Here is a 216,377-nt window from a genome sequence, read left to right as displayed (position 1 = left end):
TAATGATGAGAACAAGAATCACACAGAGTGGCCAGGCCTGCTCCGTAGGGAGCCCATCCAGGCAAGTGATGTCCCAGTGCAGCTCTAAGATCCCTCGATAAATTAGATACCTGAAGAGAAGGAATACAGGCTGTACTTACAGGAAGTGAGTTTTGGAGGGTAAGCAGTGACTCTGAAACACTTTAGAAAGGTCAGAACAGAGAAGCGACTCAGTAGGAACTCCCAGTGTGGTGGAAGACAAGGTGTTGACCATCTTTGGAAACACAATTGGTGAGAAGTGGGTAGGGATCAAAAGCCCTACATGAAGCCATTGCTGGAATACGTATCCCGCTGGAGTGTTCCCATTTAAAAAGAGCACTGAAGAGTTTTCTGACAGCACATCAAAGACTCACAGAAGTAATTCAAGAACTAGTAAAAAAGGCCTTTCAGCAGCAGCTGTAGAGTTCACTTTATTTAGGTGGAGGAAGAAGATATTAGTCTTCATCACCAGGAGTATAAACATGGCTATTGAGGTAAAATTCCAGCGTGGGATTTGATTGCCTAAAAGTGGTCACTTACAGCATGTTAGATGCCAGAACTGTGCCTCCCTTCTCCTCTGGGCAGAAGGAAAGATTAAATAAATGCCAATCTTGCGCCCAGGAGTCTGCTGGATATGCCACAAGCTCACAGTTAGGCACTGCCTGCGCTCCCTGTACAAAGCCCTTCAATCTTCCTCTGTCAGTGAGTTCCCTGAAAGGCAGAGCAGCAAACAAAGCCCAAACAAACAAATTGCAGTTATTGCTAACACAGTCACATTCAGTCAGAGGATAACCTGCAGGCTCTAGTGTAAGGATGGTCCCAGTACAGTCATACAGGGATCAAGTGCTTCAGGTTGGATTTCAAGCCATGCTGCCTCATCCAGCTAGAGACGAAATACGCTGGGCTTTATCACCACTCTGTAGTCCCAAACTTGTACTCCTTGCATTTCTGGCATTCAGATCCTTGTCTGGCAGGGAAGATGTGTCTTGTGTTGCTTTACATGTCTGCACTTTTAATATCATGTATTTTTGCTTAAATCGTTCAAATGCTCCTACACACATAAGGCATATTGGCACGCGAATGGGAAAAACAAAGGCATCAGGAGCTTGATGGCAAAGCTGAAATGTTTATATGCTCTTCACGGCTGGGTACGTGGGTACCTTGAGGGTACAATCCAGGATGCTCACCCTCCAGTGCCTGCTGTCCCTTCAGGCACAGCAGCTGCATTGACCAGCTGTGTGCAAGTGACAGGATCATTGCTCTGTGATACCAGAAGCTCAACTATGGGAAGTACTGATCTCCTCAGAAATCCCACCAGCATGCCCAGGCCGATTACAGGAGAGTATGTATGCAGCTACCCAGGTGTGAGCACATTTTGGATGCTCCCACACAGTTTTAGCCAGCCACTATGCCCTGATGCTAGTACATGCTCCCACGAGAGGAACCTATGCCAGATCCCCCTCTGATCCCTTCCCCTCACCTCCTGCCCAGCTTCTGGCTCCTTCCACCTCTGCTGAGACCTTGCTGTCCTGTGCAGCTTTCAGAAACCTTTCTGCGACTGAGTGATAGTGCTGAGGCAGATACGGTGCCCAGTAAGGAGCTATTTAAAGGGGAATGTATCATCTATAAGGTCTATTAAAATGAATGCTACAGTCAAATAATAGTAAGTTCAAATCCAATTATACATTGCTATAAAACAAACCAAAACAACCAAAAAAAACCAACCAAACAAACAAAAAAAAACAACCACATAATAATGACAGTTCAACAGAAAATAATTGTATATCCAGATATAAAAAGGTGAATACAGAAATGGTTGGTTATTTATTGGCTATACTGTACTATGGACAGAAGGTCCCTGAAATCCGTTTTTGAAGCCTAGAGGACAGCAATATGAATCCTCATTTTGCTGGCTACTGATCAGGTGCTTTTAGGGAAACTAAATCTTTTCTTGTAATAATTTAAGTTTATAGGAAGGCATTTGGTCAAAATAAACAGTCAAAGGCTTAGCTCTTTTGATTTGTATATCCACCAGATTAGGGCTTAAAAAATTTTTGAATTGTCTATAATACATGGCTCTTAATCCCATAAATATTTTGAACTGACTGGTAATTTGCTATCAGCCTTAGTCTTGTTTTGAAGTCTACCCTGACACCAGAAAAAATCCCATACAGTTGAGTCACTGTCTTTGGAAAAGACTCAGAAAATGATGCCAGTAAAGACAACCAGCTGCTGCTCCCTTACAGCTGTAGATGAACAATGAAAAAGAAGATTTTGGAAACTGAAATGTAATCACCTGTAACAAAAATAACATTAAAATCCTACCAGTTTCTTTTGGATTTTCATGGATTGGTTTTAAAATATTACGATTTTTTTTTTTAACAATATCCTGACTTTGCTGAAGTCTCCAGGAGTTCTGTGGTTTAATAACTGGGACTTTCATCTTTCGCATTAAGCACCCTGATTCTGTTTATTTATTTATTTGTTGTGAAAATGATCTTTATGCAAATCTCATCACAAAGCATGTTCCAGAGTTACTGCAAGTACCTGCAGAGTTAGCTAATGCATAATCAAATAGAAAACGTCTCATTTTGGATAGGGCATGGTAATATATCTGAGCTCAACACTGATTAAAGCTGTGCAAAAAATTATGCTTCAGATCAGTGGATGAGCTAAAAATACATATGATTTGAAGTTTATTTCAGATAAACCCAAAATGCACTTATTTTTACTGTTTTTTGGGGGCCAGAAGAAACATGTTTGGTAGTGAACTTCAGCACTGAAAGTGAAATCAGTTCTTCTGGTTTTGGACATGAAAATGAAACATGGCAGAAAGAGTTAGCCTTCCATGCAAAGGATGTTGCTGAGGGAAGAGGAATGGTGGTGTGCTGAGTCACGAGGGTGCATGGATGGAAAGGAAGCAGCTCGGAGGTTGTGGCTCTGGCAGGACCATGCCATGGAAAGGTACCCATCGGGTTCTGGCTTATGCAGAGGGCAGCAAACGTGCCATCTGTGAACCTAGCTTAAAAAAATCAAGATGTCTTGATCCTGAAAAATCAAAATAAATAGCTCTAAGATTTCTGATTTCTGGGCTTTTCTCATTTTTATGCTGGGCAAACATTTTTTTTTTTCCTTGGTTTGACTTGAATTTGCAAATAGAACTGGCTTTTCTGCAGCAGCATGTTTTGGTGAATACGTTATTTACCACTGAAATAGAAAAAGGTCTCTGGTACAGCAGTGATTGGGTGGAGAATAAAAAAACAAACAAACAAACAAAAAAACCACAAAGATGAATGCAAGAAGAAGAAAAGGAGATTTTGCAGCTGAGCTATGAGACGAAACAGGGGTCATAAAGGACAGAGCTACAGGAAATCTGTTCATGATGGCAGCAGGTGCAGAGGGGAGTTCTCATACACTGATGTCGATTTGATGCGAAGGTACCATACAAAGAAGCAGCCATGTGTAGACGATGAGAACCAGAGGCTGAGACAAGGAATAGGAAACAGAGAGGGCAATTCTGAACTGGCACGAGAGCTCAGGAAGTGGTCTGGGAAGGAAAGAGGCGGCAGCACTGCACTCACTACACAGGAGTGATTGTTAAAATTTGTCAGGATTTCTAGTGCAGCATCTAATGCTGTAGTTTCATGGGCACTTTCAACTGGAGAAAGGCTTTTGGTGGAAAAAAAAAAAAAGGAGGTTTAAATCCACATCTGTTCCCAGTTTACTGTAGAGCTAAACAAATGCTCTTGCCAGCACAAAGCAGACAGTAGCAGGGGGGGAAGGGAAGGAAGGCACAACTGGAGAAGGGCTAGTGGGGGGAACAGGCAGGACCATGTCTTTTGGCAGCTGTGCCTGTATATACCAGCTTAATGAAAACTTGAGATTAAGAAATAGCGAAACACTCCAACTCCCTCCACTCTAATCTAAAATAGAAGGCAGCCGTACCATACCCACTGATAAGTATGCTCTTCTGTGCAATTTCTTGCAGCACCCATCTTACTAAACACCTAAGTAGCATCTGTAAGCTCATCAGGGCTAAACTGTAGGTGGGAAGCTTCTTTTGTAAGCTCCGGATGTCTCATCCAGTCATTTGGATCAGACCTTCCCTAAAGGATGCAATTCAAAGAGCACTAAAAACCAAAATGCTGTTCTCAGCTACTAGTATATGCTTCATAAGTGTCTACATCCTTTGCTTTTTTCTCTGGTTATGTATAAAGTGTTCTGTGGAACCTACCTGTCATCTCTCTCCAAGCCCTTTCTGACGGCCGGACATTTGAACAAGGGTGTTTGTTGGAAAGCTGCTCATTTTAAAAAATAATAGATTGCCAAGTTCTCTCTATTAGACAAATACTGGTGATTATCTACCCAGCTAATGAATTACAGTTTGCTTGGTATTCTAATATGGTGAATTTTGTTTATTTAGTTATTTGTATTGATATAGGTACACACAAGTTAAGGCAAAGCCACTTCAGGTGAAGTGTTGAAGTTTCGGTTAAACTTTAACTCTTGGAGAAGATTCAGAGTAGCAGCAAAAAAAAAATCATTAGAAAGGGCTTCGTTCTGAGAACAGATCATGTCATGATTTTTATGAATATTAACTTATAGAACAGCTACTTTTTGGTAGCTTTGGGCAGATTAGCTCCTCTGGAACATTTGTTGTTCTACATAGGAGCTGCTGAAGCAAGTCTGCTGACGATACTGATTTATCTGTGGTAGTGTGAACAAGGGCTGACTGCAAAGAACTGCAGGAGGAACTTAACGAGGCTGAATGACTGGGGAATCAAACAACAGATGAAATTCACCGTGTATAAACTGAATTGGTACCTACTGGTAAGAACAATCTTAGCTTCTCATATAAGATGAAAAGCTATTAGATGATCACTATCACTGAGCAGGAAACTGGGGATTAGTTAAATATCAGAAAGTATCAGCTAAGTGTATGCCAAGAGTCAGAAAAACAAACAAACAAAAAAACAAACAAAAAAACCAAATGTTACAAACTTTTGGTAAAGGAACACAGAATACAACAGGAAACATGAAGATGCCACCACTGTAGAAATCCATGGCTAACCTGCACCCTTACGTACCCCCTCACCCCCAAAAAAGCAGTAATAGAAAAGGTTTAGAGGTGGGCAACAACGAAACTCCAAGGTACGGAGCAGTTTCTGTACAAGGCAGGTCTGAGCAGCTTTGCACCAGGCAGTTTGGAAAAAGGATCACACGATGTGATAACACATATGAAAAGCATCAGAGGCACGGACACTTTGGGAAAAATCTGTTTCTTCAAGCATAAAAACCTGGCAGCTCTCAAAGGAAGCTAGCCATAGCCAGGCTCAAAACAAACATCAAGAGCTGGTGCCACGTGCAGTGGGAGGAGAGCCGGGGAAGCCCTCACCGAAGGATGCTGTGGACACCAAACTGAAATGGGTTCAAAGGAGGTTGGACAAGCAACAGGGAGATGGTGAGACCCACTGCAAGTTACCGACTCAACAAAATGAACTGAGCAGAGGAAACCCCTAAGCTGGCATCGCTCAGAGGGTGGGAGAGTCCAAAGAGGAAGTGTTTTGTCTGCTTGCCTTGTTCCTTCCCTTGAGGAGCTGCCTTGGGCTCGAGTTGGAGGCAAGACTGTGCTGGCTGAGCCCTTTGTCTGCACCAGTACAGCTGTTCTCTTACAACAAATTTATCTCTGAGTGTTGGGAGCTGGGACTGATATAAGCTGACATCATCTGAATCAGCAGCAGCACGGCAAACTTGAAGAAAGAAGGATGTGTGGCTATTTTTGGCACGTGAGGCGCAGCTGCTCGTTATTTTCTCTCACAAGTCAGGAAGGGCACAGACTGGAATATGAGGTCAAATCTCCCTTAGCAAGTCCTGTGTTTCTTAATAAACGGACTGAAACCCAAGAACGCCAGTAGGCTGTCAGCTGTCAACTAAACCCAGGCGTTTTTCGTAGCAACTTTTCTGAATGCTGTGAAAACTTCTCAGTACACAAAGTGGTATTTTTAACTTATAATAGCATTTAATGTTTTTGAAAAGGCAAGAGCGTCTTGAAGACGAGGATGGAAGGGCACCTTGAAAAATGTTGATTCCATTAAAGGGTTAATTGAGAGGTTGTGATGATATGTGACTGAAGCAGGCGTTATTTTAGCAGACTTGGTGCCAAGCCAGTCAGTGGATAGTCCTAAGTCTATATAAAGCTCATAATTATGGCTATCAAAAGAAATAGAACTGTAAGTATAGAAATACTAGTGAGAGCAAAAGATGATGCACGTGTCAACTAGGGAAGAGAAGATACTTCTTAAATGATGGAGGACTGTGTTAACTAGGGAAGATAAGATAAATGACGGAGGACTGAATTATCTACAACACAAAACTGGGGAAGGGATTTTAGCAGAAATTAGGCTCGTGGGCGCTCACACCCTGCCCGAGCGGCCGAGGCCGCTCCCCCAGCGCTTTACTCAGCCCGGTCCGCCGCCTCCCTCCGTCCCCCTGCGGCCATGCCGGCAGCGACCCGCCGCGCTCGGCAGGCCCCCGGGCCCTCCCCGGCGGCCGCTGGAGGCCGGGCCGGAGGAGGGGCGGCGGCGGGGCCGGGGCTCCCCGGCAGGGGAGTGGCCGTGGCCGCCGCTTTCCGCCCGGCTCGGAGCGAGGCGGGGGGGGGCCCCGCCGGGGTCGGCATGTGGCGGCCGCAGCCCCGGCCCAGCGGCACCGACAGGCGGCGCCGCGGTGGGAGTGAGGCGGTGAGCCCAGGTGAGCGGGTGGCGAAGCCCCGGGGGGCCCGGCCTGCAGCCGGCAGCTTCCCCCGCGGGGATCATGGGCCCCGGGGGGGTTTGGGGTGGGTTTTAGGGGTTCCGCGTCGGCCCCGAGCAGTGCCGGCCGGGTCGGGGTCGGGGGGCTGCGTGGGGCAGGGAAGGGGTCAGGGCTGCGGCATGCGGAGCGTTCCGCTCCCGCTTCTCAGCGCCAAGCCGGTTTTGTCGATTTTTATTTATTATTTATTCTAAAGTTTTGATTTTTGGTCCGTTAGGCCCCAGCGATTTTAGCGTTTGTTTCGCAGGGAGGGTGAGCGCAGCGAGTGCTGCCTAGGAAACTTTGTTATAGCGCTGAAGTAACCTCCAGTTTTTAAACTCTGAAAATTGCATAATTTCGCCTCTGCCGGCGTGGAAGGAGTTATATTGCTGTAAAGATACATATGTGTAGGTATGTGTTTGTATATATGTATTTTTAACTAACTGACTGCAAAGAGGGAAGTAACTGTACTCTCAGAAGTCAACAGTCGCGTCTGTCCTAACTCACTCTAAAGGACAAAAAAGAAACTGCCATCTTCAGAGAAGCCAACTTCATGTGTCTGCGCTTGTGTGAGTAACCGAGTGTTAAAACAGTGTGATTTCTAGCATAGGTGAGCTGCTCTTCGCCTCCTCCCGCGGAGCAGCAGCCGTCAGGAAGCTGTCAGGCTGAGCGGGGGCTGCCCACGTTACCCACGCCGGTGCTGGTGAAGGGCTGCAGCCGTGGGGAAATTCTGGAAAAATATAGCTCACCTTTCCCAGGAGAGCTCAGGAAGAAAGGCGGATCGCTCTTGGGGTGTGTCAGCTGCCTTTCTGGTTTTTCGGATGTGCGGTTCTCCAAGGGCTGGTAGCCGAGCGAAACTTTCTGCAAACACGTTGGTTGTCCGTGCCAACGTTTCAGTAGAAAGCAGCTCATTCATGGTTTGGTAATCCACGCTAATCTTTGTGTACAAGTGGTTGAGTGACTTTTTGGTATGCTTCCGAATAGCGAGTTAAGAGCTCTGCAGTGAAGTGCCTGTGTTATAAAGGCTTCTCCAAAATATACTACAGACCATATACCAGCAAGCACTGCCGACAATTAAAAGCAAATTAGAGTTTTCAAAGAAATGAACAAAGTACCTTGGGATGCATTCTCTGTTTTTGTCCTTTTGCGTTTGTTCATTTACTTGCTAATTTGCAATTGGCCTTACAGTAACTCAAAAATGGGAGAAGTTCTACTGTATTAAAACTTTCATGTTGTCTAAGTGGTAAGTCCCTTAATTACGTTGTGTTGGTGTTCCCCCCTCTCATTGCTGAAGTTAAAGTTGTAGTTTCTTCTAGGAAGAGATTAACAGTGCTTTAAGGCTGAAGTTTTAGTACATTTTTTTTTCCATTGATAGGGTTTTTAGGCACTTAAGAAGGGATGTTTAAATTAAATATGTGGTTTAAAAAGAAAAAGAGTAGAGTTTAGAGGTTTGTGGTCCCCTAAAATGCAGGGTGAGGGAATGTGAACCCCCTGATATTTTGTACATTTTGAGATTAAGACTATGTCCATTTATGCCTTTTTTTTTTCTTACTTCCCAGTGCTTATGCTATGAAAGTTATAAATTTTCTCTACAGTTCTTTGAGACTGGGCAGTGAAAATAACCTGTTCTTGTACACTATACTACTGACTTATCCAGCAGCATGAAAGTGTGGTCACAGGCAAGTACTATATTGCCACTGGCTTCCTCCCTCTTTAAATTCAGATAAATCAGCCTTTGTTCTCTTCAAGTAAAATGAAGTCAAAAGTTTGGGCCTAAGTTTGGGCTAAGCTGCTGCTTCTGGAATTGTAGTGGGGTCGTGTAAGAAAAGAGGATTTATTAGCACCAGTATAAATTAATTGTAAAGAACGGAAAGACAGAAAGCACTGCAAACAATGTTTTGTACTCACTAAAGCAAAGAACCCTAAAGGTTAATTCCGACTTTGTTCGCAAATTAGGCACACTTGGTTAGGTTTTTTTTGCTCGCCATAACTTGGGCCTCCTACAGCTACTGAACTACCTGACCTTTCAAATGAGATCTACTGGAGTGTGCAGCACCTCCTGAGCGCTCATCGGGAGTTATGATTTTTTTCATTTCAGCATTTGGCTTCGTCGAGAAAACGTTCTTCCTAATTGAGCGGCAGGCAGTCTGCAGCCTTTCCTGGTTTTGGACATAATACATATTAACAACTCGTGTGAAAACAGCTTTTCACACCACCTTTGGAGTATCAGGCTTAAAGGTAAACAGAGAGGAACCTGTGGAGTTGCCATAGTGATTTCCAAGTTCATCCTTAGCATGTTGTGTCTTTTTCCAGAGAGCAGCCCTTTCATGCTGTGTCACTTAGATTAGGATTGAGCCCAGGGTATGTTGTAATACTATTCAATATTCTTGAAGGAAAACTGCTGCAAAACCCTTATGTATGAGGGATGAATGTGGCCTTTGTAAATCAGCAGTCACACGAGGAAAAACTTGGCTCTCTGGCACTGAACAAAGGCTACTGCGCCTATGTTAAGTACTGTAGTATTCTTATTTGGAGCTGTTTACTTAATTCTGGGTAATGTTAACTATTTAACACTCCATTAAAGTTATTTTTTTCTTCTTTTAGCATATAGGCTAAAAGATCCCATTAACTGCTCACCTGAAATATGATTTTGGGGAGAGACATTTATTTTCTCAGCCTCCGAGCTATTGATGCTGTGGAAGCAGAGATCAGCTATTGACATACTTTGTTAAACGCGAGTTTGCTGTATGAAAATTGAATTAGCTATTGATGTGGAGTTATTTCCCTGTTTATTGATGCTGCGAATGTAAAGTGGCTTAATGACTAATCTGAAGTCTGTAGACAGAGCCGTGAGATCATGTGCGTGCCTGAAGTATGGTTTCTTTGTTCTTTGTGATTCCTTTGGGGCACACCAAATTTGGATTCCGTCTCCCCTTTGTGTGACGTGCTGCATCTGCATACAGTACAGTACTGCAGTCTTTATTTCAGACCCTCCTTCATTTAACAGCCCTGCATCCTTCCAACATGCACGTCTCTTATTATCTCTATATGATAAATTACTAACAGGGACCCTGTTGCCTAATGAGTATGATTGGTGGTACTTACTATTCTTTCCCACTCCCTCTTCCCTTTCCGTCCTTTCTTGCTGTCTTACAAATGTTTGTTTGTTGCGCGACCCTGATGTCAGAGGAGATTATCTAGTTACTCTGCTCTTTTTGCCTTCTCTCAATATGTTTATTTGTAACAACACCTAGGCACACCAAGTGTGAAAACATTTAGATTTCACATCGAAAAGTCAATATTTACTGCATAAACAGTTGTGTTCTCAGAATTAGGGCTGGAAAATGCATTTTCTTAATAGTGCTTAGCTAGCTCCATTTCAAAGGTATATGCGTCACCTGCACTTCTAGATCAGATCAAATACCACGCAAGTCAGAACTGCAAGTGGAACAGTAGTTTGCTAAGGAAGGTATGTGTGTATATGCTCAGATGATAAAATCTTCATGTGAAAGAACTGCATGGGAGAAGTGGATGCTTGAAACTAAGAGCAGAATTAATGTATTGTATGTAAAATTCTCTTCCACCTTTCCCTGTTCTCTGGAATGGCAGCAGAATTGGCTGCTGCTTAGAGGGGTTTAGCAGGCACTGGCTGAAAGGCTTCTTTTGCTGGGGTGAGAGGTCAGCAGAGCAGGAAAACATTACAGAGGAAAACCTCTTAGAGCAACTTGGAGGCAACCTGCAGAGTGGAAAAGTCAAGAGGTTGGTGGTGAGTATTGTAAAACTGAGTACGAATGAAAGGCTTAGTATCTATGGACAAGACAGGAAATGGGAGTTGGTGTAATTAGATCTTATGAACTGTTTTGCAAGCTGGCATAAGAAGGGGCATGTGGCATTGGTGTCGCTTTTCAACGCCTTGCTAAATTCCTTATAATATTAATGGGAAAGTAGAGTCAAATAGTAGTGATGTTTTCAATGTGCCTGTACATAATGAAGTTTGACAGGGGCTTCGTGACTTTGCTGATTGATGGGGTGAGCAGAGCAGTCCCTGGCTTAGCTCACCTAGATGGCCCCACTTTTGAATTTATTGGCAATTATGCTTTTGGGTCTGATAAGTGTGTTTTGAGCACTGAAGGAAACCATTCTTAGGGTCCTTTCATTTTGTTTTTGGAAAGCTGTAAGGTTTCCAGAGAGCTTGGGAAGGGGAGCGACTTTTTATTATTATTTTTCCCTCCTAGTAAGCTTCTTCCTTGCTGCTTTAGTGGGATACTGAATTTATTTTGTTACCCATCTTAAATATGTTGGTAAGTATCCTTTCCACTGGTATATCAGCTTAACTTTATGGATTATCACTGCTGAAGATACACAGACACCTGGAATGGTGCTGGTGGAGACCAGTTGCAAAGCCAAGTGGTTATAGCTGTAGGGTTATTTTTTCTTAGATTGTAGCTGTCTACTTTTTATGGTCTGGTTGTTCCCTTCCTACACACAAATATATTACCTCACAAAACTTCCCAAGGCTCCAAGGAATGATTATCAGTGAATCTCTTTGTGGTAAGTCCAAGCGTCTCAGCCCTGTAAAGTACCTGACTTTTCATTGGGAGGGCTCAGATGATCTTATCAGGAGTGGCTTGTTTTCTCATAGGTGTTGTGAAGCATAGCTTTGGGGACAAGAGCTTTCCCTTCTCATAGGGTTTTGGCTGCGGACAGTTACTGAGGCAGTGGTGAGATTGAATTTCATGCACTGGATGGAGGTCCAGGTGCTTCCTCCTGCAGAAAGCCTGTGGAGACCCAGGTGATATGGGAGAGGGGGCTGCTGTTCCTCAGCGTGGTTTTGCGTGTCAAACTGGTTAATAATCAACGGGTATTGCGTTTCCTTTCCCTGGGAAATCTGAACGTGGCTGTGGCAAGGCAGCTGCTGTACTGTTCACGTGTTTGTGGTCTGTCTTGTACAGCCGTGGCCGTGAGAAGGGCTGCTCCAGTTAATGGGCAGTGTAAAAGGCTGTTTGTTGGCTTCCTGGGCAAATGAGGACAGGAGGGGAAATAGTGTGCTTGTTGGGTGGCCTCAGGTTGCTCTGAGGTAAGGAAAGCCCAGCTCCTGCTTTTCACGTTGTATGCAGTGAGCGCTGATTAGTTGGGTATTTGTTCTTTTAGCAGATAGGGAATTTTCCTGATTGCGCTACTAGCTCTTGTCAATGGCAGAATTTTCCATGAGATCCTATGCTCCAAGGCCAAGTTCAAGTTAAGAAACATTTCGTATTAGCTGAGAGGTGTTCTCTGCGTGTCTTTAGTACAGTTACAATGCTGAGTTTTTCAGAAGTGTGTTTGTTATTGCTTTTTCCAGTATGTGGTAGGACTGTGGGTTCATAAGCAGTGTTACCGTTCTGGAAAGGATGATCTATAGGACTCTTCATCACCCTTTGTGAAAGGAGCTGGCATGCCCTGTTTTTGTCAATGCCTTTTGTTTATCCGATAGAGGATGGCTGATATCTAATCTTTGCTTAGTTGTATAGGCTGTGTATATTGATGCCACTTGCTTTCTGAACTAATTTAATATTTTAAAATAACTTACCTTTATTCTAATTAGTGATAAAGGTGGGTAGCAACATTTTTGCTGTGTTTCTGGTGAGCTTGGGGTGGCATTGATGCTCTTGATGAGGGCTCGAACCTTTGAACTTTTGGGTCTGCACACACTTGTTTATGTTACTGCTTTCTGTGCTGCCAGGTCTTAGTGAAGCTCTGTGCGCTTTGTCTAGGTGTCAAGTTGGAAGTCTGGCTGTAGCAAATTCAGAGTGGCTGTGGTTTTAAAAAAAACAGTATGAGTGTTCAGTGCAAGCCATGTGAGGAGTATGTGGGATTGCTGTCTGTCGTCCAGGCCTCTGCTTTGGAACAGTTGTGCACTCTGAAAATGGCCTTTAATGACTTGAAAACCACGATATAAAGTACCAGAAAAACTTTAAAAAGAAGGATTAAAATGCAGAGAGCAAGTAGGGAATAATAATAATGATAATAGGGAAAAAAAAGAGCAAACAGGCCAGGTAAAGACACTACAGATGACGGCTTAAGGCTGTTCTAAGGAATTTTGTGTAGCAGCCTGTGTATGTGTTGTAAACACCAACACTGAGCAGTAGTGTAAGAAGAAAGAGACCAGTCCTGGAAAACCGAGAAGTAAAGGGAGGAAACCAAGGAGTAAATAAAACCAATAAATGGAGACATAGAAATATTTGGGTGTTTGTGCACTCGGTTTTACCGGTCATATACATCCATGTCATTGGCTATGGCTGCCTGGTACAGGTGCGAGGCACAGTATTCAGGTTTGCCTTCTTCCATGCCCATGTTGTAGTTAGACTTTGTGGACTCTGTAGGGTAGAGGCAGTGGTCCCTGGGTGGTTGTTCTCCTCCTTTTGCCAGGTACTTTGTGTGAGAGGCTGGTTTTGTGGCAGCTGCTCAAAGGGGGCTACTTTTTTTTTTTTTTGTGTGTGTGTAATGCCCTTGGAACCATGGCAGTGATTACGTTTTTCAAAGGCAAGTGTCTTCAGACAGTTGCAGTCTAGCAGATGGCCCCCTCTTATCCGCCCCTTGGAAAGCAGACTAAGAAAAGGTATCAAAATAATTTTTAATATAGCAAACTGAATGATGCCTTGAGAGATGTGCTTTCATATGTTTGTACAGCCAATAAAAAAGTCTTGGTAATAAACATTTTGTGAAATAACTGCAGTAGATCAAAGTGACGTTTAAGTGATGCTCATGAGCATCATTTAATCACCAGCTAACTACTAAAGGTCTGCGGCTGTGGAACAATAGGAGTTTTTATGTTATGCCTTATTGTGTCTGTCTTGCTTAAGGCACTGGCTATCATTGAAGCTTGTGATTTCTCTGTGTGTGTTGAATGCTTAAAAGCTGGTTAAGAACCTATTTATTTCAAGTATTGAACTTTTAATTTTGTTTGTAGAAAGCCAGCTGCTTCCGCCTTCCAGGATGTGATGAAGCTGTTGTTTACTAACTTCCTTGTGACTCCCTTGTGAAGTAAGATCAGATGAATTGCTTTCTTTCAGAGCTGCATGTATCGTCACTGATGATACACTTGAAATGATGTTGTCTGTATAGATAACACGATGGAATACTGCAAATCCCAAGACTTGTTCTTAAAGCTGGGGTATATCATGGGATTGTTTGGGTTGGAAGGGACTTGGCGGGTCTCTCATCTAACTCCCTGTTCAAAGCAGGGCTGACTGAGGCCAGAGCAGATTGCTCCGAGCTTCCTCCTGGGCCCTGGAAGCCTCCAAGGGCTGAACAGCCTCTCTTGGCAGCCTGCTGCACAGCTTGACTGGACTTGGGGTGAAGTTTTCCTACTGGTATGTAGCATTTTAGGAATATTGTTGCTAGTAGATGTGAATCAGGTGTCATTTATAACCTAGTTTTAGAGTGGCACACTTGGCATTCTTTCATTTACTTTCATTCCTGTAGTGTAAAATAGCTGCTGTATTTGCTGAAACTTGCTGCAAATATATCTTTAAACCCAAAGAGGGCATTGTAACCTTAAAGATGTCCTTAGTTTGGTCTTCATGATTTTCTGATACAGAAGCCCTTGCTTATGACTCAGACTTCGAGGTAATTTAAGTTTAAGATGTTTCATATGTTTTTGCTCAGTAATGCACTATGACACTTTTATTATACAGGAATGACAATCCATGTATCTTCTCAGTATTGCTCTGAGTCTTACTGGCACCTCTTTGTTTTTGTAAGGCTGTTCATGCAGGATGTTCCTATTCACGGGGGGTCGAAGGGAGAGGATGATTTTTAGGTCGCGGAGCTCTTGCAAGTCACTTCAGAATCCTTTGAGTTGTCCTTTCCATAGTCAGTAGAGGACTTAAGGCTTCTGGCTTAAAAGTAGCCCTGTTTCACTAAGGGAGCCAGTCAATGAACCTCTTCTTCCACTAAACTATCTTTCTGGGCTTACTTCACTCAGATACTTTATAAATATGTTTTCATGTGTCAGATTCGTGGATTAGTATAGACTTGTTAAGTTTGGAGTACAAAATGTAGACAGGCTCAAACTGTACTATAGATAAGTTAAGGAGTCACTTAAATATGATGTTTGTATTTATTTATTTATTTATTTATTTTTTTACTAATTTGTGGTGAAAATTTAACTTAAACCTGAAGTTTCCAATGAAAATTCACTGTGCAGACTTGGCATAAAATAACATTATTGTCAGGATCTGCCTCAGGTAGACCCAAGACTTCAAGGTTTGGTAGTTTTGAGAATATTCACGTTCTGTCTGAACATTGCTTTTTTCAGATCTGCAATCCTTTCGATAAAGACAGGAGTTCCAAAAGAGCAAAGCCTAAGGTGGTGTGTTTTTATAGTGGAAACATTCCCCCTCCCCAGGTCTTTCAGGAGTCCTGTGTAAGTGATCAGCCCCATCTGGGGCATGCTCTGTGACTCGGGTAAGTCAGCTAACTTCTCACGTGGTCTCTTTTAACCACAAAGTAATGCTTCAGACTATGCTGTGCCTTAGGACCGAGGTGATTAAATGTCTCTTGCCATGCTTTAACTTTCCCCGAAAGGAAGCTATGGCAGTTCTGTCAGCTACTTGTTAATAACAACAACGCTGTGTACAAAAGGGCTGTGTAACAGAAGTACCCTGCCCAAGGCTGAGAGCAGCAGGGGCAGAAATCCCCACTGTCACAACGCTAGTGCTGCCCCAAGGCCTGGCCCTCGCATCTGAAGGGGACAGGCCTCTGCGGGTTACCTTGCAGAGGACCCCGCCAAGTCCTAGAATTCGGGTTTTCTAAAGCCTATAATAAATTTTCTTGGATTTATTGGAAATAGATTTACGTGCACGGTCTGTGTTAATTCTGGAAGACTACTTGAATGGCACTCAAAGTTGTTTTTTTCTTCCTGCCAAGCGTTTTGATACCCAATAAGATCTTTTCAGGTGTGCGTGTTTAGCACCATATGGTGCAATCAGCACTTCTTATCCCTTCTAAAATGCTAAGCTGAATTAAGAATAGATTGAACAGAAAAATTTCATTAGCTTATACAAGACAATTTTCCTTTTATATAAAAGATATCTTTCAAGGGTCAGCCTGACTTTTTTTTTTGTTGTTTGTATTTACTTCTCATTCTTTAACTTGAAGTATTTTACTTGAGACTTTGTTTCATTACAGTATCATACAGATCCTTTGGTGCCCAAGAAACATCTGCAAGCTATCTCATGAAAGGGCACAATTTCTTTGAAGATAAATACCGTTCTTTAGCTTACTTGGATAATAAGAGCAGACAGGTAGGGTTCAATGAAAGGTAGCAGATCCTTGTAGTTAAGTAGGAATACTTAAGGAAGGAATTGCAAATAATGTGTGACAGAAAAGATTAAAAAAAAAAGAAAGCTTCTGGCAAAAATCTACGGTTTTGTTGAATGTCGATGGTGTATGTTAATAAATGCAACCTGTATTATTGGCTAATATATGTTATCTCAGGGAGACTGTCAGAGTAAATTGCGGCAAGCAATTGTCTTGATTTCTTAGATGTGAATAGCAGCGATTTACTGTCTCAGGAAAGAAGCTCTTACAATAGTGTCTTCATTGAGAAGATCTCAAAAGGGATGAATGGAGCCAGTGTGCCTTTAACGTGGGATTTAGTTTATATACTCACACAGACTACGTGTGCTGTGAAAGAGGTAACAGGAGCCCTTAGGACTGGCTGAAGTCCTTGTGGCCAAAAGGTGTGCACCTGGGGGAAAGCAATGAAGTCAGTGGACACAGCTGAAGTGGGGTTGGGCTCCTTTTAAATGGACTTGGAGAAGCCTAGAAACTTCTCAGCCATGCTGGTGGGGACTGGGAAGTAGGAAGGCTCTTCATCTGGAAAGGAATGGGGTGATATGGAGGAACTGGAAGCTCATGCAGGGAGGATTTTTGGAGGTAAGTTGAGATGTGCTTGTCTGCTGTTGTGAGGGGCGTGCTCCTAGGGAGCTTGTGCATATTGGGATCGGGACAGAAGGGGGAAACTGGAAAGGACCAAAGAGGTGGTATTGAGGAGTGATGTAGGGGAAGAGTGCTTCTCTGTGGCTCTGAATGTTGCTTGGGAGCTTTGTGGAGGGTTATCGCCCTGGGCTGTATGGTGTGCAAGTGTGACCTCTGCAGTTAGGTCGGAGATACAGGTTTGGGATGGTTTCTGCTTCAACAGTCTTTTGCACTTAGTATAAGATAAATGAGAAGTTGGTTTGTGAGGACTAGTTACGGACCAAGAAGAGAAACGCAGGGGAATTTGGTGGAAAGGGAAGCTGGGTTTGATGGGAGCAGCAGAAAGGATGTACTACGTTGGTGTTGGTAGAGTAGGGTGGAGGCAAAATGAGTGAGAGTCTCTAGTAGAGCTGTCAGTATTGATTGTGTCTTCCCTCAGCATGGGGTCTGCCACAACCGTGTCCACAAATCCTTGTTCGCTGCTAGCGGTCATGACTTCTGAATTTGCGTAAAGACAGGATTTCGGTTCTGCTGAGAATCTTTAGTCTGTGGCCATGGTGCCTAACATCTACATTTGGACTCAGTTGTGGCTTTGTGGCGTGGCTTTTGGGTACCACCAAGGAGAGGTTGCTCTCTGCTTGGCTGGGAAATGCAGGCTTAGTGCTAGAAAATGCACGTTGGAGCATGTTTGGCTAAATGAAAGAGGGTCTTGATAACAGACAGCCGTGGTGGTGTCTGAACTTGTCACTATACAGAGCTTTGACTGCTTTTCATGGTTTTGATGTGGCTTTTTTGGTGGTGTACTGCTTTTCTTATCTTCTTTTTCTCTGTGTTAACAGTTCACTTCCTTAAACGTGATCTGCTGTTGATATCGCAGGATCAGCAACATAGGTCATTTCTACGTTGTCAGAGGCATCCTTTTTTCTGTAATTCAATGCAGTTGCTTTATATAGAGAAACAATACTCTTTCCTGATTTTTTTTTTGAGATACCTGACTTAAGGCAGAGTGACTTCTGTCTTGTCTTATTCCGAAGGAGCTGTGGTTTCTCAGCTGTGTGCTACATGCCTGTGGTTAGTATTCTGTTGCAGTTTCAGCAATATTAGCTACAGTACTTCCATGGCACGTTTGTAAACTGATCTCAGAATTGCACCTGACCAATCTAGTTTTCTCCTCATACTGGAAGAAAAGGATAAAGCCGCTATCTTCACCCCTGTGTTCTCAGGCTGAATAAAGCAAGCTTCCAGCTTCCATTTTGTCTGCCTGCAGCCTCAGGTAAGGGCTGTAAAGGTCAAGCATATCCTTGTAGAAGCCCTCAAAAGGGATATCGCGTGCATCCTTGCCTACTGGCGTAGGTCTCTTGGGGAACCCATGCTCGTCCTGCTGGAGCACAGAGGCTGAACCCTTGCTGGCTTCTAACATCCGAAAACCGATGATGCTGAATTACCTGCTGGCCTTTAGCAAGGTCTTGCATTAACTGAAGTCATCTGTGTGGCTGTGGAGGATAGGAGAGCAGTGTTGCAGTCTGTACCTGGTGGTACACCCAGCAGAGTGGCGATTTGTCAGCTAGCGAAAGCACAATCTGCACAATCGTTCTGCAAAGAGGAGGGAATGCTTGAGTACAGAAATTCTATGGGAGCATATAGTCACAGGGGTTTGCTTAAAGCCCTGAGATTTTATTTTGGAAAGAGCAGGGAGAGGGAACAGTGCTGTTTGTTTGTGTGCCTCCTGCTGCAGGTGGGCTCCATGTCCCCTGTGTTGCTGTTACTGCGGTCTGTGTACGTGACTCTTGCAGTATCTTGTAGTTAAGCTGCATCCTGAGCTGCTGTGCTTTCTGTCCAGCGTTGTTGCTCAGCTTTCCTGATGTCTGAAACTTCATTCTGTCTTCATTGTTGTTTAGACAGCACTGACATCACGCCGTGACAGCCTGGTTGGGGCTGTGAGGTAAACTTCCTACAGCGGACAAAGGAGGAGCATTTGTCATGGGACTTTGATATTAAATTGTAAAGTTAAAAGCATACTGACTCCTCACCCTTGGCAATATAGGAACTGCCATGTTGTTTTATTTTCATTATATGTGATCACTACTGAGCTGTTAAGAGAAAATTACTTTCTATTTCAGTAAACTCAATTCTGCTTTCAGACTGACTGTGCATCAGATGCTTAATTTGGAACCCGCTCTCTCAGTGAAATTAAAAATTCAAATCTCCAAGCTGGAGCACTGAAACTGTGCTTGAATTAGAAATTGACTGCTGTCAATGTGCTCTCACACTTCACTCTTCCCCCCGGTGAGTTTTATATTAGAGTCTTGCTGTAGATGATCTGACTGAGCAGAAGTGGTGGGAATCTGCACTGTCACTCAGTAGACAGAGTGATGAAAGAGAAGTGTGGTGTGTTAACTAGACCATTCTTGAAAAGGACTGCTAATTTCATAATTTCATACTAGTTTCATAATTACATACATGTACGGTGAAATGCTTTTATGGGATATGACTGCAAATCCAGTAAGTATTGCTGACAAATTAATTTAGGACCTAACCGAACTTCAGTTTCTTCTTGTAAGCTTCATGCAAAATCCTCTCCCCCTATTTTTTGTGTCGTATTTGAATGTTTCCAGATCTTGACTGAAGGAACAAGAACGTTCTCTCCCTTTGAGACATTTGCATGGGCTGCCTCTACAGAACTTTGCACTGAAATTGTGAACAAAAGGTTTTTTTCCCCTACCCAGGAAGAAGAAGAACAACAAACCTTTAAAACAACTGCTGAGATAAGCATTGCTTCTCTGTTGCACTTCTCTTCAGGTTTGCAACTGTTGTGTCCTTCTGCCCTTTTGAAAAGTGGAGACATTAATTAATCATTTAACTATAAGTAAAAAGAGTAAAAACCAGGCTTTAAATCAATTGGGGCTGGCCATTTGTGGGGAAGTTTGGTGCCTTCTGTTTACTGATGGTGGTGAAGTACCAGTGCTGGTACCAGCTCGTGTTCCCAGACCCTCCTGTGGCTTTGCCTGTGGTGTGTGGTTGTCCACCAGGGGTCTGCTGCAAGTATCCTGGGGCTGTACTGGGCCGAGATGTGTGAGGACTGTCTGTAGTGAGACCATGCTGAAATTTATGACAAAGGTCTCAGGCTTCCCTGGCTTTCCTTGTTTTTTCCTCCTTCTCAGGACTTCTGTAGAAGCAGCTGACCGCATAAAAGCAGAAATCTCGCTTATGAGAAGAGCAGAAATGTAATTTTTCAACACTATTGTGCTATCTAAATGGTCCTGCTTCACTGAGACAGCCAGGAGTCACCTGCCTGCTCTAGAGTGAATTTGTCCACTTGTTCTACTGACCAACAAAATGAGCTTCCTTGGAAGGCTGCAGTGGTAAAGTTAGATGGTGTAATTTACATTCGACTTGGAGGAATGCAATTTTCTATAATAGCCAAGCCTTGGATCTCAGGTTGCCAGCCATAGGGTGTTGATTAGTTATCAAATAGGCCTTCACAGTGCAACTGCATGCTTTCACAGGCTGGGTAGTTATTACCTTTTTAAATTTAAAAAGGTCAGAAATGCATATTTCTGTGCTTTTTAGCATACGGGTGCATGGGCCTTGATTCAGCGAGGCGCTTGCTTGAGGGGAAAAAAAGCCTGCTTGTACTGTAGTCAATGCACTGCTGAATAGTGATGGATGCAGGCGTGCTTGCATGTTGAACGTGGCAATATAGAACACAATTAAGATATGTAATTAATGAAAGGGGTGTTTCTGTTATCCCCTGCTGACTAAACAGGTGATTGTTACTGTCTTTGGAAGTGTTTTGAAATTTATTAGTTTACTTGTTAATATATCTTAATTTTTTGTCTTAGAGTTGACAACGCAAAACCAGGTTTGAAACTCTTTTAAGGGGGAAAAATACTTGATGGGCGTGTTGGAAGTAGTGATCAGCTAGCTAATGTGATCCTTACTCTAGAGAGGGGTGTCGCAATTTCATCAAATGGCTTAAAATGAGTTGTTGCATTAAGGAGGTAAGTGGCTCAAATATAACAACTGGATGATGTGTATTATGGGAGTGTGTCAATAAAAATACAATTATTTAAACACTGGCAAAGGCAGGACACTGACATCTAAAATGCATGAATCTTTGAAGTGTTTTTAATGAAGAATAACAACTAACAAGCATTTAATGACTTCAGAGTATATTTTGTACGTGACATCTTGGAAATTTAGCAGCTGAATAACTAAACTCAGCATGTGAGCTTAGAAATTATAGGAGCCCTTGGTGAGGAAATCATTCGTAAATGGGAACAAATATAATATAGCTCAGCCATTGCTCGTCTTTGATAGATATGCTTCATAAAATGGTAGATAAATCAAAGTATAGCTAACATTCAATAATTAAGGTGAAGAAGCTGGATGAGACCTTCCTGTTTTAATAGTTACAAAAATCTATGTTCAAAGGTAACTATTAGAAAGCGTAAGTGCATAAAGAAGCTAAAGGTTTATTTTAAAAGAGGTTGTGTTGAGATCAGTGCCACCTTATTTTGAATATTTTGTGGTGTCTTTTGAAATTCAGCAAACAAGTCAAAAGGTAACTAGTTAGAAACCACAATATTTTACATATTTTTCTGACCAAGGAACTGAACAATCATGGCTATTGTCATGTCAGATTAATTAATCCTTGAGAAAGGTTAAGCTCGTGTGTGTCTTTATAAATAATACATACTTTCATTTCACTTACTTTGTTTGCATACAGTTTAATGCAAGTTTTTAGGGCTTCCTCAACAGAAGCAGCACTGCAGAAACTGCTTGGAGTGGTGCTTTGATATTTGGCTTTGAATATGACCCAATATTTTTTCCTCAGACACTGCAGCTGGCCCACACAAATGTTCTAAAGGTGAATTTGCTATTCTAATAAAAATCAACAGTGTGTGATGTAGGGGTGTGCGGATAGTTGAGCTCTTTTTAAAACTGAATATATAACTTCTCATTTATTTTCAAGGAGAGCTTAATGAGCTTGCAGGTATTCTGCATTATGGGTTTTAAAGCATGGGCAGGGAGGTAATTACTGCAGAGTTTGTATTGATCTGTAAAATCCTGGTGGACTTTATAAGCACTTCACTTTCTTATGACTATCCATCTACAGACGGTATTAGAGCAGTTGGTCGAAAAACTGAGCGGTGACTTTTGTGGTTGAAAATGAAGATTCATTATCTAAAATAAATCAGGTAACTGTTCTGCTGTTCCTCAACTTCAGGTTGAGTACAAGTGAATGTGCTCTTCACGTCAGTGATAAATGCTCTTTGGCTTCACCTCTCCCTGTTTCATTTTACTGGTGCAACTGAGACTTGAACAGCGTTGCTGCTCATGAGTTGTTTTCAGGTGTTAGACCCTGTTAATTCTGTCTTCTGACTCTGAGCTCTTACTCATTAGGAAACACTGGCTGTGGTGAAAGGTCTGTTACAATCAAGTGGGTTCTTTCTGGGCTTTCATATCTTGGAATCGAAGCTATTTGAACATTATCTGACACTTGAATGAAAATATGATCCTAGAAGTTGCAATGTGTGATGTGTATTTTTAAAAGTTGATTTGTAATATTGCAATTGAAAGGCCTTTCTTCCATTTGTGGCTTTTTTGTCTAGGTGTGTGTCTCATACAAACTGTAACACTACAAGGTAATATGTATATATTTTTAAATTATCTCCAGGTGCTTTTCCAGTGCTCCAAGGTGCAATTTCAATAGTCTTGTAGGTACTTGCCATGGTCTCAGCAGTTTTTTGAGGGTCTTGAAACAAAACTGAGGGAATTATGAGAAAAATTAGACCTTTTTAACAAGTTAGCCGAATTGGTTCAATGTAGTTTCTTTGTCTGGACATTAGATACAGAAAGCAATGATTAGAAGGCTATGCAGAAGAACACAGAACTAAATTTGAGATGCATGATGACAAACCAACCAAAATGATTCTAAACTTAAAAAAAAGGGGCAGAATAGAAGGGTAAACAGGGCAGGACCGGTATACCCTGAGCACCGGTAATGTCCTGCCTGGGTTTCGTGGTGGGTGAGGGCACTGTGGGTGCTCTCTGGCTGTGGAGGCCAGACTCTGGCTGCGGCCGCCTCCTCCCTCCCTTTCCTTTGGGGAAGGCCGGTCCTGGGGTTGTCCGAAAAACTCTGTGTAGACCCTAAACCTCTTTGCGTGTGGCATCCTCGGTGGCTTGGGCTGTCTCAGAAGACCTCTGCATGGCTGTAAGGCTTCAACACCTGACCTGGAAGCGCTGTGACCTAAGGAAAAGGGCTGCGCCCCAGGAATGGGAAACTTGGGCCTTTAGCCCCTTTACTAACTAAGGATCGGTAGCCCTCTCCTTGTAGCATCCCTAGAACTGCTCGTGGTTTGGACTGCCATCCTGGACTGTGTAATTTGGTCAGTGGTGTAGCCAGGTGATGGACCTGGGCTGGTGGACTCGCCAGAAGGCAGATCTGGAGCCCATAAAGGAGCTGGACGGCAAACCTCTGTCCGGAGGGTTACCTGTGCTTGTGGGGAGCATTGCGGAAATGTGGGGCTTTCGGGTGGGCTAATTCAGGATAATGGAATTGTACCAATTTAACTCAAAGAAAATTGCATCTAGTTCACGTGATGCAAATATTTAACAATTTAAACCTTACTTACATTAGTTTAAATGTGGTGTTTAAAGAGCTGTAATTATCTGTTTGCCTTAGAAATTCATAGTAATTTACTGAGATCAATTTTAAACTGATTTTAATTAAACTGAAGAACCTTTTCTACTTTTTTTTTACAGACAAAGCCTGTGACTAGCCTTTGTAAACTATGATAAAATATATCCAGTCTTAGAATGACTTTTTTCTGCATGACAGATTTCTTCTGCTGAAGGCAAATCTTGACTATTATTTTGTATATAAAATAAAATAATTAAATTCTAAAGAACATTTTGTTCAATTTTTATTCCCTTCAAGAGTGGTTTCTGTTTGTTACAATTTCTATTAAACTACTCCCAGTAGAGCATTTCACTGTCTTTTTATAGTAGACAGGCTGATGGACTCCATGACCTTTTTTATTTCTGATTTCTGTGATTTTTTTTTTTTCCTCTTGCAAAAGAGAGAGCGAGAGACAGCTGGGGTATCCTAATTTATGGTGATAGGAAGCAAAATACTGAAACTTAGCTGCAGTGCCATAGTGAGATGCCAGTATTGTAATATCTGCAAAATGTTCAGATTGCTTTCGTTGAAGCTCACTTGGAGAAGATGCTGTGAATATTGGAAAAATTCGCCTGAGAAGTTTCAGGTTTAAATGTTTGTATGGCATGTCGTTCTAATGAGGTGTGTATGAAGCTTCTGTTAGGAGTTAGTTGCCAAGGTGTTTAGAGTATGTGCAAGTCTGTCAATGAAAAATTGACAAAGGGTTGTGATTGGAGGTGAACATTTAATATATTGTATAGGGGAAAAGAAAATCCTAGAAGTTGCCTTTCGGAAGGCCCCTGTGTCAGTGCTCAGAATAATCCTAGTACCTGGGATTCTGGCAATTGATTCTGTTTCAGTGAATAGAAGGCAGCTAATCAAGGGCATAATTCAGGTAGTCACTAGGTCCCTTTGAAGTGTGATTCTGGCAAATAAGCCAGTTCAATATGTTTTTGTGATACAAAATGGATGATGGTGCAGAGCTTGTATTCCCATTGATTGTGTGCAGGATAGAAGTATGGAATACTTTTTGACTAGCAGTAAATCCATAAGAAACTGTAAGTAGTCACCCTGTAATCTTTGTTTAACCTGTTCACGTAGCTGACTTTTTTTCAAATGACCTATTTTTTGTATAGAAGCATACAGAAAACAAAGACAAGATGCTACATTTTAATCTTCTGCTTTTAGTGTTGTTTATTACCTTGGTTCTTTCTATTCTACTCTGAAAGCAGCCAATCTTATCTTTTCATCTGTGTATGTAATGTATATGTGGGGAGATTGAGCTGTTGTTTAGGGGACCTCTTTAATTGACATTAATATTGCAATAATGCTACCAACCATATGCTTGTACTAGTCTTCTAGGACTGATGGTCCTGCACTCAAAACTTACATTCTTATTATCTGGACAACAGGTAGTATGGCAAATCTAAATGAAGATTTATAAAATATCTCACTAGAGTAACAGACTTGCAGCCACAGACTGTTAAAGAGCTGCATCTATTGTAGAAGCTGGATCTGAAATGTTTGATTGTATTAATAAAACACAAATACGAACAAGAAACTGGACGAGAACAGCAACAGATTGTGAATCTTTCTCGAGTTTTTGATGTAGGTTCGGTGCTATCCTAGATGTGCTTGTATGCCTGAAAATTGTTCTGCATCAAAGAGACTAAAGAAGTTCTGTGCTGCAACTAATGAAGTCTCTGTGATTTGAGAATGAAGCATTGCAGAGCGTTGCTACAAGCAGGGAAGACTGTGATCTGTCATACATGGGCTTGTGTCCTGATGGGCACGGTTATGCCAGTGAAGTTCACTTAAAAGCTGGTGCAGACTCTTTAGAAAGCGAATGAATGCACAGAGTTCTCTGATAACACCTTTTCTCCTCTATCTGCAATATGGTCTGTGTCTTCGTTTAGTCAAAATGGAAACTGATAACTGATGAGCTGTCTGAAATTCCTGAAATAATTATTTTCAGATGCTACAATATGTTAATTCTGGAAAACTGCAGAAATGCCTTAATTACTTTTTTTCTTATCCCCCTCGCCCCAGATGGTTCGGAGCACTCAATGCCTTCAGGCTCTCTTCGTAAAAAGAAACTGGCAAAAAGACCTGGATACATGAGGCCAGAAGCTCAGCGACAGATCGAGTTTCAGTCCCTGGATGCCTGCAAGCCATTCAGCCCAGAAGAGTTCAAACATGGCAGGCAGCATTGTGAAGACTTCGAGAACTGCTGTCTCTACAGACAATACGAAAAGAACTTTGAATTCTTACGCTGCTGTTCAACTGCAAGTAGTGCTGTAGTTCCTGCTGATGGGGTAACAGTGTTGGGCAGTACTGGAAATATGCTGGGAAGCTGCAAAAATCTTTCCTGTTACAAGAATCCACAATCAGAAAACACAATGATATCAATTTACCCTGCTGAAGCAACGAGCAAAGATGTTTCTACTGTATGCTGTGCACGGGAGATGGGCCACAGCACTAAAGTGAGTGAGCCCCAAAAGATGTATGCCTTGGATCAGACAGAAGTGAATAATAACTGTGAATATCAAAACAGAGAAGTTGTTTCTCATTCTGTTGGTTCACACAATAGCTTTAGTTCAAGATTCAGCTTCATACAGCTCTCCCTGAACTCAGCCTCTGGAGTAAGTGATGCTGAAGGCAAGGCAACCATCAAGGAAGCTGAGCATGTTCTGCATGCCAGCATTGCAGGAAATCTACAGGAACTAGAAGAGACAGCAAGAACTCATGAGCACTCAGGAGCTTTGCATTGCTTCTCTAGGCCCAGTGACGATTTGAAGCATGAAAACGAGACCACAGCAAATGATAAAATACAGGATTGTGAGACCGTCTCTCTCTCAGATACAGATGCAACGCTTTCATATTCTACGGATTCCTCAGATGCAGCATCTGCTGGTTCTTCTGTCACCTCAGGCTACGAAAGTAGTTTCACTGTTAGTGACCATAACTGGGATACTTTGATGAAAAAGTATGAACCAGTGCTACTAGACTGCCAGCTTGGCAACCGGAGTACATTAAAGGTTTGTAATCTCATTTCATCTTTGATTCCTCCCCCTGGTTCCCAAAACAGCTATGTTGGTGGTGTCAAAGTATTAATCTGATGTAGGAGTTGGAATATTAACAGCTTTTGCAGCGTTTTTTTCACAGAAGTGTATAGTACTTGTCTGCATGATACAAGGGAAAGAACCTGTTTTCTTCTTGGTTCTTTTAAAAGCAAAACAAACCCAACAGTGGTGTTGCAGTACTTTGTTCCTGTGACCTACTGAAACTGTGATCCTCACTTGTATTTCTAATATGTCACACGTTAATTTCTGAATTCAGCAAGGGCTGCTTTCACAGGTGGCTATTTTGTGTGCAGTCTGTAGTGCAAAACTTGAGGGTGGTAAGAGCTTTTTCCTTGAAGCATCATGATTTAACAACGCTGGACTTTGGCTAAACTTACACATTTCCAATTAAAGATTTCTAGGGGAGAGGCACCTGTGTAAGGGTAGCCTGTAATCTAATAGACCAGTGCTCTCCCTGCATGATGATAAATGGGGGTCCATTCCCTGCTCTAATTCAGTCTGGGAATAATGCCTTTTTTTTTCCTTCTACCTTAGAGGAGTTTTGGGCTGTCAAGTCAGAAGCTGTCCTCCCCCTCTCCCATGTGTATATACCTGTATATACTCACATATATACCTATTATATATACAAGCAGCCTCATTCGTTATATTCTTTGTGTGAGAGGAAACCTTAGAAAGGATCAGTTATTCTCTATCGTACAATAGGATTTTTTCTGGTCTTGGGTATTTTTGGGATGTCAGGGGGAATCAGAGGGAAGCGATTCTGAGCCTAACAGATGACAAGGCAAATTTTGGCTCTGTTGTACATGTAGGGAGCTGAAATCCATCATATCCACGCTAATAAATTTAAAGCTTTTCAAGATCCACTAAGCAGGTGATGCGGTTTTTAAGTCTCTCGCTAGTGTCCTGAGTGCTCTGGAGCAATGTCTGGGCTGTCTGTACCTTGTAGGTACAAAGGCACACCTCAGAGAGTTCTCCTCGCAAATATCCTATGCTAACCCTAGAGTGGGAAGCCTTTCAGAAACCCAGGTTTTGTGACTCCTGAGCACAAATACACCTGCTGAGATGTGCTGTGTTGTCTTTAGGCCTGGGGAGACAATCTGCACTGGGTCAGCCTCTGGGGTGGCTCTGCACAGCCCTTGAATCTGGGCAAGGCAGTGGGCTGAGAAACGTTATTTGTGCTTTTCTACCCATGTTATCTGACCTGGGCTTATAATGCCCTCTGATACTTATTTTTCATAAGGGATGCAAGTAGGACTCAAACTAGTTTCCTCCTATGTATGTTTACAGGCTTCACACGCATTGCCATGGAGCAGTTTCTTTGGCATCTTGCCTGTAATGATACAAAAGAAATGGTACAAAAGAAACATTGCTATCTTTAATTTCTGCATTCATTAATTCATTGCATGGAGAACTGGGAATTTGTGCCTTCAGACATCTTGACCTTGGTCCTGTATGTTTAATTTGTAGCACCTTCCAATTGTAATAGTAAAGAGCAAGTCTCAAATTTTTCAGAAGGAAACAGACAATTTTAATCAAGAAAAGGAGGCAGTACCAAAGTTGTTAAAATTAAAATTATGCTTTTTTTGCACTTAAAAAAAAAAAAAGTGGTCATCGCGTGGTACAGGTAGGTATAGGACATGCTGCTCTGAAGCAGCTCTTTGATTAGCTGGGGCTCCAAGCGTCTTCCTAGCCTGCAAACAGAAAGCACTCAATTGTCACAGTGTCAGTCAGATCAGTCAGTTAGCCCTGGGCATGCCTGCGCTGTGGTACCCAAGCAGGTTTTAAATGACCTGCCATTGTGAGTGCATGAAGGAATAAACAGTGCAAAAAGCAGCAGTGCTGTACTCTCGGTCTAGATGGTTGTTATATATCATATATATGAAAAAAGTGTCACTTGAACCATTTCTACTGCGGGCTTCTTTAGAACTCTATCAAAAGCGTGGCATAAAATACAGAAAATAATTTATGGTGAGGATCCAGAGCACCTCCCTTCAATATGTTATATGTTCCTCACCCGTCTCAGAGGAAAAAAAAAATTGGCGTTTCTGTATGTGAAAAACAATAATAAATTAAAAGAACAAAACCAAACAAAACAACACCAAAAACCTTGATGGAAAGGGAATGCGTGCAATGACTTGTTTTTTTCTTTGTTTTTCCTCCAGGGGATCCTGTAGCCTATTATTAATCAAGCTTTTTTTTCTTTTTTCCTGGCTTTACCTTTTATGTCTATTTTCTGACCAATCCGCTTTCACTTACAAATTTGAAGAGATACCATTAATTTAAATGTCTTGCCTAATTTGCATGTTGATTGTGTAGTCATGATAACTAAATGTTTCTGGTAAGTTATTGACTGGCTGTACTTATTTTTCTGTGTGCAATTTACAGTTTAACTGGAGAGATTTAAATATGAAAGTGTTCCAGGGAGGAGTGAAGTCTTTTGTAGATGCAGAATGTCTCGAGTACGGATCTTCTTGCAGTGGAAAATGCTTTCTCAAACACTTTTTCAGGCTTTGGGCTATCAGTGTATCTGCTGATTCTTTTTCCAGGCTTACCTTTCTCAGTGCTGCTAATGGCTTGTTGGTACAGGTCACGTGTAAACTTAAGAAAACACTTTGCAGTTTTATAACTGTAGCTGTGTTTGGCAGTGGCTGGCATGGCAATGAGGAAAGGACTGCATAACTTCAACTAAATTCTTGTAAGAGTAAAATAAAAGCTTTTAATGTCCTTTGAATGCACACCTGGCCTTCTGAAATATTTTAGTAAAAGATGAAACTTCAGTACAAAGAAGCATTAGCTTTTGAAATAAAACCGTATCCTAACAGGAGCTTCTTTTTGGGTGTGTAAGGGCATTTTGTATGTGTTTTTTTCCTCTCCCATCTATCATTTGTAATATGAACATTTCAGAAAATGGAAACGTCAACACTTTCTAGATGAGCCTAAATTATATTTTAATGAAACTTCATTGGCAGCATGTGAACACAGTTTTCTGTGCCATATCGTGAGTACACTTGACCCAAAATATTCATACTGTATTTCTCTTTTTACATGCTGAAGAAAATGTGGTTTGCATATGGAAATCTGAATTTGTTCTGCACAAAACTTGGATAGGCAAAAAATTGTTAAATGGACTGAAGAACAGAATATTGAGTAGAATGTGATCAAAAATAGATATTATGTTGACAGAATCCTATAATAATCCTTACTTAGGATACATTTCACCCTTGCAGTTATTCAACGATCATACAAGCTCTTTTGCTTTTCAAGAAATACTGTTTGTTGTTCTTGGTAGGTGCTTGGACTAAAGCCATGCTTAGATCATGTGGTTCTGAATAGATCTGTCCAGTTAGCAAATGTTGGGTTTAACTCTCAAAATTGGGTGTTTCTAATGATGTAGTAGTAATACTGTAAATTTATATTATGTAAAGGTTAATAGTGTTTTTTAAATGCGACTTCTTTATAAGTATTTCTTTTCTGTATGTAGATAAAATCCTTGATCTTACGGCTTCAGAGGCTTCAGGAAAAAGCAATAGAGGAAGATGATTATGACAGAGGTGAGAGTTGCTCCCCCCTACCTCCCACTGAATCATGCTGCTTCCTCTTATTCCCCCCTCCCCCAACACCCCATCACCTCCCAATTAATTTTATTTTATATTTGCTACACTGCTGTGGTTAGGTATGGAAGATGAGTTCAATGAACTCTATTGTTCATTCTGTGGTATGGCAGGAAACAAATTAAAGAAAGAAGTAGGTCAGCAGCAGGTAGCAACAGTTTTTATTTTCTTGAGCCACATCACCATGTGGGAAGGTTGAAATGCGAATATCCACCATCTGGATCAGCTGTTTTGAAGCAGCATGACTTTAAAAAATACAGAAATGAATGAAAGCTTCGAAAGGAGAAAGGACAGGCACTGGCTGCTGACAGTGTGTGATTTGTTGCTTGCCACATTTAGTCATGACACTACAGCAGAGCTCAAACACAGAAATGAGGTCAGTAGCTACGATAAAAGTGAATGATACTGTCCTGTGGGATTAACTTGATGCCCACTGAGTTGAATCAAAACCAGATAGGGAATATGACTGGTGATACAGCAGCTGGCAAGTATCTGTATTTGAATAGTGCTTTCTCATTCAAATGGATTGGCACCTCTCATAAGCTGTGTGTGTGCACGCATTAATAATTAGAGCATCTATTAACATACATCTCAGGTTTTTTCTTGATTATCTGAACACAAACTACTGTTACAGAAAACATATTTTAACAGTCTTGAAGGTCTAGGTGAAGTTCTTCCTGATAGATTTATCTTCATTTGGGAAGTACTGCAAGTGTTCCAGTAAACTGCAAGGGCGCTTCAGATGATAAAGCTTGAAAAAGATAACCCCCCCTCCCCTTTTTCTTCCCCTCACTTTTTGGGGGTTGGGGAGTAGTCAAATTTGTGGCTTGCCTGTCAGAATTAGCGTTAAGCTGTGCAGTCATATCATGGTTCTGTTCCCTCTTTCATTTCCCAAACCCCAAGAAGACAGAGATGTATTCTAGCAGTGTCATGGGAGAAGGTGTGTAGCCCTTGCAGAAGGGTGGTTCTGTTGGCCTCTCAAAGCTTGGTCTACGTAGAAGAAAAATCAGCCACTGTTCCAAGTCAAAGAGGAGAACCTTTAAATATGTTATAAGCTGAGCACGTTGTATCTATTCATGGGTTTCATCTCTGTCAAATTGAATAGACATTATTGATATGTTTTACAGTGTGACACTTGTTACTCTCTTTTTTTAAAAGTGCCTGTTGATTGAGTTCCCAGTTGGAGACAGCTGTGTGTGAAGTGCATATGGTTCCCACAGATTTTAGCTGGAATTCTCTGGGTGCTCATACACTGATCAAAAACAAAACAAAAAAATTAGTATATCAGGTGTGACACCTGCATCTGATGCCATGTGGTATTGACCACATTGGAAAATGATGACTTGTTTAACCTTGCTCAGAAAGTTCTTGCGTAGTTTTCCCGGCTGTTAGTCTGGTAAATTTCAAACAGGACCACCTTTCTGTTTACACTCACCTTGTCCATTACTCTTTCCAGTTTCTACCTTAGTTCTCAGACGGGTAGCATGGAGGGCATTTTGCAGTCTTCCATCAGCTCCCCTCAGGAAAATCGTCTGGCTGCAAACTGATCTCACCAGGTGCTGCGGACACAGTTTATATAGAACACAGCTGGATCAGGACAAGGGTAGTGAGGAGCACCTGTGGGTGGGATTGCTCTTTTCTGTGCCAAGTCTGGCTCATATGGGCAGAAAGAATTTGTTGTGTTACAGGACTAAATACTGAGGCACATGAAAGACTTTGTGTTGGGCTCCTGCATCCCTTTGAAAACTGGAACTCCATCTTAATGCAGATGTTCTCAGAAAATACTGCATTCCTTTCTAGTGCGTGACCATGCATCCTTAATTTTTTCTCTTCCTAGTTTAAGTCCTTGACCTACTTTCTGTCTTACTGGTCTTTGTTCCTCTTCTGATACGACCGTCAGCCATTTTGTGTGTGAGACTACTTTTTGTTGTTATCCTGGACTGTCTCTCAGAGTTTTTCTTTTGTGAAACATACGTAGGTTATCTCCAGTGAAAGACGTGTATGGAGAAGGTATGGGTGCTGCCAGAAGAATTAGAGCTACAAATTTCTTTCCACCTGTTGCAGTGGTGTGCTTTCCACCTTTGCTTTTAGAACTAAGCAGTCACTGTACTTGGAAGAGTTACCAAGTCTTGTGTGGTGTAAAGTGAAGTTTAAAAGCTTATTAAAGAGCTTACAGATTGGCCTGGTACCAATTTCTGTTTGGCTGAAATCTGTAATTAGCCTTCTTTAAAGGGATCTTTTTGCCAAATATTGCTAGCAGGGAATGGAATTGCTAAATGCACACAGCTATGATGTGCTCTGTAAACGGAAATATCAGAGGGTGGGAGAAGCCAGCACGGTGCGTGCAGAGGTCTTAGGATGTTCTTACTACTCAGAAAAAGAAAACTATTGTCCCTGTAACTTGGGGGATTTCTCTGGACATAGTGAGTCCTCTAGTAAGAAAAGAGCTGTTTTGAATAGGAGACTGGCAAACTGCTGCATTTGGGAATGCTTCAAAGGAAGGGGGAGAGCTCTAGTGTGGTGCAGATAGCTAGCTGTGAAATGCTGTGTACATGGAAGTGAGGAGAGGAGAGCAGGTGAAGGTGGGCCACACCAGTGGCTACACCTCCAAATCAGAATCTAAAATGTCAATAAATACAGTATCACTTGCAACTGTGCTGTTGCTTCAGTGGTAGTGGCTCATGTCTATCTTTACCTGTAGACAAGACTTCAGTACATTTTTTTGACTTTGACTCTTTTAAAAGCCATCCAGTCTTGCAGGAGGTTTGTTTTTTCTACAGCAGTTCAATGGGAAGGAGATATGTTATATTTCAAGGAGTTTTTAGTACTCAGAACTGGTTTCTGCTGTCTGCTCCTGCAAATTTAGCAACTTGAAGAAAGTCAAGCCATCTAAATGACATTGATGCCTCTGTGTTCTTCACTGCTTTCTGAAAGTTGTCATAGTTCCTAGTAAACTTTGAAACTGAAGTGTAGGTAAAATGGTGCCCTTAAAGAAAGGAGAAAGTGCTGTATTGTATCTTCACTTCTGGTACTAGACCCAGAAATGGCACAGAATAAGGCTAAGCTACCCCCTCCCCAAAGCCACGAACAAATACTTTGCTGCAAACAGGTCAGGAGAAAGGATACATTTGATTTTCCCCTTTGCAGAAACACAAAGCAGGTGCTTGCTGTTTGGGACTGTCAGAGAACATCTGTGTTTTCAGGTGCATGTTAATGAATAGCACTTATTTCCTGAACAGATGATGAATTTCTCCCTTTTTTTTTAATTTTTATTTAAGGGATATTTTGAGCTACAACTCTCAGTTGTTTGGGAGAGTTATGAATCCTTGTTTAAATGCTGTAAGCCTCAGCTTATTTCTTCTAAGTTATCTGTTCCGCCCCCAGTCAATTTGCTCCATCTTCCTCCTCCTTTTGAGCTTGGGAGGAGCCCAGCAGAAATCACTTCTGCCATTACTTGTTTGTGTTCCTTCCTTCCTGAAGGCTTGCCATTGCATGGTAGGGGCTTGGTGTAGAGGAACTTCAACTGGTCATTCAAATAACCCCAGTTTAATCCTATACTTCCTGGGAGTGCTGTTTGTATGTGGGGGGTATTTGCACTCTGCATCAGGGCAGAGGTTGTTCTGCTGTCCCCTGCTCATGCTCATCTGCTAGAGGTCACCAGGTGAGCTCAGTGCTGCGAGACCTGCTGGATGCCACCAAACCCCTCTCTCATCCTTCTGTGGTGACTCTGTGCTGCCTCAAACGCAGGTATTTCTAGGCTGGGAAGTGTTTGTGTCAAATGCATATTCAGAGAGATGAATCTTCTTCTCTGTCCTCATTTAATTTTAAATAGGAAATGTTAGGGTACTTGGTGTTTTATTGCTTGCTCTGCATCTCTGGGTGATGAAATATCTGGAAGTAGCTTATTTGTTTCTGTATTTACTTGTGGTCTCCTCTTGATGGCCACATTACTGTATATTTTCAGAGCAGGTATAATACCATGGGAATATGATAACAGCATTTTGCCTTGCGTAGCATATAGTAAAAATTGGTCTGTTCTCCAAGGATCACTTGGAATGTTGTCATGGCTCATTATTCATGATGGAGCTTGACAGCTCCAAGGTTAAACATACTGCTGAATATAGGAGGCAAAAAAAACCAGCATATTTTTGTGTCTGTGGGAGTTGTGCTTGCAGTAGAAGCAAATGTATTTTGCTCAGTACGAATCTATTGCCCAAACATTTTAGAATCCTTTTCCTGTTCTTTCCTATTGTTCTTGAACTTCCCAAGTTTGCCTGGTGCAGGTGACAAATGGATTGGCAATAAAGTGTTGGGACTGAGTCTGGCTGCTGAACTGCACTACTGGCTCACATGCCCTGTTGTTTCTTCAGAAATGAGTTTTTACAGAACTACTGGGGTGGTTCTTTAAATGTATGCAGGGATGTGAGCATACAGACCCTTAGCTTGTAGGGAATGGTAACTTCCCTGCACAATCACATTTGGAGTTAGGATGCCTCTTAGATCAGAGCAACTCCTCATCAGTGCAACATGGCAGATAGGTTCTGTCATAACAAGCATAAATGGTTTTATAGTCTATCCCATCTCAGCAATGAAAATTCATGTTATAGATACATTTACCATCAAGTGAGCCTTCAGTTATTTTGGTTTAGGTCTTGGATCTTGATGAAGATGAGTTGGTGAGTGTTTGTGGGCTTGTGCATTACCCAGTGCAGAAACAGTCTTTGTGTTTCATTTTCTTTTTAAATAAAATAAAAGGTGGTGGACACTGGAGGGGTAGAGCTGCTGTGTTGCAGAGACCTGTTGGGAATGTTGGAGGCCATGGAGTTGAAAATTTGGGGTGGATGGGACAAATAGGGCTTTCTGTTATGCTATACTGTCAGAGTCTTTTTCTGCCACAAGTTTGTAGAAGCTTTCTGGAATCTGTGGGTTACATTGTCTTGGGTTACTTTTTTTTTTTAAAAAAACTTACCAGAGTAAAGGTTTTAAGAGGATAGGAAGACAGGCTCATGCAAATTATCAAAACCTAATCTTCTTTGCATGGGTCTTGTTTATCCTGTCTTTCTCTGACTAATTCACATAACCTCCAAAAAAAGGTTTTGGGTGGTTATGGAAAGCGAGTGCTTATGTACAGTATAAATTAAACTTAATTTCCCATGCAACAAAACAGAGCAAAAGCATCACAACTCTTCCATCTTATCTGGCTTACTCTCATCAAGACACCAGTCTGAAATTAAAAAGGGAAACTTTTTTTTTCATGCATATCCGTTTATTACTTGGTGCCAGCTGAGTGTGGACTAGGACGCTGCAGTTCAAATGCTTGGTCTTGGTTTCTGCCTGCTAGCAGGAGGAACAGTTTCTTTTTATGCAGTCAAGCTTATCAAATTGTTATTGATTTTTTAATCAGAGAGTTGGAACAGGGATTGAGCTGGTCACAATTTAAAGGTCTGAAACTCCTTTGACTCTACTACTTACCTTATCTTTTATACTACCTTGGGTTTTTATACTTAACAGTGCTCATTACCATAATTTTTTACCCATTACATGTATAGGGTAGGCATTATCAGCAACTTCTAGAAATGCTTTTGATATTGACCCTCATTTTTGGCTCTGTTGTTCAGTTTGTCATGTCAGGGTGTGTCTTTTGAGGCAGAACAGGATCTTGCTGTTGGTCTGTTTACGTACGCACATTAAAAATGCCATCATATTTTCTGTATCTTTAATTCCTTAGCTAATATTGAAGAGGAAGTCGCTTTGGTAATGCGTGTCTTTGCTTTGACTCTGCAGCCTAAATATTTTTTTAGGAAGCAGTAGTATCTTATGGGATTCTACTACGTTCTCTTATTTTAATCTTGGCCAGCAGGAAGAGGTTCAGCTACATTTTGTGTTCCTGGAAGCTGCTTGAGAAAAAGAAAATCGCTGAAGTTTTGGCATACCATGTGCTTGGAAGCTTTCTCTACTCCCAGCCATCTGCTGTCTAAAACTGACACCACAGGCTACCCCTCCTATGATAGCAGGACTCTTTCTCAGTCCATGATGCAGCCAAGCTGTTCCCAGACAGCCTGGCTAGTCTTTTACAAACAAACAAGCAACAAAAAAATCAGAACAAAATAGTCAATTTTGCATAATTGACTCGTGTACTTGCTGAATTGCAGTTTGAGGCATGGAGTTCTGATGGGTGTAACTCACGAGGAGCGTTGATATGCTTTCTGGACAGTACCCACTGACTGAGTGACATGGCTCTCTTGCTACCCAGCCCATCTGCTTACTTTTCACTTGCAAAAACATGCAGCCCTTTTTTATATTCAGGACAGACTTATCTTTCCCTTGCTCTTTAGAAATATTAACTTCAAATAAGAAAATTGTCTTCCATTTGCAACGTGACCCCTGGAGGCAATATGACTATTAATTCAACCAACAACTAGAAATTGATTTTGCTGCCCTTGTCTTTCCCTTTTTAAAGGAGTGGAGGGACACCTGCTCTTTTTAATTACTGCCTGCTTAATAGATGACTGGACACGGACAGAAACTCCTAGATGGTATGGCAGCATAACTTCTGTGCAACTGGGGATTAAAAAGATGCTGAATGGCTGTAACTACTGTTTGAAAGCAAACACAAAGGACTTGCGATGCCAGTTCTCTGTGGGGAACTGACAACACTCGTTGCTGATCACTGGGCGGTGTCTGGGTGAATTTTTAAAGATGCTTTTACTGGAGATCTCTATGGACCTTCCATCACTTGCCAAACTCATCTGCAAAGTGGGATTGCCTTGAGCCAATTAACTTCTCCTTTCTCCTGAGGTTTCCCTACTGTCTTATGTGCCCAGACCCAACTGCCCATACTTGGGTATATTCATAGTTCTGTAGGTGTGTCAGCCCTCTCTGATGCTTCCTTGTGCTGTTTTTGCTGTGTGTAAGCTGTGCACATTTCTTTCTTTAGTCTGTGGAAGGTTAGGGTTGGTTAAAGCAGCAAAAAAAAAAAGTACCATTTTGTGGACATCTTTAGGTTTTTTTAGGATAGTGAAGTGAATCAAAATAGGATAGTGAATCAAAAAGGTGAAGGTGGAAATTTGTAGCACTCTTACATAATAACAGGCTTTGGACAAAGAGTTAAGAGACTGCAGGAAATGCTGGCAGTGAGAGTGTACAAACTGATCCCATGTAACATGAGTTGTAAGCTTCTGCTACTATCCTACCAGTCTAATGATAGTGTATTTCTGATTGGTTTTGATTTTTGTGTGAAAGGTGGGAAGTAACTGGAACATCTTCATGCTCACTGAGATTTTTATGGAATGAAAAGTAAATGAATTAAATGAGTTGGATTGGTTTGATATATGGCAAATTGAACACAAAGCAAAGCGAGGTGCTGTGGATCAGCATAACTCAGACATGATCTGGGACGAAATAGAAATAAAGATGTATATCCTTTCCACTTAGGTCATTGCAGAATGTCCTGTCCCCCCGAGTTATTGGTGGGTGTTAATTCATGCACCCTCTGGCATTCCCAAGTCCCTCTGTCTCCCTGCTATTGGCAGCTTGCTGGAGAAATAATGTTTTGGAGAAAAGGCTTTAAATTTTAAATTGCTAAAAGCCATCCAGGGTTCATTCAATTTTGTAAGAAATTGTGTTGGTGGTAGTACAGAACAAAACCAGCCTGGGTTTGAGTGTGCTATGGCACCACATGAAGCATCTGTTGTGTTTCACTAATGTGCCAGGGATGGTGGTGTAGAATAGAGCACATGGGATAAGTCTCAATAAAAAGGCCTGCTTATAAATAGGTGGCTCACTGTAGGTTTTTTTGTTTTATTTTTTTTCGTGGCATGCTGTACCTGAAATATTTCTGTGCTGTCCTGTTGTTCAACCCTAAAATGCTAGCCTTGTAACAGGAACAGCTGATCTAACATCTAGAAATACAATATCTAAATTGAAGACAGGTTTTTTTCAGCTTCTGTCTCTGCCTGAACAAGCTTTTGAAAGGTGTGTTGCAAGGAAGCACGAACTGAAGTGTACTGAGAAGCTGCTGTATGGAGGCATGCGAAGTGAGAACTCACAGGAGACAGAGGCTTGAATTTGACATACATAACAATATAATTTTAATACTTACTATGCAGCCTTGAATAAATGTTTTTTAATAACATTTTTGCCTAGATCTAGGATTGAAGTTGTGCAAACAGCGATGTGGGAAGTTTTTCTTCACGTTCTTCCTCCTGTGTTGTAAGGCAGTCAGGAAAGATGGGTCTGTGAGTGCAAGCAAAGGTGTTGACAGAGTTAAATATGCCACTTTCTCAGAATAGCATTTTGTGGGGACATTGTGACTTTCCAGACAGTGTTTGTTACTAGGGAAATATCTTCAGGTGTCTGACCATAACCTGACAGACCAATGGACATGCCAACTTTAGGAAGAGCTTGTGTGCCTGGATGTTTGTTTTATTGTTCCAACTTTACTGGGGGGGGTTGGAATTAAATGGTCTTCAAGGTCCCTTCCAACCCAAACCATTCTATGATTCTGTTCTATGATTGTGATTTATGTGGGGAAAAACAGTTCTAGCTTTGCATTACAAAATAGTAGAGACTATACTTTTGGAAATTCACAGTGAAAGTGCAGAAGTTGCTTCTCTTTATAAAAAAAAAAAAAAAAGTCCACCTGGAACCTGTTACTTTGCAGTAAGTCATAAAAGCTAGTCAGGTTAGAAATGTACCAGGAGACAAAACAAAAGACTTACTGTGCCACATTCAAATCCTGATGTAGGTGTACAGTTCCGGGTGTCTCATCTCAGAAGGGGTGTAATCAGCTGTAAAAGGTCCAGAAGAGGACAGCAAAGATGTTCAGACAAGGAACAGCTTTGTATGGAATGATTGAGCAGGCTGGGGACTGCACAAGGGCAATTAAACACAGATACAGACTGCATGCATGTTTTTCTGGTCCAAGACCTAAGGGGGGCATGAGGTGCTCCAGGTTCCAGCCAAACTGAAGGAAATGGTTCTATGTGTCAGCTGTCCAGTGCGTGAAGATCTCTTCATTAAAGCATATTGTGGATGTGGAGTGACTGCAGGAGACTGGACTAAGCAAGAAAACAAAACAACAAAAAAGCCCCACCCCATAACATGCTCAGGAGATTGCTTGAACTGGAAAAATTCAGAAGCTTGGAAAATACTTAGGGGAACAAGGGGAACTCTCAAAAACTATCACACAAGTGCTTCCCCCCCCCCCCCCCCCCCCCCATTTTCTTCTGACTACTGTCAGGGAAATTTTTTTTTTCCATGCTGTTTTGTTTTCCAGCTATTGAGGGTCTTGGATGTATTTTTTTAGATAAAGTAATTCTTCAGAATTAATACTACTTAACTTAGGAAAAAAAAATTAGAACATCTGTAGATGAAGAGTACATTTAGGCTGCTGTTTAAATTCTGAAGGAAGGTACGGGTGAAAGAGATGGTAACACTCACTGGTGTGACTTTCATCTTTTCTTTTGATTGTAAAGGTGAAGGTCAACCCTGCAGTCTCACCAGCAATCTGGCACTTGCAGACCTGTACATGTTTTGATATGAATTGGGGCATTGGAAAAAAGACATATGAGTAGGGGTGTGACTATCAGTCTAATTCTTAAATTTAATTTTGCTGTCTGTTTTTGGAATAATTATTTTTATTCTTTTAATTCTTTTTATAAAGATTTTATACTTTAAAAGAAAAGTGGTTTAAAAACAAAGAACTTGTAAGTGAATTTTTCTCATGTTGTCACATACATATAAAAAGCTTTCATGTAATTTTTATAAAGTAAATTTTAAAGTGGTTCACTGTTTTTGTATTTCACAAATGAAATTTTCCTCTCTTCTTGCGTCGTTCTTCAGTATTTATGATTTGAGATTTCAAAACCAAAAAAGTAAGGCAACCTCTAAATGCATATAGGCATACTCTGTTATCCACTGATACATTCCCAAAAGTATGTCACTTAGCAAAACATTTTTTTCCCATAAAAATGAATGTAATTCATAAGCTCCCCGTTATAGTATGAATTTACAGGAACAGCGTAGATGATATGGCAGATGCAAAAGGGGCATTGTCAGCTGGCAGCGGAGCTGGCCTTCTGGACTGGAGCGCTGTTCTGAGATCTCCCCTGCTTCAGCTGCGAGCCTGCATGCTCAGCCACTGCCCTTTTCTGTCCTTCACCCTTAATTAGCTTTATTTTGAATCATATTGCAAAGGTCTTTGAAAATACTACCATTCAGGAAACAACATGAGTGCTTATCCTAGAAGACTTGCTTAAGGTCTTCAGTCTCAGGTGGAGCAGCTGAGCACTTTATTAAAGGTTATTCTTTCCAAAAAGATGGCATTTCTTTTAGCTGACCTTGCTCATGTTTCCATCTTTCACATTATATATACAGTCCCCGTGAACTTGATTTGTGTGTATTCAAGTCCCTGCATGCGTTCCCCTCCCTTGCATCAGTTCTGTTGGAGAAAAAATTGCTTTGCTGTCTGCTTACCCCAGTCGCTTCATATGTGAGACTGATGGCAGCTAGTGGAGCAGGACAGTAAATGATTGCTGATGGAACGCTAAGGGAGAAAAATGGCAGAGGCATTTAGGATCTTGCTGTACACCATCAAATGTGTTTGGTTTCTTCAGAATAACCTTACTAACCATTTGTTTGTGACTATGCAGTCTCATCAGCCTATATTTACAGGATATGGTACTGCACTGAGTGGGTTGATCGTGCCGTGGTTGAGCCTGGCACCAAGCAAGCTTCGGGTAGATTGAAGTTTAAATCAGTCAGTTTGAATCTGTGGCTTGTGTACAGTCCTATCCATAGCTGAGCACTGGGTGGAAATGGCAACTTATTTCCGTCTTCAAAGGATGTCTAAATTCTGGGCTGTCCCAGGTAGGCCTTAGGAAGGGAGGGAATGAAGATGGGTTGCGGGAAGTTACCAGCATGGTTGGATTTTTGTGACAACATAGAATTCTTCAAGGAGCTTTGTCTGCAATAAATTAGACCTACGAAAACTATAAGCTGTGTGCAAATTCATATTTGTTAGAACTAAAATATATGAGGGTGGCATTCTGTCCCCAAAACAGTATTCAAATATTTTACCAAAAAAAGTTCATTTGTTTTTTTCTCCCTTGTTTAAACCATCACCTGCTCAGTCTCGAGGGTATGGGTGACTGCTAGTGCTGTCAAATGCTGGGGTGGTGGGGGAATGATTTCTGGCTGCTGCTCTGCACTTGGGTTTTTTCAGTCTGAAGCTTGACTGACAGCGAGAACTTTCTCAGCAGGAGTCAGATGAGATTAAATGCCTGTTTTAATGATGACTATATAGGAATTCAGTGAGAGAGGGTCCCTGCAGTATACCAGAATGCAGTAGAAAGCCAACTAGTGGGGCTTATTACTGAAAAATCCTCTTCTGTCAACTACCGTTCAAGGGGAACAAGTTCTCAATCCATAATCCCAGCAAGAGTCAAACGGGTGAACTGGAAGCAAGGAACACAAGAGCATGTTAGTAATTCTGCTGAAGTCTGGCGTTCACGGGTTTAAGTAGCTCCGGTGACTTAAAGGTGCTACACTTATCCCGACCTTCTCCTAGTGTATACAAGCAGTATATTCAGTATTCGTAGGCCAAATGTCATGCTTTTGTTGTCCAGGGACAGCAAATTCTCTATGAACTGCCCTTTAGAGGGGAAAAAAAAAATAATAAAAATCTCAGTTCTTTTTAAAGCACACAGCAGTAATTAAAAACAAAGTGAAATAATACCCATAAGCACAGCACCCAAATCCATATCTTAGTGAAGGCGTGTACGTTTGAAATATTTAAATTATGATCTTTCCTTGCTGGTAAAAAACTGTTTTGAGCAAGAACGGAAGTCACCTAAATTACCCCAGTCAAAGGCAAGCTCCAGGAGTTGGTTATGCTGCTGCCATCTAACAAAAAGAATGGAAACAGCAAGGAGTTCTGAGCGAAGGGTTCTAGTGTCATCTGCCTCTCAGGACCTAGGAGGAGAAGACTCAAGATTTGTGAGTGTTTAAAGAAAAAAATAATATATATATATCTTTACATTTTTTATAATGTGTAAAATGACAAGGTATTCCAGGAAAGGAAGCACTGAAGATGCTGAGAAGAAAGAATGAGGAATATTTGAATTCAAAGAAAAATTAAAGACTTAGAAGTAGTTATGTTTCAGAGAACTGTGCCTACAGAAGCACTGCTACTGGAATACCTTTCTGACAAGTCTGTTCTTGTCTGCGTTTAGATAAGTCTTCTGAGTTCTGTGCAGTTTGATAATTCTTCTTCCACTTGCTTTTTTCCCCATTCTTCTTTAGCTCCTAAGATCCATACTGAGGAATACAAAGGATCCAGGAGGACGCTGTTATTTCATTCATAGGACTCGTGCATTTCTTCTTTTAGACATTATTAAAAACAATTACACAGTTGCAAATTAGTTTGTTACTGTTTGCAAGAGATGTTTCTCTCATGCTTTCAAGATACTTTGCCTGTGCTTGTGGATAGATGTTGTATTGATTGGCCTATTCAGTCTGGATTTTTTGGTGCAGTCTTATGTGCTCAGCAAAACTACTTCATTGCTATTACTTCTCTTGGGAAAAAAAAGGAGGAAGAAAGCCCTTTCCTTTTAAATTCAGCAATGAGAAGATAAGGCTGCATGTCTCTGAATGGCTCTCTAATGACTCCCCAGTGTAAACAGGCAAGAGTTACTCAGAAACAGTCTGGGTAGCAAAACAGGGGAGCAGTATTTGTCTCTTCCTTCTCTTGTGGCATACTTGCTGAATGCAAGAGAAAAATTATTCTGTGTCAGAAAAAATGTGCAACTGCGATTTTTTTTTGCACTTTTAGAGGTATCGGGGCAAATGCTGCTTTTGCTCAGATGAGGGAAAAAAGGAATTCTGTTCCCATTCCAGTCAGAGCTCAGTTATGCGATGGCTACTGGAGACACAGGGCATGTAATGGCTGGAGTTGTCCGGGGGGGATGCACAGCACTCCTGGTTCTGCTGGGCAAGCATCCCCTGAGCTGTTGCTGTAAGGAAGCAAATCTGGGCTCTGGCTCTAACAAGCCTGTGCAATGGGGAGGGTGGCAAGAGGTTTCTTTCACCTCCATGTGTGTTCCTGTAGAGGTTGTATTGTTAGTGGTGTCAGCTGTTGTTCCCTTGCCTCCCTTGAGTGTAAGCAACAGCATCGTGTCTCCTCTCTCTCTGGAGCTAGAGGCTGAGTCTGTCATGCCTGTTTTAATTTGTCTAGATGCCCTTTTTCATTGCTTTAACTTTATAGGTATAATTGCTTAATAGAAACTTCCTTGTGAAGTGCCTCTAATTGTCCTTCAGAATGAATGCTGTTAAGAAGAACTAATAAAGAACCAAAATGGTCGTCTACAAAATCAATTTCTATTTCAGAAGTTAGGAGAGATGGAGAATTAGTTCCTCTGAGAAGCTTACTTTCTTTGTTCATAGAAGCTTTCCCTGATTTCCCTTTCCAAAGAGGCAGCTTTTCCCTATGTTTATATCAGAAGAGCATTGAGTTCTTAGAGTTCTGCTCCAGAGTTCTGCATACTTCTGGCATTTTGTGCTTCTAGTCAAGTTACTTCTTTCCATAGCAGATGTGCCAGGTCATTGGCTTGTGTACCTGCCCCATTGCTGGAGCAGTGCACCTCAGTGCTGGAGAGTTCTTAACCAAGATAAATGTTTTTTTTCTGCCCCCACCCCCCAGTTCCCTTCACGTAAGGCAGATCCCTGTGGAGTTAATACTTTGTCTAGCAAGACCTGAAGAGTTATTGTTTGGTTGGTGGTTCAGGTTTGTAGAATTGATGCCTATTAGTTCCAAGGCACATCTTCTTATGCTTTTTGTAAGATCTTAATTTCTTTTGCCCCAACATTACAAAGACGTACTGTATGTTGACCTTAATTTACCAAAGTGTTTTTAAAATTTATCTGCCACGTAATGCAACAGTACACATTGTTTCAACTATTTCCTATAAATACCTAAAAGAAGTATTGCTGAACGTTATTTGTGGTGCAGAATATTTTGAAGTACCTTTGGGAAGGTTAAGAAAGTGTTTATACAACCCTGGTAGGCAACCAGGAAGGCTACTTATGCCAGAGTACACTGCATAACCTTTGGAAAAATCAAGAAAGCAGCGTGAAATACTAGACTTTTATTTAATTCTCATCTGATGGCTTGACAGTTGGAGGTCTTTTTTAAAGTGGTGTGTAGTGCACAGCCTATCATCTCAGCTCCTGTGTGAGTAGGCGGAAGATACTGGGGCCAGCTAAAGGGCACCAAAAATACCTGTTGCCTCCTATGCAAAGGAGTTCAAAGCAACAGCACAAACCTACTTGCAGGAGAGAGGTCCAGAGAGGCTGGCGTTCATATCCTGCTCAGCTAAGATTAACTAGCTGCAGAAATTTCTTTTGAAGGTTAGGATGAAGGTGTAGCAATGCTTATTTCTAGGCAGAGAACATTCTCCTTGGGAGCTCAGGGTAGGTTCAAAAAGTGTAAAGAGTACTTCATCACTGCCAGCTCTTGCAATATTCGTAACTACCCTACCTCCTATCAGTGCGGAGGCCAACTGGGCCTCCAGTACCTGCTTGAAGAATATCCTGTAGATTTGGGATATGTTTAAGAGTAGCAAGATGTGCTCAGTGCCTCGTTGTTGGTTCACGGTCTTTGTGCAGGCGGTGCTCTTGCCATGTGTGTTTCTTGTATTGAGACTTGTATGGCTGCTGCCTTCCTTATCTATCGCTCAGTAACTTTGAAGCATAGGCAGCTGCTTGCTAATGAAATCTGTGTGTGTGACCATAATGAAGAAGGGAGTGTTAATTACCAGGGTAACCCCAGCGGGATGTATGGATCTGTCTGCCAGCACGGCTATCCACGTATGGATCTTCTCCTCTGGGGTCTTGCACGTGTTCGTTCAGAAATACGCTACCTGGGGGTCCCTTCTGGTGAAGGGCTACCAAGCAGTTGTTTCTTTACTGCCTTCATTTTGACTGTGGGGAGTTACCAGGGCTCCTGTTCTGCAATTAAGCCCTAGTAGATGCTGTTTTAAAATGAAGATTTCCAGTCTTTCAGGCATGAGGACTGTGCATGATCAGCCTGCATGCACAGGGTGCTGTGCGGAACTTCGGTGACTGGAAGGCAAGAAGCTCACTTTCCTGTGTCTCCCGCTCTTATGTTATCTGCTCCCATGGCCTTGTCTTACAATATTAGGATATCTCCTAGCAGTAACTTTCCTTTGTACTTTAGGAGTGTGCTTGGCACATGTCTTTTGTCTCCGACCCTGAGTTCCTGCATCATCTTCTCCTGTGCCCTTGTTATGCATTCATTCAGCAGGCTTCCTTAGCCTCTACTGCTGCTATTTCTGTCTGTCACCTGGTGAGCAGGGCTTGAATTTGCTCCTCACCTGCTACTTGGGGTCCCCTGGGGGTGACGGTGGATATATCAGCCTGCTGCTGCACTCCACTCCTGTGGTTGCAGCAGTCCTCTGGGCTGCAGAGCTGGTGCAAAATAGTCACTCTGCTGTCTCCAAGTAACCTGAAATCAAGGTGGAGGCATGATGACAAGGGACATCTTACTTCTCTCCTTCTCTCAATGAATTAATTTTCAATAGAGTAGAAAGATACTGACTTTTTTCTTACCAAGTGATGTTCCCCTGCATTCCTTTACTTGCAGAAGCACCCCAGGAGCCTGAGGAACAATAGTGCATGTATGAATGGAGCTGGAGGTCAAGCCACTGAGCCACTGTGCTCTTTAATGTGGGAGGGAGCCTCACAGTGTATCTGCTTGCATCAGTTAAATTCCATTGGTTTGAATCCCTCTGTAAACTAGTGAGAAAGATTTGGGTGATGGCAGTGTATATTTCTGCATGATATTTTTCTACTGGCTGGGGGTATTTTGGGTCACATTCTGCAGGCCATCCTCAGTACCTAATGAAGTTTGCTGTCCCTGAAGTTTTAAGCCTTTACATGTGATTGCAGGATAGGAATTTTAGCAGGAAAGTATAGTATAAAGGGCCGCGTTAAACTTACTTATTGGTGCCTAGTTTTGTTGGAAATCAAAGAACAGAACTGTACCTCTGACTTTTTGGAAGAACAGTGGGATTTTGGTAGGTGGTTTTTTTGCTTCTTTTTTTTTTTCCTAAATGCAAACATTTACATTGTACCATATGTTTTTTTTGCTTTTTGTTTTTATCCCCAAGTGGTGGAGGATGCATTAAATATCTGCCCTCAAATGCTCTTCTAGCTTTCCTTGTCCTTTATGTTACTTCCTAGCCAAACCTCTCACCTCAGATCACATTCCTTCAGACTTCTCTGCTTTCGTGCTTTCTGCCATGCCTTTTACTGCAGCTGGGAACCTTTGCACCTTCATAATCACAGGCATCACTGTTCCTTTTTTCCTTCTTTCCTTCCTTCTCTATCAGTCCCACATAGCTGCATCCTTCCTACCTGTATTACCTCTAGGAAATTCCCAGGCTACCTCTAGTATGGGGAGCGTAGCAGGTGTACTGAGCTATCGCTGTACCTCTCACTTGACCTGGCTCCTAAAGCTTACACAGATGTCTTTGTTTCTTCCTTTCTAGCCTGCAGCCTGGAGCTAAAACTGCTGGCGTTGTGATTGCTTTCTTAGCCCCGATGTGAGTGCAGGAGTGGTGACAAGCCTGCATGTCAGGGGTTCAGCTGGAATTGCACCTTTCTGTAACATCCTTGGGTGAGCTCCACACCCAGGCCCAGTGAGAGCCTCGTGGCCAGCTGCCATACAAAACAAGATTCCAGTCCTTTCTGCCAGATTTGAGGGAATGTGTACTCTAGTTTCACAGATAGGTCTTGTCTTCAGTGAATTTAAATAAGGAAGCCAAAGTCTTGTTTACGTGTGCAGAAAAATGAAGCCAAGCTAGGAAAGGGCAAGAAGCTGTAGTGCTAGAGGGTACCTTAACATCAAATACCTTAATTCTTGCCATTGAAAAAGGAGTAATTTAAAGTCAGGTTAAGTATATGTACATAGGATGATTTGTTTGGATTTCAAAGATAGATTAGTGAAACTGGGTGAAGTCACCAAGAACATCTGAAATGAAGAAGAGACAATTTTTGCTACTTGCCAAATATTTCATTTCTAAGTTTGGGAATTTTATGTTAATTCTCCTGCCTAGTAACAGGGGGGGAAGAAGATGAATGCAAATCAGAATGATGACAGCGCAAATTTAGCATCATCTGGGAGAACTTCTGTAGAAGTTATTTGAAAAAAAAAAAAGACTTTTGATCATCAGTGAAGCTCAGTAACAGGGATATACTGTAGTTGTACAGAGGGAAATATTCTATAGGAGCTTTCTGAAAGAATAATATTCTGACTCTCACTTTCTTAGAAACTTTATGCAAATACTTTTTTTCATTTTGTTGTATTCTTTTATGTATTTGACATCACCTATTGTGCCATGATTGTGGCTTCTGCTTAGCTCTCTTTAAAAATGTATTTTTGAAAAAGGGTTTGGAAACTTAGCACTATGGAATTTTATTTGAAGGTTTATTTCTTGAGACTCATCATAGCATAATTGCATTAAGTACAGGATATTGCAGCCTTGTAATTCCCGGAGACCGTTGAAGAGTTTGGTAGCATTTCCTGGTGCTTGGAGTGTGTGCAGCGTTCCAGAGACTGGCAGGCTGCCCCTGTAGGCCTTTCTCTCCATCCTTTGAAATGTTGAAACATCCACTTGTCACTGCTGCAGGCAGGATCTTGTGCTAGTTGGACCTGAGTCTGATGTAGTGTGGCAATTCTTGTCACTTCAACACTGCTTTTGATTCTTCTGCTGGTGTAAAATGTCTGTGTTGTGTTGCATGTACATTCATGCTGCTGGACTGTGCTTGGAAAGATGCAAGATAAGGTTTGTGAACTTAACTTTTCATTCCTTTATTAAAAAACAAACAAAACCACTGCAGTTTTCTTCCCTGATTTAGGCTCTTAAACCACTCCAGTCTGCAAATGGGCTGTGCACCTGAACATCCCACAGACTTCAGAGGATGTGAGATTCTTTATGTTTAGATTATTAAATAGGGATTTTTAAGCCTTTATGTCTTCAGGTAGGAGAAAGCTGGCAAGGATAAATTTTTCTTGACATGGTAATGCACTCATTTGATGAAGTTTCTGGGTGAACATAAATAATGTTCTCCAGAAAGGAGGGGCATTTTCTATTGTGGTAATGCAGTTACAGTAAAGCATCCACATCTCAAGGGAGGGTCTTCAAACACAGTGCTTTGTTAACCTGACCTAGTACTTTGTTAGCCTAAAAGAGGCTTTAAAGTTGTGTTTCCTAACCTTCTTTACTGATCAGCTGGAAAACAGATAATGTGGAGACTAATCTTGTTTTCTTCTGGATGTGCTTTACTGCATCTGCTCGCAACCTAACGTTATGGAGCTGCCGTCAGTCATTGTGTTTGTCGCTAAAGAAACCTACAATTCCTTTATGGCTTTCTAAGGTCTTGATAGTGTTGTTATTGAGCATCTTTGAATAACTAGTTGAATTTGACACGCTTAGGAAACATGCCAGAGGGTAAAACAAACATCGCTCCCATTCTTTCGAATGGCAGCTGAAGTGGCAGTGAAGAGGTCTGTGAAGAATGTGACCCCATCCCTTGGCCTGCCTCCAGCTTCCACTTCACTGTGGAAATGAAAACCTAGGAAAGGAGCTACAAGTTCCTATCCTACACCACATCTTCCCCCCTACCCCCACAAGTGAAGCAAAAATGCTTTGAAAGAGACATATGTGGCTACAGATACCTGTACTGTGCATCTTACAGTACATATCCACTGCCTGATTCGGTTGTTAATGTTGGTGATAACAAAACTTCCACTGGCCTCATTCTGGGGACATTCAGGTGGTTAATGTTTGGCATATGTCATAGAGACAGAGTTGCATCTCTCTGATTAACTTTTTGTTTCTTTAACAAGAAGTTGTTTCTTGTTGGTTTGATTGCAGAAGAAAGGCACACAGGGTGCACGCAGGTTATATTCAGTTGGGGTTGGGGGAATCTAGTAGGACCTAGGTAACTTTGTAAGCATTGGGCATCCAGATTTGTAATCAGAGCATTGGTTGCACGCTAGGGTGAGAGAGATCCTTGGGGTCTTCTGCTTTTAAAGTCCAGTGTGTAAAATCTTTCTACCACTCTTCCCAGTAACTGCAAAATTTCTTTCAAACTCGTCTTGGTACAGGACCTGAATCCTATGCGCCAGTGTTCCTTTTAAAATCTTTCATTAATAATGGAGACTGAGAGTACACTGAGTTGCAAATGAGCCAGTTTTGGATTGATGCAGTGAGACAAGGTGAGCCTTGGCATTTTCTTTCCCCTTCTTTTCTGCTATTCTGCAACACAAGCCAGGTTTAGTCTCGTGATGAGGGTCATACACCCAGCTATGTTAGTCAGGTTGTTCAGCCTTACGACTGCAGCTCCAGTGTTAAATTGATGTAAAGCTAACTTCTGTATTTGTACATGTTAATTTTGCGTGTTATGACTTACGGTGTTCCAAACCATAAAGTGATAATTTTTGGAGAAGCAGATGAGAGAGAGAATGAATTCTTGTGCAGGAACAGGAGCCTGTAAGAAAAGTGCAGCAGATTTTCATTTTTTTAAAAGTATTAGACTGTGATTGTATTTGATTTTGGATTTTTTAACTAGGCAAGCTGCTTCACTCTGCTTCAGACAAGTGGTCCGTAAAATGAGTATATCATTGCTCATCTTACCACAGCATTCTACATTTTAATGAGACTCTGAAGCCCTTTGAACTCCTATTTTGATTGGAGCTTCACAGTTATAAGGTGTTATAACTGAGATATACCGGGTTTTTAATTTTCATTCTTTTACAGAAACGTTATCTTAATGTAATTTTGTGTTATATTTGCTGTACTATAGAGCCTGTAGGTCAAGCTGCTCTCATTAGAGTGTATGGGCCACAGGAAAATGACAGGAATGTTAGTGTGTCACATCTTGGAAAAAATGAAAGACTTGAACAGGTTTTTTTTTTTTTTTTTTTTTAATCATGTAGATTGCAACAAAGTTATTTTCTGTACTAGCAATTATTGGATGGAGTGACCTTTACCGACTTCTGACATTGATGTAGTGGAAGGGACATTTTTCCACTTGACCTTTATTCAATGTGTCGGCTTGTCCTGTAGCACAAAATGAGTTGCAATTGACAGATTTGATGGAACACTAACTTGACAGGAGCTTATTGTTTGGAAGCAGATATGTGTTGAAATGTGAAGCCTCTAGTAAATAACATGAGAAAAGTTATTTTCATGTCCTCTGTCACTGAAGAATGTCTTGCTTAGAAATGACCACTGCCAGAATTGCAATCTGAACACCGATTAACTGAGAGTCTAGCAACACACACTTCAAAATAGTGGTATTTTACAGTCAAATCTATTGTTTCGGCTCTTTCTCCTCTTGTCATTGTTCTGTAACCAGTTAGTGATATTTTTAACCTTGTTTCTTGTCTTAAAATCTCTGTCCATAAAAGTAATGAGACATAAAAGTCAGATGAACAGCTTTCAATATACCATGATATATATATATATATATATATATTTATATGTATACACCATTTCTCCTGAGAGGACTGTATATGTTGACTAGGTTGGTTATTTATATGTTAAAGAAAAATTTGTCATATAATTCTGGGAAGAGAGAAATACTCTGTGTGGGGAGGAACAGAGAGCTATGAGCATGCGTTAGGGTGAGGGTGGATATTGTGAAGAGAACTGTAAAACGAAGGCCGAGCTGTCCCTGCCCCACTGCTCCAGCTGTGAAGTATGGGGGACAGCTTCTATTCAGACCTGTTGAAATAAAGCTTTTTGAGTTGAAATTTAAAAGCAAAGAACAAAAGCCAGTTGTTTCAGGTGTCTTCATGTAGTTCGGGTACTTGGTTGAAGGTTTGATGTTTCTTGTAAGCAGAAATAATTCCACTTTGCAAAATAGGGAAGGCGAAGTTGTAGTGGAATCCAGGATCTATTTGGGACTTTTCAAGTGATAAATTATCATGACTTTGGAAAACTACTAAGCAGCAGAACTGATAAAAGAGCAGCAAATACCATCTGTCTTATCTACATGTTTTACCACAGTTCTTCCTAAGCTGTCCAGTTGAGGTAAAGTAAAAAGGAGCTGAATGGCTGTGGGAGGGGAAAGCAGATATCTTCTATTGTATTTGCAGGAGGTATTTGCAAAAAAAAATATTTATAGAGGTTGCTGTTTAGACACATCCATTTAATCCTTGCTTGTTATTTTAAAGACAGGGCTCAAACAATATCAATAGCAGAGGATGCTGCTGGACAGAATCAAGGTGGGATGCTGGATGGCAATGTTTATTTTGCTATGGTAGAACAGCCTCTTCTGTATTTGTGGAAAACGGTTGAGGTGTTGTGGATGTACTAGAATAGTGTGAAGTTCACAACAAAATTCACTATTGTAGAAACACTATTTAATTGTAGCTCATGTGGAAGGTAAATATTAGTTATTGGGAAGCTGTATGCTAATAAACTTATTTCTTGCAGCGCTTCCATTTGTGGTTAACACATGCTACAGAAAAGAGCAGGCTTTAGTGCATTTGTTTTCCATGCTTGCAGGAGATGTTTGTGGAGCTTAGCTGCAGGGCTGAAGCAGAACCCACGCCTTCTGTGCTGCAGCTCTAGGGCCTACAGTACTACACTTGAAATATGTCCCGTCTTTTGTATGTGAGTTCATACGAAAATGGCAAATCCCATGCCCTTTCTGGAGCACATGCTTTTCTGAACCCTTCAGGAGAGGATGGCAATAGGTGGCAGGTGCTCTTGCCCTTACCTCTGCAGGCCAAGCCCCATCAAACTCCGCTCCTCTTTGCCCTTCCCTCCTGGCTCTGGTTCTCACCTGGCTCTCAGGCAAGGCATCCGCCCGACTGGCAACTTGAATTTCCAGCCCGGGGAGGCTCTAATGAGCAGGTGGAGAGGCTGCTGCAGGCGATGAAATGCTGCAGGCTCAGGCTGAAAGAAGGCAGCCAGCCTGTGTTCAGAGTTTTCACATTTAGCCGTGCTAAGCAGGGAGAGCACTGAGACTGCCCTGGCATTGCTCTTCTCCGCTGGGGCAGGACATGCGAGGGCTTTTCTGTGGAGCAGAGCCCTCTGCAGCAGGAGGATGGAGGGAGCTGAGCTTCCTCGCAGCTGCTGTGCTTGAGCGGAATCCGCTGCTGCCACATGAGCTCGGCGCAGCCGGGCCTCGGGTCCTGCTTTGGGGTCTTGCTTTTGGGGTCCATGGGACGTCCTCTTGTTCTTAACCCTGCTGCTGAACGGGGACCTAAGAGCAGGTAAAGGTCTGCGGGGCACTCGAACAGCCTTGTGGTCATCTCTCTCCACACTGATCCGCTCTGAGATCCTGTTGTGCAGCCCTGCAGGTGCTTTGTGCGTGGGGAGGGTAACTCCTGCCAGAAACACCTCCACAAGTTCTGCGCTGGGAGGGACAGCTGCACAGCCAGGATGAAAAGGTCATAAATGTGAAAAATGTGTAAAAGGGAGGAAGATGGGGGCAAGGGGACAATGGTTTTTGTTGTTTTAAAAAAAAAGGACTCCAGACTCCCTTCTTTTCAAATAGGAGAGACTGTGCTTTACCTACTTGTGAAATTACAAGATGAAGAGGTAAGACAGTCCTTTATAGGAAAGAGAGTCCTGTAAAAGAACAAGAAAGGCACTAAGTTTTACAAAAAGGTCAAGTTATGAAAGGGATAATACAGGGTTTCTTGTGCAAGAAGCACTTAATATTGTGTAATTATAGTAATCCTTTTATCTGAAGATCTCACACAGGTGTTAATTAAGCCTAATGATGCCCCCGTGGAGCAATTGTTACAGTCTACATTTTTACAGAGAGAGGACCTAGAAACTGAAAGAAATGGGGTTGCTTGAGATTGTGTAGCAGCACTGGGGAATTGGTGCTCATTAGAGAATACAGCACGACCTCAAGTTGCCTAACAGCCATGGGCAGAACCCTTCCCATGAAACTGTGGTGTATATCCCTACTGGTTTTTCTTCTTCTTCTTCTTTTCCCCCTGAAAATGCAGATACGTGTAGATGCGTAAAAGGAAACTCTGGGCAAAGAGTTTCTAGATGGTGTTTCTTGATTATGCATATAAGCCTGTAACTGTTTTTTAATTTTGTTTAAAGGTATGCTGGAGATTTTCAGGATCCTGTAATATTTTGGTTAGCATTCAGTGTTTTTGAGAGCCTTATGGGAAGCAGCAAAAAGGAAAACACACCCATGTGGGAGAGGTTTTGTATGGTAATGCTTTCCTTTGTTCACTTCAGCCTTTCCAGTGCAAAGCAGGCTGATAGATTGCTTTGTGAGGTTCCTATGGGAAAATCAAACAACTCGTTAACTTTTTTCTTTCTATGATACTCTTCAAGCTGCTGATAACTTCACAAGAAATACTACAAAAATCTGATGGATGGGTGAGGATAGGAAAACAGAGAATTGCCAGCTCTGCTTTGCACCGTGTTGCCCCTAGCGTACAGACTGGATCATTTTTAAATGACTGTGTTGTGGTGGAAATCCCAGTTTTTCAAAGCTTTGTTCCCGACATGAAGAACACACAGCTACCATTGAAGGAAGTGTGTTACATCTGCTTGTCTTCCATAAGATGTTGCAGTGAGATGTGCCTGTGTTACAGCTCAGTTTGAGAACGTGTTTTAGTAGAGATGTTTACTTTTCACACTGCTTTGAAACCCCCAAAATTACTACATTTTTACAGAATTTAGTGCCTGTATGGGAATGTCAGATAATATTTAATGTCTTAAAATTTGGACAACTTTAATGACTTGGACAAAGTGTGGTTGAGATATAGCCTTCAGGAAAAAGAGGGATTACAGCATTTACATTTAACATTCTATTATTTTTCCCCTTTTACAGTTGTGTGATCAAACTACAGTTGCGTTTCACTGCCCAAAATGACTTCAGTTATTTTGTGTTCACCCCATGCATGCATTAGTACCAAAAACAATCTTGAGAAAGTGGTGTTGAAGATGGTATTTAGGAAAGAGTCAAGAGCTCAGTATATGCAAGCCAATAAACTGCATGTGAAGATCAGATAGCTAAAAAGCCTTTTTTTCCTCTGTTTTCCTATCCCTGTGTCCTACTAAAATGTAACTTTATTCCAACCTTTGATAAAGTTAAGAATGTGGTTGGGGAAAGGAGGAGGTTTCATGGAGGCCTCTTTGTAAATCAGGCAGTGGATTTCTATGTCAGGCAGAAGTTCAGGAGGAACCAAATCACTGTTGGGAAAGAAAGGAGACTGAAGAAATGGATGTTAGCTGAGATGGAGGGTGTGGGAAGAGAAGAGAATGAAGGGGCAGAGAAATAGAGGAGGCAGAAACTAGGATAGGGGTGTCCCAGAGAAGAGGGAATTGGGTTGCGAAACAAAGTTCGAAAGGAAGGAAGTCACCAGTTGTTGTCAGCAACTATTCTGTGTTTAAATGATATCCTTTGTCACTAAATTCAGGTTCCTTCAGCTGGTGGAAATCAGTTGAATCTGAAAACATTTAAAAATATGTAAATCGATTCTGATTTATGGCAGACAAAATAGTCTGAGAACAAATGTCAAATGTTGTAAAATCTTTTCTTTTACTGTTTTCTTTTTTTGGATATGACCTTTTCTGGATGGTGTAAAACAGTGCAATTCCTGGGTTCTGGGTGCTAGAATGCTGATGGATGTTGGAAATTGGAAATGTAGCTAGACTGAATTACACTAGCGTCTTTAATAGTTTGTAAACAGTTTTTGGTTTTGCATCTGCTGATGCAGAGTGTATCAGAAAGTGTATCGGTTTAATTCTAGGTGAAGTTTTAATCCTTGAAGGGCATCAGGGATAAAGAAGGAACATTGAAACAGGAAATGAGATGCACGTATTTGAGATTGTATAGACTTTTAAAACTGAGACCTGGAATATGATAAAGCATTGACCATTATTGTGGAGAACTCATGAAGGGGAATGCATGGAGTGAGGGAGGAAAAAGAAAGATTTTGTTTAACTAAAAGCAAAATTCTGTCATCCAAGTACTCATCTATAATGAATGCACTTTTTTTCAGCTCAGTTACCACAAAGACTTCCTTTATCTACTCTCTCTTTTTGTTTCTAGAGCAAAGCTTCAAGTTTCCTTGCAGAGTTTCCCTCTGCAGTTTTCAGAGCAATCAGTTTGAGGTTGTGTGCACACATTTATATTCTCATTATAGTTAACTGTATGTAATATCCATTCTATAAGATGGAATATTTGATACCTTTTCATCAGCGTGCCTCACCATAGAAAGAGGATAATGTCTAGTTTTGTTTTGGTGATGCTGACCTGTAGCTGATAACTTCAGCAAAACTGCAAACCATTTTTTTAGATGTTAAAATTGCACAATTTAATATCCACCACATCTTAAAATCTGTGCTATTTTCTTTCAAACTTCAATGTAAAGCAACTCAGTGCCTACTCACTGGTGTTCTTAGCCTAGCACTTGTGTTGCTTTGGTGTGCATTTTTACAGCACAGGTAAAACAGGTTTTTAAGAATATGAAAATAAACCTTGCGGAAAACTCCTTTTATTATCTACACTAGTTTTGTACTTCTGTCACAAAACCAAACCAACCAAACGACAACAAAAAAACCACAAACCTTTCAAACATTCAGACTGTATTTCAGGATGGTGTTCTCAGTATGTTCAGGTGAGACAATAATGAAGGATCCTTTTCTTTGTCTGACAGCTGGAACAAAGAACTTTAGATCCACAATGTGTGCCTAAATAGAGCTTGGTACAAAAAATCTCAATGTAATCTGTCTGTCTCTAGTCAAAATCCTTGTTATAAAAGCCAAGGTGTAGTCCATCAGACTTTCTTTATTTTTTGTAGAGTATTTAGAACTCACTTTGTTGAAATGACAAGTGTCACATAATATAATGCAATTCTTTGTAAAGTATTGCATTGCTTCTTTGTTAATTGGCTGGCCTATCTTCTAATTGATCAGTTGTATTTATTCAGAGGCAGTTAAGAAAGACAGGTATTGGCTTGGACATTCCTGGAGTGAGGAAAGGGATATAGTGGAACAAGATTGAATCCTCTGTTCGGATTAAAATATAGCTGACAGTCATTCATGTATGCGAACAGTGCTGCTGGGAAACCGTTACCGAAGTTCCTCCTCTACCAACTCTAATAAAAGAAGGAGTATTCTTATGGCTGTATTGCAAGCCAAGGAGTTTTGTATTCATTTCTGCTAGCATCCTGGTTTTGAGGGCTCTTTTTCAGAGCAAAATTTAATTCAGAATAGGGATCTATGCCATTGTGCTGTATAGCCTTACCTCCTTACATTTTTTTTCCATTTTTTTTTAATGCAGATTCAGCCTGGAATCAGACATACGTGTTTTTCTTTATTTCTGTACAATTTCATATGTAGTGACAGTACTGTCAGCACTGCTTACAAAATAATGTTGATACCAAATAAAGTGCACCAGCAATCAGCTTGTTTTTCCCTTTAATGTATCTTTCAATGTTATCGTATATTATTTTTACTGTAAAGTCATATTGGAAATGCAGACATCTCAGTGGTTCCACTAGAAATTGATGCTTATAAAAGAATATCAAAAGCAAGCAGTCAACAGGGCATTGTTTATTTTGTACGGTGAATTGATTAAAACAGAAATGATGTCTCCAAAAAATGCCGATGCATTGAAACCCTTGTTGTGTTTGAAGGAATTTACAAATGCAGCAAATCCAAAGATAATGACTATCTGGGATAGGCACTGCGTGGAATTGTACCATTATTTTAGTGCAATTACAAAGATGAGTAAGGGCTTGTCATATGCAGAAAATTGTCCATTATTTCAGTAACTGTTAGGCATGTCAGGCACTTTTAAAAATGTAATTACTCCAGCATTTAGCAAATTATGGAAGTGGCTAGTTTATGCTGCAATGCAAAATACTTATTAAATTCTCACTATTAAAATAGTTGCTGTTAAAAACAACTATCAAAATATAATGTTTTCCAGAAGTTTCCTATAACGGGCAGTGGAGATTTAGCTACTGGTATGATGAAAATATTGTGCACTGTTTTCGTCCATACTGGCTGTCTTCTGCTTTGTCTTCTCCATTTGTCTTTTGACTATTGTTTGTTTTGTTGATTGTAGGTTTACTGGAGTAGGATTTTTTTTTTCCTGTTGTTGTCTGAGCCTTGTATGATTGGGTTTTGGCCTACATTGGAGGCTTTTTTGTGAGATGATACTGGCAAATAATAACTACTTCGCTTGCAGGATAGTCATGTTAGAAGAGATGTGAGTTTATCCAGATCGTCATGATGTGCCTTAAACTCAGCCTAGAAATAACAGCTGTAAGGACAGGTCAGCCTACATCGCTGTCAGGTGATAACAAGTGAGAAAATGTCAGAATACTGATTTGGGTGGTTAACCTTTTAAGTTACTTGGCCAGCATTAGAAAAATGTTGATTTTCCTATGTTTCTATGGGATGCTCACCCCCTTCCTTTCCCAGAGGCAGCTGGAGGAACCTTTCTGGTTTTGGGGCTTTTTGCTGACCTTCCAGCTGACGTTGATAGTAACTTTACCCACGCCCTCAAAAACCCCACCAAGTCCTATGGACTGTGCCCATAAATCACCTCTCTGTTTAACTCGTATTGCTAGGATATGGAGAACATGTTACAGATTTGAAAGGGAATTTGTCGCCGATGCTTCTGCTGGGGATATTATACGAAATAGGGGCACTGGACAAAACTTAGGCTGAGTCTACACTGTGCTTTCACTGGTGCCCTTCTGGAAAGAATTTTCACACACAGCATAGACTTTTCAGTGTTCACGTGTAGACTGGAGGTGGAAAACCCAGTGGAAAGGAAATTTGATGGTGTGTTTTGAGGAAGCATTGGTGAAATTTTTAAGAATTGCACTTTTTGTTCAAAGCCTAAACGAACATTCTCAAATCCAATATGAATTAGAGAGGGAAAATCAATTTCTGCCAATGTGTCAAGCTTCTTTTCATAAGAAGTATAACAGCTGAAATGTGTCTGTTCTTGTATTTTTAAAGCTTTCAGACTCCCAACTCTGCTGCAGCACTGACATTCGCTATATTAAATTCTGAAATGTTCTGTATCTTTTAAGGACACAGCAATTTCCTTGGGTTGTAACTAGTGTGGACCGAGGGGGGAAAAACACTGGGAGACAGTCTGCTTGAGAAGCACTTGTAAGAAGTCCTTCAGACACTGTTCTCCATTGTTTTTATTCTAGGGACTACTTAGAATACCAGGTTTCCTTCCCTTTCCCCTCTCCTGCGTTATGCATGCCAGTCTCCTCTTGCTAGGAAAGGTGAGAGTGGAGAAATTGTGGGCAGGTAACGTAGCATGAAGCAGGGGAAGCTAGGAGCACCGAGTGTGACTTCAGGTCCTTGCTGTGTGTTTTGGCCACTCTGGTGCCTCGAGTCTGGCTGGGAGTTGAGGAGGGTGACTCTCTTACGCTCTTCAGGTTAATGGGCTTTTAACTTTAAATAGCACCAGAGTCAATGGCAAACATCCATCTAGCGTATCAGTAGGGTGAAGTGGGAATTAGAAGGGTTTGTCACACATAGTATGAGTGCCAAATAACTGAGAAATACACACAGAATAAAGAATAGTGGAATGTAGCACTTTGAACAGATTTTGATCCTCCTGCTTTGGGGTGAACTTTGTCACGGCTGCTTAAGGCTCCAAAGGCTGTTCAGCAGCCAGGAGTTTGGTTTGCTCATCTGCCCCTCAAGGCCGTGCTGATACTTCGGGAGCATGCCCGGTGTGCTGAATTTCACAAAGCTGCCTTTTTGGTTGAAATGGAAAAATTAAGTGATGGGTAATCAGGATATTTTCACCTGCATTATGCTCTATCCTTTTATGAACAGAACATGGAACAGGAACATTTGGCTGTGGTACCCAGGGCTTATGGCCTCGTCTGGAGAGCTTAGCATCTGCTCACTGTCCTTTCCAGGAGCTACTTTTTCCACTGACTACTAGAAGTATTCCAAAGATCCTGGCCCAAAGAGTGTTTTAGTTAAGATTTGGTGTGTGAGCCTCTGAAGGAAATCTCCCAGTTGTCCCATAGATCCTGTGCTTTGCTTTGCATTGTAGAGCAGTCGCAGAACGCATTAATGCTTTTCTTTCAGGCGAAATAAAGATGTGTGCTTCAGGGAGTCCAGCTACTGACTGGCCTTCAGTCCATGGGACTACACTGAGCCCAGCCTGAATTAAGGCCCCCAAACTGAGGGTGTTGAGTCCTCAGTGCTAAACTGTTTTGCTTGGCCCCTGTTAGTGGCGTAGGCAGAGCTCTGGGGTGCAGCCACTGCTCCTGTCATCCCAGCAGGCTCTTCCAGTGGCTGTCCCCAGTCCCGGGCCTGTTTGGAGGCTGCCTGGCTTGGGTGTGGGGTTTGCCTCTGCACTAGGGCTGTCTTGCTGGTTTCCTTATGTAGGGGTGAATGAAAGGTAGAAAGGGTCGTGCTCTCCACCAGTGACCAGACAGCACACGGTGAGGGGCAGCAGTTCAACAACTCTCTGCATGTAGTCTAAAGCTCCCTTTTACACATATCGAGTGAGCTAGGACTTGGAAGGAATCTAGTATTTTCTACCATGCATCTGCTTAACACTTTTAAATGGTTAATTTATCCTGAAAGGAAGAGCATATGCAGACTCCAGTTGCTTGTAATGCCTTCATTTCTGATCACAGGATATGTCTTTGCACATTATATCTGGACATTAATTGGTCTGCATGTTCTCCTGCAAGTAATTTTGCAGGGGACCAATACTTGTAATTGGGCTACAGACACCTTGCTTAATAGTCTGTTTATCTAGCTGCATTTTAGTCACATTCAAGATCCCAATTAGACTCCTCACTTCCTAGCCTTTGTAGGATTGCTTTAGCTAATGTAAGTGTCTGTCCAGAAAAATGAATGGTGCAATCTGAAAATAAAAATGCCTCAATTATTGATGTATGGGGAAAGCAGAGATGGAACGTTATCTTACATTCACAGTAAAGGGAAAAAAAAACACCTAATAAGATCATCAGACTTTTTAAAATTATCAGCTGGGGTGTGTGTTTATAGAATTCGTAACTACATTTTGAAATTGTCTGTCACAGGGTATTTTGGAGACCCAAAGCATACATGACCACAGAAAGGAGAAGTTTCTAGTGGATAAATGTTGATCCACTCATGACTTTCCCCTCCCTCAAAGCGGTGGTCGAGGAGTAGTGTCTTGCTCAGGAAGGCTTTCATGTGACGAGCACTGTAGGCTGAGGAAGCAGTACCGAGGTAAGGGGACGCTTTGTGCCTTGCTCCTTAGTCTGCTCCTGTGTGCAGCTGGGCACGGGATGCTGGGCGCATCTTGGGAGTTCTTCTGCTTGTACAAAATAGGTTATAAAATATTTCTGATGCTGAGTATACAAAAATTCTTAAGTCATCTAGGAAGCTTTCAAATTTTTAAGAAAGTGAATGCTGGGAAGGCTGCCTGCCTCTGGAAGTATATCTAGCAGCTACGAAAAAGACTTCAGGACTGTACTGTGTTTTTCACATGTAAACTCTGCACAAACCCTGTTTTAAGTCCCTCAGATTTTTGAGGGAAGCGAGGGAAAGAAGGTGGTTGTTTGCATAACTGTGGGGCAGGATCAAATGGTCTTCTCTAGTTGAACTAGCTGAAGAGATGCTTTCTTAATGTCCTCCAGCAGCTCGTAGAATAACACGATTGATCATCTTACCACCTATCAGCAAAGAGCAGACATAAATAACTGTAAATATATGCATAAGTAGTAAATGAAGTTCTACCCTTACTGTGATGATCTTCTTAAATGTTTTTTAAATGATGATAAATAGTTCTGATAAAGTGAAACTGCGCTTCATGGGAATAATAATAATACAAAACCACATTAGAATATGTAAAAAGTAGGTAGGTAGCCAGATGTTCTCATATGGTCAATTAAAAATTATGGAAATCGCTTCCTTTGCTCAAAGCTATTACAAAGCATGATCCTTGGAGACCGTGCATTTCTCGGGCTGCTGTCTGTTCGGTTGAGAACAGCAGTTAGTCAGCCTCTTCCAGGCCTGCACCCTGGGCTGGCTTCAAGTAGAGTGGGATGTTTGGAGAGCACCAGGCAGTAACAGTGGGTTGGAGGCAATTTAAAGGTTGACTTTTACACAGAAGTAGGGACTTTGTCTAACGTATCCATAGGACTGCTCCAAGTCAGCAAGCTAGTAACAGAATACAGTGAAATAAAAGGCTGGTAAAGGGAATTATGCTTTATTCCATTTGCTTGCCTGTAAAGCAGTCTGTATTGAATACCTTAACGTTCCTTCATTTGAGAACAAATGTCTATCATGCTACTTCCTCAAATAAGGGAATTGCTTTTTACACGTAAACTGTGTTAGATGACTTAGTGTCAAGTATGGGAATAGAGGAACAAAGTATTAAATTTGTGATATGTATGTTTGAGTTCATGTGGTTTCTTTAAATGTCTCAGTTCATCAGTGAGCTCTGGAGTTCCGTGAAGGTCTTTTCTGCGTTTAAATAACATGCTTAAAAATCTAAAATGAGGGTAAAAGAAAGTGGTGTTCTTGAGCCTAATGGTTTATGAATAGCAATGGTTTTCTGTGTCTGCTTCCTGGCTAGAAAATCCTAGAGAGTATGGTGGAAAGGGGTCTCAGGAGCATGCATTTGATTTTGCTGTCCTCAGCTTTAAAAACTATGCCAGAGCTACTCCTGAGAGATGTTTGACCTGAAAACTAACACTGATAGAGATTTCCTGGCTCTCCCAAGCAGCTAGTTTTAGTGCTTTACTGTCTCTGTTTTTCCTGTTCTCCTTTGTTGCAACTCAGGTTTGTTACTGAGGACTCAAGTTCTGAGTAGGGGTGAAAAGCATTTTATTAACTCTTGCTTTGCAGCTTGCTGGCATACTGAAAGTTGCTCCCCTCAGTCTTTATCTTTGCTAGATTATAAAATCCATCTCTTTGAACTCTTTCATGTGTCATCTTTGCTAGAATTCTGATCATTTCCATTACTTCTGCTTCATCTAGTTCTATTCTGAGTTACAGCACGGAAAGCTGGACTGAGATAAACCTTATTTGCATGGCTCCCTGCTCAGCAGCTGGCAATGAGGTGCCTTGGTTTCTCCATGCACTGAAGACATCAGCCAGGTCAAACCAAGGGGGCTCCTTTCTAGGAGAGGAGACCAGAAGCTGAGTGCTGCAGTATTCAGCTCAGTGGGGGTCGAGTTTCTTGGGACGTAATCCCTAATGATGATAGGATAACCAATCTTTTAATCTGAAAGGTGACAAGCAGATACGTCCAGCAACAATACTTATAAAATACCAGTGGAACAAATGATTTAGAAATGTCTCGTAGTAGAAGCTAATTGAATTCTGTGTAGACTGGAATATATAAAGCAGGATGCAGCCAAGAATTAATGAGAGAACGAAGTGTCATGTGGGGTCCCTCATCTGTTTTCCTTCCAAAAATAGCCAGTTTCTAGGGCTGGGAAGGATGAAACGACTGGACACAAAAACATTGTGTTAGCATAATCATGTCAAAGAACAAATTGAAGTATCATAGGATGGGTTTTATCCATTTGCTCCCTTTTCAGTGCAGATTTTCCAGCTGCTTGCCCTGGATACAGAGGAGAACACCAATCTGCCTCCTCCTTCAGCAGCTGGGTTTTGGAGAGCACAGTGCGAATATAAACCTGTGTTGTTAATTCCCCATCTTTCAGTCACAGTAGTAGTACCTCTGAGTCCTGTCACATGCATCTCTCAGAATGATCCTGTCTTTTCCTGCCCTGCCATCCCAAATGCAAGTTAGTTGTTTCTTCTCCCCAGGCCATTTTTTTGTAGTTTATTTCTGCACTTGAGTCTTTATGTCTTCCTTGAAGCCTGCCATTTGGCAATGCCCTGTTATGGATGAATGCCTGGGAAGCTTTACAACAGTAAATGCTGCTGCCATACCTGCTGGGAAGGGAAAGTGTGTTCTGCCATGTGCCCAGACTCTTTGAATAGCTGTAGAGGGTTGCCATAAACCCTGTTCAGGGAACGAAGGAAGCCTAACAGTGAATGATTTGAGTAAAAGTAGGTGTTTCTGCTTGTTTTGATGGTCAGTGACCACTGACCAAATTCAGTTCTTACTTTTTCTGGTTGTAACAGTGATATTTTTGATGTTAGTGTTTGAAATTCCACATGAGATGCAAATGCTGATGCATTTTTCTGGTCAAAACGTGGGCTTGGGATTCTCATCTGTGTCCTCATCCTGTCGAGTTGCTGATGAATGGGAGTTTCAGAGGTGTCCCAAGAAGGAATGGTCCTGCCTGCTCCTTCTCATCCAAGATCACCTGGCCTTTATTTCAATATTACACACACAGAACAGCTCCAGATATATATTGCTTCTGACCTGAAACCAATAAATCTGTATAATGCTGCTCTGTGAGAGAGATCCTGGTTTGATTTGTCAATAGCTTGGGTGTTTCCTTACTGCTCTTTTTTTAAAACAAAATAAAACAAAAAAAAAACTGTAAGAGGCTGCTAATACATGCTTGTCCAAAACTTCTCTCTCCTGCTAATAATAACCATTGCCTACTGTTGTCTGCTGTCAGTTGCTTGGCTGCCTCATCTGCTGTGATGGTGTGCCCTAGGGAAAGAAAGCTAACTCAAGGCATTTCCACAAGGCTCAGGACTATTTCCAGTTAGTTGTTCTAATTTCTGGTTTGCATAATATGGTTGGGGTAGTGCCTAACGAGCTATCTAAACCAGCATTGCTATGTCAGAACACATGTACGCCTCCTTGCCACCCTTTAGGCCTTGTTTAGATCTTTTTCTTTAACTATAGCTTTCTATAGTGAACATGTTTTATGTTCACTTTTCTCCTCCCATAAATCCTATTTGAAAAAGCAAACAGCAAGGGTGGGTAAGCAGAAAGGGAGAAAGCTGATGTACTCCATGCTGTAGTGATGGGGCTTGGAACGCTTTGCCAAAGTGCCAAACTTCGATCCCATCAAGCATGGGTACCGCTGATGCCTTTCTGACTTGGAGAGATTCTTTTGGGTAATCTATGTATAGTCTTCATCAGGGTTTGTAGGCCTGTTATGCTTTTAGTTCAAGCTACAGCTGGCTGAGTGTTTGGATTGGGCTTCTTTAATCCTCAACTGACCAGAGCAAACCTGAAAGAGACTCATTCAGCAGTGTCCTGCCTGGCTGTCCCTTCTTCTCAGTTCGGGGTACAGTGAAGGAAAACAGATGAGGACCTTGGTAGAACTGCTGTTTCTGTCCACTGCAGTATTAATAGGATCCTGAGCACGTGAGATGGCTCTGCTGATAGCCCCAGCGGTGTTTGTGTTTTACAGTCTGCGTGCGAGTTACTGCAGCACTGCGGTTCTGCTGGCAGCTCTGGTCTGTCCTCACTGAAGCTTCAGCTAGCCCTCGAGTTGCTGCCCTGAGCTTTGTTGCTGTTCAGCATCAGAATTAACTGTCAGAGGAAATGGCAGACAGAGGAAAGGAGGACTGCTGTGTGTCTGCCCTTAGTGGGCCCTGAGCCCATGTTTGGACTGGCTGTGCCTGCCCACCGCTGCGGTGAGGTGCTCACAGGAGAGCTCCAGTCTCAAGGGAGCAATAGGTGCAGTAGGAACCACGGTCGTTCATCATCATTTTTGAGGGTGCTCATCTACCATACATTTAAAAACTGCAAGAGATTTAATGATTGATTGTGGCCTTTGCTGCCCTTTGCACCTATGGCTGAGAGTACTGGGAGGGGTTTGCACAGTCTAACACACTGCTGTTAAATGGGGGAAAAAACTAACAACTTGGAGCATGTCAGATCTATGGCTATATCGATATCCATACTGATATGAAATGTCTTGAAGTATCGTTATTGCCAGATACGTAACTGTTTTCTTAGAGCAGTTGTGGATGACCGTAGCTGGTCTCAGATTTTCCCAGTGAGTCTGGCCTTAGCCGAGTTGTTCCATCCCAGGCTGCCATCTGTACCCTGTAAAGTCCCGGGAATGGCCCCGTGTTGCCAAAGACTTGACCGACTTTTTCTGAGGACGAAGACTTAACTCATTGTCTATCTTCCTTTGGTGGCTTTTTCCCTTTACAAACTTGTGCATGGTAGGGGAGTGTGCTTGGGTAGGACTTCTTGCAAAGTTTCTGTGTGGGTGAACTTCATTTTTGATGCACATGGTTTTGATCCTTGGAAAGAGTCAAGCTTCAAATTCTAGTTCCTGATCAACTTTATATGAAATATTGCAAGGAAGATGGACAATACAGCTATTTTATTTGCTCTCTAAAGTACTTTAAAAAAAGATTAAAAAATCTCATTCATCTTTTCACAGTCCTTAAGCCTGCTATATTTTGGTGGTTTATGTTGTGTGGTTTCCCTGTGGAGATAGGGATGGGAGGAATCTGTTCAGCTGTGGCCCCTGAGAAGTACATTGCAGACCTGGTTTACCTCCAGTGCTGAAGAGGGTTTTCTCCTCTGCAGGACAAGTATACACACATGTACAGAAAAGTTGTTGGGGCAAGGCCTGGACCCTGCAGTAACTTTTGTGCTTGCAATTTCATCTAGAGTCTTCTGGCAGCATTTTTACCCTAATAATAATAATAGCATGAGTTTAACTACTTGGAACAGTCTGCAGGCCTAGGGAGATCTAGCCTCATTAGCACAGTCTGTGTCTTTATTTCCACCTCATCACCACAGAAGCAGAAGGGAGATCAATACTAATGATAGATTATTGTAAAAATGGATCATTTCACTAAAACAGCAAATGTAAACCACCTCTCTTCTTAAAACCCCTTTGAGGATAAAGAAAGAAAATAAGTGGTAAAATGCATGCACAGATGGATGTTATTCTGATAGTAACATGTACTGAAAATGCTCGAAGGGAAGGAATGCTAATCACACAAGATTGCAGACAGCAAGGTCACAAGGAAAGTACTGGATTGTAAAGGTTTTCCATTTGTGGAGTAACTCAAAACTCTCTGATTTGACTAATGTATCATCAAAGGTGTTCTGGCTTGGACCAGCCAGGCTTATTATCTGTTCTGTGTGTGATTTTTTTTGCCTAGTATGTGTGCACCATAGGAATAGAGGATAAACATACCAGAAATAACTATCTGTATTTGGAACCATGTTTCTTTGGTTTCTACACAGAGGAAGAAGACAAAGTAAAGACTAAATTAAATAGAGAAGTGTTTGCTCTAAGTCTGTAGAGCTACAGGAGAGTCAGAGCACTCTATTTAAGATTGTTTTAAAACTGGAGCAGTGAAAAGTGGAAGTTTTCAGAAAATTCAGTTCAGAGCTGTTACTCTGGGAAAAGAGCATGGTTGATAACTTTGAGCCTTACTAGATTAAAACTCTGTGAAAGTGCTGGAAAGCCTGCAATTTTATCCTTGTCATAGAATAAAGTTGCTGAGCATCCTGGTTATCTGATATTGTCCGTTGTAGTCTCAGCAATTCGTCCCAGAGCAAAACAGACTGAAGTATTTTATCAAAAGGTAAAGGACCGTTTGTGATGTGGATTTTAGTCCTTGTTGACCAACCTTTATTCTTCTTCAGTTAAAACAGAACCTTTTTTTCTCTGTTCAATAACTTTTTTTTTTTTTTGTAATTTAATGTCTAGCTGATAAATTTAGACGGAAACTAGAAGAACTGGAGAAAGAAAAAAAATCTTTAAAATTCCAGCTCCCTTCAAGACATCCTTCAATTAGCAATTTTTTGGATAGGTTTGTTACCCAAGTTCAAGCAATGTTGCGCTGGGCTGCAGATCGGTAAGTTTGATGCCTCCTTACAATGCGAAATGACATTTATGTTTTTCTTAAAGTATGGAATACAGTTTGTGAAGAATTTTAATACAGGTTTTTAAGGACCTTCTAGCATATCAATATGGAGCACATTTATGAAAACTTGCCCTCCCCCTTTTTTCCCACAGTTCTTTCAGAATTGCCCTTAAAAAGATTGATTATGATGAAATGGTGAATCAAACTGAACTTCCCTGATTGATGTTGAGTAAGAATGGGATTGAATCCTGACCCAGCAGCTTAGGTGTATGACAGCAAGGCAGCTTGAGCAAAGGTTCCCCATGGAGTTAATTCTGACGCTCCTTTTCACTCAATGGAAGGACATTTAAATATAAAGTAAAAACAGATTCTTCTTTGAGATGCATAGATCTTTAGGAGCTTCCTTTTATGCATCACTTTTTAGGTGGCAGTAATGTGCTCTACACTGTACAAAGTCACAAAAATAACTTCTCAGTCTTCTCTTGAAGGGAGAACAACTTCAAAGACTGGTGGAATGTGAGATGCCTTGGATGACCCAAGGGAGACAGTTAGTTTAGGAAGAAAAAGTTGCCTCTATTCCTGGGTCTTTCTTCAGCTATGCTACTGGTTACTGTTGTTAAAAGTAAGAGGATTATTCATAGGTGTTGGAAGCTATTCTCAAATACTGTAGCACAAATGAAAGAAGAAAACCCTTTTGTATTCTGGCAGCTTGTATATATGAAGGTCGCAGTGTGCCAGAAAATAAATTGTGGTGTATTTTTTGATATACACGAAAATTAGATAAAATCAGTACAAGTAATAGGGTTTATTGAGAAATTATCTGTTGGATTTTACGCGTATTTTTAGCCTATACTTACAAAATTTAGTAATGAGACATGTTTAAAACTAACTTCATTCCCTATTTTCTCCTGCCTTCTGAGGCTCTAAGAAGCTGTTTTACCATTCCTTAAAGATTAGTGCATTTTATTATTAAAATATGCTCTCTCTATGCATTAGTTTGTAATGTTTTTGGCTTTAGAGCTGGTGATGTTTTCAGTGTCACAGGAATTGATTCACTAAAGCTTCCTTGAAATATGTAGTCTGGTTATTTTTATATAAAATATATGTATTATATTTATATATAAATATATATTACAAATAATGTATACGTTTATGAAAGTTTTCCTGCTCTCCTGATGATTTTATCTGTAACTCTTCTCTTTGCACAGGTGTGAGAGCAGTGCCATTCTTCAGGGTCAGATGAATATCCTCTTACTCCTCACTTTTCTGTCTTGCACACGCTCTTTTCTTTGAGCTTGAGTTTGACTGTTGTTGTTGTGCACCTTTTATTTTTCTTGCTTGATCCATATAGCCTTTCACACCACTTGTCTGCAGTCTGGCTCCTTTGTTAATGGGAGTGAGCATACCCTTTGTCTTCAGTAGGGGGTTGTATTAGTTTAATTTTTTTTGTTCAACAGTATTTTTATATAGTACAGCTGGACCACTTCTTCAATGAAAATTCGTAGACTTTCATTTTGAATCAGAACAAAACAATGATGTCCAAAGTGTCCTTTTTCAACTCAAAAATGAAACAGATGAGTCAGACTAGCCCCAGAAGACCAGAACATTGCAGTTTTACTGTAATCAAGCCAGTCTCATCTTCTTGCAAATGAAGAACTTTTTAAATTAAGTGTGTATGGCAAGTTATTTGTTTAATATATGAGACTGACGTTCACGCCCTGATTTTGTTTTACATGATTAAATTATGAGATGAATTTTTAGGTAAATGCACACAGCATTGGCATGGGATATTGTGGGCATATGGTAGGAGCCAAGTCTGGTTATGTTTAGGTTAGGAACAGTACCATGTTCGTGTGGTAACACAGGTTCAGTGAGATCAGGGAGATTTTGTTTCTGTTTCCTCAATACCAAGTAGGCAGACATATATGGGATTTCCAAGGAGTTCTCAGAATAATGTTTATTTGTTGTAGAATATTTCCTAGATTTTGATCAGCTGCTTAGAAATTTCTGTTGCATGCAGTTTGCAGAAAAATGCAGCTTTTTTTTTTTTAAAAAAAAAAAAGAAAAAACTCTAACTGTGTATTTGCTTAAGATGTAATCATTCTGGTGGTGGAGTGTTATGAATCTGAAGGTAACATGTAGCATTCTTACCTCTTTAATCTTTAAAATTGCTTTGGAGAATCTGGGAAAATGTGGTTGGTTGAAGCCCCAGTAATCTATAATGGAAGGCACAGATACACAGATGTCCTAGCACCTCACACATGGGTGCTTGATTTACTGTGTTGTTGCAGAAATGAAGATGCACAATCGTTACATGAATTTTGTTTAAGTAATAATGCCATTTATTTTAAAACTTTTTTTTTGCCTTTTTTTAGTACATTTTGGCCCACAGAGAGGGAGTAAAGCACTCAGAGAGGGAGTAAAGCGTGTATTCTGATGATCCTGCAGAAGAGACATGAATCTTATGTTCTACATTGTTAAACAGCTGTGCATGGAGATTGTAATTGTGTGATTAATCACGCTTACACCGCCTGTGATGCATGTTTTTTGTGTGGCATTAATGTGTTTGTTTTGTAAGATTACAGTGGGAAATCATGCTTCAAAAATGTCCTTCATTTGAGACAAAGTTTTATTTATTTATTTTAAACAAGCTACTAAAATACATCTGTACCCTTTATGTGGAAATGTACGTACTTGTCTCTGGAGATGGACATGGAAGTGGAAGTGCAATTGGCCTTACAAGTGTGCATGCCTTTATGCAGAAACATACATGACAAAATAGGTTTGCGTTGTTTGCAGGTGCATTTTGAGAGGCTGATTATAAACTTGACACTTAATGTAACGCGCTGATTATCTTGGGGTCCAATCATGCAAAGATTTACAGCTGAGGGTTGTACCGACCACTGTGAGGAATCCCATTGACTGCGATTTTGAAAGAGCTCGCTGTGCTGGGGAGAAATAAAATTTGGCATTGTGGAGCAAACGCTCCAGATGATCTCTAGCGTGGGTTCCAAAAGCTGACAGAAGCTGCAAAAAAATGGCTTTGGCAAGTTTCTAAACTTCTGTCTGAAAGAGATTTCTCTCTGTATTGATAGAAATTACATGCCTTAGTTTTGTCTATTTCAAGGCGGTGAATGATAAATTTCTGAAAAATGAAGTAGCTGGGGGAAGCCTGAAGCTATACAAGTTTTCCTTTTTCCTTCTTCTGCGTGTTGTAAAAACAGTGTAAATGTTTGATATAATAAAGGAAGATATGCCAAGGGAAATGTCTTGCTCACTAACTGTGTATATGTTTAAGATGTAATCATTCTGGTGGCGGAGTGTTATGAATCTGAAGGTAACATGCAGCATTCTTACCTCTTTAATCTGAAAGCAGTCAATACCCAGTGAGAACACTAATTCTTAGCTTTTGTCTTTACCTCCTGCAAAGGGTTAGAAACGAAGAAATCCAGCTTTGGCATGAAAACGAACATAAACTTTTGAGATCCACTTACAAGGAGAGGATACAGGTTTCGGCCACAAAACGAAAGCAGCTCTTTCAAGAAAAGAAATGGCTACAGGTAACAAAACTGCCAAGTTGTCTGTAAGAACCAGTGCTGTGTGGGAAAAAGCTTGTAAGCTGTCGCACAGAATTAAATAAACTTATTGTAATAGTGACTTTGTTCTGTGCAGCGATTAGAGCCTTGGCTGTAGTCCAGTTGATAATCTAAGTGATGATTGGAGATGGCAGCCGCAGGAGCTGTGTTAATCTCATTAAAGAAAAGCAGAGCTGGAAGGCTCAGTGGCTTGTGTGTATGCTTTAACTTTCCTCATTATCTTTTTTTAAGTGTGCTCTTTATGTTCTAATTTGCCATTTTTAATTTTCATTGATCTTCAGAAGTTCTTATTTGAAAACAAAGAATTTTGACAGGAGCAATCTTTGACCCATTTCTGGTTAGATTTGATTATCAATATGTGATTTACCAGCTTTTGTTCCTGGAAGATGATCGATACCTTTCATTAAGATGTAGCAGCCATCATGGAGCAGTTGGCATTTGCCAGCATAACTTTACACTGACACGTGATGCCACAACGTGGTAGTGTTGGCAAATGGAATGTTTTAAGATGGCTTCCGTCCAATTTTAAGTCTGCAAGCATTTTAAGCATAGTTTAGCTCTGTTTTTCTCTGTCCTTTCAAAAACCTCAATTTACTGTCTAGTACAAGTCTTTGCTCCATCTCCTTTTAAATCTTTGTGATAACACTCAGCAGTGTGACAGCTTTATTTCTGTGCTCTTTTCTTGAAATCTCATTATTTTTAATACTTTTTTTCCTTTAGTGATCTAATAGTTTAATAATGTGTGTGTATACACACAAATACGTATATATAAGAAGAAAGAAATGGTGAAAAACATCTTAGATGGCCATTGCAAAGTCATACTCAGGAAACTTACTTTTCCATCCTAGTCATCACCTTTGCATTGTTTGGATTTGTTTCATCGACACGTAGGAGCAGATATAGTCTAGTTTAATGTTATCAGTGTCCAGAAAACTAGTTTCGGTAATCTCGATACCCAGTCAACTGCGTCGAACTATTCAAATGAAGACTGCTGTACTTAAGACTTTATGCCAAGTAATGCTTTTATGCTTACTGCAGGTGAATTTTTATTTCTGTATAGTGACACTGGGGACAAATTAGCCACAGCCTTTACAGGCACACTATTTTTGATCAAAATGTTTGCGATTTGTAAGTTCTGGAAGAGGCTGACCTGTAATGATTGGTGGCTTCCAGCATCTATTAAGGTTTTAATCTGTCCTAAAGTCTCACATATCTGAAATTATTATTATTTTTTTTTCTTAGCCCTATTTTCCCTTTCTTTCTACCCTCTGTCCTGCTGGTTCTGCATTTATATCCAGGGCTTTGAGACAGCTTGTGATGGTATTCAAATTTGCCTAGTAATGTTTCTATTGCAGTCTCTACTTTGTGGACAACACAAGCCCGTAAGTGAAGTTTGATGTTCACAATTAGTAGCGGTTAGCAGTCATGTTAGAAATCCCAGTTTTAAACTCAAATGCAAAAAGTAAAACTCTAGCTTATGTTTAGTGAGCTAAATATCATCTGTTGCTCCGTGCTGAGGCTTTGTCCTTTTTATCCATTTCTGGAGGCTGCCCTAAGAGCACTTTAAAGGTTCCTTGGCATTTCTGGAAACGAAAGAGAGAAAATTCCAGTTTACTGGCTAAAATTTCCATTCTCTCAAGAGTAAATGTGAACTGTTCCCAAGCAGAAGAGCTTTTTCTTTGTGAATGCAGATTGTATGCTTCCGCTATCTAAGTTGTAAAAATATTTCAGTACTAAAAGTGTGTTTGTAAAACCAAATTCTGTTCATCTCCTTTTCTGTTCCCCTGTAGGTTGCTTATTGCAGTGATTGCAATTACGACATTTTCAAAGAATATGAAGGTCTTTGTATTAAGTAGGGCTTATTAAGATTTTGGCAGTATTCCCAATCTAGTAATACAGAGACAGAATTGTCCTTTGTGCACACTAAAAGCCTGATTTGAGACTCAAAGAAACAACACTGATGTTTTTGGCCTGCTGACCTTTCTGTCCTTGACAAATGCCCGTGGGTTGAAACATGGGCCACTCTTTTTTTTTCTAGTAGCGAAATGTAAATAATAAAAAAAAGGTGGAAAATAATTGATGTATGTACTGCACGGCACTAATGTAACTTTTTTTTTTTGTGCCGTTTCAACCTTTTCATGTACAAGGGACTGTTTCTTGTTTCAAGTAATACTCATGGAGAGTCAGGGAGCTTTTTATAGTGCAACAAAGCAGAAAGTATGTTTGTTTATAAGGTGAGCATTACTGAACTAAACTTCACTTAAATTACATTGAAAACGTTTGAAGAATGTTAAGGTTTCAAAGTGAAGCACTCAAAAAGACAAAAAAAGAAAAAGTCAAAAATCAGTTACCTGCGCATGGTATGTATGTTTTATGAAAGTCTTGAGTCTTTAATTATAAAAGCATGCTGTTTTTTTCTGGATCTCTCATACGTTGCTGAAGGAGTACTTGTTGAGATATTCAAAATAGCATTTTATCTTCATTAGTTGATATTCAGCCCCAAAATCTTTTTACTGTACACTGCTCAAACCCTCTTTTGGATGCAGATTTATTAATTGGTCAATTGGCTCTTTTTACACTATTAATCAACATGACATCTGAGTGATTCAAAACCACTTAATTTTTTCTGTGCCACTGTCTTTGGTTGAAGAGAGTTTCCAATTGCTATTTTACAGATAGAGAATCAAGTAGTGAATTATCATTAAAAGCTACGCGGTAATTTTTAATGTCAGTTTTGTAATGCCTAGTTACTTACCTGAAAGAGGTCCTTTTTTCCCTTTTATTTTTTTCTCCTTTTTTTTTTTTTTAACTGGACTGAATACGGTCATGTGAAATTATGAGCTTTGATTTCTGTTGAGAGTCTATAGATAGTACTTCAGAGACCCCTCTTTTAGGTTGTGTGGAAAATGGTGAACGCTCAATCTGTGACTGTGTGTGCAGATAATAGGCTAAATGGCTTGCAAAGTTTTACAAAGACTGTATGAAATGTAGGAATAGAACCAAATTCTCCAGTATGACATTCAGCAACTTAGATCACGAGTAGTTTGATTTTTATTTTATTTTTTTTTAATTCCCTTTTCAAATTCTGGGACAAATGAGCCAAAAACGATATATTAAATAATTTTATTAACTCAGCAACCCAAATTCATTCATGAAGTGCTCATTCCTTGGGTGCAAGCCATCTGTTGGGTTTCCAAGGAGAAATTAGAATGTGCTTTTGCAGGAAACATCACTATCATAAAATGTGGTGGTTGAACTTCTGGCAGGATTAGTGGAACTGAGGTGAAGCTTTGGTCATTTAAGTTGGGAGGAGGGATTTTGTGTTTCCAATTAAAAGTAAATAATAATAAAAAGGACTAGATAGTGGTTCACCACTTGGGTCCTGTGCCAGATGTTGAATGGGAAGCCTGGAGGAACCATTGCAGGGATACCTTGCAGCAGGATTGGTAGGTGGTTGTTCACCTTAGCTGTCAGTCTGACACAAGATTCTGTGGTTATGGCTGAACCGAGCTCTTTTTTTTTTAAAAAAAAAAAAAAAAAACAACAAAGTTTTTAACTTAGGAAATAATGGTGTATTTTAAAGGCAAAAGGTGCCTGTTGCAGTTGATTTTGGCAGAGGAACTTAACATATGGTGTTGAAATGCAGGTGGGGAGTTTCAGACTGTAGAAATGCTAGTTTCTAAACACAACAGATGTAAGAATTTTTGCATGTCAACAAAAGGCTGTCTTCTCATCTAGCATTGTGCTAAATTGGACAACTTTAATTCATGATGCTTCTAAGATATTCTTCTAGGGACCCACCAATGTCCTTAATGTTGTTCATAGTAAACTGAGGTTTCTGTTCCATGCAGAAGGAAATTGAAGACCTCCGAGCAAGACTGGCTGTATTGGAAGCAAAAGATCAACAGCTAAGAAGAGAAATTGAGGAGCAAGATAGGCTTATTCAGTCACAGGACTGTGAACTGACTGCTTTACTTGGCTGTGTTTCTTTGAGAGAACTACAGGAAATAAGCAAGGCTGTGGATGACACGTTAGCATCCTCCTATCAAATTCCATTCAGTTTGGATCTTCCGGGGACGATAAAGAGGTATTTAAATATCAATATGTTTTCAGTGATGTAAAGGGTCTTGTACCTTCCCAGTGTGGTGTTGAGTTGGCTGCCAGTTGTTTTCTTGGTAGTTGTGCCAGCTAATTAGCTGGGTTCAGACACATGAAAATTTCTAAGAACAGATATTGAAGTTCTAATACTCGTAAACTTCCATAGGAAGGAAGACATTGCAGTGATTTGAAAATCTTGTGCTTCGTATTTTTTTATGGTAGAGAGACCTACAGAAAGTATTTGAATCCATCAATTGTTAATACCTATCATCAATTTAAGCTATTTCCATTAACTGTTGGAATTTTTTTCCCTGGTTTGGTAATGCAGTAATTGCAATGTGTTTCTTGCAGTCTGAAAACATGTACTAGGCGCTACCCAGATAAACCTTAGAGATGTTTCTTGCTTCAGTGAACTTCCAATTGTAATAAAGACTGCTGCGATAAGTGTTAGGCTCAGACGGTGGAATTGAGGTAGCAGGGAAAGGAGCTTGAAGACTTCTGGGACACCTACAGTTAAATGCACAGCACATGGTTCTTTTAAATGGAAAAGCTGCTACTCTTGGTAACCTTTTTGAAATAACCTCATCTTTATTTACAAAAGCAGTAGAAGTGCTTCAGGGCCTAAACTTTACTGACAGTCAGTGGGATGTTGGTGATGGAACTTTGAAAGTGTTACTTCTTCTGTGTCACCAGAACAAAACAAAATTCCTGTTTATTCTAACTTTAATTCCTTCCAGATAAGCAATAGCTATGTTGCTTGCAATTTTTTCCTCTCTTCATGTTTATTGGATTTAGTTTAGTTATATTAACATTCATGAGAAATTGCTGCTCATGCGTGCTAATTTATACAGATTTTTTTTTTTAAGTCAGCAGAATGTCTTGTAGAGGACATATCCCAAAACCTTTTAAGGTTTGTTTAAAATTTTAAATTAGGTTATGGGAAATAGTTTCTTGACTTGTTTAGTTTGTTTTAATAGTTGCTTATACTTGTGTTCCTGAGATTGAGGAAGAAAAGGTCTCAAGCAGTCTGTCTGAAAACCCATGCTTTGATTTGAGTTTTCTCTTGGTTTCGGATTTGCTTACAAAAGAATATTCAGTTTTTGTTTTTTTTTTTTTTCTCTCACACTGCTGATGCAACATTTGAGTTGCACTTAACTCTTTGAAAAATTCTTTAAAGATGTCTTTAATTAGTACTGGTTCAGGAACAACTTTCTCTGAGCTCTTTGCTCACCAGTGCCGTGAATAACACAATGACTTCAGGGAAAGCAGGCATTCATTACTGGAAGTGAGTTCAGAACTTTAATAAAGATAAATAATTTCCTTTCTTTCTTTTCATTTTTGAATGATGCTTTGAATGGTCCTTTTTCTGTTTTAGTTTTGTGTATTGATCAACTTTTGTGTCACGGGGGCTAATGATCAGTTTCTTCTGCTCTCTTTGCCATAACTGGAGTTCGTTCCCCTGTTGTAGATGGGGATGAATAAATGCTAGATTGGCACGTATGAGTAAGCATGCTTAGTCAGGCATTTTTGACAGCCTTCAGGAACAGTTTAAATCTCCTACTTCAGGCTGTAGTTGTGTGCTCTTGCCAAGCACAAAGGCTTTTTTGGATGTGACCTGACAGCAATGGTGGAGATGCCTACCTGTTGCATAGTCACGTGGAGCGTAGGGCCCTTGGTTCAGAAAGTGGAAATCACTGCCTTTAGGTCCTTCGCAACCTGACTTGATCAGAACCTACAGCCTCAGAGCCAGCTCTTGCCTGCTGAGAACTTCAGTACCCTGGAAGGGAGTCGCTCTGTGACATTTCTTACTCTGGGCCATAATGTATCCATGAATGCAAAATGCAGAAATCTGGCAAATGGCAGCAAAGCAAATTGGCAAGAGGAAGAGTAGAGAGTGTTGATGGTTATAGCACTGAGCTGAGATGGGAAAGACATATGGTGAGTTGTATTTGTTGAGGGAGTTGGCAACTGTCCATTGATGAAGTACTAGTGTATTTTTTTATTTTTATTCTTCCAAATTAGAAGCAAAAGTGAACTGGTAGGAACATGTCAGAACCTGGCTGATGCGGCCTTTCAAAGAAGAAAGGTGCACCACTCACTGTCTGTTCAGCAGGTTCTTTTCCTTGCAGGAGATGGTGGCTCTCTCTGAATTAAAAACATCTTGTAGGAGTTTTCTGTATATGATGTGGCTTCTTGGTCTGCTACATCCCATTAAAATGTTATAGAATAATTTAGGAAGTCGTCTTGTCCAACTCCTGCTCAAAGCAAGACCACAATTTCAAAGTTAGATCAGGTTGCTCAGGGCCCCATCTGTCTACGTTTAGAATACCTCCAAGGATGGAGATTTTGCTGCCTCACTAGGCATCCTGTGTTTGACCACCCTTGCTGTGAGCTCTTTTTTTGGTCCCGTATCTAGCCAGAATTTCCCTTATTGCAACTTGCATTGGCTTATCCTAAATCAGTATGTTAGGTAAGAGGTTAAAAACTTGACAAAGTCAGTTCAGCATATTAGTTTTAAATTCTGAAGTCCTGGGATATATAATGTGGAAAAAAAAATCTGGAAACGTCCATTTGCTTTTGAGTCATAGCAAAGGAAAATCATGAAAGTCTTCTGAAGTTTGGGCTATCTTTGTGAGAAATGAACCTATTATTTATGCACATTTACTAAAGAACAGTGTTTATGTCAAAAGTCGTTCAATACTGATGGGCTGTAAATGACAAGCTCCTGGGTATTGGGTTGCAAAGTATTGTGTATTTATTCCAACTGCATTGTGCTAGTCAGAAAAGTACTATATAAAGTGTACTTTTGCATAATTATTTGTTGGGTACATGAATTGCTTTCAGCACTGGAATAACGCAGGGCTGATGTGAAGCATCTCTTAAAACAGTCTGTGCTGTAATGAATCATATTGAGTGGCTCGCAGCTCACCATAAAAATACAAATTATTTAGCTTTTCTTGACCTTAATGTTATTAAACAGCAACTTATTAAAGAAAACTTCAGGGAATGTGAGAGAACATCTTAAATGAAGAATAATTACCCAGATAGAAATGTGCAGGAGGAGGAGTGCAAGTCAGTGTGACATTAGGTTGAGTGTTGTTTCAAGCTTTTTTTTTTTCTTGTCAAGCATTATTATTTTCAGGAAGATTAATAATCCTTTGTTTTGTCTTGTTTATCTTTTTTATGTGTGGACTTTTTTTCTGAAAACAAAAAGCCTTTGTCAGTAACTATAACTTGCTTTGAGTTTGAAGACTTGAGAAATGTTACATGCTTTACCCTGGGCTCTTTGGTGAGGGCTACTGGAGGCCTAGGTTAAAACATAGCCAGTTAATGTGCAATCAGATATGCTAGCTTCCATTTTGACAGGGATTCTTATCTGGGTTGAGACCATCCAACATCATCATTTTGCTCAAGACAGGCCTAATTACCCTTGGTAAACTAAAGGGTGTGATCATTATTCTAAAACAAGGAAATTGCAGTATAAAAGCTCAGCTCCCTTGCATGGGGTTGTGTGCTAGAAATGTGTTCAAGAAGCGGGAACAGCTGGTGTTGTGTGTGCCGTGACACGTTTGTGTTTTAACTCAAGATGACATACTGAAATCAGAGAAAAATAGGTCCAAGTGTTAAGTGTGAAGTACTTTCTCCTGGAGATTGCAAAGGTTACAAAATGAATCCTCTTCATAAACTTTTCGGGAAAGGGGGGAAAGTTAAAATGTATTTCCGAAACTGTACTTTCTAATTATAAAATAAGACAATTTTAATTATTTGATGTACTCTTTTCAGTGCCTCTTCAGTTTCTCTTTTTTTTTGTTTCTTTTCACATCACAATGAAAAGTGGGGAAGTCTGTTATGCTTCTGTTTGTTATGTTCATATTTAGTTTCATTTAGCATTTTTTTTTCTTTTGGTTTTACCCATATCTCCAGATGTATGTGACTCTACAGCATGTCATCCTTAAAATAAATTGCACAGTTCCATATGGACTATTGTCTGGGCACCGAATGTTGCTTGAAAGAAAGAAATTCAATTAAATATCTTTCAAAATATTTGAATGCTCCACCTCTTCTTCCACCCTTCCCATGGAGCAATTTTTAATTAGTAAGAATTTGTTCCACAGTGTATGTGTGGGATCTTCAGCAGATACGGAAATTTTCTACTCTGTGTATTAGTTATTATAGCACTGTCAGGGCTGGTGGCTGAAGGAACTGAACTTGAAGTTTTATGCAACCAGTTCACTCTGCTTTAGTGATGCCTGGAGCTCATCTGACAAAGATTAATTCAAAGTGAAATACAAATGCTCAAGGGATTGAAAACCTTATTAGTTGGAATATACTCAGAGCATTCAGCAACTTCAGTTGAGGCCAAAGCCTGCTAAAGCCAAAAAAGGTGTTATTTTTAGAGAAGTTGATTTTCTTGGGAAAAGTGGAGAAAACAAGACCTACATGTAGTTTCTGTTGTTAAGTTAGGAAAAGTAGAAGCACTGTTCAGAATGGGCTACTCTCATTAGGAGACTTGGCTTTGTACATGTTTTGTTGTTCTTCAAAGTATATGTCTTCTTGAAATTCCTGGTCAAATTAGTGGTTAGCAAGCTCTATGAAATTACTGTAGAGTCTTGAATGATACAGCCATCTGTGTTCTCACCAGCCTTTCCACAAAAGTCTTAGCTTTAAAGAATTGCACTTAGGAGAAGCAAAACAAATTGCACCCTATCTTTCCAAAAAGGAACCTGTTGTTTGCTAGATAATGTGCATTCTGTCTGAGAAAGTCCTTTTCAAATGTATCATTTGAGATTTTCTTTGGCTATTTCTGAGCAAATGCATACATATTAAAAATATCCTCTGGGAATAAAGGGGTAATGCAAATACAAAGAGCAAAGGGATGAAATGGGTTTGTAGCATCTAAAAGTTTCTACTACAGTGCACAGAATGCTAATGTTTCTGGCTATTTGATGTGTCTGTGTGGAGAATAGCAGAGAAATGATTTGTACTTGGAATGCCTGATACTGTAAGTCCTTACTTATGGGAGTATTTTGGTTCGGGGGGGGATGTTTTGAGCTTTTTTGTTGTCCGTACTTTTTCTTGATTTCACAATCCTGGTCATGCTCGATTACAAACAGAAAGTGATGCTGGTATGTTGGTTAGACAGAGGCAAAATAATCTCAACCTTTTTTTTATTTATTATTTTTTCCTGAATATTTTGAGAGATTACCATGCCATGTTACGAATCAGACCGTGAAGACCAGATGGTTAGTAGACCTCTTAGCACACTGCATAATTATGAGCCTTCTTCTGACCTCACTTGGTGCTGGGGAGGCTTTAGCTGATCCAGAGACTGGGTACATATGGAGCTGTTCTCTGGAAGTTGCTGGTGCTTTTGCCTTCTGATGCAACTTAATTTACTTCTGTTTTTTTCCCTTGGTGGGTGATTTTGTGTGCTGCTCTTGGAGGGTGTCAGCAGTCCTGTGGTGCTTCCTCGACAGAAAAGCTTTCTGCTCTTCTGACCAGACTTTACCTCTTCTGGTGTAGATTGTCATGGCCTAACTGTTCCTTGACTTCCCAGGTACATCTGTATTTCACCAGTGATGTAATAAACACGTGTGTTTGTGGGCATATGTATCTGGTCCTGAAATTCTGCTCTTGTGCTGTGTGAAGGTAAAGCTTCTGGTCTCCTTCCTCTGCCCTGTCTCTTATTTTGTATGGCAACCTTTCTTCTTTTGATCTTCTTGAAATTCTTCCTTCCCCCCCCCCCCCCCCCCCCCCCCCCCATACCTACATGTGGTATTGCTGTAAAATAATGAAAGTCCAGAGAAAGGATAATGTTAAAATGTATGACTGAGAAAAGAGAGCTGTTCTTTTCCTTTGTTTCCCTCTTACAAACATGCATGCTGAAATGAGCGTCTTGAGCTGTGAGATGCACAGACAAAGCAGATAACTTGTGTAGTGGCCACCAGAGCTAGGGCTTAATCGTCAGGTAAGAGGAGTGAAGAAGAGTGAGCCTTCAGTTGCCTCAGTTGTTCAGTTAATTCAACTTTGTGGGTCTGCAAACCACTGTTTGCATGTGGAATACACCATGCAAAGAAGTGCTGTGCAGCCCCAGAAACTGCTCTTCCTGTTGTTCACTTATGTCCCAGTCATAAGCTTTGGGCATGGGATTCTTCAAGACTTCTGACAGCTTTAGTTTTCCCCGCAGGCCTGCTCATGTTGACTTAATTTGGATCAGTGATGAATCATTTCCCATGACATGAGGACGATGCACAGGTCAGTCTGAGTATTAGCCTTACTGGCTTGACTTAGGGCCCTTTCAAGCTGCTCTGATTTTATTTTTTTTCTAAAGCTTAACACAGAATTTTGAAACTCTGTGGTAGGAAATTTCTCTGACTACATTGTGAGATGAACCAAAATACAGTTGTGGGGTTCTTAAAATAAAGCAGTGCTGGCACCACTGCTGCTACTATAGCTAGATATGATGAAGATAGCATGGTGCCCTGTGTTTTTATATGTAGTTCTTTTGTTTAATGATCCATTAATTCGTTTTCTTCTTTGTGCTAAGCTACAGACAGCTTCACAAAAACTGCAGCAGTTTGCAGTAGAGGAGCAGAGGCAAAAATGCTTCTTGGCATCTGGGGAAGACCCTGGAAATTCCCCAGTCTGTTTGCAGGGAGAATGACTGACCACACAGCCAGCTACCTCTGCCGCAAGGGCTTTTTGAGGGAAACTCCAAATTTTATCTCAAATGTCAGACCACAGCCCGAGCTGTGATAATGTGATTGTATCATTTTCAGCCGTGTCCCACAGCTGGGTCCCACAGTTGTGTTTTGAGGGGACTTTTGCCTCAGCTTCCTCAAAGAAGTTCGCTGCAAGTTTTTATGAGAGTCAAGTCACAGGTGAGAGAAGCAGCCCGTTTCTTGTTTTGTGATCTGTCTAGTTAGGAAGCTCAACTTTCTTTTTTTAGACAGATAAGAGCTTTCTTCTCCATTTTGTCTACCTAGGATTAATTTCATTCTCGTTCTCTGCCTAGGATGGAAGGGTAGACCTGTTGCGCAAGTGGCTTTGTTTCTTCTTTCTCACTTGTGGGAGCAACTCTAAAAGAAACCTTATACCAAATAATGGCATGCCAGACAATGTCTGTCTGTGCTTCAGCACATGAAATGAATTTGCTTCCTGCAAAGTTGCAAACAAAAGCAATCAGGTAGGTGCTGCCAGAGTTAGAAGTTGTGGCAAGAACAACTTTACAGAGTTGTCCGTGCCCTGCTGCTGTTTCTGAGCCCAGTCCTTTGTTCCATGGCTCTGCGGTTCATCATGACTCAGATCCACTGGGGCAGGTGGGAAGCCCTGTTGTAGGGAAGAGAAGGGCTTCCACAAAGTCTGCTTCTGCACCACAGGCACTGGCCTTCCTTGGGAAGAACAGAAGGGGTTGGAAACACAGTAAGGAAAGGAGAAAAATAAGTCTTCAAACCATGAGAACAGATCACTGCTGGCAACCTGAAATATTTTGGAGCAATCTTGGAGGCAGGTTTTTATTCTTTCAAATCAGGTTTATAGAAGGAAAAAGTCACAGGAGAAAGATGAGTACCATCCGCTTGAGTACCCATGTGTGCAGTGTAATGAGGAATCTGTTTTTCCCTGCTGAGCATCTGGTTTTTCCTGCTTGCCTTAGCAGCATCCAGTGGGATGCAGCAGCCCATAACGTCCGGGCCCCATATGTGCTGATTCCTCTGGGTACGCGTGCATTTTAAAGAGATTTATTTCTCTTTGGGGAAAAATGACCAGCTGTCCCTGTCAGTGTATGATACTGAATTTGTATGTAATAAAGAGAAACAGTTCACGACAATGTCCAGGGATAGACCCTTTCGGTCAGTGAAGTATAGAGGATGTTATTCTTAGGAGAATAATTGCAGCTGCTCTGGGCAGGCTCTAGTTCATGTGCAGTTCCCTCACGCACTACAGAAAGATGTACTAGAAGAATGGAGATTTCTTAACACAACAGAAAATCAGGGGAAAGTGTTCTGGTGTTTTGAACTGCTGCTGCGGAGAGAATTCGATGGTGCCTTTGTTTTCGATCTGATGCTTCTGTTTCAGGTAGCAGCTGGAACAACAACTGTGATAACCACGCTGCGGCAGCAGCTGACAGGAGAGTGGCGGGCGGTGCAGCAGTGTGTGAATGCTTGCTTGAAACAGGCGGACAGTTCAGCTGTCTGAATGGTATTTTATAAGGCCGGAAGATTTCGCAGTACCTAACAATGAAAATTCAGCTTGGAATCTTTGTTAAAGATGCCAGTAGCATCTTCAAGTGACTGTGGACTGGATGTTTCTGTTGGAGAGGTTTTATGTTAAACAAACCAAAAAACACACAAAACCAACCTTACCAATCTTTCTTGCAAAAGATCAAGAAGTATCATCTAACAGACAGAGTTTTCTGCAGGTCTCTCCCGTAATTGGAGCTAATGTTTGGCAGCATGGCAGCAAATAAGGGTGGTCTCAGTTTAGAAATCTTGTGTAAGAGCTTCTGGGCAAGGCGGTGAGTCGTTATTATAGTCCACTTCACATAGATATGACCAAGGCTTAGTCTTTGAGAGTAGGCAAAAGCAACTGCAGTCACCCAGCACCCCATGAGTCAGCGGGAAACCTTACTGGTGAGCTGAGATTGTACAAAGATGTTGGGAAAGTGTACTTCTAGGACTGCTTCTTGATTAACACTGAGTGAAAGAGCACATGTATTGAAGCCATCCTTGACATAAAACAATCAAAAAAAATACTTCTCTGCAAAATCGTAGGTAGAAGAGCAAATTGCTGGAGCAAAACCAGCTCTCTGATGTTTCAGAGCTAGGTGCATAATTTTGGATTGTCATTCATATGCCTTGGAGAACTCTGTAGATTGAAATGTGCAGAAGGTCCAATGCTCCTGTACCTTGAAGTACATCTCTTGATAATTTTTGTCTCAAATCAGATTAATTTTTGAGGTTGGAAACTTTCCAAGGTGACACTTTGCATTTTACTTCTTATTCAGGTGACTAGTCCTTGTAACTGCCACAAATTTCATCTTTAGTGTGAATTAAACACAACTTTTCTCTCCTTCTATTTCATGTCAAAGTCCACCCCTCAAGAGCACTGACAGATTTAGACAGAGAAATTGGATTTTCTCTATTCAATTCAGCAGAAATTCTGCATTTTTATCAATGTTTAATCAGCTCTGTCTTCTAATAGAAGTTTTCCATGGTCTGTATATGTAAAGAAAAATCAGAGTTTATTTGGAAAACTCTGACTTATATTTCAGGGAGGATTCTGTTTCCCAGTCTCGAGATATGCGATGTGTATATCCTGTTGTTCAAGGGCCCATGGATCATTGCACAAAGTTGAAAAGGAAGTTATGTGCTTGACTGAAATACTGCTTTTCTCCTATGGTAATATCCAGATGTGTAGCAAGTCAGGATTATGGACAGATCACACAGAATGAAGATAAACTTGTCATCCAGTGTCTTGATTGAGTAGACTCAAACTTTATGGTGTTTTTTTTTAAAAAAAAAAAAAAAGATAAATGTGCAAAGTAGTGCTGTTTCACCTTAGTATACTTAAAGCAATCTAGTTCTGAAACTTCTTAATTGGGCAGAAGCACAGGGCTAGCAACATCCCTGTAGGTCTTGTCCCGGTAAAAATCTGCGTGTGGTTTCTGTAATAATGGCTGTTAATTTTTCTCAAGAAAACTTCAGTACGTTTTCTTATTCTTTCTTTCAATTCTAGTTGTACCTGCCTAGTGTAAAGCTGCCTCCTGTTAAGTACAGTTTTGCTCAAAACCTCCCTTTTTTATTTTTTTCTGAATTGTCTTCAAAGCCTTCTGAGATATGCACATCAAGGGAACCATAAAAGTACAAGAAAGTTATTGATTTGATTTTTATATGGTGGATTTATTCCTTAAAGGCCCACTGATGTACCTAGACTTAAAATTTCGGTTGGATTTTTGTTGGATTTTTTCCTTGATGTAGGCTGTGGTAGATGTTTACACCAAATGTTCCTTGAGTAACACTTCTGATTTTACAAAGGTCTGGACAAAGGCTTTTTGGAAGGTCAGTTTCTGTTTGCTGCTAAAATAAAGATTACAAGTGTAGAGCTTGGCTTGTATATTTTGATCTTCTGAGAGAGCACAGCTTTTTGTTACTTCAGAATCTGAGAAGGAATTCTGTTAGGAAACTTCAAGTTAGAAAAGTCACGCTCTCTGCAGGCTGTATTGGGTTATTGATTGATTATCGGGCAGTGGTACTGCTCAAAGGCCAAATTCAAACAATACTGTAAACTGTTTGAATTTGCTGATAATCAAGAAAATACTCTTTAATAATCGTGTTATCTAGGAGGGAATGCATATTCATATGAATTGAGGTTCAGCCCATCATGCTTTATCATATATATACAGCCTTAATCGGAGTAATTTTAAAACATTCTGACTTGCATCTGGATTTAAAGAAATTGGAATATGGTTTTTGCTGACCGTAATTTGCTATGGAGCTAGGGAGTGAAATAACAGGACCTAGAATAGTCTGTTAGGTGGTACTAATGTAAGGAAGAATACTTGCTCTAAAGGGCACCCTTTGTCTTTCAGTCCCTGCAGGCTTAGATCAGAGATGCTTGCTCAGTTTCTTATGAAAATAAGAATTTCCAGTATAGAATTTAGTTATTTATTTATACTGGTACCACGTGTAGTATGTTCTTTTGTGCAGTTATAGAGACTGCATTCTAACTACATTTTTTGTCAATGTATGTATATTTTGTCATTAATACAGGAACTGTTTCTGTATATATTTATATATCTTGAATGTAGAGATCAGCATGACTTGCCTTTGCCCATTTTCATTCTTTGAATTTTTTCTTAGGAAGCCAAACATGAATAGACAATAGTCTCATATGTGAAGGGAAGTATACTAGCAAAGTGGAAGGAAAGAAATTCAGAAACATGCCTTCCTTTAGTAGAAAGCCATTCTTCCCAGTATTGTGCTACTCAGCCTTCCTCTGAACAAAGCTGCTTCCATAGTATCTGCAGTTCCTGCATGTAAATCATAGCTTCTTAGAATATTCTTTAAAAGGCTTTTTAAATACTTACTGTTATGTAATGACATTTAATGTCTTCTGTCTCTAATGTAGGAAGCCTGTGATAGAGTGACCAGACCACTTGATTCCCAGTCTTCCTTCTCTATCCCCTATTGTACTGAATCTTTGAATCATTGATGCTTTTTTTTTTGCCTGCACACCATTTCCGACTGTGAACATTATCTCAGCAGTTTCCAACTATATTATTAAAATTCGACATACTCAATATCTGTGTTCCTTCAAGGTCACTAAAATGAGATGCTTACAAGGCACTGGCTTGCTTGAAGTAGTTGCGCCTTAAAATTTTTCCCATAGTCTGTTATTACATGCCAAGTCAGCCTCAGATCCTGTATATGTGACATTCCCCTATCCTCCTGCAGTTCTCCAGCTGAAGTCCTTGTTTTGCCAATGTGTTACTTCATTTATCATCCAAAAAGGGTAATTTCTTAGCTTCTGCTTTCCTATTCTGGTCTGATATGTATACAACGAGACCCAATGATGTAGCAAGTCTGCATTGCTTTTCTTTTCTTCTCTCCTCATTAGGATCCTAATGTGTGTAAATCATTGCAAACAATTTAAATAGCTTATATGACTATGTGCATGAATGAGAAAATTGCATATGATGTATAGATTGATGTCAGTTCTGCAAGTGTTAATAACCTTTCTTTTCCTGCATTTAGTCAGTTAAATTTGCGTTAATTGAATTCCTGTCTTATTCTAGTCCTTCTATCAGTCAGGTCAAGAACTTTGCATTCTCTGCGATGGAGTTAGCTTATATTGAATTTGAGAAGTAACTTCCAAATGGTCCTTATAATAGATTGCAGCGACTGTGAGGACAAGCAGTCAGATTCTTGATTAGCTGTTCTGCCAGAGAAGAATAGCAATGAGTGAAAACTGTGGCCTTCTTCCCAGGCAAGAATTCAGTGTTATTCTAAGGAGCTCTTTTTAAAGCCGTTTTCCCTGGGTAGTTGTAAGTAAAGCAACTTCTAAGCAGACGGCATACCCCTCTTAAAATGAAATATAATGCTCCAGGGTGCTGGTAAAAGAAAATACTATTTCTGGTTCAAGTCACATGTAACAGATCATGGCTGTTAAAACCCTTTGTTGGTAGAATGAATTGGTATTGACCGCCTGGTTTCTGTTGTGGGTCAGCTGGAGCATTAGCCTGTCAGTTAATTGGAAAGCTTGTGAGGGGCTTCTCTGTGACAGTGTTTTGTGGCAGAAGAAGAAAGCCTGGGAATAAAGTTGGTTATAAACAGTTTGTAGTTGGTAACCCCGGCTGGTTTGTACCCAGTTTCGATTGTTGCATGTGAATTGTATGATGGACTAATCCCTACAAGGGGTAGGGAATTCCTACAGTAGCATGCTGAAGGCTAACAAGTTCAAAACAAGATCCTACTGTGAAATTAATGCTGTAAATAATAAAAATACAGTTGTAAGAGTCTGCATGAATGCTGTAACTGATTACAGTCCGTGGTTAATGCCTATCACTAGCTTGAGTCAGAACTATGATTTATTTGATGCTGTTATTCTTTACTGATACTGCTCAGATTAATATAAATTTATCTCTTAAAATGATGCTTTCATTGAAATGGCAGCGTGTGATTCCATATTTATTTTTCAGTGACTTGATAGATGCTAATAAAAAGAAACAGGAGTGTAAAGAGGATATTTTTTCCCACTCAGCACTGCACCTGAAAGTCCACAAGGGTTTGTGCATCCTTGTTAGCAACAAGGGCTCTACAGCTAGATCACAGTTTGTAATGCTCTTTTGGATGTATAGTTTAAAAAGAAATTAAAAATTGATCTCACTTGCTGTTAGCTATGTGAGTTGTGCAGAGGAGTGAACCATTGTGTGAACCTGGGGAGGGAGGGGGGCTTTTTGTGAGGAAAATAAACAGATGAGAGGAAATGCACACTGAGGAGGTCTGTTAAATAGAGGTGCCATCTTTATACTGTTGTTCTTCTGGCTATAACTGCACTTTACGTTTTATTATGTCTTGGATCTTTAGAGTTGAATTTTATAAGCCAGTTTCAGAACAATTGGGTCAGCCACCCATTATTCATTCAATTACACACTGCAGCCTTGCTGCTCCCAGTTGACATCTGTACACAAAGCCCGGTTCCTTTTTACGTAACCTGGCCAGCTCAAACGCTGCTTGTGGTTGATGCTGAAAGTCCCTGGGAGCTCCCCAGTCTGAGAAGAGAAATGGCGAAAGAGTTCGTTCCCCCTGGCATGCCCAGGGGCAGGCAGGAAGCTGCTAATGGCATAATTTCACGTGTAGCGTTTCGCGTTTTGCCCCTGTATTGCTGGAGAAGAGGTTTTTAAGGGAGAAATCGGAGAATGCTATGTGGGAAATGTTGTTAAACCACTCGCGTGGGGCCTGGCCATCTGTATTTGTGTTTGTTGCTTTGCACAGGCGTTAGCTGACAGTGCCATAAGCTATTTCTGAGGGGCCTGCCTCATCTGGAGCTGGAGGGATCCCGGCGCGCTGTGGTGTTAATGAGGTGCTTGGCCTTGCTGTTCCGCAGGCCGAAAAGGTGTGCGCGCCGTGAAACAGGGCATTAGGGAAAGCAATACAAATAGCTTCCTCATTAACGCAATTAAATGGTGTACGGGACAGCTGAATTCTGCCTCCGAGTCTGTCTCGCTTCCCGTGTGAAGCTGGGCAGGGTATTACAGCCAGGTTGCTGTAGATCTCAGTAACTGAACGCAGCTCCAACCTGATATACATTGGCATTAGGACTTACATGAGTGCTGGCTTTTGAAGCGGGACTCAGTAGGTGCTATGCTTGGAAAATAGGAATTAACAAGTTCTAGAAAGAAAAACTGAAGTGCGCAGAGGTGGGCAGCAGGGCCTGCGTGCACGTCGAAGTGGGCACTCGGTGTTAACGTGCATTCTGAATGACAGCGCCTTTGTGTTTCTCTCACCTGGAAAATGGATACAGAGCTGCCTTATCTTGCAAGGGTATCATTGAAATAAATCCTGTGATGTTTCTGAAATGTTTGGGTACTTCAGCGAAGAACACTAAAGAAAGGCTGAGAAATAGATTAAAGTTTCTTTATTCAGGCAGAATATCACTCTTAGGCTGTGAAAGGAGGAGAATTTTTACAATGCAGCTAAAAGGAAGAATTGAAATGCTGCTGATGGGGAGTGCTGACTGTCATGTACACTGAATTGAGGTGTCATACGGAAAAGAAAATGGTGTCTGATAATGTAACTGAACACTGTATAAAATGTACACCTGCAAAATAGGAGGGAGGGAACTATTACTGTGGCAAGAATAATGTCTGTACTCACTCCTAGCCTTTGATTTGGCTTGAATTTTTGAACTTTGTTAAAATGTAACTTGTGTCTTTAGTGCTTGTAAATAAAATCACAGAGTTATTTTATATTCAATAATATCAAAGTGCTAAACTTAACTGGTTTTGTTTATGGAAGAGAATCTTGGATTTGCTCACATAAGCATAGATTGTGCTCAAAATCTCAGATGAATTTTGAATCAATTTGGTGCAAATATTTTGCCGGTTTTTATTAAACTAAAGAAAATGAGTAGTGATATTTAAAATTACCATGAGAACAAGTGACTGCATTTGATTTTTTCCTGGCAGTGTTGGAAACTGGGTTGTAAGACGAGACTTGACTGCAAACTCTGCTAGAACTGCCTTTTTGTTAGGTATTTGGTTGGTAGCCTAGCGGAGAGCCAGCCCTGGACCCTGCTTCGAACTTCTAAGATACAAAGGTTACACAAGTAATCGTAACTGTGGTTTAGATGGTGAAATGTGTTATAAAATATAACCAGTTAATTAAGAACTGTAAAGCTACTCTATAAACTAGTTTGCAAACAAATGGGATTTAGTGGATAGAAGTTGGTTAGAAATTTATGGATTTTGTCTTGATTTTTGTCTTTTTGTGCTGTTATGAGTCACCTTAAAGCCTATGTGCTTCCATATGAAAACGTGTCTTGTGAAACAGACCGTGATGAGCAGAGAAGGTCAACTTTGTTTTATTTTATTTTAATCCCTTCTAGCCTTCAGGAAAAAGAACAATCGTTCAGCACGTCCATTAAAGAAACTACTGCCAAAGTAAGTACACGTCAGTTATCAGTTTTCATTTTTCTTCAAAATATTTAGAGAAGCAGATAATATCTTGCATTTTAATAAATTGGCTGTATTTTGGAAAGTTTGTTTTGTTGTGTTTCTTCTGAACAGATTTTGCATTTAAATGTTTCTAAACATACATTCTATAAAAAGATACTTAATTTGGACAGGCCACAGAGATTATTTTTAAGGAAGCAGATGGAGTAATCTATTGTTTCTTGCCTTATGTTTACCAGGGAGCAGTCTTGTTGCTGGCCTCAATTTAGGAAGAGACTCTTTAGCGCTTCATGAAAAGAAAGTGAACTCTGGTCACAGATGAATGTTTTCACCCTTTTGCTTCTTACTTTCTTACCTGACTGGTTTGGTTGGAGTGAAGGAAGAATATTAATATAGTTCCTCTTTTTGCATCTCTTTCACTAACAATAAGCTAGCAATCTATTTCTCACCCTTTCATAAGAATGCCAAAATAATTGTTGTGGTGTATTTGTCATACCTTGGTTTTAATCAGACATGTTATACTCTTCTTTTAGTTCTCTTATTTCTCATGGTCCTCCTTCCAAGAAAGAGACTCCTAAAGTTTCCTTTTTATCATAAAATGCTCATTGTGCCTAAGAGTGCAGTGCCTAAGCTCTGGAGCGCTCTAGGAAGGAGGTTTATTTATTTTAGCTAATTCTTATAGATCTGTATGGAACAGGAAAGGGAAAATATTCATATTATTTAATCATTAATTTATTTATTCTTGGAAATAAGTTATTTTTTTTTTCATGTTAGTTTCCTAATAGAAATAGTTCTCCAAAAATTAGTGAAAAATTATCCTTTGTTCTTCAGAATCATTATACCAAATACTTTTAGCATGCACTGTTAAAAAAGCTGTTGACTGCACTGAATACCTATCCATGCTACTCTTCTACTTTATTTTGAGTTAATTCTCCTCTATTCTTTGCATATGCACACCTCTTGGGAAATATTAGTATAGACATTGTAATATGACACTCCCCCCTGTATTTTTAATGGCTATGAATAAAGTGTCAAGGAAAAGATTGCAATTGACCTACAGATCATCCACTAAAATGAATGAGAGATTTGGTAGCTCAGGGTGATTTGTTGTTTCAAGCTATATGCAAAGTAAAACATAAATTACAGATTTTGCCTTTTCCTCTGAAAATGTGTGCCTGTACATTTTTAAGTTTTATTTTATAACCATAGTATCTAAAGACTTCTTAAATAAGAGCTGAAACATTGGGTAGCAACTGAGAAGTCTGTGTGGTAGAATTCCACAGCACATTTGTTTCTTTAAATATTCAGTAGGTAAAATATTATTTTAATTTAATTCCATTCTTGTGTGATGGCTTTTATTTATTAGAGAAGGCAAATAGGAAGCAGATAATCAGACTCCTCCAAATCATTTATTATTTGATTTATTCAAATCATCTCATCATATTGTTTTCTTCTCAACCTGAATAGAGCTGGTCTTTAAAACCTTTTTATTGTATGGGGAAAATGCTACTTTTTCAAAGGCCTCTTCCTCCCCCCTGTACCACAAGTATTTATGTGGCCTTTTCTGCCTTACCTATATTATTTTCAGCTGAGGCTGCAAAAGCTAGTATTATTTTGTTAGTGAAGGGAATAATCCCCCTTATCCACATTTTTTCTTCACAAATTAATGTGTGCTTTTGCATGTGGCAAAATTGTGCTGTATGGGAAATCAAGGCAGACTTCTTCAGGCAGTGCAAAGAGAATTTCCATGTCTTTTCTAAACTACGGCTATAAAGAAATGTGAAGGCTACTTAAAATTCTTTTTTTCCTTGAGATCGTTCGAGGAAGAGTTAATTTCAGTGTTTTAGTCTGTGTCCTTCTGCCTGTTTCTGCCACTTCAGATTAACATCATACACTGGCAAGATGGAAAAGGATGACCATGGGTAAATTTGATATTTTGCTTCTTTTCAGCTTGATTTCACATACCTTTGCTGAACAGCATCCTACTGTTTTCATATAGTTTGCCTTCTTGAGTACTGTTTATGTATCTGAAGACCAGATTTGTAGGATTTATTCCTAAATAAGAGACTTTTTTCTTTTTTCTGGAAGTCTACAAAACCAACTAACCAGTAAAACACTGAAGAGGATTTTTAAAATAGATGCTGTAAGATTGGTCTGTAAAGAACTGGAGCTCCTTGTCTGATGGAGTGCAGCAGAGCTGGTCACTGGGAACAAGGCAAGGGCATTGCTGGGGCTCCGAGCATAAGTGCTGGACATGCAGACGGTTAGATGAGGATAGTGTGTTGAAGTGGAGCAAGGGAGGGTGTTGTTTGTGAGAATTTGTCATCTTTGTTAGCTAAGAAATAAGCTTTCCTCAGTGGCTGAATAAGCTACTGTAATGAATAATAGTAGCTGTTATTAGGATAAAATACTTAGAAAAATTTAAAGGAGTTGGAGCTCATAGAGTAGAATTGATGTAATGCAGAAGCAGAGCTATTAGTTTAGAGGATGTTAAATTATTTTGCCTTGCCCAGTCTTTCATTTAGTTTTGTTGAACTATGCCATGTGATAGCTCTGAAGATTAATGTTTTTCATTTATCCACAGAATGTGTGTGACATAGATACATGCAGAGGCTCAGTAATGTGCTTATCTCATGTTCCAGAAGAATCATCTCTGAGTTAGAGGAACCTCCTTTCAGCCTCTGGTCCCTGCCTTTGATCCATTAATAAAGAGTGCCAGCAAGCTTCGTTCTGTGACAGTACTGCTTACAAAGTGGGCAGTGTTCACTAGAAACTGATTAAACCTCCTCCCAGCTAATTTTGCATAATTGCCAAACAGCTGTCTAGTGGTAATAACTCTAAGTTACCACCAGCATGGGCTGTATTCATGCAGTTTTCCTAGAGCTGAAAGATTCCTGATCTAATTGCAATTCACTGAGCCATTCAGTACCCCTAAAGAGAGAACACTGCTTAGAAGGAAGTCATTAAAAACTTTAAGATTTACGTTGGAGATGTGAGACAGAAATGGCCTTTGGGTTCTTTGGGTATGTTTTTTCACCTCTGACAGGTTTGGATTATTTTAACATTTAAAGTATATCAGCAGGCAAGTCATTTAGAAGGTGGTACTGAAATAAAGTGAAATATCTGGGAACTGAAAAATTATAATAGGTGAAGAAGTGATGAGATATATGTTTTTAAATTGATAGGCAGACTGAAGTCTTTATGCTTGGAGGATAGTTGTGTTGGTAGTTGACTCAAGAAAAAATCACGACGTATCTATGGTTATAACGTGCTGTCAGCTAGAGGTTATTAACCATTTGATAAGATTTACAGTTAGTGTCATATCTGAATTGTTATAATTATGCAAACAGATAAGTCATATTATCGCTGTAAGGCTCTTAAAAAATAGCGTGATAGCTGTGCTTCTGTTAATATGCATGGTATATACACTTGTTTTTGAGAAAAAAATATCAAGAAGAGCAGGGAAACTTTCCTCTGGAGATTTCATTTCACATCTCATCTCTTCACAACTGGTCTGTCTCTTTCTTGACTATTGCTTTACCCTTGCTTCCAATGAATGCAATGTTTTCTCAAGTGTCAGCTGCAATTCTAAGCAACTACTTGATATCTGCCTTCAGAACAAGAGTATAGGCGTTAGATGGATTTCTGTTTGTTCATTTTGCTTTCCTTTGCAAATGATGCAATATCGAGTAAGAACGAACACTTCTGAATATGTGGTTGTATGATCTGTGTACAATACAAAAAGGTCATTCTGAGGTGGTAGTGTACACCAATAGTATTGAAACAGTTGAACTTCCTGTCTTTTAATCTATTTTTTCCTCCCCTATATCTTCCCGTGTTTCTAATAGCAGTTATGATCCATTGCTGAAGGACTTCCAGGTAAAAAGACGAAAGAGAGAGAGACGGAAAGTCAGAAACCTGAACCTAATTCAGCTGTGTTTCCTGATTGTGAAATGAAATACAATATTGAGCTGTTATTGCTTGTTCAGAGAATGACAGCTGCTTTTTTTTTTTTTTTAGTTGTGTGGCATGGTATCTTTTGTATAAAAATCACTGGGCATTCTGCGTTATGAGGTCTTAAAACTCCAAACACTGTCTCATTTACATTCCACTCATTCTAGGCATCACTGCTAATCTGAAAACGTACAGCGTGTCAGTTGGCCTTTCTTCTAAATAAACCTCAGTATCTAGTGGTGAAACATGTCCTTTGTCATCCAGGTAGCTAATGCTAATACTGTTCTCTATTTTTATAACAGAATGTGTGGCAAAGCCTGGAAATCTTGATGCATCTTTGATATTTCTGTAAATACATCACTTTTTATTAAGCTTCTTTACTGTGCTGTAGGATGTTATGTCATGTCCGTAAACCAAGAACATTTGAAGCCCCATTTAAATTGCCTTATATTTTTACATGAATGAATTATATATCATGGCTGTCTTCCTCAATCTAGGTTTGCACAAGTCAGAAACTCTGCAGTACTTTGAGGAGGAAAGTGAGTGATATTGAGACTCAGCTACCTGCTCTACTTGAAGCCAAAATGCTGGCTGTATCAGGTAAGTTTTAGACGATGAGAAGGGCTTACATTGATGAGTAGTGTGTTAGACCTTTACACAGCTGAGCCTTCTTGGGAAAATTCATTGATCTGCACTTAGCTAGATGCCTTGAAGTCATGGCAAGTCTGGCAGAACCAGGCTGTGTCACATCCTCTGTAAGGTGCTTCAGGTGTCTCTCCACGGATGGGAACTACTGGCTAAGAGAATCCTGTGTGGTAGGCAGTAAATGGGCAGAGAACACAATATTTTTCCATAAGTGAAATTGGTAAATAATTATCAATAGCTTTTCCTGGACGTTACAAGTTAAATGTTTGAGCTCTCTAGCTGAGAGTCATAATAAATCCATAATAAAGGTGTAATAATTGCAAATATGGCTGTAAACGACATTTTAAAACAGAGTAAAATAATTGGTTGCTACTGCTATTCAGATCATTAAACAACTAATGTTGGCAGCAAAAAAGCAATTTGGTCCTTGGAGCACTCATGCATGTTATTTACAACCAGTAAAACACTGAAATGTGATTACAGTCTGATTCATAATGGTTTTACATGCCAGTTACTTGGGACTAGTGCACGTTTACTAAGGAAAAAAAAGGAAAAAAGGGCACTTCTTTCTCTAAGTTTGAAGAGGTGACTTTTCTAATTCAGCAAACTGTTTGCAAATGTGTACAGATATGTTTCTCCACCAGACACTCGTCTCGAAGGAAGCTGAAGAGAAGGGAACGTAGACTTGGGTACAAGAAATTTTCCAGTCTTACACTAAAGAAAGAAGAGAGACCAGAGGATTTTTAATATGTGTCAAAGTGACACGTTGTAGCTATCTGATGGTCATTTGCCTTCTCAACTAGATATTAGGATCTTGTAACTGTACACAGAACAGTTTTAAATTGAAACCTTGTGCGGTGTCACATAGTTTGTTTGACAGAAGTGGATAATGTCAGATTTGAGCAAAATCCTAAAGGAAATTAAAGACCAGATCTTGTATTGCTGCTGAGCACGGTCAGATTCTTTGTTCTTCATGACTCTTTTCAGAATGGAAACCCTATTTAATTCTCTGTGTCCACCAGAAGGTAAGCTGAGTAATCACCCTTCTCTGCCCTTAGGCTATTTGAATGTAGGTAATTTTCTTGCTTTCAGAAATGGGGTCAAAGTTTTCCCCAGCCATTGTATGACTTTATGGAGAACAAAATAGCCCCCAAACTGGATATGCAACCACTTCGTGCTACCAGCAGGAAGCAGTTGGCCAGAAGATACGTACTTCAGTATGACACTCTGGGAGAGTTAATGGAAACTTGAGGACTATTTCCAAAACATTCGTAACAATATTTTATACTTGTTAGCTCTTAAAAGAGATTGCTTGTTTCAGGGATGAATTCAAGAGACAATTTAATGCTGATATTTCTATAAATTGTTTTCTCAGTACTATGACTATGATTGCCTTTTCATGCTTTTTAAGAAATCTTGGTACTGATAAGAAGCACTATTTCTTTTTTTTCCTTACTCTGAAAAAGTCTTACTTCAGGGAATTTTAATGACTGTGAACGGTACAATCTTAAATTGTCGATAAGGCAAAAATCTTTTATTATCTTTCTGGGAATTCTGCCTGAACAGAATTTGTAGGTTTTTTTTTGTAATCTCATATACAGCATCTTTCATGAACATCTTTGAAAACCTCTGACACCCCCTTCCCATCTTGTGAATAGTTATCTGTTAGAAACAAGCACCCACTGTTACCACGTCCTGGCTTTTGGTGCTGCAAATTGAAGCAGATCAAAGTCCATCTGAACTTAAGCAAATGCTTTTTCTACTGTGTGAGTGATTGAACAGTGGAGCAAGGTTGCCCAGAGACATTGTGGGGTCTCTCACAACTGAAAATCTTGTAGTAATGCCTCTTTAACCTATACTTTCACATAGAATAATTCTTTCTTAGCTATAGTATGTGTAAAAGTAAATCCAAAAATTGTTTAGCTCATGTAGTAGATGATGAAAAGCACCAGTGATATTGAGAGAACGCCCCACTTCTGTAAATGCTTTCTCACGAAAATAAGCATCCAGAAGTTTTTCTGTCTTCAGGTGGTTTACTTAGAGTAAGGTCGCAGGTGGAAGCCTTCTGAAGAACATCTGGAAATTGGTTTTCAATCCTGAGCTTGCTAATAAAGAATGTGTCTGGACTCATATGCAAAGAGTAGTTTGTCCGAGGCATACTGGACTGTAAAACAACAGAGACACGTTAAAAAAAAGCAAAAGATCAAAAAAGTTCCAGATAATCCCTGTCTAAAATTGTGTCTATTGACATCAGTAAGAGGGCTTTGTGACTTAATGTGTGGTTATCAAGACTTAATTATTGATGTCTCTGAATCTGGCTAGCTTCCATAGCTGGCTAGCTTCCATTCCTAGGGTACCCTAGGAAACACAATTGTATAGACATGCGGTACATTGTACCACACTTCCTGGGTTTCTTTCTTGTTGTAAAAATTATGGGTTTTCAAGCCTGGCTTTGTAGGAAGCTGGTGACTTTAAGACTATAAGTGAGCTACTTTTTTTTTTTTTTCTTTTAAGGGGGAAAAAATTTAAAATACAGGCTTTGGAGAATGAAAATGTCTGTAACTGCAAAGCAGGAGAATGATGAAGCAGGGTGTTACATGCCTTAAGTGTGTGTGTGTAAAGAGAATTACTGGAATTTTAAAAGAAAAACATGAACTTCTGGCATATAACCAAATATGAATTGATAATGCAGAGATGCGAGGAAAAAGATGAGATGTGTAACTTTGATGAGGAACAAATTATGCTGAAATAGGCAAGTAGGGGGAAAAGATATTGCATTGTATACCAAAAATGCAAAAATGTCTTCTGAAACTCAGGCATAGATGCGAAACAATGCGATTTAATGTCCCTGTGAGAAGAGAAAATACCTAAGCAGTCCCTAGTTGCTACCATCAGAAATGGAAGATAACTGAGGCTTTCTGGGTCAACTAATAGCATCAAAAGCATGGAATTAATAATAATAGTTGGTTGTTTATAACAGATAACTGACTGTAAGTTGGGAAGGAAACATTGAAGATGATTAAACACGTTAATGAAAGGTGATGAAGACAGCTTGGCAGTGGGGGAGGTAGAAAAACATACAAGGCAGCAGGTATTTTCGATCTGATTTTTGTAGTTGGAGGGAACTGGTTGAAAATCAAGGGTGAAAGGTAATTTTGTAACAGCAGACACTGTAGTGTAATAATGGCACTCATTTATGCTAAATGCAGAGTAGTATGCAAGGGATACAGGAATGACAAGTAATGTTCTAAAGACCTGAAAGTTGAGACGAGATTCTGCAAAAAAAAATAGAAATATTTTAGTCTGAGCTCATGAATTGATAAAAACAGAAAAGCCAGGATGCAGAGTGAATTGCAGCTAGTAGGGAAACTAGTTGGGAAGAAAAGATGTGATAAATGCGGAAGAGGAAAGAGGAAGAAGGAGATTTAAAAAAAAAAAATACAAAAAAAACCTTTTTTTACTTAACAAAGTGAAAACAATGAGCAGTGGATAATATAGAGAAGGCTGAGGTTATTCAGTTCTTGTCATTCATTTATGCCTAACACATGGATACTCATCCCTTAAATAAGGCATAGTTAAAAAATATGTCACCACCTTAAAAATACTGGACAACATTTAAGCAATATATTGCATGTACGTATCCCCTGAACTGACATTCAGCTAACAGAAGGTTAATCAACAGCCCGGGTATACTAAAATGTTAGAAGGTGAGAGAATCTTCAGTTGGGTAATATGCAGTTATTTAAAGGCAGCCTTGGAATAGTAGGAGATACAGAGGCAACTGTTAATAGTGTATATATAAAATGCAGTAAGCGTAAATTTTGCTGGACATACTTAGGAGTTTTTATTTAGTCTTGGAAGCTTTAGGCAAGGATAAATGTTTCTGCTTTTTTTTTTACCATAGCAGTTGGATCAGTCATTCAAATAATTTCCTCAAATAACAATGCTAATGGATACTGAGAACAACTGTTTTCCTCTGAAGAGATGTTACATTGTTTTCATTTAATATAGCATTTTCCGTGAGGAAGCAGTTAGTTTTAGGGGATTTTGGAACAGTGTCAAAGCTAAAAGGCATCTGAATGCAATTGCATGTATCTGGTTTCATGTATCCCTTAAGTTAGATGAACTTAAGAATACAGTTATTAATACATTGTCAGATCTTACACGTGTTATGATGTAATGATTTGGAAAGCTTGATGTATACCTCAGCCTTTAATGGTTACCTGGATAGCTTCAGACAACGTTAATGTTCTGTATGAACTGTATTTTCTGTTGCTGTCACGCTAATTTACAGTATGGGTGTATTTGCACCAGAACATATGCAAATATAGCTGATCTTGTTCTGAGAGAATAAATGAAATGTAAGCATAGCAATTCTATTATTCCTGTCAGTCCAATACCTCAATCTTAAGACTGTATAATAAAAGATGCAGTAAAGACATTAGAGATGATGCCACATATGTAAAAGTTCCTCTTCCCTAGTACTTCTTCCTTGGAAGAAGTGTAAAAGTAAGTTTGGAGGGCAAAGAAAAAGGGGTTGGATGTGTTCAGATTATTGAAGGTAGTAGAACAAATATAGTAGATTGATTACATCATGTTGAGATTTCATATGAAAAAAAAGCCTGTTCTTGAGTGTCAAGAGCTATTTGTATCAACAGTTAAAATTCAGGTCTTCCATATCAGCAGCTCCTTCACTTCTGATTGGCATTTGCCTATTGTGATAAATAACTTTGAGTTCATACTCCTGAGATGTTAGTCCAAAATTTTTCTCCAAACATATAACAGAATTGTATTATATTGTTCATGGTTTTAAATCTGTAGCTTTAGCTAAATATAACTAACAAGTACTCTTGATGGCATGAGATTTTATGGTTGACATACATATTTGTGAATACTTATTGGTGAAATCTTTTGGGTTACCATTTAATAGATTTTTTAAAAATTAAAAATAACCAAAAAAATAGCTTGATGTCAGTGCTTAGAAACCTGTGTGTGATAATTATAACAATTGCTTCTTAGAGTAGCTCTTAACATGTTTATAAAATTTCTGTCATCAGGTGTGGGAAGCATATGGCAGAACACGATACTATGTTCTTTCTGTTAGCACGGTGGGTGTATGTAGCACAAAATTTTCTGGGGAAATAAATTGCAGATCAAATAAACTTAAACCAGTAAGAAAATTCAAATAGGATCGTATGTAAGCAACTATAAATGCAACTGTAGAAATATTAGGAAAATTTATTTTCCTTCTGTAGGTTGATTTGCAAGAAATAAAATCATATGTGAGAAATGGTACATTTCTCTTTTTTCCTTAGTGAGAAAATAATTTGGGAATAGGAGGAGGGATGTAAACTAAAATGTATTTTTAGTCATCATTCGGTCTGATTCCTGTATGTGAATAGAATACATTATGTTTGATAAATATTGCAGTTTCTTCATGTGCTGTATGTGATTTTTTTTCCTCTCTTGAGAATGCCTAAAGCGTAGGACCAGATAGCCACAGAGTGGCTAGTGGGTAGCTAAGCAAATGTGAATGAAAAACTGAATTCATTATGTAGTTATCTGTGGGATGCACGTCATTAACTTTCTTTATGTCTTTGCAAATGCAAATTAGATCCAAACACAGAAGTTAGTGAGGTGATTTTTTAAGTAATTTAAAAATACATGTATTCTGATTGATACCAGTAGGAGATCTTGTGTCATCATCCTATAATTAGCACTATCTCAATATCAGTAAATACCTGCAAATGGGAGGTGACTGGAAATACCGATTTCCAGTAAAGTGATTTCGAGTAGTATAACCAAAAAGTTTTTTTTCCCCCCTTCTTCCTGCATAGAAGTGTAGCTTAGAAATAACGTGACATAAATACTAAACACAAAATTTAATACTGGTGCTCTTGCCTCTTTGCCTACTCAGATCTTATTTAAGTTCTGCATGACTCAAACAGCAATTGTAAGAAAGGAGAAAAAAAAAAAAAAAAGAAACCAGCCTTCCAGCTTTGGTGTTAGGCATTTCTGTTGGGAATGAGTATGCTAGAGAGGGGACCAGTCAGACTGGAAGATGTCAGTACAGGCTGAAGGACCTTTTCAACCATGCATCTGTGTGTTTTGGTAACGTGGATGTCTTGGTTTCATTCCTTCGCTACCTTCTGTCATTTCATGCAGATTAGATATGGTCATAAAGTTCTCAACAAGATGCTGATATATTCCCCTGCCATGCTAGATACAGCTTTTAATATCTTCCACTGGAAGGGGATGGTGCTCCCGTTTGTATATTTAACATTTGAGAAATACTGTTGGGTAACAGGTGGGGAATCCAGCTTGTCTTCGAGGCGAGAATACCAATGCCTCTTTATGCTTTCTCATGAAGGCTTAGTTTTTTGGTGAATTGGAGTCTTACAGAGATCTGTGTCTTGTCAGATGACAAAACTGGTTCTCCACTTTCAGCATCTCGCTTCCAGCAGCAGTTTAGATTGATGGCTCAGAGGCACGTTGAGATAAATTCTTCTTCATGCCCATATCACAATGTCCTGTGCCAGCATACAATGCTGTTTATTGGCATGTGTTCCCACAATGATCACTTCATGCTCCACGAACTGAAGTTTACTGCTGTATATTGCTACAAGTGATGTACTTTTTGGTAAGCCTGTGAACCCATTTAAAAAATAATGCCTGTGAGCCCCTAAAACCAACTCCTAAACAGTCACATAGACCTCAGATATCTATGTTATTTGTCTTTTTATCTTATTTCCAACTGTGAATGCTGGTTGTTACTGGCTTTCAGTGAACTTTCAAGATAATCTGTTGTAGCTGAAGCTCTAACACGATATGTGACCAGACAGCAGAAAATCATTGCTTCTGTTACAGCAGCCAGTCAGTCATGTAGCAACTTACTCTGTTTCTCCCCTGTTACCTAACCTGCTCTCCCTGGAGGAGAAGAGAGGGTAGAATAATCTTTCTGGCAGTTCCTTTTCTGGAGATTTGTGCTCAGAGGAGAAACGTTAGATGGGGAGAGCTGTGAAGTGAAGATGCTTTCACACAGTTGCAAAGGCTGTGCTGTGGTCTGGAGGGGACGCTAGAAAACCCCTGTGCAGTCTGTAGGACACATCAGTGCTTTCCCTCTTTCCACAGACTGTCCAGGCAGCCAAGATGACAATCCCCTGAACTTAAGTGCATGAGGTTTTGGTGCCTAAATCTAGGTGGCATGATCCTTCTCTTTTTTTTTTTTTTTTTTCTTTTCTTTTCTTGGTTTGGTTGGTAAAAAGGGGATGATTTCATGAAGCCCTCAAAATCACGGAGCTCAGGTCTGGGCCATTTCCCAACCCTGAGCATGTCATTTCTTCTCCTTTGGCAGTGGTAGTGAGGGGAGGCAGAGGTAGGAGAGAGGGGAGATGTAAAAGAACAAGAGATTGGAAGGCGTAGGGTGGCTGGGGGATATAAAGGGCAGGGGAAACCAATTGTGTGGGGAAGCTTGTGTGCACACATTTGTGTCTGTGCTGTTGGGTAGTCCTTGAGTTCAGGAGTCACTTTGAGTTGGGCATACTTCCAAGCACATGGAGGAGAAGAAGGTGATCAGGAGTAGTCATGGGCTCAGCAAGGGGACCAACCTGATAGCCTTCTGTGATGGAATGACTAGCTGGGTGGGTGAGGGGAGAGTAGTGCATGTTGTCTACCTTGATTTCAGTCAGGCTTTTGACACCGTCTCACATAACATCCTCATAGGCAATCCTCGCTCCCCTGGTGAGGCCTCACCTGGAGTACTGTGTCCAGTTCTGGGCTCCCCAGTACAAGGGGGACATGGAGCTCCTGGAGCAAGGGCTACAAAGATGATGAGGAGACTGGAGCATCTCTCATACGAGGAGAGGCTGAGAGAGCTGGGCCTGGTTAGCTTGGAGAAGAGAAGACTGAGAGGGGATCTGATCAATGTATACAAATATCTGAAAGGGGGGGGGGGGGTCAAGAGAATGGGGCCAGATTATTTTATTTTACCTTTCAGGATCATATCAATCATTTCAGTTGCATGCTGCTTCAAAAGAAATGTTGGCATGTGTTATTACTTGAAAACAGTAATTGTGATTCAGATGCTTGGAATTCTTTAAAAATCTTTTAGGGGATGATAGACTGTCCCTCATACGCTATTTGTGTTTTCAAAGGTGCTGTTACTGCTGTACTGTTACTGCTTCCAAAATCTATTATTCCCCTCACGTTTTTAGCTTTTTCTCTTTTCTTTGTGAGAAGCTGAATGATATTTATTTTCTTCAAGTTCTGTTCTGGTGTTGGAATTGGTTTGTATTCTCATTAATCATGGAGTGGAGGATTTTCAGCCTTGAATTCCAGTGCCTTTGATAAATACCATGGTGGTAAATGCCCTAAGGTAAAACATAATTTTTCTCTTCTATGTATTATTAAAGGTAGTGTTAGTCTATGAAGAAAAAGCTTATAGGTAATGATAAATACTGACCAGTCTGTTCTTTCTTGCATTCAGGCTGATGTCCAGTATGTATGCTTTAGTGTTATGCAAAAATCATTCCTTTGCTTGTACTGTAATGAATTTAGTTTCAGTAGGGATGGGACATACCACTCTGCTTTGAGTATAAATAATGGAAACTATGAGTGTACATAATTTCTGGCATAAATATGATAAAAACTTAGAGTAAAAAGGCTCTGGGCCATTAACTTTGTCTTATGTTTTGCAAGGGAAATATTGAACAAAGCTTAAGTAATAACCCATTTGTTGGTTTTTACAAAATGGGATAGATTTCAAATGATATTTTTAGTCAAATTGTTGCTGGCAAATGGTATCAAAACAATGTAATGTTAGTTTGAGGCTCCTAAGTGGGCAACAGTCTGCCTTATACAGTATATTCTGACGATGAGTGGTTACTGTGGACATGAGTTTAAATAGCATGTAATTATGTATGAAGAACAGATACTTGATGTGCAGAGTACCATTTAGCTGCAGTATGTAGCCATTCTAGTACAATTTTCGGGAAGAGAGGAAAATAATCTAAATACACTATTCATTTTTTTATGGTGAATAAATGAAATTATATAGCTACATTGTGCCTGGTAATATATATATATATATTATTTATTTATTTATTTATTTTTCCAGTATGGATTGTTTTGCCTGATTTGGCTGGTATTTCTTTGGCATTCAAATCAAGCTGTTGGAGCTTACCTGATGTTACTGGTTGGAGAGAAGGAGATGAAGGAGGCGCATTAGTGGAGAGGGCCCCACAGGGCAAGATTAAGGAGGAAGTTCAAACAGTTTTTTTCTTTTTGTTTAGTGTTTTTGTTTTATTTTTGTTTTGCTGACTTTTGGGTAACTTTGAACCTGAAGTGTACATACTCAGCTTCTTATAACAGTGTGCTGTAAGCATGTTACTCAACCTGTTCAGAGCACTGTATACTTCAAATTGGAAAATGAAAATAGGACTTCGAAGTGCTATAGTAGCGGAAATATGAGTTTGGCCGAGCTTAGGTGAATGACTACAGATTTTATTATAATCCCAACTTTACTTCACATGATTCTTGGGAAGAGTTATGTCTGGCTTTATTTATCTGGTATCATCCAACTAGTTCTTCTAGTGGTACGTCTGAATAAAATGCAGTTTTGAGTGGTTGATAAAGCAGCAGTTATTGTGTTTGCTTAAGAAAAATAGTTATTTTATCAAAAAGAGGAATTTTACCATTTTCATGGATACTAGCAGAATAAAATGTTTTAACGTGTGTCTGAAGGATGTTTCTACATCATCCAAAGTGACTTTGTTAAACACAAAACAACAGTTTTTTAATGCTGGCAGCTAGGGATTATATATTAATTTTTAAATCACCCTTCTTATGGCATTTCGAAAAGAGTTATTTTGGTTGCTGTGATTGAGGTCAGAAGCTCAGTGATGACGCCTGTGGTGCATTAGTTCATATTGCTCTTCTGAATTTTCACTGCAGACTTTCAGACATTTGTGCAGTCAGGGAAGCTGCATCAGGCAGTTTTGGCTCCTGGGCATGTATCTGATGCCATTTCCTCCTAGCCTTAGCTTTGATATAAAATTCCCCTCTGGGAATTTGTATCCATTCGCTATGTATAAAACATTCATATATAATATCATACTTTTTTTCCTTCCTGTCTTCTGAAACGTAAGAGCAAGCACCAGATTCTAATGAAGAATCTCTTGCCTTCATGTTTTATTAAGACTCGTGTGTGCTGATGCTTGGGATGAGTTCAGGTGAAATAGAAGTACACTGTTTAATTATAGGTCTTCTTGCTTTAGAAATGTCTGAATATCTGCCATTTTCCCAGCAGTTTTGTGTAGTGGTCATACTTACCTCCTGCTCTGTTCTGCCCATTTGGTAACATGAGACATTAAGATAGTAAAATTTGCCCTGCTTTTTCTCCATAAATATATTGGTAAACATCAGATTCTACTATTTGTAAATAGACACCTAAATAACTTATAGTTATTTAGTTGTATGATTAATTGTAAGATAGATAGAACTGGCAAATGGTTTTAGTTGAGAAGTAGAAATAGGGAAGTTTTGGTCTCTTAAAAAGAAACAAAAACTACTTTAAGGGAAAAAGGTTTGGTAAAACCTTTGTTTCAGTTATTTGGTTGTAGTTATTTGGTGGAAGTGTTTTCATTCCTTCTTCTGCTCTGGAGGAATGGAGCCACTCTCAGCAGCTAGGAGTGATTTGCAGTCTTCTGACTAGTACAGATACTTTCATTCTGTTCTTGCTCCTTTTACATGACCAGAAGGCAACTGTTCCCATTTAAGACTTTGTGACCAATGCTTTTGAGACAATAGGCAAAAAGGATGATGTGGATTTGATTTGGAATTCATCTTGAATTAAAAAATTGTTGTATATAAGAAATATTATATTCTTGAAAAAAGGAAAAGTCCAAGGAAGCTTTTATATCTGAATAACGCTGGTAGTGCTACAAACTTCATGACTTCAAATTTCATGAGCCTAAAATCATGCACATAGTTTAGAAGCTGATGAGACATCTAATGTGTGTAACTGGCTGTGCTTCACATTAGTATTTGCTTCAAGAGTAAATTTTATAAATGCTAAATCTAGTGGGCGGCATCCATGCCCATGGCAGGGGGGTTGGAACCAGATGATCTTTAAGGTCCCTTCCAACCCAAGCCATTCTGTGGTTTTATGATTCTAAATGCCTTTACTTACTAGATCATAATGCCATGTTTTGCCGGTCAGGATAATGCTGGAGTTTAGTTCTTGCACTATATAGATTTTAAGTCTTGTAGGCAAGTCTACATGGAGATTGTTTTTCCCAGGTAGTCTTTTGAGATTTATTTTTTTTAATTAAATCAAGTTGCTGAGTCATTGAAAAAACACAGGTATGGCTGTATAAATGTAGCATTGTAATAGTTACTGCCATTTAAAAATCGTTTAATAGCAGAGCATCTTTCTGTCATTAGTGTATTTGTAAGTACAACTTCTCTGTGAAGTAAGGAAACATTCCTCTCCTGGTTCTTATAAAATTAGGTTTAAGAAAGGTTAGGTGGCAAATATTACTAGGCTAAACTGTAAACTGGTTGGGAATTGAACTTTGGTCTGGATCCCTGTCTAAAGGACCTGGACACTTTTTGAAAACTACAGGGCAAAGTGAGCTGACAATACTTGTGGTTTTTTTGCCTGTCTCTGAGATTACACACTTCATGGAGAGTCAGAAGCAGAGAGTTGTGACTTTTAAATATGTTCTCTCAGAATTTTCCTCCGATGATCTTTTCAGTGGGTGCTTGTTGTTTAAGAAATGTGATGTTCATTTATAAACAACCTTCTGGTGCTTGTGAACAGCTGCATAGTGCTTCGTTGTTCAAGGAGGAATACTTTAGTGTCTAGCAGATTGATAGCACCTACCATAGAAGTATTGTGAGTTGAGGTCTTCTCCAAAACCAAAAGATGGTAAGAAAAGTGACAGTACAGTGATCAATGAATTTCAGTATGACACTCTCTGAAGTGCAGACCCTAGGAGTAAATATTCTCCAAAAATGTTAATAGTATCAGTAAACAAAAAAAAAGCTATTTCTATGTGCATGAGGTTAAATCTGCTGCAATTATGACTCTTTGTAGCATGTTAATAAAATGGATACTTGCAAAACAGTCGTCTTTTTTTTTTTTTTCTTTCTTTCCTGATTTGGTTTTTGTTTGCTGTTGGAAAGTATAGTTGCTTCATTTCCCTTGTTTGCTGTGTAACCTACTGATGTTGCAAGTGTCTCCTTCATTGTCTGTTTCCTCCCTATTCCCCCTGCCCCCAAAAAACATGCAGGAAGTAATTTCGGTACTGCGAAGGATCTGACAGAAGAAATAAGATCATTAACATCTGAGAAGGAGGGGCTGGAAGGACTTCTAAATGAGCTGCAGGTTTTGAGTGCCAGAAACATCCGAAAATTAGAGAGAATTAAAGACGATTACAACAGACTGAAACAAGAACTTGAACAAGGAGAGACTGCCTTTGGTAAGTAGTTCACCGGCTGTTACTGCTTTTGCTCAGTCACAGGCATCTGGAAGTCTACTGGCTTTGACAAACCATTGTGCATTTCAAAACAAAACCAAAAACAAACAAAAAACATAACCAATTTTCTGAGGGAAGCTTGTCCAGGACCTAGATAAGCAATATGCTGAATAATCTGTCAGCTATTTTCACTAGAGAGGAGGTGCATGATGGGGGGAGGAGGGATATCCTAGCAATATTCTGCTTTTTGAGATCTATCTTAGCCCAGTTCTCAAAACCTTTCTTTTATAAATCCATCATTGTAACAGCTATGATGATACTGTGCATGAACTCAGGTACAGAAAAAGCATATGTAGTCTTTTATGTGTCAACAATAGCTGTTGGTTGTGACAATAGCAACCTATTTAGTAAAGCTTTGGTGATGGTTGTGAATGAATGAGGTACAGTGCGTGCGTGGTTCTGAAGGCATGAGTTCTCTTCTTAAATTTGTGCTTGAAGTGGGTTTAAACAGCTTCCCAAATGCAGCTCGCATACAAGCATAAGCAGTGCATTGGGGTGGCACTGTCACGGTGGAACTGGGGGAGTTCTCAGTTACTGGGGAAGCTACTGACAAATTAACAGAATAGTAAAGTCAGCCCTCAGCTTGATTTATCCTGTTGTCTTCTGTACCTTCTCCTGAAATTAGATAAAATGGTCTTGCTTCTTGATTAAATGAAAAAGCTGAATAAAGTTTATTTGATTACATACAGTTATTATAGTTACGTCTAAATAGCTAAGGATAAATATGAGAGCTACTATAAAGCTCTCGGGGTTTGAAATGTCATTCCTTTTTCAGGATCTTATGGGTAGGTTGGTTGAGAAGTGGACAGTGCCCCTGTTCTCAAAGTCCGTGATGTCTCTTCACAGGCAAGTGGATAGGCAGAGCTATCTTAGAAGCAAAAAATTTTCAGGCAACTGAATATGTCTAAGGCAGTATTTTTAAAATGCATAGAAGAATAAACATACACACAACTAGATTAGGACTTGCTTTGTTAGAAGTAAAATGGCTAAAAATTAAAAAAAAAATTATTCTTCCAAGTAGTGCGTAATCACCTAAGCCACGTGATGCAAGCTCACAAGAACCACATCAGTCAATAATACTTCCTCATAGCGTGGATTTGCAGTTAAGTTGAAGAGGCTTCTGACCTTCCAATCTGTCCATTTTGTTGCTCTTTTGTTTCTAGGACAATTAAACTTCCTATAATGCATATGCACATCTCATTTGTATTTTTCTTCAGCAGTATTTCAAACAAAACCTGTGCAAGACTATTGCTGAAGTAACAGAATTGTTAGCAGTTCAGAGACTCTGTTTTTAACTTTGCATTTCTGTAGCTGTAATGAGGTGTCTTCTCGGTCTGACCTTTACTGTCCTACAATTTGTGAAAATAAATTGCAAAACACTGGATGTTTATTACTTGGATTTTTTTTTTTTTAATTTATTGTGATTCTGTAGGCATAAGCAGAAATTTATTCCTACATAAAATAAAAACTCTAGCAAGCACATGCTGGTCAGAAATGCATAAATTCCCTTTTTCTCTTCCCTGCCACCCTTCCGTGTAATCTACGCTTTCTCCTTTAAGGCATGGAAACTCCTTTAGGTTTGAGAATGGTAGCATGAGATTGACACCACCACATTTAACTGAATAACAGCATTCTGATACACCCTAGAAAACAGTAAACAGATTGAGTCTTAAAGATGACATCAACTTTTATGAAATGAATAAAACTCACGCTGCTGCTAAGAAGAGCAGTTTGGCCCATGCTGTCGATAAAATTGGCAAGAGTGGTTGGTACCATTGCTTGGTGCAGACCGTTCTTACTTAGTCTGACTTCTCCATCTATAGCTACGAGCCAGGCAGAGAAATCCTTTCTCTAACCATCAGTGCTAGCTGAGGACATTACTGTCCTCTTTTTTTTTTTAATAGCTTTCTCTCCAGAGTTTCTAAGGGAGCCTGTGAGCCCTCTTCATAATTCCCTTGAGGCAAAATTATCCATGTTAACTTTATACAGCAAAAATGATATGGACTAGCCTGGCTGATCATTCCTGATGCTCAGTAGGGACGTACCTGTGATCCCTCCTTGCATGGGCTTGTGCTATACTTTGACCCAGCTCAGCTGTTTATGAAATAGCTGTCTGTCCATAAACTAAGCATAGGGTACTGAAAGTAGTGCAGGGAAGGTAGTCAGGATCACAGAGTGGTTGAGGTTGGAAGGGACTCTGGAGGTCAGCTGGTCCAACCCCGCTGCTCAGTCAGGGCCACCTGCACCCAAGTTACTGGGGACCATATCCTTAATTGTCTTCTTATTTGAAGGCTTGTGCTAATTTAAATAAGCTAATTGGTTTAAATGTCTTTCAATGCAGAAAGGAGATGCTTCATTTTTCTCCTGGAATGGAAGTTAAATTGACTGGGGCTGCTGTCAGCTCTCATTCTTGCTTTTTTGTTGTTTCCAGGCAATAATCTTCTACATACCCTGAATCATGATCTCTCCCTCTTTTCTTTTATAGTGTCTTAAAACCTTCTGCACAGGTATTCCAATGCATAGCTATTCCTGTGTTTTCTGGCACTTGAACTGTTATCTTTTGTGCCTGTCAACTTAAAAACTTTTTTTTGATGTTTATTTTACTGAAGACAATACCACTTTGTCTGGGAAACATTGAACAATAACAAAAAAAGAAATGCTGAAATGTGTGTGTATGTTTGTCTTTCTCTTGTGTATAAATTGGTCACCTGTTTTTTACTTCATTAGTAATTGTTGATTTCTCACAGTACTGCAGATATAAGGAAACAGACGTCAAGGGAAGAGACTTAATCACACAATAATCAGAGCTGGAATTTTAAATAGGACACATCATTAGCATGTTAATGAATTTTCTCACTTTGTGCCAGCTGCCCAAGTATAAAAGATATTGCAGATGCAGTGCAAAAATCAGGCTTGGCTTACTGTGCTGAGAGCTGTCAGTGTTCCCTATAAAGGAGATTTGACAAAAATCCTTTCATATTTTTAGAGATGCTCAAAAATGTTTTTTCCCATTGGATAATAGAAGTATCAAAAAGTAACATATTGATTAGTATTTTAAGATGAATAGTACTGATTTGTCCTTTATATAGTAACTTTCTTCTGAGGGCATTAAAACATTTCTATAAAAGGGATCAACTATTATTGCCATTTTACAGATAGGAAAGCCAGAGACACAGAGGTTGTGCCATTTTACCTGAAATGGTGGTGAAACCAAGTTTCCCAATTGATGCTCTAGTGAGTTGAATTAATCACATCAAACAAACGTTTAAAATTACATGATGCTTTGTGTGAGGCTTACATTTTTCTAGACTGCAGGAATTTCTGTACCTTAAGACATAATGGTTCTGGGGAAATCACTGAAGGTTTTGCGTTTTGTTGTTGACCAGATCTGCCTTATCAAGTCAAAAGGTTTTGTTATGGCAAGGAAGATAATTGCTTTGCAGTCCAAAACAACCCAAACCCTGTTCCAGACAAGTGAAACTTAATTACTTGCCTGTCTGCCAAACTGCTAGATTGCCCTTAAAAATCCTGGCTTGTGCTGATTGGCATTTGTAACCTAGGGCTGGAAATGAAACCTACCCTCTTGTCTCAATTTCCTCATTACTAGTACCGAAGGGCAGGTTTTCCTACCTTATTTTCTGAATTCCTTTTCTGACTGCACTTAGCCAATTTCTGTCACTATTACACTCTTTGGGAAAGCATCTTCTGGTAAATAATGTATGTATTGCGCAAAAATGTATTTCACGATCTAATTGCTAGGTTATGCTTGCCAAGTTGCCTTAAGTAGAATTTCTATACTGAATTAATTTCTAGAGGAAATATAAAGGCTATCATGCACATCAAAATAGCTTTTCACCCCCCCGCTTTTTTTTACCCATTGTTTAGAAGCGGATATTTCAGTCTTTACTGCTGAGCTCTCACTGAGAGTTTTGTTGTCTTAGAAATTTCTTGTATAAGACCTGAAGCTCTTCTCAGCCTGCTTGTAGGCTGACTGATGTTTTCTGAAAATGAACTTATTAAATAATCAATCGGCTGTAGTTGAAAGGTTTCTAGGAAGCTGGAATTGTCTTTCGCACTCAGTTTTTCTTACTCATGCTCAGTGCCCATACTCTGAACACTTGCACAGAGTATCTCCTAGCTTTTTGTCCTAAAATGGAAGAGAAACCATCCAGGTCCATTTTTTGTATGCTTTTTTTTTTTTTTTTTAAATAAAAAAAAGCATGTTTGTCCTTACTACCTAAGAATCAAATATGGTATTCAGAATGTACTTTGAAGAATAACAGAAATTCTCCTAGTCACTTTATAGCAATTATTCAAATAGCTGCATATTTGGCCATCATACAGGGTGCAGTTAATTAGTCTGAAACTTAATACCATGTGGACAGCAGAAACCACTAGTCGTGTTGCTTAAAGTAATATTGGCTTTGCTTCCTGAGTTATTTATGAAAAGCAGGTTCTGTGCTTCAGATACAAATGTATGGGATGTGATTTAACAAACTGTTAATGACTATTTACTGCAAAGTATTTTTATTCTTTTTTAAATACATGTTTTTATTCTGACAGATTCAGCATTAAAAGTCTGAGAAGCATGGATGATGTGCTTCCCACTGGGAAACCTTTTTTTTTTTCCAAGTTAAATATTTGCTTTCACTAATAATTATTACACAGAGCTTCCTTTTTTTTTTTCTCCCTAAATTATTCTAATGCTTTTTGAAAATGTCTAAAGAGCATTAAGAATGGTACAAACCCATTTTTAATGATTTCAAAAAATATCAATTGTGCATGTCTATGCCATGACAAAAATTATTCCATGTTTTGCTTTACTGATTTTTCAGGTGGTGTTTTTAATTTTTTTCTTTCAGTGTAGTTTTTTCTGCACCAAATAGGCTTTCCATATTGTTTCCACAGTTTATCCTCCATCTGAATGATTATCTGATTCTAAACTGAAAAGATGAACCTTTTGATTGCTTCTGTTTAAATAAATCATTAAAGGAAAAACGCATAGCATGTAACAGATGGGCTTCCTTGAGAAAGAAACTGTTCTGAGTCTCATTGTGTGTCCACTTCTAATTTGTGCAAGGTCATTGTCTTCCACATGTCATAACTGTAGGAAATGTCTGTTGTCATTCATGTGAGTGGTGGAATGGAATGGCTTGTCAGATTTAGCCAGCGTTCACTCTAGCTTTCACAGAAAGTATAAAACCCCTGGTGGTGCAGGAAGTGGTACTGGCAGTGCAGCTGGTAGCATCCTTTATTCTGAGCTGACACTCATGTGATGCTCCAGAGTAGTAGCCAGCAGCCTTCTGTTAGTCTGTTAGGCAGCATATAAAGGCCAGGTCCACCTAAGAAAAGGAAAAATAAACAAAAAACCCACACCAAACATCTAAAAACCAAGACTACAACAACAAAACACACACACACAAATGGGGGGGGATAAAAAAAGGAAGCCCAACCTTGCAGAGCTCCTTTTGTGTTGTCTTGACCAGATACAGCATGAGTAATTGCATTCTGCTCATTGGTATTCTCTTTGCTGTTTCATTTGAAAAATTGGTATTGCTACATTTGCTTGGACTTGTACTGTTATGCATATTGTGTGCTTGTCTGCATTTCATTGATTGTGAGTGTGATTCTCGTTTTCTTGTGTCATTTTTAAAGCACTTGGAATCTTCCAGGTTAAATATAGCCATATACTACCTTTGGACTTAAATTCTGTAACGATATATTTCAAATTGTTATCAGGTTTTGAGGATCAAATTTAGACTGATGGTTTTCACCCATGTCATTCTTCCACAAAATCTATATAAAATAAGTGATTTTGTTTTTTACTAACATCTCTGTTAAATAGTATTTAAATAGCTGAGGCTTCTTTCTGCGTGTTATGGAGCTATATTTTTGGTAAATATTAACTGTAGAATTTAGTAGCAGATAAAGACCTGAGTTCTGCTATAACCAAAATGTAAAATATTTTTATTTTAGAAATGAATTTTTGTCAGGATTGAGGAGATTGGAAACTAGTCTGTTTTTTTAGCATATTTGTTTGCCGTATGTCTTGAGTCACTTGTAATTGTGTTGCTCATAATTGTGATGATAAAGTTAATCTTGTCTGATAGTGTTCACTTACATATGTAAAATATGATTTTCAGTATAGAGGTTTGGTTTCTATAAGTGCAGTGGAGGTTTTCAATTTTATTAATCTGTTTTTTATAATTAAATGCAAATATCTGTATTGCAGAAAATACAAAACGTGTATTCATGCAACTTGAACTGACACAGTAGTTTGGTTCAAAGCCCACTGATATCTATAGGGGTCTTTTGATCAGGTCTTTTCTCTGTTGATGCTCAAAGGTTGAGCTTCTCTTCTGTTTCTTTCTTCTGAGATCTGACAGTGTGAACTTTACTGAAAAGTTTTATATACCCATGGTATGCTCTCTATTTGTAGACAGCAGGACGACCTGATTGTACAACAGAAAAACTCCTGAAGTAACCTGGTATTGGTTCTGTGGTCATAGAGGTATTTATGGACCAGGTTTAAGAAACAGAATTTGGTCTGAAGTTTTATGCTGGCTCTCTTCATTGACAATGATGAACTCGTATTTAACTAGGATAAGCAGTAAAGATGACAAGGTTTTCCAAGTTGCAGTGCCACAGAGATACAGAGTGGCTCTGCTGGAGTCATGGAAGTGTAATCTGATGGTGAAAAGCGCTACTGAACCACCTCCTGCTATAGTAGGAGTTAGGCATCCAAACTCAGTAAGTGACTTTCAACCCCATCACAAACAAGCAGAAAGTGCTGATAGCATTGTATCTAGCTGATGCCAGCTGTGTGCTCACTGCATTAAACTTCTGGGGTGTGTGTTATATCAAATTATTCCTGATTTGCCATCTCTGTTCTAGGTTTCTTACTCCACTTTTTAGTTCAGCTCTGCTTCAGCTGACTGAATTGCAGCAAGATAAATTTGAAGCAACACAGATGAGAGAATTTGGAGTCGTTTTGGAAGTATATGCCACCAGTACTAACCACACTTCATTAGATTCCAATTCTGTAACTGCATCTTCTGAAGTATTGGGCTCATAGTGAAACTTCACAATTTTTTTTGATGACTAAAGCTCTTTTCAGAAGCAATGAGGTGCTAGGATGCCAGAATACTAGGATTAAAAAAGAAACAAACAAAAAATAGTGTCTTCTACTTGTTGGACAGATAGAACAGGTTTCCATATGCTATTCTAACTACTTCAGCATGAAAATAGTGCTGGTGATGACCAAATCCCACTCTTTAAGGTTTTTGCTACTTCTTCCAAAGTTTGGGCTGATAGTATTTGCACACTATTGTACACTGTCTAATTCCATTGTGAACCTGTGGTATACAGCTGCCACTTCTAGATGCTTTGTTGAGAGAATTCCACCTTCGGAGTCTGTCTGAAGCTGATCAACAGCGTTCAGAAAGGTGGAACAGGCCTGAGGATGCTGGTTTGCCCAGAAGAGGGCCAAGACAACTGCCAGCATCTGTAGTTGCAGTTACCAGATAGGAGAGAGTTACCGTTCAAATAATGGTAAATATTACTATCCCTGCCTCACATATGACAAAACTGAGACACCCAGGTGGTTGGTTTTGTGGTTTCTGTTGAGTTGGCTGTTTTCTATAGATATTATAGATACAGTTTTGGCAGTGTTTTTGAGTTACAGTGTACAAATCTAATTCCATGCCAGCATTAATGTATGCAATTTGTGCCTAAATCTAAAGATTTATAACTTCACGTCAGTGACTAAATGGAAAGTTGGATAATTTTCTTATACGTTAAATTTTGTCTTCGCTTTGTTATTGACTGGCAATATTCAGATACAGAATCTAGAAGTATGAACTTCTAGCCAACTTGGGTTGTCATTCCATTTAAATGGAATTCAAGGTGTCACTCTTATGAAATACTCTTTTTTCTTCATTTTTTTTGCTCCTGCTCATTGTCACATGCAGAGTAGTTAATTTTTTTCTGCCTCATTCTTTCTTATTACTGTGGTTTTATGGTTTTCTTTGACGTGTTTGCAAATACAGTAGTGAAGGTAAAAGCTAAATGAAAGTTTCTGTAATTATGATATTCTGAAATGTTATAATCCTTGTCTGACTTTTCACTTAATACCTACGTAAAAAGAATGAGATGACTGTCTGCTGTATAGCGTTAATTGAATCATACAGGTTTCCAAGGTCCATAGACCCACCCATAGGTACCAGAAATATAACCAAATCTAAAGTGATGCAAAGTATTTACTGAAAGGTAAGGAAGGTATGATTTTGATGGTGAAAACAGAATAAAACACTGAAATTGTAATCCTCTCTAGAACAGCTGGTTTTGTCCCCAAAATTATTTTAATGTTGCCTGTATTATACTAAAGATTGCTATACAATAGAAAACCTCTTTCACTTCATACCTTTTACCAAGATAAAAAAGTGGAAATAAAGAGGTTTTAAATGAGAAAAAAAACAAGAGAGACTGTTTTTTCTCAGTATTATTCCACTGAGGAAACGTGTTTACATTTCTTGCCTTTTTTTTTCTTGTGTTCTTCCATTAAATCCTAACTGATCGCTCCGAGGTAATGTAAACCCTATTACTCAAAGCAGAGTTCAGTGCCCTGTGTCTCCTGTTCAGGAATTGAAAATTTTCATCCAAGAATTTCCTTCCTCCCTCTTTCCTTGGACATATAAGCTGGAGTAGAAGGCAGAAAAACAAGGAGCTGCTAATGCCTGGGGCCAGGAGATGGAACTCTGCATCCATCAATTTGATTTCTGTTCTCACTGGTGCAGGAATAGAGGCTTTGCTCCTGTTTCAGTTGGTTTCTGCCATGGTTTCCATGTATATGGAGTGGAGGTGGTGGCTGCTGCTTTTACAATTAATTATGTTGTTAAGTCTCTGATCCACGGGCTCAAAGCTTAAGCAAAGGAGGCTGTAGTAGCAGACTGTTAGTAGTATAAGACCAGGGGTTTTGCCACCTATAATTGCACAGAACCTGTGGTTCATGTGCAGCAAGTGCTGGAGTGCTTAGTATTATTTCTGATTACCTCCCAGATTTCAAATGACAGAAATGACAAAAAACACAGAAACCAGTTAATTCTTCAGGTAAGAAACGCATCTAACTGGAATTTCAAGAGTTTACTCTCTTTTTTTTTTCTGTTGTGTTCAAACCCTGCTAATTTTTTTATACAAAAATATTGTAGTAGATAGCTTCATTTAAAGTTTTAATTATATTCTAACTGAAAAGATGATGCAGTCATCATATTTGCAGAAGGTATATTTGGTTTGATGTGCATGTTGAAGGCTTGGGTAAAGATAAACAGACAGTGTTTGCCAGGATGCATAAGATTAAACAGTTCATTACCTGTTGGAATTATCAGCTGGAAGACACATTGTATAATTTGGACTACAACCTTTATACACTTTTGGCTGGATTATACCTCTTATCTAGTGAGGTGCATTGAAATATAATTAACGAGAGCTGGAAATGACAGACTGAAACTATGTGTATTTTGTGCAGATAACCCTATATCTAGAATGGAAGTACTAGTCACATTTTCTCTGCTATTTTTTTCCCCAGTTGCTGTATTTTAAAACATTGTATGGGAAAAGGTTATCTGTGTTCCATGCCAGAAAAAAAGCAAATAAGCAACAGCCATTTCTCTTGTGGACTTGACGTTAAGAACCTTTGAAAAATGTTAAGTCCTGTAGAAAACAGCAGGAATTGCAGATCTCTTGTATTCTTGATGCTGAAAGAATGATTTGAAAGAGAATGTCAAAAATACACAGTGGCAGAAATTCTGATGCATTGATATCAGTAAGAGGTTTGCCTGCAGTTTCACCAGAGCTGAGGGTTTCACCTCTGGTGTTCTGCTGTATTGAACTACAGTATCTGTGATGAGAGCTGCTTGGATGCAGGTTCTGTTGCTTTGCTGGAGGTGCTGTCCACATAAAAAAAGAGCAGAACTTGATCAGAAATAAAGTCAGTTGGAAGGCCTTTCCTGTTAAAGAAGAAACAGATTTTATTTTGTAGTTTTTAAGCTAAAAGCTAGTTACTCAATTTTAGTTCAGTGAACTTATAGCCCTTTGCTTCCTGCAATGAGTTATTCATTTAGGACATTGTTTCTCTTTAGTTAGGAAGAAATCATTTTCTTTTCAAGTCAGAGCATTCAGAATGTGGCATTTCCAAACAAAATCACCTGTAGCATTATTCTTGGTTTTGCAGTAGAGGAATGACCTGAATGAAATATATTGCTTTCGTTTTCATGTTTCCTGTATATAACCTCGTGGTTATATAGATGTTCTCGTTAATTTTCAACTAGCGATCAAAATAAAAATGTGCCTGTTTTCAGCAGAAAAACGTTAAACCCCTGGTATGAAGTTGGTTCTTTCTGTTCAGTACCTGTGAAAAAAGCTGTGTAAGTACCATCATTCATTAGGTCAGGATGTGATCAGCTGCGCTATTTGATAGGAACCCTTTAAATTTAAAGTCATCAACATTGACTGAAATCCAAATTTTATCACTTTGGATGGAATTATAATGGTGTAGGTGAAAATATTTGATACCTTAGCTCTACTTTTGCCATGTGTTTTCTGTTTACATTCTACGTAATGACAATCTTGGGAAAACCTGAAAATAAGCTTTAAGGACTTGGCTTACACCAAGCCCAAAGTCTTTTACCAATCCCAAACCACGTGAATTGTATGTCAGCGTCACAGCCTGAAGATTCTTCCTGTTCATATTGGCGAGCAGGCGAAAAGCTTTTGTTTACAACCTATATGGAATATGGGTTGCAGTCAAGTCTAGGTATCTAAATAGTTTTTGCCAATGAAGCTGGTTAACACCAGTTTCAAATATGAGATGCCTTTACTTTCCCATCTCAGGTAGCCTGAGACTGTATTATTAATGAATTAATGTATTATTAATGAACATTATTAATGTTCAGATAGTGAAAAGCATTCTCTGTTGACTTGAGTAGGCCTTATTTGAATGAACTGTGTGTTTGCAGTGACCACTGAATTAGTTTGGACAGCAGTTGGAAATGATTACGAACATCTGAGATTGTCATTTGCAGTAGTCTTTTTCACTTTTGTTAAAGAAAATAAATCTGCACTGTGAGTAGCTGTTTCCCTAATGTTGACAAAAGATAGAACTAGCGATTTAAAAAATTTTTTGCCTGTTTCATATCTTTCTGAATGTCACAGATGGCTCTCTGTAATGGAATGAAGTCAGTAGCTTCAAAAATTGAGTAGAATTTGTAGAGGAGTCATGGGAGATTAAAGGTTAGGGAGATAAGCCTAGTTAGGGTAAGCTCAAGGTACACAATGTGTCTGCTCAGTTTAACAAACAGAAGGCTGAGATCATTTGATGGCAGTCTGGAACTGCCTACTCAGAGACCAAAACTTGATAGTGGGGAGATTTTGATGGTGGTAGACAAAAGTGATCACTTCTGATGGCCAGCAATTTAAAAATGAATCCTTCACCTTTTAACTGAAAGAACAATTAACTTTTGTCAGAGTTCATCAAAGATTGTTGTAAATTCCCAGAAATAGTTCATTTTTTATGCTTACTTCCAGCTGGAATTAATTCAGAGTAATCTCAAAGCCTGTATTTTGTGGGTGGCCAGCATAGGTGAATGCAATAAGCTGCAATAGACTTGCATGCTGGAATGGTTCTATGATCAATGTAATAACTAGAGAAGCTATTCCTGTTCTGATATTTTTCTAGATGAATGATGCCCACTGCAGAATGTTATTAACATTTTCTATTATTGTTATAGTTCAGTGTGTTCTGCAGTAACTCCTGGTTCTCTTCCTTCCCCTTGTTTCTTTTTCATTTTTTATTTACTAGCTCCTGATACTTTTTTTCAGTCTTTGCATGGTTTATTTGCTTGTCCAGCTTATGCTATATGAAATTGTTTTTGTACAATTCAATAATTCATTGAAGTTCTGTTCATCTGAGCTCCTAATCACACAAAACACAATTTCACACCTTTTCCAGGGCAGTGCTCAATTCGCCAAGATCACAGTCTCTGTGTCTCTCTACCTGATTTATTTATTCTTGAAAGAAGCTGCCACGTCCAAGTCTTCTCTGACTTGTTTAATTCCTCAAAGGCGCAGTGTGTAGGTGTTATCTCATTCTTATGCTGCTTGCATTTTGCCTCTCATGGTGACCCCTGCTGAGGGTACTTACACAGCATAAGAGTGGATTGGTTAGGGAAGTGGAGACTGCAGGAAAACAGAGAACACTGTAAAAGTGCATAGCATTTTACAAGCTGCCTGCCTGACCTTGAAAACCAGTATTCGCTGGTCTAAGTGGAACATGTAGTCACCGTTCTGCAGGATAAAGTACCAGTGCACCAAGATCTTTTCCTGTGTTAGAATACTTTGTCACATCTCTAAAATGCTGAAACGCAGCTGAGAACCATTAGGGTACATTTATTAGTTAGTTCTGCTTCTATAGCATCGCCTTAAGTAGGATACCAGACATCCTTTCATGCCTTTCAAAGGAATATAAAAAAGTAAGAAACTCTATCATTTAAAACTCTCTTACGTTTTGGGAGTTGTTTTAAAAGTCTGAACCCCCGGAGTCTGTCATCTTCAGCATTCCCGTGCTTACTTTATAACCTCTTGCTAGAGTTAACCTTCCTGTGAAGCATGTATTGTAATATTTCTCCATCTTTGATAAATGTCATGCATCTGTGCATCAGAAAAAAGAATTTAGCCTCTCAAATCTGGGTGTTCACATTTTTTTCTTCGTTTTCTTCTTAATCATTCTTCCTTTCTTATTGGTATGTTCACTTTCATTGTGATCCTTCATCTTTTGTAAGTCCAGTTGACACATATTCTTCCTTCATTTATTTTTTCTTTCCTCTTCTCTGTTCACACCATTTGGATTTTCTGTAATCTGTGCATCTTGTGTGCACGAATTAATTAATTATGCTGTTCTCTCATTTCTGAGAGTTCTTTTTCTGATGCAAATGGTTCCTAAAGTAAGCTGCATGGACAGACGTCTGTTGCTAACTTCATTTTCTATTAATTACTTTTAACTATATTTTCCCCAGTTTAACTCAGCATTCCATATCTGATGCTTAGCATTATTTATTTTTAGAAAAGAAGACAAGCTGGTTGCATGTTGCAATCCACATGTAGTAAATTTGAGTTACAGAAAGATTCTTCATTCTATTTGCATGATTTGTGGACTTTCTAATTAGGTGATTGCACTAAAAATGACCAATACTCGATGATGAGTATTTTTCCAGCCTACGAGTTTACTGTAGGAGAATAAGCTAAATCAGCAGATATTTCTGCTGCTTTCTCCTTTGTACACACCTTCTTTTTATCCCAATAAATTTCTTTAGGTTGTATTTTACTATTTGTGTAGTCCCCAGCAGGGACTAACCTGTAGTATTTCACTCACCCCTTTCAGCAGCAATGTATCTGAAATTGTCACGGCAGTACAAGACCCGTCTCTCTTTCAGTGGTAGGCAAGTCGAGTAGTGTTTTATGCTGCCAGCTCTTTTTCCTGTCCCAGAATAGATGGATGCTGTGGTGAAGTGCCTTCACGTAAAATATTGGTCTCCACTGCTATAAGGTGGTCTGCTCTTGTGAATGGGAACTGGACTAGAGACAACACTCTGCACAGCTCTCAGGTAAACATACATTGTCGTACAGTTTCCTTATCAATAACCTTTTATTTTTTTTTTTTAACCTTGCCTATTATCCCTGGTAAGTGTGTTGCTTAAAACATTTGTGGCTGGGTAACCTGGCATAGCTGTATCATCACACATCAGAAACGTGTTTCCTTCAGCAGTGTTTTCCAAGTTCCCATCTGCTCCTTCAGTTGCATGTTAGGAGAAGGACCATGTTGAGCTGTGATGAAGTACTAAGCTCGTAAGGCAGTGTGTGGTGATTCCGCAGAGGAGTAGTTCTGCTGTGTTAAGCATCAGGGAGCCCAGGCTGACTTGGCTTTGGAATTACTCTTTCTTTCTCTGTCTTTATTTCTTCTGTGGTGTTTTGCTACTGAACAGTAGAACTGGTGATAAACTTGTATACCCAAGATGTTTCTGGAAATTATATTAGCTGTAAAGTTTAAAAAGGCAGAGACATTTCTGGAAACAGCCTACCTAAGATGATTGTTTAATGAAGAATTCTGCTTGAGTACATAGAGGTTCTTCGGGGAACAGTTTGAGTCAGAGTATTGTCAGCTTTTTATGTTAAAAAGTAGGTAAAAAGTATGATAATGGAAGCGTTGCTGTCCAAGAATAACTGTATAATAAGAAATTGGGAAGTAAAAGTTATCTGACTCTAACAGTCAAAGGCCACTAGTACAAGGCAAATTTCATTTAGCTTTTGTTGCCTGTTTGTATTGTAGATTATTGCTTTCTTCACATGTCACACATTATTTTCATTATTTTGTGAAACTGTGCAAGTGACAGCAAACTCTTTTAACTCTTCCCATTTTTGGCAACCTCCTCCCCCCCCAATGACAGTCTGTAGGTTTAAATAAGACATTCTTTAAAATATATCAAAATCTACTATCGTTTATCTTATTAGATTGAAGTATGTTCTAGCTGTACCCTTTGCTGTGAGTTATTGCTTCAACAATAATGGGAAAATCTGATTTCCTGTGAGCAGTTATAAGAGCAGAGTAGGTATGTGGGCCGTAAATTGGTTGGAAAACAGGTGAGGTTTGCTAGTAGAGAGAAAGTACCATTAAGTTAAACTGTCGTAGCATGCACTAGAGTCTGTGTCATCAGCTATGGTGGCTTAAGTATCACAAGAAGCCTTATGCCAGTTCTTGTTTTGCCACTTGCCTTGTGCCTGCCTGCCTGTTGGATATTTTAGGTTGACCTCAGCTTCCCAAGGCAGTGGCCTTCGTTATCAGAGAGCACTGGTGAGGCACGGCCCTGCCCTGGCAGGGCGTGATGCAGACTCAGTTCAGTGTAACTGTAGGAAATCAGACCCATAAAGGAGGAAAAGGAAGCGGCTGTTCCTCCCTTGTCCTGAGAGGGCAGTTGTGATTTGTCTACTGCAAATAATTTATTTTTCATTTTGTTTAATGAAATGGAAAATTGAGAGAGAAAAGTAATGCTTCAGCGGAAGAATTTAATGGATGGTGGGGAGAAGAGGAGGATTCTTACCAAAACCAAGGATAAATATGAAGACGTTATTGCAGGTTGGAAGAAGCTGTTGGTTAAGTAACACATGAAATGTTTCTTTCAGCCAAAATCAAATCTTACGTCTTTTCCTCCTGCAAACTCCAGAACCAGAAGTTCTGGAACTCTTTTTTTTTTTCTTTTTTTTTTTTTCTCTTAATGAAGAGGTGGGAGATCAGTGATGCAGTGGTTAGGGTTCTAGCTCAGTGTGAAATATCTGGATTCTTCTTCATCTGAGATCTGGATCCACCTGTCTGGGTCCCCTGACCTGCAGGGCAGGGCGAGGCTGGAGGGGGTGGTGGTCCCTGCTGCTGAATGCTGCGTTCCAGGCAAGAAGTTGAACATGCTGTGGAGGAGGGACTGTGCTATCACCTCTGTGTCCTGTCTACCATAGCTGAGCTTTCTTTTCCTGGGCATTATAACATGCATCCTACTTTATCAGTCAGTGCAAACCATCTCTGGAGCCATGGGAAGTTGTAATTATGCAATTTATATGATTTACCACTTGCACTCAGCAGTCACTCTGCACTGCTGTTTTCATTACTTCTGAATTGGATCCATCTAAAAGTTTGATGTCCTCACAAATATCACGTAAATATAATTACAGATCACATAACAGTATTGGCCAGGCTCATTTGGGAAAGAATTATTTTCACTAGAAGGTATTTTCAGGGATGATCTAATTTAGAGAAAAGCTTCATGTTCGCTGAATTTCGTTTGGCGTGGGGCATGAAGGGTCACTATTTTGGTACACGAGAGATGCCTTACTGTACGGTTTTACAATGCGAGAGGCAATCTCTGTACTCATTAAATCTGCACATGTCAAATCTAACATTAAAAAAGGCTTTCTAACATTACGTAGTTTCCACATAATACCCCTTCTGCTGTCTCCGAATGTTCCTTTTGACCTTGGCGAAGGGCTGTAATTAATCTGCAATTAAAGTAATGATAGTCTTCCAGAGGCCAGGAGACTCCTTTGCTGTCCTCGCAGCACGAGAGGGCGATGTTGCCGCGACAGACCCGAGCGCTGCGGTTATTCGTGGGCTGCCGAGGGGCTGGCGGGACAACTTCAGCAGGAGCATCTTTGCACTGCCTTATTCATCAACTCCAGATCACCAGCCTCCATGCCAGAAAAAGGCAGGTCAAAACAAGATAAATCAACGAAATTACACTGTTTCTTGATAGCAAGGCATCCTCCTAAAACCTGATTTAAGATTGTTTTTCTTGGTTTTGAATTACATTTTGTTCTGTCCGGGTTCTTCTAGAATATCCACCTTGCTATAATATTCCAGATGGCTGTCGTCTTAACAATAGATAAGAATTAAGAATGGTAATAGGGGATATTTTATTTAAATCCACTTCTTTATATTTCATTACTTATTCACTTTCTATTATACCCTGGTGCAGTATTCAAAACACTTGAGGATTTAACAGGGGAAAAAATAACCATTTAAAATTAGGATATTATGTCAGCACCTTTCTTGATGGTAAATTTTTAAAGGAATAGTGTAGTATGAAAGAGCTGGAGATGTTTCATATGGAGGAGGATGCCTCTGTATGAATTTTACTCAGGTTCTTAATGGTCTAAGAGTTAATTCCAGAAGAGAAAAAGACTAACTTATGTAATTCAGTGGGTAAATGTCACAAAGAAGTATGCTCACAGACCTCAACGTTTGCTGCTAAAGTGATACGACTGAGCTGAACCTTGTTAATCACACTAATAATAAACTCTCTTAAAATTATCATAGGAACACAGAGGGAGCATTACCACATGTGTATTTCATGCTACTTCTACTGCTGCATAACGGAATAATGATATTCTGCATTTCCTTTAAGTCTGTTCAAAAAGAGTACTAGTAAGGGAGTGATTTTGCCTTTTAGATGCTGAACAGAAAAGTGCACGTTACGGGCTGTGTAATAGGTAGAGCTGGTGAGAAAAGAAGTCGTAAAACTTTTGCTAAGTTTTTTGATTTGTTGAAGCATCACAGAATGTTTTGCTTAGGCTTGTGATTTCTGTCTAACGTTTCCTAAAGCAAAGGATGCAAAACAGATGGCAAATACAGGGATCTGGGAAGCAGAATATCCTCGTACATGTCTGTGCTTGGCTTGATTCAGAACGATCTTGGACACCAATCTCTTCACAGAATGAAGCGATGGAGGAGTAGAGAGGTCACACTGAACCTCTAACCCTTCTTGCCTGTGCACCAGATATTTCCTGGGCTGGATGGGGCCACATTCTCGCTTCTTTGCTTGAAAAAAAGACATTATGAGAGAATTATGTTTCTCGAGACCAGATGAGTCCGGGCATTTTTTGACCTCACTTCAAAATATCAGAATGCTTCTTTGAAACTGATTTGTTATCCCTGGTCAGTGCTGGTGATGCTGCGACATGTAGTGAAGCCAGATTTTAAAATGTCAGTATGGTAATGAGTGATTGGGCTGCATAAAGTGTTTTTTTCATAGTGAATGAATCTCTTCAAATGTCAGCACAGGGAGGAAACAAGCGGGTGCATTGATGGTGCTGTAGATTTGTTTCTGTTTTATGCACGCTGTGTGCATAAAACTAGCCTTCTGTCCATGATGAGTTTTACTGATAGAGATAAGAAGGTGAAAATGCCATTTTCCTTTGTTGCTTGTGGGATTTTAGCTTGTGTGTAAGACAGTTTATTTGGTTTGTAACAACCATGCTTAGTTTGAGGAGGATAACTGAATACTTGAAGTAACTGATAGTGAAAGACTGGCCCTTCTCTGTCTTGGTTTCCATTTTGCTCTGGGATGGATCCGCTCATGGGAAAATTTCTGAGTTGGTGCTAGTCTATATAGAATGAATTGCTGATTGCTATCCATTTTCCTTACAGTACGAGTAGATAATGCAACAGCTCAACATATCTCATGGTATTTTACACCTTGATGGAAATAGCACAAGGACTAGCACTGCATTATAAGCATGGTACTTGAACTTCCTCTTAGAGTTCTCTGAAAGTTAGGATTTAATTGCATTGGAATAGTGAAATGGAAGGGGAGGTGCTTTAACAGTGAGTACTAATGCTCATGTCTTGGTGTGTACTTGGGAGATTTTGACTTCAGTGTGTCAGATTTAACATCTTTGCAGTCCATTAAGAAGACATAAATTGTTAATGATTTTAATAGCCCACAGTGTCTGTCTCTTGACTACTTATCTTAAATACAAACTTGTGATTTAGGATCTGTGTTATAAATGGAATTCCAGTTTTCATGAATGTCATTGCTCATCTGTATCTTGATATGCATATGCAATGCATCCTTCTAGTATAACTGCAAACTTATTTTATCTGTAAGACTTAACATATTATTCTTCAGCGTAAGCTAGAACTCAGTGACGGTGTGCTAGGATGAAAAACTATCTGGACCTGTATCAAGAGGGAACTTTAAAATATTAATAATTTGCCAAATATAAAATATATGTTGGAAAAAGCCTTCCTTTTTACTACAGTTGCTCTTTTACCGAAGACACAAGGAGCTGATTGTTGCTGGTAAGCCTAGTGTAACATGTTCTAGCACTGGATATATAGAAGGAGACAACCCGTAACAAAAATATAGATTCGTTTTACTTAGCATGCACTACCTGAGTATTTTTGGAGCTCAATGGAATTGCAGGATGCATATATGTAGCTAAAAGCCTCATCAGGCTGATTGAAACATTTATAAAACACTCCTGATCAATGGAGTGAAGATGACATGAAATATGTTTTAAGGGGAGATATTATTATCTGTTAGAATCAATACAAATGTTGCAGGCGAGTTACTGTTTCAGAATATGATTTGTTGAGTTATGCAGCCATTTTCCTTTCACTGCTATCATTTAGCCATTTGTTTAGCAATAAGAGGGAAATGTGAATTTCATGGTTGGCCTTATTGAGATGATGATTTTTCCTATTTTGTTTCTATTTTTAATGCGTTCACCTTACTATTTCTATTGTAAGGGAGCAAGGAAAACCTGTCATTTTTTCTTGCAGTTGGATTGCATTGCTCTCTGGATTTCTTTCTTGTTTTTCTTCAGAGAAGAACTGGTGTAAGATGGAATATGAACAGTTTTAGTGAATGCAGGTTTCTGGACACCTTTTATGTGCAATTAAAATAACTAATAAAAGAATGAAAATAACTGTTAAATGCTACGTTGTCATCACCCAATTATACCTGGAAATACTGTGTAAGAGAATTTCAAAATGATGGGCAGGATCTAGAATGTCAATGTCTTTCGAACCCAGAGCTTTGCAGTCAGAAGTTGCTCTTCCCACTGGTTTGTTGACATGTCATGAATTATTTATCTCTTGCACAAAGGACTTCTCATCAAGTCTTTTATCTGTTGAGTTTTGAGTACAACTCTGTTTTGCTTTGTACAGTTTGTTCAGGCTGTGTATGCTGGGGACATGTCCATGTCTTCCATCAAGAAAGCTAATCGAGGTGGAGAGAAATTAATTTACGCAGGTATCCTTAGAAGGCCCTGACAAGTGTGCTTGTTTGATTTGTATGCACACATGCAGCTAATCTAGTGTGTCCAAAATGCCTACCCTGCTGTGCCCTCGTGAGTCTAGCATGCTCTGGGACTGGACAAGGATAGGTACATGAAGGCAAATTTGTATAATTATGTATAGCTACTGGAAAAGATGCGCCTGCATCCTTGACTGCATATGTGCAGACAGTTTTGTCTGTTCAGGGTGCAACTATGGATGCAGCAATACGATGCAAAGCTGTTTGTTTCCAGAATGTCCTTCTACAAATTTGGCTGTTGTTTCTAACTCACTTTTCCCAAGGGAAATGGGCACTTAAGCAGTGGTTTCTGTAGGTGTAATTATGGACCTGTGATGAACAGCAAGATTTCTACCAGCATTGTAGAAACCAGAGCTTGGCCCTCTGTATGTCAAATAATTTTTAACGTTGTGATGTGAACATGGCTGAAAAGGATTTTTGAAAAGCAGTTTGAGAAAAAAAATCAACCACCAGGTACATTGTGACAGCCAAAAGATTTGACTTTGGATTTGTATGGAGATGATGGGAACTTCTGGTGTTGGGGTGAAACGAGGGAGTTGGATATGAATGGGATGGAAGCTTTAGAAGGTGTTATGAAAAGAAGGTGGTAGTCGCTTGTGAAAACGCTTAGTAAACAGGTTACTGTATTACAGTCATGGTTACAGCTGAGTTTCATTCATCAGTATGGTGATTCAAAGCAAAGTTCCCATGGATGCTAAGTTCTGTGTTCAGATTTATAGAAGCCGTTCTAGGAGTTATGCTACTACTTTTGCTGTCTCATACAGATGAGATTAAAGCTGTGATCTGTTTACAGAGATCTCTGGATTTCAGAACATAATTAAGGTTCTCCTCTTGAAAGATTTTATGGCAGAAATGTTTGTTGTGAAGGAGTTTATGAAGTACTTATTCCCAGTGACTAATGTGTCTTATAAACTGTCTTAGCACGTAATGTAATATATACATACAAGACACTAAACTGCAAAGTTATATTCAAGCGAAAAATGATGGTTTGATTTTCATGATAAGTTTGAAGGGCTGTAAAATGTTGTGGAAAATGCTTATTAGTATTCATGGGTTTTGCCCAGAAGACTCCCTTGAAACATTAAGTTGTTTTTGGCTTTTTGTCATTTTAATCATGAAGTCAGTGTGATAGCTCAGAGCTTGGACAGGCTGAATCGTGTGTGGAGGGTCTCTGGGGTTATCAAGATAATAGTGTTAATAGAGGGTTTGTAGGCCACTGCACAGGGCTCATTGGTTGTACTCTGTCTTCAGATTGTCTTCTGGTTTTTGCAAGAACGTGTATATGCTAACAACAGAACTGATAACATCTCCTCTTTCCATGCTGCTGGTCACTGCATCCTTCTACCATGGGATGCTTGAGCTTGGAGCAGTGTTTGATTTCCATGCTTAATTCTAACAGGTCATGAGTTGAAAACAACAAAATAATATTGGCCTTTGCAGGGAGAAAGTTGTCCATGGCGTCAAACACCTTACGCAGCTGCTGCCACTTCTCCTTTGCATTTTCCTCATCCATCCTCCTTCTTGGCCTTTTTTTGTTTGTTTTATGGGGCCCTTTTTTTCCCCTGGTAATCAGCCCATTCAGACAGTGATCTTCCTCTTTGGGTCTTTGACTTCTAAAGAAGGAAACAAGAGATTGCTTTGGGAATCTTACAAGGATAGGCTTTCCAGTGCAATTCCAGTCGCAGATTTGGTTGATAGGATTCATTGCAGCCTTTGCTTGGTGCTGTGATAGCAGTAAGCTAAAAGTTCTTGGCTTCAGTGCAATTGGCATATAGTTAAGGCATCCTAAAATAAAGTATTTTTAAATGCTTGGAAAAGAAATCCAAAAAAAGCCTTGTAAAGATAACAGCAGTCTAAGTAAATATTTAAAATAATGTTGGAAGGGTGGCTTTACATTTCCTTTTTAGTCTAAATTATTTAGAAAATCATCTACTGTATAGCTTTGAGTAGTTGCTATGACAAATATCTAGGTCAGTTGAAGGGCAACATGAAAGGTTTAATTGGGTTCATCAGAACTGAATGCAAGGTTAGAAGTTGTTCATCTTCAGCTGGGGTTTCTATTTTTTTCTGGCAGCCATATAACCACTGCAAATGGGATTTCTAGCTAATATTGGAAAATATTATTAAGAAATACTTAACATCACTTGAGATGGCAAGAATTCTGTTATCCTTCTTTATTTAGAGCTTGTTTCCCACCAGTGTTACAAAACTATTTGTCACTGTGGTTGTCTTGCCCCTGGTTTTTATGAGTTCCAAAAAATGTATCTGCCTGAAAGTGCTGCTTGACAACTGAGATGGTGAAGCTGGCAGTGAGCTCTCTCAGGATAAATGCGGCTCTGGAATCACTTGGCTTTTCCTGTGGAGTGAATTATCCAAAGTGCTGAAGTCCTGTTAACTTGGACTGGATTTGAGGCTATTTAATGACATAAATGATTATAAAACTAAGATTTACATCCTACTTCAAATATATTACTTCATGTATATACATGTTTAATCTTGGATCACTAATTGTTTAATTAACAATGAGTAAAAATATAGTTTTCCATCTGTGTTTTGCAATATTTAAAAAGCAAAAGCATAGTTCCCACACAGATTTGAAAATTGACAGTAATAATAAATTTCTATGAATAAAAATGTCCAAGTTTTCCATCAGTGCCTGGATTTCATTTGACCAAATAGTGAGGATTATGAAACAGAACTAGAAACATGCAATTTTCTGAATGTCTTTTTAAATTCTTGCTAATGTTGTCCTTGGAAAGAGAAGCTACATTGCAAATGTTTCTGAAGTTAGCAACTGTGTAAATGCACACTGTTTGAGGTATGTGGTAAATGAGGTAGGAGTGTTTATCTCCCTCATTTTACTTCTTTAATGTAAATTACTTTCCTGAATATCCTTTTTGCATACACAGAGCAGTACACAACAGATGCTTCATACGCTTAACTAGGATCATTTAAAAAACAAAGTGTCTCTGAAAAACCTGTCCCTTCCTTGGCCACCAGTATTTCATTTGGCACTGGTATCACCACTCCAAGGAAGTTCATCCAACAGCAATGCAGGCAGGCACTATCTCAGCCCTAAACCAGACGTTCAGGATAATAAGCATGTAGCTGTTAGTCGTATGTGATTCCAAGCTTATAACCATGGGGAGTCTTAAATATATTAATATGCAGACAAAATACTTAATATTATAAGGGAGAATTTGTCAGAGAAAGAGTATCCAGGTGTGGCACGTGGGCTGCCAGCTATAACTTGCTCCCGCTGATCTTATATATAGTCCGTGACTTACGTTTTAATTCAGAACACCTTAAAGGGCAACATATCAATATATAACTATGTATGTCCCTATATGCTCTTTCAGAAATTAGCTTTGGCAGATGCTAAAATGGAAAGAAGACTCGTTGGCTCCTCTGACAGAACCCGCTTCTGCATTGAGTTTTGTATGTGCCAAACTAGTGTCAATAAATAGTGAGAGCTCTGGAGGAAGCTCTTGGAAAATAGAGAAGTACACTAATACAGGCTGTTGTAAAAAGTACCTCTGGTGATGAATGGTTAGTGTTTGAGAAGTGATGTCTGAACGTGCACTTAGAGGTGGTATCACAGTGCATACAAATTGCCTCTATACATATTGTTAAACAGGGTCACTCCTCACTTACTGCTAAATTTTAGTCTCAGTATTTACTTTTCTCCTCTTATAAATCATTTCTACCCTCTGTCTCTCTGCTTCCTGCCAGTTCCCATAGCTGTCTACTTTTTTGAGCATTCTGATGCATTTTCTGTGTTTCTAAAGTTCTTTTTCTTCCTGAGAGAAGAGTTATTTTTCTGCTGGAATGTACACAAAGTCTCCCAGAACCATTACTAATGTAAGAGTTCATCCCTTGAAAATAACACTGCAGCGTGCTAACACAGACTTCTTTCCTGCCTTGGAATTGGCTATTGTTTGTTGAGCACTGTCAACACGCTCAGCGCTCAGCGCTGTGTAATATAAAGAAAGAGTAGGAAAGGATTTCTGCCCCAAAGGGTTTGCAGTCTGTTAGATGCACAAAACAGATTAGATAATGCTAAATATGGCACCGGTCAGATGCACAGATTAGTCTGAAAATGCCACAGATCTTTTTAATATAACTTCCCCCTTTGATGGATGTAGTCTCTGTTTTAATGAAAGTATAAAAATACTCTTGGCTTCCCTGAAGACTTTACAAAAAGCTACATCTGAATAACTGACAGGTAGGATCTATCATGCCAAGCTTAAGCTTATTGCTAAGCCAAAATATCTGATAAGTTGGTTTGCCTACTGGCAAAGAATTAATTGGATTTCATACTTGGAGTCCTTTCTTTCGCTCCATCATTATTATCATAGAGTTACAGGAGGTAGAGATACAAAAGGCCTATTAAGTCATCCAGGCGATAGACTTTGCAAAGCCTGGCTTCTATTACGCTTCTTTTTTTCCTTGAGCTTCAGACCTTTCTTAATTTCATTTTGTTATTCCTAATTGTATCTAGTTTTTGCCGTCCTAAATAATTCATTTTCCTTATTGGCATATATATCCTTCAAATATTTACAGGCTGCTAGTGTGTCCCCTGGAAAGTTGTTCCTTAGCCAACCTTTATGTAGTTAACTTTTAATGTCTGTGTGTAATTAATCTCTTCAATCTCCACTTATCATTTTTGTTGCTTCTCTAATAACTCTCTTTAATGTGTTATCTTTCTGGTAATGAGGTGTCCAGAGCTGAATGCAATATTTCATGTGGCTGCACCAGGGCTCTGTGGAGAGGGACTTTCAGCTCTCTGCTCTGGGAATTGATGCATTTGCAAATGCAGACAAAACCCCTTGAGCTTTATTGTGCTGCTTTGTGTGGCAAACAGGAAACCAACTGATTCAGATTACAATGGCTTTGTATCATTTCAGGTGCTAAAGCAGTATTAGATATGTTTCTCCATGCAAGTGTGAATGGAATCATCTAGATTTTATATCTCCACGAATGAACTGTATTCGCATGAAATGTTTGTTTCTTTTATCCCCTCTTTATAACAGATATTTAAAGCTGAACAGACAAGGGAGGTGAAATGGCACTGAGGTGACTGGCAGTGCCCTGCTGGTGATCTCTCCTTTTTCCATCTGCTGGCACCCTCGGGGGGCACATGGTTGGGAGAGGAGTGTGTTTTGCTTACTCATTATGGTTTATTAGCACCAAATTGGATATGTTGGCAGCGAAGAGGTCCCTGGGGACGTGGCAGCTAGAGGAACCGGTGCTCTGTAGGTGTGCCTGATTTTCTTGTGATTAAAAATAAATAAATCCTCCCTCTTGGAAAAGGTCGGGGGTTGCAGTCAGGAAGAGGCATTGGGAAGGATTATGAAACAACAGACGCATTGGGGGACATTTAAAACTCAAGGTGACAGCAAATGATCTGAAATTGGGTTTGGTATTATTATGAAGCAGTAAAGAACTAAGCTTGCTATGAGATGTTCAGTACTTTTTTCATATCTAGCTGCCTATGAACAAAACTGAACTCTGTCCAGTTAAAATTTTAACAGGAAAGTGCAGCTGCTGATCTAAAGGGGGGTTTGGACTCCAGGCACCTGGGATCCAATTTGTTTCAAACACTGGACTTTTGACAGCACCTTATCTTTCTTGCTTCTCCTGCAGGAGCTGTGAAATCATTTTCTGTTTGTTTGACTGATTCAGTTTAGCGGCTGGTTTATTGAACACTGAGGAACTGAATAAGTTAAATTAGTAAGGAGCTTGTTTTCCCTCTTCCAATCTGCAAATCAAACTGGTGCTTGGGCACACAGACCTGCCAGGGCTGTAACCTGGGAGGGATTTTGGACCCATAGCTGGTTGCGTCCACTGCTTAATTTGAAGCAACGTTTGCTTTTGTATCCAATTTTGGGTAAACCTATCTTCCCTCATATGTACACAACTCATCGAAAGTTACATGTTTAGTGAATTAATACCATTTTGCAGTGTTCTTTTGTGCCTTTTTAAAAGGACTTGCTTTCGTTTGAGCTGAGCTTTGGTACAAATGCCATATTAAAATCACTGTGAATACGGCTTACCATTTCCTAGTAAAAGAAATATTGAAGGTACAACTCTGGTAGGTTGTAACTGTTTAAATAATGTTCATGTCATATGCTTTTGGAATATACAGTATATATTCCCACATAAAGCATCGTTTGGTTGCAAATAAGCATGTTTTACTCAGTGCTATCCAAAGAGAATCACTGCTTTCTTTTAAAGATTAGCTAAAAAGTGGAAGTGCAGATTAGGACTGACTAAAAGCCAGGCTTTGTTTTAGTTAAAATCCAAGATTAAAACTGTCTTAGAGAACAATGTAGGAGTTTGGCTTGCTCTTCAGTTGTGTATTTGATGCAGTGGAATTTGTATCTTTAGCCTCTGCAATCCTGTGCAAGGCCTGTCTCAGCTAACAGGCAGGAGGAATTGTTCCTGTACCGCTAGCTTTGGTACCTGAGTGTCAGTGGTAAGTGTCTGACCAGTCTCCAGACTAACAAACTGTGGTCCTTGTTGTCGTGGCTTTAGGATAGCGTGTTCTGTGATAGTATCTGTGATAGTGTCTGTGATAGTGTCCCAGAATCTGGGATAGTTGTTCCTCAGGGTTTAGTACTCTCTCTGAAGTACCTACTTGGAAGCAGATCCTGCTTTTGAATAGGAGGCATGGCAGGAGGTGCTTAGTATTTTATTTTCCTATAATTTGGAGTAAGTCTACCTTCAAAGTTTATCTCCTGATAAATACAACAGGGAATTTAACCTCCCAGTTGTCCCTAGTTCTTGTTTTGTTGCGGGCGATCACAGTCCGCCACAGATGTGTAGGCATGTATCTTTCCCAACCTTCTGACAGGTTGAGGACAACCGAGATGAACAAAGAGCAAAACCACTTGCCTCATTACAGCCTAAGGTTTTAATTTACTTTTTAGCTTTTTAGTCAGCCTGGCATGTACAGAAGTTAAAAGCAACGCATCGAAGCAATGTACACAATCGTTAAGTCTCAAACTGCGAAGTGTGTTCTACTTCCAGGCTTTATTTGGTGCATCTGCTGTGGGGCAGGCTGATGTAGGTAAGGGAAAAGGAGTCTGAATTAAACTAAACTGAGAAGAATTAATGCTTTGCAAGCAGACCATCATCATTCTTCCAAGTTTCTGCAGGGTTTTTTTAAAGCACAAATTAATTAGGCTCTCAGCCCCTCTGCGATAAAGATCCTTTTACACAGGGCTGAGGCCAGCCCTGCCTGTCTCCTCAGCGTGTGCCAGCCAAACGCTCTTTCAGCATCTCTCACAGACAGCCTCATGTGGCTTTTCCTACTGGTCTTTAAAGAGTTTTAGAAGATTTGGCCTGAAAGCACTGGTTGCTGCAGTGCTGATAGCTTACTTCTGGACATAGACCACCACGTGTATGGGCTTCCTGTGCGGGTACCTGGGGAGAATTAGTGCCTTGGAAAGAGATCTTGCAGCAGCTGCTTGTAGCGAGGTGGTAAGAAAGGCTAAGGAGAGAGATGTATTCAGAGCCTCATATCTCTCCAGAGCTTAAGTATTTTGCTCCGAACTTCAGGGAAATGTTTTTTGCCATTTGAGTTTATAGCCTGCAGCCCTCTTCTGCAACAGGTCAAAGGCCTGTTTTCCAAAAACCCAGGCAGGCCTGGTTCTCCAACATTTCATTTCTCTTGTTACCTGGAGGGATAGACTGACAGATTTGACTTCACGGAGAAAAATCCAGACTGCCAGGGAAGGAATGCCTAGGTTTACTTCTCTTTGTCTCTAACCAAGAGAACAGACAGTAATATTTCCTAGTGATCTCTCTTTCCTCTCTAATGATCAGTGGAACATTTTGAATAAACTGATCCCCGAGATAAAGATATTGAGCATCGTGCTGTTGTCAAAACAGGGCTACTGAACTTGGGATGCTTTAATTGATGGTGGAAATCAGAGGTTGGGGAAAACGGAGGAGGCAGGTTGAGTGGTTTAGACCCCTGCCAAAGTACTAGGATGATATATATTATGTGCCCTCAGAGAGCTTGTGGAGTAGGTTACTTTTTAGTAGGGAAGAAAATGTTTGAAATGACTTCTTTGTATTTTGCTGTGAACTATATATATATATTTTGCCTCTTGGTTAAAAAGACCTAACAGCGTATCGTGCCAAGTCATTTCCATAGAAAGCTTTCTGGAGTGTTTCAAGGCTACAGGTTTCTGAAGTCCTTAATTATTTCCAGTTTAACACTCACACGTTTTTAAAACATCAAACAACTAGTAGAAATAAAAAGTAATGACATACAGAATAGATTTGCAAAAAGTTATTTTTTCCCCCAGACTTTTTCTTTAAAATATTTTTCAAGTTTGTTTTTAAAGCGAAACCTTTCCCCATTAATCTCTACTGAAACATCATCAAAACTTACACTACAAAGAACTGGTAAATTACTTTTGAATCTATTCCATTCTTGCCAACTCTAAGTCAGTGCTGTCTATCATTTTTGCTAAGAAAGCATTGTATTTCTTATGCAACTACTCTGACTTCCTATCTACAAATAACTGCAAAAATTATGGAATAAATTTAAATTATAATGTAGAAAAACATCCCCTGCAAGGAGGACGCTCTTAACATAAGACACAGGACTTTGATATCTGGACATACTGCACGAGGCTCTTCTTTACCCCTCTTGGGAAGTTCCAGTATTCTCAATAACACCAGTTAAACTGCACTGAAAAAAAAAAAAAAGAAAAAAAAAATACCTTTATTGATGAAGACAGAGGGAAAAGTGGGAGAGAGGAAGGTTTTTCTTAACCACGACCACATCTCCAATCATGAAGACAGTTTTTTTTCTAGTTAGGGATTTCTTACAAAAACATGTTTTAGTGACTGAGCAAAGAGGTCATGGCTTTCAGAAGGTCCAGTATGATTTGGAAACTTAGATCATATACTCAGAACGATTTTGGCACTTCTGAGCATCTCTGTGGATCTTAGTGGGGATTAAGCTCCTTAGTACCTACATTACTGAAAAGGAGAACAAGGCCTCCTGTGGAAAATCTTAAACTTGGTTTTCATTCCTTTAGTTGCTACATTTCACTCATATGCCTTTGAGTGACTTTTTAAAACACTCTGGAATAACTTCAAGGATTCCTTCCAATATCAGTCTATTCTCTCACTGCTTCCCATTTATTCCTCTGAGCAAGCAGGAGGAATGTAATTTCTTGTAATTAGGAAGTTTCTTGTAATTAGGAAACAGGGACTTTGGATTACTTCACTATTCTGAAGTATCAGTTCTTGTCATCCAGAAGTTTTCTAAATCTGAAAAGGTTGCTAGCGTTATATCAGAAATCAACATCTGAAGATTTTTTCCCATCCTACCTTATTACTGTGCCATTTAAATTGTCACATAATGGTTTTGTAATGTTCCTGAAGAGGAGTACAATTCTTCGAAGTAACACAAATAAGTCCTTTTCTGTAGGTCATTCATGTCTCAAATACTTTTGTCTAGTTATGAAGAATGTATAATTCTGAACAAACAAACACCTCTGTAAAAGTTTTCAAGAATCATAAACGATGTAAATGGTATTTTAAAGAATTTTGGTGGACGGTTTGAAGAACAGTGTCTAAGAAGACATGAAAAAAATGAAATAATTAAAAAAGCTCACTGGAAAAATATTGTAACATACTTTTTTTCTTTCATTTATTCATCACGTGATGTTGATGATATTGTCTGGTGTTTGTTCAGGTATATTGCACCTGTGAATTGTGATCTCTCCCATGTATATTATCTAGTGCTGCCTTTTGGTAGCATTTTATTTATCCTGTGCAGGTCTGGTACATTTTGTACCAGTTTACTAAGTTAAATAACTATTGTGTTTACTCTTTTAGCCTTTTTAGTCCAATAAATCCTCATGGAAAATGTCTTGAAATACCCTTCTATGGAGATGATTCTAGCTATGTAGTATATTTTTAGTTTTGATTGCTTAAATGAGATTTGCAGCAAAGTGGATCTTAGGGTTCTATTGGTTTGCTGATCCCTAATGTTTATCCTCTTGCTGTGAATTTTTCATCATCTGTGAGGCTAACAGTGGTGTGGTGGAAATATTAATGCTGTTAACAGTGAAGGATGGACATCTCAGAAAGTGAACGACCAACTGCAGTCAGTCAGTTTCATAAGAAAGGAAAAAATCAGGACTTGATTTTTTGATAACACTTTCTTAAAAGATAAATGGTTTCTTAAAAGAGTGGCTGTCATTATCATCTCTAGCAGATTGTTTCTAAACAGATCAAGCATTCTGTTAAATATTGAAGTCTAGCATTAAATCTTATCAAAGAGGGATTAATTCTTGATTTTTTTTTCCAAACTATAAGTTGAAGACTTGTGCCACTGATTTTAACTATGTAATATGTGATTTAGGGATGCGTGTTCAAGTCAGTGACTCCTGAACAGAAACGATGTCGGGGAAATGGTTTTTCACAGCCAAAAGGTCTTCTGCTGTTATAGTAGCTGGGCAGTCGAGTGACTTCTAATAAGCTGGTGACTGCTTTGCTATCACTTTGTATTGGATGTATCAATTATCTCCTCATGCTTTATATTTAACGGTCAGTTCAGTCTCTTCGCTGGAATTTTAGTTTGTTTTTAGTGTGTTCTATTTAGCTGTTGTTCTAGGTGGCATATTTCAGATGAACTTACTTTATTGATTCTCTCTGGGGAAATTAGAGGAGGAGGAAGAAGAGTAGGGGATTAGAATTGAATTGTTAATGCAAAAACATGCTTCATTAAGTTACTAAAAGAACTACTTTTCAGACCTTTTTTTACTGTAGCATGTATGGATATGAATGTATGCACCGAGCAATTTTTTTTGCAGACCCTCCCCACCTTTTTCCACCAAAAAAAAAAAAAGCCATATGTATGTACACAAATCTTCCCTTTTTGAATATTTTATTTTCATCCTTAATCCTGTCACTATTAAACAACATTTGTAGGGTGATTTTTTTTTTTTTTTTTACCCCCACTCCGTTTGCACAGCTTGGCATATATGTGTTTTGAGTTATCCTTCAGTGAACAAGTAGAGGCCACTTATTTCACACAAAAATTGCTGAATGAATCATCCTGCTTTCCTCCCTTTTCCTTTTTTTTCCCTGTCTTCAGCATATTTGTATTGCCTGAAAAACAGCTTTGCTGTGAAATTTTGCAGAAGTTCATTACATAATCTCCAAGCTTGGGTTGCCGTCAGCATTCTGCAGTGAACTTGCCGTGGTTGCTTTTATTCTTCTCCAGTTTGCTGTGATAATGGGTTTTGGTACCTTTTGAGGTATCTTCTTTGTTTATCTGGAACAGCAAGAGGGATTGTAACAAATGAAGCGGTTTTGGGGGGGTTCAAACTATGCCTTAGCTGAAGACCATCATCGTATTTGCCTGTCCCAGTGACAGTGAAGGATAGTAACACACTTTTTTCCCCCCCCTTTTGCTGCTTCCCGAATGTTAAGGGAAAATTTCCCTGCTCGTCTCCTGGGAAATGACTGGGAGCAGCTCCAGTGTGAAGACTTTTTATGCATTTGATTACATTGATTAGTTAAGCAGAATTCATGTCCACAGTAGGAATCTGTTGTTCATCACCGTCAGTTTCAACTAATTAAAATCCCCTCCATTTTGAAAGACTTTGTCAAGGCACCAATTTTACGATGGACATTTGTTTGAATCACCCACTCTGTATTTACCTTTGATGTTAACTATTGCTGTCTGCAATAACAAATCAGTAATAATCTCAAAATTAATGAAACTTGGAACTTCTTGAGGTTTAAAAGCATCAAACCGCCTGAACTATAACTTTTTTGTAATTTTGAGATATATTTGTAGTTTAATTTTGTGCATAAATGTGTTGGAGGTATTTCCTGCTTTTTTAGGTTAGTACATAATTCTTGCCTCCATAAATCGAGACGCGATGTTACATTATTTGATCCTATCAGTCCTGCATCCTGGCTCACTGGTTGCTCCCCTCACGTCAGCATCTGTGCACTTGGGAGAAAAAACGAGCACAGATGCTGATGTTGCCCCCTCTTTCAAGCTGTCTGCCTTCTCACCCTTACTCTCAGTTATCTTAGTCTCTTCTGAATTTTTCCATGTTCTATTAAAAATAATGTAGTCTGGCACTTTTACATGTCTTTTTCAATATTTTAGGTAAAATATGTGAGCCAGAGTGGGAATTATTTGGAAGATAAGGCAGGTTGTTTGTTTGTTTGTTTCTAATAAGGATTTTTTTCCCTGTTTAAAAAAAAAATAATAAATAAATAAACACAAGAGACTACAATCTAAAGTATGAATAATAACAAATTAAGCATGAAAGAATTCTGTGCACTAGCACGAAAGCTTTGTGATGAATATAATGTTCACATTGCAGCATGTTCCCCTCGTTCATGGTAATTATTAAATTTCAAAGTATCTGAAAAAGAAGATGGAGCAACTGTGTTTCTAATGAATCTGTAATGAGTTTTAAGGCTGGGTAACCATGCGGAGTTGAGGGATTTGCATAATAATTATGATAACTGGACTAAAAGTGTAGAGCTATAGAGCACTTTTCCAGAAGAAATGAAATTGTCTTAGCATTTAGGAAAAATTCAGTTGTTGTAGTTTGGCCAGTGATACCACAAGAGTAACTAAGGAAAAACAGCTATAAGGAAGATGAAGTGATGGCACTTCACTCAGGCATGTGTAAAAGTGTGCCTGAAAGCGATGGAATTTATGGGCTGTATAATTACAAGGATATAAATTTGAATTTTATACTAATTGGATCTCCTTCGGCCAATATTAGCGTGTAGAAGAAATAAGTAATTGAAAAGTGTGGAGTGTACATAAAAACCTCCCCCGCACCCTTACATCCCAATAAGCCGAGATGGTTCTTTTTTAGTATGTTGATCGCCAGTAAAGGAGAAGTATTGTTTTTTTTATTGTTTGATTTCAGTTGCAGAAGGAAGGTCTTTACTTAGCTCTGAGGTGTCACATTCTAATGTTGATGGTTGTTTCTTTCTTGTTGTTGCTCAGTTTACTTTCTTCTTAGGTTCTTATAGTATATAATGAATGGTCCAAAACTATTTATTAATTTTGTGTAGCATAGCAAGAAGGAACTAAAAATGTAAATCTTGCCTGGGACCAGAGGATCCTGAGGATTCTAAAACAGTGAACTGCAAGCTCAGATTTTCTTGTACACCGATTTCAAAAATACAGTGGTACCGTTTTAGGGGCAGACAGTGTTTTACAACAAAATGACTTCATTTATGTGCTGCCTTTCTTGGTTAAGTCCATCTTTTATTCTGGCAGGACCCATTTTTCACATTGTAAAAAATGTAGCATTTTCTTGCAGGTATTACAGGACAGCATTAAAATGAACCCTGCTTCATCTCCAAATGGTATATGATTGGAGAACACTTGTTAGACAATATTATGTTTCCCATTCAAAACACTGTGCAGGCCTAATCATATACGGTCACAACTGTGACTGCAAGAATAAAGTTCTTGTTAATCTTCTCTTTGGTTTTCTTTCTCCTTCTGCTCCATCAGGTCGTCATTCCTTACTGTTTTCCCTCATCTCATAGCCAGCTTGGTGTTCTTTGTGGCAGGATCCTTTTCTGCCCAGATTTCCCTCAGCACATGCTACTAATAAACTCACAAACGTTCTGTGACTTCACTGCATTTCTCCAGGTTCATTCTCTGTTCTGCTACACTGTGCCTACTGATGTTGCACCACTTGCACGTGTCAGCATTTTTCTGATGACTTTGGATGTTAGTTTCTCCGAGAGCATGGTCAGTTCTGGGGAAAAGCTGGCAGCCAGTGAGGGAATATACGCAAGGTTCAGCTGCACCCCAAAAAGAAAAGCCTCCCTGTAAGGTTTTTTCTGTAAGGCCGTATAGGGCTCTCTCTGTTAATCAGCTGTAGGCGTCCTGCAGAGTGAGCTCCTACTGAAGGAGTGGCTGGGCAAATAGGAGTAGGTCAATGCTTAGGATACTCGTATGTCTCAGAAATGGTTCTTGTGTCTCAGGTTTTTTCTAGTATCGGTGTTGGCTTAAAAAGAAGAAAAAATAGAAAAAGTAAAGAAAAAAAAGTAAGGAAACAATGTAAAGAGATCCAGCTGTGGAATGCTGAATGATGTCCAGCAGAGTAGAGACAGTCTCTGGCACGCTATAAAAGCCTATGTGAAGTACGGCGATTTCTCACTGGGTATAGCAGGTGTTGTTGTCACATTTCATTCACACTCTGCTTTACAGAGGTACGTACATCCCAAGTTAGACCTCGCCTTTTCTTTTTCCTGGGCCCTAGGTGTGAGCACACCATGGCGATCCATTAGTCTTCTGCTGGTGAGTTGAGGACAGCAGCTACTGACAGAGTGCTCCGAACAGTTTGTACATCTGAGGTCAGCAAAGCCAAGCAGCGCACCTTTACTTAACTGCAGGCTAGCAAAGCAGTTCATCTCAGTGAGAGAAATGTACTGTCCTTCAAACTGCCTTGTTGTCATGGTCAGTCTCCTACAAAGACGCAGTTTCCTTTTTCTGACCCCTATCTCCAGACAGAAGACTTGAGGCCAAATGGAGTCAGGGTTACATGTGGAGTCAGGAAGCACACAGTCTCACTCCATGCTTGTCTGCATCCCATGGCTCTAGGACAATATGGAGGAGGTTGTCATTTCCTTAAAATCTGAAATCCCCAAGGGTGCCATCTGTGGTCTCCATTGGTGTTGTTGCAGACAGGAGCTTGTCCAGCCTTTGTGGCCTTATGTCCCTAATGCCCAAGGCCTTTTCCGCTACTCTGATGCTTATGGGCACGTGGTACTAAAGCAAGCCCGAGGGTCGGAGGTTTCCTGTATTTGCAGGTAGGAAGTGCCTGCAGGGGCTGTACCACCTCACACACAGGTGCATGGTGAGCTGAGCATCTGCTGTTCAGCAGCTGATGCAGTCAAAGCAAGATTCCTGTAGCTTTTCTGAAGTTTCTTTTATGGAAGTTCTTTCCGCTGTTTAGAGTCCAGAGCAGCATGAGTCCACATGAGCTGATTTGAACTCAAGACAAATATTTAAGTCAGACTGATGTACAAGGACAAAAACCGATTGATAAACTTTTTCTTTCCTTGCAGAACAATCTGGCTTCTTTGAAACATCATTGCTTTTGAATCTTTGCATGATATTATTTGTGTGTGCCTGTACTCCAAAGCCTATTTTTTTAATATGGGTTCTCTAACAGGTTCTATCAAACGCTCTTCACTTAAGTGCAACTTCAAGAATATTTTGAGACGCAAATTGATGTTTTGTACAAGTAAACAGTAGTGTTTTTTAATCTGCCTATTTTTTTAGTTTATCTCAACTGAAAACAAGCAAGAGATTAGCAAGCAATGATTTTTGTCCCTAATTCCCATATCAAAGCTGTTTGTGCTAACTAGATAAAAAGTATTCTGAGGCAATATGTGCAAACACTTGTTTATTAGCAAGAAGGATAAAGTGAAGTTATCCTCACTTGACCTGCATTTTTATCTTTGTTTTGTGCCTTTTTCTGGATGCTTCTAAAGTATTTAAATGGAGAAGAAAATTACATTTGATCTGCACTAGCATAATTTTATTTTTTGTTCTGTGTTATGTTATTTATATTAAGCCAAAACTGTGAGGACTAAAGGTAATATTAATAAATTAGTGCTGTTCTTTTGGGGAAAAAAAAAAAAAAGAACAGGTCAGTGCTACTGAGACTCACGCATAAGTTTTATCAGAGGGCAATGTTACTTAGTAAAGAAAATTGTGACTTCCTACTTCAATTATAAATATAAATCCCTCTGTTTACTTACATAAGCATAGTGTTAAGGGTTTTCACCATAAAAACTATTGCCATAGCTTTGCTATCTCATTTGAGTCAATTCTGTGTATTCTGGTTGAGCCTCAGAACATTTTGTATTTGACTTCCCCTTCCATACAGGTTGTCATTAAGAGGAGTTCAAGCCTCTGACCCCTTGCTCTATCCTTGTTGCATATTCTTGTGCCGGTTACCTACTGTGAACCATCAGTGCTCATCAGAAGTGGAAGCAGTAGTCCTCCAGGCTCTGAGAGTCTTATGCAGGTGGACAAAGGAGCTGTGATTGAAGCAGATTTTTGCTTCTTTTTCCAGTGGAAGTGTTGTGAGCACTATCTATTTGAACTCTTTGATTCAACCTGCAATGCCTCACCCCATCGGTAATTTGTTCCGGCATTCTCTGTGGTGAATCTAATACAATCTCCATGGAAAAGATGAGATAGTCCCTTTCAATCCTGGAATGAAAAGATTTTATTTCTTTAGAAATTCAGAGTTTTGCTTTTTTTCCTCACAACAATTTAAAGAGGATGCCGTCTTTGATTGCCATTGTTTTTCATGGAGTATGCTGATGTTTTGGGGCTATTTTGAAGCAGAGTCTCTGGGAGACTGTTGAACTCAAAATCCATTACTCCATTACTATTGGAGAAGGTTTAATTCCTCAGGAGAAGCAATTAAAGACAGGTCTTGGAGTGGTAGTTTTGCTTCCCAAGAACTGGAAGTGCTGAGATGTGCTGATCTCAGCGGATCACCGAGAAGAAGGATTCAAAGCGGATTATGGTCAGTGAGAGAACTAGTAATGGTATTTATTAAAAATGAACTTTAGGATGAGTGACAGGATAGGTTATTTCTTCTTTCTTCACTTCTCCAAGTGTGCATATACCATCTCTGGAACGTGAGGGCATTCCCTCAGTTAGGAGGTATTATCACACCTAGATAATGTACAAGTGCTTTAAACTTGTATCTCAGAGTTGGTATGTGGGGTTTTTGAAAGCTTTTGCTAAGTGTTTTTAAGATAAGCCAGTTATGGAGGCTCATGCTTCTGCTTTTTGTTCTTTGTACTACACTGATTCTTGAGGCCATTCTGGTTTTCTTTTTATCTCTTTGTTTCACTGATAAATCAATAAATACTTCAACTTAGCTAAAGCTCACCAGAACAGAAATATTTTTTTTTTCCAGAGGGCTTTTTTGAAGATTTTTTTTATTATTATTATTGGTTTTTTTTCAATTAGTTCTGCTAGAAAAATTGTGGTTATGGCGCTGTGTTTTGGATTTAGGATGATGATAATGCTTGTAGGTGTTGCAGAGCAGTGCTTACACTTAGCCAAGGTCTTCTCAGCTTCTCACATCGCCCTGCCAGTGGGGAGGCTGGGGGTGTACCAGGAGCTGGGTGAGGCTGATCCAGGCCGGCTAACCAACATTGACCAGAGGGATGTCCAACACCATCCGGCTTCATGTGGAACAACAACACTGGTGTGTGTGTTACCTTTTTTTTTCTTTTTTTCCCCTTTTTCCCCTGATTCTTTATTGCTGGTGGGCAGGGGCCAGAGTGCATGAACAGCTTTGGGGTGTTCAGCTGCCTGCCAATTTAAACCACAACAGCATATTAAATAATGCTGATAAAACAGGGTTTTGCTGAAATTGTTTATATTGACTGTTCTTTCAAAGATGCAGAAACCCTAATGTTTGTGCGGAACAGACAGGGAAATTTGTTTTGGGCCAGGGGATTTTCCCATATCTCATTTACTGTGTTCCCCCCCCTTCTCTTAAAAAATAAAAATAAAAACCATACTGTTATGTATCAGATGTTAAATGAACCACCCTGGCACGCCTAGCCATCTCTCTGCAGCAGTTCTTGTGCTGTGATACACTTTCCTGGTGGGTTTGCAGCCCACCTCAGCTGCAAATGTTCTGCATGTGGTTTCTGGGTTTAGGTGAATGCTCACACTGACGCTATAGGAACATGGATAGTTGATGCCATTATTTAACACTGGGACTGCAGAAAGGCGAGCTGCCTTTGTTAACAGCCTTTTCAGGAAGGGTGAGTGGAAGTGGAAAAATGAGGAAAAAAGGAGGTCAAAAGCAGAGCCCTGCTGAGAGGATGAGAGGGGTGAGAGTGTGTTTCTGTTGTGTGTACCAGCCTATTAACTTTTTGCTTTGACCTCTCCAAGTTACACTCTCCTTTGAGGCAAGTTTGAGGACCCCCTTGGTAGGCATTGTCAATCATCATCAGTCTGCAGATCTGCCACCCAGGATGCCCTGCCCTACACGAACGGTTGGCCTGCCTCAGGTCGCCTTTGGTGAGGGGTGGTTTATTCCTACGCAGGAGGCTGGAAAGCAATCTCCCGCAACACTGACTACTTCTGGCATCAAGGATGTATTCCCACAGACCCTCCGAATTGTTCTGTCCTTGAGGTTACATGGTGACCCAGCCCACCACCTGTGGTGAAATGCGTCTTGGCAGGCTGCAGTGTATACCTCCTCTTCAACTGAGGATTTGGTTTCACCTCAGTAATGCTTCTAGAGATGAAATGCCAGAAATAGCCTTAATTTTGGCTGCATGTTTAATAGGCTTAGTTTGTGGGTCTGTTGAAGCAGCACGTAGTTTGGAGCAACAAATCGAGCAGTTGGACTGTTGGATTCAGCTCCAGTCTCTGCATCAAATTGTCTCTGGTACTGACACAGTGCCCATTCCTTTGCAGGTCTGCTCATGCAACTGCAGAATGGTGAAACAATTTTTCTCCTTGAAGAACATTCCTCAGCTTTGGGAATCCAGCAGTGAACAGTGCTCTTTTAAAGGCAGGGTACTAAGCAGGTCCTTGGCACAGGAGTTTCCTTGTGGAGGAGGTAACATACAGCCATCATCTGGAGACTGCTGGCAGGGATCTGATGCTGGGCAGAAGTGTGAGCAGCCTGAGAGTTGCTCTACTTTTTGCCAGGAGATAAGTCCCAAATGGGTCTTCTGTTAGCTGTCATAGCCAGGGCAAGCCTGCTGTCTGTGTCCAGAAGACATACACTCACTGTGTAGGACAAAAGTGGGAATCCTCACTTCATTTCAGCTGTTGCAGTGGCACAAAGCACATTTACAAGGGGCTGAGATTTGTCCTTAAATGCAGTCCAGACATACAAGCTGTGCCTTTACCATGAAGCTCCTTGATCTGAAATAGTTGTGGTTCCCATCAGCTAGAATTCCCATCATTGTAGCCAAAGTACATTGCTGCTTCCATGCTTTTTGTAAGAAGCTTTTTCCTAAAATAGATTTTTTCAAACAGTGAAGGTTTCTTTTTTCTCTATTGTCCATCTGGTCCCTTACTTCACATCTGGAATGCCATGATTATCCGATCCGCAGCACCAGAGATAATTTAAGAGTCATAAAAAACCAGCAGAAGTTTGTGGAAAGGCTTTATAGCCTGTTAGGGTGTCTGTATGTTTTTGCTCTATCTAAGGAGCCTTTGCGTTATTGTGCTGTTTCTAAGGATGAAATTGCCCTCAAGGAAAATTGAGGCAAACACTGAAACTACAGTATGTTTCTTGTTCAGTTTAGGTCAAAACAAAACAAAAAGTTCTTCAAATAATTGACAAGGGAGGATAATGAGTTTTATTTTTGTTATAGATGGGATGAGTTCTGTCTATGTTGTGCTTCCCATGCCCTGGTAGAAAGCAGATTGCATTAACACCTTTCAGAACTGATGAAATCTCAAAACATTGCAAATCAAATATAGGAAATCCAATTTCATTTAATGCCTTTGTTGCTAATTTCTTGGCTAAGGAAGCCAAAAGATAAAAGGTTAATCGAAGATGATTCCTACTAGAATACAAGGCGATTTTTCTGGCGGGGTGACAGAAGCAGTTACGCGAGGGTTTTTTTCTGTTCTCCTTCGTTTTGTCTGCCTCTGCTCTTCCTTGCACACTGCAAGCTCGGCAGGTCTGCTCTGCCATCTGAATCTGGGTAAGTCATTACATGCCTGGCTGGCCGCAGAAGGCTGGCATGCCCCAGGAGCTCAGGGCAGGGAATCAGAAGGTGGCACTGTTCCCTTTCTGTAGGGCTGGAGTGCTGCTAGGGTGCTCTGGAGCACTGGGGTGGAGAACAGCCCCTGGGGTGTCTGCTGCCCAGCATCCTACTGGTCCTGAACGTTCATGCATGAGAAACTCCTACTTTCCAAGTAGAAGATGGATGGCTATGATGTACCTGAAAGCAGGATGGAAGTTGTTTTGAGAAGAGCTCCTCAAACTGCGGAGAGTAGATTTTAAGAAATTGCTAAGAAGCTCGGGAGGAGGAGGTGGTAACTTCAGGCAGAAAGCAGTGAGGTGTCAGTGTTTTCTGAAATGAGCATGCCTGGCCCCTTGTTGTACATTTGTCCAGGTCAGCTGGCCAATAACTCTTACAGTTTAGTGGGAGAACAAGTGTTAAAACCCTAAAAAAAAAAAAAAAAGAGAGAACATCAACATGTTAATGTTTTTCAAAGAGTTGTAGCTGTCCAAATATCACAGCACTTCCCACAAGAATACATCTCTGAGCAAGGATGCAATGGCAGAAATCAAATTTAGGCAGCTGTATTTTTCTTTGCTGACATACTCCACTTTCAGTATTAGTGAAACGGTACTCGCTTCCTGCTGCCGATTGCTGTGTTGTGCCCTTTTTAAATATCTTCTGGGGAAGACCACAGAGAGTGAAGCTATTAAAAAATCTGAGGTTCTCTGGGATCATTTGAAATGAATCATTATTAAGCAATTGTGCTTCACAACTTTTTAGAATGTATTTAATTGCTCCTTCTCAAATGCATTTTCTTAGGGAATGGGTCCCCTTTGGACAGCCCCTTTCTCTTTGGGCAATTTAGTCTTAAAAGTGCTGAAAATTGGAATAATGCACAATTAGGAATAATAGTTACACCACTCGCTCATTAGGGAAGCGATAGCAGACTGACAGTCTCATCTGAAACAAAGAGAGCAAAGAGACCAGCTTTTTTCTCCTCTGTTTGTCCTGACCCTGAGTAGATATATCTTGAAGAAAAGTCTGACACAAATTCCCATATATTTGTGTCTGTGTATGTCACAGAGCAAATTCTAATTGATGTTGCTGTGGGGATGTAGAAATGCAGAATGACAGAAAATCTTTTATTTCCACAGAATAAAATATTTGGCAATTTCTCCACCTCTTTAATGGATAAAAAACGTGATGGAAGGTGCATTAGCCATCAGGAACCCGATGGAAAAGAAGAGCAAATTGGAACAAATAGCTGTAATTGAAATAAGGAAAGAAAATACCTCAGGAGTTGATCGTACAAAGTTTGTAGAATTCAAATTCAGCTGAATAGGCCTGAAAAGGCAGAATTTTCATTACAGTAGATCCTATTGAATCTTGTGGTAATATGTTGCTTCTCTGCCTTTGTAAATTCATTTCTCCTTGCAATCTAATCCTTCTAAAGCTAATCTAAGCCTTCCTGAACTACTAAATAAGTAGATACAATAAGCAGTCCATTTATTTGTGTTACTCTACCTGATTTCAGAAGCACTTACACCAAATAGCTTTTACTTTGCTGGTCGCTCTAGCTCATCTGTTTTTACTGTTGAGTTTTCATGTAATAGTAGGCACCTTAAAATGCTTACTTTCTGAAATATGCCTTTTGTCTGTATTCTGATGGTATATTCATTTTCTTTCAATTTGTATGTAGTTGCTGATCTTTCTTGTGTTGCTTGCTGTCCTCTGCATAAAGCGCTTTTTGCCCACCTGAATATTCAAGTCCTTGCTAACAATTTATGATTCACTAAAAACCTCTTTCTGTTTCGTACATCAGTTTGCATTGCAGGTAGGGTGGAATCTGTTATGTATCTATGTGCTGTTTTCTCCTGAAAAGCATGCCCAGTATCTCGTACAGGTAAATTGTTTCATTCTCACAACTTCATCCACAAGGAGGTTCCAGGTCTTTAGGTGGTAGTGGTCATGGAACAGGGAGCATTTCACAGGGGTACATGACTTAAACATCCAAGTTCATTTTCCAGTATCTTTTGTTTTATACTTTTCTACCTTGTTCTGCATATATGCCAGTCATTTCTTCCAGGGCTTGTCAGAAGCTTTAGTGTGTTCTGTTCATATAGATCTATTAGACAGTTACCAAACGGTTATGTATGTGGTACAAAGAAAAGAATTATAAATATTAACAATGAAATCTTCCTCTGTGTCACAGATACAGCCATCTCAGTGTATAAGGAATGACCATTTTTATGCAGTGGACTATGAAACCTGCCATTCAGTGATTTCTTTTGTGTAATCTGAAATCTCATTATTTGGTTCACTATTATGTAATTTTTGGAGTTACCTAGCCACTGCTTCAAGTACATTTCTGCAAAGAGTAATGAGAGAGTAATGAGTCTGCAGAGAGTAACAAATGGGTTAGCATTTACAGAAAAACCTGCCTCCTACCCATAGGATTGAATCTCAAGATCACCTTTGGCTTAGCAGAGGTATATAGCCCATGTAATACACTGACTTGATGGCTTGGTAAGACTGACTTTAATTGACTAGAGGGTTTAGACCAATCAACTGATTTGACCAGATAGTAATACCCTTGGGCTTTTTCTTTTTTTTTTATCTGGGACATCCCTTGGCTTCATCAGAGTTGTAGTCCTGAGGCAGAATTTTGTTATGATATCCCTTCTCCTGCTGTGTTTGTGCTTCTCTTCCAGCAGTTTGATCCAAAGAAAGCTGTATGTGAACTCTGAAGTTCATTAGCTACTTGCATAGTTGTGTGTGCACACGTGTGCGCACGTGCTGTTTGCCCAAAAGGCACATAATCCTACAGTATATCACTGGGAACAGTAATATACATTATATTGTTACTGGGAACTTCCTGCCTTAGTTTGTTGTATGCTTCCTCTTGTCATTATTAAACTGATTTTTTTGGCCTGTTGCATGTGGGTTTGGTTGTGCTAGGTAGTGGTAGTGTTTCTTTCAGTGGTAGAAATGAAATATGCTTTTCTTTGTTAATTGCATTTTCACGTAAGAAATATATTCTGTGCTGAACTCCCAGACCCTCCAAGTTTTCCTCATTCTCACCTGTTCTTTTAATTTGAATGGGGAAGAAAGTGTCTCTGTGGAGTCCTGAGGATTTCCACACCACCTGCAAGTTAATTTTCCCCTGCTTTAGAAGAGGCCGGTATTGCTTATCAGGCATTGGGGTCACCGGCATCAGGCCGTGCTGGTGTGAGCTGAGGCATTCTGGTGTCTCCCGGAGGCAAAACCAGCCTTCTTCTGAGAGGCTCTTAGCCAGGGCAGGAGAGGATTTCCTAGAATTTTAATCATACCCTTTATGTTTTCAACCAAACTAATGTGCTTTAGAGCTGTGCTAATTGACCTGATGTTCTGGTTTTAGATTCGTGGTAGTAACCCTCGGAGCTAATTTACACAATGTGCTTTGAACTGAACTTGGTAATGCAAATATAATGTCCTATTAACAAACTATGAATGGTTCCTACTGGGATTTGTACAATGATTCTGAGCTCATTATTACTGTCATTCAATACTGTGGATGAGTAGAGGAAAAATAATTAAACAAAACAGTACTTTAAATCCCGAAAGGAATATAAAATCAACAAAGTTGAAAACCCAGAAGTCTTAACTTGTGTTTAATATATACACTCTGTGGAAAGGGAGGGGCAGCAGGGGTATGTGTTAAACACTCAGCGTAGCTGCCCAGCCTAATTGGATGGAAAAATTGATACCCAGTGAATCATTTATTTCCCCCAAATGATTCCATACTTCTCTGAATTTAAGACCGATAATGTTACATGGAAAATGGTGTAAGAAGTATTTTCTTCTAATCCTCCTTTAAATATAAGTCATCCTCTGAAAGTGTTGCTTGGGGATTTAGCTGTGTGATTCCTACTGATATCACGGGAAGTTTCACAGCTAAAATGCACAATCACAGCTTTGAAAAGGCTTCTTGCAGTCTAACCCTGTGGAAGCATTGCTGTGTGAGCATTTCTCATTTCCACAGGTTGGCCAGGTGTAAGCAGCAAAATCTGTGAGAGGCCTTGAAGTTGAGAACACTTGCACATTCCTCAGCTTTGCATAAAGGTACAGGCTGATACATGTCCACTTGCGTTAAACAATGGGCATTCTGGCCCAGCCTTTGAAAGTCAAGTGGGAAAAAGGAGAGGGAAAAAAAGAAAAAGACAGGCATTCAACTGTTCAACTGACATATCAGTCAGTCAGCCAAGCAAAGAGGCAGTGGCTCAGCTGAGAAAATAGTGTGCAGTATGGTGCCCTGTAGCACTTGTCTCTACTCAGACCTGAAGTAAGTGCCCTGCAAAGCAGGCTGTAATGTGCCCATCAGCTGCCAGACCAGCTCAGACCAGCGGAGTTTTCCCTTGGGCTCAGTTCTTCCAGCAATCACTTTTCAACCCGCTCTTCGTTGTGACTGTTTTCCTACTTGACTCCATCCACTTCTCTTTCTGGCACTACTACAGCCTGGGCAGACTGCCTCTCCTGAACCACCTAAGCAGGAAACCCAAGTCATCCTCTCCTGTGTTTAGGCTGTGGGACTGATGGAAAATTTCACTCCTGAGGTCTCAAAGCTGTAATAAGGTGTGGTCCAGCTGGTGGCCTGTCCATCTAGCCATCTTAGCCATGAAGGAGTGATAAGAAATGGGTGAATGTTGCCTGAAGGGCTGATTAGCTTCTGAGCGTGGCCAGCTCAGAAGCAGGAGTTACTGCTGCTTTCTCACCCTAGTGAGAAGAGAAGGTTGAGGGAAGAGGCATAAAATCCTAATTTTGCATATTTTGGAGCAGCTTCATAGTCCTGCTGTTGCTATGGGTCTGGGGATGTCCTGAAGATTAGGAACCTGACGTTACTGCAGTTTGACTTCTAGTTTATCCCTTCAAAACTTACTCAGAAATTAAAACTCCAGATGACATTTGAAAAATAAGCTGTGCCATGAAGATTAAGTCAACTAATTCATACCTAAAGAACATTTGGTATTAGAACTTATCAAACTAAGCTACTGTAGGAAGAGTCTACACCAGCCATTGGGAATTTATTTCAAAGTCAACAGAATAACCAGCAAAGTGTCCTCAAACTACTGGCTTGAGAGTCCTTATTAGACTGTTAGAAGTTTTCCTTCCTGGCAGTAACTTAAGTACTGGAAGTTTGTTATGTGGACCAAACCAGAAGTAAAATTCCCTGTGATAACAAAATGTTTTACAGCTTAGGGGAAAGAGGAATTTGAAAGGCAGAGGGAAAAAAAAAAAAAAGAATGGAAGAGAAAATGGGACACAAACCATGTAGATTCAGGAATTAGAGAGGAAGACAGCTGGGGGTAGTATGGCAGACAAAATGTACAGAAAAGAAAAGTGTAGGGAAAATTAAAGAGGAAAGGCCAGCTCCACCAGAATCAGTTATTTTCATTGGGAAAAAAAAAAAAAAGCTACGGTATTAAAGCATTGTGCTCCTTTGAAGAATGAATCCACTCATCCTACTTATAACGTAGCAATGTTGAGACTCCATGTGAAGGGCATGGTCTTTAATTCCCTTCCTTTATGGCCATTACTCAAACAGAGGTCTTACGGTTTAATTCAAGTAGAATATTTTTCTATCGATGCTGAAACTGTCCACTTCTATTGAGAAAGACATCCTGGACTTGTAATAGGGCTGCTTTTTTCATCATCTCTCTAAGCTAAGTATGAATTACGTCTCTGTTTTTGCCAAAAAGGTTATCAGGAAACTCAAATATTTCATAGTTTGTCTGGATAAAGGGAAGATGCAAATTTATCTATGGCTCCAGTGACAGAAGAGGGTATGAAGGAACAAAGATTTAAAATACACAGTAACATAGGTGGAAATTATGTGGTAATGTGTAATGTGATAGTTTGTTTTTTTCATTGGAATCTTTTGTTACAGTGCATTTGAAAGGGGTACGTGTAACCCATTTGTGAAATGTACCTTATCATCTTTTGGGAAATGTCTTCACAGAGGCCACCTTACTTTAAAGATGTTAAAGTGGTCTTTCTCAATAGCACTAGTGTATTGGAGTTTTGTGCTAGAAAGTAAGAAAGCTAATAATGATTTTATACTCTAAGCATTATTTTTAAGCCAGCTAATTAAATTAATAATTCTGTCTAGAACACAGTTCAGAAAATACCTGCCCTCTCAACAGTGTGCACGTGTATCTGTGACTGCCCTTTGTGGTGCTCGGGGTTAGCATGGGCACTTGGTGCACATCCATTCTTGTAGCTACATCTGTTTTGCTCAACTGCTGGAATTTCCCCAAATCTCTGTAAATCTCTGTTCCAGCTTTAAAGGTTAGTAGGTGAGAAGCTTTTAAGCGGTGACTGCATGTCCGTGGTCAAAAGCATTGTGTTTACTTGGTATGTCAAGTAGATCTAAATATTACTGATGAGCTTCATGAAGCTTGTGAGCAGGTAGTGTTGCGTGAGGAGGTCAAGACAAAGATTATTAGGAATTAAGAAAGACAGTATATTAAGTTCATCTGCTTTAGTTCTCCTGCCTGGAATGAGTGCAGAACAGGCTCTGCTGAGCAGCTCCACATTTTTTCTTCTATGTAAGCCCTGCAGTCGCAATGCAGCAAACGTGCCTGTTATAGCCAACGGTGGCCAAGTGGTTTACAGAGGGTTTCTGAAAACTGCATTGTATCAGACTATGTGGGACACTTTCATTTTCTACATCGCTATTCATTGTCAGCTATTTTTCAAAAAAGAAATTGATGCTTTTCCACAGGTGTTCTGCGGTTTGAAGACCTGTTCTAGCTCCTTGGAGAAAACAGCAGTGCAAAAATGCAAGTTAGTGCTATTTGCAGTTATCATTTGTAAGTGTTGGTACAGGAAGTCTCTGCTTTATTTGATGTCATTTCAAGGTTGTTAAAAATAGCTTGCAATGCTGAATATTCCTTTTTCTCATAGCTACTGCAATATGTATTACTTCTAACCTTCAGTATGTACCTTTAAGCTCTACTTTCCTTTCTTTCAAATCATCTGAAGGACTGATGTCTTAGCAGCCATTTGTTCTACTGAAGTGAAGATAAGTGTCATTTCCCATTCTCAGTGGTAACATTGGCCTTTTTTAACACACTTTTTTCTTGTCAACTTTTCAAAGCACTTATGTCTGTACTCATCTCTCCCTTTCATCTTTTAGTAGCCAGATTCTATGGCAGCGTTTGGAAACAAATGTGGGTTTGGTGTGGGTTTGTTTTTTTGGGGGGGGGGGGGGGGGGTCTGTGCCATTTTGTTGTGGGTTTGCTCCATAACAAAGTTTTAAACAACTTCTGCATTAAATAATTGTATTTGTTGCAGTATAATGCATGTTTTATCTTCTGGCGGAAGGCTCTCTGTGTGGGTACCTGGATTCTTAATGGATTGCATAGCCTGACTAGCTATATTTGTTGAGCTGGTGAAAAGCTAATCAGTAACATTAAGACTAGCAGGAGATTTTGCAGAGCCCTTTTATTTTGGAAGAGTTTCTGGAGGGTTTAGAATGGTTCAAAGAAATCTTGGACTGTGTTTCCTTTGTGACCTTAAATTAAAAGGCGAAGTGGGTTACTCATTTAATATAATTTTTGGTTGTAATTCAGGGACTAAAATATTAGGTGTAGTACTGAATATGTGAAAGTTCGGCAAAACAACCACTGTGAGAAGAACTTAAAACAGCTACTGTATGTTGTAGAAGCCTTGACATTACTGAACTGCTGTGACATACGTCTGATGGTCTACTCGATCATCCCTAGTAGCAATGAGATATCCTGTTGGGCCAAAAATTGAATCGAGATTTCACTTGTCTTATAGTTTGTTTCCTCAGCCAAAAAAAAAAAAAAGTTTGGATTGTTCCTTCTTTTCATGATATAGGTATTAGGTGTTCTCAGTTATTGGCAGGGAGCTTAGCCTCTGAATATAGCTTATGTTCTCTGTTGTTTGTCTTGGATAGCTATATAAATGGCTCATTCTGGGTCTTCTTGTTTTATATAACTGTGTTAAAATAAATCTTACTTTCAGGAAAAAACTTGTGGTAATTCAAGTAACAAGTTTGAACTCTTTTAGTGCCTTCATACATGTCGAGTCTGGCTGTCTTGTTAGCTTGTGTAATGGTTTCCAGATGATCTCCTGTGACTGCTGACAATCCACAGAGAACAAACTGGACACATGGCTTTCCTTGATGCTCAGGCTCTGCTTTGTGAGGAGAAATGAGAAAAAAGAGAGAGTTTTTTTTTTTTTTTTTCGGGGGGGGGGGAGGAGTCTGAACAGATGGTCAGCAGAGGAATGAAATGGGGTAAGAGAAAACACAAAGAAAATATAGGCAGATTGCTCTCCCTCCCCCTGCCCTCTGCTTCATTTTTCCCCCAGTGCTTAGTGAAGAACAGAAGGGAAATCAGAATGGAAAGTAAAGGGAAATTTTCCTTATGGCTTTTGGAAAGATACTTCCTATGCTAAGGTATGTAGATGAATGATCGTATAATTTTCTAGGTAAAAAGTGGCTTGGGTGACTGCAGAGAAGCTAGTAAACAGGTAGGATGGTCCTATCAGTGTGATGGGTTGGAAGAGTAAAACTCAAACCTCGCCTTTTCTATAGGAGAATTGAAGAGCCTCAGTCACCTGAGCACGTTTGCAGTGGGGATCTCCAGCATACTTCCCAAAGTGGTGCCCTGCAGTCATGCTATAGCTGAAAAATGTGCGTGGTTCCACTTCTCAACTAATTTTAAGTAATGTAAAATCTATCCATAACGAAGAAGGCCTTTCTGGGAAACGTTGGCTTCTTTGTGTCAGAAACGCAAAGCAGAGAGATGCCTGGATGCAGGGCTCAGTTCAGGCTTCCCAGAAGCGAGGACGTTGCCATCCAGTGCCACGTGCACGGAAAGGCAGGAGCGTTTTTCTCCAAGTTTGCAGCCAGTTTAACGCTCCCTTTGGTGCACACCAAATGCAACATTCATAGCTTTTAAGTTGTGTGTGGAAAAGTCTCCACACCTGTGGTTAGGGGCTCTGTTCCCGGCCTGTGATTACCGAGAGGTGGTACGTGCAGGAGGGGACTAAGTTGGGAGGCCTGGAGGCTGGACGGGTGGGTGGTCTTGCATTATCGCTGTGTGACCCTGGGCCTTAATCTCCTTCCCTGCACTTTTTATAGCCTCTTAAAGTATCAAGGTAATTGTCATGTAACTTCAGTGCTCTGGTCACTGCCTATTCAGTATTTCACCTACAGTCCCTTTAATTTAAAGGCTTTGCTTGCTTTGATAGTGAATAATAAAACAATTCTTTAAATTTCAGGTGTTTTTTTTTTTTTTTGCAACAGTAGATTATTTACTGAAAGTATTTAGAAGGTAATTTGCCTTTCCCCTGCTGCTCTCTCCCACATGTAGCACAGGAGGAACCTCTCTGTCTGACTCACTAGATTTTACAGAAATCTGAAAGAAGCTTAGCATCCATATGAAGCTATGGTAATTCCCTTCAATTGAGGCAATTTAACCATCGCAGAACTGGAAGGGTCACCTGTCTCTTTGGATGAAAAGTACCACATACAAGGCAGAAGGTTTAGGAGGTAAATTCTAGGAATGTCTGGTTTTCAAATGTGCCTTTTTATGAGGCACAGCTTTCCCCCTCCTCTTTTCAGCTCTGCAAACCTTTGATGCCTCACCCAGAAAGATAGAAATACAAGTTGTTACAGGCAGAGTTGCTATCATCTCCTGTCATTTTTAAGATCTAGTTTTTTTTTATTATTATTTTTTATTTATTTCTTTGTCAAACTTCAGTTCATGCTGAGTTTTTCTGTGCCTTACATCTGACCTGACATACAACCTGAGGGCAGGATGTGGCCTCCCTGCTCAAGTCAGTAATTTCTACTTACTGTATATGTTTAGCTGTAATTTTTCACATCAAAGTCAAGATATCAACTTAACTCATTGCAGGCTCAGATTCATTAAGTTGCGTCAAGGCTACAGATTAAACTAGCTATAAATAAGATGAGAGCCTTGTATGCAGAGAGACAAGCAGATGGAGATCCTTCTCTGAAAAACCAAAGAGTGCGTTCATTGCCTGCTTCTGCTATGTGTGAATGAAACACTGCCATCTCTACAAATGAGCTGGTACTTGGCCTTTCTGGGATCTCCCAAAGAGAGAAGGCTGGGTTGTGTTGGGTACTGCAGTGTCCACCCACTCCAGACATGTCTAGAGGTTAGACTGTACTGTTCAGGATGTACCTACGTGTTTTAGAAAACATTAACAGTAGACCTACTGTATCATCAACCCCACGAGAAACATCCTAAGAAATTGTTCGCTTTGTTCTTCTCTTCTTTTCCTGTTTCAGTGCAGCACAAGTGGGAAAAAGCTGTGCTGTCCTGTGTTCTGCCAATTTTGCATTTCATTATTACTTTTCATGTATTTTTATTGCTTCTCAACCTTTGTAAAAATATGAGGGTATGAAATGGAAGCTGGTAGTATATTGTAAGGTTTTTAAGGTCAGCAATCAAAGTATTGTAAAACAGTGATGCTCAAGCTGGATCCTCTAACTGGTTGTTCCTATATATTGGAAGAGTTGCCCTACTATATCAGAGGAGTTGACTGTCTAGTGCTGCAAAGACACTGAAGATGATGATGGAAATTTTCATACGGCGAGATGCAACATACTGCATCCATCGTTGTTGTGAAAGCAGTGGAGTGGCATTTGAGAATAGATTGCTAAAAGCCCTCTTTCCTCTTGTGGGATGGGATTATGATAAATCAACGTTACCTTCAACTCCATCAATACTAGGTTATGTCTTTACTTGTGGGGCTTTAGCATCATAGATGCTGAGCCCTGTTTTTTGTCTTTACAACTCACCTTCTTATTTGTGGAACAGCCAAATTTTGGCCGCCTCATCTCCAGTGGCAGTAATTTCCCTAGGCTAATTTTGTGCTGTTCTGTAATGATGTTTAAAGGATTAGCAGATTTCTTAAAACAAAACGCAATCGCTTGAAGAGACAGGTAGTAACTACATATCTCAATATTTATTTTGTTACTGAAAAATAATCGGTGAACCAGAATGAATTTGGTTTATTGAGTTAACTCAGAATAACAGCTCTTTTGGAGTATTTTCACGTCTTTATTGAACCACCTATTTTCCTCTCTTTAATTCTGGCCTTTTTTGTTCTTTTTGAGTTCCATGGGAATAACGCACTGGAGAGATGCAGTTGTTCTTTATTCAAAGCTTGTTCTTTGGGTTTTTCCCATGTCTGCAAGTTGCAAAATTCCTTACTGTTCTGTAATCTGAAATCTTGTTACCGTGGCTTGATAAATCATCTTGACATGCAGTTGAGCAGCTGACATATCTTCTCTGAAGTTTGACTGGCTTTTCAAGTTAACCTTTAAATATATCGAAGCTTTTCCACAGTTTTTCAGACCAAAACTTCACACATTAATACGGCACATATTCCACTACAGAAAAGATCAGATGGTTTCAACTGATCATGTTCTGCTTTTGCATTCCTCTTAGCATTAGTAATCGTTTATACACTTCAAAGATAGAATAATGACAGGACATCTGTCAACCTTGTTTGCAACTAATTCTGCCCTCAGTGTTTACCGCAGCTGGATCAATGCATATCCTTGCAGTTAATTTTATTTTTTATATCATTCTAAAGAGCCAAATCTCATCCCGCTTCCTTAAATTGGGCAAAAATCGCATTGAAGTCAGTGGGAGCTTCACTTTGCCTGACTAGTGAAGTACTTGAGAAGGAAAGTAATGCTTGGGGAAGGGAGAGGCTAATTGAATTGGCTTCGGGCTTGTCGTGCAGGCAGGCAATGTGTGGCAGTTCTTTTTCTGCTGGGTCTAGATCTGCTGGCAGCTGTTGTAGCTCTTCCAACCTTTAATGTGTCAAAATGTGTCACTGCTCACTCACAAAAAAAAAAAAAAAGGAAAAAAAAAGTCCAATGGTCTGTTGGAGTATTAAAGACCTGTAGGGTAGCATTTAAAATGGCTATGATATTGAGTATGATATTGAGGCACTTCAGTTTTAAGAACCTTCTTTTCTGAGGTGCCAAGCACCCGCATCTGGAATTTCCACTGGGTTCAAGGTGTATCAAGTCAGATACTCATTTTTTGAAAATTTTGGAAAATGTTGATGATGGAATGCAAAGCAGATGTCATGGTCTCTGAAAGCTCACTTAGTGAGAGCAAAGATTGGGGATAAAAATAATGATATAGTTTCACATGCAGGCTCAAATACTACTTGTAATTAAGAGAAGTAACATTACCCTCGGGGTGCTCCTTTCAGATGAGAAACACACATGATATTTTGAAAGAAGGCTATGTAAGTTAATTATTGTAAGATGTTTATGCAGCTTTAAAAATGGTAGATTTGCACTCTGTGATAACTAAAAGGCTACCACAGGAGCTCACTGCTGCCCCTCAGCTCCATCGCACCAGGACTGATCCTACGACTGGGCTTTGCTGCTGTAGGCAGGAAGGATATAACATAAGAGAGACAAATGCTGAATCACTTTTCTTCAATTAAGGCTTCACAAGAAAAGTATATTTTTAGCCTTAGCAAATACCCTGGTGCCCGATCTTCCATGGGTATTTATATGTTTTTATTCTAATAACTCCCCTTAAGGCCAATATGAGCTAAGCATGTAAATCCCTGGAGAACCAATGAAAAAAAGCAATCTCATTCACTTAAATATAAAAATAAACCATTTGGCATGTTTATGCAGAAAAGAGTCTCATAAATTATTACTACTTTTTTTTTTGTCTGTCATCTAGTACTTTCCTAGCTAGATTTAAGGCACGCATGGCTTCCAGTTTGCACTTTGTGTGCTTTGAAGTGATGGTGAATAGATTCATTAAGCTAGAACAAAAAACCTGCTAATTTGTTGCTTGTCTTCTATTTCAAATGGATGATCTAAAAGGCTGAAAGTATTTGTGTATTTGTTGCGGTGCTGCTTGCAATTTGTTACAGCGGAAGTAACCCCCACCGAATTTTTAAGCAGTATTTTCCTTCAAGCAAAATCTCCAGGTCACAGCTCTTTCAATTACATGCACAAGAAGGCAAGGTGACAAAGCTAGTCTGGATAGCTTTCTCTTTTAGCAGCAAAGTTTGCATTTCTTTTAATGTAGTTAAAACATTTGACGGGAGGGAGTGTGGTTTAGTGATGTGAGGTGATTTCCAAATGAGTGTTAGCTTTTTACTGACCTACTTTCGACTGGCAGTGTATTCTTGTCCATTACTTTTTGTCATTGAATAATGCTGATATATTAAGCTGCGTGCTTCAAGGGCATTGTAAAATTGCATGTAGGGGCAGGACTGAACTGTGAAAGTGCGAATTACTCCATCAGATCATACCCAATTAAAAAGTGACAAGCACAGCAGGAGAAATTGAAAGCAAGGTTTATCTTTCATGTAACATAAGAAGTCACTATATCAGTTAGAAACAAAGTGAGTGTGAAACAGATTCTCCACCTCTTCTCATCCCTCTCCAAAAATTATTAATATCTGCTGACTTTATTATCAGAACGAATAAGCCCCTGAATTGTAACAGCTCATGTTCAAGGATATTACGACAACGGCAAGAGAATGGGAAGTACAGCAGCCACATACCTTGAAGCTATCTGTTATCAAAGTGTGTGCTGAACCTCAGGTCAACACATTGCAAATTGACAGATAGGGAGTTTTGAAAAGCTGGTTGTAGTTTATATAAAACTGTAGTGTGTCATTAAAAGAAGACTTGCAGGCTCTCTGCACTTCCACAGGAAACACGGGAATAAAAGAATGGTAATGAAAGCAAGAACTTTTACTGAGCCCTGTACTTGTTAGAAAACTCTGCTACAAGATAAGGAAACTTGTTTAGTTTCCAGTGCCATTGCAAAAATCCTCATATAACCTTTTGCTTAACGTTTGCCAGCACTCTTCTAATGGTGAGATAGATCTGTGAACGTAGAAATGAATGCAGTTGTCTATACACAGTATAATCTTCCATAATCCTGCTGGCTCAAGGTGTTGTGTTGCAAAACCTGTTCTGACAGTGATTCTGGATTAATGATACCAGGGATGACATTGTGATGCTTTAATAGAGAATTAGGGTGTGTGTCTCTGTGCGTGTGTGTGTGTGTGTATGTATACATATATAAATACATATAATCTGATTACCTCTCTTTTTAAAAAAGCAAACAAACAAAAAAATGAATTAGCTTCATGAAATGTGTCCCATGTTTGCTATTGAGGTGCAGACTCCTTCAGCGATGTGTGACTTCTGTCTGACCAGGTGAACACCTTCTGCAGATAGTCAATGTCACATTGACCCTGATGTTTGCTGCAAATGGTATTGCCTGAGTAGGTTTGTGCAACTTTAGAACAACGAACCTGTTTAACACCAAGTTTTCAGACTAGACGTTAGTGTGTGAAATTCTATGTTTTGAGGGGAAAAAATGGAAAAAAATGAGAGGGAAAGTGATAAATACATGCAGCACTTGATTTATGTTAGCTCAACGTGGAATTGTAACAACGTTGTATTGTAGAGGAGATGGGAGGAAATGGATGGGTAAATTCAGAGGGTAGATGATCCACGCAGCAAACCCATAGAAACAGCCATACTCTGTAGAATCTGTCTTCCCATAAACTGAACATAGCATTGATGTGCAGTGAGTTAAGGGTTTCAAAATGACTAACAAATTAACAGTCCTACTAGACTTCGAGCAGCCGTCAGGTAAAGATGGTGATAATAATAATGTGATGATCCACTAAGAGCCTCCATTTTCCTGGAGGGGATTTGCCTTTTCCCCCATTCATACCCAGGACGGAGTACCAAGGATCTTACATAGCTTTGTTATTTTGTGGTACATTGAGTAAGTAGTTCATTGGAGTTTGTTCTCAGTGAAGAGGTTGTAGGGACTCGTGTGGAGATGATATCTAGGTCCTAAGTTGTTTGGCTGGTTGGTTTTTAGGTCATAAAAAGCTTGTGTGGTCAAAAAAAGCTTCCCATACCACACTGTTTCAGTTCTGTCAGAAGAAATTTGATAAAGGTTTCAGAGGATTTTGCAGGGCTCTTGTTCAGGGATTGATGAATTAGGCTTGTCTACTTCTCCTGAAGGTAAAGACAAAGATCTAGCTGTGTTGTGTGGTTTTTTTCGTTTGTTTTGACAAGATACATTCTGTGATATGTGCCTTCATTAGTCTCACCATTTTTCTGGTGCAACTGGGTGGTTAATTTAGTGATGTATTAATCAGTAGATATATTAATTTAGTACACATACAATAGACTTTCAAGAATAAAGGGGGAAGACATATACTGTAATTTAATTGTGGAAAGATTATTGGAATTCCCATTTTCAACTGATGTGTATAAAAATATGTGGGTAAGAGATGAGATGGTTTAAACAATACAAAACTGTTCAGTTATACCATTAGCTAATTGTTGAATTTTATCTTGCAGTGACCAGTGTAAAAGAAAATGCTGAAAAGTATATGGAGATGCTGGAAGATAAACTACATAGGTAAGGATGATATCATGGAAACCTCTGAAATACTAAAAATGTTTCTTAATGCATCATTGACATACATAAAAGTGTTAGGGAATGTTTTTGAACTTGCGTTAGAATAATACCAGAATTGTTCAAGGTTGGAAATCCCCCAAATGTTCTTGTTATGACCTCTGTTCCTTGCCATGTTCAGCAGCTTTACCAGCAACCTGCCAAAGGATGCAGGTAAAAGAAATAAACATTGTTTTGGGCATTCTCCAGTACACAGGACTGCTCTTGAGCAGAGCTGGTACAGCCAGAGACAAGGGAGTGTGCATGCAATTGATGCACATCACTCCAACTCTGCCTGCAGGTACTGTGATCTGTGGTGTGAACCACTGAACATCCAGAAGTTGTGGAGTAGTGGGGATGCTGCAGCTGCAAAAGGCACTATGCAGAATTGAGCTCTGAGCAGAGCCAAAGAGTCCCTTGCTGTAATTCTGGGCGTCCTTAAAAAGTAATGACCCTTTATATAACAGTTTTGAAAGAATGCTATTTTGAGGAATTAGAAAGCAAACAGAAACCAAGACAACAATGGAGATATTTTGGGAACTGAATCCTAATGTAGAATACACTTATATTTATGGTTTTGTTGTTTTTTTAAAGCAACGCTAGCATTTATATTTCCTCCTCTTGCTGTGTGAAGGGGGTTCTAGACTAGTCCTCAAGGTTTAGGCTGCTCCTTGAAGGGTTGTTAGTAAACGTTGCACTACTGTTGTGATAGAAAAGTGGACTTTGTCTCCCACAAGTATTTATATTAGAAAAAGCTTTCATAGGCTGTATTTGAAGCTTATGCCGTAATAAAAATGCAACCCCCCCAAATTAATGCCACTCCTATTTCTGTTTTTGAGCAGGTGTAATTACTAATCTGCCTTCATTTTGTTGTTGCATTGGTAGAAATGCTTCCAGATTTTAAAATTTGCTCACTCACACAGTTGAATATAAAGGTACTTATTTTGCATAACTTTCATGCTTAAAAGTAAGTCTGAGCTGAGTGAAAAATGATGGAAGTGGACTTCAAAGATCAAGCCGTGTCTGTCTTGCCTACCCCCCATAACTTTGATACTTCATAACTGATTTCAGAACTCTGATTTCAACTTAGCTAGAGAAGTCTCAAATACTTAAGTTTAACACAAGTCTTAAGAGCCTCCTGTGGGTTGTTTAAAAAAAAAAAAAAGGCAAAAAAAAACCCCACCCTGTTCTTTATTAAAATTTAAAACATAAGGTATAGCAACATATATTGATGCTTCTAGCCTGTGAGGACTCAAATGATATATCAGGCTACTAGAATGACATAAATCCCTCTAACTATTAAATACTTGGAGAAGCTGTACAGACCTTTTTCAATCTGCTTTCACAGAATTCATCAGATAGCTTTGCGGTAGTGGTTTGTTTTTAGTTGTTAACATCTGTTTATATAACATTTGGGTTGTCTGGAAACTGGAATTTGCTTTACAGCATCCATACTTTAACTTGTAATACAATTTTAGGTGTCTTGATAAGTGTTGTTTATGAGCTTTCAGCATCATTTTTACCCTATTCCTAGTATTTGTGGGAGAAAATCCAATGCTGAACTGTTGGTATTCATCCTGCTTCTGTGAAGAGTATTCTTTCAGGGCAAGGATTAAAAGTTAAAACCCTTTCTTGACACTGCTTTGTATTTTGGAGGCTAGTGCATTTCTTTATGGACAGTAGTTCACCATTTCAAACCTTACTTAGCAGATCTAAGTTTTCAAGTGTTGTAAATTTTTTCTTTTTTTTTTTTTTTTTTTTTTGCTTTTGTATACAAGGATTGCCTTCCTTAGTACCATACAAGCCTGAGCCAGTTTCAGTCTAGGTTTTCTATCACAAGGCTACAGGCTTCAAAGTTGTGCTGTTGAGAGATGAGTGTCCTCCCCAGCCTTTGCTGGGGACACAAATACATGAACTCCAAGTGCTGTGTGTGTGTCACTGCAGCTGTAAATGCGGTTTTAATATTCACTTCAGAGCTTGCCATCAGCTTCTCTGTCCCTAACTGGCCACCTGGATGCTGCAACCCTCCAGACTGTTGTGGTAGTGCCAAACTTCTGAAATTTCCCTTCCTAATAATGATAATAATAATAATCCAACAGTGTTGGCCAAGCCCCCAGACAGGGAAGATTCAGTCCTGAACCAGTTTTTCAACATGTAAAAATGGTATTATTCCAAAAAGTAGTTATTCTTAGCCCTTAATTACATGAGATTTTCTTTATATATTGGTGGGAAGAGAAAATGTATGATGTTTTTACCAGAAAGTAGGATACTACATCTTAAAAATAGCATTATATTTATGCAAATTAAGTGGTTATAGTTACTTTTTTTAAAGGTTATTTGGTCTCTAAATAATTAATTCCACCTGCTTTATAGTGTGAGTAAGCAAAAGAAGTAAACAAGAGCCCAGGAGGCTTTTTTCCCCCTACTTAGCGAAGTTACTTGAGAAACTGTTTCTCTTTTTTGGTCTTCATGTAGGTGCTCATATTACTCCTTAAAAATCATAAGCTGAAGACCTATTCTCCAAGGAAAGTTTAAAGAATATGGTTTAAGATTACATTCTTAAGATTGCATTTCACCTCTTCTTCAGAGGTGAAATTTGCATCTGGCTCATGGATGCACTTTTTTGATGCCTTTGAGACCAGTAGAGGATCAAGCATGTGCAACAAGAATTCAAATAAACTTTTTAAGTTTTTCTGCAGATGAAACATCACTTCAAATAGAAGCAACCTAGATTCAAATTAAAGTATAGCTTCAAAATAAGGTAGAGCTCTTAGAAATGTGTTTTTTGACTGATATTATAATAAAAGAGAATTAATGAAGAAAATTCAGACCAAAACAGCTTTAATGAGTTAAAATAATATGTTTAAAAAAATATCAATTTTATTTATTTATTTTCTCTCTTTTGTTTATTTTCTTAAGGAAAGTGTAGTTTGGAATAAATTCTCATTTTGGTTTCATTTTCATTTTGTGTTTTCTTTTTTTGGGGATGTGGAGTACCTAGCTTGTCCACTGGAGTACCTTTCTCTCTCTCTCTCTCTCTGTGAAAAAAAAAACAAGGAACAAGTATAGCACTTTTGACTGCAGTCCAAAAAATGGGTTCGTTCTCAGATAGTTTAATACAATGTTGATGACTGATTAAGAACAATACTCCTTAATTGTCTTGCATTTACAGAAGGAAGAACTTTTTGTCAATGTATTGATAAAAAAGCAAATATATTTAGTATCTAATAATTTCACATAAAAGAAGCTAACTGCCAATTAACTACACTGATTTTTTAATATTGTTTTTCCATTTAAAATACAGCTTGCATTCTGAACAATGGACTGACGATTGTTCAGGACAGTATCCTTCAAGAAAAAATAAATAAGTAGCAGGTTTAATAATCCTGCAGGCTGTCTCTTTTCCAATCACCAAGATACTTCAAACCTCTCATAGCTTTTTTTACAGTCACTACCTCTTCTTTAAAATAATGGTATTAATCAAATACCATTGCCATTGCTTCCATTTACTAATGGCACTGCAAGTTGCTTTACTTTTGCTGTTAAACAAGATAATGTACAGAAGTGGTCAGAGGACAATGAGACTGTGTTCAGTGAAGACATTTCTATGGGTATATCAAATGTAAGAAGTCTTACGTGGACAACTTCAGCTCACCACTTGTGCTGAATGTCCTCCTCGATCAATACTTAGGCACTTAATGAAAGTGGCCACATTTTGCAAAATGTGTGGGGTACTAATAAACACCTTTGAGATCAGTGGAAACTGAGAGTAAGTACCAACTCACATTTGTTTAGGTGCTTAGATGTTGGAATCTAAGTCTCGATTTGGCGTTTGCAGTTACTCACCTGGTTTTGAAGTTATCTGCCTTTTAAATGGGTAAGAAACCTCTGATCTGTATTTCTGTCTGAAAAGTCATCATCTGAGCTAGCTTACATATCACAATGAAAGTCATGCGATGTGACTGGTTGTACGTCTGTCATATTTTACATGCACCCTATGTCTCATTAAATCTCTGTCCTAGCTTCAGTCTATTTCACTTCTGTCGCAGAGGGGGCTGTGGGAATGCATGTGCATATCAAGATCAATCTCTGTGTGATCTATATTTGATAGCTGGAGAAACCCCCAAAAATGTGTGGAAGAATGTAGAATTAAAAAAATATATATATCTTTCAGACCATTGCCCTTGCAGAAGCTAGTAAATGTTCCATGGCAAATACAGTTACCTTGCAAAGTGCTGTGCAAAAAACAGGAATTCAGTTATATCACCGAAATATGCAGCAAAAGGATTTCTTTCTTTCTTACCTTTGGAGACACTGCTGATGTTTTAGCAGTAGTAGAGGAAAATACCTGTTTTATTTTAAAATATGTATACATATATATATAGGAGGCTTTTATACCAAAGAAAACTAAGTATCGTTAGTATTGCAAATCAGCTTCATGAGATACAGGATGAGATAACAATGCTTTATTTTTCATGTGTCCATCTGCTAGATATTTGTAGAAACATATTTGGAATACATTGCCCTTGTGAAATTTATTAGAAACTGATAATCTGTGAAATTTGCTCTCTGGAGCAGATGGAATAAATGTGGCAGAATTGTTGCAAGAGAGTAGCAGCTGAATATTTCTTTTGTATATGTCGTGGATCATTTGACATTTGCCTTAAGAACTTCTTTTAACGTACCAAATATTTCCTGGGTGGCATTGCATGTTAATGTAAAAGTTATGCCTGAACCATAGCCTAAACAATTAATGATAGATACGCTACGTGATGAAGGGGCATCTCACAAGTGAAAAATGCGTTTTTGGGGGGAGGAGGCAGAGTGAAAATTAAACATAGGAGAAACAAAAGACCTTGGGACTAGCATTTATCCCTTTGCTGACACTCAGAATCCAAGAGCCAGACCTGCCATGGAAAATTGAACCCTGAGGCAGCAGAAACCCCAGGAGGAGCTGGTTTCATCGCTAATTAAATAATTAGGCTTTTCAAGATTTCTCAAGACAGTCATGATTTTCTGCAGTCAGGTGAGGTCCCTGTGTCCAAGTGCACACACTCAGAGCCCTGTCTGAAGTCTGGCACCGTGCTTTTGAAGAGTAGGCTGTGGTACCCAAGCCTACAAGCGCAAGCTTGCAAATATTGAGCATTTTGGTGACAAAGCCCCTCTCTGGCAGTCTCCAGCCTCTTATCTTCTGCAGGGGTGAGATTTCATCTTGGGCTGCTAGCGTCCTGCATGTCATCGTGCACAAAGCCTGGCAGCTGCTAGAGGAGAGTTGCTGTGCAAAGGCTGCTAGTAAGGCTTTCCAAAAGCTTCTCCCCCTCCTGTACACAGCAGCACGAGCGTGTTGGGGAGTGCCAGATGGCCTGCGGTAATTTTGTGTAACCCGTGACCCACCTCAGTTGCACTGAGGGCTGTTTCAGCTGGCAGCAGCATTGTAGCAGTGCACGGATATGACTGAAATGCCATCTTTGCCTACCTCCCCCTGAAGATTAGGCGTTTTGTATGTTGCTTCCAAGAGGACACGCAGCCCCAGCGCGTGCAGTATCATCATCTGATCTTATTTTGCTTACCAACAGTTCTGCTGCAGTAGTGTTAAACACAGGCTAGACAAAATGCTGGATACTTCTAGTGACTCATTCAGTCCCTTTCTTCTTCCCAGCTGGTCTAAGTCATACACAGCTGTGAGAACATTAGCTTCGAAATGGGGAGCAAGAGACGCTTTATATGCAGTGATGCATTCCTTTGTATCTCGTGGCCCACATGGTGATGGCTTCTAAATCCCTTATCATAACTGCCTCAGGCTGGAAACAATTTTTTTGTACCAGCCGATGTAACGATGACATTTCTTGAGCTGAGGGAATTTAATGTGATTGTACTCTTCCGCAGGCCTCAAAGATTATCCTATGACTTCCATTGATCACAAAACCATGGCTTTTTAGTTGCTGTTTCTAATTCCCAGATAGGAATCATGAAATTATTTTGGGGGAATAATATTTTTCAGGAATAACTGGTGACAATTACACAAAGGTGTTTTATTGAGCTATTTTCTGTGTTATTCTGCAAGAATGTGGAAATGAAGCTAGTAAGAGATGCCTGCTAGTGAAATGTAATATTGCAATGACGGTGCTTTGCCATTATTGATTTTTAAATGATACAGCACCTTGTAACTTTGTGAATGTATGTAAAACCTTTTTTCTTCAATTGATTGTCTTTTGCTATTTGTCCTGGTTTGTTTTCTAATCAGCAGTGTTTGTTTTCATTTTAATGACTTTTTTCAACTCCTGGGTGCTCAGGACATGAGGTGTAGTGGAGTCGTACCCTGCTGTAAGGTGCGCTCCTTTGCACACCTTGCAGCTCCTTGTTCACCGAAGTGTGAAGGGGATTGTGTGTGTTTAGCAAGACTTGCATTCCTGTAAAGGAAATTTGTGGTTTTCTCATGCAGGCAATGTTTTTAATGCGTTTGAATGTCAACTACATTGAGCTGCATCCTTCAGACAAGGCCTCCAATGTCCTGAGGGTCCCAAACCATAACCGAATAACTCAGCATTAATTGCTAAGACATCACATTCCAGTTTACTTGAAAATGAATGGCCTTACAACAGTCATTTTTGTCGCCTATTATTCATCTCATTAGTTTACATACCATGTGTCTTGGGTCTCCTCTATAACACGCTAAGTCTCCAAAATGATTTTGGGAGCGGAGCTGGGTATGAATGCTCTCAATAGCACACTGAGGGGATAGGCTGATGGTCTGAGAGCTCAGAGAACATCAAAACGGCCAAGCGTCCTTGTGGATGGATGGTTATCTGTCATCTGGTTACAACTTCTCTACTGGTCTTGTCTGTGTGGGATATACATATATATAATATAATATGTTATTTATATTGTATTTATAATATGTATATATATTTATAGAACATAGAATGTATGAGGTTAGTTTCCCAAAATGTTGTTTGCCCATAACTTTAAGGAGTTGCTTATCCTTATCTACCTGAAAAAGTGCTTGTGCATGTCAGTGCAATCACTTGTGTTGCCTCCCTTTGTAACAAAGGACTGTAGGACTAGGCCCTGTGTGGCTATCTTAAGTGTAGAAAATTGGGAACGTGGTTAGATGTTGGTGCCACTGGAAGTGAACACAGTAAATAAGTTATCAGATTGGCAAAATTGGAAGGAAATTGCACACTTCTGTGACATCTGAAGGGATTCTGCCTCAAATCTGTTTTGCTGTTCTTTAGAATAAAACCATCTTGTTTTAACATATTGTGGTGTTTTGTCATACTGAGAGGTTCACAAAAAGCTCTCAGCCACCACCACCAGCAAAACACTTGTCTGGGTTCAGAAACATTTAAAGAACATTGCAGTGTCACCAAACACACGTTGGGACAATTGAACACTTTTCTTTGGAGAATCAATTCTCCTTGTTCTGAACAATACAATACTCTTTGTTTCAGTCACCTTATTTTTCAGTTTACATGAGAGCCGCTGTCATGAAAACAGGGTTATTGTTTCTTAAAGGCTTATGTTTTCCTGATATTCTTTTCCAGCCTGAAAACAGCAACTTATGTCATTGTGCTTACTTGCTGTGGAAAGGTCATAATATCATGAATTGAAGGATTATCACTTCAGCTGTGTAACTGGTAACAAGAACTTAGGAACTCATGAACAAAAATAGCATTTTGAATAGATTTCTGTAGGGGAGGAAGAAATTAGCAAAGATAGTGTACATACGCAGAGTTGCTCCCACTCAATATTTCAAATACTCGATAAATCAAGCTGCTTTATTACCCCACTGGTCTTTTGTATTGGTAGTATTCTGGTGAGGGGAAGTTTGCTCACCCAAAATATTCATGAATAAAATGAGCTGTGAATATTGAAAAGCAAACAGCTAAGTGTGTTAGCTAATAAATGACAGGTAATTTTTGCTTGCTGTACTAGCCCAGCCTTATTTAGGAGATATGTCCTCTTTTTTTGAGTAGCTGTGAAAATTTAGTTTACACAATGGTGAATCCAATTAACCAAAAATAAAAACTTATATATCCTATCTAACTCATTTTTATCCCCTCCTCTACTTTAAACATTTGTGGGCTTTTTTGTTTGCTGTTCTTGAAGTTAGTATTCTTGGAGAGAGGGCTTTCCAATTCTTCCCCTGGTCTCTATTTATATTTTTCTCTCCCCTTTCCCTTTACTTGTCTCATTTCCACTTCTAAAATTTTATTCTTACCTTCTTTATTTTGTTTCCAACTTCATTCCTTAGAACTATTATTGTTGTGTATCTCCTCTCTGTATGCCACTGAGGGCAAAAAAGTACCAGAAAATAGAAATATAAAAATGCACTTAATTCATAGAAAACCCATTCTCACCCTTAAAACAGAGCAGATTATTTTTCAGGATATCTTAGACTGCATGACCACAGCACAGATTCTCATTAAATGTTCTTTCTGTCTTCACAATCATTTGCAGTATATTTGAAAATGTCTGCAATGTCCTGCCAGCACATAGTATCTTGGAAATGCTTAGTAAATTTAAATTTAAATAACCTCATGAGAAATTTGATGGCATTGCTTCATGGAAATGGATTAGCCTAGATTAACTGGGGCTGGAGGAAAGTTGAGAATCTTTGCTGTTCTTTTTGTTTCTGGGCATGGAAACCATGGCTAAAACCCACAGAGGGTGGTAACTGAAATAATCTTTCTGGAAGTGCAGCAGATACAAACTTGTAATCATGTCTCTCCAGCGTAATGTGCACTTCATCTTCATGGTGATCTGGTCCCATGGTGGAGATCCTTGGTAGACAAACTCATGTCTTCTGCCAGGATGCAGCTCTTGGTTGCCAACCTCTCAGTTGTGTTTTTCAGCACCAGCAGAACCAATATTTGCACCCATCTGTAGATGAATACAAGTTGCCTGGGCAGTAAAAATGAGGGAGGGCAAAGGATGTAATCTGCTTCTTCCACCAAGTGAGAAGATAAAGAAGACCATTGCTCCTGTCTGTGGCCTTCACAAGATAGGTGATAATTGCACTCATGGAACCCACTATGTTTTTTGTGGCAGCAAGGGTCTTCTTCTGGCTCTGCAGAGGTAAAGAGAGTGCTTGCTGCTAGTGGAGAAGGACTTTGTTTCAATTCCCAAATAAGCATATGCTGGCTGAGGTGTGGAAAGAGCTCTTTGCAGAAGAGGAGGGGTGCGATGAGAAGGCCCAGGTCCAGCATTTGTCTGGGGGAAAGACGACGTACACATTGTATTTTTCCACTTTAAGTCCTAATGGGGAATTAATATTGCACCAATGTTTATTTGATATATATCGTGCCCAGAACTTTTTTAAATTAATGTTTGGCTTCTACATAAAACAGTAAATTGAAGAACAGCACAAGAATGGCAGACTTTCCAATTTTCATTGCCTTTTCTTCTTTCCTTTTATTTGTTTAGTTTAGTTTTGTTTTATTTTGCTAATTCAGGAATGCTGGGTTGCAAATATTTATTTCTTTTTATCTTTTTAATTGGGAGATGGGGAAACTGATACATGATGGTACTGGTTTATGATAAGTAGGGGAGAGCTCTCTTCCTTTTAAATCCAATCTCAGCATTGAAAATAGACCTTTTTAGGAAAAAAAGAAACTCAGATTTGAGGCCAGTTTCCAATGTCTCTTAAAGGTTTTGAAGATAAAGCACACAGTCACATGCCCTTTAGTAACTCTCTGTCTGTATCAATTCAGATTTCATCCAGGCTAGTTTTTTTGTTTTGTTTTGTTTAAGTAACTGAATTAACTTCCATAGTTAAGCGTGCAGCATTGGCAAAGACAAGGTGACAGAGGATGTTGCAGCCTATTCATGAGAAAGCTTCCCTCTGCTCCCACCCCCACCCCGCTCCTTCCCTCCAGGCTCTTTGTCTTCCATTCATTTTATCCTTAGCATAGCAGAAATCATCAGAGGGCAATGCTGGGTCTCCCCTTAGAAAAACACAAAGTATTGCTCTTGCTTAAAAAGAAAACATGCTGAAAGTTCACAGCCTCTCTAGATGGTTAGTAATTGTGTATTTTGTTAGGATCTTTTCTTCTTCAGTATGCCTTTTTTTATGCTGCTTTGTTCTGGTGTTGGTCAGTCATGTCTACAAAGCTACAGTTCAACAATCTGCTGAAACTCATTAATATTATGATAGTCCTCTAGGCTGCAAACTCGTGCATCATCAGGAATAAGTAATTCTGCATCACTTTGCTGCATTGGTGTGCTAAGACTTCTCAATTTTGGAGCAAAAGTAATGTTTTCCTCTTTTATTTGTTTGTTAATCAGCGATTCTAATGAATGTGGGAGGATCCCGTTCTGTGAATGCTGAATGTCTGACATGACTAACATCAGCCACACTGGCTTCCTCATGCCTAAGAGTAGGCTGTGTTGGCATTTTGACCTGGAAGCCTGTACAATTTTCCTTGTAGATGTCTGTCCTAACGTGTATTTGCATTAATGAAGGGAAGGTTGAAGCAATGAGCTTTGTTGATTTGCTTTTAATAGTTTACCATTTCCCATGCAAAGAGGCTTTGGCTACAAGACAGAAAGCCACCTGCTTCAAAAAGAGAGTATGTTCAGTGACTGATCCCATCCTCTGATTTCGGGAGGATGTCTGAAGATAAGGTCTGAGACCATGAGCTGGACTCTGCATACTCTGGGAAGAATAGGGCGTATTTGCTGTGTGCTGTAGCTGCTTTGGAAGCTCTGTCAAGCTAAAGGACAGTGTTTTTCATCTTCCTACCCAGATAACGGAGAATGTGTGCAACAGGAGATGCTAGCATTATCTGCAGATGTTTAGCAAGAGCATAGTGTCAGGTGAGAGGCACTCCAGAAACTAGGGATTGAGTTTGATAAATCAGTGGAAAGCATCCAGTTAAGCAGGATACTGTTTTCAGTAATCTTGTGAGACTTTTCTCAGTCTGTCAATTTTTACTGAGATAAAGGTGAGTGTATCGTGGCCTCAAACTCTTCAAAGTACTTCTCTTTGCCCACCACCATCACCTGTCCCTTGCCCAGCTCTACCCACCCAGCTGTTATCTTCTCTTTGACCTCTTTTCATGCAATCCTTTCTCAGTTGTGGCTATATGATTATGTGATGAGGGAGGGAGAGATGTGCAAAGCTGTTTGTCGCCTCTGTGTCTGTGACATTCAGCTTATGCTCTCCTACCAAGTCCCCTGGTGGTTGCATATAGGTGAATGTACATGGTGAGAAAGACCTGATCCCTTCTGAACTTGGTGAGAAAACTGTTCAGAGGTAGATGTGTATTTTCCTACTGCTATTGTTTTTGAGTGCATCCCTGCGGGCAAGACTCAAGACCAGTTCGTGCATTTCTCAAAAGCTTCGTCATCTCTCTCGAGCAGGATTGCCATCAACAGTAGTAATGAGTGTAGAGAGATCAAGGAAGATGAGGATGGATATCTGTCATTGTCTGCCCGCTGTCCAGGGGTACAGCTAAATGATCCTATCCCATGTTTGGACAAGACTTAGCACAAAGTCCTGACTGTCACTTTAGATACAAGTGTTGTGGTAATTAAACCAGTAGAAAATAAGTAAAGTGTCACCTCCTGCATAGCCTGAGTGTGAAGATGTAGGGTAGCTCTGTCTTGCATGCAGCTGGAACAGCCTTTCCCACTAGCATTTGGAAGCAGTCATTCCTTCACGTGCTTACTGCCGGGAGTAAGCTCACAGTCTGGGAGGATGTGCAGGCCGTAGCCAGCTAGCGGCGTGCTGCCAGCAGCACCGCACAGCACCCAGGGTGCCTCGTAGCTGACAGGGTCCAGCCAGGGAGGATCTGTAGGCCCTGCTCTTTCTGCCGTGCTCTTTTTGAGCCAGAACGGGATTCGACTCTTTTTGACCTTACTCAACCCTGCAGCTACAGCAGCTCGTACCGTGCCCTCAGGCCTTCCAGGGGAGCTCCGGAAGCACGCGACTCTTGACATCAGTATTTGGCCAACTCTCATTTTTCCAGGTGTGTCTTCCTGGTTACAAAGGTTGAATTTCAAGGTACATTCCTACATGGTGAGAATGTTATCTCTCCTGATTGTATCTCTTCTAAAAGGGCATTTCTTTGCCCTCTTTTTTTTTTTTTTCACATGCCTAATTCCTGCTCAGTCAGCAGTACACAAGATGATTCATGTTCCCAAATTCACTTGACACTGAAATTCTAAATCTGTTGCCCTTTCAGAGAGGGAATATATTATAAACTGTGGCTTTTTATATTCAAGAACAGAGGTGAATAAAAAGTAAACATAGGAGAATTGTAAATTCATTTTATGTGCTTCCTACCACTTGCGGTCAGAGGCTGTAACAAACAAGAAGAGATCAGGCTCATTCTTCTAATTGGTTTGCGATAAGGATGCATTCTTCTGGGGGTATAAATAGACATCGCTGTTATTGCAACAGCATGGATTTATGACAGCTGAGAATGTGGCCTCAATTCAAATGTTGTGCTTTCTTCCCATTGTATGCCTTTGGAAACAAATGTATTTTCTTGAATTAGAACCGGTTGTGGTTTTGAAAGCCACTGAATTTCAGTGGAAGTCACCAGAATTTGAATATTGTGAGGTTCAAGCTCGTGATAGTATTTAGGCTTGTGCAGCAGCTCAGTGGTTTGAACAGACCTTAGATGAATGCTGGAACCTGAGATCCATGCTTTTCAAAACTGGGGCTAATTCATGGCCCTCCTTTGATTCTCATTTGGGATCAGATATTAAATGGAGCAGAAAAAAAATCTCATTCTAGCAATTCCCATCCAGTCAAAAAAAAAAATACAACTTTTTAATGACATTGTGGGGCTTTGCTGTTATTGCAGAGGCTAAAGGCAAGCAGGATGCAGACTGAGTTATCAGTGTTAGTACCAAACTTGAAGGTGCTTTATCAGATTATGAATGAGGTGAATGATAAACTATGGTTGAGAAGATAGCTTTATGGCCTGCTTAATAAGAAGAATTCCCTGATCGCTTTCTCCTCATCTATCAAAGTTAAGTTTTTCACTGTTAGAATAGACTATTTATAATTGATGCTTCAGTGGAGGTGGGGTAGAGGTCCATTACTGTATACCTTTTTTTTAAAGAGAAATAAATAGTCCTAAAAGCATGCAGTAAATTTTTACGTTATGGATTAGGTAATATAGTAAAAATAAACTGTACAGTAAATGTAGGGACTAAATTGAGTAGTAAATTCTTCCTACAAGGTGCCTTCCTCCTTCCCTTGTAAATTAGTTGATTTCCTGCATTTGACATGTCAGTTTCCATTCCAGCATCCACCTTGCATTAAGAACCAAAGTGAAAAGCATCAGCTGCAGCAGTCTATCATTTTGTGTTTCCATTGGAGATAATTTAAGTATAACACAGTGACATTGAATATTGATAGAAAAATGACAGGCCGTGATTAAATTTTTGTGCTGGGTAAAATAAATGGCTGGAGGATTGAAGAGAAAACAGCAAAAATGTTGTTCAGCGTTGTATGGTATCTTGTTTTTTAATAACCCTAATCAAGTTTCCTTTATTAGTTTTAAGCACTAGAAAAATGGTTCTTCCTCGTTATTTTGAACAGTCCTTTCAGGAAAGGAAGAGCAGTCATAAAACATGTATACATTTCACATAAAATATTAGCATAGGACAGATTTAACACCTTATATCATTTTTTTCTTCTGTGGACAAGGGAAAGAGGTCATGATTATTAGCAGATTATTTTTAGATTTTGGTTTAGATTCTGATCCTTCAGCACCTACTTCAGTACCTACTTTTGTTATCACTGTGAAATACATAATAGACATGGTACGTTGATTTTGACTTCAGTATCATTACCATTGTGTTAAGAGGAAGGTATTTATGTAGTTAAAAAGGCTTATTTTCTTTATATGTGTACCTCTTCACATAAGTACATACATACATCTTCACACCCTCACATATTATAAAGTACTGCATCTCCAGGTATACTCTGCCCTACTACGTCCCTGAGTAGAGGAGAGAAGAATGCCACAATGAGTTCTCACCATGATGAGGGCTGGGCTGGGGGCTCTACTCACCTCTTTCTTCAGATCTGTTCCTGTGCACATTTCTGGCATCCTGTGGAAAGCAGAACCACCGCTATCATCCATTCGTCAAGCTGCAGGAAAGCAGCGTCCATGTCTCTGTGCTGTGCCATGATGTCCTGTCTGGGTGGGCTGGATGTCTTCTGGATAGGACTGTTGTGCAGAGAAAGTGTCTGTGGCTCATAAGGTTTAGATGTTAGAAAAGTCAGCCCAGAACATATTTTTTGAGTGTTGGAAATGTAAGAATCTAGAAGTTAGATTGGGATTCTGACGACTGATTTCTTGAGCTATGTGGTTCTGGTTCAGAGCATGCCCCAGTAGGTCATTACACCATGTATCTACAGAGGGGTACTTAATTGTTATTTTCTTCAAACTACTTTCAGTAAAATACTACGCTGGATACTCTGCTAGATACTATTGTATGTTTTATAAGGGAGAAGGCAAGGTTAAAGAAGCAAATCACTTGTGCCAGAGAAGCATACTGCAAGCTTCTGACTTTGCCAAAGAGCTCTAGTTAGTCTCTAAGGTAGGAGTTAAAGTAGGTTATTATCTGACAAGGGAGAATGGAGACCCCTAACCTCTTGGGAGTGAGTCTTGTTTTTACACGGAGAAGTGCAATAATAATGCTGAACAGCAAATAAATGTTGTCACTGAGCTTTGAAATAAGGGAGTAGGAAAAATGTCTTGCGCACTGGGGGAGAAACACATGATCAAAACAATACAAAGTGAATTCATGAGATTTTCAGCTCCTGAGGAGATTGCAGAGAAGAGACACAATGCAAGGAATTGAATTGTGAAATTGAGATTCTATAACTGGTGTGTATAGAGGGGTTTTATAGGATTAGAGGAAGTTGCAGGAAGAAAAAAACAGAAGTTTTTTGATTTCAGATGTTTATAAAAGCTGACTTTCTAGTGTGCAGGCAAGGGGAAAAAAAGTTTTGCTGTTCAGATGAGAGTCCAGGTTTTCTTCCTGTCTTTTCCTGACCCTTTTCTCTTCTCACTTTTATGTTTGCCAGCTGCAAGTTGCGATCTGATGAGCCCTAGCTGTACCTTCTCCCTTATCAGACTGCTGTTGAACACCAGCCAGACAGGGAAAACAGGGTTATGTGTCTCCCTTTCCCTAGAGCCTCACATGACCCACTGATAAGAACATTGCAGTTCTTGATTTGTTCAACAGATTGGTTTGTAGGCATCTTAAAATACAAGAGCTAACATGGAAGATGAAGAAAAGATCAGGCTGCTAACCTTGTTTTATAAAGAGAAAAGCAAAATATATTCCTGAAGTTGTAAATATTTGTCAAATGTAAGTTGAGCTATTCATGCATGACTGAATTAATATGATAAACCAAGTCAGAGGGTTGGGTTTCTGCAAAGAGTAAAGCATTACAGCTTTCTTCCTCTAGTCCCCCGTCAATTAAATATTATTGCTCCATACTTTCTTTCCTTCACTTGCCTCCTTTGTTCATTGCATGGCTGTTGCCTTAAGAAAAAGCAGCAAAGACATAACTATATGGAGAGTAAGAAGAGCTAGTTCTTTCCCTGTGGTGCAAAATATAAATAGAATTGAGTGACCGAAATACAGAGCAACTTTCCGTAGATCAACAAAGGAGGGGGATATAGAGAAAAGTCTTCTGATTCGCATTGCCATTTTCTGTAAGCCTCACAACTTTCCAGTCATTTTAACTGTCCTAGTGAAAATCCCTTTTGTTTCTGCCAGAGTATTTTTGTTGCACTTCATTTGCTGTCTTGTCGGAGAAAGGTACCTTTAGTGTCAGTGAATACAGTGTGTGACCAAACGTGCCCAGTACTAGAAAAAGGTACGTATGTGTGTTCCTGAATCTGTACCTTAGTGTGGCTTGCCTGTTAGAAGGAAGTTGTCTGGAGTGTTTCTTCTTAGTTAATCTCCCCTGGTAAATTAGCTTTTGTTTATGCAGTTTCCAAATAGATGTCTCACTATGCCTCCTTTTAGCTTCAGTCTCACTCTCAGTGGCTTCTTAGAGGGATTTCTCTTTGCTGTCCTTAAAATAAGCAATATCTTGTATCAACACACAGTGTTGACCTTGGGGTGTTACAAACCACTTTTAACAATTCGCTCACCAAGGGGCATTCCTAAAAGCAAGAGATGGTGAGATTTACAAGTAGCGACATCTCCAAGTGTTGATTCCAATTTGCTTTCCAGTAGGTTTTGGGGGACATTTATCATTGTGTTGGGGTTTTTTAATTATTATTTATTTATTATCATATTTAATATAAAGTCTTTTGGCTATTTTTACATGGGCATGTTTTCATTTAGGCTATAATGTTCCGGAACTGTATGTGCCTTTTGTATGTCTGCAGAGCCTTCAATAGAAAAGTCGTGTTCTCAGTGTTCCAGTTAGCACTATAAATAGTTTTAGAATAATGTTGTGCTGAGAGCCACATAAAGAGCCCCCACTGGTGTCTCTGGGAATCTTGTGCAAAGAGTGAGGAGCAATGTTCTTTGGACTCGAAGGAGGAAAGAGAGGGTCCTTGTTGGATATGACTCTCAACATGATTTTCACCCAGCGTTACATGTAGATTGAAGATACCCTCTGTATTCCTGCACCCCCTTGTCTGTGGTGTCATTCCCTAGAAAACTCCTTGTGGCTGCCACTTCCTACTTAAGACTTTGTAAAGGCATCTGTAACTATAATTTCAACTGCCACGTTATGAAGAGAACTTGCAGATAAGCCTCTCTGTTCCACATTCATTTCCTCCTGTCTATAAACAGCTCTGTTTCTCTGACAGCTCTTTTATCATCATCAACTTGACCTAATCCAGAATTCTGTGTCCTGATTCTTCCATTTGTGTTCCTGTGGATGTCTCAGCCATTCTTCAAGTCAACGTAGGTCTGCTCATTTGGATTCATTTTGCATAGTATGCTGGAGATAAGACCTGTCCAAGCTATCCATCCAGCTAAAAAATTATTTGTACTGAGTCTTGCATCTCAGTTATTCCAACACTTGTTTCTCTGGCATCTACTTGATAAAAGCAGTCGTGCCCTACCCTCAACCAGTCCAAATGCTGTTGCTACTGCAATGACTGCTCTCCCTCCCTCCCTCCTTCCCTCCTTCCTCTTTTTAAATTCTGTCTTTCTGATCATTTCACTTTGTTTGGTTTTCTCCATTGGTTCCCTCTGTTCTGTTACATTAAACATAACTGCTAGTCTTCAATGTCAAGGCTGTTTGTTCACAATCTTTTCCCACCTATTCAGTCTTTTTTTTTTTTTTGTATCAAAAGACTGACTTCCATCTAAAGATGTTAAAATACACTAGAATCCCAGTGTGGTATCCCATTATGTTTTTACAACAACATCTTTTGTCTTTCCTGTGTGATTCCTGTATGGAGGGATGGAGATCTTAGATAACCATAGACCTGTTTCATTGGCCTCCTGCAAATCCTGAGGATTCTCATTCACGATGATATCTCAGTGTGCTTGATGGTGATTAGACTAATTACTTGCTGATGTATCTAATTAAACTGTTGTACTGTAACTAATTTGCTGTGTTCAGTCCACTGTTCTCTCAGTGTTTCTTTGAACATCCCTGTCTGTATCTAGCTCTTTGCAATCTTGCTGGTATTTGTACAAAAGCTAACACCTGGGACTTGTGAGCCCTCTGGCACTTGGAAGTTCAGAATCATTGGGTGATAAAGGTATGCTTTGTTGTTGCTGGGTCTATATAAATGGATGATGGATAGTGATGTGTTGCGGATTCCAGCAAATTGTTCCTCCCACCTCTGTTGAACTTCCCACACAATACTTTCTTGGTATTATACAAACAGGCATATAACATCTAGAGATTAATACATCATAAAGGATTTATAAATACAGGAATAATATAAAATCTCACCCAATCTTGTTGCATCATTTTGAAAAGTTGAGTACCTGATAAACCCACTGTGTTCAATATAGGCACCCACATACTTTTCACTTCAAAGAGACTGCAAATGCACTTTTACAGTGTATTAAACACAAACCAAACTCTGAAATTCACTTGAGCTTACTTTTATACCTGTCATAACATGTAAAGATTTTGCATGTTGGGGACAACATAATTTTTAATGCTTATTTTGTCTGTGCTTCTCTGTCAGCTATTTGCAGCCTTCAAATAATTTTCACTTTAAAAGCGTTTGAAAAATGCTTCTAAACGCTGAATTTCAAAATATAGACTAAAAGATTCAGAGTCCTTGGACTTAAGTAGGCCTAGATTATCCCAGTATATTTGCATTTACTGGTTGCAGTTGAAAAGTTCAGTGTAACATCATTTAACATACTTACTTGGTACCTTAGGTCAAGAAATATCAGTTTTATTGATACAATGATAAAACAAAGATGTCTTTAAAATAAGAGTAAGCTATTAGAGGTACATTCAGTAATTGCTGATTAGTAAAGTGGGAGTAAGACATAATCAAAAGCATGTCGACCAAATTGCTGAGTCATGGATGAATAATTGCAGCCCAGGCACTATTACCCTCTGCTTTTATATATGCTGTTCATCTTCTCCACTGTGAATACTACATATATCACTACCTCTGTCCCAGTTTTGTCAATAGAGCTCTTCATTAAAATGAATAGCCAAAACAAGCTATCCACTGGAAATTATCACTCAGGTCTCTAGTGTGTTTTGAGTCTTTTATAATATGTCATATATAGCTGCAAGCAAACTTTTGCAAAAAGCAAGCAAATGGGCATATGTATATCTGCAGGGAGATGTTTTGACTGTGTAACCATGATGGTGTGACTGACAAATACAGAAACAGTGGGGGTTATTTTATGTTTCTGGATTGGTAAGTAAAATGCTACCTCGATGGAGCATAGAGTTGTAATTCAGTGAAGATTTTTTCCCCTTTCTAATCAGTGACACTCTGAACTCCTTGTTGGGGACTGATTTAAGGACTTCATGCTTCATCCTACCCTCAGTAACCACTGATGCTGATGCTAAGCTCAGATCAAGTACCACAGCTTCTGGAGCCTGGTTTTGCTCTCAGTTTCAAAATACCACTTTGTGAATTTTACATCTTGGTGTCTTGTGTTTGTAGAGTTTAAAAATATACCTTTGTTGGATTAATGAATTCATTGTGAGCAGTGCATCTCCTTTATCCTTTATTCAGAATAAAAGATAAGCTAGCATTTAACTTGGTCAGAAAAGTTAAAATCAGATAATTATTTTCCTTATTTTAATCACTTATAATTGCCTACTATTATATAGCAAGTGATATGATTTGAAAAGCAGAGAAGTAGTATTGTGGTTATTAGATAATAGTATTCAAATCTGTCTAGAAGTGTGTATTGCTATGGGAATTAGCACTTCTGAGTCCTATTCCAGGCTCTGCCAAAGATCAGCTATATTTTAGCAGGCAACCTAATCCTTTGGTTCCTTGGAGACAAGATGTATTAAATGGAGATGTGACCACATCTCTTAAGAGCAGTGTGATGTTAGTATTCAGTGTCTTGTTCTGAAAAACTGGCTATACATAAAATTGCCATTTACTTCAGATGAAAATATCTACTTGGACATATCTCAGGACTGGTATTTGTAACACACGTGGACATCTCAGAGAGATGATCAATAGATTGAAAGTATGAAGAAGTTTGGTATTTTGAAATGCCTAATAAATTGTTTTTCTTTAGTGGGGTAACAAAATTATAAATAAATAAAATAAAAGCATTTTAGGGAGAGATAAGGACAACATTCAAAGGTAGAAGACTGAAGGACAGGAGAGTATTACCAGCTTAATCTAATTTGATTCACCAGAGTCAAAGCATGGACATTTCAGCGTAACAAGAAAATGAACAGTCATTGTATCTATTTTCCAAAAACTAGAGCTGATTTAATGCAGTAAATAGTGTGATTGCTAATACATGATGTTCTATAAGAAATTCAGGAAAGCCCCATGACTGCTGTCAGGCTGACAGGTCTATATACCTGACAGAACAAAGAAAGTGCTGGTTCTGATCACAAGATTCCTGGACTTGTATCAGATCAGGAGAAGGTCACGTGTAGCCAGTGTATGCCACACTGTTGGAAAAGACATCTTAACACAAAGTTTTTTAAAGTGACTTCTGCATCGGGCCATCATATTGCTGCTTTTCAGTTTGAAATAGCTTGTGTTATCTCTGTGGAAGTATTTGAGCTGCTGTTGTTTTTCCATTGTTTTTATTTTTCTATCATCTGATCGCAAGTAGTCACCCCACTTGAAATAGCAACTATTCTCCCTGAACTGCATTATTTTCTTTTGGCTTTTATTTCAGCTGTGGGAGCCAGCTGCTCCAAAGAGTGTGGGAAGCTGACTTGGAGGCCTGTCAGCTATTGATCCGAGGCTTTCAACTGAAAGAAACCAGTTGCTGTGGTTTTGAGGAAGAGGACAACCAAATGGATGCGCTGGAGATGGCTGCTGATGGCCCTTCTGATTCTGAGAAAAGAAAAGAAGGTCACTTTCCGAAGGGCACAGAGTGGGGCAGTGTTCCGTACCCCAAGCACAGTGAGCTGAAACAGGTATCTGAAATACTCTACAGCTGGATTTGAAGTGATACTGCTGGTTTTTATTTTGAGAGGAGGAGTTAAATCTGGGTGATGGGTCAGCAGGGCAGGTTAAGAATGAACTTAACATCTGGCCTCCAATACGGGACATGAATAAAATAGCTTATTAGCTTCTCAGAAACCCTTCAACCCTTTTTCCTTTAACCATCAGTCTTCTTAAAATTTAGAAATTAATGAGGCAGTGAATACAGACTGTACATCTGGATTTAAAGGAAAAACAGTTCTCTTAAGATTCTTTAAGTATTTAACACAGATTACCAGCTATTCTTCATCTCACTGACGAGTTTCACTCTGACTTAGGTCTAATGACTAGTTAGCCTTGGATCTGTGTTAGCTGTAGTGGGGAGGGGGTAATTTTTCCTCCCCTCGTGAAAAGGTCAAAGGCTTCCTAGCTCAGATGCAGGTAGGCTTCCAGCATATAGCAAATATTAAAAGGAGGAAAAAAAATTATGAGATTTGAAGTGTCTGAGAAATTTCTTTTAAGTTTTTGTGTTCTGCTCCGGAATGCCATCCTTGTTTAAATATTTACAACTACCTAAAAATCATTTAACTGCACTGTCAAGGAAAAAAAAAAAAAAAAAAAAAGGGCAATTGAAAAGCTTTGTGACCCAATAGCTGGACTGTGACAAAAAGACCCTCCAACAGGAGTTGTTTTTTCAGTTGATTGACAAAAATTAAAAGTGTGCTTAATCCCACATGGTGCTAGGAGCCATTGAACTGTGCATTACATTGAAAGCTGATACCATATTTTGCATTTATACTGGCTGAGACTTAGCAGAAAGCCAGGTGTTACCTTACTGTAAAATCTCTTCTTGTTAGAAAAATTCTGTTTTTAAATTGGGCTTCAACAGTACTTGCAGCCTAGGAAAGACACTTTACAGACTGAATCCACATAGAGAGGGTTTTTGCTGTAAATGGTCAACTGTGGATTTGATTTATTTTTTTCCTCTGTGATTTTTTTTTCTCTCATCATATCCCTGATGAGTTGGTTGAAGTAATATGAGCTGTTCTGTTGGTCATGGAAAGCCGTGATTCCCTTTTAAAAGAGCAGCCTGGAAGCTCTGGAAGGTTTGGGGCTTTGTGACTGTTTCTGTAGCACTCTTGAGATTCGTGCAGTAGATATCAGCCGTTTCATCTCTGCAAGTCTCTATCATTTCCCTGGAAAGTGGCATTGTTATCCCCTAGAATGACATACAGGCAACTGAAGTGAGGTGACTTTGGGTTCTGGATAGAGCTGCAGGAATCAGAAAGCCAGGTTCCCCACATGTTTAGTGGAAGGGGACAGTATATTTACACCATTTTTTGATAATTTCTTCTCTGTCTCTTATCAACTACAGAGGGAACTTAGGGACACTATCCACCTAACTTCAGCTCTTCATCTAGCTGCTTAAACTTTGTAGGATAAATGCCTTTGCTTGCAATCTGGCCTGTCCAGCCATCCTGATTAAACACTGTTTTGAGAATGTGCCATAATTTATATAGAAGCTGATGTGTAAATACAAACAAGAAAGTACCTATCGGTGAAGGACCTATGGAGGTATTCTCACATCTGTTCTCACAGTGCTCTTACGACTGGGAAACTTGAAGGGAAAAAAAGCAGCAGTTATGTTATCATAAAAACATTCATTCATTTTCCAGCTTTTAGAAGGGGTTGAGCAACACAGCAGTATTTTATCACAGTTACTTGAATAGCCTCCCTCTGCTTCAGGGCTACCTATAATTAAGACCATTGAGTATAGGTTACGCATCAGTGACAACTGCAACCCGTTACAACCATAAAAACCAAACAAAACCCATAGACTTTTTTCTGGTTCTGGAATTTGGGCTGGTCAATAGTTTTTATATTTTAAGGATCAGAGATTTTTTTCCTTATGGGATATAGAAGTTTACACAATCAAGTGCATCTTATAGTTTAGGTAGTAAAGCTGGTAGGATCTCAGTAGGAGTGACAGGCAGTATCTAACCTTTTAGAGAAGAGCTAGCTGTAGCATACTGTTCCCTGCCGTCTCCCAGCAGTTCATAACAAGGCAGAATATAAAAGCAAACAAATGAACCTGACACATTTCTTAAAAATCATGCTAACCTCCTTTTTAATGCTTTGAAGTGGAGAAGATATTGCAAGGGAGAAAATGTCTTGATTTGTAAATGGACTTAGTTGAAAGTTATGTTTTCAGATTGGATGTTAGGAAAATGTTCTTCACTGAAAGGGTGGTCGGGCACTAGGACAGGCTCCCCAGGGCAGTGGTCACAGCACCGAGCCTGCTGGAGTTCAAGAAGTGTCTGGACAACGCTCCCAGGCACATGGTCTGATTTTTGGGTGGTCCTGTGTGAGGCCAGGATTTGGACTCGGTGATCCTTGTGGGTCCCTTCCAGCTTGGGATATTCTATGATTCTGTGGCTCTATGAAAGGCAATCCACTGTTGCAGCATTTAAATGTTCTGTTATATGGTATTGTAATGTTTTCATTTTAAAAATGTTTTATATTCGTGGCTGTGGTGGTTTTACCTTGCTGGGCAGCTGAACTTCACCACAACCACTCTCTCACTCCCCCTCCTCAGAAGAGGGGGAGAAGAAAGTATGCTGGAAAAAAAAAAGGCTCATGGGTTGAGATAAGGATAATTTAATTAAAAGGAAAAGGAAGAGGGGAAAAAAAAACAAGCAAAGGCCACACAGAAACACAGGGAGAGAAAAAATAAAATTCTCTACTTCCCATCAGTGAGCTGTGTTCAGCCATGTCCCGGGAAGCAGGGCCTCAATACATGTAGTGGTTGTTTGGGAGGACAGACGTCTTCATAATGAGAGCCCCTCCTCTCCATTCCCTTTCCCAGTTTTTATTGCTGAGTGTGACACCGTATGGAACATCCCTTTGGTCAGTTTGGGTCAGCTGCCCTGGTGACGTCCCCTCCCCACCTCCTGCCCGCTGGCTGTAGGGTGGTTTGGAGGGAGTCCTGCTGCTGTGCCAGCACTGCTCAGCAAGAGAGATAACACTGGAGTGATACCAGGGCTGTTCTAGCTACAGGTGCAGAGCACAGCACCGTATGGGCTGCTGCAGGGACAGTTAACTCCATCCCAGCCAGACCCAGTACAGCAGCAAAACAAAAAAAAATGTAGTAACGTGGATTTTAATGTCTACCTTGGCCATGTCTGTCACTTTCATAAAGAAAGTCTTACTGTTGTCCATTAGTAGTTTTTATAACTGTTTTTCAGGAGATACCATTTATTAGTGGAGGTACCTAATGGAAAAACATGTATTTGTCAAATATACTTGGCTAGATATTATTTAACAAGGCTGTGCCCTCTCTGTGAGAGGAGTAGTTTGATGTCCTTGCCACGTTTCTAGAACGACCCTTCTCTTCTGCTGTGTCACCTCTGCTCTCCATTAGGGAATTTCTAAAGAGACAGCTGTTGGTCACTGAAGCAAGAAAAGAGTGGCATGCTTTGTATTGAGAGATTACTGAATTGCTAGGTTCAAAACAGTACTGCAAGGGGTAATCTTAGCGTATGTGTATATATGCCTTTGAAGGTGCGTTGCCTTCCCAGGTAATTAATTCTCCTGATGGTGGAATGCTATAAATAAAGTGCCCCAATTATTTATCATGTTCTATCTGGCTAAATATTACTGAGCAGTGGATTTGTTTTTATTGATGTATATTATAAATGCAGTTTTCTTGCATATAATTATCCTTCTGTGTAGGTTTCATTAGAAAACAAAGAAACAAACACAAGAATTAAAAAAAAAAAAAGAACAGAAGAATAGAAATAACCCCTCACTTAGATCCTCAGATACTGCTTTGCAGGAGGGACATTTTTCATTTTTAATTAAATATTCTCACTAGATCACAAGATATGAATGTTCTGATATAAAATATGCAAGGTATAAATTCTGTGAAAGTTCAGATATTTTACTGTCATGTGTGAGTACAGGTTTATTAACTGTCAACAGTTACTTTATAGTCTTCATAACTGTTTTCTAAGACAGTAGAGAAATTTTTCTCAGGTTGTTTATGCAGTAGACTATGGCATACCCCAAATAATCCTGTAAGTCAGACTTCCTTTATAAAACTGACTGTTAACCAGGGAAAACAATCACATGTTTTGGCAGCTCAGCTGACTGAAACATCATTACTAATTTTTTGGTCAAAATTAAATAAAGTGAGGCCACTAAAATTAATACCAAAACAATCTTGAGTTACTTAAAATTAAGGTGCACCCTTCTCAACTACGGATAATTTATTAGAGTATAGTATTTTAAAAAGTGCTGAAGCAAAGTTGTAGACAGTACTTCTAGTCTCAATCTTGTCAAAGTCAGTTATTTTCTAATGAAGTTAAAATAGCTTCTTGATTTTTCATGTAAGCGTGTATTCTTCAGGTAGTAGCTGTTCTGCCGAAAATGAGGTGCCCTGCCAGTGCAGTTCTAGTTTGTCTTTCGCTAACTAGCTGAGATTGATTTTTCTCCCAAGTCTCTGAGGAATTCAAGATGGGTTCTAGTTTTCATCCCGGAAATGATCCATACTTTTAAACTGCAAATTATATTGCCAGGGCTGCATGTGAGTGAGATGAAAGTTGCTGTGGTCATTAATATGTAGTTAGATGCGTATATATGAATATATGAGTGATTTCTAAAATATGCAGTAGCGTTTCATTTCTCTTCAGACATTAATGCCTGCTTGTTCCACTACTTATGAAATCTTGCTTTATTTTTGTTTGTCAATAATGTATGTATAAGCTATACCTTTTAATAACGCTAGCAGCATCAATGATAACTAATAAACATAGAGATGTATGTGTGCTGGGACCTCCCTAACACCGAGTATCTTGATGAACATGAGTATGTGTGTGCCTGCAGGCTTGAGTTCCTGACCTATCCTTTTTTCTTCTTCTGCTATCTGGCATGCTGTGCAGTGTTCCCTCTTAATCACTATGAAGGAAAGAAACACCTACTAGATTTCAAGAAAATTGAGGTGATTAAAGTTACAAGGTAAAAACCAAAATTCAGTAGTGTTACCTTTCTTGTAAGTCAGCGTTTTTGGTAGTTATCCCATCAGAATTCTTTGTAGGTCATTTCTCATTTTTTCACTGTTAACGAAGCAAGAAAAGAGGTAAGAGTTAAGGGCTGGTTTTCTTTCCTCACTTCTGCATACTTCAGTTTTGCCATCTGGGAAGATGTTTAGAAGTCTTTTTGAAAGCATTAGTGTTGGGAAGGTTCTATCATTGCAAAGCATTCATTTGATTCACTGTTTTCAAGATAATAAATGTTTTAAGTGATATTAAGTGAGCAGCTATGAAAAAAAGTAATGTTCAGTGTGCTGTCTGTCATTAAAAAGAAGTCATCACAGCATATGACACAACATTTTTTAGAATTTAGCAATAGCAAGGAACAAGAAAGCCTCGGTTAGCAGGCTGCAACTCATTACCGTGCATTGAGATAGCCTGTGATACAGGAGGCAAATGTGCAATGCGTAAAGGACAAAGCCTTTAGAATGCTAAATAAACTGTGCTTTCATTTGAGTTTTAATTAAATATTGTATTTGTAGAGCTTCAAATGTAATTTGGAAACTTAAAATCTAATCATCTTTTTGAATGTCAGCATTAAGCATCAGTGGAAGTCAGTGTTTGAATGTTTTCCATATTAATCCAAGCTGGAAAGGGTTGCTGTAAAAACAGGAAGCTGGCTTGTATACAATGATCAGATCGTTGTTGTACAGTCACACACGTGGTTGTGCGTTAAGATGCCCCTTAGCTGCAGGTGATACTGTCATATCTATTGGTAAACATGCTAACTCTTTAGATGGAGATAATAGTATCTCAGTAAGTTTAATGCTTACAAGTATGTTGCAGTGAAAATATAATAAGATAAAATGAGTATGGTAGGTAAAATAAATCTAAACAACCTCTCTTCATATAGACTACTGAAATATCCAGAAATCATAATGGTCTTATGGAAGAGTAATGATTTTATACTTTATTATACATATATATACATACCTGTGATACTAAGTATTGTCCTATCAAAGTACTATCCCTATCTCTGTTTATTTAGATATTATCAATATTGTTATTTGAGATAAGTATTAATGATTTTCCAGGAACGTTAACATGAAATTTTTCGACTGCTCCTCAATCAGTGAAAAATTGCCAAATTTCTTACAGACTTTACAGACAAAGTAAGTTTTGAAAGAGGAACTATAGTTACCACATGTTACTAATAAAAACCATCAGTGGGGGCAGAATCTCCTGCCCAAAGTCATTTACAGGGTTTGTGCCAGAAAATTTCTGTAGACTTTTGAATGGTGTTTAGATCAGTAAGAGCTTGGTAGAGAAGTTTGTCTCAATCTATATTTAGTCATTCAGTTTTAGAGGCAGTGTTCCTTGTGGGTTTTAACAGGGAAGCCAAGAGTCAGGCTTTAATAAAATGTATTCAAATTTAGCTTTAAATATTGGGTGGCTGCCACGGCCCCATTAGAAAAGCAATTGAAATGTTTCATACATCTGTAGTAAAATGATGTAATTGTTCAGCTTATATAACTTTTTATGTGCTATACTGTTTTTGTAAGTTCCATTGAAATCTTAATGTTTATACATGTATGTACCATATACTTAATAACTTATCTGTAACAGGTTGTGGAAGACATTTCATTTGGAGCAGAGGGTCATTTATCTGAGGTAAGTGTTTTCTAGGCAGTATAAAGTGGTGACATTGTACAGGCCTTTCTGGGGCTGAATTAGAATTAATGATACCTGTTCTTACAGTGTTACCTTTTGGTAAAAATTTGAGAGCAAAATCGCTATGTAGTATGCAAGCATTTAGAAAAACAACAGAGGCACCATCAGAGTTGGCCCATTCCTTTTTTCCATTGAAGATAATGGCAAAATTGCTGCATATTTCAGAGAGTTTATAGTTAAATTTCACTTTGCCAGTGCTTTTAATTCAAATGAACAACAGAAAGGATATGTTGGGGAAATGTAGAACCAGTTATAGTTAGCCAACCCCACTGTAGCACCATAATAATGCTTAAGAATGGAAAAAAATCATGATGTTTTACATGGCTCCTCGTGTATCACTAAAAAATGCCTTTATAAATCCTCTTGAATTTATTTGAAAAGTATAGTAGCATAGAGCAGAACACATGTCAATAGGATTTTTGCATGAATAAAAATAATGGATGTTTGTCATTTTACTCTATTTTCATAAATAAAAAGATGTCAGATGCTAGTCTATATATTTGAGCAAAGTCCAGGATAATTGAGTAACATAAGATGCCCTGTGAAAGTGATGAGAAAAATCTGCTTGTTACTGTCTACGTACAAACTAAGAATTTAGGTAATATATGTGTAAGGAGATTGATAGTGGTTAAAGGAGCTGTACAGATTCAGTGTGATCGGTATGCCTTGGGTTGCAGCCTACATATTAAGGAAATTTAGTATCCATGCATTTTATCTAACCAGCAAATTAATTGCATGGGTAAGTAACCCCCAGTTGACCTCCCATATTAGTATACATGCCACCTGACAAGTACAAGGGACAAGCAGTTAGCCAAGCAAATGAAAAAAAAAACAACACAACAACACACACACAAAACCAGAAGAAAGTTGCAATTTGGGATAACTATTCATATGAGATATTTCTTTGGATCCCCACCAATGAATCCAAAGGCTGTGGAGCAGCTGGAACGCTCCAGGAAAGATAATCTATTGCAAGACCAAGCTCAGATTGTTGACCTTGTATACAAGGAGACTGACATGAGAACATGCCTAGGATGGACTGCTTATCTTTGTGTGAATTCAGCATAAATGAAAATGGGAACCCTTGAGAGTTGATGTGAGCCGTGCAAAAAACAGTCACCACAAAATGCAAAAAACCTCTCTCAACTGTGAATTTTGCTTTGAATTAAAGCAAAGCTGCAGGTGCTTACGTCCATGGATGACGTGAAGTAGGAGTGGGTAGTCCCACAGGATAAAGGTACCAAAAAGCTCTACTGCCAAAAAGGCAGCATAAAGGAATGTTGGTAGTGATAGATGCCAAGGTAGTAAAATATTTGGTTGAGACTAAAAATTGCATATGGTCTGGACCAAAGCAGATGAAAGCTCTGCTGCGTGCTTGTGTGCAGCAGTGACCTGCACTGAACACCCAGACCCTCAGTAAAGAAGTTGTCCTTTGCTTAACAGGAGATGTGCCCAGGACATGAGAGTGTCATGCATGCTGGGCTTATGTATGTGCAGAGCAGCCAGGCATACAGGGGTACTGCTAGGGAAGTCTTCAGCAAGAGCTTAATGTCTTAGAGCCCTCGCAGGCAGAGGAACTTTACCCTTTTGAAGTTTTGAGGGGAAAAATGCATAAAGAGAATCAAGAGCAATGATATAAATAAAGGAAATTGAAATGAGTTAGAAAGCCAGGCTCTACCACGCTGCCACAGCTGGATTGAGGTAGACTTGCAGACAGCTTTATAAAGGATCTATGAAACTGTCAGCACCCTCTGCCCTGTCAAGGCTTTGCCTAAATGTTCCTTTAACACTCTGGTCCCTTAATCCTTGTCAGTCTCCCCGTTGCCTGCAGGAGAGCTCCCTGTTAGTCATTCCACATTGTTGCATCTTAGTGACTCAGGAGCAGAGATGGGAGCGAACAATACTACGAACCACCTATAAATGATACCCAGCTATGCTGACTCCTAGCACAGCGGGATGTGGACACTAGAAAACAATATGGTGCTTTTGTTTCTCTTCCAGCTCCTGGCCCACTGTGAATTTTTATTTGTAAGTCAGTAAATAGCCTTATCCTCCCACAGCAGGAACTGGAATTTTCCCAGTTTAATTAAATGAGTCGATGCAGTAGTCTGTACTGATTTAAGGAAGCCTGCACTCAGGGAAAATCTTGAATCTACTAGGGATGAGAATGGGAAGACTGCTGTCACACAGACTGCAGCAGGGTGCTGGAAGGCAATGGAGAGCTCTATTGCTGCAGAGATCATTTTCCAAGGACACTCCTCCATAGCTGTAATGGAAGATACACGAGGGAAAGGATTGCCGACATCAGGCTGTAATTTTGATGAGTCATTTAACACTCCCATGTGTTGTTGTATCCCTGCAGAGGAGGGAAAAGGATTGGTGCAAGCAAAGGGAATGTGGGAAAAGCATGTGATGGTGGGGGAGGTAGCTCACAGTTGCAAAACAGCTGTCTGGAAAGTTTCATGCCTGAGTTGTTGCGTATGAGAAACAGGAGCATGTTGTAGTGCTGAAGTCTCCTAAATGTGCATAAACAGGCTGATGGAACAAGCTAGCAGTCTGTAAGTGGAAGGTGGTAAGAGCAGAAGTAACTGGGAAACATCCTTGATCCTAGTTCTGTGGAAAGTCAGAGAGCCACCTCCATGAAAGAAAAGCAGGGAAACAACAGGTAGGAGGAAGCAGCAGATGATCTTTGGTACCCTCCAGAAGACATCATATTGTTAATAAAGCGTCATGGTCTTTTGTTGTGGAAAAGAGCAAACAGTTACAGACTGTGTATCCATCCATGTCAGAGACCCTTCAGCGTCCCATAAGACTTTTGAAAGGAAAACTAAAAAATATGCTAATGATGGGCCTGTGAAAGAGCAGTGCACACTACAGGAGTGAACCAGGAAGACCACAGTACACACTAAGTTTCGGTAAGCAAAAGATGCATACTGTCAGGAGACTTCAGTGGTAAGCTGTCTGTAAGGGATAGCTGAAAGAAAGCATCAGTATGTCTTCTAATAAGAAAGGTAAATGAGAAGATAAAATGAGGGCAGAGTGCAGAACTTTTTCTTTTCTTTATTTTCTTAGCTTGAGGTCTTTCTAAAAATAACAAACTGTGCCCATATATGTAATGCCGTTAGTATTCACTACAAGGTAGCAAGAGAAGAACATGGTGAAGGGTCTGAAGGTATGTGAGATGCACTGAAGTCAGGCTAGACTGATGAAATTCCTTCTAAAGCACATAGGAGCCAAGTAAAACAATCTCCAAACCATTAACAAGCTCCTATGAGAACTCCTAAAGGAAGGTTGAAGTCCCAAGAGATCAGTAAAAGGCAGAGTTGGTATTTGCCTTTAAAAAGGAGATAGGCCAGGAGTCTATGTGCCAGCCAACATAATTTCAATTAGGATTAGAATTCCAAATGTTCTTGATAGATTGAAAGACTAGCCTGAAATCAATAAGATGTGATATGTTAAAAGACAGGTGCAAATTGCACTTGGGGCAGAAAAAAAGTCGCGTTTATGTATACAGATGGTAAACAGCAGCTAAGATGACAATACTGTGGAATAAGAATCTCGGGTTATAGTGGACTGCAAACAGAGTGGGATTCATTACCTTGATCCTGTTGCAAAGAAGGGCAAAAGTCATTTGCATCTTCATTAATGGGAATGGCAGTTGTAAGAAATAATTATTGTGCGTAGCTGAGAATGTCAAAGCCTCCACGGGAATATGGCACTGGTCTGGGTATCTCTCTGTGTAGATGATAGGGACATGCTGAAGAGAAGAAAGAAAGGAATACAAATAAAATGTTTAGAAATCTTGGTCTGGTTGAAAGTCAAAATCTTCCATCACAGAAAAAATAATAGTAAAGAGGATAATGATCAGTTATTGTGTGCTGCGTAAGGGTAAAATGAAATGAAAACATCTTAGTTTGTAGTAAGGGAAGTTTGGATTAGGAAAACCTGCTCACTGTAAGGATGGTTGAGCCCTGGAGCAGGCTCTGTCCTGACAGCTGGAACCACAAAATCCCTATCAGCTGCTAAGAGCTGTGTAGACAGGCATCAGTTGAGGGCAGTAACAGTGTGCTTGATCTCACTACAAACCATGGAGGGGGCTTTTGTGGCCCTTTGTTGCTTCCTGATTGCTCTTGCCATGATTCTGGGATGGTGGTGGTCAGGAGTAAGAAGCGTTATTTTCAGAATACAAGATTAGGCCTGCTGTCAGTGACTGCTTTGCCCTTCTCACCTACAGCACCACACAGGACAGTGCACGCAGGACAGCAGTGCTGGGATGCAGGGCAGAGGCAAAGGCTTCCTTCACTTCAGACACTTTGTGGCTATGCAGCTCACTAACTGAGGGCATGTGCATGTAGCCGGCATGCGACTGAAGCATCTGCTCAAGGAGGGCAAGCATATGGACATTTCCATTTTGTTTCTAGAAATGATTTAAGAGATGCCCTAGCCTGACTTTTTGGAGTTTCACGTGGTCACAATTTCCAGTAACTTCTGCTAGGGGTGAGGGCAAGCATGCAGCACTTCTTCAAACAATAAGTCACTGTTCTAAGCCTTGTGCCGTAACAAAAAGTATCTGTCTGCAAGGGCAGCTTTTGTAGTTGTTATTTATATTGCTTTGAATGATTTTAACTCTTAGAGAGAGGATTTAGTAGAGGTGAAAAAAATCTGGCTGTGATGTTTTGCATGAGGTCTTTTAAGGCATCTGTTTGCCCTATTTCATTAGGGTTATGATACTGCTAGTTTGAAGCAAGGCAACTAACTCCTACAAAGTTTCTGTGCATTAAGAACAAATTTTAAGGATTTATCTGGGAATCCTGCTTCTCAGCACAACAACCAGACTAATAGAGGCTCTAATCCCTAACAGAGTTAGATCAATCTAGCTACTAGAATACTGATTCTTCTGTATAAAATTGCTGAATTGGATCCAAGAGAGCACAGAAGGAGTTTGCCCTGGAAAAGCTGACCAGACGTTTTACTCGAGTAATGCTGTCGAGGAGGTGTTGCTCATAGGTGACTAAAATGGCTTGTAAAAGGGTAAAATGAAATGCAGAAGACTAAAGTGGAAGCCATTTCCTCTGCTCCTAATTCAGTGCACTGATGCTGTGCAGCATCTGGGACAGAATAAGAATTTATACTTTGCATGAGAAGGTAGAAGAATTTCTTCAGTTACCACCATAACAAATAACAAGTCAGACCCGCATTTGTACCATTTTGACCTGTTTAAGGATTTAGAAAAAAAAAATAATCCCAACCAGCTATATCCCCATTCACAGAAAAATCCATAAAGCAAAATTGCATCTCAGCTCTTTCCTGACTGCTTCAGTCTCTCCTAAAAGTGCTGTTAGTGCAGAAATAAACAAAGAAGTCTTAAGACTTAGCACAGCTTGTAGCATTGACGTAACCTACAAGCTTGGATGAGTTGTATTTTATTAGTACACTGAGCTGGAGGCAGAGTCCACTTTCCTCTCAGAGAAGTTGATCACTGTAAAGTGCCACTTTCCAACCAGGAGCTGTTCTGAATAGTTTGTGTGTCACTGACAGTGGTTTCCTGCCTACATAGACAAATGTCAAATAAAAATGTTACCAGTGACATTAGCAGGCATGGAAGGCTCTGAGAGGGACCTTTCCTATCTAGTTCTCTGGGTTATCATACTTTTTACATACGAGGGTCTAGGGGCAGGAGCTGTGGAATTGATTGAATATTTAGGATTCTTCCTGTATGTTTTTGAGAGCAGTATATGTTTTTACCATCTTATGTATAGCTGTTGATATTAAACTAGGTTACCTAAACCGAAGTTATAAATGTCTGCACCACCAGATCCTTCCAATCCAAAATAAGAATGGCCGTTATATACATGTTCTGTATATAATCCATATATGATTATATACTATATATATGATGACTCTCCTGCATTTTTCCCGTGATGTTTGTGAGTACATCCTTGAGAGACAATGTTTGTCTAAACTATGGAGGAACTTCTCATTTCAGCCGAAAAGGCAGTTCTGTGTCATACAGATGCAAAAATAGTTTATCCATACACTATTATTGCTAGATTTAAGCTGCAGAATGCACATTAAGTTTTTAAGATTAACAAAAGGTAACATCCACCTTATGGAGATATTTTAGTTACACCACAGAGCAGCTATAACCATGCAGTTATGATTAAATGGGTACAAGTGTTCAAAGACCTAAATAAGTTTGATTGGATTTTTACTTATTTATATTTCCCTGCTTCTCCGTATTGTTGGAACAGTTCTTTGTTGAGCACACAATTTTTCCTAGTACTCACTTTTCATTTATCTTAGTTTCCAAAGTAAACATGATTTCTGTTACATTTTAGGTAATTTGTTGTGTATTCAAAATGCAATAAATCAGGAAGATTTACGGTATTTGTTACATGTGAGCTAGAATGGATATTTTACTTCAAGTGAGAATCTAAGTATTCAGTTGACAGAGGAATTAATGTGAATGGCTGTGAGAATTACAGAATCTTATTTCTGAGCATGTTTAGCTCACCAATAAACTCCTTGTCAGAAACTGCAGCAGGGTGGAAGCTACTAGCCAAAGCTTAGAAACCCAAAATACGGGCGAGTACTGATGCAAAGCACTGTGCTTGCTACAGAATGAGTGTTCAGCTGAAGCCCTAGAGGCTTGAGGGCTGGCTCATGGGTTCCCTCTTTCCTTTTGTCATTCCTGGGACCTTTGCTTACTTGACTGTAAAGTTTTATTTTAAAAGGAAAAGAAAATGTCCAATATGAGATTGGATTAGTTAGCTGCACACTGGTAAGTATAGTCATCCAGCTGCATTGCCAATGTGAATTTCAGGCTGTAATTATATTTCATCTCAAGTTTTCAGGACCTGACCACCTTAGAACTAGGCCATACTTGCAGCTTGGAGCCTTTTTTGCCAACCATGTCTCTAAGTACTGTCTCTTCTTGCCAGCATCTCTTATTCCATTTGAAGTGCAGAAAAGGGGTACGTCTAGGAGGCCCTGTGGGAATTTGCCCTAGGATTTGTCCTGTATGCTCACTGGTAGTGATTAGGGAAATAATTTCCACTATGGATGTTCACAGCAGGTCTAAACAAACGCAGACAGTGCACTTATCATTTGGATTAGCTGCTCAGTGAACGCCTTATGTTTGCATCTACTAGACAGGAAACAGGGCCATTTTCAAGTGGAAGAAATAGATCTTTTACAGCCACTGGTGGCACTGCTAATTTGTTGACCAGTTCTCTGGATACACTGTCCTACTGTCAACAGTATCCCCTTGATAAAAGCAGTAAGTGGATCAGACAAAAGTATACAATATATTGATGTTGCAAGAGCTAGAGCCTGCTTTTTATGTGTTTCTATAAGATATCATTTCTTCAGGATCTGTACAGGACTAACTCATTTTGCCTAAGTACACAATCTGTAGAAAGAGTCTGATTTGAAAACTTTGTTTATGGCTTTTGTCTGTCAGAGCAGTCCTGAAGAGCTTGTGTGTTAATAAAAGCTGTTCTTCATAAATTAACTGTTCGATGATGGTATGGCACTGCATGTTTTTTGTCTTGTTTTTCGTGCATTTGAGATGATGATTATGTGAAGATCTGATTTTCCATGGGTAATGAGCTGCTATAGAAAAATGTTCAGAAGTTGAGCTTTCTCCAGAATGGCCATCACTTTAGATGTTCTTTCAGAGTAGGCAAGTTTTACTTACAATTTACTTACAATTTACTGACTCTCTCCTTCCTAGCATGAGACCTAAGTTCTTTTAGACAACTGTCATCTGTTCTTGCATGTGTGTCATAGAGAGATTCCCGAAAAGCTTTCTGTTGATATAAACTGCCTGGGTTATCCCACTCCCTAAAAGCATATGGAGTCCTGCTGTTTTATTGAATAATGATTTAACAGCTGGATGGAAGACTTGTTCCTCATCTTCTGTCCTCAGTCTAGAGACAAGGACATTCCTAGTTGATGTAGGGAGAATGTGTATGTTCTCCTACCTTGTTCTTATTTTAAAAACAATGGGTCAATTTTACATCTGTTTACTCTGGTGAATTCTGTTGTAGATTCTGATACTTGATAACAACTCTGAATTTGGCTGCTCAGGTCTCATGTACAGGGCCAGGGACTCAGCTGGCTGCTTCTCATGTTGTACTTCTCTGCTTCTAAGCTGTGGGCATTCGCAACATAACCTGTCTCCCTTTCGCTTGTCCAGCCTTTGAGCTACAGCTCATTGCATACCCATGCAATCTGCTGAATAGCTGTGTCTGGCAGAAGACATAGGAAGGCAAAAGGTCGAAGCTCTGTGCTGTAACAGAGGATGTACCAGCAAGCAGACCTCTTCTGACATTTGACTCTGCGTACGTACTGTGTGACGCAAACAGTAAGGGTAGCGCAAAATTGAGGTCTGGTAAATGTGTTTACCAAAAATCAGATTTTCCCAATGGGCAGCATTCCAACAATTTTTGGCACAATTTCGTTGACTGAAGACTTGATTTCTCTCAAACAACCACTGATGCATGATATCACGGCTCAGTGTAAAGGACTCCAATACTTTTTCAAAGGAGCAAAAATTTTCTGATATTTGTATATGGACACATATGTAGCTAGCTATAGATGAGTACATACTCTAGGTCTAGAGAAAATCCAGTTGTCTGTATTCCAGCTGATGAATGATCTGTTTTTTTCAATGTAGCTCCAGCCAAACTTCATCTTCACACCATAATCTTTTCTTTACAGATGTCCCGTCTTTCACTGTAGACAGCACTATGATGCCTTGGAGGGCAAAAGGCTAATCTCAGTGCTGCACAAATTGGTTGATTTTTTTCCTCACTCAGTAATGCTGCTTATTTGAGTCATTTCTCAAAGAGGAAGTCAATACAAAATATAAAAGATACAAATTATCCTTCTGCAGTATATCTGAAAGCAAACAAATCTATAGGAACAGCCTTTGTAATGGGTTTAGAATACTCGATTTAAAATAGATAAAGCCTTGGCCTATATAAAGGTCTAGGTAGACAACCATTATTTTTGAAAATTTATACTTATTTCACCATAACACAGTAACAAAGTGTAGTTCCGTGTTGTATTCTGTAAGACTTCGATGTGTTTTCTCTGATCAGTTGAACAAAGTCCCTGAGTATTCTAGCCAGATATTTCTTCAAAAGGCAAGTACATTTTTGTATTTATGTGAGATGCCAAAAATGATGCTTCTTGAAATGTTGAAATGGCCTAAATGGGTAAATCATGTTTACAAAAACAACTTGAAATTTAGGATCCTAAATGGTGTAGTCAGCGTGAATTTTCCCTCCCCTGCTGTGGTGAGACAACAGGGAAGAGGGAGAGCAGTTCAGTCTTCACACCCCTTTAATCCTCTGCTGAAAGTGAGATCATGACTTTTTTCTGCTGGGAAATAGACTGTGACCACAAGCACATTCCATTCCATATAAATCACCAAATTATTATATAGTAACAACTTTTTATCTCTTTAACTGGAATTTGGTTTCAGGCAATATCTTAGCACTGCAAAACATCATATCCCCTCACTAATATTTTATTTTGCCCTTAATTTGATGGAAATATCATGTAGAAATGTATAATCATCAGCAAACATGCTTTATTTTCTTTTTCAACTTCCTTTAGGAGTTCTTCATATTTTCCGCAGAGTTGGATGAAAAATGTGAAGCAATAAGTGAGAAATTGGTGCATCTGGAAGATCAGCTGCAAACTTCAGCATGCAGAGTTGATGAAGGAGTTATTCATATCCTTTTTGATGTATCTGTAGATATATATCTATGTAAGTATGTATGTGAAATATTTGCCTTTCAGATTCACATAGAGTACTAGTTCTTAACATAGATTAAATATATTAAGACAAGAAGAATTGATTGTCTTGCTGAAGTGGGAGTATTTGTTGTAGCAAGTTTTCCTACAGTGCATTTGCACTGTGGTCTGATCCAGCCTTAATTGATTTCAACAGACGTTAGTTCTTTGTAAAGTAAAATAAGGCATTAAAACGCTTTTATTCTACTGTTACAGTCCTTTTGTTGGTAATGCACACAAAAGTGAATAACTAGTGCACCAAAACCTGCATGGAATTAAGCATCGACACACATGCATTTCCCAGCATGATTTAGTTAAATTAAATGCTACATCATTGACTCAGACTGTGTATACTGTCACATGTAATTTGGCTTTCTTTACCTTTTGAAAAAAAAATGACCAGCAGAGGCATCATATGGTATCCTATGCAATCTAATCTGCCTCTAACACTCCAGTGCAAGTGACCAGATGAGATGTCTTATAAAGCACTCTTATCTCTTTCTGTGCTTCATCTGTCATTCAGTATCTGATTGAAGATTGCTTAACCTTTACAGAGGCATTTGTTGGGCCTTCATCTGTGGAAATTTTTCAAAATTTAAGAGCACAGAGTATTTTTTCATTTATGACTTCCATAAAAAAAAAAAAACACACAAAAGAGATTTTGTTCTTCTAAGATAGGGAAAAGAGAATAAGAACCAATGAGACTAAAGATGATGAAAGTACTTAGTTCATTAGTTTTTAATGGAAAAGAGGTGGTAGACAAGCGAATAAGGAAGAAAGATGAATGCATTCATCTTTGGAGAGACTAGCAGACACCTGAAGGTGAGCTGAGGTGATAATGGAGCTAAGAAGGATTCAGTTTCTCCCAAACTGAAGTGCACAGTCCTCCAGGAAAGAGTGTAGAGAGGTCCAGCGCAAAACTAGAAAAGAGAATCAATAGAATACGTGGAACTACTACCTTGTTTTAGGTAATTGGGCATCTATTGCCAGCTATTGCAAAATTTATTTTCTAGAAACCTGACTTCTTTAAAGTTATTGGCATGAAAAGCTCTAAGGAAAAAAAAAAATAAATATATATATATATATATATATATTGGGTAAGAGTTGCACAGAGAGGAGAAATCCAGTCACTAATTTGTCACGACTTCAAATCTTTCTTTTCTAAGCATTTCAGCGTACAAAAAAAAAAAAAGATTATTTTCTTGTATTTGCCACAGGACAATTGTTTCCAATATCCTGTAGATCATATTTGCAGCATACGTGCTCAGTTGCAGTTTTTTTCCCTCATCTCCATTCTTTTCAGAAATATGTGCATGTATGTGTCTTGCGTATGTGCAGAGTCCTTCCTCTCTTAGGTATGTTCGCTCTCAAATGAACTTTACACATTAACTCTAGTAGAAAAACACTGAGGCTTGGATTTATGGGTTCTGTACCCATCTTTGCAGTAGACTTAAGTTCATATTCAGACCTGTGTTCACTAAGACAGGTCCAGTCATAGTTACTATTTGCTACGCAAGGTCCAATAAACTGAAAAAATGATTTTTTGGTTCCTAAAGAAAATAAATACACTGCAAGTATGTCTGATAGTACTTAGTTGTATTTTCCATGGACCATGTATATTTCTTTGTAGCTGCTGAAACTGGATGAGTAAGCTGAAAAGATAAAAATCTAATCACTGGAAGTTGAGGAGAGTTGTAGATTAATCTCATTCTTAGCCACAGTTGTCTGATACAGATCTGATTTCCCCTATCGGTGAAATTCAGTTCACATTATCTAAATGCAGAAATGCACACCCTGTGATATCCCGGTCCTCCTAGCAGGACCATCAGTTACAAAATAAGAAACCATGTTTAAAACATAGGGACATAGAGAGAAGCAGTTCAGCAATTCAGCTACCACTCATTAACATTCAGTTGCTATTTCAGAGGTAGTCCGGATCAATGTGCATAAAATGTTACCATCTGGTACATGTAATCACTGTGCTATGCTTCAAAAAAGGAATGAGAATAACTACTACAGTGCTACAGACCTGTAGATATTTTTGTTTGTTTGTTTTCAATTAAAAACTGCCCAGTGCCTATAAAGTAAACTTTTGCTTATAGGTAACTAGCCTATATTGCAGGAAACAGCACTGAGACTGGTGCCAGTAATTAGCCTCAGTAGAAGAATCAATTACTAATAGATGGATATATTGTTTGCACTGTAGTTTATTTGGTTTTAAATGAAATTACTTTTTATCCTAAATGTTGGGCAATTATGCAGTCTTCATTAAAAATCTGTAGCACTCTGTGAGTAGCATCTTTAAAGATCTGAAATTGTAATGAAAGCAGGATATGTTTTCAAACTCTTGTTTTTTAGCTATTTTTGCCCTTCTCCTCATCCCCCTAAAAACTGTCTTACATATAAATCCTACAAACTGTGTTAGGTCAAAAATCTGACTGGGGGCTGCACAGATGTAGATTAGTACTGTTGTCTTATTATTAGAACACTTCTAAAGACCCCACTGAGAAAAATAAATTCCTGATGCTCTCGAGCCATTTGCCAATGTTTAGTGTGTGTCATAGCTTTGATTAATAATTGAGTTTGTATTAGAAGAAAAATCCCAGATGTCATTGTTTTTCATTCTACATTTTGATGGCATAGAACACTTAAATCAACTGTGCTAGTTGTAATTGTCAGCAGAACCTGAACAAAGGAGAAATCCAGTGATATTTCTTGGTCCTGAGTATTTACACAGACCCACTTGGGATTCTCATTTAATATTGAAGCTTTCCACAGTAAATATTAAACTGTACTTTTGTATAAAAAGCATCAAACAATGGGGGAGTGTGGAGAAGAGCTCATCTGGAGCACTATGACATATTTGCTAAATTCAGTGTGGTATAACCAAATAGACCCACAAAACGTTCAATTAAAGTTAATCATTGGAAAGTGTATGAAAACAGTCCACATCATTAATTGGAAAAACCAAAGGAGGAGAGGTGACTCATTCTGGTGTCTGCAGAGCTGATGAGAGGTGTTACTTTCCTGACAGTAAAGGCCTGGAATTCCTAGTAAAATTAAATGGAGCCTATATTGCAATTTCACAGTCATTTTTGTTCTTAATTAGCAATTGCGTTTTGATAGACAATTTGAATGCATGTAAGAGTTCCTCCTGGTAAAAATGCTTTTGCTGGAAGAAAACCTGGCTATACTATTATCTTGAAAGCACACAATCTCCCCCTTGCCATAAAATGGACATTTTAAAGTTATTTTGAAAACAGAATTTTGTGCCTAAACATTTATTAGGCATTGCGGGTCACATTGCTAATCCTTCACCTTTATGATATGGCAGGCTTTCATGTACCTCTTGCTTTACACCAGTGTAGATTTTCCACAGAATCAGGAGAGCAGAGTTCAGGCCCTGACTGTACCTCACCTGTAAGAAATTTTGGGATCCCACAAGAGTGAGAATTGGCAATGGTGCCCTCTTTGATTTTAATTTTGGGTGACAGGATGGTGGGTCCTTCCCAGTGTGTGTCACATGGAGAGATTGTGGTTCTACCTTTCTTGTTCGCGCCATGATGGAGGTAGGTCAGTGCTTTTCCACCCATGTGCATCTTTGCCTTCAGTCTGGAACAAAGGTCTTTCCAATTAAACATTAAACATCTTAACTTTTTGCTGGTCTTTTGGCACATGGTGTGTACGATCACAGAGTCATTTGGGTTGGAAGGGACCTGTGGAGGTAATCTGGTCCAATCCGCTTGCTCAAGCAGGAACGCCTAGAGCTGGTTGTCCAGGACCATGTCAAGTAAGATTCTGAGTATCTCCAAGAATGGAGACTCCACAACTTTTATGCAGAACTTATGTGAGTATTTGACCGCCCTCACAGTAAAGAAGTGTTTTCTTGTGTTCAGATAGAATTTCCTATTTTTAAATTTGTGCCTGTTGCTTCTTACCATTGAGAAGAGAAGTCTGGCTCCCTCTTCTTTATTACTGCCTTTCAGGTATTTATACACATTAGTAAGTTCCCCCTGAGCCTTCTCTTCTCCAGGTTGAACAGTCCCAGCTCTCTCAGCCTCTCCTCATATGAAAGATGCTCCAGTCTGTTAAATCATTCCTGTGCCAGACATGCTCCAGATTCTGACAGATCTTCCTCAAGACTTTTTAAAGAAAGACAGAGGAAGTCAAACAGGTGAAAAGCTTCAACCAAGATTATGTTTGAATTGCAGCATTGTTGCAGAAAATGGATTGGGTTTGTGTGACACTGTTTCCAATTACTTTAACTTCTTGTTAGACATCAGAGAGATTTTGCCATTTTTTTTACTGGAAGATAGCAGGACCAGAAAACATTATTTGTTGAAACTTGTGTTGGCTCTGGCCTTTGATACTGGCTAGATGTTGCATGTGGACCCATGCACAGCTAAGTTTTTTCTGTGTTTTTAAAATGGGTGAAGCTGGTTATCCAGATATAACCTCTGTATACAGATAGAGATTCCATTCTCAGGTTTATGTCATGTATTTTGCCTAGCCATAAAGGCTTGTTTGATAGTTGCAGGTCTACACCTGACTGTGGTATTACTCATGAGTTTTCTGAAACTTGCTATAGGTAAGACTACGCAGTCATCTTTCTTGTTGCTCTGTCTTTCTGTTGGTTAAGAGTTTCTTTCCTTGTCTCCTTCCTTTTCCTTCATGCTTGAAGATTTCTGATCCACTGGCAGTGAAATGTTTCAATTTTGCCTTTTCTTTATACCTGAAAAGAATTTTGTAATTGCTTGGGATATTACAAATAACAGCATGTAGTCAGAGACTGCACATCAGAAGTAATTAAATTTCAGAGGCTTCATGGTGTTCATAAACTGAAGAATTTCTCTTTTCACAGTCAGGTTTTCAACAGAGTCTCCTGATTAAATTGCAGAGTGGTGGACAGTCTAGGACTACTTATAAGAGAATAATAATGTTTCTTACCTCAGAGAAGCTGTAAGGCATAATTAATTTGTCCTTGTACAGTGCTTTGAGATCCTAGGATAGGAGAAGTTGAGCGTGTGCTGCTGTTACTGATTATGGGTAGTCAGGGACAGAATCCCTTTACATTAGAGCTGTCCAGAAATTAAAAGTATGCATGAATACTCCTGGTGAAGGAATTAAAAGTGAAACATCATAGTAAATGTTACATAAACGCATAAAGATGAAATTCTGAGGAAGTTATAGCAGAATCAAAAGCAGCCAAAAGGCTTCTCAAAGGCATAAGTATGACTGCCTGGAATAGCAGTGTTTTGTGTGGCTTTCCTCTGGTTCGCTGTAGTCACAATTTTTCAAAAGTAGAAGCTCACTTTTTGCAGTTGCATAACCGGAGGGTGTCTTTTTTTTTTCCTTGACATTGCATTGACATCGGGGTCGGGTAAAACAACATTTCATAATGGATGGGCTGTGTAAAGGATAAAGCCTGTCCTTGTGCATTATTCTCCCTGTGCATTGTGGTTTTGAAAGCGAGTTGTTTCAGTGTCAACCTGTTTCATTTCCCATGAAGAAGCACATTTCTGGTTCTCTCAGAAATCCTGTTGACTTACTGCTAGAGATGAACTTATTTCTCTTTTCCTTGACCCATTTACATTTGCCTTTTGGGGTCCTCGCCCTGTAGCAGTATCTGTACAGGAAGAAATGCTGTTCTCAGAGTGGTTGAAGACGGGCCTTAAGTTTTGTTCACATAGACTTGGTTCTTGGTTTATATCTCCAGCAGGCACTGACACGGCTCCTGCTTGATTTGCTCTCCACATTGTGTAAGCTAGAGAAGAGGGGATAAAGTTGGTTGTCTTACTGAGCTATGTCCAGCCCTTGCACTTGGACTCAGAGGCGGATAGTCTCACTGACATAAGTTTATCAGCAGCAAGAGTGATCTATCGATAGTACAAGCTGTGTTTATTCCCAGGAGAGACTAGCCATCAGAACAGAAAGCTGTACTGCCCTAGGAAGACCAGCCACTTGAAATCTTGTGCATGGCTCAGCAGTTGCCACTGCCTCCTGTCTCCATGTATCTCTGGTCCTACCTGCTGGTGTCTGCTCACTGCTGCACCCATTCGCGGTCTGGTTACCATCCCCAATTCCTTCCCTCTGTCATTTTGGAACTGGGGAAAGAGGGAAGGGGAAGGTCAGCACCTCTTAAGAGGCAGAGACAGTAGCCGTCATAAGTGCCTGGCAGGAAACCTGAAGTAGACAATGGAAAATAAGTATGGCATAAACACTTCCTCTGCTTTATAGTAGAGAGGATTAATTTTGCTACCTTGCCTAGACTCCCCTACTCCCCCCCTTGTCCTGGCACACATTGCCTCGCTCACTAACTCCACACAAGCTCTGGTCACTTCCCTTTTGTCTCAGACCGCTCCTGTTGCCGTCACGTCGGGTCTGAGCCACCCTATGTCTGGTGCTCAAAAATTCACCATCCAGCACAAAACCAGGGGCTAGGTCTGCTGCATCTATGGTACAATTTCTTCATCTCCTTCCTTCCCATGAGAGCAGCATCCAAGCAGTAGCCCCCATCCCCTCTTTTCTTTCTTTCTTTCTTTTTTTTAAGTGCTAAATAATGCTACTTGAGAACTTTTCCTGGATTTTTTTTTTTTTTGAAAGCAAGTGAAATAAATGTATTAATATTTAATCCAAACAATTTGGAAGAATTTGAAGCTACAATTAGATAGCCATGGCCATCTGGTGTGAGCAACGGAACAACAATTTATTTAATAACTTGGAAAGAGAAAAGGGGCTGCCAATCACCTATCGATTTATTCCTTAATAAAGCTTGCACAGTCTCTGCAGAGGGAGATCCAGGTGGTGAAGGAGACGCTCCAGACCGTGCTGGTGCAACTTCAGCCAGCCAGGGAGGCAGGAGAAGAAAAGGCTGGAGACTTCCTCTGTGACAGCTGGTGTCCAGGAAAACAAGACTTGGAGGAATAATGAGCAGAAAGAACTGGTAGGATGACATTAATTCACAAAGGGTGGCTTTTAGTAACTGAATACTGTTTTACCAAGCCTCAGGGATCTCTTCTCTGCCTGCATAACTAATAACTAAATCAATTATGGAGAAACAGAGCCTGGAGGTCTATCATCAGAAGTATTCTACGCAGCCTCACATGTTTTGGCACAGATTGGGAAACAGCTTTCGGAGCAGAGCATCCCCTGTAAATGTGTAGATTACAAATTGATACATTTCAAGTGAGTCTGCAGAGTTGCCTTTAATGTCAGTGAAATATTCTCCTTGAAGACTCGTAAACAGTATCTGTCTTCCTTACTCATGGATTTTTTTCCCTGATTTAAAAATGTAGTGTTAAAGCTGGAACATCTAGTATTTCTTGTAAAATAGCTGTAAGAATATAAGAACTTTTTTTTTTTCCTTTGGATTTAACAGCTCTCTTACACTGAATGTATTTGCACATTCCTGCCAATAATTAAATCAATAGGATGAAATTCAAGCTAACCAAATTCTTTTAACCGAAATTTGGAGCTTGTTTACTCCGTGGTATTGAGTACAGTAGAGGTAACTAACAGCAACCCCTACAGCAGTAGTTTAACTATTTTCATGTAGGTATTAATATAAACTTGTTTTAGTATTACAGGGGTTGTAAAGCACACAAAAAATACTACGTTGCTGATTTGTGCTCCTTGTATTTAAGTATTGTATGAACAGTAAATCTTCTTGTAAAGTTTATTATTACTGTTATATTATTTTGAGCTTCCTTATAAACTTAAGAAGGAATGCAGATTTTTTTTTGCAATAGACACGTATGTGTATATACATACTTAAACATGTATTTTTAATAGGAAAGAAAAGCAATGTTCCATTGAAGCTAACTAGTACAAATGACCTATATTTAGATCATTGTTCAAAACAGTTACTACGTTTAGGAATTCATTATGTACTCTTGGATACCAGGATGTATCTGATACCACAAAGTTCTGCTTCTGCCATTTGTTGCAGAAGGAGAATTTAGAAACAAAATGTCTCTGGTTCATTTATTTTAAGCCAGTAGATCAAGCAAGTGTCTTGCAACTTATTACTGTACTTTTTAATACTATTTGTATGACATTTTTAGAATTATTTTGCTTCTGTTACTTCAACTACTTGTTTTATAGCCACTTTATGAATTTTTTTTGCAAATTTGGAAGGTTTTTGGACTACTAGCCCACTAAGATTGTGTTCATTTTCTACCGTGTGTTTTAATACAAGTTGAAACTTCTACCTCAACGTTTAATACATAGGGAGGAAAAAAAGTGCCAGGCAGCTGAGCCATACAACAGGGTTATAATTGCATCCAGGTGTATACGGTTGTCAAACCAGGGCAGCAGAGCTCAGGTGCTTTCTGTAGTCATTAGATCCTCGGGATGGAATTACAACCCTGTAATTCAGAACACGGTTGACTTTTATCATTGTATTATTATGTATGGATCAGCATCTGTGTTGTGGTAAAGACTCTTGGATCTTTGCTTTCCATGGACTCCAGCTCTCTGTTCCCTTCCCCAGTCTTGGATGGAGGTCTCTTGCTGCCCTGCTAGGTCTCTTTCTCCAGCTTTGCTGGACTGTCCCTCTTTGATAGCTCCCTCCCCTGCTAGATTTGGCACTTTCTGAAACCGACAAGTGCAGGTGGCAGCCTGCAGTTTGCTGACATTCAGCCCACAAAAAGACCGGCCCACTTGGGAAACCCTGGCTGGGCACACGTCCCGTGGCTGCCTGGGGACAGCAGTCAGCCAGAAAGCACTGACGGGAACCCACAGGAGTTCAGGTCAACAAAAAAAGAACACACACCGACAAGAGAGAGCTCCCTTACAGCAGTATCCTAAAGACCACTAGAAGCTGCTTGCGCACTACCACCGCAAATATCCAGCAATGAACGTTTACAGGACTACAAGCCTGCTGCAAGGACAGCCCGGAGATAAACAACACACTAAGTAAGGCCTGATGGCTCTCCTCTCCCACACGCTGAGGGGTGTGTGGAGCTTTGTCCTTTGACTGCAAGTGCCTTAGAGCCAAGACCACAGGTGAAGTGTGAAGCCTTCCTCCATGCAGCAGCAACAACAGGGATGGTTACCCTCATAGGGAGGGGACAAAAGCATTCTCATTCTCCCTAGCATCATTTCTTGACAGCGTTCCCATTCACTTAACAAACCTGTGTGGCTTTTGTGTTTTGCAGCTTCAGAGTGCTGCTGCATTTTAATAAAAACTCAGCTTATGCAACCACTCTGATGAGACCCTGAACTCTTAAGGAGGAGGGAAACTGAATTAATCATTCATATCATATTTGTATGTATTAACATTTATTTTATACATAATATGGACTACTACTTTAATTTATTATTCCATTAACTTCACTGTTTGTTGTGGGAAGTTAGAGCCAGTAATCATTCTTTCTCGATATACTGAATAATAAGCATACTAAAAAAAATAGAAGGTATACTATGCAATGTATCGGCTGCCTTTTATCTGTGGATACAAAACTTCCAAATAAAGAGAAATATGTTTTTAACTAACCAAATGTCTGTTTGGATTCTGAGCAGTGCACAAGGTTTTACAAATTTCATTCTCGGGAGAGGGGGGCAGGGTGGAGAGGGAGGAGAAGAAAGGAGAAAACATGTGCATGACTATTACTAAGCTGTTGACAGCAGCGATTCCTCTGCTTGGGAAATTCTGTGATGCCTTCTGGAAACAGTCTAAAAACACATTCAAAACTAGATTATCACAGCAAAAGGAAGCTATTTTCAGCGTGAAAAGGAGGGAAATATCATCCAGTGAGCTATACAGACAGGTAAAACTTGTATTTGAGTCCTGGCTTGGCTCAGCCTGCCTGCCTCTCTCACCCAAGGGAGGACAGCTCTTCCCTCACTTGTGGAGGAGGATTGAGGGAAGGGAAGTGACATATGTCTGTGCATTGGCTACAACACTATCTGAAGTCAATGTCACGCTCACACACCTTCATTGGCATGGTGGAACAATGAGAGGTAGGAGAGCAGCTGTAGTGCCCCAAGGATCAGTTTGGCACACACGTACTAGGGTGCTGTCACCTCCGGGTAGCCACTGGTCTCCCATCCCCTGCAAATGTGCATCAGCAGAAATAAGCCCCTTTTCTGTCTGGCACACGCATTCTCTCTATCTAAGATTCCAGCCCTCAAGAGGCTTGAGGAGTGCATGAACAGCCATAGAGGCTCTGTGCACAGAAATCCCTGCCACAGCATCAAGCTGCAAGAAGAGAGCAGCTCACCTCAGGCACACCACTGCATTTGCTCTGGAGGAGGAGGAGTGAGCTGTATTTAACACCCCCTCCCCCCCCCCATTGCACAAACGTACCCAGGGGCAGAAGGAAGGATGTGAGGGGGACAGCACCCCAAAGGGGTGTTTAGCTCTACCCTAATATTTTTCTCACTCAATTAGCTAATCCGTTCTTTCTAAAGCTTGACATCTCAGTCTTTTGCTTTTCCTATCATTACTTGTTAAATCAAGATAAGCACATCTTTTCTAGAGAGCTGGAGAAGACAGTTAAATAATAGCGCCCAGATAGGCAGTAGCGCTGGAGGGAGCTCCAGGGTGAGATTAGAATAATCCTCGTGTATCCTCTTAGTTTACTATCCTATTAAAAATGAGACTGGGACCAAGAGATTTTTTAGTCTCAGAGATTAACGTATGCTACAAAGAAGCTCTAAAATATTATGCACATGTGGATATTTATCTGCACTGCTAAGGAGGATAATACAAGTTTCTGGAGAGATATTTAAAAAATGAAAGAAAAGAAAAAAAAGGCCTGTGAATGCAAGAGGTTCTTTCTGAACCTGAAAAACAGCCAAGCCAGCAGCCACAGTAAAGCATTTCTCTCAAATTTCTAACAAAGTTTTGAATATGAGGCTTGGGAAAAGAGCTTCTGGGGTTGGGTGAGTAAAGAAATGTCTTTCTTCTTAGCATGCATGGCATTCAGTCCCTCTCTCCTTGGTTTCTGGTCTGGAAGAATAGTATCTTAGGGAAGGGTGTGTTGGGGCATTGTCAAAGACACAGGTAAAATCAATACATCACTAGGCTATTTGTTCTTATAATGGCCTACAAAGTTGAACAAATAGTTTACAATAATAAGCAGCAACACAGGAATACTAAGTGGAAAAAGAGAGTTAATAGGAAAATAATCAGGGTCGCAGCTAGGAGACACATGATAGATCTCACTGTAGAAATGGAAAATTAAAAGACCTTTCCACAATGACAACCCAATTTACAAGGGGAAGAAAACAATGTCAGATTTATTACTTTTCCAACAATGAGGCTGTGAAATGATAAAGGACACCCCTCTGGGTTGTCTTGCCAAGGCGCAAAATTTTGAGTGTATCAGCTCACTCCCAAAACCTAGAGCTCTGTGCCTGCTTCCCAGTGTGAGCATTCCCAGTGCAGCGACCTGGAGCCAGGCACAGCTCTGCACAAATGGACCCAGGTACTTCTTTACTCTCCTGCCCTGTGGGATTTTTTCAGCAACATGAATTCCTGGAGCAGCAGCTAAATGGATGCCCAGACTATTTCCCCGCTTAGGTGGACAACTCTGAAGAGCCAGAACACAGCGCAGCCATTTCTGCTGTCCCCACAAAGTAAAAGCAGATGCGGTTTCACAAAAGGAGGTGCAAGGTGGTTGGAGGTTTGGAAAACTTCCTTACATAAAAAGACCAAAAAGCTCACTATGAATAACAGCTGGCTAAAGATCAAGAGGTGACCCACTCATATTCTTTACATGGGGAAGGCTTTCCAATTGCTACTAGGCTATTGCATCTAGCAGAATCCTCCACAACGAAAAACCAAGACATTTCTATCAGGGAGAGTAAATGACCATTGGAGCAAGAAACTGTGTCGCTGGAAGTTAGAGGAAACCTGGGATTTTATTTATTTCTTTTTTTCAGAAAGTGTCAAAACAAGTCCTTCTACATCCTAGATACAGCACAGAAACCACCACAACTCAGGTCCTTCCAGCCTGCATTATATGTATGCCACTGAGGAAGGGCCACATTTGCCTTAAACATAGGCATTTTCCTTCATGGCTTTAAAACAAAATCAGAAAAACAACAAATCACAGAAAGCAGAGATGCTTTGATAAGCTGTTGTTTACCTGCAGAGGCGGAGCTGGAGGACGTGGCAGCTGGGTGGCTGCAAGTTAGAAAGCCCTATTTACCTACTCCCTGATTTTGACCTCAACTCAAAAGGGCAAACGAATACAAGGGAAACCGAAAGTTAAGAAAGGGCTTATCATAAGTCTCAATGATCCCAGCAGACCACCCGAGGGCACCTCACGAGGGGCAGGCCAACAGCACTACCTCGTCCTTGCCTCCCACCCCAGCCCTCCTCAACATGGCTGCCCAACAGGCCCCGCGTCACCCTGCCAGCACACTGAGGAAAGCCGCTCCTCTCTCCAGTGGGTGAGGTGGACCCAGCCGGCAGCTGGGGCTACTTACAGCACAGGGGGATCGGGCTGCAGCCTGTCTAACACAAAGGGTTTCCTTGGGGCTGCGAGGTGTGTCTGTGCCTGCGAGAAGTCAGGGAGTGCGGGGTCACTCCCTGAGGGTGGCACTTGGCCTGGACTCACTGCTCAGGGTTACAGACGCCCCGTCCGCACCCAGTCCACAGCCTGGGCCGCTGTTTCAGAGGGTGAGAAGGGACTGCCCACCACGAACAGAATTCTCCATGGCTGAAAAGCAGCTATTCATGGAAACGAAGCAAAATAACAAAAAGTAGGGGGGGAAAAAAAGCATGTGGTAACTGTTGGTAGGCTGGGTAGAGGGTGAAAATGCCGCTCTTATTCCTCCCACCTCTCTTCTCTCTAGAACTTGTCCTTGCACTATGTATTTTCAAAAGATGGATACGTAGACAACATCCAACACCATCATCATTCACACATTGTGTAAAGTCCAACATTCGCCAGGGGAGACCCTGACCCAGAGCTCTGCTCAAGCTGAGGGCCAGTGGACTCTGGTATCTGGCTTTTTTGCACCCTGCTTTTTTGCAAAGGAGCCCTCTCAAGCCTGGGAAAGGCACTTGGTGATACATTCACAAAATCAGCCTCCATGGACTCCCCAGCTTCCTCAAGGGAGCGATTCAGAGAGACAGCCCTGTACTGTTTGCAGCACCACACTACATCTCCTGCAAAGGAAGAAAGCCCAAAGAAACCCAACCAGCACTGCACCCATCAGCCACTGCCTATCTTGGCTCAGGGTGCTGGCGTGTGATCAATCCTCTGCCGCTTATTTTCATTAAATGAGAAGGAAAAGGTGAAAAGAGCACCCTGTCTCTCACAGCCATACGTGATTTGTCATTGCTAATTTTCTGTAATGAGCTGTAGCAAATGAAGCCAGTCTCTCTCCATTAATCCTGACGGGAAACATTTCTTCCTTGTCTTCCCATCAAGTGCCCCAAATTCTTTGAGTGAATATGTGCAGCAGCTGTACCGAACCCCCAGCTCTGCTTGAAATCTCTCCCAGCACTGAGTGGCAGGCAGTGACACACAGCAGCTCTCCTAGCACAGCAATACTCCCTGGCTATGATATGGGAACAGTAAGGCATCACCAGCTCCCTCCCTTTCATTCTACTGTGTGCTTTTTTTATTATCCTGAATTGGAAATGTAATATTGATTGGGTCTGCTTAAATGTCAGTGCTTAATAATTCTATTAAAATAAAAAAGAACTTTGGTAGTGGAAAGAAAAAATTGAAGCAGCAATGTTATCTCCTGAAAGACAAATAAATCACCGGGCCTGGTTAATGTCTCCCCTTCTGTAGCCTTAGTTTTCAATCTTTAGAAAGTTCTTCCCAGATGAAATATTGAGGTCAGGGGGATGATCACTCAGGGATTTCTTTACTCACTTTCCCTATAAATTGGTAACAGAGCCTGCTTATCTTTAGCAAAGGATGTTGGTAAGGATCAGGTTTTGCCTCTAAAACTATTAATGGTTACTGGGCTATTTATTGTGGGAGGTGTTTTTAAGCTCTAGGAGTTAGATCAGTAGGAGAAAATAATCATGACTCCTGCAAATGGGCAGTCCTCTGCAGCAGCCAGGGCAAAGTCGGCTGGTGTCTCATGTCCAGGAGCTCCTAGGGTGCTTCTTCCCCCCATCAATCTACACAGGTAACAGACAGACACAGGCTCAGACAGACACATATGCTCCACATTCATCCCTTGAACATGCAGCTTATGCATGTCCTAAATGGTGCGCAGATTCAGAAGAAAGGAGCAAGCTTCATCCCAGAACTCGAGGATTTTTCCCCAATGCCAGTCTCCTTGCACTTCCAGCTCCCCTCTTTGCTGTCCGCACAGCATCCTCCCCCAGCCACAGGCTGACTCCCCGGCTCCGAGGCAGAGCCTGGGCGGCCTCCCCACCTCCGCTGGGGTTGGAGCCTGCTGAGGGGCTGATGCTCAGAGGAGGCAGGTGAGCCCCACAGGGAGCGAGCATCCCTGCAGGTCAGCTCCAGCCACATCTTGTACACATCTGCCTCATGCAGAGGAGGCCAGCTGGGCACGGAGCGGAGCCATTTGCCTCCAACTGCACGCCCAAAGCATCTGCAAGTCTTCTCCCTATCACTGCAGCAACACGGACAAAGCACAACCTGATTGGCAAGAAAGTTTAGTTCCAGCTGCTGGAGCAGGAGGCAGAAAGCACGTTTTGAGCGGGCACGGGCTTGCCCCGGTCACTCCCCAAGAGGAGGAAAAGCTGTGGGACCCACGGCACGGACCTGAGCCACTGAACTTGCTGTCCCTCACCAGCTTAAGCCTGAGACACTGCAGTAATATGCTCACGTCCCTCCTCTCCTGTCTTTGCAAGAACAAGGCTAACTCCTCTGCCTCGACATACAACAAAGACAAATTCAAGAGTCAAGGAAGGGGAGAAGTCCCCGTCCTTCAGGGTTTCTAAGCACCTCAGTGATTTTGAGAATGTGAGCCCAAATCCCAGTAAATTTTACCAATGCCTTTATATAGGAACATTTCATGTTGGCAAGGCCATCCACACGGAATTCTCTAGTCCGTCTTGCTTCACCACTGCTAGAGTGAAATCCAAGTGCCTCTCTGTCCTTGCCCAACTCACCTCTCCCCAGCGGGCAATCAGGTGCCCTGGTCAGTCTGTGGGAACCCCTCTGCAACAATGCACCGTGCACCTGGCAAGGGGTGTGCATCAGGTGCTTTTTTCTGGTCTACACCTCTCCTGAGCGGAGACATCACTTGATTTTGAAAATGCTTGCAGTAGAAAATGCTTGAAGTAGGGCTTGAAGTAGAATTTTTTTTTTGAAAATGCTTGATGTAGAAGAAAAAGCATCATGGTCACCAGCAGGTAGGCAGGGATTTGTGTAACTCTGGGCTGATGCAGATAGATCAGGCTCGTAAGACATCCTCCGTGAAGCACTTGTAATGGGAAAGGGTGCATGCTCTGTGACTGCACAAACTGCACTCCTTCTTCAGAGCCTCCCCCTGCAGATACACAGCCACTCTAGCTGGGGACATGGTATAAGAATTTATACCAATGAGAGTTGAAAGGAAAGCTGCTCTTTCACCACGGTACACAATTTCCAACCTCATCCTCTCCCAGGTTAAACATTGAGTCTTGAACCAACCAAAACTCACCTGCCCTCCCAAGCCTGGTAGGCAGCCTGTTAGCTTTCAAACATAAATAACTAAATAAAAGGCAAAAAAAGCCCAAAAAGCAAATTGCACAGCTTTGTTGAGAGTCTCAGATCTGCCAAGTATTCCCTGCCACTTTTAATCACAAGTCAAAGTAATCCTTTAAGAGGTTTTGCTGGAGGGAACATTTCAGTGTTCAGCGTCACGCAGAGCTCTCTGAGGAGAGTCTCACAGTGATCCTGGGAGAAAAACTGAGGCAAGAGGCATGCTACTGATACGGCTCCCAAATTCTGCTCTTAAGATGCTAGGGAAACCTGAGATGAGACAGATATTCACATAGGATGCTTGTAATGGCACTCGGTATGAGCATTTCATTTCTGAGCTGCATCTCTACAAGCAGCACTGACCTGAACATAAGAGTTAAGCACAAGGAAAAATTTCCTGCCCTTTGGGGAGTAACAGCTGAGCTGCTTAAGGAAAGCTTGGCCTAAGGTGACAAGGAGATAAGGAGCTCTGACGTCTGCAACCACAGATGCCCACCACATCCCTACAGCATCTGAACTATGCTAAGGCTCCTCGTGCATCTCTCTTCTGAAACTGGTATAAGACTGCCCCTCTTAGTTCTTCTTTTCTCACTCATAAAACCCCAAAATGATGACATTTGTCAGTGGAGCTTTGCAACAGAGGCTAGGCATTGCAGAAGTAAACTACAAGCCTGGCTCTTCCAGCCCAGAGACAGATGTGAAGCTTTCAGAGCGTGATAGCAACTCGCTCTTCTTGCAGTAAAGAGAGAACAGCTTTTCAGACTCAGGCCAGACACTGCTGGGTTTCTACAAATTACTCGTGAGCCTGACGCTTTTCGTCTGGTGAGGCAGGAGACATGGGGCAGGTCCCTTCAAAGGGCACAAGTTAAGGCAGCTTATTTCATGGGTCCCTCTCTGTAAGAGCCAGCAAGACCACAGAGGCCAACATACATTTAAAAGCGACAGCAGCACTGCCATCATTGCATTCATTAAGGGAAATACTAACTTACTTAGGTTTCTGCTTCAACTCTCATCCAAAAATGTTGCAAACATTTTTCCTCCAGCTAAAATAAAGTCTTTTTTTGTAAAAAGTGTGGGAGTCATTGTAGGGTAATGACACTGCAGGGCTGTTTTAAAAAGACAAATGAAATATTTAGTCCTCATTTTTAGCTATACTGAGAGGATGAAACGTTACCCAGCGATGCTGAAGGTTATTTGGGAAGAACAAGGTTTCCAGAACAGGCTCTGTCTTTAGTCACCTCTCTCATTAGGTATAGATGCAGACATATATTCTCAGCAGCCTTATCAGGACAGAAGTGGCCACATATTCACACGTAATACCTGCCACAATGGTCCAGAGCATGAGTCACTGCTATCGCTGTGTGAACAGCGTAACAGCGTGACGTTACAGAAGGATGTGTATGTCCTGGTCCTTGCATTGCGTAGATTAATAAAATTAGGAGAAAAAAAAAAAAAGCCTTCTTGGTTAAAGGAGTTGGTGAGGTAAGGAGTTCAAACATCATCTAATTGCTCGCCTGGAGATAGCAGCAATATTCACGACAGCGGATTTTGTATGGAACAAATGTTCTACTTTATGTCAAAACAGGGACAGTAAGTTCTTTTTCCCTGACGGGATTTGTAGACTCTTACAAATCTGGTATAAATAGGAAAAAGGTCTCCTTCACCCAGATTCAGGGAACAGGATGTAAAAGGCAGTGCCCACATGCAGAGCTAA

At 39.8% G+C, this 216,377-nt stretch overlaps 1 protein-coding gene across 6 annotated transcripts; it reads left to right on the top strand.

Annotated features, from left to right (window-relative positions):
* The first annotated feature begins 6,218 nt into the window (after positions 1–6,218).
* Positions 6,219–208,541, top strand: DISC1 (DISC1 scaffold protein). Of its 6 annotated transcripts, XM_080584387.1 has the most exons (16): positions 6,219–6,765; positions 25,478–26,466; positions 29,993–30,062; positions 66,757–66,904; positions 70,344–70,473; positions 74,361–74,596; positions 89,713–89,767; positions 94,231–94,333; positions 106,672–106,860; positions 120,460–120,572; positions 153,139–153,226; positions 161,806–161,866; positions 182,213–182,456; positions 189,120–189,164; positions 198,852–198,962; positions 205,803–208,541. In XM_080584387.1, exons 1-16 carry the CDS (start codon positions 6,516–6,518, stop codon positions 205,956–205,958), a joined length of 2,988 nt encoding a protein of 995 aa, XP_080440513.1. In that variant the 5' UTR covers positions 6,219–6,515; the 3' UTR covers positions 205,959–208,541. The 6 variants fall into 6 exon arrangements, with proteins under 6 accessions (XP_080440513.1, XP_080440514.1, XP_080440518.1 ...); XM_080584388.1 differs by lacking the exon at positions 189,120–189,164; XM_080584389.1 differs by lacking the exons at positions 120,460–120,572; positions 153,139–153,226 and having other exon boundaries at positions 6,227–6,765; positions 205,803–208,540.
* Positions 208,542–216,377: the final 7,836 nt, after the last annotated feature.

This window comes from Anser brachyrhynchus, assembly GCF_964034855.1.
Source record: "Anser brachyrhynchus genome assembly, chromosome: 3".
NCBI lineage: Eukaryota > Metazoa > Chordata > Aves > Anseriformes > Anatidae > Anser > Anser brachyrhynchus.
The sequence above is the reverse complement of the archived record's forward strand: the minus strand, read 5'-3'. Positions and strand labels throughout refer to the sequence as shown.

What these genes read in the sequence shown, in the direction of transcription:
- DISC1 (XM_080584387.1), top strand. Translation starts at nt 6,516, where the DNA reads ATGCCGGCAGCGACCCGCCGCGCTCGGCAGGCCCCCGGGCCCTCCCCG. An exon ending in GCAACCGGAGTACATTAAAG is followed by an intron (nt 26,467 to 29,992) that starts GTTTGTAATCTC and finishes TTCTGTATGTAG; the next exon opens with ATAAAATCCTTGATCTTACG. An exon ending in CATGCAGAGTTGATGAAGGA is followed by an intron (nt 198,963 to 205,802) that starts GTTATTCATATC and finishes TCCTTAATAAAG; the next exon opens with CTTGCACAGTCTCTGCAGAG.